This window comes from Ambystoma mexicanum, chromosome 13, assembly GCF_040938575.1.
Source record: "Ambystoma mexicanum isolate Mex_15411 chromosome 13, UKY_AmexF1_1, whole genome shotgun sequence".
Taxonomy (NCBI): Eukaryota; Metazoa; Chordata; class Amphibia; order Caudata; family Ambystomatidae; genus Ambystoma; species Ambystoma mexicanum.
The window spans coordinates 34,354,281-34,638,558 of NC_090938.1; the positions used below are offsets into that span (position 1 = coordinate 34,354,281).

Consider the following 284,278-nt stretch of genomic DNA (forward strand, 5'->3'; position numbering starts at 1 on the left):
TCGGTCCTTTTTTTTCCGATCCTTTCACCTACAACCTTTGCAACTACTTAGTTGACGTAGGCGACGTCACCTTTTCGGGTGAGTGGGGCTCCCACCGGATGTCGCGACAGGTAGTCGGCGGGGTTTAGGTCGCCTCCGGGTCGGTGTACGATGTCGTAATCATATTCTTGAAGGCGGATGCCCCATCGCTCTATCCTTGGGGGCATCTTGGTGTGTGGATTGCCAAATAGGGAGAGGAGTGCTTGGTGGTCCGTTATCAAGGTGATTTTTTTTCCAATTAGGAAGTTGTGAAAGCGTTCACAGGCCCAGACTGCGGCTAAGCTTTCCTTCTCGGCCTGCGAGTAGGCTGCTTCAGGGGCGGACAGTGCTCTGCTTGCGTATGCTACAACGTGTCTGGGATTATGTCTGCGCCACTAGTCTGCGCTAGAATTGCTCCCAGGGCAACTGGACTGGCGTCCACTATTACTTCTGTATGCCAGGTCGGGTTGAAATAAGCCAGACGGTGGGCTTCCATGAGGGCTTGTTTGATTGCATCGAATGCGCGTTGGCACGCTGCGAACCAGCCAAACGTCATTTCTTTCTGTAGGAGTTTTCTGAGTGGTTCTGTGAGTGAGGCATAGTGCGGTATGTACCTGGCGCAGTATCCTACCCTGCCTAGGAACGAGCGGAATTCAGCCGCCTGTTGTGGTTCCTTCAGCTTTGTAATGGTGTCTACTTTCTCAGGGTCGGGCATCATCCCTTCCCTCGAGAAGATGTGGCCGAAATCTTTGAGCTTAGACTTGCTGGACTGGCATTTTTCAATGTTCAGTGTGAGGCCAGCGGCTTGTATTGCTTTGCACGTGGAAAGGAGGTCGGCGTCATGCGCTTCCTTCAACGAGCCAAAGATGAGGATATCATTGCTGTAGTTTAAGGCTCCCCGGATCGGTCTGATGATTTGGCGCACCGCCTCCTGAAAGATTTCTGCGGCAGATGAGATGCCGAAGTTTAGTCTCCGGTACCTGAACAGCCCGTCATGTGTTGCAAAAGTCGTTATTCCTCTGGAGTCAGGGTGCAACTCCAGTTGGTGATATCCCTGGATTAGATCAAGTTTTGAGAACATGCAAGCGTTGTTCAGTTGTACTATCATGTCCTCGATGCAAGGGCCGGAGTGTCTTTCGCGCTGGATGGCGGTGTTAGTCACTCTCATGTCGACGCATAAGCGTAGTCTGCCCCTTTCCTTGGGAACGATGACTAGGGGGGAAACCCATGGTGTTGGTCCTGTTGCAGGCTCGATAATGCCATCAGAGAGTAGTTCAAATTCTCTGGAGACCGCCTCCTGGAGGTGGAATCCGACCCTCCTTGGCTGTTGCAGTATGGGTCTCACCGTGGGATCTATGTGTAATTTGATTGGGGGACCTTTTGAGTTTTCCTAAGCCAGTGCACAGTTTCGGGAATTTTTGCACAATCTCCGTTTTGGTAATGAGGTTTTGGGATTTCCCGTGGAGGATCGTCCCGATCTGCTCCTTTGAATTTTGTCGGATCATGGTTGAGGTGATGGTGTCTCCTGCTCGTACATGGATGCCGATCAGGCCTAGGCGTGAGGTGGTGTAGTAGCTGAGGAGGCACCGCCCTTTAGTGAGGGATCGTATCACATGGATGGTGGTGTCTACTTGTCTGTTTAAGAGGAGGCGACGCATAAAGTGTCCGATGGTCTGTAGAGGTGTGGCTGCCCCCCACTGGAAGATTCTGGATTGTGATGGTTCGAGTGCCGGTGGATTTGGGATTCTTGAATACTTCTGCTTGCCCATGATGTTTACGGTGGAGCCCGAATCCACCATGAAGTGAAACAGGGTGTTTCCCATTTTGATTGGTATTTTCGGCGCTTCTCTGGATCCTTCACTGTCGAGAATGAGGTTGACGTACTCGTCTTGGTTGTGTGGGTCATAGTAAATGGTGTTTGCAAATGTTGTGGGGTCGTAGTAGTATGTATCTTCTCTGTATCCTTCTGGTGGGTTGTCATATTCATCCGTAAGGTATTGTGGTAGTTCCGTGTAATCCTGTGTTTGTGGGTAGTCGTGACTCTGATATTCGTCGACGGCTCTCACGTATCGCTGTTGGTTCGGTTGATAATACCTTTGTGGGCCATACTGGGGAAATGGCGGGCGGAAAGGCATCCTGACTGGTGCTTGGGGTCATAATGTGGGGAAAGGTTTTCCTTCTCTGCACACCGATTGGAAATGTCCTTCCCTTCTGCAGTTCGTGCATCTTTGTGATAGTGCTGGGCAGGACCCTGAGTGTGGGAATGCCATGCCGCAGCGGTAGCATTGTCTCTGTTGACGTGGTACTTGTAGAGCTTGTGGCCTGTATGGATATGGTCCTTTGTCGCCCTGGCGAGGTGGCTGGATGGCTGCTATGAGGTCAGTGGTCTCTTGTTTTGGATTGTTGGTACCGGTCATGGACGCGGCTTGGGCGTCAACTCTCTCAAACATGCGAATACGTTCGCTGACCTCAGGGATAGTGAGGGGTTTCTTCAGAAGCTGCTTCTTGAGCGCAGGTCATAGGCAGCCTTCAATTACTCTTAGGCGTATTGCTTCGTCTAACGAGAATGCATCAAATTGGCAGTGGGTGTCTTTTACTCTTAGGCGGGTTATGTATTCGTCCACCGTCTCTTGTGGTTTCTGAGAGCACTGGTTGAAGAGATACCTTTCATAGTCACGATTGGGTTCGATTATGAGTAGTTTGTCGAGGGCTTTGATTAGGGCTGCAAAGTCATTTTGTTCAGCAGCTTGGATGGTTTTGACAATGGTCACCCACCAGGTTGAGGAAGATATCCCTTATGTGGGGATAGAGCCCCTTACAAAGTGTTGGAAGTCTTCCATGCACTCAGTCCATCTCGGACCTTTCGTGGTCTGTGGTGTTGTGGTGAATGGTGGCGGCATCCTTAATTGGATAGACTTGGCCGCACGGGCCGGCAGGGACGATGATGACCTTTTCATGCTGTGGAGGTGCTGTGCCCTTTAAAAGGTGCCTTTTAAAGGGTGTTACCCTTTACAGTGCTGACGGTTGGTGGTAGGATGTGAGGAGATGTTGGTGTACTATATTGTCCTTGTTTCTGAGGAAACGGGGATGGCTGCGTGGTTGGGCGTGTGCCTTGGTGGATGCTGTGTGCCTGTTGGGAGTGAACACATGGGTCAAAGTGTCCATGTCATGTGTTCCCCCACCTCAGTCTTTGGCTCCTGAACTGTCTGTACTCCCTGGGATGCAGGTGTTCACTGGAAGTTGAGTCGGGGCTCGCCGTGTGATGAGGAAAGGGGCCCACTCACCGTACTTTGTGCGCATGTCTCCTTTTGACAGGCAGAGGCTTCAGGCCCCACGTGGCGTGGAGGGGCTGGCAGCTCTTTAGATATGCGGCGCGTTGCAGCCGCTTCAGTACGGCAGCGTGGGCGGCGTGGAATGTTGGGCTCCGGGCAGGAGGGGCGGAGCGCCGTTGCGTTGAGGCCCACAGTTGTGGCTTGATAAGTAGGCTTGGCGAATTGCCAAGAGGGCTGGACTGTAGGCACGGCGGGATCACCAGCCTTGACAGGAGGAGGCCTGGCGTATTGCATGGCGGACTGCCGGCAAGGAGGACTCTGGCGTGTGAGGGAGAGATTCTCGTCACCAATGTTGCCCGGGATCGTTCCTAAAGGAGGACACACAGCTGGAGTGATGGTTGGAACCTTTCTTTATTCACTACAAACAGTATCTGGCGCGAACCACACCTTCCCCTCAACTTCCCCCAACTCTGCGTCACTGGTCTCGCCTCCTAGTGGGTGGGGCCACCTCTTTAAGGTACCGCGGCTGGCAACAGATGCTAAGAAGAGAACGTTGCATGGCATCACCCAGCAACTTGGCATGGCATGGAATAACACGACGTAGCATAGCATTAAAATGTAGGGCAGAGCATCCCAAAGTATAGAGTAGTGGAACACAATCACCAAGCACAACATAGCATACCAGACAAAGCTTAATGTGAGACAGCATAATAGCACCGCAGAGGGACATGAGGGGGGGCATAGGGCATAAGGGAGCAGAGAATGACATAGGGACCAAAAAAGGGTAAACACGCCCAGGAAGCAGGAAGTGGCCTTTGCTAAAACCGAGCTGGGCCCCAATAGAGGTGAGAAGACCGGATGCTTGCGGTGTGCTAGGAGTACGTGTCTAGTTCTCTCCATAGTAGCATTCGAGACATGACTCTGCATTGTTTCACTACATGTTGCTAGAGGGGTTTCTTCTGGAGTGCTGGCCATTGACTGATTAAGAGATCACAAACACTTTCAAGACTTGGCTGCTGGGGGCAGGACAGGCATGCTGGACTGCCTGAAGTTTCTTCTTTCAAACAGTAGAGGAGCTGTCGTCATGTGTGAGAGAGAGGGTGTGCAGTAAAACTAGCCTGACTCACTGAGTCGCCCTAGAGTCGGAATGTCCAGCCAATCCGCCACCCACTTTCAAACTACAGGCTTTTCTGGAAAACCTGTTTCTCAAAATCCGGTGGAATCGGCCACATCGGGAGGTTCTGCAGGGATCATTTTCATGTTCATCTGCAGGCCTGCTCTTTAAGGTCACTGTGTGCCCGCCTGCTGTGGAAGGCCGCATGTGCCAGCCTGCTGTAGAAGGCCGCGTCTGCCAGCCTGCTGTGGACGTCTGCATGTGCCCGCTAGCTGTGGAAGGCCGCATGTGCCAGTCTGCTGTTGAAGGCCGGTAGTCAGTTTAGGTTTAGGTCAAATTTTGGGGGCAAAACCTGGTATTTCTGAGTAGTGGCGGGCAGAATGAAGTCTCACAATATCCTCTTTTTCTGCAGCAGAAAGTTTGCCCATCCCCTTGGCACGAGTAGGGCCTCTCATTGTAGTGTCTAGTTTGATCCTCCACCATAGGGGAGGGAATGGTTCACCCATTGTTTTGGGTGGGTGGGGACCCGACACCCAGAGGTACTTTACCATGGTTGATGCCTTAAACTGGTGTCATTCCCTCCAAGTTACAGTTTAAAAAAAAAATCAGAATACCAAAATAAATGTACAGCCTAAAATGTAACTAAATAGGCCCCCGCCATACTGACCTTTTAGAGGACTAATAGACCGGGATATCTCACAGTTGACGGGACTGGCTTTAGGCATACGACTAGGTGAGGTGGCTCTCTTAGGGAAGGCATACAAAAACCAGAAAGAAAGAGCCCAAAAGGAGACGTCTAGAGGCTGTATGAAATCATTTAAAAGCTCTAAATGCTTTTTGTAAGACGTCAAGACCGCTTCATCAATCACTGTCATCTTATGTTTGGCATTGGGTCTACTAATCGACCATCAGCGTGGTCTACCGTGCTCCTGGCCCTATCCTGTCCTTTGAAGAAGATATACCACACCTCCTTGCCAACTCCAAACTAACATCTAAAACTATTCTTCTTGGCGACCTCAAACGTGGCCTTAACGACCAAGCACACTTAAATGAACTCTCCATAGCCAGCTCCCTTAAAGGCCTCGGCTTCGCTCAACGCATCCTCAACCCTATGCAACGCCGAAGGCAGAATCCTTGATTGGCTTGTTGATCTGAACTGTAACATCACAATCACTTCTAATCAGCCCTGCCCTTAGACCCTTCACAACTTCATTTATTTTACTCTACCCGCTTCCAACCTCTCCTCCTCAGTAGCCCCCCGCTCTCTCCCACCCCCACAGCCACCCAGAGCACCAAAAACATCTCTAAAACATGCATCCTGCCATTGCTGGACAGGCTTGTGCTTTCTTCCACTCTCCTCAGTGACCCAGCCACCCTGGTAGACTGCTACAACCTTACACCGTACCAGGACATCAATACTGTAGGTCCACCCACCCAGCGTAAAGCCAAAGCGGTCCTGCACATTAACGCTTGGCTTTCACCTGATCTCAGAGCCCTCCGCCTACTCAAACGCCAAATGGAAACAAAAGCCAATAGATCCTAATAACGCTTGCTTCTCTCTAGCAGCAACAGACTACAAAAGGCCATTCTCCAAGCCCACTAACTGCACACACGTCAGCACCTTGTGCGCTAATATCCAAAATGTCTTACTACTCAAAATAGACATGCTCCAAAAAGAATAAGCAGCAAAAACAAATCCCTGAGCATTACTGCTCATGCCACCTTCCCTACTGAGTTCTTAGCCACCCTACAACCCCCCCACCCCCTTTTAGCTACAAACTTGTCTCTAAAACAGAGGTCACGCAGATCATCACAGGCCTCGTGCTACCAGGGTGACATATGCCCAGCAGCAGTCAAGGACTGTGCAGAACCACTGGCACTTTTCTTTGCCACCCTGGTCAACACCTCATTCTCCTCGAGCTCATTAATACAAGCCTAAAGGATGCATGGGCCCTTCCTTTATTAAATAACCTACTCTGGACCCCAACATCCCCACCAACTACTGTCCTATCACTACTGTGCACCTTTTTCTGAAAATCCTGGACCGTGCAGTTTACCTACAGAGCACCATCCGGAATCCAACAATCTCCTGGGCCTGCGTCAATCTGACTTCTGCCCTGACTATGGGACTGAAACCACTCTGCTGGATCTAAAGAATCAGTTGATGAGATTAAAGCCAGCCCTCCTCCTCCTCCTCCTGCTGCCAGATTTGTCGGCAGCCTTTGACCTTGTTGACCACCAAATCTTGTGCATACAATTAGCCTCAGCAGCCCATTTCTCTCCAAAATCCACTCCTGGATCTCGTTCTTCCTATCCGAGAGAACCATGAGAGTGTTTGCAGCCCCCCGCCCCGCCCCTGTCACCTGCAGCGTACTGCAAGGTTTGTGTGTTTCCCCAACCCTATAGAACATATTCACAAAACCTCTATTCGATCTGCTGGAAGATAAAGGAATATTGTACACTAACTACATGGATGACACGCAGATACTACCTTACTGGAAACTGTGCTACTGATGCCTACAACTTACACTTAGTCTACCACGCGGTCCAGGCGTGGATGGCATTGCACCTTCTCTGTCTCAATGATGAAACGACGGAAATCATACGGGTTGGCTTGCACACCACACTGAGTAAGCTCAACCAAGTGTACACATCTTTCATCATTGATGGCATCACCATCCAGGTTTCCTGCAAAGCTAAAACTGTCAGTGTCTACCTGGGTGCCACCCTGTCCCTCTCAAGGCGGGTTAATGGATTGCCTCCTTTGCAGCCCACAGCTCCACACTAATTAATGCGTGCAGACCCTTCTTAAGATCTGAAAGCTGCATCACCATTGCTAGAGCACTCATTGCCTCGCGATTAGACTACTGCAATGCCTCATTTGCAAGGATATCTGTGCACAACATCAATAAACTTCAAATTATTTAACACAACGCACTCAGAGCGGCACTCAACGTTAAGAAGCGTGAACACATCGCCGCTGCTAGAAGAAGCGCACGCTGGCTACATATCCGAGACGTATCACTTTCAAATCTCTAGCTATCGCGCACAAATGCCTTTCTAATTTGGCAGAGAGGTACCTTTCACAAAGAAAAGTACCAAGTACATTCTACCAGACTCCCCCGCTCCTCTTACTCCACATCCCTAGATTCAGGCAAATGAGATCTGGCGGTCATCGCCTCCAAGAACTGGAATGCCTTACCTTTGCCATTAAGAGCTGAATATCCTACTGGGTGTACTGAAAAGATCTCCACATGTTAGTCTTCTCCTCGAACCTGCCACCTCGTCTCCTCAAACCTGCCACTCTGAGGCAAGCAGAGGCCTCATGCACTATCTGTAGTGATTTATCTGCTACGGCTTCAAGCATATGTAAAGAGCGCCTTGCTTCATTCTGAACCCTATGCACTATGTTCCGTTTGTATTACTATATGCTATGATTACACGTAGTCGGCCCTATGTACCTCATGCAAGTATCCTTTGCCATGACCCTATATAACCAGTGCCTTGAGGCCTCCGGGTTTAGTGCGCTTAACAAATGCAAAAACAAATAAATAAACATATTGACAGGTACAGCCGTTAGTCATTTTCAGATCAACATTACAAATGGATTGATATTGCAAACTCTTGGAGGCATCATATTTATAGACACCTACCTCTATAGTGACTTACCTTTCACACTGGAAAACTGTAAAGGGAGCTGCTGGGTTTTCGGCATCACCCAGTCAGCAGGAGTTCCCTCCTGTACATAGTAGTTCACAGAGTGCTGCACATGTTACTTCCACAGCAGAAGCAAACTATTAGCTTTTTGCCCATTATATATGCCCCAACTGAAGGAAAACAAACAGTACGTGTAAAACAATGGTTTGACTCTTCTTTTTTGAATGTTTTGAGTACCAGAGTTCTGGGGTTTACCGGCGATCTTTGTGTAACTACATGGACCATGTTTGCAGTATTTCTCGTGTCTCTGCCGGAGCCACAGAACAATGAGTAGATTTTAATTTTATTTATTTATATCATAAGATCGAAGTCCAATTTATTTTTAAATCTATCCACAGCCAATACATCGACATCACTAATCATATTGTTATTTGCTAATCACGACCAGTGTACACCGGTGAATAGGTTGATCAGTTGGAATGGAGAGCTTTTTGTGGGGTCAATTGTGATGAATCCTTGGATGTCGGCCTTTCTCCCATGTGGGAGAACCCTTCTCATGTAGCTAGGTGGGTGCAGCCACGGTCCAATAACCCCCCGGGGCGGTACACAGTGGGAGTATCACATAGGGATAGAACACCCTCATGGGATAGGGGATGATACCCTAGGAGAGACGCAGTACACTTCTGTCACAATCCCATTCCCCTCAGACTCTTACCCTTTCCTTGGTTCAAGACTCCTCGGCACTTCTATGTATGCAAACAAAGTAGACGTTAGACCTCCTTTCAAGTCTATTGAGATGAAGAAGAGCAGTCATTACATCCAGAAAAATAGTGCTGCGACGAAGAAGATGCACAGAGGGCGGAAGCGCACCCCGCGGAACCACAGTGAGCAGACCAGCCTATACAATTTGGTCAAACCCGACAAAGGAATAAAACGTAAGGAATGACTCCAAACGAAAACCAAGCCTCCTTGGAGGAGCCACGAGGAAGAGGACCGTGTTTGCTGCTCCTGGGAATCAAGCCGAGACGGCCTGGGGAGGTCGAGAGCTCAGGAGCCGGTCCCAAGACATTGGCGATCCCGAGGTGTAGGAAGCTAAACAACTTCCTGAAGGAAGGCTGCTACTACAGAGCCGACGCAGTCCAAGCAGAGCATTCTCGAGCAGTATGAGTTAAACAGCTGAAGGAGGAATCTGGGAGAAAGCGGACTCCCATGCGAGCGAAACCCACAGGTACGCGAAGGAGCAGGGAACTGCTAGGAAGCCGAAGAAGTAGTGGCAAGCAAGAAGGGGGAAGGAATACCCTGAACCTAGGGTCTGGGACCCTGATGAGTGGAAGAAGTTGTGGCAAGCAGAAAGGGGGATGAAATACCCCAAACCTAGTGTCTGGGACCCTGAAAGTGAAAGCGAAGAAGCTGTTACATATTTGGTTGTATGTGGTAGTGCTTGACAGGAGAGTAAACCAAGCCTACCCAGAAGGAGGAAGACAGAAGGGGATACCACAGTGACTCATCTTCATAGTCGCAGGACCTGGGACAAAGGTCAACCAGGGTGACTGTGCAATAGGTAGTACGTGTTAGGAGAGTTCACCAAGTCTACCTAGATGAAGAACTGTTAAAGCCAGGCGAGTCTGGCGCTCGCATTCATACAAAGAGGGACAGATGTAAGTACTCTTCTTAGTCACAGTACCGAGGTGAAGAGTGAACTCGGTTGGATGTGAGGAACCTGGGCAAAGGAGACAACCCCTGGGATTGTGAACATTGTGAGAACTCAAGAGAAGGGAGACATTCTCTTGACCCCTGCGGAACTTTGTTTGCTTCTGCACCTTTTCATTAAGTTGTTAGTGTGAGGGCGATAGTTAGGGTTTTGACACGACAGTGGACAATTCTTTATTTCACATCCTGACAAACCCATTTAAGATTTATGTTGAGGCAGGGAAACCCCTCTTAGCGTTGGGGCTAGTGAGGCCTTTCTCCCGCTCCATTTTTTACTTTTCTGTAGCAACTTAAGTGCCACTTGTGTGCCGATCTCTCACTGCTGCACCCTCACACAATACACAATCATCACCTAGGTTCCGCTGCTGTGTGATCATGTCCACTCCAGCCATCTTGGAGAAACGCTAGCTACGATGCGATCTTGCATTCTCAGTGAATCAATAACCTGCCATTTTAAAAACATCAGTTCTTGTTATGTAATGATGTAGCAAAGTGAATTGTCCTAAAATGAATCGCTTTGCAAATAGTCGTCCCATCTGTATTCTCTTATCCATTTCAATATTTTTGGGAAACTGGCTGTTTGCTCTGGCGCCACCAATGATTTTGTGAATATGGCTTTCAGGCCGGCTTTAACAAGGGGGGTCCTGGGAGTCTCTCTGCCAGACATTAGTCCTGGTTACGAGAGACTTACCCAGAGTCTTTAGCTCACTATCTTTTCACAGAGAAGAAATATCCCAAACATATCAGTCTTTGTCCTGCCCTGGGGCAGTCCAGCACCGAAATGCGAGGCAATTCTCCTCTGAACAAGAGTACCAACAGAAACCCCAGACACGTGTTTCGGTCTGGTTGGACCTCATCAGTAGGGTGGATCTGTGCCTCTCCAAGAATAGTGAGCAAGGGGTCCACGTCTGGATTCCCCTAGTAACTTAGGGTGAGACCCAAAGTTACTTAAATATGCAGATTTAACAAGGGGGGTCCTGGGAGTCTCTCTGCCAGACATTAGTCCTGGTTACGAGAGACCTACCCAGAGTCTTTAGCTCACTATCTTTTCACAGAGAAGAAATATCCCAAACATGTCAGTCTTTGTCCTGCCCTGGGGCAGTCCAGCACCGAAATGCGAGGCAATTCTCCTCTGAACAAGAGTACCAACAGAAACCCCAGCCACGTGTTTCGGTCTGGTTGGACCTCATCAGTAGGGTGGATCTGTGCCTCTCTAAGAATAGTGAGCAAGGGGTCCACGTCTGGATTCCCCTAGTAACTTAGGGTGAGACCCAAAGTTACTTAAATATGCAGATTTAACAAGGGGGGTCCTGGGAGTCTCTCTGCCAGACATTAGTCCTGGTTACGAGAGACTTACCCAGAGTCTTTAGCTCACTATCTTTTCACAGAGAAGAAATATCCCAAACATATCAGTCTTTGTCCTGCCCTGGGGCAGTCCAGCACCGAAATGCGAGGCAATTCTCCTCTGAACAAGAGTACCAACAGAAACCCCAGACACGTGTTTCGGTCTGGTTGGACCTCATCAGTAGGGTGGATCTGTGCCTCTCTAAGAATAGTGAGCAAGGGGTCCACGTCTGGATTCCCCTAGTAACTTAGGGTGAGACCCAAAGTTACTTAAATATGCAGATTTAACAAGGGGGGTCCTGGGAGTCTCTCTGCCAGACATTAGTCCTGGTTACGAGAGACTTACCCAGAGTCTTTAGCTCACTATCTTTTCACAGAGAAGAAATATCCCAAACATATCAGTCTTTGTCCTGCCCTGGGGCAGTCCAGCACCGAAATGCGAGGCAATTCTCCTCTGAACAAGAGTACCAACAGAAACCCCAGCCACGTGTTTCGGTCTGGTTGGACCTCATCAGTAGGGTGGATCTGTGCCTCTCTAAGAATAGTGAGCAAGGGGTCCACGTCTGGATTCCCCTAGTAACTTAGGGTGAGACCCAAAGTTACTTAAATATGCAGATTTAACAAGGGGGGTCCTGGGAGTCTCTCTGCCAGACATTAGTCCTGGTTACGAGAGACTTACCCAGAGTCTTTAGCTCACTATCTTTTCACAGAGAAGAAATATCCCAAACATATCAGTCTTTGTCCTGCCCTGGGGCAGTCCAGCACCGAAATGCGAGGCAATTCTCCTCTGAACAAGAGTACCAACAGAAACCCCAGACACGTGTTTCGGTCTGGTTGGACCTCATCAGTAGGGTGGATCTGTGCCTCTCTAAGAATAGTGAGCAAGGGGTCCACGTCTGGATTCCCCTAGTAACTTAGGGTGAGACCCAAAGTTACTTAAATATGCAGATTTAACAAGGGGGGTCCTGGGAGTCTCTCTGCCAGACATTAGTCCTGGTTACGAGAGACTTACCCAGAGTCTTTAGCTCACTATCTTTTCACAGAGAAGAAATATCCCAAACATATCAGTCTTTGTCCTGCCCTGGGGCAGTCCAGCACCGAAATGCGAGGCAATTCTCCTCTGAACAAGAGTACCAACAGAAACCCCAGACACGTGTTTCGGTCTGGTTGGACCTCATCAGTAGGGTGGATCTGTGCCTCTCTAAGAATAGTGAGCAAGGGGTCCACGTCTGGATTCCCCTAGTAACCTAGGGTGAGACCCAAAGTTACTTAAATATGCAGATTTAACAAGGGGGGTCCTGGGAGTCTCTCTGCCAGACATTAGTCCTGGTTACGAGAGACTTACCCAGAGTCTTTAGCTCACTATCTTTTCACAGAGAAGAAATATCCCAAACATATCAGTCTTTGTCCTGCCCTGGGGCAGTCCAGCACCGAAATGCTAGGCAATTCTCCTCTGAACAAGAGTACCAACAGAAACCCCAGACACGTGTTTCGGTCTGGTTGGACCTCATCAGTAGGGTGGATCTGTGCCTCTCTAAGAATAGTGAGCAAGGGGTCCACGTCTGGATTCCCCTAGTAACTTAGGGTGAGACCCAAAGTTACTTAAATATGCAGATTTAACAAGGGGGGTCCTGGGAGTCTCTCTGCCAGACATTAGTCCTGGTTACGAGAGACTTACCCAGAGTCTTTAGCTCACTATCTTTTCACAGAGAAGAAATATCCCAAACATATCAGTCTTTGTCCTGCCCTGGGGCAGTCCAGCACCGAAATGCGAGGCAATTCTCCTCTGAACAAGAGTACCAACAGAAACCCCAGACACGTGTTTCGGTCTGGTTGGACCTCATCAGTAGGGTGGATCTGTGCCTCTCTAAGAATAGTGAGCAAGGGGTCCACGTCTGGATTCCCCTAGTAACTTAGGGTGAGACCCAAAGTTACTTAAATTGTCTCATTTCCTTAGGCAGTGATGCACACTGATGCATAGTGTGCAGCGAGTAGTCTTGCTGAGATTTCTTATTCCTCTTTGAAGTGCAATATAAGCCTCTAGCAATGCCTGGTTGCTTGGAAAGGGTCTCCTAATCGTTGTACCTACATCGATGGACAGAGAAAACGTGCAGGGATCCCCATTGCAACCATGGATTCTTCCAGAGACCGATGATGAAAGGTGGACATGCGCTCTTCCCTTCGATGAGTTGTCGGCCATTCAAGCCTCAGTTGCTAGCTTCTCATTCATAATGATTAGCTTAATTTGGCTTTATTTCAGAAAGTTTATTTATGCTAAGTGAATTTCTAAAGTGCAATAATTAACCCCAAAGGTCAACATGGCACTGAAGCTGCAACCTATCCATGACACCAACAAGATATTAACAAGAGAAGAGATACATTTTGAGCTCTTGTTGGAAGCTCAGAAGATCAGGTGATAGATGGAGCTGGCTGGAAAGAATTCCAAACACATACAGCCTGTGCCGAGATGGATCTACCACTCCATCGCTTGTTCAGAATTGGGGTAGTTGAAGCAGCTGTGCATTGGAGGATCACATCATTGGTAGGTCTAGAGGGGATACATGTATTCCTTAAAAAAATATTTGTAAAGGTGAATTGTTTTGTGAAGCCAGAGAGAGGGCTTTGAATTGAACCTCTCCTTGACCAGTAACCAGTGACGTGAGCGTAGCGCCAGTGTGATGTTGACAGCTTCGAGGAGCAATGGAGGGCTGTTTGCATAGAGTAGACTTGGTAGTACAATATTTAGCAAGCGGGTGCTGCCTTGGGATGATTTGCCGTTGTTTATAAGAGTAGAGGGCAAGGGAATTATAGGGGCAGTATCAGATGAGGACAGCAGCTATTTGGAGTTTAATGGTGGGATCTTATGAACAGGGGCCTCTTGAGGCCTCATCTGATTTGTGTCCACTAGGGGCTAGTCTCCTTTTGATGAGGATACTATTCCATAGTCTAGGGGCAGAGTCTGAGACGTGCTTGTCTCGCAGCTGTTTTCTTTTTTATTGCAATTCCATAGTTGTACTCTGTTGAGCTTGGCTTCTGCAGTTGTCATATTGCCATATGACCTCCAGAAATTGTGAGATTGCCTGCAGATCTGTTGGTGGTGTTGTCGTAGCAACTGTACAACTATGTAGCTCTTGAATGGTTTTCAAGCTTATATTTGTAGCCAGTTTCCTGAGATCAACAGTGTTGTGATGTGACAGAATTGTCATTGACAAGGCAGGGTGCTGCATTGATGGTCCGAGGCAAGGCACAGAGGACTGAGGTGTGCTGAAGAGGAAGGCAATTCCTTCATCTTGGCGAGACACGAGGGCCTGGATGATTTCTTGTAAGTTTCTTTAATTGTATTCCATTGGTTGATTAATATATTTGCAATATTTCTATCACGTCAAGTATGCCCTAAGTAAGATTTAAATTGTTTTTAAAAATTGCTAATATTTCATTTACATTTCATTGTTCACAAAACTCCATTCTTATTAAGTTAATACAGCTGATCCATATACACATCTGAATAAATTACATGCCTGTTGCCAACGGCATTCTTACATGAGCAAGTTGTACATTTGGTACAAGACTTAAGCCTAACTTTCATCATGTCCATCTTCACATTGAACAAACTTTCATTACACAAGAAATTGCTTTCCGCTGAGAGTAATTCAGACAATACTTGATCCGGTATTGGAAACTGCACACATTCACAGATCTTCCCACAGGTAATCTCCGCTCTCTCCATTAGAAATCTGGCTAAGGGTACGGAATCTAAAGGAGCACCAAGTCCAGAGTAATCAAGACAGGAAGTTCTGTTGTATATCTCACTGGTATTGCCAGATCATGAATTTGTAAAATATGATTATTTCTGATCTTTCACACAAGTTCTCTTTTCACTAATCCTGGGATTCTGTCACTTACGTATGCTTTCAAAACATACCTTCGGATAAAGAGTGCAAAAGCGGGAGCTCACACTAGCTTCTTGTATCGGCAATCACCCAGCGAGAGCTGGTCATATCGATATATATAAAAGTGCACAAGAAATCTACGTTTGTCAGAGATTCAGGTACATCCCTATTTTTCATTAAATATAATAAGAGAGTTACTGACGACACATTGTGCTTTTGAGTTAATTCCAACAGGTTCCGAATGAAGGGATCCTTTCTTAACCCAATTCATACATTGGTGCACCGTAAAAATACAGTGAATGCATTTCTATTTGCTCAATGTACTGCCCATGATCGACATCTGACTCATATATTGCACATTCCAAAAAGGACAAAAGTTAGCTTGTTAATCACAGTGCATCATTTTTTCACAGTTTAAAAAAACACATTTGGAAACGTGATGAAGATGCATGTTCACGCTAATTCCGAAAGTCCAGCACTGGTGTAATGTTGCCTGGATGTTGCCTGGATGTTGCCTGGATGTTGCCTGGATGTATCTCTATTGCACCAGGTTTCTTGGAGTCAAAAGTAGCTCCGGATTGTAGCCTCTGTTACGGTAACACCGCTTTGCTAAGCTAGGAGTCGGATAGCCCTCTGTTATTTCAATATCTGCAGCTATACAGGAATGCTAACTTTTTATAAACTGATGAACACAGAAGGTATTTACTAACTGACTGATACAAGCAAATCTTTTGCCTGGAATTTTTCACTGCTGTTGATCGTTTTAAGCTTCAGGCTAGAGAGATGCGAAGGATTCAACATGCAGTACAAGATCCTGTAATGCCAAGGCCCCCCAACCCTATTCAAAATGATGCATGAACCCCAAACTGATTATAGCCCCTTCCCGTATAGCCCCTTCCCGTCTTTCAAGGTGAGCTTTCGTAACTTAGTAAGGTCTACCCCTAGTTGCTTTCCTGTCAAATACAGGGCTCGCAAAATCTACTAGCCCACTAGCATTGGCGAGTAGTTTTTATGAAGGGTGAGTACCATTTGCACGATACTCGACCTTGCTGGCGAGTATGGGGATATTAGAAACGTATTTTTAATTTGCTGCAAACACACTTTGTTTGCAGTAGATGGCAAATACAAGTTTCACTATGCATTCTTGACGGCGTTGCTTAAGGTTTTGTTTTTAACCAAATGCACAATAAAATAAATTACAAAATGGACAGCATTGCACTAAATATGAAGAGTGCTTATGGTGACACGCACCATTTTACAAAAAGCAGCTGTAAATATTTTGTCACCAGTCACCTTGGGGCAAGTGCATTTCTCTTAGGTCAAGCATGTAAACTAAGAACTCGTCCTGCAGGTCTAGTGGGATTTTAAAGATTTTGTAAGGCCTGAAATACTATTTCACTGCGCTAAAATGATGCATCCAACTACATGTGTACAGACACGCAGGCATGTACCCGCATCTATAATTGTGTTCATGTGACCTGATGAGAAGCCTGAGGGAGGAACCTATGGGACGTCCTTGTTGGTACCATTCCATTGGATCCAATTGTCTTAGGACCAAGACAGTTCTGCCCAGAGTCTTTTCCAATCAGCAAACATGTGGTTTATGTGAGGAAGGAGAGTGGCGTCCTAGAACACACATGCAGAAGTGGGGCGAAAAGTTCCTGGGACATTTTCCTTCTCTTTTAATGTAGGTCCAAGGGATGTAGACATCACCCATGCATAGAATAGACGTCTGTTAAACGGAAGGGGGAGGAGTGGGTGCCTGACCCCACCACCCCCCAGTTTGGGATAAAGGAAGTCTTGAGTGGGTGAGACCCCTGGTGTGTTGGCTTTTCCATGCTCTGTGGGGAGGCGAATAGCAGGAAGCCCCTCCAGTGCAACACAGAAGAAGCTCTTGGATGCGAGGGATAGAGACTCCCCCTACCCACTGTATAGAGACTCCTCCTCCCCACTGTAGGAGAGTGAAGGAGGTGAATCAATATAGGAGAGGTATCCATTTGGAGTTCTGGGATGAGAGCGATGGGATACAGATATCGCCATGCAGTCTAGGTGCCCTTGTGGCCATCGGGGAAGCGGCTCCTCATTGGTAGAACGGGCTGTAGACGAGCACCCTAAAGGTGCAGTGTTCAGGCCTTCACTTCTGCCCAGTGGTCCTGGCGGTGCAGTCACTCGGGCATCTCCAGTGAAGTCACCATCGGCTTCATCTTGATATACTGCTTAAATCTTAATTCTGCATACCTGCAACAAGACAATGAAAAGGTCAGTTAGAAGACGATTCGCGCAGAAGAGAAAGCAAAGAACACATGCCCAAGCAGGCTCAATCATCGTTGCCTTAAGACCTGGACTCTACTAGGACTTTAGGACACAGGCTCTGTGATCAATGTACGGTCTCCCTCTACATTGCTTTGGGGTTGAGGCGCCTTCATGGCACTCTCAAGGGTTTAAAGGCAGGCTCTAGCATGCCTTTCTGGACTGAGCTCTACCATTGCTTTGTGGCCTACGTTGTGACCAATCATCAGTACCACTCACGCTTTATTAAAGTTGGGTGGTGGAAGGATGGACGCCTCAGAGCCATGGGACCGTCTCCATGACCATATTACCATTCCATTATTTTCCTATTCTGGGAAGTACCCAGGACCTCTGGTAAGTGCTGACAGAAGGGTCCTTCTTCCTTTTTTAGTCCCCATCTTGAGTGGCAAGGATGCCCCTCTCCATCTGGCTGCCATGATTACTTATTGAACAGGACTGGTCTCTCCTGTGGGGGTTTATGAACAACGGCTTTTTTGCCTGGAGTTCATCTCCTAAACATTTATGGTCCCAGGCCAATAATGACTGTCCCGCATCATCCAGGTGTGTGCAGCCCCTGAATCCAAGTCCCTCTCAAACTAAGATATTCCTGTGCACACACCCCAAGCCTGTGTAGACTCTACGTGTTATTGATGACATTGGGCCTCATTACAACCTGCCAGTCCGCGACTGTGCAAAATCCGTGACGGCGGTAAAAACGTTTCCGTGTCCGCAAGGTTGCGGAAAAACCGCCCGATTACACACTGTCGGTGGCGCACACCACACGGACTCGGAAACGTTGTTACCGCCATCACGGAAAACCCCACGGAAATGGAAATAACGCAGCCACAAGTGGCGCAAAACCCGTTTCCGCCTCCGCCGCCACGGACACGGAACCGGAAATACCATGATCGCCAAAACAGGAAACGGAGAGGCGGCCATCATATAAAAGCACAATCCATTGCCATCCAGAGCCAGCACAAGCACACAATCCTAACTCTGAGAAGGCAAAAGGGACCACCAGCATGTCTGCCAGGATTCCTGCTCAGAGGCAGCGCAAACAGCGCTTCAGCGAGGCGGAGCTAACCGTCTTGGTGGAGCACATTGTGGACAATGCAGAGATGCTGTTCAGCGCCGACCAACGGCGTGCCACACAGCAGCGGAGGAAGGAGGTGTGGGCCGAAGTTGCCCAAACATGAATGCCACATGTAAATATGCAGTTGTGAGTACTGGGCCAAAGGACCCATGAACAACCCCCCCCCCCCGGCAGTGCATGTGTGGGCCAAAGGACCCATTAACAACCCCCCCCCCAGGCAGTGTATGTGTGGGCCAAAGGACCCATCATGATCCGTATGGCAACCAATATCACAGAATGCATACACCAGCAATCAGATGCATGTGACTAACACTATTCAATGTACAATCTTAATGACGCATGTGATGCACCCATCTGCCACCACAACACTAATTGCATGCCCTTTGTGTCCCCACAGCCGTTTCAAGTGACAGTGATACTGCACAACAGGCCAGCCAATCTGCACCGGCAAGTACACAAGCCACCGCCACCACACAGGAGGATGCTGCCGGCAGTTCTGCATCTCTGGCCACATTACCAGCCACTACAGATGTGCCGCCCACCACCACCACCACCACCACCGACGTCCCCACCGTCTCCACACTGCGTGAGTCTAGACAGGTGCCACGGGAACCTATCATGGCCACCCAACACCGAGGGCAGCAGCACTGCAGAGGGGGCGGCCTGCAGTGATAACAGTGCCCCGCAAGAGCACTCGGAAACGGGGCCACAGGGGGAGATGCCCACATTTGAAGACCTGGGCTCCTTCCATGAGCTGGGGTTCAGCCCCACATCACTGGGGAGTCCCATGAGGTCGCCCACCCCATCCATGGCCGAACTGAATGCCCGCATGCAGTGGATGGAGGACCAGCAGGCTACCCTCACCCAGCTGGTGGAGTGGCAGCTAGAGGAATCCAGGCTGCAGAGGGATAGCTACAGCGCCTCAGTGCGTCACCTGTCGAGGTCCATCGTACGCTTTGCGAGCACTATAGTGACCCTTGCACGCCATGTGCGGGAGGGCAACGACCACACCTCCAGGCTTGTAGAGGCCATGTTGGTTGGCCAACAGGCAAATCTGGCACGGATGCCCTCAATTCCTGATTCTGCGCAATCAAACACAACCACCCCATCCAGCTCCACTACTGCCAGTCCAAGGAGGCGCTCGAGTAGGCTAACGGGTACCTCGGGCAAGGTTGCACAGGCACAGAAGCGCACACGGAAGTGATGGCATGTGTGTGGGGCAGTGCAGGACACATGTGGACTACAAGGGTGTGAGAGGGGTGGGCACGTTTGGGTGGTGCGGTAGGTAGTTTTGGGGGTTTGAACAATGGGTCCTGGGTGGGGGTGGGCACGTTTGGGTGGTGGGTGGCCCCGGGTGTACAGCTTCCCTAAGCAATGCACCTCCTTCCCTATTGTTATTACATCAATACATCACCATTTCGAATCAAGACATACATGTGTGGACATTGATCATTTATTTTGCAGTGCAACTATTAATTCATTGTCGTCACCATGTTCGTGCATTTCTGTGAATGTGCTGTGACTCAAAAGTAAATGCGAATCAGGGCATCCCGTGCTCTCTGGCCATCATGTGGACCCCCAGGGGGAGGCGGTGCCATCCCATCCCATCCCCATCCCCATCTCCATCCCCATCCCCATCCCCATCTTCCTCATCTGCGTCTGGTGGCATTGGGATGTTCCTGCGCAGGCATATATTGTGCAGCATGGCACATACGAGCGTGATTTTACCCGTCTTCACTGGGCTGTACAGCAGTGATCCGCCAGATCTGCTCAGACAGCGGAAACCGGCCTTCAGCAGTCCAAATGTCCTCTCAATCATTCCACGTGTGCGGATATGTGCCCTATTGTATGCCTCTTCATGCCTGTTCCTTGGTCTCCGTACAGCTGTCATCATCCATGGCGTGAGTGCATATCCCGCATCACCTACATGGGATGTAGATGGGGGAACATGTCAGTGTTTGTGGCATCATGTCCTCATCTGCTGCTGTGCATTCTTGTGTCATCATTCATTCATGCATATGGACCATGCAGTGTATGGAGGTATGTTTTGGGCATCACAATGTATGTCGCTAACTGGATATGGGCCTACAAATTAACTTGCATGTTTACTGTGCCCTGCGGGTGACATTTGATTGTGTGCATGCCACGGTGCAGTGCTGTCCACACATGGCAGAGTGACTCCACTGTACGGAAGTAGTAAATACACGTCGTCTCATTTACACGCCTCTCGTGCCTTTTGAGGCAGTGTTCCGACTGAGGGTGGGTGTCTGCAGTGGCACAAGGTTCATGGGACAGTGACGGGATTGGCTGTGCCAGCGTGTGCACGGGCACATTGTGGTGCCCTGTCATGTCTTCCTTCATGATGTTTGGCATCCGCTGTGTATTTGGTAGATGGAAGGGGGGTGATGCATGTGCGATCACAGCGGCACACTCACAATGCTCATTGGGCTGGACACACACACACCACTTCGACAGGGTTGTAGCATCGTCAGCTGTACTCACCCAATAGCCATGGGCTTTGTCCGGCATAGCGTTCCATGTACCGTGGCAACGTGGAATTCCGCAGTACCATTGAGTCATGTGATGAGCCTGGGAAACGTGCGCAGCAGTGTGTAATCAGTTGCATGGCATCACAAACCATCTGGACATTCAAAGAGTGATGCTGTTTCCTATTGCGGAACACCGCCTCAATTGCACGTGGTACTGTCAGCTCAACGTGGGTGCAGTCAACTGCGCCTATGCAATTTGGCATGCCTGCTATGGCATGGAAGGCCAACTTGGTGGCAATGACCTCGGGGAGGGTGCGGGGTAGGGCTATGTGTTCCGACACATGGCGCAACAGGGCATCCAGTACCTGTACCAGGATTTTTGAGAAACAGGGTTGTGATATGCTGTGCAGCTCACCAACCGTGTGTTGATAGGTGCCAGTGCCAAGGAAATGCAGTACTGAGACAACCTTCAGGAGGGGGGGGGGATGGCGGTGGGGGTGTCAGTTTGGCTGCTGATGTTGTCCTCAATCATGGCGGTGATATGCAGGATTGTTGCACGGTCCAGCCGGTAAAGTGTGTGGATCTGTCCTGGGGTGAGGTTCCAGGGTGAGGCCCTGATGCGTGGTATTGGTGGCTGGCGGCGGGGTCGGGCTGGCTGGGCAATGGGGTTTGCCATAGCTGCAGGGTTGGCTGGTTGCCGCCTGCGCCTCCTCCGCCTACGCCGCCTCCTCTGTGCCATTACTGCCGCCATGTGCAGTGCTGCCTGTTGGTTGAGTAGGCCCAGTCCCAGTGCTACTAGACCTGCTGCCTGCATGGTTCTGTCTTGTGTTGGGCTGGGTGTGGCCCTTTTGTGGGCTCCCAGTGGCCTGCTAGGTCCAGCTGGGCTGATTTGGTGCACCTGTGCCCTGATTCAGTTCAGCAGGCAGTGTATAACGCCATGTTCGCGGTGGCGGCGGTTCCGCCACCGTGATCACGGTATTTACGCCATTTTTTTGCCAGTATTTCCGTGTCTGCGCTAGTTGTGATGCTCACAGTGTTTCGTGTTGACGGTAACGGAGGTGTTTCCGTGCATACGGACTTAACGGGACCCCTATTTCCGCGGTGGCGGTTGAGGGTGGTGCTATTACCGGGGCCGCGGGTTATGATTGGGCGGACATGGAAACGGTGCCGGTATGGTTTTACCGGCAGTGTTAATTCCGGACTGGAGTACTTGGAGGCCCACCGTGAGCATCACAACTAGCGCGTACACAGAAATACTGGCAAAAAAATGGCGTAAATACCGTGATCACGGTGGCGGAACCGCCGCCACCGCGAACATGGCGTTATACACTGCCTGCTGAACTGAATCAGGGCACAGGTGCACCAAATCAGCCCAGCTGGACCTAGCAGGCCACTGGGAGCCCACAAAAGGGCCACACCCAGCCCAACACAACACAGAACCATGCAGGCAGCAGGTCTAGTAGCACTGGGACTGGGCCTACTCAACCAACAGGCAGCACTGCACATGGCGGCAGTAATGGCGCAGAGGAGGAGGCGTAGACGGAGGAGGCGCAGGCGGCAACCAGCCAACCCTGCAGCTATGGCAAACCGCATTGCCCAGCCAGCCCGACCCCGCCGCTAGCCACCAATACCACGCATCAGGGCCTCACCCTGGAACCTCACCCCAGGACAGATCCACACACTATACCGGCTGGACCGTGCAACAATCCTGCACATCACCGCCATGATTGAGGACACATCAGCAGCCAAATTGACACCCCCACCGCCACCCCTCCCCCCCCCCCTCCTGAAGGTTGTCTCAGTACTGCATTTCCTTGGCACTGGCCCCTATCAACACACGGTTGGTGAGCTGCACGGCATATCACAACCCTGTTTCTCAAAAATCCTGGTACAGGTACTGGATGCCCTGTTGCGCCATGTGTCGGAATACATAGCCCTACCCCGCACCCTCCCTGAGGTCATTGGCACCACGTTGGCCTTCCATGCCATAGCAGGCATGCCAAATTGCATAGGCGCAGTTGACTGCACCCACGTTGAGCTGACAGTACCACGTGCAATTGAGGCGGTGTTCCGCAATAGGAAACAGCATCACTCTTTGAATGTCCAGATGGTTTGTGATGCCATGCAACTGATTACACACTGCTGCGCACGTTTCCCAGGCTCATCACATGACTCAATGGTACTGCGGAATTCCACGTTGCCACGGTACATGGAACGCTATGCCGGACAAAGCACATGGCTATTGGGTGAGTACAGCTGACGATGCTACAACCCTGTCGAAGTGGTGTGTGTGTGTCCAGCCCAATGAGCATTGTGAGTGTGCTGCTGTGATCGCACATGCATCACCCCCCTTCCATCTACCTAATACACAGCGGATGCCAAACATCATGAAGGAAGACATGACAGGGCACCACAATGTGCCCGTGCACACGCTGGCACAGCCAATCCCGTCACTGTCCCATGAACCTTGTGCCACTGCAGACAACCACCCTCAGTCGAAACACTGCCTCAAAAGGCACGAGAGGCGTGTAAATGAGACGACGTGTATTTACTACTTCCGTACCGTGGAGTCACTCTGCCATGTGTGGACAGCACTGCACCGTGACATGCACACAATCAAATGTCACCCGCAGGGCACAGTAAACATGCAAGTTAATTTGTAGGCCCATATCCAGTTAGCGACATACATCGTGATGCCCAAAACATACCTCCATGCACTGCATGGTACATATGCATGAATGAATGATGACACAAGAATGCACAGCAGCAGATGAGGACATGATGCCACAAACACTGACATGTTCCCCCATCTACATCCCATGTAGGGGATGCGGGATATGCACTCACGCCATGGATGATGACACCTGTACGGAGACCAAGGAACAGGCATGAAGAAGCATACAATAGGGCATATATCCGCACACGTGGAATGATTGAGAGGACATTTGGACTGCTGAAGGCCCGTTTCCGCTGTCTGAGCAGATCTGGCGGATCACTGCTGTACAGCCCAGTGAAGACGGGTAAAATCACGCTCATATGTGCCATGCTGCACAATATATGCCTGCGCAGGAACATCCCAAAGCCACCAGACGCAGATGAGGAAGATGGGGATGGGGATGGAGATGGGGATGGGATGGCACCGCCTCCCCCTGGGGGTCCACATGATGGCCAGAGAGCACGGGATGCCCTGATTCGCATTTACTTTTGAGTCACAGCACATTCACAGAAATGCACGAACATGGTGACGACAATGAATTAATAGTTGCACTGCAAAATAAATGATCAATGTCCACACATGTATGTCTTGATTCGAAATGGTGATGTATTGATGTAATAACAACAGGGAAGGAGGTGCATTGCTTAGGGAAGCTGTACACCCGGGGCCACCCACCACCCAAACGTGCCCACCCAGGACCCATTGTTCAAACCCCCAAAACTACCTACCCCACCACCCAAACGTGCCCACCCCTCTCACACCCTTGTAGTCCACATGTGTCCTGCACTGCCCCACACACATGCCATCACTTCCGTGTGCGCTTCTGTGCCTGTGCAACCTTGCCCGAGGCACCCGTTAGCCTACTCGAGCGCCTCCTTGGACTGGCAGTAGTGGAGCTGGATGGGGTGGTTGTGTTTGATTGCGCAGAATCAGGAATTGAGGGCATCCGTGCCAGATTTGCCTGTTAGCCAACCAACATGGCCTCTACAAGCCTGGAGGTGTGGTCGTTGCCCTCCCGCACATGGCGTGCAAGGGTCACTATAGTGCTCGCAAAGCGTCCGATGGACCTCGACAGGCGACGCACTGAGGTGCTGTAGCTCTCCCTCTGCAGCCTGGATTCCTCTAGCTGCCTCTCCACCAGCTGGGTGAGGGTAGCCTGCTGGTCCTCCATCCGCTGCATGCGGGCATTCAGTTCGGCCATGGATGGGGTGGGCGACCTCATGGGACTCCCCAATGATGTGGGGCTGAACCCCAGCTCATGGAAGGAGCCCAGGTCTTCAAATGTGGGCATCTCCCCCTGTGGCCCCGTTTCCGAGTGCTCTTGCGGGGCACTGTTATCACTGCAGGCCGCCCCCTCTGCAGTGCTGCTGCCCTCGGTGTTGTGTTGGGTGGCCATGATAGGTTCCCGTGGCACCTGTCTAGACTCAGGCAGTGTGGAGACGGTGGGGACGTCGGTGGTGGTGGTGGGCGGCACATCTGTAGTGGCTGGTAATGTGGCCAGAGATGCAGAACTGCCGGCAGCATCCTCCTGTGTGGTGGCGGTGGCTTGTGTACTTGCCGGTGCAGATTGGCTGGCCTGTTGTGCAGTATCACTGTCACTTGAAACGGCGGTGGGGACACAAAGGGCATGCAATTAGTGTTGTTGTGGTGGCAGATGGGTGCATCACATGCGTCATTAAAATTGTACATTGAATAGTGTTAGTCACATGCATCTGATTGCTGGTGTATGCATTCTGTGATATTGGTTGCCATACGGATCATGATGGGTCCTTTGGCCCACACATGCACTGCCTGCGGGGGGGATTGTTAATGGGTCCTTTGGCCCACACATGCACTGCCTGGGGGGGGGTTGTTCATGGGTCCTTTGGCCCAGTACTCACAACTGCATATTTACATGTGGCATTCATGTTTGGGCACTTACCGGCATCTGCAGGTGGGCTCACTCCTGCCTCAGCCTCCCCGATCCCATGGATTCCCTCTAGGTGGAGGACGCTGCTGCAACGCTCCTCCCATGCTTGCAGCCTCAGTGGGGAAGGGGGTCCTCCGCCTGTCCCACTGCTGCGTTGGTGGTGCGTGGAAATGAGGTTGCGTACCCTCAGCCTCAGGTCGTCCCACCGCTTGTGGCAGTCCTTCAGGCGCCTCACTGCCACGCCCACAGCGGTGCACTTGCGTGCAGCTTCTGCCCACACCTCCTTCCTCCGCTGCTGTGTGGCACGCCGTTGGTCGGCGCTGAACAGCATCTCTGCATTGTCCACAATGTGCTCCACCAAGACGGTTAGCTCCGCCTCGCTGAAGCGCTGTTTGCGCTGCCTCTGAGCAGGAATCCTGGCAGACATGCTGGTGGTCCCTTTTGCCTTCTCAGAGTTAGGATTGTGCTTGTGCTGGCTCTGGATGGCAATGGATTGTGCTTTTATACGACGGCCGCCTCTCTGTTTCCTGTTTTGGCGATCATGGTATTTCCGGTTCCATGTCCGTGGCGGCGGAGGCGGAAACGGGTTTTGCGCCACTTGTGGCTGCGTTATTTCCATTTCCGTGGGGTTTTCCGTGACGGCGGTAACAACGTTTCCGAGTCTGTGTGGTGCGCGCGACCGACAGCGTGTAATCGGGCGGTTTTTCCACAACCTTGCGGACACGGAAACGTTTTTACCGCCGTCACGGATTTTGCACGGTCACGGACTGGCAGGTTGTAATGAGGCCCGGTGTTTCGTGTTGACAGTAAAGGAGGTGTTTCCGTGCAGACGGACTTAACGGGACCCCTATTTCCGCGGTGGCGGTTGAGGGTGGTGCTATTACCGGGGCCGCGGGTCATGATCGGGCGGACATGGAAACGGTGCCGGTATGGTTTTACCGGCAGTGTTAATTCCGGACCGGAGTACTTGTAATGAGGCCCATTGTGTCTAATTTATATGTGTATTTTTTTTAGGTTTGTAAAAGCACTGCCTCAGACTGGTTGCTTTGGGGAGGTGAATTGGGGGGGGGCATGAGGCAGGTGTAAAAGTAGACTACGTTGATAGTTTAAGAGGAAATTAGTGGATAGATGTTCCACAGTTAGACTTAAACATGTACAATATCTACAGTATAAAGAAAACAAATTAAATATAATCTCAAAAAGAAGAATCAGACTTTCACATGATAATATCTTAATGAAGTGAAAAGAACAATTTCAGGTGTTATAAGCCACAGTATTTACAATACGTTATTTAAGGAATAGCCTTTGGGTGTTGCGAGTATGGGAGTTTCTCAGTTTTAATGCGCTCTTTGATATTTTCTCATGCTTTCCACTGGAACCTTTTATTAGGGCTAATGTTGATAGTTTTGCATTCTTTGTTTTTACTTTCTGGCCTTATTTCTGATTACATTACTTTTAATGCAAACATTTATTTTGTACATCTGTATTTTTATCTCTTCCTTTTTCCTGTGGGGGTATTTTTCCAGCAATGTTTTAACAAAGAAACGAGTTACTACAGTGTAGGTTGAAGGACATTAAAGGACGTAGGCAGCAGTTTGAAATGTTGTTGGAACTATGGTTTCAGGCCGTCCGATAGCAGCGATCTTGAATCTTTTAACGTTAAGTTCTTCTTTAGGTTCAGCCTGAAGACCAGTCCAAAGTAAAGGACCTTGAGTAGATAAGAGTCTTGCGCCAACCCTTGCCTTTTTGGTAAAATATTCTTGATGTCTATGGCCATCGAGGGCCAGAGAGGGTCTGCGAGTAGGTGGTGTTAGATTTCTTGGGAGAATGCTCCGGAAAGGATGAGGTGCGGCTGCTGCCTGTGCATTGTCCTCAGATAGGCTGGATGGAGTTACAGGTATGGACTCTGATCAGGCACATAAAGATCTTGCTCCAGATTATCCCTGGGTGTACCTTTTTTTTAAAGCCTCTCAATGTTGTTTCACGTCTAGTGGATGCATCAGAGAAAAGCAACCATGTAAAGATTGCTGAGCACCTTTAACTAGACGCAGGTCTGACAGATCTAAGAGAAGGTACTTGTGGATCTTTGTCCAGATGCTCCCCCAACTGGGGCGATCTTATATATGATCCCTGACCTCATTGTGACAAGATCCACCGGTAGGCATGACAAGATCTCCCAACAACTGTGACACTATGCTGGTAACGGCTGCGATTGAACACACAGCACAGAGTCAACAGACCTTGGATGCTAGGATCAGTGCCGAGCAGGAGAGGTGATGAGGTAGTCGGACTTGAAGCAGAGGTGGCAAAACAGAAAGGGGTCAGTGTGGAAGCACGTGTCTCCTAATTCCTGCAGTCACTCCTCGATCGAGTGACCTGCGTTATGCAGTTCCACCGACTCGGCCCTCACACCTGCGCCCCATTAAGACTCTGCAAATCTCCCTGAACTTTAGCCCCCTGTATGATGCAACAATAGTTGTTATAACATGATTTTAATGGCTGCCACTGCTGCCATATTTGATTTCACTGCTTTCATCACTCTAGCCCACAGTGGTCATGGCTGTTTGTGGGAATTTGCAGAGGTTTCAGCTGTTGCCGGTACAGCATGCATGCTTCCCCCACTCCTGAATGTTAACAGTATCCGACCCTTGAATGGCACGCTACAGGCCAACAGTCCAGCTAGACCAACATATGGCTCTGCCCGAGGGCGATCAATTGAAGACTACCGTCCAGAGACCCTTTCTCAGCCTGATTGAAACTTAAGGTATTCAAGGCTTGAGTGATCCAATCGACGCTAAAAGCTTACTTCATTGGCAAGTCATGACCAGGTCCTAATGAATGCATGGAAATTATTCAGTGTCTTAGAAGGAGGATAACAATGAAATGTAAAAGTCTTAATGCATGATACATTAAACACACTTACTAATATGCCATCTAATATGGAGATGTAGCCAAATTTAGTTTTTCAAAATGTGCAGTATTGCTGCTTTATTTGGTGACCGTTGACCCAGTAGCTCTAAAAACAAGCAGCCATGGTGTGTGTGTATGATTGTGTAGTAAAAAGTGTAAAAATGATAAAAGCAGCCTTTTACAAATACCTGCGTTTACTGTGTTTATGAACACAATGCCAAGTCTAGATTCAAAAAGACTATTCGCCCTATTGACATTAACATAAGCGCTTCAATATATGGGCTTTGAATGAAGGTCTGTAATGCTTTTCCAATGGAGATGACATTTGAGGAGGCACACACAGTTGTAATCCCTCCCATTGCCTGCCCCTATCCAATGTAATCCCTATAGCTAATCCCAACCATTCCTGCCCATCTTGGAACTCTTTGACTTTGTGTGAGCTCTTCCATGGAGGTAGCCATCTTGGATGACTGTCTCTAAAAAAGCTCTCTGAAAAGAAGCAGGCCATCTTTGAATGGTGTATATATACCATGCATCTTCCAAATACAATGTTAAATTATTTCAAATTGTTAAAGTAATTTGCATTTTGGGAGCTTGTTTTGATTCACAACAAAATGAGGCCTAATTTTGGTAAGCTGCCACTATGGTGACTTGTTTTGTTCCGAGGGCAATACAGGAAGCTACATTGAGGCAGGTGATCCAAACATGCTTTTACAGCTTTTGGACAAGACTACCTGTAAATGCATACTATTTCTGCCCTTTCGGCATGTCTTTTGGCCACCCCCAGCTTGTCCGATGGAGGAGTCGGCGTCTCAAGGGAGAAGTAGCGAGCTTTGCTGGCTTCGATTGAGGCAGGCCTTGTGTACAGCTCATGTGCACCACATATCCTACAGCGAAGTGCTCGCCCAGAGACACAGCGCTGAAATAGTCTTATTTTTTTTAGGTCAACTGGTTCAAAGGCCATATTCTGGCTCTCTAGAGAGGGTTGTCAAACAGCCTATTTAATGGTGTTGCCAGGAGTGAAGTGCATTACAATGAAGAGGGACGCACAGTACATATCACATTAGATGCAAGAACATTCACTAAAAACTCTGGCATGCCCCTCTGAGAGGCTTTGTTCTCTATTATGACCACACAGAACGTGTTTCCGTGCAGGTTCCCGGCAGCTCAAAGCACTAGCAAAATCAATGCCAACAATAAAATTCCAGTAGCCACAAACCGCAACCTTGTTAAGAAGATTTATGTACACATTAGATGCCAACAATAAAAAATGCAACGCATTTCATGGTCAATAGAGTATAGTAAACATATAACAGTGAGTAGAGCACGTCTTCTCTTTCAATGGTACTTCTTCTGTGTCTACTATGAAGAATGCTTTGTGGATCTTCTCTCCTGTTTAACAGTGAGTAATTAATTGTCGTCTTACGTTTGGTGTGTAGTTCTGCTACAGATTAGTAAAACAAGCATGGTCATTCTAGACTTTGGTGTATTTCGACAATAGTTCTACAAACAAAAAAATACTGCAGAAATACACCAAATTCGTAAATGGCCCCACTTTTTTAGTTTGGGCTATTGGGTGTCGCTTGCGACATGTATAAGCCGCAACTATATTGCATTAGAGTACAGATGGGGAGGAATGGCAAGAGAGGGACACGCAACCTGTAAGGTGGTGTTTGGTTATTTACCTACCCATCGATTGCCCATGGGCATGCTAATCCCTATGGCCATTGCCACCCAGTTCCTGCCCCTGCCCGACAAAACACCTCCACATGGGAACTCTTTGAACTTGCTTTTTTCAAGCCATACCATCACACTTTATACTGGAAGTGCCTGCCAGGGTTTTTAAAGCAGTCTTCTGAGTGTTGGTGACTTAATTGGAGTTGTAAACCAGATACTGGTGTAATAAAAACATGTCTTAACCAGGTCTGCCTTCAGCCACTCGATTTATAAGCACTATACGTGTCCTTCACTGAAGTCCTGTTTAAAACAACCATTGGTAGTGACTAGTGTATATGTATTAGACATTTGCCAGATACTGCTATTAGATGCCCAGGTACTCGCACCATTTTTCATCTGTTACCACCAATGGTCAGTTAATACCCCTATGGCTGTGCCTGGCAAGTGCCTTTCCCATGCCTACACAAACGCCCTAACAGTTGGCCTTTCCAATGCTTGTTTCTATTGTGTTTGTTTTTTGTCTTTTGTCCTGTTCCTTGTCAGCGCTTTGAGGCCCCGTGTGTGTGGTGCTATACAAATATTGGAACAAATAAATAAACTGGAGCTTTTCCATAAAAAAAGGATTTAATGAAGTAGAACATCAATTAAGTTTGATTGGTCGTCATAGGGCGGTGAGCCATGGCCTAAAATGCACACTGTAATCAAGAAGGGCAGCTCCTAATCAGCGCCGACTAAGAAACAAACACATCTATCACACAACGCCATCAGACAGGTGCACGTTTGCGAGCTCAAGACTGCAGGCGCATTCAGCACCAGTGACCCCAGGCCAAGTTGTGGGTCAAAGTGGTTTGCAGGGTCATGTGTTACAAGGGATTCTTATCAGGCCTCAAAAGTTGCCATGGCCAGTAGCTAATGGCGAAAGATCATTTGCCCTGGTTTGCTGCCTGCTTGAGGAGACCTGGCGTTCATGCCAGGGGACGAGTGGCTTTTTTGCCTGGCTGGTGGCACTGGTGTGTTAGTCACTCATTAGCCGCTGGTATGGCTTGAAGTGGCAAGCGATGTCTCGCTGTGCTGTACTGCACAGGGCTGGGTTTCCAGGAGGCCAGAGTCTGTTCATTGCATAACAAATAATAGTGCGCAAAGTACAGTGAAGGGGTGTAGAAATGGCATTTAGATAAGACTTTAGGGAGCTATTGATTAACCTTGGAGCTCCATATGTAACATTGCATGAAGCACATTTCAGAGATGCAGAAACGGGCTCTTTTTAGACTCCCAGTTATCTATAACCTGCACTTGGGTGGCGACTGCCGATTATCCTCTCCTGGTAGAAGGGGGCATGAGTGATGGGGCAGCCATAGCCTTATCCATTGAAGGTGAATATTTAGCTATGATGGACTTGGTTTATAGTCATAATGTAGAAAAAAAAATGTCAACTTACAAAAATGTAGAAAAAAAAACGTAGAAAACAATGTCGAAAACCTATACATATAATGAAGTCAATTTTTAGAAAAAAAACCGTCGGAAAAAAAACCGTCAATTAGCACTATCAATAAATAAACAAGAAGAGTATCATTTACTGGAGGGGTCCCCCCCAACTCCCCTCACCCAACACCCCCCGGCCACCCCCTCACCCCCCCACCCCCCTCATACTCAACACATTTTAATTATATATATATATATTTATTTATTTTTTCAAAAAAAATCTAAAAAATGTAGAAAAAATTCGACATTATTGTTTTTCGACATTATTGTTTTCTAAAAAGAAATTTAGACATTTTGACTTTCTACATTATTGCATTCTACATTATGACTGACCACCGATGGACTTTTCTATCAGATAAGCCCCGCCAGGGCCACATAGGCGTCCTATTTCTTCCTACGTGGTCTCTAGCATTAATCTTCAGGGCTGGCGAGGCTACCACATACTTACTATACTCACCCCTCATACTGGGTGAGCTCATACAAGAGAGAGCGGTGCTGTGGAGGCTCCTGGAACTTGCACCCTCACCTCATTGCCCTTTGGCCGGACAGTGCACTCACCGCAAGAAGTTGAATTCGATGCTGGAGTAACGAGCTTGGATCAGCGCCCAGAAGCCCCAGAAGAAGTGCGACGCCTGCAGAGAGAAGAGAATCACGCCTATGTTACTCAGATAGACATAGACACACAAGCATTGCAAGATTCTCTGAATCCCCGTGAGTTTCGACTGTTGGTAAGCAATTCCCTGCAACCCCAAATCTTCTGTAAATTGGTATTTCAACAAAAGCTCGAAACAGGTTGGAATTACCCCATGGGTTACTTGAAATTGACCCTAATTTCTTTTGAGTGGGGAACTGTTTGAGGTTACCGGGTAATAGACATAATGTAATCAATAACCTTTCAGTACCAAAGTCACATTGGTGATACATTGAACACCTGAGCAAGCTGCATGCATGTAATTCCTATGGGAAGTTTCACCGGAGACAGGGTGGCCCACAGCCCTATTAGCGTATCACATTTTTGATGAATAAACTTGCCTTTTAAATGTATTTATTTTATTTATTTACTTCTAACGTGCCAGAAGCCCGCTGGCATCAGTGCGCACAATTACACCTTTCGACAAACAAAAACAACAGGACAATTCAATATCCCAAAAGTTGGCCCACTTGGCCCGCTTTTCAGCACGTCTGAGGTGGCCGCAACCCTCTGTTGCAGTGCGGCTTGACGTCGCTGTGGGTCCTTTGCTTGGTCTTTTCCTTCCTCGCGGCCTGCAGGTCGCAGTTTCCAGCGGCTTCCAGCATTGGGAAACTGGGTCAGCGTTGGAACAATTCGTTACCCAGGCCCATTAGCTGGCCATCAGCCACCCAGAGGCGGGGGCTGCTATGTGGGGCACGGCCCCCGGATTGTTGTTGTGAGGTGCCTGAACGGGTATTACGGTTCGGCGCAGCCACCTGACGGTGTAAGCATTGGCTTCATCTGAATTGATTCCATTGTGGAAACTACCCTGAGGCGGGAGGGCCTGGTGTTCAGCTCAGTTCTGACTCCCTATTTTCCGTGAGTCCAGAGCTGTATCACTGTTGTAGGCTGATTGCCATATAGATAAATACTGAGAGGACCTTTGGTAAATAGCACGTGGAGCTTTTTATTTCTATTCTCGCTTTCAAGGTTTTAGGTCTACTTTATGGCCGTAAGCAGGAATTGTGGCGTGAGAAACTTACTGCCCAGGAAGTAGAATGCCAAAAATCCTACCCCTGCTCTAAGGGCAAAGCCGGTCTTGATGCTGGCTGAAGCTGGCTGCTTAGTGGCCTCGTCTCCTTTGACCAACAGGGGCAGCGTATCAGAGGTCCTTGCCCTCAGTTCTCGTAAGAGACTGAGGTTACAAGGTGGCAATATTTCCCCGGCTGTGGAGAAGACTGAGGAGTCCGACTCCCCCTGTAAATGTTTAATTAATGAACTGGATTGTTTGTCACCGAATTCCAGTCTCACAGGACCTGTCTTCCGGAATGTATACAAGGAAGAAGTATTACTGATATTACAGCTCCTACCTTTTCTCCAGCTGTGACAGCACTCCTAGGAGGGATAAAGAAATATGCTAGGAGGGCCGCAGAACATATAATATCTCTACCCCCTGCCTCACATTGGGGTGCCAGGCCTAACACTTAACAATAAGATCACATTGCCTTTTCCCAATGGCCGCCCCTCAAGGCGTGTATTTCTAAAGAGCTCCTCCAATGTAACAGTCTTATTGACCTTTGCGCACTGATTGACTTAATGGCTGACTTTGTGTCGGACATACGTCCATCTAGACTCGTTTACATTGCGTCTCAGACAGATGTGCAACATAATCCAGCTGCACGGGTTTCAGCCGGCAAAGTCGGACAACGCCTGTCAAGTTAACTTCCAAAGGGAGAGGGCAGACCAAGCTTCACAAACCACATACCACAGGGGTGGCCCTCCAGTGCAAACTGGGATAACACCTGCTACTAATGAAAAGGTAAACCCCCCCCACTGTCGATATTAAGGGTCAAGTCCAGGAAATGTCTCCATCAATCCCGGTACTTGATCCTAAATCTTGCCAAATTCCTGCTAAACAAAACGCAGCGGTGTATGCCAAACGGAAGCAGGTGACCTTTCGGAGCTTGCACATGAGAAAGTCAGAAATGCCAAAGACCAATGACATGAGTACTAAAGCTTTGTTATGGATCAATGGAACTTTGTTAACACTAACATTGAGAAAGTAGAAGGAAAAGAGTCCAGAGAAGCACTGCGTAATACGGTGCTTGCATGGCTTCAACAAAGAACAGGGCCAGGAGTTGTCAGGATGTCAGACCTGAAGATTCTACGTAGGATTGACCTGAGTGATTAGTGCTCGCAACTAAAAAGTGACTGTGTCCTAGTGGGTTGTGGGTTCAGCACTTTACCTTTGTATCTAAGATCATGTGAATATCTCCCCAGGGGGTGTTCAAACTGTAAACTGATACTTTGATCAGGTATAGTTATTTATCATGCTTAATCGACCATCTCAGGTCCATGCTATATTTTTGGTGAGGATTATCATTGTTTCTTGGCGATTGTAATGTTTTGTATACTCGTCTTTTGCTTTCTTTTTTATGTTTCATGTTTTATATTGTTTTGTGTTGTTCGTTTGTATGCGCCCGGGTCTATGGCGCACTGTATAAATATAATAAATTAAAGTAAAGGTGGAATAGGAGATCTATTTACTTAAAGAGGACCGTTTTTAATGCTCTGCGAAAGACCCTGGTGTTCTCTTCCAGTCTGAAATCGGGAGGAAGGGCGTTATAAAATTTCGCCGCACAGACAGGGAAGGATCTTCCAAACCATTGGCGTGTTTAAATCCAGGGCAGAGGATCTGTGCTAGGTTGGAGGAGCGCAATGGTCAGGTCGGAGAGTACTGGGAGACTAGGGACTTTAGGTAGAGGGGGACAGTCCTAAAGAGACAACGATGCCTACTTTGAAATTAATACAATCCTGCACTGCCAACCAAGAGAGGTCTCTCCTGTGCTTGGAGATGTGTTCCTTCCTCAGAGTTTTCTTAATAATAAAGACATCATCATCATTCTGAATGACTTGACATTTCTGTAGGCAGGTGGTCTTTGCTTTCGTCAGCAAGGCGTTGCAGTAATCCAATCGCGATAAAATGGTTGCGCAGGCTATAGCGGCACAGTTCTTTTCTGAGAGGAAGGGCCGGATGGTCCTCAGCAACCGGAGGCAGTAGTTGCAATTCCTGCTGATCTGATTGACATAAGCGTCGGCACTCAAGTAGGATTCAAAGAGTGCCCAGAGTTTTTACTTTGTGCTGAACTGGAATTACACAGTGTGAGACAGGCATAGTATCAAGAGAGACACATAGGGCCTCATTACGGGTCGGGCGGTCCGGAATTAACAGTGGCGGTAAACCCGCCGCCACTGTTAATTCAGGAGTGCCCGATCCCAACCCCTGCAGGCGGACGTGGAAACACCGGCACCATCATGAGATGGTGCCGGTGTTTCCACTTCCCCATTCCCATTGAGTCCTATGGGACTGAATGGGAATGGGGATTAACACCATTCCGCCTCCGTGACTCCCGGGACACCGTGGCTGTAATGCCCTGGTAATTCCGGGAGTCACGGAGGCGGAATGGTAATACGAGTCCGGCGGTTACCAGGCGGTTTTACCTCGCGGTTACCGCCGGACTCGTAATGAGGCCCACAGTTTCAAAACCTTTATTTACTATACTTGACTGGGTTATCATAAGAAACATCACGTGAGAAATTACCAATACTAAAGCATGCCCTTGGGCAGATCACTCCATTATGTAATTTAATATACATCTGCCCAGTAAATCCAGTAAACAACATCCTAAATCTTACAAGATAACAACCTGAAATTTAAAAAAGGTGAATCTAGACTCTAGATTCAGCAGAGGTCGCCAAACAGTCGATCGCGAGCTACCAGTAGCTCGCCTGAGCCTCTTAAGTCGCCCGCGCTGGAATTACTGAAAAATAAACACTCTCCGAGGTGAAATTATTTTCTGGTGTGTTTTGCTGCTGCTCTGAGTTCAGATTCCAAACCCTGGTCTTCTCACTTGCAGGCGGGGAGCTTGGCTGCTGGGCCATGTGGAGCTGCTTGTAAATACACTGACAGATGTCAGTATCACGTTCTGCTTCTGTGGCCACCTGTAGTACCGCAGATGGCCTTGTGCGCCCCCACGACACAGCCAGGAATCGGAAACCCGGCTGGCAAACAAAACTGTAAACATTGCTTTTTTGCTTGCACAGCAGAGGGACTGCAAATAACTTCAGTCCACGAGGTTATGGTGAGTGGAGGGAAGCTCATTAACATGCCAGTCACCTATTATGTGCAGATGACATTGTTACTGCCTTTGGGGCGGCTGTGAACACCATTTCACCCATAGTTACTGCTGATGTTGAGAATAGTCCTCTCATACCTCATTCAAGCGCGTTGTCATCTTTGCATACTTTTCATTGCCCCCTGAAGTCTGTTGACCTTTGAGGATGGCTAGCTACATAACTCCTCTCACCACCATCAATTTTCCGATTTGTATTGATTGCTATATTTGTGTAGATAACTTTTACGCTATCTTTTCCTCAAACGCTTTTGAAAAAGTGCACGACTGTTAGGCTTCTTGTCCAACCCAATCCTTCACTCCTCATCAGTTCAGTTCATGCATCTTCCCTTGTTCCCTCATACCTTTATTTCCCGTTCAATACAATTAAATAATAGGACATCACAAAGCAAAGGCATTTTCATAAAAAGAGACTTAATTTTTGGCACCATTGCTTGTAGTGTACATGCTATTCAAGATATTATTCTTACACTCACGAAGATTGTGAGGGAGACCCCTTTACACATAAAACACACTATTGGTCTTGCGTAACACCCTTCTTTGGTGAGGAAACAAGATATCACGTAATTGAAATAGCAATGGAAGTTTAAATTGTGTCATTTCTGCAGTGCAAAGCCAATCAAAAACCAGGGCCTCTTTTCTGGCAGAATTATTTTCAGACTGGTAGTTAGTCTTCCAATTACAAGCAGCCCTGGTGAATAGCCTCTCAGTAATTACTCTCCCCACTGTCGCTCGTTTAGGGAGAGCAATCCTAGCCTGACCCTGAACCAGCACTGCCAGGATATTGCAGCATGGATTTGAGAATGATGTGGCAAAAGAAAAGGACATTTCGGCCGGCACACTATCTCTTTTTGTGATGTTTTTTCTACACTTTGATATATAGAAATGTATTCCTCTTGCATTCATTTAGTATAGAATAAAGACAACATTTTCATTAAAGAGGCCCGCACATTGAAACAAGTATGTTTGAATTAGGCTTGAGATGTTTTGCATAAACCTGCCCAAACAGACACCCGTACCTGGTGTCCTGCTTTCTCCTCGTGCCTCCCAAACTTTGATACATACCAGGCATCCCGCTGCCTCCACTACCTCCTAAACACAACTAGCAGCGTGTGTCTGGCTTCTCCCCAACCCCAAACACCATCCTCCCCTTCACTCCAAATACACGCGCATCTTAACTCACCATCCTCTAGGGGTCGGCACCCATTTTGGGCTCATTTTCATCATCCCAGCAAAGCCAAACCTGCCACTGTGTTACTCCCCCACAAACAAACAGTCATGGCTTCTGTCCTACCTTCTACCGTAGGAAAGAAAGGCCATAGGACACTTTAGATGTGGAGGCGCATCAGAAGCTGTATGAGGTGCGCTGAGTTTCCATGCGTTTATTATCACCCATCTCCCCCCACCATTCACTGTTTTGGAAACATTAAGGGCAAATGGCCAGTGGTGGTTGGCCAGGGGATGGGTTGGGCTGGTTGCTTGCTTATATTCAGGACGGGGGTGGAGATATTTCTGCCCCCGTAGTGAAAATCAAAAGTTGGCACCCATGAACCCAGTTTAATTTCCTAAAAACTGCTGTCAGCACAACAGAAGCATTTATTTGTGATTAACCAGTTTGACAAGCATTTAACATATTTATAACTATAACCTGTGCTGAAACACAAAGGGGCACACAAATAACAGGTTATGTGTCACAGGTTTCCCCCCTTGTCACCTGTCTATGTTGTTAGTTGGGGTTCTTCGGTGGAGTCTTCTTTCGCACAGTTCGGGTCTTCTATAACCCTGTGCGTAGGTCCTCTGGTTCCAGCGTGCGTTCAGCGTCCTGTCTTCTGGGACCGTTCAGATTTCCGGGAAAAGTCCAGGAAAACGGCAAAGAGCGCACTCAGGGAAACGAGTCCGGGAACCAGGAATCAAAGGATTAGCAAGCGAACTACTGAGCACACGTCTAGCCACGGCAAGCGATAGCATTGAGATGCGCCGGGCCGCGGGGCGTGTCCGCTTTATAGAATGTAGTTTGTGCAGCGTGGAAACTGGTAATCCACATTCTGCGTTCGAGGGCCATGTTGGGAGTACTGCTGAGTGCAAGCCCCTATGGGTCAGGGACCAGGAAGTCCAAAAGGGGCGCGTCCGATGGCTCATGACAGCATGCCTCCTCCGAAGGCCTGTTCCTCCGGGTTTGCCCGAGTGTATAAAATGGTACCTTTGAAGTAGTCTGGGGGCATTTAGGTTTGAGACAGGTTCCAAACTGCGTTCACTGGGTGGGTACCCTTTCCACTCAACCAGGTACTGTAGCTGACCACGTCTGTACCTGGAGTCACATATTCTGGAGACTTCGTATTCTAACTGGTCATCGACAATCACAGGGGTAGATCTTGGAGCAGACCGGGAGGTCTGGACATATGGTTTCATTAGAGACGTATGAAACACTGGGTGGATCCTCTTCCAGGAGTCTGGTAGTTTGAGTCGGAAGGCCACTGGGTTAATGATTTCCTTTATGGAAAAGGGGCCGTAGTACTGAGGAGCCAACTTATTAGGTCGTAAGTGTCGAGGCAGTAGTTTTAAGGATAGCCAGACCTTATCACCCACTGCATAGGAAGGTCCTGGTCTCCTTTTGAAGTCCGCATAGCGCTTGGTGTTGGTTCGGGCCCTTTTGAGGTGTGCTTGGCTTCTTGTGCACTTTGATTAGGGTTTCTATCCAGGAGTCGACTGTAGGAACTGGTGTGGGATGTGGGAGAATGATGGCAGAACCGCAGGGTGGAATCCTTGGCTGCAGAAAAAGGGGCTGGTCTTGACAGCCGAGTGATCCGAATTGTTGTAGGCGAATTCAGCCACAGGTATTAGGAGTGACCAATCGTCCTGGACTTTGGTGGCGAAACAACGAAGATATTGCTCCAGGGTTTGGTTCACACGTTCTGTAGCTCCGTTGGTCTGTGGATGATAACCTGAGGAGAGAGCACGTTGGATTCCTAGTATATGGCACAAGTGTTTCCAGAATTGAGATATGTATTGAGGTCCTCTGTCTGATATGATCTTGGAAGGAAGTCCATGAAGTCGGAATACGTGTTCCAGGAAAATTCCAGCTAGTTCTGAGGAAGATGGTAGTTTATACAAGGGTGTAAAATGAGCCATGTGAGTGAATAAATCAATGGTAACCATGATAGTTGTGTATTCCCTGGAAGGTGATAGTTCCACTATAAAGTCCGTAGCAATGAATTCCCAGGGTCTTGTTGGTAGCGTTGGTTGGAGTAGGAGATCCGCTGGCCTCTTGTTATCATGCTTGTTTTGATTGCAGACTGCACAGGCTTGGATGTACTGCTGGACGTCAACTTTCATTTTTGGCCACCAAAACTGTCTTTGTATCAAACGGAGAGTGTTGGTTATGCCACGATGTCCTGAATGAAGGGTATCATGACAGAGGCTTGTAATCCTTTGTCATAGTCTCTGTGTGGGGATGACCAGACCATTATCCTTGAACAAATACCCGTCTTTTGTTTTAAGATTCCATCGATTCTTCCCAGTAAATTCCTTCCAGATCTCGGAGGACTGAGTTTGAAGCCGAATGTCTTCCAGGAGAGTGATTGCTTGGGCTATGAAAATTGTATGGAGAAACATCTTTGGGACGTATCAGTCTTCAAGAGTTTCGTAGTCTGGACGCTGGGATAAGGCGTCAGCAATAATGTTGTGTGTTCCAGGAACATGATGGATTTGGAACTGGTACTGGGCAAAGAAAAAGGCCTACCGGGATTGACGACTTTCTACATTCCAGGGATTGTAGAACTTGAAGATTTGAGGATCCGTACGGACCTGAACCGGATGTTTAGCTCCCAGGAGTAGATGACGCCACTCTGTGAAGGCCTGACGGATGGCTAGCAGTTCCTTTTCCAGAACAGAATAATGGGTCTCACTAGGAGTTAGGGTTCGCGAGAGATAAGCGATGGGGTGTTCTAACTTGTCATCAAATTCCTACTTTAGGACTGCTCCGATGGCATAGTTGGAGGAATCCATCTCCACTAGGAAAGGTCGGACAATGTCAGGTTGAGCCATGATGGAGGCTTGTTTAAACGCCGACTTCAATCGTTGGAATGGGCTGGGTATCCTTCTTCAGTAATGTAATGATCGGTTGAACTATCTCCGAAAAGGAAGGTATGAATTTCCGGTAGAAGTTGGCAAGCCCCAGGAAGGATTGAATCTGTTTCACAGTAGTTTGAAAAGGCCAGGATAGTATGGAATTTACTTTTGAGTGGTCCATTCCAATTCCTTCTGGGCTAAGGACAAATCTGAGATAGTGAACAGTAGAGACATGAAAAAGCCATTTATCGCGTTTAGCCAGGAGCTTATGTTCACGTAGCCGCTGTAAGACTGCCTTAACATGCTCTTCATGCTTAAGATGGTCCTTGGAGTATATCAGTATATCGTCCAGGTAAACTATGACGAAGAGGAACAGCATATCGGAGAACACCCAGTCCATAAAACTTTGGAAAACCGCTGGTGCATTGGCGAGTCCGAAGGGCATAACCAGGTATTCAAAGTGACCAAAGGGTGTTATAAAGGCTGTTTTCCATTTGTCACCTTCCTTTATACGGATCAGATGGTAGGCACCTCTGAGATCCAATTTCGTGAAGCCTACAGCTCCTCTCACCGCTTCCAGGATATCCGAAATTAAGGGCAATGGGTAGCGGTCCTTGAGGGTGCATTGATTAAGACCACGATAATCAAGACAAGGTCTAAGCTTCTTAGTATCCTTGGGAACGAAAAACAACGAAGCTCCCGCCGGGGATTTGGATGGTCGTATAGTGCCATTTTCTAGGTTGGTATCCAAGTATTCTCGGAGGGCCCTTTTCTCTGGTTCTGATAGGATGAACATCCTTCCAAAGGGAATCACTGCTGAAAGTTCAGTATCAATAACGCAGTCTTCAGGTCTGTGAGGGGGTAGGGCTTGGACTATGGAAGTTGAAAACACATCAGTGTAATCCTGATAGGCCCTGGGGACCTGGATAATATTGGAGACCGTGAACGGGCCCTGCTGGTCTGTCAGCGTACCTTCAGAGGGTCTTGGCGAGGAATCCAGGGATAGACAGTGAAACGTCCAATGTTCGGAGCCAAGAAACAAGGATCCTGCTGCCCAGTTGATGTATGGGTTGTGCTTCTGCAACCAGGGCATACCCAGTACCATTGGATAATGGGCAGATTTTATGATGTCAAATTTGATCAGCCCTTGATGATGGTTTATCGAGAGCTGGATCTCTTTAGTTTGCAGGGTTATGGGTCCTGAAGAGAGAGGTCTTCCATCGATGGCCTCTACAGGTTGCGTGATGTCTCGAGTTTCATATGGAATGTGGTGGGTAGTGACCCAATCCTGATCTATAAAAATCCCCATGGCTCCACAATCCACTAATGCCAGAATGGGGTAAGTTTCTTTCTTGGACGGCGATAGAAAGGCCTGCAAGATCACTAAGTTGTTTTGTCCAGGAGAGTTCAAGGATGGAATAGATGTGGAGCAAACATCTCTCTCCCGAAGCTGTGCTCCATCTAGGATCGGGAGCTGGCGTTTCCCGAACGCCGTGGTGGAGCCAAGGGACATTCTCTCACAAGATGTTTATCTGAGACACAGTACATACACAGCCCGGTATGAATCCGTCGCATCTTTCTTGCGGGGATATAGGTCCACGGAAAGCCCCCAGCTGAATGGGTTCTGGGTCTGTGGTCGGGGCAGGAGTGGGCTCGGGTTTAGAGGAAGATTCAATAGAGGTCTTTTGGTAAGGCATTCTTGTCTTCTTCCTTTCCGCCTTCCTTTCCTGGATACGAAAGTCTATTTGTAATGAGAGGTCCGTAAGAGCCTGGAAGGAACCTGGGCGAGCTACCCTGGCTATCTCTTCATTTAGTCCTCTCTGAAATAGAGTAAAGCAGGCCTCCGAGGACCAATCTGCTTCCTTGGACAGTTGCTTAAAGCGCGTTACATAGGTAAGCATATCCTGGGAACCTTCTTGGAAATCCAATAGACGTTCTTGGGCACTGTAAACCTGTTCTGGGCGGTCAAACATGGTGTTTAGAGCCTGTATGAACCCATCATAATCATCCAGGAGGGCATCTCGGAATTAACCAAAGGCGTAGCCCAGGTCAATGCATTCCCGGAAAGATGCGAAATCAAAAAGCCCACCTTTGCCCTCGGGGTGGAAAAGTAGGAGGTCTTAAAGGTAAAGTGCACTAAACACGAATCAAGGAAGCCACGAAGGTTCTTTGATGAGCCATCATATTTATCCACTACTCCGCCCAGCAATACACTTTCCTTGGTCGCGGAAGCACGTGACAGGACAAGTTGTTTTAATGCGGCATTCTCAGCTTTGAGATTCTGAACTTCTGTGGTTAACTCTTGCATGCCGCGCATGAGATCTTGAACTGCAGCCTCCATGTCAGTACCTGTATCAGTTTGTTGTCGTCTCAATCTGTCACAGGTTTCCCCCCTTCTCACCTGTCTATGTTTGTTGGGGTTCTTCGGTGGAGTCTTCTTTCGCACAGTTCGGGTCTTGTATAACCCTGTAGGTAGGTCCTCGGGTTCCAGCGTGCGTTCAGCGCCCTGTCTTCTGGGAATGTTCAGATGTCCGGGAAAAGTCCAGGAAAACGGCGAACAGCGCACTCAGGGAAACAAGTGCATGGAGATCCGGGATGCAATGGAGGACAAAGCAAAGGGAAGGAATGAAGGATGAGGAAATTTAGGGGAACCGGGAACCAGGAATTGAAGGATTAGCAAGCGAACTACGGAGTACACGTCTAGCCACGGCAAGCGATAGCGTTGAGACGAGCAGGGCCGCGGAGGCGTGTCCGCTTTATAGAATGTAGTGCGTGCGGCGCAGAAACTGGTAATGCGCGTTCCGCGTTCGACAGCCATGTTGGGAGTACTGCTGAGTGTAAGCCCCTATGGATCAGGAACCAGGAAGTCCATAAGGGGCGCGTCCAATGGCTCATGACAGTATGTGTGGTATCTGACAGAAATTTTTTTTTTTTAAAAACTAGTGAACGCAAGCAGCATTTTTCAGTTTGGAAATTACTTTTGTTTTTTGTTTATGGAAGTGTGAAATGCACATTGGGAAAACAATAGTGTACCCAGCATTTAGAGAGCCTGCATAAAACGCAAAGGAAGCGACACATAAAATACAGGATATTTGTGTGGTAGTCCAACAAATATCTGTCTTTTTATGAGACCGCTACTAATAAATAATAATGCAACAAAGAGGTTTTTGAAGATCTTTATATAATCATGAAGGCATAGGTTATTCCATCTATTTATAGAGGGGAAATCGGGCCAAAAAATATTGGTAAAAATTCTGAGGTTTATAAACATCCCCACCCCGATATCACCCCGATATCGCCCGCTGGAAGCTTCCCACTGTTGGCCTCCACTAGAAGTAGCTCTAGCTAATGTAAAGGCTGGAGACCCCTGATCTAAAGGCCTTAAACAAATTATGGAATCAACGCAGGACCTGGATCCGCCTGATGTGTTAACACCTATAACTTACAAATGACTTGTCTTCTAGATAAGGTTGCACTGTTTAAAACAAAAACAGTCAGAGATCACCTCAGCAAGCACACCTGGTTCACCCCATTGCTATCTCGGATTAAAGCAGACAAGAGACGGATTGAAAGGGCTTGTGAAAAAAATCCCACCTGCGAAAACAAAACAGCCTAGAAACAGATTCAGCATGTGTATAAACCACAAAAGTATGAGGCTAAAGAAAACTTAACATGGAAATTGAGTCTGCCGAAAATAACACCAAGAAACTATTCGAGATCTATTGTGATCTGGAGAAACCTAAATTCCAATCTCAACAATTCTTACCCACCAATGAAGTTTGCCACAAATTCCAACAAGCATTTGCCAAGAAGATCTCTGAGGCGCGCCTTATGATTGCAGCCTCTTTAAAGTCACATACACCTTACCCTTTTCTGAACACGGAAGGTGCTATCCAGCCTTCTCACTACATCTCTTTTTCACATATTTTAGAAGATAAAATTCTCAAACTTTTGAAACAAATGCGACCGACTTCATGTGCAGGAGAGATTCTGCCTTCTATATTCATTGTAAAAAATCCAAAATATTTTCCCCTTTCATGCTTTCATGGTGCGCTTCGTCAATTCTTCATTTAGTCATGGTACTGTACCTGATAGTCTCAAACAAGTCGTTGTTTCTCCCTTACCAAAGAGACCAGGTTCAGACCTTAACAACCCAAGCAACATATGTCCGATAACCAATACTTTATTCCTGTTAAAGGTTATTGACAAAATTGCCACAATTTAGTTTCAGCACCACTTGGAAGTAAATAACATCTTACATCACCAACAATCGGGTTTTTGGGCCTTCCGCAGGACTGAGACCGCGTTAGTGGACTTACAGATAAAAATGCTTGCCATTGTGGAGAGGGGCAAAGCTGGCATGTTGCTATTGTTGGACCTGTCAGCCGATTTTGATTTACTGGAACATTCATGTCTCGTGGAACGATTAGGTTCCCATGGACATTGCTCGACTGATGCTATCAAATGGTTCTCATCCGTCTTGGGTATCAGGCAATTGCATGTGTGCTGGGGCAAAGCTACCTCTATAACTGAACACAATATGGAGGGTGTCCCGCAATGTGCCTGTTTGTCCCCTCTCTATTAAACTTATATATCAAACCTCTATGTGACTGGTTAACATCTCTGAACATCCATTACTCAAACTATGCTAACACTCAGCTCGTACTGGAGTTGAGTGGCAACTACAATTTATACTCAGCCCAGCTACAACACATCTATGGATTCATCAATGCTTGGATGAATCTGAACTCCAAATCCTTCCAAGACTGAACTGATGATTTTTGGATCCATTCAAGCCAGAACCAAGCTTTGTGCTGCCTACTCCAGCTTGTCCATTGATGACATCACAATTTTCACTAGAGACAAAGTTAAAACTCTTGGCGTTCACATGAACCTGGCTGTGAATTCTGGCGCTCATGTTGAAGGAGTAGTTTGTAGTACTCAATACCATCTAAAAGTGCCAAGACACGCTAAAACCTTTTCTGTCACAAAGAAATCGTGCTGTTCTGGCAAGAGCAATCATTCTACCCCGGTAATATTATTGTAATGTCTTACTTCTTGGGGCTAACTCTCGCTGTATCAATTAATTGCAGATCATGCAAAACGAAGTACGTGTAATTCACGCCATTCCCAAAAGATATCTTATCACGGGTGCTTAAAAGGACCTACACTGGCTTCCTGTGTCAGCAAGGATACATTTCAAGGCCATCACCATGATTCACAAATGCATCTACAGCAATGCTCCTCAATATCTGAAGGAACATATGACTCTATATTTAGTCCATCAAGACAGCTCCGCTCTAGTAACAGTGGTCAGCTTACTATCCCCAGAGTAAAGAAAAGCAGAGGTTTGAGGAGAACTTCTCCTGTACTAGCTGCACAAATCTGGAAACCCACTTCCCTCTGCACTGAGACAAGAATCTAACTTGCTGCCTTTTAGAACATTTCTGAAGACCCACTTATTCTCTTAAATCCTTGGTATGACCCAAGTCTCCCTTTTTCTTGTTGTCCTGTCTTCAGAAGTCTTGTTGTGTTAAATTAGCGCCCTGATGCCTCTATAAATAAATAAATAAAGCTGGGGCTGGTATAATACCTAACAGGCCCTAACTCTAAAGGGATGGTTCCCTCAACTGATGTTTCCAAGGACCATTGATGTCTGCAAGTCCAAAACAAAAACTTGTCTGTGTCTAAACCTGTGCTTGTCCTCACTCTCTGATACAATGCGGTACAGAGTCTCTTTAAAGAAAAAATAGTGATTAAAAAAGAAATATATATGAAGGCTGGTTTCAGGTGGTCTTCTCGCCATGTGTGGCTTGGTTAGTATCATCAAAGTTCAGCACAACCACACAGTTCTTATACTCTGTTGAAACAACTCCAAATGTCTTTAGTTTATGGGGATTCCATTCCCCAACCTTCACCCCTTCCAAGTATCAGACAAAACAAAAATAACAGTTTCTTCCAGGCTATTCCAGGTTCCCTTCCCCAAGCTTTATGCCTCCTTGTGTCACCAAATAAGGGTTCACCTTTGTTAGGCCTCTTAGTAGTCTCTTTCCCCAAGCTCAGGCCCTTTCCGTTCAAAACACAAAATTCAACTTGTCAAGATGTGCCTTTCTCTTATTTACAGTTCCTTTCACACACATCCTTCTCATGGGGAAATAGCAGAGACTTTCACACAGACACTGGGTTATTTGCCCCTCCTAAGCTCATCCACTCTGATCTTTGGCCCCTCTCTGTATTTCCTGTACTTGCTTCTCTTCTATTCTTTCCTCATTCAGGTGCTTCCTGCACCCCTTTGTTATCTCCCAGTTTGCTGTGCACACTTAAACCTTCTTTGTCTTTCTCTTCTCTTGCCTTGCTGTGCCCCTGGCACCTTCCTTGGGGTTCACCTTCTCTTCACTGTGCCTCTTGCACATTCACTTCTATGCTTTCGTGCACCTGTCCTTTTTCCTTATTGTGCCTCTTGCACACTTGTTTTGCTCTCCGGTTCTAACTTGCACCTTTCCTTCACTTTCGGGTCACTCGCACGCTTCTTATTTACTTTCAAGCCATTTTGATTCTTTTCCACTCTCTTTAGAGCTTTGGTGCCTGCTGGCACCTTTCCTTTGCACTTGGGTCATGTGCACCCTTCTTAGCTACTTTTAAGTCCTTTTCTTCCTTCCTGCTCTCTCAGCGCCTTTCTCTCGCGTTCCCTTCACTCGTCATTATCTTTGTTGCTTTCCGCTTGCAAAATCTGTCTTTCTCCCTTCTCGCTCCAGCAAGCTGCACGCTCCCGAGTTTCTTTAGCTTTCAGGCGAGCGGTCCTCTCCGGGCATATGGTATCGAGGTCAGGGTCTGTTATGCTTCAACTAAAATGGCACCGGTGCGCAATGCATTCTGGGAGCGCTCTGAGCCATGATGGATATTTACTTCATGCCGCAGTGAAAAGCTGCACACATTTTGCTGAGTGTTAGATTCATGGTGCTGAGAAAAACATGCTTTCCAAACCTGGTATGCGGTCAAGAACATTTCTGCTGGGAAAGCTAACTTTGTTATGGTTTGTTACTGTTCTCCGTGGAGCGTGTTTTTAGAGAAGGGAGGCACTCTGCTCCTTGAGGGTAGCTCTTGATTGACCCAGCTGGCAACCGACGGCTGCTCATCAACTGTGCAAGTGCAATTTCCAGAAGGTTGGAGAATTGACTCCCCTTTGTGGAGTGTGAATATATGCAGAAACCCGGAGGTGGTCAGGTGAGACTTCAGCCGGAGAAGGACGCTTACGTCCGACACTCCTGTGAGCTGTGGTGCTCTCGGCCTGGCTGTTCCCGGGGTCTTCCAGCCGCTTCTGGGCAAGATGAGGAATCCTGTTACGCTCACGGTGATGTATTTCCTTTTGAATTCTTTACTTCTTCTGTGATTTATGTCTATATTACTTCTGTGAGTTATTTCTATGGTATTATTGGTGGCTTGTAAGCTTTGAATAAATAGCCGTATAAGAGCTGATTATTTTCTAAGAGTGTGTGGTTGTGAGTTATTGCGTCTGTCTGCATTCAAAGTATTTGCTCTGTAATTGCATTGGTGATTTATGTTTTTCCGTGCACTCTGGGGAGAGCAACCAGCTGCCCCTCAGACCACCTTTGGACCGGCACACTTCCCAAGGAAATGAGCACTTCTCTACACGCTGCCAGCAGGACAAAGGGTGCCTCAATCCGGTTCCCTGGAGACACAGCTCCCTAGCCACGCTGCAGCCTCTCACAAGCACCAGGCCAGAGTCTCGGCATGCTGCTCTCCTCCGGATCCTCCAGGCTGCTCTCCCTTCAGCTCCCATCTCCTTGGATTCTCGGCTTCTTTCTGGATACACAGCTCGTTCTCTTGATTGTGTAAAACCACACCTTTTATACTTAAAACGGAAGTCAGATGTGAGTAGTCGGTGTTAAATGCCTGACCGAGTCTGACTCTATTCATGGGACAACCTAATGGTAGAAGATGGCAGTCTTCCTTCTGTTTCTCAAGATGTTTCTTGCAGATAATCCTCACTACTCCCGTTTGACTCTTCTTCTTCTTCTTCCCAGTATTAGTCGCAAATGGGTGGTGGGGGATCGAATGGGATTGAAAATATCCCATGAAGGCTGAGGAAGGGGTTTCTGGTGGAAAATGGGAAGAGAGGGGAATACCATTTTTTGCCCTCTGGCATTCTCTTCCCAATCCCCTGTGACCCTCCACTCAGGTGATTCCCCCCTTGCTTGTCCACCTCCAGGGTCAGGATCCAAAAGCAATGCTCTTCCCTGGCCACCCGAATGGAAGATCCCAGGGGAGTAGGTGGGAGAATACTATCAAGTTCCTCACAACAGTTATTAATTGTGAAGTTTTTATAGTCTGGATTCAGTTTGGAACGGGTCTGTGAAGAGCCAAAGATACGAAACTCAGTCTTGCCTCCATTGAGGCACATCCAATTTTTAGTAATCCACAGCTCTATTGAAGTGTAGATGTGAAGGAGATTTGATGAATCTTGTGCATAGTGCCCACTGATTCCCAGAACTAGATGCGCGACATCTGCGTAGTTTGCAAAAAATATACTGTATTCCTCCAAAAGCGTGCAAAGGGGTTTTATGTATAAATTGAATAACACAGGAGACCTGCAAGCTCCTTGGGGCACGCCGCATTGGATGGGGGCCGGAGATGAAAATATGTCGCCCCAGTGACTTCTGGACACGTGGTGGGACAGAAAGGATTGGATCCATTCAATGGCTCCCTTCAAACAATTTTCCCAGAGACCGAGAGTGTGTAACACGCAGTTTTGGTCGAGCAATTTGAAGGCCGCGGAAAGGTCAAGTAAGACCAAAAGGCTATCCTTTCCCTATTCGATGGTACCTAGCATGTGTGTTTGGAGATCGACCAACTCGGATTCCGTACTGTGTGCTGGTCTAAAGCCAGATTGCCTGTTATGAAGAACCCCGTTCATTTCCATAAAGGATTGGAGCTGGGAGCTGTGATGTTGCAATCTTATTGAGTATCTTCAAGAGAAGGTTAAAGTTTGTGATGGGTTGGAGGTTGCTTGGGTCTTTAGGATCACTTTCAGGTTTTTTACAAAGTAGGGTGATCCCGGGACATAATTGTCCCGAAAGGAGGAATTCACCAGGTGAGTAAGGAAAGGTGCGAATATCTCTCTGTGCTTCAAGAGTATTTTAGGCGGGAGAATATTTTATATGCGAAGTGGGTCGCATGATGGACAGCAAGCTCTCCATGTCCGAGATAGAAATTGGCGATAGAGTAAACTTGAGAGCATCCTTATTCCTAGCAGAAGGGACATAGGGCATTCCACTTGATGGAATTGGGACTAAGGCATTTTTGATTTTACCCCTGGCCTTAGTTATTTTGGCTTCAAAGGCTGCCAGTACTTCAGTACAGCCCTTTACAGTGGGCACAAAAGAGATGTTTTGCGCTTCCGGCTTCTCTAGAGATTGTCAGGCTCTCAAAGAGTTTCCCTGGACTGTTTGTAGCCTCATTAATCATGGTATTAAAGACATTATTTTTAGTTTCAATTATGTTAAGTTTGTATCGTTTTTCCTGCACTTTCCGATTCGCCTTATTCTCGGTGGATGGGCATTGCAGCCATTGGGCTTCCAGTGAAAGTTTCACCCTTTTAATTGCATGGAGCTCAGGAGTAAACCACTTTTGGTGCCCAGTATTAGCTCTAACCAACTTTGTCCAGAGAGGTGCGACTCGGTTTAACATGTCCGAGAAGGAATTGGAGTAAGTGTTCACTATAGTCTCTGCAGAATCAGCTTCGACTGTAGATGACATAATAGATTCCAAGCAAGTTTGGATATTGGGAAGCTGAACTTTCTTAAAGTTCTGGCTAAGAACCTTTTTTTAATTGTTGGAAGTTTTCAATAGAGGGGATAGAGGCTGAATAAGGAATTCAGCGTCGTAGTAGTCAGACCATATGCACCGGGTGGTACGATTGACATATGCTGTAAGATTTCTGGTCATGACCCAATCAAGCATGTTTGTTCTTGGTGATAGTGAGCTCGCTGTTAATAACTTGGTGATTGATATTGATGAGGGCCTGTTCCAAGTCATTGGCTTCTTTGTCCATGATGTTTCCCCGCCAACGATTGAAGTCCACTAAGAACAGAGTGGAACAATTTGGGCCACTAAATTTACTCAATAACTGGGTGATTTCTTCATTGAAACCTGGCATAACAGATGTAGAAAGTTGATGCAGCCCTGGTTTATCCGTGTCATTTTGATATGAAGATTCTCACGGCCTGGAAAGGTAAATAAGTTTAAGTGGGGGTTTGCATTTGCAATAAACGCACCCCTCCCCACCCTCCCCCAAACCCCTGGGCCTGTTCGCCGTTCTATCAAAGGATGGTGTATACTTCTGGGATGCTCAAGTTGATGATTGGGCCCGCGACATCCGTGATCCACGTTTCCGTGAGACACATGTCAATACTCCTGTCAATAATAAAGTCATGGGTGTCAGACGCGTAGCTACTAAGGGACCTGATGTTCAGAACCCGGAGTAGAAAAGACTGCTGCTCTGTGGACGTAGGAACCCTCTGACAGAAACCGCAGGTTTATTCCTGCAGGCGAGAGGGTTGAATGCAAAAATCACACCACAAGGGGATACACATGCGAGTATAGGAACACTTTATAGGTATCTAGGCACTAGTTACAGCAAGTGTGAAAGACGTAGGTACACGTGAGCATAACGTGTTTCTGCGGCAAAGTGCAACTGAGCCAAATTCAGTAGGTTACAAGTCATACTCGAGGCAGATTGGAGTAAGTACCTTTGCAGCAAAGTGCAGCTGAATCAGATAGGTGGGTTACAACTCGTACACAAAGGCAGATTGGAGTAAAAGCATTAGCATCTGAATGCTACTTAGACAATTTAGGTGGGATGCGTGTCGCATCAGAAGGCGGATTATTAGGTTACTTAGACAGGAAACAGTGGGTTACAGGTCAAACCACATGCCTCCGTGCGCTGCTACAGGCATATGGGATACTCAAGGGGTAAAACGCAGTCTGCAGTGGGTGCTACTGGCGTTAATGTCGGTAGGTGGTCTGTGGTAGCAGAGGGCTTGGGACAGTGACGATCGAAGGAGACAGATAGGTAGACTTATTTAAGAGCGGCTGACGTAAGCAAGGGGGTGGAGGTTTCCGAGACAGGTAGATTTGCCATAGCGCTGGGACAGAGAGACCGAAATTAAGTCAACATGTGCATTACCTGTTGGGATAGGCTGAGGACAGGATAGTGTGCAAGGTATAGAGCACCAGCAACATGTCGAGCGGTTCCACTTACTTCATGGGTGGCTTGTGTGTGTAGGTGGATGATTGATGGATGCTGGACACGTGGGGAGACTATAAGAGACAGGGTTGTGTGGCACGATGAGTGCTGACAGGCGCAGACAGGAATTGGCAAATGCGAGTGTCTTGTACCCGTGCCTTATAGACGAGCTGGCGTTGCCAGCCAGCTTGCTGGAGGCGGGCAAAGAAGTATGCGGCCAATCAGTTTGCTGCACCACAGTGAGTGGGGACAGCATAGCTTTAGCATCTGCGATCTTGTCATGGAGCAAAGATTCTCATTGCTTATGCAGGGAACAGGTGGCTGGGTCTCCCAGGCCTGAAGGTATGGGGCCTGGGACCTCACCAGGAGATGATCTTGGTGCAGACAAGAATCGGCAAAATGTACCCTACGGATTAGCAGAAGGACGCTGAGCTACGCCGGGGTCTGTTGAGGACCTGCAAAGACTTTTCTTGAAGCGCTGAAGCGCCTGACGTATTCACAAGAAGGCCCCCAAGCAATCTGGGTACTGTAGTTCTGAAAGCACCAGAGCAAAAACGCCTTATGGAGCTGGGAGGGCTTTTCTCTCTGCATTGTAGTGGCATGTGGCAAATGGATACACAAGCTCCCACACACAACGCCTGCACCAGTAGAAAATGGACAATTTAACAAGTCTCAAATTTGTTTTACTTCATCGTGTGTGACACAAAGTGAACATGGATCCAAAATAGCCAGGCACAAAAGGGCTTTCCCAACGCCTCTATATGTGGATTTTCCCACTGGGATAAAACAAGCTGATCTCTTCAAGGCAACAGTGTATAAACTTAGACTTAAGCAGGGAAGTGGTTTAATTCCCCGGGGTTAGCTTTAGAGAGGCCTTAAACATCAGTGCCTCTGCGTGGGGATCCGAAGTTCCAATGCAGAAGTCCTCCGGTTCTCATCAAGCCTGGGTCCGGTTCTTTAGTTTAGATGTGGGGGTATTTACAGGTTGGGCGACAAAGCAACGTAAAGAACTCAAAGAGACGTTTCTTACAATCCTCTGTGTGGATTTGCAGGGCCTCAGCCTCTAGGCCGTGGTAGCTTTCATGAACAGCACATTTTCTGGGCTGTGACTTTAAGCGGTTGAAGTATGATGGGGAGTCCTCCAGGTGTAAGCGGGGATCACTTCTTCAATCTTGACCATATGTTTACTAGGAGCCACTGTCTCGTAAAGACCCAGAGCCGTAGGGAAATAGAAAGCCACTCTAGAACGTCCACTGTTTTCTTACTAGGCCTCTCACCAGCTCCTGCTCTCAGGGCCTTGGCTCTATGGCCGACTAGCCCACGCTCCTTTTCCTTCTAGAAATCTCACCATATCCTCGCACATTTGCGACCTTCTTGTATTCCCTTCTTCACCCCCTGTCTGGCTTTGCGCTACACCTGCACGTCCTCAATGCGCTGCCTCGTGCTTGTTACTCCACTCATCCCAAGCTCCGCCTTCTCAGCTTCATGGGTTGCCTCTATCCCCACTTACCCCCATGACCTCATATGGTTTAATATGCTCTTCTCATCTCCTCTACTGTCACCCTCGTGTCTGATCTTCTCCTTCTTTACTACCCCTCTACTACTTGGGATGTTCGTCCTCTCATTCTGTTCTGACTCTTCTCCTCGTCCCTTTCCAGCTCCTGATGTTCCTCCTCTGCTCCGCTCCTCCCCTTTCTTCTCACCGTCCATCCCCTGTTTTCCGGCTTCTGGCCTTCTGCACTCTCTCTTTCTCTCTGTCCGTTCTCTCCTCCAAAGGAGCTCTTTCTCCAAACACCCACACTGCGCTGATTCAGTTAGCGGATAATACGCTATTCAAACAGGAAGCATGAACTGATTGCCCTAATGGAAATGAACTAACCTTCCCCATTCGAGAGCCGAATCGGAGACTCAACACCCACTTCACAAGCACGAGACTGGCTCCAGGGGAAGAGTGGAGAAGCGGTGGCAGAGTTGGAACCATCAGGGCATTGCCCGGCTCCAATGGGAGACCAGGGAACAATCCCGGAAATAATTGTGGACCAGGAATACATTTCCTCCAGGAGGGGAGCAGAGAAAAAACGACTATAGGGATGGCATGGCTGACTGGAGCAAAATGGAGACTCGAAAGGGGGTGGATAATGTCTCTTATGACGACTCCAGAGGAAGTTCCAGCCCCAGACTCCAGAGGAAGTTCCAGCCCCAGATTCCTACTCCAGAGGAAGTTCCAGCCCAGACGAGAAGGAGATGTGCGGAGTAGAAACTAAATAGAAAGAGATAGGCCCGGGAAGCATCTGACTCGAGCACCCAATGGGAGCTGAGAGCACCTTCTAGGAAGGGTGGGCATGGCTCTAAAAAGCCAGCAGACTCAGCTGTCAATGCAAGTATGTCTGTGAGTAAATGAGAGAGAGAGTAAGAGAGAGAATGGGAGTGAAAAAGAGAGAGGTTAGATCAGGATAGTTACAGGGAGTGGCAACTGGAGGACTGGGGAGGCAGATCAGGAGAGTAGAGTAGAGATGCAGATACAGAGAGAGAGAGAGAGTAGAGAGAGAGGGAAGTGAGAGGCAGGATGGTGGAGTTGAGTAGAGGCAGGTGTAGTTTGGGGAGGAGTGAGTTCTAGAAGAAAGCAGTTAAGACGAGTGGGAAATTGAAGAGTAGGGACGTGAAAAGGAAACAATAACACCATGATACAGAGAGGAGAGAGAGCAAGTGGGAGAGAGGGGCAAAGAGAGGGAGGGAGAGAGAGAGCTAGAGAGGAGGGTGGACGCCGATGTAGGGAGAGAAGAATGATGGAAAAGGTTGCAAGGCAGTCATCTGAGAGAAAGGCATGCCAGGGCGATCACCTCCACTTAGGAAGTCCCCTAGTGAGCCAGAGAGAGGAGGCTAGGGCCATCCCTAGGATGGCAGGAGACCACACAGTTCGGGGTACCCTGGCTATAGTGACAACACGCTGTGACCACACCTTTTGGAGTTGGGAGATTGGGCTTGGGAAGTTGTAGCCCCCTCAAGGTTAAGGGAGGGACATACAGGAACCAGCCCATGGCTGCAAGCCCCAATTGCCTCATTTTTATAACATCTTTGGTAATAAAAAGTGAAAACATATTGAATCGTCAAGTGACTTATTGGGAACCTTGTCATAAGAGGGAACATGGCTTCAGGAAGAGGTTGGAAACATTGTATGACTACAGCATGAACCATCTATTATGTAAATCTTCAATAATCACAGTATGTAGAGATATGTACAGAAATTCCATTCAGTGGTGCTGGTCAGGGGATGATTGCGCTCTAAGATGGTGGGTAAGACTTAAGGGCTACTTCCTGGGAGAGGAGCTGGCCCTTAATGGTGATCCTGAAGACAGCCACTGTTGGAATCCCCTTCATTTCTGGTAGTGGGGAGTTCCAGTGTAGGGGCGCCAGGAAGTGATGAAGGGAAAGCTGGGGACACCACAGCATAGCCGGTGGATGGATACGTTGAGTAGAGCTGGGAGCAGCGAGTGCAAGGATTCCTGGATTGCCCCTGGGTAGAACAAAGACGGATATGCAGGGATATTGATCCTCTGTGAAAGGCACAGTGAGCTAAAAACCTGTTTGAGATTCTCCTGGGGGCCCTTACAGTATGTTATCTTCCATTTGTATAGTGCATCCTGCTTAGAAATTGAGCCTTCCACAGGTCATGGTCAGCCAAGGCATGTTGAAGCCATGCCCAAGAAAACGTGCAAATAGGGCTGGGCGATATATAGAGTTTTGGAGCCATATCGACACATTTTAAAAATCGATATAGGATGAGACAATATCATTAACATCGAGATATATACATTATTACATGTACTACCATTTTTAATCTATCTACATTTTGATCTTTACACATCTGTGTGTATTCTCAAGCAGGAAGCGGATCCCTGTATTTGCACTTTATTCTGATCAATGTATTATAAATAAAGGTGACATCTCACATGTAGTTGGCGGCTTACAACTGAGCATTTAACCCACATAAACAATATTGAGATATATATTGTATATTAAGATAGAGCCACAAAATATTGAGATTTGCCTTTTGGTCCACATTGCCCAGCCCTATGTGCAAATCCCTTCTGCTTACTCTCCTAAACTCTGAATGACCATGAACGCCCAGGTTCTATAGATGGGAACGCTGGAGGGAAATAGACGTACATTTAACTGAGGGTGGGATTTTTATCACAGCTTCCCTGGAAGCAGAAGCCCCAGTCCAGCCTTCCTGGGGGTTCCCGAGTCCTGGTAGGGCATTTAAGGGAATGGTTATATTGGTGTGTGGACAGGAATCCTTATAGGCTGAGACCAGGCGCTGTGATGAACTCATAGTTGCAACAGTAAAGACAGACACAAGTGATTACAGTTCAAGGGTGTTTATTGAACAATGAATGCAGGGTGGAAAAACGCCTAAACGAAACCTAAATCTAAGATCGGAGCAAGCATCGACCATAAAATGAAAAATCAGGCAGTCCTAGTTGCATCATGTCAAAATAAAAGGGCTTATACTAAGAAAAACCTATTGCCAATTCCTTACAGCTAATTACAGAAAGGGTGTGGGATAGGGCATCCAAATAAAGGAAATGGTGTTCAAATAATAAGTCAGGATGTTATTGCCTGGAGTTATCCCTTCCCCACGTTTTTAGCACGGGACAAGGTGGGACTTTAGAGCACAGCACATGCTCGAGCCTTCCCGCCACGAGCCGACAGTTTCGTTCCAGCTGGTAGAGCACACGCTCGAGCTTTCTCAACACGAGCCGACAGTTCCATACCAGCTATCGGGTTCTTCGATGGTAAAGACTCTTTGGGCCTCATTACACATTAGGCGGTAAGGGAATAACGGTACCAGTCCGTGGGCGCGCAACCCCTCAGTTCGGAAATAGCGGCATGGCGCTAATAGCACACCATTACAAGGCATGCGGACATGCAAATAGCGGCATGGTATTGGCCGAAGAAGGCCATACCGGCATGGAGGAAATACCGGCATTGCGAACCACACGTTAAGAGAACTGAGTAGTGTCCCCACCTGCCACAGGTGGCCACAACAGCACAGGTGGAGGCAATGGAGACTGGGACAGCACAAAAGGAGCACACCACACCCCTTCCCACACCCCTTCCCACACCGAGATGGTTCCAATACTTGCAGCATTACATGGGCTGGAGGACATGATTGCATTGCAGCACCAACAACAACCGGCAGCACAGAGGAGACGCAGGGGGAGGAGTATGGCGATACTGGCCCAGTAGGCCACACCAGTGCACCCATTCATACCACAGAGGCAGCCAGCAATCCCCAGGATTCTAGCCATTCCATTCAACCTAACCCCTGAGCAGGTACACACCCTGTGCCACCTGGACAGGGATACCATCACCACCATGGTGGACATGAATCACAACGACATAGTGAGCCAAATAGACATCCGTACTTCCATCCCCCTCTACTGAAGGTGGTAACTGTGCTCCACTACCTGGCCACAGGCACCTACCAGCATACGGTAGGGCAGATGCATGGCATTTCACAACCAGTATTCACACTCACGCTGACCCAGGTGCTCGATGCCCCCCTGAAGCACACAAGTGAACACATATCCCTGCCACGGACAGCCCAGGAGATCTCCAAAGACAAAGTTGGCATCTATTCAATGGCATGCATCCCAAGTAGCATCGGGGCAATCGACTGTACCCATGTGGAAATGGTGCCCCCACATCACAATGAGGCTGTCTACCGAAACAGAAAGCATTACCACTCCATCAATGTCCAAATGGTATGTGACTCAAAAAAGAGAATAACACATTGTCGTGACCGATACCCCCTGATCAACCCATGAATCAATGGTCCTGCGGAACTCAATGATACCACGCAACATGGAGCGCCATGCCGGACAAAGTTTGTGGCTACTTGGTGAGTAGCAGGGCAGGCACATAGCAGTGTGATGTGGGGAGTGTTTGGTGGGGCGGGGGGAGATGCATACTCCAACTGGTTGTGGACTGTCGTCCGTACAATAAAGGGACATACAGATGTACGCCAATGTCCACCAACGCAGCCCACAATGGAGAGGACACGAAACCACATGCAAGTAGTAAACTGCACAACAAAGACATCAATCCATAACGCAATACATGACACATCTATCCACATGCACATTGCACATCATACCATACCCTACATGACACAAAGCTGCTACATGCAGCCAATATGCATAATGTAAATGTGCGTTGAACAACATTCCAACAGATATGCGCCCTCGAGTGCATGCAAAGGGATCACCTGTAGCCATTGTACAGAACCACACCCGTACACCACTACTGATGTGCCGCTTCACAGCATGGGGACATTGGAATCATAATGGCAGTACACTAGCAGTGTCGTACAAAGGTTGTCTGGGCCCAGGAACACCTAGGACCCGTCCACACCCAGGACATGGGAAATACTGCCGGAGGCATGCATGGTGCACGTCCACTTGCAGGGACTAGCTTACCTTCTCACATTGCAGTTACACTGATCTTCTCCATGCATGCTGGGATTCGTGGATGCCAATCAGAATGCTAACAGAATTAGTGCGAAATGTCCCGGTTGCAATTGAGGTGACCAGTAACAAGGCCCCATTGTTCCAGCCACGCAGGTGATGCTGGCTATCCCCTGAAGAGTTGGCTCCTTACCCCTATACGGAACCCACAGAACAGGCACGAAGAGGAATAGAACCTTGCACATAACCGTACCCGCGTCGTGATTGAGCAGGCATTTGGCCTTCTGAAGACACGGCTCTGGTGCCTAAGCTGGCCGGGTGAGGCTCTCTTATACGGCCATGTCAAAGTGCCAAAGATAACCATGGCATGTGTCATGCAGCACAATATGTGTATCAGACGGAATGTGCCTATGCCACCTGACATTGACATGCAACCACCTGATGAGGATGATGTTGATGGGGATGAGGATGGGGGAAATGGGCCACCAGGACATGCAAGAGGCGATGGCCAGGAGGAACACGATGTGCGTCTGCATCTGATATATCAAATATTCTGAGAGACAAGGGTCAACTGTTTTGGATGGAGATGGGTATTGTTGCCCTGCTGTATGTGGTGAGGCGCACAATGGACCCTGTCCCCAATAAAGTACACATACACAATGATGAAGACCAAGCCTGTGTTTCAACTTGTCAACAGTGTATTATGATTAATTCGTGAACAAAAAGTGCATGGCCCCAACTGTGCAAACACCCTTTCCCCTCTCCCCCACAACACTCCCAAAAACACCCTTTCCCCCGTCCCTCCACAACACTCCCAAAAACACCCTTTCCCCCATCACCCCCACAACACTCCCAAAAACACCCTTTCCCCCCTGCCCCCACAACACCCCCGTGAGTGGCCTGTAGTGCTTAGGTGTCCTGCTGCACATGTGCCAGCTAGTTCTTGCAGGACCCACTTCTCATGGCCTCCACCGCCATTGGGAGGTTGGGATGGCGTGCGCCTCATGGTGCGCAAGGAGCGGCGGCGGGGGCTTGTCTGATGTGAACTTGCAGAGGAGGAGGTACCCGGTTGATCCTGTGGTGGCGGGGATATTGTCGCTCCATAGCGTCCGCTATGCGTGTGAGGACCTGCCTCAGTTGGGCCATCTCCTCGCACAGCCTGTTTGTGCAGGCCTCCTTGCCCTCTCTTGTCTGGCTTGCATTCGACCTAACCTCCTCCCTCAGACGGGCTGCCTCTTCCACATGCTGGCCAACCAGCGCTGTAATTTCCATCTGCCTCTGGCTGATGGTTGACAGGTCATGGCGACTACGTCCAGCTCTTGGTGTGGCTGCTGCGCCCTGGTCCATGCCTCGGCCATCAGGTGTGGACACCTGAGGGCTCCAGCGCCCTTCCACGGTGTCGTTGCCAGATTGTCCATGGCTACTTGATTGCGATGGTGGCAGTGGGCTTGGCTCAATGAATTGCGGGGGGCTGGGGGTCTGCCTTTGCGTTTCAAGGTCAATGGTCTCCTCCACGTCCGACAGTGGCGCGGTGGCAGCTGCCTCACCAGTGGAACTGGTGGCAACAGAGAGCGGGCCCTCCGTGCTTGTTTCCAATGACGGGGGGAACACTGCCGTGGGTACAGCAATTGTAGCAGCCATGGCTTCAGGCCGTGTTGAACTGGCGCTCTTACTGCCTTTACCCCTCTGCTGGTGCTCACTCCTCCCTGTGCCCCTTGAGGTGGTCCCCTGTCTCCTGTGTCCTGGCCTTTTTCTTGGCTGGGGGAGCATGTGTCACAGTGCCCTGTTCATCACTGTCTGTGATCCTGTGGGGGACAAAAATAGGGAATATCATCGGTGATGGTTCTACGTGCCTTATGCAGAATGATTACGTCATGCCGCTCTATGCATTGGGACCTCTTTAGTTGGGAATCCGGTAACGGGGATGTCGGGTGGGTCATGCATGAATGGCTCTGTGTTGCACGTTTATGTGGTGATGTGTACATGTGTGTGTGCTGGGGTGTGACACTCAGATTGGCAGGGTTGTGTGCATGTATGTTTGTGGCTGGATCCATTGGCTGATTCTGGACTCAGATTTGGGGGGCCCCTCACCCTTCACAGTGCATTGTTTAATGTGTACACTCACCTCCATCTGATGAAGTGGGCGCACCACGCGCCATGTCTCCGACTCCCTCGATGGATTCCACGCCAATTGTGCTGGCGATGGTCTCCTCCCACTCCCGGAGTTTTATTGGTGAATCGGCGCCACCTCCTGTGGCCATAGCCAGGTTGCGGTTTGCAGCCAGTATGCTGCGGACCCGGAGCCGTAGATCGTCCCACCGCTTTCTGCAGTCCTTGACAGTGCGGGTGGTGGTGCCCACCGCACTGACTTTGTGGGCCACCTCTGCCCAGATGGCCTTTTTCTTCACAGGGGTCTCGCCGCATGTCATTGGCGAATACAGCATTGGCATTTGTGGCAAGGGTCTCGGTTAACATGATCAGCTCCTCGCTGGTGAATTTTTCTTTGCGCTGCTGATCCGCGCCTTTTTTGATGGCCTTTGGCATCGTCAGGGTATCCAGGAAGATTTGGTGTTGGATGGTGTTTTTAAAGATGGCCGCCGTGCTCTTTCCCATTCCTGTGCGATGACGCTATTTCCGGTTCCGCAATTTTACGGTCACCGCTAATAGCGGTCACCGCTATTAACGGTCACCGCTATTTGCATGTAGCGGGAGGTCGGAAGTGCTATCAGCGCTTTTGTCGAATGCCGGTAAGGGACTTTTTGGGGTCTTTTGCGGCATGGCGGTAGGGTCATTACCGGCATGGTGCTGTGCTCGTGTCCGCGTACTCGTAATGCCACGGTATTAGCGGCATCATGCCAAGCCGGACACGTTAATAGCACCATGCCGGTAATGGCCGGATCTTACCGCATAACGTTTAATGAGGCCCTTTGCCTTAAAAAGTTTCTTGCCTCCGAGGCCTGATGTATCCAACAAACGAACACAAACAAAAAAATCTGTTACACAGCTCACGTTGCGTGATGACTTCACCCCTGGGTCCCCCTCTTCTGGGTGCTGACCCCTCACATGCTGTATTCAACCAATCAATTTATCAGTCCCTTTCTCAATGAATTTAAGGTGATGACTTTTCACCTCTGGATCTCCCTCGACAGGGAACGGACCCTCTTGACAAGGGGGATAATTCACTTCCCCTGATCTTCCAATACCTCTTACTTTTACAAGTCTTAAGGTATTTTTAAATAGCACTTCAGGCTTGGTCTCTGATTGTCGGCTTCCCTCTTCCGGGCTCACTCTCGCCAACTTTTACCACACCCTGTTTATGCGCTCAAGTCCCCAAGAGGGATTAATTTCCCTTAGCTTCACAATCATCTATCGGTCAAAGACTTTCGACGGTACAGATGATTTTAAAAGACCACTGTATGACCACTTTGACCTCTTTTCACCCCTTCCGAAGGGCTTCTGGTTACAGGAGTTTCTACCCTCGGGTAATCACCCATAGTTTCCTGCTTGAGCACCCACGTGGTGCCGGCCTCCACTGTTGCTGGTTTCCCCCTCTTTCCTCAATCATATCTTTTAATTCCTTCAAAGTTCAGGAAGTTTAAATTAGCCGTTGGCTACTTTTCATTCAACACAGTTTGATTTGTTATCGATTCTCCCCCCGACTCACTGACTGTGATGAACCACTTGCCTTTCTTTATCCCTGGAGTCAAGGATGGTACCTCCAAGACCAGCATCTTTCCCTTGGCTTGGTTATCAGCAGGAGGAGGGTCTCTCGTACAGTATACATCTGCTGCAACACAAGCTGGCTGTTGTTCGTAGTATTATACTTTTTGCAGAGGTTTCATGGGCATAGGTTAGAAAGGGCAAGATCCCCTCTCTCCTTGTCAACCTCTCTGTCTGTGCCATCTTTGTCCCCCTTTTGAACTGCTGTGCTGAGTTAGCTCACACATTGTGTGGTCTGCCTTGCTCGTTTTGTGCTCTTGTGCTCCACCTTTTATCCCTGTGGGGAAAGGGCCGTCAGGTGTGTGTGATTCTGGTCAATTGCCTTACTCTACCTGACCCTTGTGTCATGTCAGGTAAACCGTTTTAGTGTTAAACCTTTGTGTTTCAGGTTGAGAGAAAGTGCTCATGTCAGGAAAGGGGAGAGGTAGAGTTTCTGAATATTCTGCGGCGCAACAAGGGAAAGGGGTATTACATGGAATTATAACCCTCGTATTAGGGTTTATAGTGATCTCAGAAGGGTAGATATTGTAAGGTTTGTGAAATGAGTAGGAGGGTTTCTGGGAACTGTAGTCGTTGGTTACCTTCGACTGGGAGTTCAGCCAATGATGGTCAGAGGGACGGGATTGGTAGGGTTTGTGAAGCAAACGGGAATGACCAGGATTGTGAAACGAACAGAGGGGATTGTGAGAATGCAAGTGTTTTGCCAAGTAGGCTGGGTGTTTGGAAATTAATTATCAGAGCGACGAGGAAAAGAATGACCGGGAGTATTCGGATAAGAGACAGAAAAAACAGGATTTTGGGAGGGATAGTTTTGGGATGTAACAGAGGGGTTGCTGGATTTGGGTGGGAGAAATTCAATGGGAGGAAGGGATGCAGATGTGGTACAGCCTACAAAGATCTCAGGGATTTCGTCATCCTATCCTTCTTTCTCTCTGGTGCCATACCGCGTCTCACCTGGGGTATTTCCCTGAGCCTAACCCCGGGCTCCCCTATCCAGGTGATCCTCCTTTGCCCGACCAGCCTCAGGGTTGGGATTTGAGAGTCTCAGCCCTTTTCTGGCCACCTGAATAAGGGATTCTCGAGGTCTGCTGGGGAGAATACCTTGAGGTTTCTCACAGCGCTTTTAGGAGTTAATTTACATAATCCAGCCTTTCACTAGCCTTCTCACTCAGGGCTGCAGTTACTGTATCCTGTTAATAGAAGGCATCCTGTGAATGTTAGGTCAAAACAGGGGTTTAGGGTTTAGTGAGCAGATTAGATTTCCGGGTCTACCTTCTGTTCCTTGTTTTTTCCGTGTTTAGGGGGGGTGCTGCTGCTTGCTGTCTTACGGCTGCTTCAAACGTGCTTGAACATTAGTTATTTAAAGTAAAACGTAATAAAACCTCAACATAATATAATATAACATCACCTAATCAGGTAGTATAAAAGGAAACCGACATAATCCCCCACCCCAACCCCCCAAATAGAGGGAATGTGTACACACAAATTCATGGAGAAAACAGTGGCACTCGGGTAGAATCTAGTTAACTTGCATTTAACTTTGGGAAAAGAACACATTGATCCCAACAGAACAGGACATTGCACAACATGTTTCTACAGCTTAAAAACATAACATGGCGTAGCATACCAAATCAAACCGAGGGAAGCACTTCAAAACAGGGCGGAGTGCAGACAATAGAAGTTGTGATGGGTCGATTGTTGAGTTCTTGGGTTGTTGAGCATCTGCTGGCTCCTGCTCATCATTGCACATTCTCATAAAAGGGGAAACACCACAGAGGAGGCGAGACCTGGGCTCCCTGACAAGGACCTCCCGAACATATCCCGATATTGTGTACCTACCTCACTACACCAGTACTTGCCACAGACAACTTGGTGCACACATATTAAGAGATCAGTCCCAGTACAGCTCATGTGCAACAGCCTCCCCAAGGCCCCCTTTCAAGATTCATTACTCCTTCTTCACGGGAGCTTGCAGGGTCATCTCCCTCTGTGGGTTTCCTATTCCTACATTTCCTTTCACAATGCAAGATTATCCCCAACCCTCTTCTTCCTTCTTGCTCCCAACGCCCTGGAGGACAGACACCTATACCATGGCCATAATGAAATATAATATTCATCTTTGTCGCTGATACTATTCAATTTGTACCTCTGACCTTTGATTGACATTTTTTCAAGATTTAATTTGAAGTATAATTCCTAGGCGGATGGTACGCAAACGTATGTCCGATTATACTTAAATGAGATAGACCGTGTCTTAGCTTGTGCCAATGGCATCCAAAACTGGATGACGGAGAGTAAGCTTCACTTCAATCCTAACAAAGCAGAGGTGATAGTGCTTGGTGCAAAGAATTCCCTTAAAGACCACCGTGCCACTTCCTCCCGTCCTGATATTTGTGATGCAGATACTTCTTTCTCCAGTAAGGTACAAAATCTCAGCTGCATATGGCAAGCATCACTGGACTACAATGCCCATGTTTCAGAAGTAGTCAAAGCGACTTTCGATCCACTTAGGCTTCTGAAACCTGCTTTGCAGTTTATTCCTGAATCCGATCATGCTGCGATTGTGGGGACTATGGTGAACCTGAGGCTTGACTACTGCAGCAATCTTCATCGTCATTAGGTAGCCCAGATTGCCACTATACGGCTGGTTTTAAATCTACCAAAAAGGATTCCTATTTCCTCATATCGAAGGAGCCTTCATTGGCTGCCTGTTAGAAAAAGAATCGAATTCAGAACATTGTGCTTGATCTACAAGTGTATCCAGGGAACGGAACCTCGGTATCTGGTGTCCAAAATCCAGCTGTACCAGCCTTCTCGAGCTCTGTGCTCTGCTGTTCAAAACCTGTTGGTTGTTCCTTTCTCTCATCACGCCGGTGGGGACCGTTGCTTCTCTATCAGAGGAGCCCGCCTCTGGAACTCTCTCCGAGCTGAACTGCGGAACATCTCTTCCATCGCTGTCTTACGGTCAAAGCTGAAAACGTATTTGTTTCAATGAATCAAGAACCCTGTGACTATGTTCCTAACTGAGCAAGTCAATTAACATCGGCACCTCGATGCAGATTTCTGCATGGTTCCGTGAGGATCTGCGCGTAATAAATTCTAAATCAATCAATCATTTGACCCGAGTCTAGCAGTTTGCAGAACAGTCTAAGTCTCTCACACTCGAGTACAGCCTCCATCATTGGGTGTGAGTCTGGCACCTTGGGGGGTAGTTCCACGCCACTTAAAGCACATTATCCCTCGATTTTACTTTCAGTACTAACTTGAAAGCCTGCACTTTTAGCACAGGGCTCCATGCTCTGCCCGGGGATCAGTAGGGACTCTCAGGCCTCCGGAGACCCGCTGTTCTGTCTATCACTCTGAGAGGGACACACAATCTGTCTATGGAGTGGACAATGCACCCCAGCCCCTTGGGCACCTGCTGTGCTATTGAGTGATACCGCACCGCCACACCACCCATTGACTGAACAAGAGCCACCGTTCAATTGAGGGCCCCCAAAGGACCGCTTCACCTGTGCATTCTGAAAACCTACATTTCTATTGACTGACCCTCTAGAACACCACCACACTCACATCCTAGAGACTCACGCTGTGTTGTGCACGGCAGGGTCGCACCAACATGCCTATGGCCCAGAGGATGGAGACCCACCGTTCTGTGTCCTTAGACCAGAGGATACACTTGCACCCTGATGTCTGACTCTTTAATTAATGAATTATTTAAGACTGAATCACACTACCCGTGGATCGAAGGATGCCCTGTGCCCCCTGCAGACCCATTATTCCATTAAGTTATCCCGGAGGGCCGCACCACTCTCTCACATGCCCTACAAGAACAAAACACTGTGCCAGCGGGTGCACTCACCCCCCTGAAAACCTACTTTTCTATCGGGTGGCCTTGCACTGCCACAGCACTCTGTCCATGTACCGGATTGAGAATCTGGCCTCGTGAAAAGTGAGTGTCGCATCAATCGTTCCACCGGGTACACACCACTGCTCATGGACCAGAGGACGCACAGGTCTGATTGAGAGTTGTTTATTAACTTTTTTACCTAAACAATCCAAAGTCCCTCTAGATGCTGAATCCCAAAGTTCTTGTGTCATTGGTAGTTCATTGACCCTCCCCCCAAACTCCCCCCCCCTCCACCAGACAGATTCTTCGTAACTCCCGGGGACATGCAATAGGAGCTTTCCGGAGTCTAAAGGTTTGGGCCGATTTGGTCACCATTTCAGTGTACTGTGGAAACAATATATCTGTTACTGGTTAACTCCCTGCCACCATAAAAAAAGAAACCCATCCAAAGAGTGAAGATGAAAGGGGTACATGCCATCACCCAGGTGAGTGATTGGACGGACCATATAGGAGGCTTTATTGTGAGAAGAAATTGGTGGCCGCATATCAGCCCCGAAGAGCGGGCAACAGTCCCTATAATGCGTGGGGGCTTGGAAGGGAGGGGGGGACGGATGGGGAAAGAGGGAGCAAGGGAGAGAGAGAGGGGGGAGGGAGGGTACAGAGAGAGAAAGAGAGGGAGGCAGAGAGAGCTAGACAGGGAGTGAGAGAGAATAATGTTGGCATGAGCTGGTAGAGCTTCTTTTTGAATTGGTCAGGACTCAGCAAAGCCAGCGCATACGCCAATGTTGGCATGCCATCTGGACTATAGCATCCAGTTTTGGAGGCCACATCTAGGACAATAACTCTAATTTTAGAAGATATGTGTGCAATATAGTGTTCCGTTGTGCAGTCCCTGCCTGGCATCCAATCCTGGAGTACTCTGTCGTCTCTGTGGTCCTCATCTTAGTTCAGTGTGGACTTCTGAGGGCAGTTTTGAAAGCCTCAAGTGAAATATTGTTCCTAGATATTGAACCGCCATCTGTAGCATTGCATCCAGTCTTGGAAGCCGTGTATTAGGAGAGGCTACGACTTAAGAGAAATTCCAGAACAGGACAGACAAAAAAGATTCAGGATCCAAAGAAAGTGCCTCGGAAATGGGCCTTGGGCATTTCCCGCATAAGCCGCCTCCTCTGCACAAGTTTGTGACGGTCACGTTGAAATATCTCAAGGCTATAAAACACGAGAGACATACAGGAGTCTGCAAGTGGAGCGAGGTGGGAGTGATCCAAGCGCCATGAATGAAGTGAAGGGGAGTTGCAAAGGAAGTCTCTCATCACACAGCGAGTCGCAGAGTCGCAGATCAGCTTGCCCCCGCTGAGGGAATGGGCACACTCACAATGCAGGTTAAGACGGCCTCGGATGCGCTCAGTGGAGAGCCAATGAATTCAAAAATGGTGGCCAGGGAGTGAGCAGCCCAGACAGGTCTGGTGGGCCTAAATGCAGGCAATTTAAGATGTGCTTGAAGAAACACACCAGATCTCTTTGAAACACAAGGGGAGCCCAGAAACAGAGAAGGCCAGACTGGAGTCATCTCTGTGCTCCATGTCACGTGTGTGACTGTGATCAAATGACCAGACAGAGCAGACCGTTCTCCTCTTAAACAAGTTTATCAGGAGTACCTAAACAATGAATGGCCAAAGCAATAAGCAAAACTTGGCTTTAAATAGTCATGTTGGGTGTTCTCCACAGGCTGGGTAGTGTTTTGTGAACTACATTTTTTAAAAATGTGTTCCTCGAGCAAGTGAAGTATTCAAACAAAGTTCCTGATTTGGGACTAGGCTTCCCCTTAGACCTCCGGTGCAGGTTGACAGAAATTCCCAAAACCTGCATTGCATGGTTCCAGGGGATCCCACACCCATCTCACAGTCTCGGAATCAGGTTTTCCTTGCAGGCCCCTACATTTAAAAAATGTAGTTCCCTCCCAGGCCTGCAGTTTTCACTGGCTCGCTTAATATGTCGAACCAGAATTTCTGCTCCAGAAGAGCATCCAGCTCCTACTCGGGTTTCTGAGCTTCCTGGGGAGACTGATCCACTGGTGCGCAGCAGAGCCACAGAAGAGGGTCTTCATGCCTCCCTCCCAGGGGCAGAGTCTACTGGATTTGCCCACTCCTTTCTCAAAGGGTGTTGATCTAAGTCCCCTCTCAACTCTCTGCATCGGAGGTCCACTCGCTGCTATGTTCTTGCTCCACCTCCTGCCTCTAGGCCTGCGAGAACTTTCTTGATCTGATTCTCTCTCATTTCCTCCACCTCCTCCTGGTCCTTCCCAATCGCCCCCCCAATATTCTCTTAATTTCTATTTTCTTTCTCCAACCACTCCTCTATGTTCTATCTCCTCCTTATGTTCTCCTATCACATCCATCTCCTTTTTGTGTTTCAAACCCCCTCTCAAAACTCTCTTTACCAATGTTTGCTCAGTTCTCCAACATCCACCTAACCCCTCCTATGGTTCTTCTGTTTTATTTCGTTCACACACCTCTTCCTTTTGATCTGCTCCTCAAACCTCTTGATACTCTGTGCACCTCTTCACTATCCCCAACAACCTCTTGCTCAATATGATCAACCTTCTGTGCATTGTCACCAACCTCTTCCTAATGCTGTCTAACGTTAACCCTTCCTCCTGCATCCTCTACCATAGATCAACCCAGCCATCCAGCTTCTGAGGACAACACTGCATCACGGCTTACACCATTGCCCCAATAAACCCCCAGACTTCTCACTGCCTAAAATGATTCTCTAATGACTCTGACCACAGCTCTTGACACGGCCAAATGCTCTTACTACACTATACTTGATTCCACTCTTCACTCACAGCCTCACAAACCCTCTGTGACCCTCCAGGCCATGCTTTCGGCCCTCGGACCTGATTCATTTCCTGCTCTCTCTCTCCTCCGATGACTTTCCCTCCTACTTCTCCAGTAACATTACAAAAATATGAGACACTTGGCCACCCTTTTATGTCTCCCCCATTCTTGCCTCATCCCATCTTCCCCAGATTCTCCACTTAATCATACTTCTCCCTCACTTCGCCCACTGACCTTCTACACATCTTTCGCTCTGCCAACCCATGCTGCAAGGACCTTGCATTTGTCACCTCCGCTCACCTCTGTGCACAACTCCACCCATCTCTTTCAACTAGTGTCAACCCAGCCTGTTATAAAACAACCAGGCATACCCTTCCTAGAGTGTGCACGTGCTGAACCCAACAGCCCCTCATTCTGCAGGGATGTCTCTCTTTTTCCCTACCACATTAAAATCCTCGAGAGGCTTGTCTTCAACCACATATTTAACTATCTCGATGTGCACTCTGCACCCGTGCAATCTGCATTCTGGTCCAAACACTCCTCCGAGACTGCGCTGATCCATGTCACCAATTCTCTTACCACTGTCCCCCTCTTTCACCTCTCATCCATTCTCGTTCTTCTAGATCTTTCTGCTGGCTTTGACACTGTGGATTATCCTCTCTTCCTCAAACTCTTTCCCTCCTTGCTTTCAAGGATTCCATACTTGACCGGGTGTCCTCGTCTCTCTCTCTCTGACCATTTCTTCCCCTTCCTGTGTGTGTCCCTAAAGGATCAGTGTCAAGGCTGGACGAACCTTCGCCCCACTCCTCCTCACCTGTATCCTCCCAGGAACTCTCCTGTCTGTCTGCCTTCTTCTTTAGTCTTGACGACTTGGTAGGTCTTTCCTTTCGTTCCTTCTTGTGATGAAGGTACGGGCGAGCCCCCTCAGCCGCCACCTTGACCAGGAGTAGAACCTGAGTCAAGGGGAAGGCCAAGGAGCAAGCCCCTAAATCAGGGAAAAAGCCACAGCAGAAAAAACCCTGGTATTCAAGGAGGGCAACTGTTGGGTCTTTCAGTATGGTATGGCTGAAGGATGACTCCAAGTGTAGCTTGAATGGCAGAACACGAAAACAGCAGACAGTCTTTGCTTTCTGGAGGATATGAAGGGAAACGGTCAAGGGAGTTGACCACAACTCAGCGAGCCGGAAACAGGAGGGTGTTTGCAAGAGGACCGGAGTAGTCGAGGTTAGGCAGTACCTCAAAAGGGAAAGACTACAGAAGGAGGCAGCCGTCGGAGTACTGCGTAAGTGAAACAAATAAGCTGAAGCAAAGTAAGGGAAAGAATAGCAAGGTAAGTATGGGAGAGCCGCAAGGAAGGCAGTCCGGGAAGGCGAAGAAGAAGGATTATCGTAGACAGGATGCGCTCGTCTAAGAAGACGGAGCCGAAAGATAGTCTAAGATTTCGGAAAAAATCCGAACGAGCGAAAGAAACTAATTAAGCAGACTAAAGGGAAAAATGTAGAAAGGCAAAGAGACAGAAAGCAGAAAGAATAAGGAACGGAGCAGAACCAAGGAGGAATAAGAACAGACCAGGAAGTTTAAAGTAAGAATCAAATATCACCAGACGTACCTTAATGAAATAAGTCCGAGGAGGGTGAGTAGCTAGAACACGGAGAAGACCTAGGGAGAGTAGAGGAAAACAAGGAAGGAATCACGAAAGGCTAAATTCACAGGGGTTACTCTGGAACTGTGAATCAAAGACGATACAACGCGCTGGCGTTAGAGGAAAGGACCTATTTATTGACAGCGACCATGATGAAAAAGGCATAGATCGTTAAGATAGACTGCTGACGGCCATGTTAAGTGAGTCACCATCGGTTCCTATGTTTCCATGCCTGAAGCATGACAATCAGTCCCTGTACCATTTCTCTTCATCCTATATACAATTGGTGAACGCATAGCCAACTGCCTAGCCAGCATTGGTTGGCTCTGTACTGATTCATTCAAAATACTTCAAAGATGTATGTCATCTTCCTTCTTGCCTCCGAAGTGAACTCCACTATTCTCTCTCTCATCTATTTCCCGTCTGATATCATTAACCGCTCACCCATGGCTCACAACCACACCTTACACACCACTCAAGAAAAATGCTTATCATTACTCTTGTGCTCTGCACACTGGACTACTGCTTCAACCTACTTCTTGGCTTACCCCACTATTCTTTTGTTCCTCTCAACAATGGCCTCATCTTTACGACGCACACCCTTTTAAATCTACCCACACTTTCCCCCACCTAACGTCACCATGCTGGATGGTTATGCAAATCGCTCTCTCTTTAAATTCCTGCCACTTGTCTATGGTCATACCCCCCATTACCGGATTGAATGACTCTCACTGTACTCTCCCTCTTGAACACTCTGCTTCACGACTCTTTACTTATCTCGCCTCACCTCCCCTGTGCCGCCTCCAACGTTTTCTCCTTTTCCCTACTTGCCCCACTCCGTTTGAATGCTGTCGCCCGGCCATCAAAGCTATCACTAAAGTGCAACTCTTCAAAACAAGGCTCAAACTCCACATGCTCACAATGGAAGAAGCCCTAAAACCCATCCAAAGCCCTATCCAAAGTAACTGCCCAACCCACCTCTCGTGCATTCTTCCGTCGGACTACGCTAAGTAATTTGCAAATATGTAAATAGTGGTCTCAGCCTCTCGGCACCTCATTTTGCGCCAGAATGTAATTTGACGTCAGGGAGCCATTACGTTAACAGAACCATTATTTGTATTTCTATTTTATTGAATTTATATAGCCCTTTAATCCAAAGTGCTTTACATGAGAACAAGAAAAAATACAACAAGCATAAAATGGCAATTGAATCACAACTCGAAAACAGTATAAGGAACTGTGATGCTGTAAATGCACCAGAGTGACAGGGCCTCCGTATCCTTGTCCTTTACTGCTTTTTATCATGTGTTCTGTTGTGTTTTCTGCGCAGGAGTTCATGTGGAACTCCTGGCGGTGCAGCTCTTGCCTTTGGTTTTGGTGAACTGACCCATGGGATACCCTTATGGCACCCATGGGTAGGGGTGCAACCCTGTGCCCCTAGTGTATGTTTTTGGGCACCTGTGTGTGACCCACAGAGCAGGATATGGGCTGGTGGCAGCCCCGTGCTGAATTGACTGGTGCCCTGAGCGTCCTCCATTTTGGGATGCCCAGGCCCTGTCATTGGATTCAGTGTATTCCTGATGGAGACAAAATGGCCCTCATGGCCTCTTGCCTTCCATCACCTGTTTCCTTGATCTTCCCGAAGTCCCGGGAAGCCCTGACTCTGTCCCTTCCCCCTGACTGACTGTTGGGTGGAAGTTCCCTATTTGGTAGTGTGGGGAAGTGCTGACCAGACTGGCTGGAGCCTTCCCAACGACCGTATCTTGTGGGTACGCCTGTGGGTGGGACTTGGGTGAATGGAGTGTGTGACGAATACGCATTCTATGTTGTGGGTGTCTAGTATCTGGTGGTTGACACAATGACTGAGACAGCCCTGCCCGAAACCGGTATGAATGCAGTGTGGAGTGTTGAATGGCTCGGTACTTGTTCCAATACACATAACTTGTGAGTGTCTGGAGAGAAGTGAATGGCCTGAATGCACCGTGTGCCTGATTGGCTGCTTGCCTGCCTGAATGCCCTTAGTCGTGATTGGATGCTTGAGTATGACCCAGCGGAATGAATGGGAGTTCAACAGTATTTCTGGGGACCTCGCACTGCTAGGAATCGTGTTCAGAAGCTGAAGTCCACTACGACGAGTAACTGGAGTAACTGAAGCTTGACCTTCAACCCCTGCTGGACGAGAAGAATTGCTGTTGCTTTCCTTCACATTCTGAAAGCTGCTGTGCCTCCAAGGACTGACCCAGAGAGGACCTGGTAAGGCGCCCTCTTCCCAAGCTACGAGGGACCATCGTGCACCAGCAGATCTTTGCCAAAGCTCCCTGGTAGACAGACCTTCGACAGGCTGCCGACCCGAGACGGGGACCGCCGCGGAATCACAAAGAGAAGCGTCCGGACTGTTGTCCGCCACTGTCGATGACCGCTGTCGCCGACTGGAGCCGCTGTGCTCCTGTTTGCCTAAGAACCTTCGAATCCAAGGACGCTTACGTCCGCATCGTCGCCGCTGTATCCTGATGGAGAAGGCCCGACTGGCGATGCGCCGAGGAGCATCCACCGGTGGGTTTCCTGCCACCAAAAGACCACAGAGACGCCGATGACTCGATGCCCTTGCTGGGCCACAGTTCTTCAGACTCTTTGCGGTCCAGAACTATCGACACCCAGGTGCCCCGCACGCCTCTTCCTTGCAGGACGTTTACGCTTCCCTGTCAACGAGCACCGCTAGGAACGAAGCTGCCACTTCACCATCGTAGCTCGTCCTGTTCTCTGTCGGACTTTCGACGACCTGCGACTCCTGCCTTAAAGGGAGGGCACTCAAGAAGGGCCGTCGGTTCCTGGACGAGGAACGCTACAACGCCAGGTACTTTGGGGTTGCAGAACTATTGGGAACAATACATGGACTGGGCTTGTGATACATCTTTGCTTTGCAGGTTGCCCAGGCGGGGGGGTCTCCACACAGAACTGTGTCTAGGTATCGGGGTCAGTATTCTGCCAATTGTTCCAACCAACTGCTTTCCTTTCTATTGTTGGTTTCCTTATTAATTTGATCTGTGTGACATTTAACCTGAGTACAGTTGATGCACTTTAATGAGATCTGCTAATAATTTTGGTAGAACTGTATACATTTACCATTGTTGATTTTCTGAGCACAAAGTGAGTTACTGTGATAGTGTACATAACCTTGAATATTAATTATATAAAGACTGTGTTTTAACCGATACAGTGTGTGGACATTCATTTGTGTGTGCTTGGGGACTACTCTATACTTAAGAACCAGCCTGCATCACCTCCTGAGAAGCTAGGCCTTGATTACTCGACCACGTACCAATAATAGAGAATCTTGGCTGGGGTCCTCTGTGCCTCTCCTGTACCATATAGAGAGCGGAAGTACAGACTCCCCCCTCCGGTCTTTAGAGGAACAATTTACAATATTGCAGAGGTGAGGAGGGAGTGGAGAGGGACAGAGGTGTGAGAGGGGAATGGGAGGTAGTAGTGAAGGTAGAAGTGGAAGTAAGAGGGAAGGCGAGAGGGTTTGATGAAGAAGAGGACAGAAGACTAGATAAGAGCCGCAGGTGGGGTAGAAGGGAGCAGAGAGGATGGAGAGGGTAAGGAAGTACAGGAGTAAGAGGTGAGGCATGAGGTGGTGGGAGAAGTAGGAGAAGAAGCGAAGGGTGTTAGGGAGGGGAATGGAAAAGATAAGATTTTAGAGAAGAGCGAAAGGAAGGGTAGGAGGGAGAAGAGTGGATGGGTAGGGGGAGGCGGTTCCAGTGGAAGGGAGTGAGGAGTTGGAAAAAGCAGAAGCGGGAGGAGGCACAGGGTGGTGGAGGTGGAGAGAGTAGGAAAAGATTTGCAGAGCGGAGAGTACGAGAAGGGGTATGGAAATTAAGAAGGGGGGAAAGGTAGGGGAGGCAAGACCATAGAGGGATTTGAAGATAAGACAGAGGAACTTGAATTTGAGCTGGGAGTGAAAAGAGAGCCAACCTAGAGAGGTGAGAGAAGAGGAGATGGAGTCAAGAGGTGAGAGAAGGCAGAGGGAGCGGATGGCAGAGTGGTAGACAGATTTGAGTTATCACTTTAACATAAGCAGCTCCCTGCCACCAAATGTTCGTCATTTGCACTGTGGGGTGCAAATATGAAGGGCAAAGGGCAGCATACATGCATGTACACCGCCTTTTGCCCTTCACATTTGCACCCTGCAGTGCAGAGTGAGTAAATGCTGCCTGGCATGCTGGCATCCCCAGCATCGTTTACTTTTCATTGTGAGCACTGCTTGCCATGGGAGCAATGCAAGTGGCGCTCACAGTTACAATTTAACCCTCCCTGACATGCTTGCATGGTCCCTCTTTCAACCTTCTTGAAAGAAACTCCTGCCTCTACTTTCCGGTCTCCTGCTCCCTTTCCAAACACCTAAACTTGTGGGGTTTTATAGGACTTTGGCCCTTGCACCCACCCTCTGGAGTGGAGGCCTCGTGTGAGGCATGGACGTATGGGTGACTGTCGAGTTACCCATCCCAATTCAGGTCACGCTCTTCCCCTATATAGATGTATAAGGGATTCCTGTACCCGAACGAGGTGAGCCGAGCAGGCACTCGCAGCCGGTTCAGTGTGACTGCCATTCCTCTTAACCCCTTAAGGTCCAAGGGCATGTATGTTCTTCCTGAATTCCCATAAGAAATCATTGTAGGCTCTGCCCACTCCCACAGTTAGATGCTGGTTAGAAGTGTCTGGTGGCAATGTCAGTCTGCTGCCCTGAGACAAGGACTAAGGTAGGGTGACAAGGGGTTGCTCCCCAGACCACGATTGAGCCCATCATCTGGCAGTTTTCAAAAGCACCCAGTATCCTTGGTTATCCCACTGGAGGTCTGCAGAGCCCAGCAATGGACTCGGTGACAGCAATATGACCAACTTCTCCAAACCCAACGTATGTCAGAGGAAGAAACTGTAGTCCTGGCACTTCATGCCGTCCAGTCCTGGGAGGAGACTTTGACCAAAATGCAATGTGTATCTTACGGAGCCGCAGTTAGCGCCTTACAGTAACCACCACAGACAGGTCGCCAATGGCATTTAAGTGGAAGAATCAACATAGACTGAAAAGAGGAACGCATATAGAACTCGTACCCAAATGGAAAGAGCAGGAGAAGAATAATATATAGAACCTATGTTTAGAAAAGGTAACGATAGCACCTGAAGTAATAAACCACTGGATTAATGGGAGAAAGAAATATACTAGGGAAATGGAATAAACTAATGGTGCAAAGCTCTCTACCCTCGTGCCTACAAACTACCAGCATTTTAGGCTAACTATTAACTATGTAAATGTATTCAGTTTAGATCAATTGCATGCAAATGTATCTCATGGATATTCATTTAAGAGCCCATCAAGGACTAGAGTTGAACACGCCTGGAGTAAACCATGCAAAGAGAACATTTGACTGATTGGTGTTTTCTATAAATAATGCTGTAGGGATAAAACAAAACAGAGTAAACATCCTGATGAATGCCCAAAGTAGAAGAGATGATAGAAACATGTAAATGGAAGGAGAACACACTGGATTAACCGCTGTATTACTTAAACTTTATAATTATGATTGTTCTTTCATAACGCATTTAATACCGGAGACCAGTTCCTAAGTGCGAGACCAGGATTCGCACCTGTGTTGCTAAGCGTTGTCTTGGTTCCAAGACAAACGCATGGCCCTTGAGCTATCCTCCCAGCCTACCTGTATTAATATGTGTTTGGAGTATAAAGGGTTTCATGTTTGATGGATTGGAGAACTGCATATGATCGTGAACAATTCTGGAAACATATATATGTTGTGGTTTACTTCTGTTTGTTGTCATAATTCAGAACATTGGACAGTTAACAACTAATGAGAGAAGTGCCCATAAACTTATATCAACACTTTTCAATGTCCATAAGTAGGAATAATTAGTAGCAGTAGTGCTTTTGTTGAAAGAGATAATTGATATGAAGAAAATAATTTGTATGAAAAGACTTTAAAAGGATATACATGTAGAAATTGCTTCTAGCATCACTTGTTTGAGAAATATGGAGCTTAAGTAACAGTGCAGAAGGCTCTGTATTGTCAACATGCCACACATCTGCCCCCCTAGCCGCCTCCCGAAACACTTAACAAGCTACAAGTTAATGCCCTGGCAGTATGGGTCTCACCAAACAGAAGCGGTTGACTTGAACATAGAGTGTCTCCACTTCTTTGTCGGTCACCGCTCCAACATCTTGTCGGATCTGCTTGTAGGCCTCCAGATAGTGTCTGAGCCACTGGAGCTGGGTGTCTTGACTGGGAAGCAGTCTATAGTCCATGTCATTTATGCCTGGGAATGGAAGAAACGATAGAGATGATCATCCATAGAGTTTACAAGAGTCTTTCTCATGAAAGCGACTCAGTGGGACATAGTGCTGCAAGGGTACGCTGCTACCTGGATCCACAGGTAGGGTCCCATTGAAAGGCAGGACCAAATGTGTGAGTGGGCGTGGGGAGGGCTGCATGCCTGGATGCCATTTGGATCGTAACCAATGTGGCCAGAGGGGAATCTGTCTCAAATTGTAAGACATCATATTTTGTGGAGCCTAAATCACGGACGTAGTCTGAACAAGGGATAACACTCTGCGTGGGCGGGTTCCACTCACCTGGGAATTCGTTGAAGTGGTTGGCGATGTCGAAGGCTTGATAATTGTACCCTGCATATTCATAGTCGATAAACCGTACATGTCCTGTGGGAGGAGATTAAAACGAAAAAAAAATCAGAATGGGGCACCAAGACCATTCTTTTAGGTATTTTCTTTTTCAAATTTAAGCAATGACGTTTGATAAAACCAGAGCGATGCAGCCGGGCGTATTCTCACTGAGTTACACAAGGCCCTTTTGTTTTGTTAGTCATACAATAATTTATATAATGCTTTAACAGCCTCTAATAATGAATGGATTTGCCTTGGACCACAACATTTGGTCAACTAAAAAAGTCAATGTTTGCTTGCTGGTCACAGCCAAAGTTGTGACCGCTTGGCCCCAATTGCTCGATAAAGACTCCTGTGATCCAACATGTGCAGTAACTCCTAAACCTTGTGATGAATCTAGCAATATTGTCACTGGTTCTCTGGACAGAAGCTCCCCTTCCGTGGCTAGGCAAAGGCAGAAGCTACCAAACTCTGACCCTGGGGGTGGCTATCTGCGGGAGGACCACGTAGGGGAGGACAAACTCCACAGAGATAGAAAAGTAGTAGATCAGAATAATCCTTCAGATGTAACTCTTAATAACACTCATGTGCCTTTGCGGCTTTACAGTACGGCATATTGTAATGTAAGCATAGAACTTCTAGTCATGACTAAACACCGATCATATGTGCATTCCCCTTTGTTTAGAAACACAGACAAAGGAGAGGGCTGGAGTACTAAAGATCACTAGAAGCGGAAAGCAAATGCTGCATTCTAGTCTTTGGAAAAAGTTAACCAATGCCTGGAAGTTTAAGATTGCCACAACTGACCAGAATATGAGAGTGTGGCAGGGACTGAAGCTGTTTGCAACTTGTTCTGAACTGGTCGGAACACCAGAGTCGAGCAGACTGTGAGAAGCAGCACAGAGGCCGACACGAACGCACGGAGACCAAACCGAAATAAGTTCACATCTTTATGGCCAAGGGCAGCTGGAGCCTCCTGGAACAGAGGAAGGCAAAGTGAGAGCCAAACAGCTGATGGGACGCACGCCCAGTCAGCGGACCAAAACAGAAGTAGAAGGAAAGACGTGAGGAACACCAAAGCCGACCCGGTAAGACCAGGGAGAGCGAACTGGTTACCAGGGTACCCGAGGGTGAATATCATCATGCATTAGCGGCGCCAGAGAGACCAATTAAAACCATTGAAGAAAATTATACAAATGCGAACAATGTTAAGAAAGGGTCAGTGACCCAATACATCAAAGAAGGAATTGAAAAAGAAAGAGTGAATGGAGAACGGAAAATCCCTGGCAGGTTAGTGAACCGGGCAAAAAGTGAGTATTGGACTCACACCCAGGAGAGGGAGATAAAAAGCTATGATACTCTGACAGGAGAGTAAACCAGTAGTGAGAAGAGAAGTGAATCTGAAATTGTGGAACAGTGATAAACTAATACAAAAGGGAAGAATCATACCTCTTCTAAAGATCAATAAGAAAGTTGCAAATACCCCAGCAGGAGAGTATACCAGGGACAGAACGAGTAACAGTCACAAAGTGTCAGAAACTGAACATTCAAAAGAACTGTATTTAAAGGAAACTGAAGGGAAAATGCAGCACCCTGCAGTGAAGCCAAACTGGGTTAAGGTATAGAGTCTTGCAGACAGAAGGAATCAAGGGAACAAGGTATTTTCGTTAAAACGGTGGAAGTATAACAAGTAGAGAAACTCAAGGGAGGAGTCATCCCCCACCCCCCTTTTGAAACTGTGGCCCTCACTCCGAGTAGGGCGGTAAGGGATACCGGGCACCGGTAAGGAGACCGGTAATCCCTTACCGCCCTACTACGAGGCCCCTTACCGGGTCCCTTCCTTAACACCTGGTCTGACCAGGTGTTAAGGACGTGACCCGTTAAAGGACCTGGGCGCAAATAACGGGCTTGGCATACGCCGGCCCGTTATTTGCACCCTTCCCATTCCCATTGAGCCCTATGGGGGCTCAAATGGGAAAGGGGAATGGTTTGGTAAATGGGGATTTACCGGTCCCTCCAAGGTCGGAATGGACCAGTAAGTCCCCATTGTACCAAACCGGAGTCGGTACCGGTATGGGAGGCAGTGATGGCGCAAATAGCGACATGACTACCACCATACTCGGAATGAGGGCCTGTGATGTGAAATATAGGAAGAAAAATGAAATGCTGGGGAGGATCCTCCCTTTTAGTTTGGAACATTGGAACATTTTTGACCTTTGTCCGGAGGCACCGGATAGACATTGAAAGACTAGAAGAAACATAGGGAAAGTGAGGATCCCTTTCTCTAGTGGAACATTCATAGCGTACAGAAATCTCCTTTGTGGAAAACCTAAGGGTCTTTCTCAACCTCCTCTGTACAGGTGGCCAGGGAAGGGCCATCACTTTTGGATCCCGACACTAGGGGCGGACAAGCGAGGGAGGACCATCTGAGTGGAGGGTTCTTGGGGATTGGAAAGAGGGTACCTAAGGCTGAGACATGGTACCCCCCACTTCCTGATTGTGACCTCCCCTCCAATAACCTTTATGGGTTATTGTCAGTCCTATTTTCTTAACTCCTGTAATTTCTGTGAACATACTGAGACAAAGAAGAGGAAATCAAGAGGAGTGCAGATTTCCCATTACAAATGCCACTATGGTACTTGGATGAAGAAGATGCAGATCAAAGCCAACCATCTTCCCCAATGGTCTTGTCCCACTAACGATTTCAGCCAGGGTCAGGCAATCGATTTTAATCTATGCCCACCTGCAGCCTGTTAACTACTCAGATGGATATAAAAGGAACACACTTGTTTGGCAAAGCGAGCGAGTGGGGCGAGTAGAGTGAGTTGGACGGCGAGAAGTAGAAGCAGCAGAGCCAGAGCTGCCCAAACCAAGGCCACGGAGAGCGTAAGACTGCTGAGTGTAGCAGAAGAAGGTGCTGTGAGAAGGTTGTATCTACAGAGAGCCAGAGGAATTGTCAGACTGGAGCCGTGGGGTGTATTAATACTGTACTCCATTTGGCCAGAGAGGTGCTTGTTCCCCTGGGCAAAGCAGAAGGCCCAGGAGGGCCTGAGGCGGCGGCGGAGAGACCCTGACCTGAATCTATGTCATTACTGCGGCCCCCATTACTGCAACCTTAAAAATGCAGACTTTTATTTTTATTTTGACCCCTTTTACACCACACATATATGTGGGGGGAGACCCCAGCACTCCCTACTTGTATTATATACCATACCCCCCTCTCACATATATATGTGCTGTAAAGGGGGTTGAAAAAAAAAGAAAACCAGCATTTTTCGCCAGTCGCAGTTATGGGGGCGCAGTAATGGTATTATTCCCCCTGACCTCAGACGGCAAAGCCGCTGAAGGAAGGAGCGGCGAAAACCATGACCACTGAGTTTCTGAAGTGAAAGAAGCCCAGCACTCGTTAAGAAGTATACTTAGTAGCGGGGTGATCACGAGTGAGAGAGCACTCGTTCCCGAAGGTTGTCGAGATACCGCTGAGATATGAACAATGAGAAAGAACGGATGAAAGGATATTAAGTAGCAGAGTGATCAAGTATAATGGTATACGCATTTGAAAGTCTCTGTGAAGGAAAACAAGCACTGCTGTGGCAGGGGAGCTGTGCACAAGCAAAGTGTGAGCAAAATAGAAATCCTTTTGAAGAAGCATTGCTGCGGCAGGGGAGCTGTGCACGAGTGAAGTGTGAGCATGACTGAAATCCTTTTGAAAGCTCCACGAATATAGGGGAGCCATATGAACTTGGACACAGAGCACAGCGGCAAAAACGACTAAAGAGATATTGTGAGTGAACTTTGTGTTTTTACGAATTTGTGGTGAACCGATGAGACCAGAGGTGCCTAAGCTTGGGGAAGTGAACCCTGAGAGGCCTAAAGAAACTGTGAAAGGAACTATGCACTTTGAGAAGCATTGGGGTGGCCCCCAGGCAGAAGTTTGGTCTGGAGGGCGGAAGAGACCCCACATTAAAGACCAAACGAAAGACTTCAACAAAGCTAGGCTCGTGGTTGTGCGACCTGTAATTGGTGTACCATGCAGTCTGCAAATTGTGCAATGACTAAGGGAGGCCTAAGTGAAAGAAGGAATCATTTGAGATACGGAAGTTGAAAGTCAGAATGACTTGGCTTTGCATGGGGAATGGAGTCCCGCAAGCAACGAATGAGTGATATTTTCTGATGGAACTGTTGTGAACTTTACTTTTGTATATGGAAACTAACTTTGAACATTGGTACATTGAAGGATAACCAGGAGGGTCTAGGTTCGAGACCAGGGAAGCCTGAGAGACCCTGTGAAGAAGTGAATCTCCAGATAAGGAAAGGTATTGTGAGTTTTGCCAAGTGAATCCTGAGAACTTGTGGAACCTTCTTATCCCGAGTGGCTTGAACTTGGGGAAGGGAGCCGAGGAAGTGCTGCATATTCACATTGACTTTGCTTTGAACACTATTAAGTTGGCCAAATCCCACACACTCTATTACTTTGTAGAAGTGAGGGCAAGCATAGGTTTTGACACAGACAGTCGTTTACTTTTGGCAGACAGACTTAGACTTCCCTTAGTTTTCTTTTCATTGGGGAACGTTCCCACCGTAGAGTTAGGGCAAGATAGGTATTTTTCCATCCTGACCATCAACAATAAAGGTTTTCCAAGTCTATCTGTGTTATCTCTTTATACCACGCTTGTCTTACACCTTGTACACATTATATTGAGTTTAGAGTATAAGGGTCAGTTTAGGGTTTTTGGACACAGGATGGCAGACGCTCTTTTGTTGAATATCCTGACACAGACTTTGCTTAGTTCTGTTGAGACAAGGAAACTCCTTTCAGGATTAGGGATAGAAAGGATTACTCCTAATCTTTTTATTATTTTCTTCAAAATGGAAGTCTATATCCAACACTTACCACGCCACTGTGTACGAGTCTTACTCTTGATCCCTTACAGTCTATACGCACAAATAAAGAAGCAGGCTTTAGTGAGCTGAAGCGGCTGCACGAACATCAACACTCTTAACAATAACATGATCTGCCCGATTGAAAGACTGAGGGATGGAGGCTTGGAAAAGGACGGGTGCTTCTACATGAGTGTATCAAAGTAAATGACAAATGAAGAATTCTAGAAAGTTCTCCTCATTGCTGCACACTTCACACACTCTCAGAAAGTATTCCACTAACATAGGTCTGAAATGTTTAGCTCTCCAGATATTTTGTACTACAACTCCCATCAGCCTGAGATAGCATAGTCAAAGCTGATTGATCATGGGAGCCGTATGCATAAATCAACATAATATGGACAAGCTTTTACGAACCACCTTATTGGAGCCTCTGCAAACCTTTGAGGACCGATCAGTCTTTGCAACCTTCTCTGGGCCAGTCCATACAGCCTCATCAAGCTTCTCCAATCGATCCTACATGGTCTCACCATGCTTTTTAATGGAGCCAACACTCATGCTAATTAACACTCACTTTCATTCATTTTGTTTCCAAAATATCCTGTTTAATAGCACACCAAGGGAATAATGTAACATCGGAGTGGATGATAGGGTCTTTTTAAAAACCCTCACTGGAATGGCATCCCAGAACTGATTTATCCAACAGCTCCTTATACCCAATCTTGCATATTGTTCACTATCTGACCCCTCTGTGCACCTCAGTTGAACGTTTTATGGAAGTACGGGAAATGAAGCGGGTGTGTCTGGAAAGTGTCATTGACCAAGGCCTACAAGTCAACAGCGCTGCCAAGCTTGTAATGGTGGGTCATGTTTGCCCACACAAAAGTCAACAAACCGGTGCACTTTGTTCAAGTGGGATCTGGACTGATCCGCTCAGAATAAATGAGGATCCGGACTCTGGCCAGACATGGAAGAGGCCTTATGGGGATAAGGGAGGTCTTCTGAAACCTGACGCAAAGACAGCCGACCTGACCTGCTTTTTCACTCATACTGTACGAGGGAGCTCACCTCTTTCCAGATGGGTCCACACCTCCAAATATTTACTATTCTAAAGGTTTCAAAACAATTTCCGAACTTGGCAGAATAAACTGCTGTTTCCATGGTGACGAAGCTTCACGTCAGGTGTTTGCTGCTGCCGAATGACGATGATGACTGTGAGGCGGACAACTGCTTGTAGAATTCTAAAAATAGGCCATTTTATTAATGAAATTATACTGAAATAATACCGTGCTTGCCCGACTCTACAGAGGAATTCCTTCCCTAGTCTAAAGACTAAGACCATTCTCTAGCATGGGAAAACTGGCCGTCACACTAAACAACAAACATACAAAGGAAATGGTAAAACAACACAATAAAATAAACAATGTAAACACAATGGGCCTCATTACAGGCATGCCATTCCGGAAACACACAGTGCCAGTAAGCTTACCGGCACCGGTGTTTCTGAACTGGCACACTATAACTCTGTCGGGCGGGTGCCCTCCTACACGGCAGGTCTAACATTACAGGCAGACCGGCACCCACCCGCGGAGTTTCACAGAAGCACCGGTACGGTTATTACTGATGCCGGTGCTTCCGTGGTCCCCACTCCCATAGAGTCCAATGGGACTCTATAGGAATGGGGATCAACATTTTACTGGCACCTGACTTCCCGGCTGCCGGGGTTGTAATCCCCCGGTGTTACCAGCAAGTCAGGTGCTGGTAAATATTTATAGGTCCGGCAGCAAACTGCCGGTAGCACAGGCATGGTTACTGCCAGACCCGTAATGAGGCCCAATGTCCTTATGGCCTCCTCCTATCCTGGGTAACCTCCCTTCCCCAGGCTTCAAAAGTCACTTTCAAAAGTTCAATAAAAGAAAAGAGAGGTTTTAAACCATTTCTTGAAAGTGCAAAACAAAGTTCACAAAACAAAAATCCACTTGTAGCCATTCTTTATCCTTGTATGAAAAGATCCCCTTCCAACTTCAAGAAAGAAAAATAGCACCAATGGTATTCCTGGTTATGATGATCACTGATCACTACTTCTAGGTACATTTCTACAGTTCAAATAAAGTGTGATATTCTTCAAATGTCCATGATATACACTTCTGGACAATTTCTTCTGTTACAATTGTACACTTGGTATATTTGCCAGGTTGTTCTGCTGCTTCTACTTTCAACCACCACACGTTTACTGTGGGGGCTATGAAAACAGTTGTCTTTGCTCAATACTGCTTTGACCACTTTGTTGTGACATCTACTGACAGTTGTATACACCACCACAGTTCAAGTGTAACTACTACTGATTTAGTGTTTATGACTTTTAGATAGATTCTGACCAGACACTCAGCCTCTTCGGGTAGACAAGGCACTCTTCCTTCTAATGGCTTTCTTAAAAGGGGCAGCCTCCCTGCCTCTTCAGTCAGTCTAAATACCACAAGAACAACCTGCTTCTGCTGACAGGACTCTTTCCATTTTAGCTTCAGCAGTCTGTTGCACTACAGGATGTTTTCTACTTCATTGTATTCTTCACAAGCATTTGTTTCTCCTTCCCCAGCTTTGCACACACCCTTGCAACAGGTATCAGTACAAGTAACCACCCAAAATCTTCTGTGCCACTTTCCTAGCTTCTGGTAATAATGGGGTACTTACATCTATGCCACTTAATTGTTAACAACCTTAACAAACCGTTAGGTTGTTTTGTAATGCTTGGCAAAAGACGTTTCACTCTGAAAAGGGGAGGTCTACTGGCTTTGGTGTTGCTTGTTCTTCTTGTTAAAATGTTTAGCCTCTTCACTTCTTAGGATAGTTTAAATGTCACGTCTGGATACAATACAGAGTTCAATTTTCACTGTGAAAACCTAAGAAGGCACATACCGACCCATATTTCAGGCAGCTTCCAAGGTTTAAAGTTGATACAAAACATTGCGTTCCCGTGTAATAGTAAAGAATGAAGTTCAGGCTTCTTTCAGGAGTTATAATTAGGCACAGGCGATTTCCCTTTGTTATAGTTTTCACTCTGCTACTTGCAACTTGTGTATAGACAAAGTTCGGTATTCGGTAAAGTTTAGGAAGTGCTTTCTTTATAAGAGACACACGACTGCTTTGTTGTACAGCAAAAAGTCTTGGATACATCAACAACAGAATGCAAATGGTTTAGCTTCTCACCAGAACAAGAGTCTTCAACTTTATGTGCGAGGGCTGCAACTTCACTGATGGGAAGACTTCTAATGCAACAGCAAGGCTTTCTCGCATTAACTCTAACACAAGTCAATCAGGAGCTAGTTACAGTTACTGGCAAGGCGTGTGCAGTGCATCTGAACACTGTGCTTCACTTACCGGCTTCAGTCATACTGGTCCTGAGGGTCACACTGCTTCCCTGACTTTTCTCCTGAGACCTTTGGCTCGCCTCCCACTTCTAGCCTTAGTCTCCTGCAGCACTTCTGCGGCTCACATGGGGAAAACCAAGACTTCTGCACGTCTTTCACTGCGCAGCCTCTGCAATTCAGAGTTTTACAGAAAAGGACTCTCTCAGAGCTTGCAGATGAAATCTACGGTCTCCATGCTCCGGTATTGCTTCTATTCTGCCACTTTGCCATGATTTACAAGCCTTGTGCTTCTTCTTTACTACTGCTACTCCAACTAGCCTTCCAGTCCTCATTCCAGCTCCTTCTACTCTTTTCTGGCTGCGGCCTTTTATGCCTCCCAGCTTGCTTAACAGGTTTCAGGTGTGAGCTATTAGGTTCAATTGTCTGACTCCTACAATGGCTGCTAGGCTTAATTGCCTGACTACTATACCTACATGCTTCTTCAGCCTTTGCCTCGGTGCCTCGATGATTCTGGGATCTGTAGTTTCTTCCACTAAAGTTACGTTTTTCAACTTCAACAGTCTGACAAAGAGACATCAAAATGGTAGGATTATAGGGGAAGTTGAAATGGGATTTTTGCCAGTCTTCCTGGTCAACCCCCCCCCCATGTGATCCTCCCGCAGTAGCAGTACACCACCCCCAGGGTCGGCATCAGGAAGCATCTGCCTTTCCCTGGCCGCATGAGGAGGGTTTCCGGGGAGAATCATATCTGATTCTTCACATGACACTGTCAAATCACTACTCATCACCTATTATTCAACCCTCTCACATGAGGGGTTAATGGTTATGGCCCACTGCACCCCTCAGTCTCAAAACCCTGCTCATTACTCTTATAACACTTCTCATCATTGCCAAGGTGCTGCCAGTCATTTGAAGCTTTTGCTAAATACCCAAGCCCCAACCAAGTAACCCCATCGCACATTGGGCTCCCATTCCCATCACGTTCCTGTTAGTTGTAGGAAGAATCTAGGCTCTGCATTTCAACATCCAGACCCTGCATTTCATCATTCACATTAAGGCGAGGGTTTGAACTTTAGCTAGGGCCAAGGGTGTGAGACTCATTACTGGACTCAAGAGTTTGAGTCTCAGGCTGAATTTAAATAGATGCCAATGCACAGAGCACATGCTAGAAAATGATCACTTTGCTCCATGATGCTCTTTTAATGGGCTGGGCTGCACTAAAAAATAAAGATAACATGAATCTAATATACTAATTAACCCAACCCCATTTAACATGTAACAGATTCCCATAATAAGATTTAGTGCAAATTAATCCATGAAATAAGCTGGATGCAGATTGAGCAAAATGCATGAAGCTCATATAATGGGAAAGAAAATAATGATTTAAACGTGCCGGCTGGATCTGTGTTGTAAGCTGAGGAATGTGAAGATCCGCTCATAAGGACAGATCATTGTGTTGGAGCCGCAAGCGCAAGAAAGATGTAGCAAGTTCTGTTCAGCAATGCATTTGTGTGATGTTTCAGTGGGAGCATCTGGCCAAGGGGAGGCGCTCTTGACTGATGAGGGGTTTGATGAAAAGGGTTTCAGGCAGAGTTAGAGGGGCATTTCTTTTCTTGCACTCACTGATGGAGGAGCAGAAGGCTGGTGCTGGGCTGACTATCTGCTGGGCTGACTGTCTACTGGGCTGAAACTAAGGCCGTCTCTTTCCTGGGTTGGCAATCTTTAGAAGGGCTGAAAAATCTCGAGCAACCTTAGCTGTGAATGACCCTGGAACACTGCCAAGCTGAGTCTGGGAATATCGCCAGCTTAACCTAGGTAATTATCTGTTAATTGAGGTGCTGGTGTAGTGAATCATACTATGTAGCACAAATTCAATAATTCAGTTCATTTTTAGGCAGTGCATTAGAATTTCGAAATGTGCATTTAAAACTGTGTTTATACTTCTCAAAGTCTTGCTGTTATTCAAAGTGTATTTTTCCTGCCAAGTTTTGTGCAAAGTCGAGGTTGGTTGATTTGGCAGAGCTTGGCACATTATCACAGATAGAGTGTTGAAAGCCATTGCAAGAAAAACTTTGCTCACATTTTGAAGTATAACGTGGGTGTACGCGTCGCTCTGTGTAACTTGCATAATTCTAATTTATTTAGATATTTGTATAGTACACCTAACCCTGAGGCATCTGGGCGCAAATGTTGACAGGTACAGTGAGCTTTAACCGTGGTTAGGTAAATTAGGTTAGGTAAATGCAGTTACATCAAAGAAGCAGTAGAAATGTACAATTATGATAGGAGTAAATTAACAATTCTGAGCCAAGAAAAGTACACAGATAGTAATGGAACATGTATGTTGGAAAGTAGAGAATGCAGTTAGGTGATGTTGGAGAGAAGATATAGGGAGGTGACGGGAGATGCATTTCGTCATTTTTGTACAAAAAACATTTTCAGATTTTTTCAGAAGGTTCAGAATGAGGGTTCAGATCTTAGTGACAGCTACTACACCCTGCTTTCTGTAGTTTGGATCTCGGAATAGTTAGTTGATTCGCATGAGCTGAGCACGATAAAGAACTTTATCATAAAGATTATGATAAAGAACAAGTTCGAAAAGGTAATTTAGTCTCATTATATTTCTTCTGCATTCAGTCTCTTTGATTTGACATGCATAGAGAGATAAACGTGCAGTAAGAAATATCTCAAAACAAAGTTGGCCGCAGTAAATTGTTTTACTTAGAGAGGCTGAATGAATGTTTTTGTATTTCCTTTGATATGATATGATATGGCATTTATAACGCGTCTATACACAAGTGTTTCAAGGCGTGACGAGGCAAGGGGGGGAACAAAGAGAGGACAGACAACGATCTTACTAGGCTAGGTGTCATTCAGATCGCGCAAGTGCGTGGGAAGGGGGAAAAAAGGAAGAGTGCAAGGGGGGAAAGGTAGAGGGGAAAGTGCAGTGCATGGGAAGTGGAATAAATAAGATAAATAAAACACATTAAAAAAAAACAGGCAAGTGCAAGGAAGTGCAGACAAAGTGCTGGAAAGGGGACTGAAGGGATACAGAAAACAGTTCCCAAGTGCAGAGGTTGCCAGGGAGGCAGTGCAGGTGGGCAGTTGACAGGGCCTGGGCCAGAGATCAGAAGGGTGGCCAGGTAACCAGTGCACTTTCGGTCAGGAGTTCAGCAAGGGAGGGGAGGAGAGAAGGCAGAAGCAAAGAGGAAGGTTTTGAGGTGTTTCCAGAACCGGAGGTGGTTCTCCTCGAGTTTCAGGGAGGCAGGAAGGCTGTTCCAGAGAGAGGCCCCTGCCGAAGAGAGTGATCTGCCACCAACTCGTTGCTTGGAGAAGTGACTGATCCCAAGGGAGTTGGAGGCAGATGATCGAAGAGCTCGAGAAGGAAGGTATTTAGGAAGAGAGAGTTGAAGGTATTTCGGCCCCAGAAGGCCTTGTGTACAATGCAGAGGGTTTTGAATGTAATGCTTGCAGCCACTGGGAGCCAGTGCAGAGATTTCAGTCTGGGAGAGATACGATCCCTGGGCTTGAGGCCAAGGACAAGTCTCGCAGTCCTGTTCTGTATAAGTTGCAGAGGGCTGAGAGTGGAGGCAGGAAGATTTAGATAGAGGCTGTTACAGTAGTCCAGCTTGGAGAGGGCCAGGGCTCTGGAGACAGTGAGCTTCTGGGGGAAGGATAGGAAAGGAAGAATACCTCTAAGGAGGTGCAGCTGGTAGTGTGACCTCTTAGAGACATCAGAGATCTGAGGGGAGAAGGAGAGTGCAGAGTCGAAGATGACCCCAAGGTTTTTTGCCTTGCAGGTGGGAGTGGGAGGAGGGCCAAGAGAGGCCGGCTAGAGAGCTGCAGGGAAGGAGGGAGTGGGTGTGCCGATGAGTAGAATCTCAGTTTTACTGGCATTAAGGCAGAGGTCGTTGGCGGCACACCAATCCTGGACGGCAGACAGACAGTCAGAGATGAGGGAAGGAGAGGAGGAGGAGGTTCCCGAGGGAAGCCTGAAAATGAGCTGGGTGTCATCCGCATAGCACTGAAAGTTGAGACAGAGAGTGGTGATGTGGTGGGCAAGGAGTGCCAGGTATTGGTTGAACAGCCAGGGAGAGAGGTTAGATCCATGGGGGACACCACAGGTAGAGAAAAAGATGTCGGAGAGGAAGGACCCAAGTTGGACCTGGGAGGGTCGGTCGGAGAGGAAAGATGTCAGCCAAGCCAGAGAAAGACCAGTGATACCCAGGTTGTCACGGAGACGGTTGAGCAGGATGGCATGATTGACAGCGTCAAAGGCAGAAGAGAGATCAAGCAGGATAAGAACGCAAGGGGTGTTAGAGTCGAGGTTGGAGAGCCGGTCTACACGGATGTTCAGGAGAGCAGTTTCCGTGCTTCTGGCAGCTCTGAAGCCAGACTGATGGTCATGAAGACAGCCAACAGATTCAGTGTGGAGATTGAGTTGGGAGATGGCCAGTTTCTCCAGGAGCTTGCCCAGGAAGGGAGTTATGGAGATTGGGCGATAGTTAGCCGGGCAGGAGGGGTCGGCAGAGGGTTTCCTAAGGAGAGGGCGCACAAGGGAGTGCTTCAGGGGGGAAGGGAAGACTCCAGTGGCGAAGGAGTGATGGCAGAAATCCGCCAGGGCAGGAGCTAGGGAGTCGATGTGATCCTTAATAGTTTTGGAGGAACAGGGGTAAACCTGTTTCGATGAGACTTTCATAGATCAGACTTTTCTAGAAACCTTGTCTTTAGAGAAAAGGGGAAAGGTAGAGAAAGAGGGAGGAGGGGTGGCCGCAAAAGGGCCAGAGGAAGAGCAGGGAATAGCGGGAGGGGGGTGAGAGGAGGAGAGTGAGGATAGGATGTCCTGAGTTTTAGAAATAAAGTGAGAGGCCAATGCCGTGCAGAGGGCCTGGAAAGGGACAGGAGAGGTAGAAACTGTGGCAGGATTGGCCAGTTCCTTGCAGATTTTAAAGAGTTCAGCCGAGTTGTTAGATGCCGCAGAGACGCGGGCTTGGATATGAGCTCTCTTCTTGGTGAGGACGAAGAGCCGGTATTGCCTTTGCAGCAGGTGGTAGGCCAGTTTGTCAGAGGATGAACTTGAAGCACACCATTTCCTCTCGGCAACCCTGCACTTACGTTTTAGGCTGACGAGGTCTGAGTCGTACCAGGAGTTGCACCAGGAGTTGCACTTGGCTTTGGGCTTCAGGCGGATTCTCATGACAGGGGCAAGGATGTCAAGAGTATCAGATATAGCAGAGTGGAGAGTGGAGAGGGCTGTGTCAGGGTGAGAGTCAGCCAGGGGGGGAGGAGGAGGTGAGAAGGTGACAGCAAAAGCCTCAACTGACACGCGCTTCATGGGTCGGGTGACCGAAAAGGTGGGTGGCAGTGATGGAGGTGGCTTGGCCTGCGGGGTAGGGAGGGTGAGGTGGGAGGAGAGGCGAAAGTGGTCAGTCCAGGAGAGAGGAGTGGAGAGAGAGGGATAGAGAGGGGAAGGTCTGAAGAGATCAGAACATCGAGAGGTTGCCCTGCAGAGTGAGTCGGGCCAGAGGGGAGGATAGTGAGGGAGAGGGAGTTGCAGATGTCGCGAAAGAGTTCAGAGGGGGGACAGGAGGCATCCAGGTGGATGTTGAAGTCTCGAGGAGGAGGAGTTGAGTGGTTGAGGCCAGGAGTGAGGAGGAGAGGTCCGCCCACTCGGAGAGGAAGGAAGAAACCTGACCAGGTGGCCGATAGATAGTAGCCACAGTAAGGGAATGGCTAGGCGAGAGAGAGAGCCTGCAGACGAGGCATTCAAAAGAGGAGTAGGCCCGTGTAGAAATGATAGAGGCAGGAATCCACCCAGGGAAGCTAAGGGCTACGCTGGGCGCGGAGAGGATCTTGTAGCCATCAGGTAGGAGCGTGTCAAAGCTGGTGACAGAGCTGGCCGTAAACCATGTCTCAGTGAGACCGAGGACATCGAGGTCGAGTTCTTCAAAAAGGCGGCAGATGTCAGAGGAGTGTTTTACAGCGGAGCGTGCTTTACAACATGCTTTACATTTGTTGAAACGCAGCCAAAAGGGCATCAATGCGATGTTGTAAATAAAGCATCACAGGAGAGAATGAGCCATTTATTCAGAGTGTATTAAATCCAGTATTTGTTTGATGTTAGAGACCCTCGTAAAAATAATTATCAGCAGTATTCTGAAATTACCACCATAGCACAATACTGCAAAATACCACGAAATCCTACACTAAATATCGCCTACAGATTTGGTGTATTGGCCAGGAATTTACTGGGCATGGCCTTGCATCCTAATCCATAAACTAATGCATGAGACTCTTGTGTACGAGCGCAATACAAATAAAATATCATCACAGCATAACCATATGGTGCACTCATTAATTGAATTAGTACTGTGAGGTAGTGCAGTTCTGTGTGCTCATTTAACCCTCATTGTAGTGTCATTGGCAATGGTGCCGCCATGTCCCAGATTCATGCATACTTTTCTGAATTGTCAGATTACCTCTAGGCAAAGCTTTATACCCATGAAAATGGGTCCTTGGAAAATGTGATACTATGGAAAACAGAATTACCAGAGAGGTAGGAAACAAGGCATTTGACATTTTTTTTAATGAAGGAAGCATTGTGCTGGTGTGCCTCCTTAGGTTATTCCGAGCGACAGAACGCACAGAAGAGAAAAACTGCATCATCAGACTATGCGCAAAACTGTGGTTTCTGCTACACGGACCCATAAAGATGCAAGGGAAAGACGGTGAAGTTATTAGGAAGTTACAATGCAGTTTGGATAATGAATTTGATCAGGTGCAGCAATTAAAAGTGGAATTAAAGCTGAGGGAGCTAGTAACGGAAATTACAAGCCAAATGCAGCGATCTTGCTATTCAATTGGCTCCGAGAAAGAAAACGATTTAATGAGAGTGAGCAAGAGTGAACCCACTTAAAAGCAATTTTAGATGACATGAGACAAGCTAAAGAGGTTGCAATTTCAGAAATGCACGCCCTTCGAGAAGATGGCAGGGAGAAAGATAAAATACGCCGTGCTACGGAACAGGAGATTCTTAAATTACTGGAAGAAAAGGACAAAAAGGCCAAACCGCTTAATCAGTCTCAGACACAAATCAACGAATTGCAAGCAATGATCAATAAGATCAGGGATAAGAATTCTGTCATGAGGCAGAACAACTTCATGGATAGTGCACGAACCTAGAACAGCAAATATTTAATCTCAGATCTCAGGAAAAGCGACCGGGTACTACATTCAATGGAGCTGTATTCAATCACAGCTATTGCCAAGGAAACAATGTACCAACAGCTGTCCCTTGGCCAGACCTGGTTATAACCCAATGGTGGGGTCTGAATCATCGGCAAATATTCACAAGCATTCTTGCCCACAAGAGAACAGGAATGAGTGACAAAATGACACACCCCAGAATGCGCCATGCAGTCCTATAAAAATTATTAAATCCATCAAGACTTTAATTAAACCAGGCGATTGTTGCATGGAAGACCATTTAGAGACTGTTCATGATATAATCAAAGCCCTGCAGATACCTAGGGAACAATATAGACAGTACTTTCACCTCACCCTGGATGCAACATCTGCTAGTATCATTTGTGGTCTCAATGAACAGGAACATTTGTCATGGGCGGGTTTTGAGAAGGAGGTTAGATATCAATTCTCACCTTAGCAGTCCATACAGGATGCCAATAAAAGCAGCTTATACTATGACTGCAAAGCCAGATATGTCCCCTCGCCAATACCTTCAAAATTTGAATAGAGCATTTTCACGCTTTGATGTGGCATTTAACCGTAACTCTGTAGAATTAAGACTGCATACTTTTATGGGCTCCAAAAAGAAATTGTCTTCCAGTTAATTCGTAAATTTGACAGGGAAATCCCCCTAGAATGGATAAAAGAACAGGGGACCAAACTATATGAAGTGATATTTGGTCATAGAAAGGAGGGGCCTAAGAATAAAGATACAAAACCAAAGTATGGAATCCACACCAGCGATTTTGGAGGTAAAATCTGTAAAGATGCTGCTAGAATCAGCCCAAACTCAGGCAAAGAACGACATAACACCTCATTAAAGGGGCATGCCTGCATAGAGGACATCACCCCAAACACCCATGTTCTAGTCCATTTATCCCAGCAATAAGAATTCTTACATTAGTCCTAGATATCTTGGTAGTTCACCCAGAGTGGGATTTCGCCACGATGTGCCGGGCCTAATTAACAATCAATATCAAATGTGCAATGGCCCGTACCAGACACTAGGGGTCTAAGGTAGATTTGACCCTAACACAATGGTATATGGCCACCAAGAAAGACCAAGATATGTGGATAGATTAATTGAAAATGGAAACCAGCATAGGGAACAATTCTCATCAAATGAAAGACAAAATATGAAGTATGTCCCTCGCCAATATAGCCAATCACGACCACCAGTCAACCATGGTCAAAGGATGGTCACTCCACGTTCTCCATCTCCTGTGTCACATGAATTCAGAGGTAACACAAATAGAAATCAATCTCCTGAGAGATATATGAACAGGCCTAATCAGGGCATGTTTAATAATTACCGGCCTTGGCCACAAAGATAGGAATGCAGAGACATGGCTAGGTTTCAATGCTTAGAGACCCACGTCAAAATGTTGTTGGAACAGATAGGAAAATTATGTGCAGTCCAAAGACAACAGCCAAGTGTAGGTGCAGAAGGCCATAGGAGTGATCTTGCGCGTAGCGACAATAAGTGACTAGCTAATGACTGATTAGAACAAAAAAAATGCTTATAAATCACCTTTGAGTAATGGTACTGAATTGCTTGCTGATTTAAAAATGAGATATGGAATTTCAACACACACAAAAAGGGAGTGTGGTTCAATTTAGAGTTGAACCAGACTATTCATGTGTGTGAAGATGAAGAACAAATGGGGGGAAATGAACAAGAAAAAATCAAAGAACAGAGAAGCAGTTTTAAAAAGAGCATCCACTGTGAAAATAAAACACAAAGCAAAGAATTAGGATCAACAGATAGATCATCCTCGCTTGATGGTCAGAATACTGTTCATACCCATCCAGAGGAGACAGTAGCTCAAAAGGAGGGTGCAGGTCAGGCACCTGAGGAGTATTTTAAACCACAGGTATTCCAAGGGACAGAAATGACAGGCTCCATGCAAAATGCAGATAAGTGTCATATGCCAGAAGTTGACAGGCTGTCACGTGACACGTGTGAAAATACCCTAAGTAAGTAGAGAGGACCCAGACAATGGGAAAGAGACAATGAGAAATCGGGGGTGTGAACACTAGAGAAACACTCAGATACCCCAGGAACACCTGGCAGTCATCTCCAGAGAAACTGATAGTCACCCCAGGAATAACAGGCATTCAGCCAAGGAACACCTGGCAGTCATCTCCAGAGAAACTGATAGTCACCCCAGGAATAACAAGTATTCAGCCCAGGAATAACTGGCAGTCATCTCCCGAGTAGCTGCCATTCACATCCAGAGAAACACTCAGATACCCAGGAACACCTGGCAGTCATCTCCAGAGAAACTGATAGTCACCCCAGGAATAACAGGCATTCAGCCCAGGAACACCTGGCAGTCATCTCCAGAGAAACTGATAGTCACCCCAGGAATAACAGGCATTCAGCCCAGGAACACCTGGCAGTCATCTCCAGAGAAACTGATAGTCACCCCAGGAATAACAAGTATTCAGCCCAGGAATAACTGGCAGTCATCTCCCGAGTAGCTGCCATTCACATCCAGAGAAACACTCAGATACCCAGGAACACCTGGCAGTCATCTCCAGAGAAACTGATAGTCACCCCAGGAATAACAGGCATTCAGCCCAGGAATACCTGGCAGTCATCTCCAGAGAAACTGATAGTCACCCCAGGAATAACAGGCATTCAGCCCAGGAACACCTGGCAGTCATCTCCAGAGAAACTGATAGTCACCCCAGGAATAACAGGCATTCAGCCCAGGAACACCTGGCAGTCATCTCCAGAGAAACTGATAGTCACCCCAGGAATAACAAGTATTCAGCCCAGGAATAACTGGCAGTCATCTCCCGAGTAGCTGCCATTCACATCCAGAGAAACACTCAGATACCCAGGAACACCTGGCAGTCATCTCCAGAGAAACTGATAGTCACCCCAGGAATAACAGGCATTCAGCCCAGGAACACCTGGCAGTCATCTCCAGAGAAACTGATAGTCACCCCAGGAATAACAGGCATTCAGCCCAGGAACACCTGGCAGTCATCTCCAGAGAAACTGATAGTCACCCCAGGAATAACAAGTATTCAGCCCAGGAATAACTGGCAGTCATCTCCCGAGTAGCTGCCATTCACATCCAGAGAAACACTCAGATACCCAGGAACACCTGGCAGTCATCTCCAGAGAAACTGATAGTCACCCCAGGAATAACAGGCATTCACCCCAGGAATACCTGGCAGTCATCTCCAGAGAAACTGATAGTCACCCCAGGAATAACAGGCATTCAGCCCAGGAACACCTGGCAGTCATCTCCAGAGAAACTGATAGTCACCCCAGGAATAACAGGCATTCAGCCCAGGAACACCTGGCAGTCATCTCCAGAGAAACTGATAGTCACCCCAGGAATAACAAGTATTCAGCCCAGGAATAACTGGCAGTCATCTCCCGAGTAGCTGCCATTCACATCCAGAGAAACACTCAGATACCCAGGAACACCTGGCAGTCATCTCCAGAGAAACTGATAGTCACCCCAGGAATAACAGCCATTCAGCCCAGGAATACCTGGCAGTCATCTCCAGAGAAACTGATAGTCACCCCAGGAATAACAAGTATTCAGCCCAGGAATAACTGGCAGTCATCTCCCGAGTAGCTGCCATTCACATCCAGAGAAACACTCAGATACCCAGGAACACCTGGCAGTCATCTCCAGAGAAACTGATAGTCACCCCAGGAATAACAGGCATTCAGCCCAGGAACACCTGGCAGTCATCTCCAGAGAAACTGATAGTCACCCCAGGAATAACAGGCATTCAGCCCAGGAACACCTGGCAGTCATCTCCAGAGAAACTGATAGTCACCCCAGGAATAACAGGCATTCAGCCCAGGAACACCTGGCAGTCATCTCCAGAGAAACTGATAGTCAGCCCAGGAATAACAGGCATTCAGCCCAGGAACACCTGGCAGTCATCTCGCGAGTAGCTGCCATTCACATCCAGAGAAACACTCAGATACCCCAGGAACACCTGGCAGTCATCTCCAGAGTAGCTGCCATTCACATCCAGAGAAAAACTCAGATACCCCAGGAACACCTGGCAGTCATCTCCAGAGAAACGGCCAGTCACCCCAGGAATAACGTGCAGACATCTCATGAGTAGCCGCCAATCACTTCCAGAGAAACTACCAGTCCCCCCAGGAGTAACGGTCAATCTTCTTGGGAGTAACTATTATCTTCAGAGGAATATCCAGATACCCCAGGAGTAACGGTCAATCTTCTTGGGAGTAACTATTATCTTCAGAGGAATATCCAGATACCCCAGGAGTAACGGTCAATCTTCTTGGGAGTAACTATTATCTTCAGAGGAATATCCAGATACCCCAGGAGTAACGGTCAATCTTCTTGGGAGTAACTATTATCTTCAGAGGAATATCCAGATACCCCAGGAGTAACGGTCAATCTTCTTGGGAGTAACTATTATCTTCAGAGGAATATCCAGATACCCCAGGAGTAACGGTCAATCTTCTTGGGAGTAACTATTATCTTCAGAGGAATATCCAGATACCCCAGGAGTAACGGCCAATCTTCTTGGGAGTAACTATTATCTTCAGAGGAATATCCAGATACCCCAGGAGTAACCGTCAATCTTCTTGGGAGTAACTATTATCTTCAGAGGAATATCCAGATACCCCAGGAGTAACGGTCAATCTTCTTGGGAGTAACTTTTATCTTCAGAGGAATATCCAGATACCCCAGGAGTAACGGTCAATCTTCTTGGGAGTAACTATTATCTTCAGAGGAATATCCAGATACCCCAGGAGTAACGGCCAATCTTCTTGGGAGTAACTATTATCTTCAGAGGAATATCCAGATACCCCAGGAGTAACGGTCAATCTTCTTGGGAGTAACTATTATCTTCAGAGGAATATCCAGATACCCCAGGAGTAACGGCCAATCTTCTTGGGAGTAACTATTATCTTCAGAGGAATATCCAGATACCCCAGGAGTAACGGTCAATCTTCTTGGGAGTAACTATTATCTTCAGAGGAATATCCAGATACCCCAGGAGTAAAGGCCAATCTTCTTGGGAGTAACTATTATGTTCAGAGGAATATCCAGTTACCCCAGGAGTAACGGTCAATCTTCTCAGGAGTAGATCTCAATCATCTTCAGAAAAAGAGCCAATCACACGAGTACTACCTGGCAGTTATCTCGGGGTTAGCTGTCAAGAACCTTCAGAGAAACTACCAGTTACTCAAGGAGTAACTGTCAAGCACCTCCTGAGTATATTGTAACCACCTCCCGATTAGCTGTGTCAAGTGGCCAGGAAGGCCCTTGCCAGTAACATGGGCATTACTTGCCGCCCATGCAGCCTTACCCAAATACCAGTGTCTTTGAGAAACAAGCCTAGAATCTTAGTGTGCACTCAGTTGGGGACAGTCACAGGACCTACCTTTGGACTCATTATATATGACGTTCTTGCAGAGCAGATCGTTGTGGCAAAGCACGATGGGGGAGCCCTGTGTCGGCAGGTAGGACTCCATCCAGGTCAGCTCTTGTTCCAGGACCTCCACAGTTGGCACATCTGCCCGGAACCTGAGAAAGAAACAGAAATGTCAGGTCATTCCTAAATGGGAATGCTAAGTAGCATGGCACAACCACCCTCACAGGGCCATGCTCGCTGCCAGCTAAATTCAAGCACAGAAGGACCTTTGAAAGGACGTCAACCAACCCTGAAGTTGTTCCAAGACAGAACCACTGTATTTCAGATTCAGGTGCAAAAAGAGATTCAAAATGGAATTTATTGTCAAAATATGGAGGGAGTTCCTCTGGCTGAAGACTTCTTCCAAATCTGGCTAGGTATGTGGAATTTGCAGGAGTAGATTGAGGATAGCAAGAAAGGGAAAGTTCCCAATGGTGTGGGAACTCCCGTACCCTGCACGATATCTTAGGCCGAAATAAAGCCAAACAATTCTATGGGCCTCATGACGAGTTGGGTGGTATTTCGGTGGTAAATCTGCCAGAATACTAACCAACTGAATTACTGTTACTGCCACTTAGTCCAGCAGAATTGCTGCCAGATTACAAGTGGCCAGAGCGGTTACATCCCCATTTTATATGAGTCCATAGGACTCTATCGGGCTTTTTTGGTGGAATTACCACGCCGGTAATTCCGCTGCAGTAATTCTGCCGATTTTGGTGATTGTTCGGCAGAGGCTTGGAGGATTTAACTCCAGCATCATGCTGGAGGTAAGTCCCCCACTCCAGGCCATACGAGAAGTATGCTGGACCAGGAATATTGGTGGTAATTCCGTTTCTGCCAACTTTTTCCCGCTCTGCCATACTTGTGATGGGGCCCTATGTACGGTATAAGTATAAGGTCGTGTTTGGAGTCGTTATCTATTCATGAAAGAACTACTTCTTGGAATACATTTTCCTTGTGATAAACAGACAAGCTTTAATATAAAACAAAACAAACCCAACGCGTTTCGAGAAATGATTCTCTTCCTCAGGGGTATATTGCTTAATAAGGGCTGAAAGTAATAAGAAAAAAGCTATTATAAGTAACTAATGGAAATGATCAGTGCTCCGCTGTCCCGGAACTAAGGCAGGCTCGGGAGAATATGGACAAAGGAGAAGGCAGCAGAGATCTGGGGGAAGTGGACTGACTGGCGTAGGAACCCATCAACCAACTCTTGGATGTGGGCTGCCATGTTCTTTCATGGAACATCACTGGAATTGCAAAAAACCTTGAGGACCCTTGTTGGTGTAGTTTCGTAAGAGGATTCCAGGTGTTCCTCCTGCCTGCAGGAAACCTGGCTCTTGGAGCCAACGGCCTTCCGGGGATATCAGGTTTTTCAGATGCCAGCGACTAAGGGCCCCAGGGGCAGGCCAAGGGGGGTGGGGGGACTACTCGCCCTATTGGAATCCACACTGAATTGGGAAGTTAGCAATATCTTGACATGTATAGGTGATCTCCAACTCCTTCGTGCTCGTATTGGGAGTGAGGATTGGGCCCGATACTTGACTTCTACAATAGGCCCCTAGGGGCTGGAGGCCTAGTAGTAGTGGACACGATCCAAGAAACTATTAATTTGTTGACTGGAGTTAAACCCCAGACGCCCAGAAGGATAGCTCAGGGGCAATGTGCTCGCCTTGGAAGCAAGACGACACGAAGCACCACAGGTTCGATCCCCGGGTCCGCGCTTAGAATCCTCTTGGTATTAAGCGCGTTAAAAAATAACCTATCATATCATATCATAATGGATGGGGACTTGAATCTTTAACTTGAGCCCTTAAGGGAATTGGAGGGACTTTGGAAAGACCAAGATAGTGCAGGGGATATTCCTAACCCTAAAAGCAAGGTTCCCAAAGAGGATTAACCAGTATGCCATCGATATGGCCCGCATATTCCATAATCTAGAATTGAGGGCCTTCAATGGTCGTTTATGGTCGTTTTTCCGATGATCATCCCGCAAGGGTCATAATGGTTCCAGCTTAATCGACTATATAATGATTGCAGAAAAGGATTGGCATAGAGTGATACAATTCCTGCTCCTTCAAAGAGACAAAGGTGGCCGAAAGCCCTTGTGTTATCAGTAAGACTTTGGTTCCTCCATCATTGGCTATAAATGGGGACAAAGGTATTATAACAGGCCATTGGCGTAAGGCAGTAAGGTGGGCCAGGGTCATTGAACAGGACCAAAAACAAAAGGTATACAAAGCAATCTTGGAGAACCTTAAAATGGTTTGTGCGGATAGTGTCCAGAACATCAAACTATAGACCGACTTGATTGAGAACTTGATTCCTTTTGTAGCCTACTCTGCATCAGAAGTTGAAAGGCATGCAGTCCTCAAATCTAAATGGTATGATAAAGACTGCAGGGCGGCGGAATGTGAGAGATTGGGGTGTCTGAACACATCTGGGATAGTAGATACATTTCAACTGCGGGGGCGTAGATTTGACTATATGCCCTTGTTGATAAGGGAAAAAAAAGAGTTTGCCTCCCAGAGATGGGGTGACCTTTTGCAGGCACAGAAATGGAGACTATGGGCCTCATCAGAGGTTGGGCAAAGAGGTAAAAAATACAGCAGCAACGCTATTACTGCTGCATTACCGCGTTGCTCAATCCCAGGTTTGGGTGCAAAGTAGCAGATTTACCTCCAGCGTTAAGCTGGAGGTAAATCTTGCCACTTTCTGGCCATTTGCGGCGCTTTTAGCGCCGGCTTTAATACCGCTGATGCTGCCCCATAGAGTCCTGAAAAAAAATGGGGAGTATCAGCCTTACCACAAATCCGGGTCCAGCGCTAAGTGCCAGACCCAGTTGCAGTAACGCTATTTGCATAGGCTGTATCCCTCGCAGATTTACCGCCGGGGTACCGCCAGACTTATGATGAGGCGCTATGTCCCCTACTGGAAACTGATAGTAGGCGATGAGGTCAATGGGCACCTGAAGTGCTACTGTTGCATCATGGGAGAAGCACGGAGAAAGCATTACCAAAAATCATAGGATAATCCTGTGAAGGAGGTTAACTGTACTGGGACATTGGCCTTGCCTGTAAATCCAGAGCACAGAGGGGAAATTCTCTCCCTTAATGTGAAGGAGGTATGGAGGGCAATTGCTCGCCAAAAGAATGGCAAAGCCCCAGGACCGGACAGAATCCCTAGTGATGTTTATAAGGATGAAATCAGGATCTGGAGTCCGGTACTCTGCAGAATTTGTAATGCTTTCCTGGAAATAGATATTGTTCCTGTCTCTTGGCGAGATGCCGACACTGTCCCAATTTATAAAAAGGGGGGGGGGGGGAACTCACCTGCCAATTACCACCTGATTTCCCTCCTAGATAGGCAAAATATTTGCAAAAGCAAGTTTTATCTCACCTTCAAGCTTAGGGTAATGAAAATGAATTAATTAGTGGTCTTCAGGTGGGCTTTCGAAAACAAAAGAGCAGCATCGACCAAAGCTTTCGCCTGTATCTGCTGGTTCAGGAATGCACTGCGCTATTTAAGATGAAGCTTGATGTAGTGTTTGTGGATTTACGGACCGCATTTGATAGTGTCTCTAGGGATATCCTTTGGCAAATCACGAGGAAAAGGGGAGTCCCACCAAAATTGCTTTCTGCTAGTCAGCTTCTGTACTTCGGGAATAGGGCCTCTGTGCGTTACGGATTGGTGGGGGAGTTATCAGCCCCATTGGAAGTTCAAAAGGGGGTTAGACAGGGATGTGTCCTTGCCCCCCTTTTATTCAACATGTATATTGAGATTATTTAGGCACTGTTTCAAGGTTCTCTAGACTATCCTAGGATGGGTCATGATATTTACCCAGCATTATTTTACACAAATGATGCTGTGAAATATTGATATAACTATTTTTTCAAAAAAGGTAGCAGACACCCCTCTCCAGAAAGAACATCGCATGATAAACTGTTCTGAGGTTTGTTCCCACTTTGAGAGTCTGCAGCCATCGCTTTTTGCTCACTGTACCTTTCACAGCTAAAACTAAGACGATATCCCAGTTTGCCAAACACAGTATATTGAATACCTCTGTCAATAACTGTAAACTAGAGCAGAGAATGCTTTATGATTACCTAGGTATCCGGCTTCATGACAAAGGTGAGTGGCCCCTGCAGTTGGACAAAGCTTCCACTAACCTTGGGACATTTTCTGGGGTAACACAATCTCTCTTTAGGAGACATGGCACTGGGGCAATCTCACCTGCTATTGAACTTTATAGTAGGCAGGCGGTCGCAGCTTCTACCTTTGGTGCCGAAATTTGGGGGGCATAGCTCTTTAGGAGCACTTAATCTACTTTTACTGCCATTGAGCACCCCATCAGCTGTGTGATATCTGGGACTGTATATATGCCCCATTGATGAGCTACGTGCCCTAAAACCGTTATACTACTGGCTCAGTCTGTGGTATAGTGAGGGCTTGGCAGGTGCCGCGATGCACTGAAGCACCGCATGAGCCTGGATTGGGGTAGTCTATCCCGGCGGATGCCCATGTTAAGAAGAAATGAATTGAACTAAATGTGGCTGAGCTTTGGGAATCCCCCGATAAGATTGAAAAAAGAAAAAGGAATTGGAGAAGATTAAATCCACTGCACTACCGAGGAGTAAAGAATTGATGACTCGAGCTGCAAGTAGTAACCCTCCTTTGGGATCGTCTTAGTTGCCAGGGAAATTAACTCCCAGATTTGAACACTGTTAGGATTATGTTCACCCACCTTTTGAGAGATCCTTGTACACTAGATTTAAGTTGGGGACACTTAAATAAGCATCCTTTAGTAAATCCTGGAATTTTGGGAGCATGGGGATTTGCCCCCTGTGTGGATTGGGGATGGAAACTCCATTTTCTGTTTACCTGCCGAAGACTGAGAGGCTTAAGGCGCTGTTACCCAAGACCTTTCTTCAAAGCTGCCAGAATACGGGTGACCCCAGAAGCTTTAGAACATTATGCAGCCACATGTTAACCCTGGATTGGGGTGCATTGGAGACTTCATCTTCACTTTGCGTCCCTCACCGGACAGAATTCTAGGCGAGAACCTTTTCTGTATGAATGCTAACCCCAAATGACATTACTCACTTGCAACTTCAGATGTGACCAGGTCTCGACTGAACCGTTTGTGGGGTTACTTTGTTTACTCCCTTAGAAGCCGTGTGATTTGAGCATTGAAGGGCCTGCGCGGCAGTGCAAGGCCGAGGCCCCTAGATCCATGTGGTGGTAAGGAGGACAATCATTAACCACCAGCACTTACCCCGCAACTAGTGATATTTACATCTACAGCAGCCACTTATTGATTCTTCTTCCATTTCAAGATTTTTGACAAGGAATTCGCAAGATTTGACCTATGGTCTCATACCCCCTCCCCGGCTCCCATTGGCCCTTCACATGTATAAGGTGACCAAGCAAGCCTACAATGTATCAGCGTTGATGACATTATGAACATTATATACAAGCATTGTGATGCCTGAATGATCATTTCCATTAGTTACTTATAATAGCTTTTTTCTTATTACTTTCAGCTCTTACTAGGAAATATACCGCTGAGGAAGAGAATCATTTCTCCAAATGCGTTGGGTTTTGTTTTGTTTTGTTTTATATTAAAGCTTGCCTGTTTATGACCATGAATTCCAAGAAGTAGTTCTTTCCTGAATAATTGCCGACTAACCATGCAATTTACATGTATCCAACCACGACCTTATGCTTTACACAGCATGTTTTGGCTTTATTTCGGCCTGAGACTGTTCAGGGGACGGGAGTTCCCACACCATTGGGACCTTTCTCTTTCTTGCTTGTTATTGTACAGTCCATCTGCCAGGACTGCATTTTCTCCCCTGCACTTTTAGAATGATCCACCATTTCTAATATCCTTTTTTTACATTTTCTATGACTCATGATAAGAAAAGGCAAAGTGGAGTGCACTGTGCTGCTTCTTTTGTGTGAGATTGAGGATAGCACAATATTCATGCTTTAAATACAAAGCACCTATCACTCTGTGTGGACAGGATCCGCTCTCCTGCTAGTCGGTGCCTGAGTGGCAGTAGATCCCTGTCACGGTCAGATTGGCCCTCCAGCACCAGGTGTCCCTCAGGGTCACACCTTGGTGTGCAGCGTGGCAGCAGGTTTTGCTCAGGGATCCACTGGGTCCTTTTGTAGCTTGGTCTAACGCAGTGACCTGGTGTTAGTGAAGGAGGGCTAAAAGGTTCCGCTCTGTACCTGAGATCTGCAGCATCGTCGACTCCTAGGACATCCTTTTTCACAATGTCAAAGAGCTGTCGCAGTTTCTTCCAAAGGGTGGACTTGGGGACGCAGCCGTTGTGGTTGCGAATGCTGTGGAACTTGGCCATTTCTTCAGCGATGAGCCTGCAGAATATCAGAGGGTGGAGAGAGAGAGAGAGAGGGAGAGAGAGAGAGACAGAGAGAGAGAGAGAGAGAGAGAGAGAGAGACCATGATGATCGAGCAGAGGTACACCCGCCTGGGACTGGATCTTGTGAGCCCTATCAGCCTTTAGTGGCAGACACACTAACCCCTCATTGGAACTCCCTAATTTCCCTGTAGGCTAGTCTATGTCCAGACAGAGTGCATTGAAGTGTAATCCCCATTTTTGAGGAGTCTGTTCCAAAGCCTGAACTGTGTGTCTGCTTCATACCTTGTCCATCGGCTTTTGTCCCCTTGGGAATCCTTGACACCTGTCTGATCAGTGCACCCTTGTTGTGTAATTCCCTGACCTAGAGGCTTAACGACTTCTGTCTCTGAGGTCTCCCTGATTTGGGGTACTTCCAGGTTACTGTCCCCCTGACTCCTCCCCTGTGATTAGCTGAGAGCATAGATCAACAAAACGCTGTGGTTTTTTTGAGCCCTCATCCTGAGGTTTTCCTGATCCCTAACCTCAGGAACTCCATATTGCTGTGAGTCCATGAGTACTAACCGTGTAGACCCTCTTCTAGAATCTGCCTGACCCTTTAACTGCTCAGCACTTACCGGAAGATGTGCTGTTGTCTGACCTCCTCAGGCCCCAGGGCCAAGCCTTGCATGAATTCATAACATAGGCCATTCTGGAAGGTACAGTAGAGGTCTGGCGCGCAACCATGCTGGCGAAGGAGCTGGAAGCTCTTAACCTCATTGGTCCGGTCCACGAAGAGTTCCGTCATATTACCATAGACTCGCACTAGGACTGCATCTGCCATCCCCGAGTCCATGTAGCAGGCCAGCAGCTTGTTGGTTATGCCTTCGGTGAACATCTAATGGAGAAGAAACATAACATTGACTTATGATATTAATGAGATAAATTGCTCGGTTGGAGAGGTGAGCATCACTTGGGATAAGCCTGCTGTCAAGATATTTGTAATTCTACATTTGTTTGGTACTAGTCTACTTTATAGTTTCATCTTGTGAGAAATCCCTTGGTGTCGTCACTTCTCCCCAGAAGGAGGACCCTTCCCATGGGGCCAGGGAGGTGAGGCCGCTACCAGACAGTCCCCTTGGGGGTGGCACTCAGCAGGAGGATCCCATGGGAGGGGACCCCCTCTGTGGGAGATGGGAGGTCTATCAAAGGATCCACTACACAACACGGACAGGGCCCAAACACCCACACCCTCTCTTTCTCCTCTTTCTTCTGTTAATTATTTCATGCATTGTAGCCCTATTTAGCAGAAAGACAATACTGTGATGAAGACGAGCAAGGAAAGTATGGAAGTGGGTGGCCCACAAGTGCTGACACGAAGAAGAGCAGGGCAATGAAGAGGCCTACGCGGAACCAAGACAAACATACTAGCTATTCAGGATTTAAGAGCCGACTAACCATGAACACTGATGATGGACTTTTCTCAGGGTCAGTCCTGCCTCGAGCATCGAGCTGCGAAGCAAGGTGGTACAGAAAGGACGTGTTGGAGACCCAGACGCCAGGAGCACAAAGTTGGCGTCTGAAAAGGCAGATGGAAGGCGAAACTCACCTAAAGGCTGGTGAGCATGACATCCGGTGCCAGGAAGGAAGCCAACCAAGTGGTCCAGGCGAGGCCCATCGTGCGGGGAGAAACCAGTGTGGTTGAGTCGCTGAAAACCAACATCCATCTGCGAGAGCCAATGGGAAACCGACAGAAGCTTGGCGGTGTTGCTGAGGACCAGAACCCTTGCTGACCAAGCCAGAAGGAACGTGGAGGGGGCTAGAAAGGGGCTGGGAACTCCTAGAGGCTCTGGTCAGGAGGAAATGGGGAACCAACATCCTCCTCCCAATGAGAGTGAGCAGAGAAACTAAATAGAGAGATATTGGGTGAGAGGGCACCACAAAGAAACCAGAAGGGAGAGAAGGGTCTGGGATATGTGTATTGAGAGAATTGGAGAATTGTATATGCAAGACAATGCCTGGCAGGCTCATGAACCAAGCCTGATTAAGAGACGTTATACACCCGAGAAAAGGGTCTGAGATCCACATAATGAGGAAAGAAGATCAGGGGAAGAGAGATATATGATTTGGAAAAGGTCAAGAGAAGATCAGAGGAGTAAAGATATATCCTCTGACAAAAATCATGACCTCATTTAAACTATTGAAGGGGAGCTGAAGAAAGACCTGGGGAAGGGAGGCATTTCCACCCACCTTTCATTCAACTGTAAAGAAACGCCTGAGAAGGCCTGTGGAAGGGAGACCTTTCCCACACCTTTCGTTGAACTGCAAAGAAATGCAAAAGAAAGTCTGGGGAAGGGAGACTCCCCTCCCCCTTTTGTGGAACTATGCAGAAAAGCCTAGTGAAGGAAGATATTCCCCTGTTGTTTTCAAGCTGCCAAAAGTACCATCCAGAAGGAGGGAGTCATCCTTCTGGGATCAGGGGGTAGTCCATTGTGTAGTTTTCTTTTGAGTGTAAGGGATGGAACTAGGTTTGGGACACAGGACAGTGGACTATTTTGATTTTGACTGACATTTCTGACATCATCCTTGGTTTTATTTGAGGCAGGGAATCCCCTCTTAGTTATAGGGACAGGTAGGGGTTCTTCTTTATTTTTCTGTTCAATAGATGTTTATACCAACAAGTATGCCACCTTTGTGTCCTGCCTCTGCTTTTGCACCCTTGCAATCGCTATATTGACTTTCTTATGGAGAAACAAAGTAAGCCAAGGTATGGCACAGTGAGTGGTTATTTCATCAGGTGTATGATATAAAAATGTAGATTAAAACACTAATGGCCTCACTTAGAGTTTTGCTGTGTGGTAAAAATATTGCAGTGATGAAGTTATCGGCACTCTTGCCACACCTCTAAATTCAGCATTTCAAAACTTAAGCTTGCTTCATAGTTTTATCAGGTGTGATGATTCCTTTATGTAGGCATGTGATCAGTGGCGTAGCCAGGATTGTCTAACAAATGGGGCCTGAAGCTAATGTAGTTGGGCCCATTGCACTGACATTACCATCTGTAAATATCCACACAGCGCTGCTGAGTGGGCATTTACAGATTTTGGGTGGGCCTTGCCCGCTCAGGCCCTACCCTGTCTACGCCTCTTGATGCCGCTATTGTTTTGTAGGAGAGCATGATGAGAAAATTAAGAAAGTCACTTGGCTGCGCACTAGTTTTGCCACCCCAGGGCACATACTCAAAAAGTGGCACAATAAAAAAAGAAAAGAGCAGAGGGCGCGCTTTTATTACTTGCGCCAATTTAAGAAATTCACAGGTCACCTTTTTCACAAACGTAACCTGTGCATTTCCAGGGGGTTGCTCACCAGCATAAATGATGCACTGGTCTGACACTTTGCAAACATCAAGCTTTTCTATCCCTGGTTGGGAGCTAGAAATGCAAGTGAGGCAGCACTGGTTCCTACCTCTGCTGTTCCGCTTGCACAGAAATGCATTACAGGATCAGAAATGTCCTTGGAGGGTGTGTTTGTTTTCTGCACATTTCAGTACGCATCACATTTGTGAAGTCTGATATGGATTGAAAACCACATCAACTGCTACTTATTTGTACAAATTAGCAAAGGGGGAGAAAAGAGGCACTTCACGCATTCAAATATCGGTTGTAAATGGGGTACATATTTTTCTGGTGCAAATGATATGATGAGCGCCTCTCATCACTTGCACCAACACATTGCTTTGAGAATCTTGCTCTCTGAGAAACAGGAAAAGGGAATGTTCCTGGTGAAGGAAATCAGGGCGGTAAAGATGCATTTGCTCATGTTGACCGCTCTGAAGAAGGCCAATGGCAATCACATGACCCGACCGAAACATTGCTCATGTTTTTCATTTCTGGCCTTTCGGGTAAGGGATTTCAGGTAGCCCAATTGCTCATCTGTTTGCAACAGCAACCCAGATGCAAATCAAGCCCTGTCAGTACTCCCTTTTTGCGCAACGTTTGTGTGTGTGTGTGTGCGCGTGTGTGTCCTTCTAGAATAGCATAGATCTTTGTTTCATTAAACACAGAATATTCTGGGGTACTATGAGGGGTGGCCTGAACATCCGCTAATTCTGCTTTGATGCAAGACCAACGTCCACACTTTTAACCTGTTTGTTATGTGTGACCCTCCCATGTGTATTGCCCTTTTAAGAAGTGTGTCCTTCTCAAGTGTATTGCCCTTTTAAGATGGTCCATGACTGTGTCATGGCCCGAGCTAATAAAAGGAGCAACTGCAGGCAATTGCGGCAGAACGGCTGCAGACTTCCAACAACGGAAGCCCTGTTGTCTCCGTCTCTCACTTTGGGCCTGCAGGCCTACACTGTGTGATCAGGGTCCTGCAGCCCTGGCCTGCAGGCTCCCAATGTATCATCACGGTCCTGCAGGTCCCTGCTGGTCTGGGCCCCCCAGACCAGCCTGGTGCCCTGGGTCCAGCCCACCCGAGATGCTGCCGGCATCCAATGTGCCCCCGGCACCCTGGGGTGCAGATTCCTTCGATTCATTTTTAGTACTGTAAACTGAGGTTCCTCTAGGCAACGTTTTTTAGGGTAGCGTTGCAGAGAGTTCTCTTTCTTTGTCTCAGGGTCAATAATGTAGCTGACATAAGCAGAGTGTAAAACCTTAGTTCAGACCCAGGTTAGAGTTAAGACATTCCAATTCATCGCAACAAAACCCATCAAATTCAGCGGATGCGGGAACCGGGAAGTGGCGACAATTGTGAGTCCCTCGCCCCATTCCGTTGCTGAGCCCAGGAGCACATACACGAGAGTATAGCAGGGATGAACAATTCAATCAATGATGACATTAGGGAGGGCATCTACAGTGTGGGCTCCGAGTCAAGATTGGGGTCCCTTCCCACATCCATCGAATTTAATGGATTTCTTGCGATGACTTGGAGGATTCCAACTCTGTGTTAACTACATTTCAACGTGTTTGTTGTGCTATTATTTATATGTGAATGTTACACGATACACCGCTACCATCCACATGGTCTCCGGGCGCTCTGGCGGATCCGAGAATAAGAAAGTGGTCAGTTTGTTAGTGGGAGGGGAGTGAGAGTGAGAGTGCACAAGTGCTTTTGCTGTGGTTTTGGTAGTTTCAATTCAGAAAAACACAGGCACTGTTTGGGGGTTTGCTTCTGGGTGGATTGGGTCAGTGGGCGTGGAGGCCTTTGTGTCAATATGGGAGGGCTTGAGTACTGTAGGTAATTTTCCTTCCTTGCGGCAACCCCTAAACTTTTTGCTGTTGTTTTTCACCTTGTTCTCGACTTTGCCAGAGAAGTACAGCCTTCTGCCGCACTCCTCTGGGCTTTAGCTCCATTCTTACGGGGAAACTGACATGCGCTTAAAACAGTCAGTACCGGGAAACGCTGTTTTCCGTAGTTTCTTTTATCATGTTGCGGCTTTCGTGCAACATGACACAAGAGGGCACTGTAAGCTAAGCTACTGCTCTCTTGGGTCTCTAGCCTTCTACAGGCCCTAGATACTCTTTTAGGATTGTAACTGATCGGTGCAAGTGATTCACGGACGGGAATGGTGGCAGCGATCGTTTCTTGTGTTTTAAGCTCTTTTTGGCGTTTTAAGCGCGTTTCTCGCGCTTAGCCCAAAATGGTGGCCAGGCTCCAAAAATGGCCAGACCACGAGGCTCCTTTGTCCTGTCCGCTGACCGTCTTGCTCCCTTTACCTTCCCCAGGTCGAGCCGACCCGGGGCCTTCCTTATTTGGGCATGTACTTTCCCACGAAACCCGGATGCTTTCGCGGGCTTCTACATGCCTGGTGTGTGCCTCCAGGATGTGGGCTGGGATGTCTGGTCCCAATACACATCCTGGGTGCTAGGGTGGTGTGAATGCCTGGGACCACCGTGGTCCGTGATAGGTCCACGAATGGTGTGAGTGTTGATGAGCGGATCTCCCATTGGATCCCCTCCGTTTTGGCGCGAAGGGAACCGTGGATAAGAGGGGGCTGGCAACACCACTATCATGTCGATCTCCTGAGTTCTCACGAACGAAGGAATACAGGAGCCAGGTATCCTGAAACCAAGAGGCTGAACCGAGGAATCGCTGGTGACCCGCTGAAGGACTGCTCCTCTGCACTGCTGTCGCCTTGTGAAACCCTTTTCACCTTTGATCGAACCAGAAGGCCTGTACTGGTACTTCGACCCTTGGAATAGCGGGAACAGCTATTCTCGGCATCTTCACCATCTCCTGCTCGTAAGCCTTCGGAAGTGTCTCTGGGCCATCCAGCAGACTGACCAGCCTACACAGGAGTCTTGCTCCTTAACCGCCGCCAGGTTGTGTAGTATTTCGAGTCCTTGTCACTCTCACACGATTCGTACACTTGGCGTTCCCAGGTCTGAAGTGAGTAGTGTACATTTGGCTCGGATACACACGGCCGCTCTGTTGCCCTGCTGTGGTAACAAACTGTGCGGGTTCCTTCGTTTGGGACGTCTTTTACTCAACTCTGCTGCTGCAGACTCAACACGACGACGAGACGTCCCCTGCTCTTCTGAACCTGCCAGCGACTGAAACTGACGCGGAGAAGCCTGGGTCTGCTTGCATCGGGGACCGGTGAGTAGCATAGCTAGGAACTGGTCACCCTCCTGCAGGAGCCCATAGCTTTTCCCCGCTGTGTCAAAACAGCACGCCTTTCCGTACTCGCGCTCTGCTTCTGCCCACAGTGGAGGCTGCGCTTGAGTCGCGGAACACTGTTCTTCATTTGTGCACTAAACTGAACTGCCTGATTTCCCTCGAAGAGACTCCCCTTTTGCCCGTTGGCACCAGAGTGTGCAGGTACTTTTGAGCACAAACTCTTCGTAGGGCTCGGACTTCCTTTTAGTTAGGTGCCTCTGAAGGCGGACTGGGTCTAAGCATTATTTCGCACTGCCCGTTTTCCTTCCCTTTTAGGTGGACTACACATTTCGTGCATCTAACGCTTGAGACTTGTTTGTATTTGTATATATATTGTATTGGTATGGTATGTGTTGGTTTACTAGAGTTATATTGTGATTTCTCGCTACGGTCATTGTTTTAAAGGCCTTGGAATAAATGTGTATATATTTTTAATATAACACCTGTTTAGCGTAATTTGTAAGTGTCCTTGCTTTGTGTGGTCATTGCGGGCTTTCAGTCACCTTCACCCCTCTTGAGACCTAGTCTTGACCGCCGCGATCGCTACCCTGATTGGTCTGGCTTGTCCAGAGGTTACCCTGTTCCAAGTAATTAGGTTGGCCTTCTGAACTTCTGCGCCGCCAGGACAGAGTTCAGAAATCCGTCTTAACAAATTGGTGTACAGCGGTGGGATACGACTGAAGGTATCCAGTGTTGCGCACGAGCGAAGGCATTTCAAGTTATTCCTACCAGGACACGTAGTGAATTGTTATAGTTTAACTTTAAAAAGGCCATAGTCCTATCTAACAGTATGGAAACAAATACCTTGTTAACTTTAAATGCTTCCAAATCAGAAACATTGAAAAAGATGTGTGCGGAGAGAGGTGTTTCCTCTCAAGGCACGAAATTGGATATGATCCAAAGAATCGTGGCGTGGCAAGAAGCGCAGCTTGACGCTATAACTTCTGAGGACAGTGCGGAAGGAGGTGGGGCTGCTCTCACTGGTAGAACCGACGGTTCTGCCGCTGCACTGATCCACCGCGACCACGAGGACAGGGAGGATGAGATGTCTAATGTTTCCTCTGCCAGTGCTGATGGGGAGGCTATGCTTCAATTCAAGAATCAAGAGCTGCGGTTTAGGCAGAAGGAGCTTGAATTCAGCATAGCCAAACTAAAAATCGAACAGGCAGAAAAACAGAAAGACAGGGTTCACCAGTTGGAACTGGCCAAGCTTCAGGTTACAAATGGGTCCAAGGGTCCTGGACATGGGTCTGGGGCCTCCTCTCATCCATGGTTTCCGAAAGATCTGCTCAGTGTGTATGAGGAAAGGAATGACATTATGGACTGGCTGAATGCGTTTGAGTATGCATGCGAAGTTCAACAAGTTGACAATGCTGATAAGATTGCCTGGTTACTCAGCAGACTGCCCCATTCTGGCTGTAGTGCCATTATGGAAATGTCGAAGGCTGAGCGAGCTGATTTCGCAATGTTAAAGCAAACTCTCATTTTAAAGTTTGGGAAGACTCCGGCCCAATATTTGAAACGATTCAGAGAGTATAAGAAAAAGGAAGATGGTACTTGGGTATCTTATGTCACCGAATCCTTAAAAAACTTAACTGGCTGGGTCGAAGGTTATAAGGTTTCTACTTTCGAAGGCATGATAAATCTTGTCATGCTGGAACACATTTTTGCATCTTCTTCCCCGGAGCTTAAGCAGCATTTGGCCGATTCGAAGGAGATAGATCCTAAGAAGCTGGCCATTGCAGCAGACTTATGGGTGTCACATTGAGTGTCCCATAAGGACAAATTTCATCCTGGTAAGCAGGAGGAAGGGAAAAAGTCCAAAGATAAGGAGGGTGGAGAATCTGATAAATCTTCTTCCCATAAGGGCCACAAAAAGAAAAATAAGGGTAAGACACAAGAGAACTCATAGGGTAGTGGAGGTCAGCCTCTGAAACAGAACTCTGGTTACAGTAAGCCTCCCTATGTAAACAGACCCAATGGATCTTGTTTTGCTTGAGGAGCAACTGACCACGTGAAGGGGGATCCCCGGTGTAAGGTTAGACCTTTGGGGGTCCACTCTGCTAATCTAGCCTTCTCCTCCTACGAGGAAGAAGAGATTACAGGAGCATCCTTCTCCTCAGACTCATTTCCCAGCGGGATAGAGGCTGAGGTAGTTTTAGTTTCCCTGGGTTCCTGGGAGCCTAAAGTCGCAGAGGCTTATGCTAGGATTCCAGATAATACCAAGCACTACTTTAAAGACAGTGTGCTGATCAATGGAGTAGATACTCCAGCTCTTAGGGATAGTGGGTGCAGTCGAACTGTAGTGGATTCTACCTTGGTAGACTCAGAGGAAGTTGCCAGAGCTACTCTGATGCCCACTAAGTTGGCTGACGGCCCACTCCGTATGTTCCCAGTAATACCTGTAAATCTTACTTTAAATGGTACAGCAGTCAGGATTCCAGTGAGCATTCAGAGAAACGTCCCGGGAAAGGTCTTGTTAGGTAATGATCTCAGAGCTTTAGGGCTCGTAGGAGACACTGGCGAAAGACCCTACACACGGTCTCAAGCACGGGCAGCATTGGCCAAGACCAATACGCCGCCCCAGCCGAAGGGGAAACCCAAGGCGAAAGGAGTGAACAAGTCAAGACGAGGGAAAGAGAATATTCCCCCGAGCTCGCCTACCACTGCGGTGGAGGAAGTTGGTCAATCGCCCGGGCCTGACAAGGAGGTGGCGATGCCTGAAGTATTTGACCCCAACGATCATCCTGAACTAAAAGACTTGTTAGTTGAAGGAGGTCCTGATAGGGACGAATTCAGTAAAGGCCAACGTGAGTGCCCATCTCTGGAAGGCCTAAGGAGACAGGCCTGCTCCCAGCTTGAGGGTGAACCTCCTGGGACGCATAGGATTTATTGAGAAGGTGGACTCCTGTATAGTGAGCCCATAGAGTCTACAGAAGAAGACCATAGGAGGTTAGTGGTTCCCCTTGCTGTAAGACCCTTCCTCCTGCAGTTGGCGCATGAAGTGCCCCTTGCTGGTCACCTTGGTATTAAGTGGACCAAGCAAAGGTTATCCATGCACTTCTACTGGCCCAAGATGGGGGTGCAAGTAGAAAGTCACTGCAGGAGTTGTGCCTCCTGCCAGTTATCTGGTAAGGTTGGCTCGACAATCCAAGCTCCATTGGTACCACTCCCAGTTGTGGGGGTACCATTTGAAAGGGTAGGGATCGACATCGTTGGTCCCCTTGACCCGCAAACATCCTCGGGCAATAGGTTTATCCTGGTGCTGGTCGACCATGCAACCAGATATCCTGAGGCCATCCCATTGAAAACTGTAACTGCCAACTCAGTTGCAAAAGCTTTACTTGGCATATTTAATAGGGTTGGCTTCCCTAAAGAAGTTGTGTCGGATCGTGGCAGCAACTTTATGTCGAAGTATATGCAGGCTATGTGGAAAGAATGTGGGGTCACCTACAAGTTCTCTTCTGCATACCACCCCCAGACCAATGGTCTGGTGGAACGTTTCAACAGAACGTTAAAGAGCATGATTGGGGCTCTGGAAGAGCCTCAGAGAAGAAAATGGGATCTTCTTTTACCATGCTTACTGTTCGCCTACCGAGAGGTACCACAGGAGGGTGTTGCCTTCAGCCCCTTCGAACTTCTGTTCGGTCATCCTGTACGGGGACCCTTAGCCATAGTCAAAAAGGGATGGGAGATGCCCACTCCCCCTGTTACTACCAACGTAGTTGATTATGTGCTAGGGCTCAGAAAACGGTACTTCTGATGGGCTTGGCTAGTGATAAATTGAAGGTAGGACAGGCGCTGGTGAAACATTGGTACGACCAGAAAGCTTCCCTCATCAACTTTACACCTGGTCAGCAAATCCTGATCATGAATCCCATAAGGCCTCGAGCTTTACAGGACAAATGGTCAGGCCCTTACACAGTGGTGGAGCCCCTGGGTGAGGTTAACTATTTAGTGGACCTTGGAAGGCCAGGACAGGCTCCAAAAGTGTTTCACGTGAATAGGCTGAAGGCTTTCGTCCCAAGAATCGAAATCGCAGCACTGCTACTTGCTTCAGATGTTGAGGAAGAGGAGTCTGAACCTCTCCCCGACCTGTTCCAAAGCGGTCCTTCAGATAGCTCCTTTGAGGGTGTCCGAGTGGCCCCTCACCTGACTTTTGATCAGCAGGCTGAGGTGAAAAGTTTGCTTAGGCAGTTTTCCCCCCTGTTTTCACAGTCGCCTGGTTTGACACCTTGGTGCAAACATAACATAGACACAGGAGACAGTGTACCTACCAAAAGTAGGGGATACAGGATGTCAGACAAAGTACGGTCTTATATTAAGACCGGGGTCAACAAAATGTTAGACCTTGGGGTGATTGAACCCTCTAGTAGTCCTTGTTCCAGCCCTGTGGTTTTGGTTCCAAAGGCAGGCACTTCTGAATTGAGGTTCTGCGTCGACTACAGGGCTCTGAATGCTGTCACCAAGACAGATGCACACCCCTTGCCTCGAACAGATGAGCTGGTGGATACTTTGGGTGCCTTCAAGTACCTCAGCACGTTTGACCTCACTGCTGGCTATTGGCAAATAGCTTTAGCAGAATATGCCAAGGAGAAGACAGCGTTTTCTACTCCAGACGGCCTTTACCAATTCCGGGTAATGCCGTTCGGGTTGAAGAATGCACCTGCCACTTTCCAGAGGCTTGTGAATCATGTTTTGAATGGGTTGGACGAATTCTGTCTTGCATATCTGGACGATATAGCAGTTTTCAGTGCCACCTGGGAAGACCATGTGAAACACCTCGGGATTGTGCTCCAGGCTCTTCAGAAAGCACACTTGACCATAAAGGCTAGTAAATGCCAGATTGGACAAGGCTCAGTGGTTTACCTTGGACATGAAGTAGGTGGAGGGAGGATACAGCCTCTTCCCAGTAAAGTACAAGCAGTACAAGACTGGCCTACCCCCACTACACAAACCCAAGTGAGAGCCTTCTTAGGACTCACGGGGTATTACCGAAACTTCGTGGCAGACTATGGCACCATAGCCGCCCCTCTGACTGCCCTCACAACTCCGAAGAAACCCAAGAAGGTAACTTGGACCGACGAGTGTGAGAAGGCCTTCAATGGCTTAAAAGACTCCTTGTGCCAGGCCCCTGTCCTCAGGGCCCCTGATTATCAAAGACCTTTTATCGTGCAGACGGACGATTCTGACACTGGGATAGGAGCTGTACTATCACAAGTAGATGAGAAGGGTAAGGAACACCCTATTGGTTTTATTAGTCGCCAGCTTAAGGACAGAGAGCTCAGATGGTCCACGGTAGAGAAAGAATGTTTCTCTGTTGTGTGGGCCCTAAGGAAGCTGAGGCCCTACCTCTATGGGACCCACTTCACTGTGCAAACTGACCATAAGCCCTTAAAGTGGCTAATGAACATGAAGGGGGAGAATCCAAAGTTGCTTAGGTGGTCCATAAGTCTACAAGGCTTCGACTTCACTATTTAGCATAGGCCAGGTGTCCAACATAGCAATGCTGATGGGTTGTCCAGAATGTTTAACCGACCTGAACAAGAGACTCATCCAGGGGTGGATTAGTTCCCCCTGTCCATAGTCTGGGAGGGGCGAGTGTTAGGAAAGATTTCGTAATTGTAGGTAATTTTCCTTCCTTGTGGCAACCCCTAAACTTTTTGCTGTTGTTTTTCACCTTGTTCTCGACTTTGCCAGAGAAGTGCAGCCTTCTGCCGCACTCCTCTGGGCTTTCGCTCCATTCTTACGGGGAAACTGACATGCCCTTAAGACAGTCAGTACCGGGAAACGCTGTTTTCCGTAGTTTCTTTTATCATGTTGCGGCTTTCGTGCAACATGACACAAGAGGGCACTGTAAGCTAAGTTACTGCTCTCTTGGGTCTCTAGCCTTCTACAGGCCATAGATACTCTTTTAGGATTGTAACTGATCGGTGCAAGTGATTCACGGACGGGAATGGTGGCAGTGATCGTTTCTTGTGTTTTGAGCTCCTTTTGGCGTTTTAAGCGCGTTTCTCTCGCTTAGCCCAAAATGGTGGCCTGGCTCCCAAAATGGCCAGACCACGAGGCTCCTTTGTCCTGTCCGCTGACCGTCTTGCTCCCTTCACCTTCCCCAGGTCGAGCCGACCCGGGGCCTTCCTTATTTGGGCATGTACTTTCCCGCGAAACCCGGATGCTTTCGCGGGCTTCTACATGCCTGGTGTGTGCCTCCAGGATGTGGGCTGGGATGTCTGGTCCCAATACACATCCTGGGTGCCAGAGAGTCTAGGGTGGTGTGAATTCCTGGGACCACCGTGGTCCGTGATAGGTCCACGAATGGTGTGAGTGTTGATGAGCGGATCTCCCATTGGGTCCCCTCCGTTTTGGCGCAAAGGGAACCGTGGATAAGAGGGGGCTGGAAACACCACTACCATGTCGATCTCCTGAGTTCTCATGAACGAAGGAATACAGGAGCCAAGTATCCTGCAACCAAGAGGCTGAACCGAGGAATCGCTGGTGACCCGCTGAAGGACTGCTCCTGTGCACTGCTGTCGCCTTGTGAAACCCTTTTCACCTTTGATCGAACCAGAAGGCCTGTACTGGTACTTCGACCCTTGGAATAGCGGGAACAGCTATTCTCGGCATCTTCACCATCTCCTGCTCGTAAGCCTTCGGAAGTGTCTCTGGGCCATCCAGCAGACTGACCAGCCTACACAGGAGTCTTGCTCTGTAACCGCCGCCAGGTTGTGTAGTATTTCGAGTCCTTGTCACTCTCACACGATTCGTACACTTGGCGTTCCCAGGTCTGAAGTGAGTAGTGTACATTTGGCTCGGATACACACGGCCGCTCCGTTGCCCTGCTGTGGTAACAAACTGTGCGGGTTCCTTCATTTGGGACGTCTTTTACTCAACTCTGCTGCTGCAGACTCAACACGACGACGAGACGTACCCTGCTCTTCTGAACCTGCCAGCGAATGAAACTGACGCGGAGAAGCATGGGTCTGCTTGCATCGGGGACCGGTGAGTAGCATAGCTAAGAACTGGTCGCCCTCCTGCAGGAGCCCATAGCTTTTCCCCGCTGTGTCAAAACAGCACGCCTTTCCGTACTCGCGCTCTGCTTCTGCCCACAGTGGAGGCTGCGCTTGAGTCGCGGAACACCGTTCTTCATTTGTGCACTAAACTGAACTGCCTGATTTCCCTCGAAGAGACTGCCCTTTTGCCCGTTGGCACCAGCATGTGCAGGTACTTTTGAGCACAAGGCTCCACTCTTCGTAGGGCTCGGACTTCCTTTTAGTTAGGTGCCTCTGAAGGCGGACTGGGTCTAAGCATTATTTCGCACTACCTGTTTTCCTTCCCTTTTAGGTGGACTACACATTTCGTGCATCTAACGCTTGAGACTTGTTTGTATTTGTATATATATTGTATTGGTATGGTATGTGTTGGTTTACTAGCGTTATATTGTGATTTGTCGCTACGGTCATTGTTTTAAAGGCCTTGGAATAAATGTGTATATATTTTTAATATAACACCTGTTTGGAGTAATTTGTAAGTGTCCTTGCTTTGTGTGCTCATTGCAGGCTTTCAGTCACCCTCACCCCTCTTGAGACCTAGTCTTGACCGCCGCGATCGCTACCCTGATTGGTCTGGCTTGTGCAGAGGTTACCCTGTTCCAAGTAATTAGGTTGGCCTTCTGAACTTCTGCGCCGCCAGGACAGAGTTCAGAAATCCGTCTTAACAAGTACCCAGGGCACAAAGATGCATTGGCCGTGTTGAGGTTGTGTGAGTTATTGGAGGAGGTGTGGAGTTCTGCTGTTTGGCGTTACTGTGGGGCTGGGGTGTTATAGATGTCATGTGTGCGTGGCATAGTCAGTTTACATGTAGCATGTTTGCTGGAGTATGGAGGGTTTTAGTTTGAGTTAGTGGGGGGGGAGAGAGCACACTCCTCATGGCATCGGGTTAAGTCACAGCGACACAGGCAGCATGTTGGGTAACTGAAGCCCGGTGTGCTGTGGACTATGGACTATGGCTTGTGACATAGCTCTGGAAATTAACCAGCCATGAAATTACTCCTTTCCTGCAGGTCAAGTGTTCTGCTACTGTGCATATGTCACATTCGGGAGGTAGTTTCATTGAAATTTTGGAAAATGCTGATCCTCGGAATTTCATTTTCGAATGTTTGGGTTGCAGGCATATGCCATTGCTAGACTTCAGGGTTCTGTGCAGGAATTTTGCTCCTTGGCTGTGAATTGTTCTCTGATCAATGCAGCATGATTTTAAATAGATCCTTTCGGTGACTGGTAGCCAATGGAATCTTAGTGCTGGCGTGATGTGTTCTCTCTTGTTGAGTCTTCGAAGAATTCTTGATGCTGCATTCTGAATTCATAGTCTTTGCTGAGTAGTAAGGCGTGCCAAGGTAGCCTAGTCTACTTTTGACATGACAAGCGAGATAATGGCAAGTGTTGTGTGTGAAAAAGTGAGAAATGGTAATATCTGTCTGGTAGATAGTGGGTCGAAGTAGCATTTCTTTATTGCTGCGCTAACTTGAGGTGCCAGTGTTGGCTCATTGTCAATCAGGATTCAGAGATTTATAACCAATGCGGTAAGTCAGAAGAGGTCAGACAAAGGAGCAGCATGTTAACTCGAGGTTTTTATTCAACAAAAAGGAAAATTACCTTTTCTTCCCTACAACTAAAGAGATTGCCCTACCTAACTGAATTCTAACTCGGCTGCTCGTCAAACTAAAGAGTCTGTCCTCTGTCCAAAAACTATCCCACTCTGACCCTACCACTAACCAAAGGTATTCAGGAAACAAAAAAAGACAACCAGGAGAATGACTCCTTTCTCCTGGTCAACTGGTTGAGCCTCAAGGCTGACTTCTAATAGTATCTGGCAGTAACTTTGAGAAGTCCTTGTAACTCCTCCCAGGAACTTCTCTGGGCTTAGTTAAACGTCCAACAATTCTTCTTCAGTGATATATATATATATATTCCTGGATCTTCTTCTGGTCTGTTCTTACAAGGGCGATCACTCCCGTAGTGTCTCTGGCTTTGGCCCTCATTTCCTCCACTTCCATGGTGACTTTTGTTCGTAATATCCCTTGGGCGTTTACTACAATGACGGAGATTACTCCTGAAGCACTCTTCAGCCTTGATAGCTTTTGTATAGTCACTGTGTACTCTTCACTCTTGGTACTCTCTCACTAATTACTGTGATGAGGGAAATTACTCCTGAGGTACTCTTCACTCTTGGTACCTTTTTGGAAATTACTGTGACGCAGTAGATTACTCACGAGGCACTCTTCAGTCTCTGTGCTTTCTCTGTAATTGCTGTGACGAGGGAGATTACTCCCAAGGTGCTCTTCACTCTTACTACCGTCTCGGTAATTACTGTGACGATGGGAGATTACTCCTACAGTACTCTGCAATATTGCCCAAACCCCTACCCGGTCTCCAGTGACTCCTGTTACCTTCTTTCTCATGGGAGCACGTCACCAGATTGTCCTGAGGTGTTGGTCTCACGTCATTTTTCTGAATGCTCTGCATGTCTTTCCCTCTGCTCCCGGCGGCACTGTGTTGGCTCTGCGGCTTACTGGGCCTTTTGGTGTTGGCATAGTTGAAGGATCGCACGTACGACCTCCGTGAGGGCACGCCACCATTGGCCCTTCTCCAGCTTCTGCACAGGTTGGGTCTCCGATCCAGGACAGAGAGTTCTTCCGGGCCTTCCCCGATGTCCTCATGGACGAGGATTACCTTCTCCTGCTCTCTTTCTTGTTACCAGGTTTGAATCTCCAGGTCTTGACAGGCTTCACACCCGGTTTTCATTTCAATAAGACCATGCTTGCTTTTTATGTCTTGTAGCTGGGCATTCCCTAGCACAGTGCAAGAGTCCTTCTTCTGTATCAATGAGGTATTCTTCATGCTTCCTTGGGGCCCCCTCTTCTTATTACTGTCTAGACTTGGAAAATTAGTACTCTGCATCACTCCTTTAATCTTCCTCTTCTCAGTACTTTTGGAAGATGATTCATGGTCACTCTATGTTCTTCCTCGTTTGGGTATTGTCATGTTGTATATAAGGAGGGAGCATTACAATAACAGACATTATTCTTTAGTTTTCTCAGTTTGGTTCTTGGAAGACTGAGTGTTGCATGGTCTCAAAGCTAAGAGGGTTAGGGAGTTCCATCATGGAACAGGAGTTCTTGTCCCCATGAAGGGCGTCTTTCCCTGTGAGCTCCGCATTCCGCCACCCCTAGGGGGAATGTTGCATAACAAGCTCACCTCCCTAGCCTCACAGGGAAGGGGGTCCCCTCTTCTGAGAAATGACGAAGTCCCATGAATCGTCAGACCACTTGGAAGTCTGGTTCCAATTTCCGTAGGCTCTGGTATGGGCGGTTGGATAGAAGGGTTGTTGGGCATGATCATGATTTCCGTTTATTCCGGGTTGAGTTTAAGGTGGTTGCTGCTCACTCATGCATTGATTTGTCAGAGGCAATTGACGAGGATTGGTCTTTATCCTCACCGGTGTCGATTTTATAGATGATTTGAGGGTCACCTGCATAGGTGTAGCATGGAAGCCTGTGTCGTTTGACGAGTTTCATTAGAGGCGTCTTGTAGATGTCACTGGGCGGTGGAGAGAGGGATGACATTGTTGAACACTGCATGTGAGTACGAGCGATGTGGAGCTGAAGGGTGGTAGCCATGTGGTTTCTGTTCTTTCCATCAGGAAGGAATTCAGCCATTGTAGCTCGATGTTGCTTCGTCCTGTGCCTTCCATTCTTATAAGAGACGTATTGTTGACTGTGGTAAAACCTGCTGAAATTATATATGCATGCGATTAAACCAATGGATTTCCACGGAATCTGGCTGTTTTTAGCACCTATTGAAAGCATGCAGATTCCATAGAAATCCAGTGTAAAACCACCAGGTGCCAATTACATATTTTCAAAAGTGGAGAGTCAAAATGAATTGGTAAAGGCAATTTCGCCTGGTTTCGCTCTTCACTTTCAAACCCTGTTTTGTAAATATTTCAATTTGCGGGGGACACCTAAGCATGTAAGTACTCATGTTGCGAGTCCCCCGCCTGCAATAAATATGGTTTGTAAAATGACCCACTTGCAGTTTTACATTTTGAAAAGAGATTTTGGAGACCCCGTCGTTCTCGCGTAGGGTTTTCACACGTAATTACTACAATATTACCCTGAGCACTGCCCACATCAATGAAATAAAAGATAGCAGATTTTCATTTCTGAAAAGCCTCAGGGGCTTCAATGAATCATGGGATATATAGAAAAGTGCTTCCGTACTGGGGCACCACCTTCTCCATCAGTTTTTTTTTCACTGTATGGATTTACACCCAAAAAAGGGAATATCTGCTCTGCTTTTTACCCAACTTGTTTCATATTTGGCGTATATCCAGCCAGCATTTTTCTCTCTGCGCGTGTTGAAAGGACGCTCCTTTTTTCCTATGGGAAAATGATCAGGAGTAGGCCAAAAACAGCTCTTTTTTTCAACGATAAATATCATTTGGACCGTTTTATAAATTTGCTGCAAAGTTTCCAGTTTGGAGGGGGTCGTGCTAGACATTTTGGATAATTTTAACTGTAGGGTGGCAATTGTGCCCTGTAATATGCCTACATATACACAGAGAGAGACACACACACTCCCATTTAGGTGATGGTCTCTTCTAGTTCAATGTACTTTCCCCATGGCTCTTTTTTATTGCCCACTCTGTGAACAATAACTTGGGCATCTTCTAACAACAATAAAAGGCCAGATGGCGTCTTGCGCAGTAGAGGCTGCCCGAACGCACAGAATGCTCCGCTAGAGGGAACTGTTGCCTTAGGCTATACGGTGGTCCGATTAGAGGGAGCTGTTGCCTTAGGCTATATGGTGGTCCGATTCACATAGCTTCGCCTCTTGTCGCCGCTAGAGGGAGCCGTTGTCTTAGGCTATACAGTGGTCCGATTCGCATAACTTTGCCTATTGTCGCTGCTAGAGGGAACTGTTGCCTTAGGCTATACAGTGGTCCGATTAGAGGGAGCTGTTGCCTTAGGCTATACGGTGGTCCGATTCACATAGCTTCGCCTCTTGTCGCCGCTAGAGGGAGCTGTTGCCTTAGGCTATACGGTGGTCCGATTCACATAGCTTCGCCTTTTGTCGCCGCTAGAGGGAGCTGTTGCCTTAGGCTACAGTGGTCCGATTCGCATAGCTTTGCCTGCTCCGCCTGTTGTCGCTGCTAGAGGGAGCTGTTGCCTAAGGCTATACAGTTGTCTGATTAGAGGGTGCTGTTGCCTTAGGCTATACAGTGGTCCGATTTGCATAGCTTCGCCTGTTGTCGCCGCTAGAGGGAGCTGTTGCCTTAGGCTACAGTGGTCCGATTCGCATAGCTTCGCCTGCTCCGCCTGTTGTCGCTGCTAGAGGGAGCTGCTGCCTTAGGCTATACAGTTGTCTGATTAGAGGGAGCTGTTGCCTTAGGCTATACAGTGGTCCGATTCGCATAACTTCGCCTATTGTCGCTGCTAAAGGGAGCTGTTGCCTTAGGCTATACAGTGGTCCGATTAGAGGGAGCTGTTGCCTTAGGCTATACAGTGGTCCGATTTGCATAGCTTCGCCTGTTGTCGCCGCTAGAGGGAGCTGTTGCCTTAGGCTACAGTGGTCCGATTCGCATAGCTTCGCCTGCTCCGCCTGTTGTCGCTGCTAGAGGGAGCTGTTGCCTTAGGCTATACAGTGGTCCGATTCGCATAGCTTCACCTGTTGTCGCCACTAGAGGGAGCTGTAGGCTTAGGATATACAATGGCCCAACTGTGTGAATGAAAACCTGCCCTTTGGCCTCTGTACATGGGCCTGCACACTATTTGCTGTTCGATTGCAAATCCCCCTTTCAGCTTTCCTGTGGAGTCCCAACCAGGAACACAGCCGGCCAAGGCCTGGGACAGGCGTAGCGTTAACGCAAGGACTGTGCTGGAGACTAAGAAGAGGGGTTGGAAAGATTGGACTTGGACCAGAGCTAAGGCCTCTGTCTTGCTGTACATGTATACCAGCCTTCTGTAGACTGGACAGAGCTGGAGACTGAGTACATTGTCCTTGAACATGAAGGCGTTCTAGGAAGCCGAGCCCCTGAGGACACGAAGACCACCAGTTTAATAATAACACGTTCTTTATATAGCCCCACAAATAACAGCTGTTGCTATGACGTAATTCCCGGTTTACACATTTCATTGACAGCAGAAACATGCACGCCTGGGCCAGCCTTTGACTCGTATCCTGTCCGTGACGTTGACGCTGCTCGTAGGATCTCTGGAGCAGGTGCATTAGCCCACTGAGGAGAGTTGCCAGGATGCACACCTGCGGTCTTGCAAATGCCCACAGATGGCATCAGCAGGTGGGTTCGCCGCTTCCAGTCTCTCACCGGAATCCAGACCTGTCATCTTTAGATTACACGTGGCTCGTCGTTACAGCGACAGGCGCATTACCCTACTGGCCTACCCGCCGAGTTTGCCTGCGCGTCACTGCACTGGAGTCTCGTGAGCGTAGTAGGATAGAACATTCCGATCCCTGACGACTCCATTCTGGGACTATTATAAATAGTGCAAAAGAAAGGTGGGCGTGCGAATAAGCTGGTCTTAAAATAGTACCGTGGGTTGTGCTCGCACTGAGCAGATCTGTCTGTAAAATTCCCTTTACAAATTCTCGGTCAAAAGGGAGAACCGTGGGGCGTGTCTTTAGAGTTACATAGAAATGATAATCTAAGCTCTGATTTGTTAATAATTTGCTCTCAGGTTAGCTGCAGTTAAATGCTCATGTTGCCTGCTCGACACTGCAAGGCCAGGCATAACTAAAGGCCAGCTTTTAAAGGTCCGGCCCCATTCACCTCACTCCCGTGTTTAGGTCAGGTCCTTAAAGACTATTCCCTGTTGGAGATTATGGGGGGCCTGGGGAGAGGGCAGCAGCTTGAGCTGTGTTCTCCTAACCGCCCCAGGAAATGTACCTGACATTTGATGTGATTTGAAGTGAGGGGCGTGGCTTAGGGTGGCCAGTGCTATGTTATGTTAAAGCGTTTCTATATTGAAGACATACTTTGCAGGGGGCTTGCTCACCACCATGGAAAGCTGGACTCCGAGGCTTTAGGACCTGGGACCCAATGAAGGGTTTGGAGTGATTCGGCCTAGAACGATTCCCACTGCGGTATGTGTCTTTCGGGGGTACCTAGAACTATCATTATGCCTTTCCAGTACCTTACCTTCTGTGGGGTCATAGGTCTTGGGGGCCTGGGGCTGGAAGCCTCACTAATGTGTCATTGTGCTCGCTTGATTATGAATTTATTGGGGGTGACTGGGATCCGTTCACTTCCTTCATTTGTCCGTTTTATTAATATTGTTGCTTTTGACCTCATTTTATTTTAGTGGAGACGCTTGACTGATTGCCTGGTACATGTTTCGAACGCTGGTGGTCCTGAGGAAGCATCTTCACCTCTGCTGGGGAGCAGGGATGGAAAGAGTGGGCCATGGTGTGTTGCTTGAACAGTAAGGCCTTTCTATTTTCCACATACGCTCGACTGGATGTGGTACGTTTCTAGATAAAAGCTCTCTAGATTTGTGTGCCTAGTTTGCTTTTTGGTGCGGGTTGCTCAAATAATGGTTTGCAAGTTGTTGGCAGTGACTCCGTCACCTGGTTATTTCCCATGACTGCACTTACCTGCACATTCAGGACCACAAGGGGAACACGTTTACTCACTCTTGCGGTGACTTCAACACATTCCTAGATGATGTCCTTGATGGATCAAATGGGCGGTCAGGCACTCGGACATCTGGTCAGACCCCTACGGTGCTAATATTTCTAATTCGAGTGGTTTTGGTCCGTGATCCCTGGAGGTTTGAACACCTCACAGGAAGGGATACACCTTTGACTCAGGAGCACATGGCAGCTATTCCAAACAGGACTTCTTTCTGGTGTCACAGAGGATGACAGTATTGTAGATAACATCTTAATCTCAGATGGCCCTGTGTCTGTAGACTTTGCCCTCAGTTCTGCAGGGCAGAAACCCTCATCTGGCAAATGAAGGCATCGTTCTGCGCAGTGACGCAACTGAAGAGCTGATCAGCAGGAAAAGTCAAGAAACTCTTGGACACAATTCACAGGCAGAGCTCGTGACTCTACGGCAGAGCCACCGTCTACAGTGCGGGAGACAATTCAATTCTATATGCACGGTTTCTTAATGGACCTCTGTGGCAAGAAAACGGGGGAAAGGAAAACAATGGCAACGAGGTTCTAGAAGGAGATCAAAGAAGTTGAGGCACTCTACATGCAACACTGAGACGTTGGAAACAAGGAGAAATCTGGAAATTCATAGGCAATGAAATCATCACGAAGAGCAACTGCTTTGAGCAAGGTGAGGGTGCCGACAGACGATTAACCTAGAGAATGAGATGCGTGGAGGCCGACAGGACAAGTGCTGGTATCATGCTAAGTGACGGTGCTGGCATATGTTTGCCAGACAAAATTAACCAAGACTTTCAAATGTTTAATGGAATGTTGTACACATCTGACCATAATGCAGTCGAAGGTTCCAAGGGGTTATATCTGGACGGTCAGGGCCTGGCACGCTTAGCCGAAGATGGGAAGATCATGCTGGATAAGCCAATCGGCGTGGAAGAATTGCGGATGGCAATAAACTGCGAGTGAATAGTGGGAGACGCGGCAGAGTTCTCAAGCTCATGTACGATCTAGCTATGGAGTTGCTACACACATTCTTCTAGGATTCTTCTGCCCACTTCAATGTGTCAAGTCCATCTCAGTCTTAAAGAAAAAGCCCCAACGTCACGCAGAAGGTGTAGGTCAATCAGCCCCCTGAACCATGACGGCCAGGTGTTTGCAAAGATTCTGGCCGAATGATTGGACATTCCACGAGAAGGCAAACATTGGCTTCTAAGCTAATGACGGAGAAAAACCAAGTAGAAGGCAATCTGCTGAGGGCCTGCTGCAGAGTTCTGGGCAGGGAGGCGATGGCGGAAGGCTGAGGGGACAGTGTCTAATGTTGGAACTGTGGCTAGGCCTCTGGATCCTTAGCACACATGCTAAGGGAGTGTAGAAAGATGCAACCCTCCTGGCATGGAGCGGTATGGCGGGTTGCACAGCTTACTGGTGCGATGATCCTGGAGAGTTTTGATGCAGATGTATTGAGAGCGGCACCTGGATTGCAGGACCTCCCCCGAAGTGAGTTGGTTTGGTTGAGAAGGCTGCCATGCTGGGGAAAAAGTAATGTTGACTCCCAGGATTAGGCTACAGTGGAGGAAAGGTGGGCCTACCTGACTAACACTCACTCTATGGAATAGGCGATTGCCCATCAGAGAGGTGGATGGGGAGAGTCCTGCGGGTCGGGTCCAAGCTAGGTGATAGAGTGAGTTGAGGATCTACCTGGTACCCAAGAAATTGCGCTTCAGACATACTTTTCCAAATTAGTAGCTTGAGTAAAGTTCACAGAGTTTCAATTTTCATCACCATTGGGCTCACAAATTGGCAATTATTCATCACACCTTTTCTCTGCCTCCTTTCTCGTTATAAAGTGTTGATGTGAACACGTGTATGACATCTCCACTCACCACAGGGGCAAAGCGAGCTCTGTGATGATATTCAGGAGGGAGCTTCTCCGCTCATGTACAGGGTTGGGTATACAATATCCAGTGACCTGTAACATCCTATTATCTACATACGTACATGGGTCATTAACGTAAAGGCTAACCGCTGACTCTGCTTTTGATCTCCCCGTTTTGACGAAGTCCTCTGCCTGGCCCGTGGTGTAGAAGCCGGGCTTGCTAATCGGGCTGAGTGCCACTGCCGGCTATACCAGGCTGGACCCAGGGCAATGCAGGGAGAACCCCCTGCACCACTCATCATGCCCCAGGCATTTTGGAGAGGCTGTCACATGGATTCGCCAGTTACCCCAAACAGTAACCTAACTAGAACCATACATGTCCCCATTGTTCTCAGCCTCTGTCCTTTAGAGGGGTCCAGGGTCCTCTACCCCCGGAGAGATATGAGGGCTTAGGAGTAGTTGATAGAAAGAGTGCACTGTTAGAAAGGCCAAGTGGAGAAGGAGTATTATTTTCAAGTGGTATGATAAATGCACATAGGAGGTCCTCGAACAGGGAACAAGACCCACTGTGTTTTACCGTCCTCGATGGAAGTGCCTGCAAGCTTAGGAGCTTACATTTCTCTTCATTGTGACATGACAATGACGACAAGCGGAGAATCAGAGCCACATTCCTGCTGCTCACAGTAAAATTGCCGAAGGAGCCTGCGCGTCTACACAAAGGCGAGGAGGAGTAAGAGGGACAATGATGAAGTCGGAATAACGTTAGGAGGTGGAGGTGGGGGTGGTGATTGGGCAGAACAGGCAAAGCTTGTGACAAGAGGCAGAGGTAAGGGAGGTGGAGAGTACATTGGGGGAGAAGATGATGTCAAGGAGGAGGTCAGAGGTAACACCCAGGGGAAGGCGGTGGAGAGTATTAAGGAGGACGTTATCCAGGGGAAGTTGATGGCAAAGCAGGCAGGGAGGCGGGGAAGGAAGTCAGAGAATTAGAGATGATGACATGGGGGTTGGAGGAGTGAAGGAGCAGGCATGCATGCTGTCAGCCTGTGAAACTAGAGTTAAGAAGAGGGGGGGTAGAAGAATGTGGCGAAGTCCAAGGAGGGCGATAGTAAAGAAGAGGCTACAGGAGGTCCATGAGAGATTGTGGTAGTGGACGTGGACAGGGTGCTGGGAAGTGGAGAGAGAGGCCTGAATCAGCTACAGGCGGAGGACAGATTATATGTACCCATGAAGACGGGCAGCTAGTCAGCCACCTTCAGGATGTTTCGGGGCTCATTCCCACCCCCCAGCACTGACTTCTGCCATAGCCCAGGCTCACACTAGACCAGAGGCCCCGGTGAAGGGGTCTCCACCAAGAGGAACAACAAGAACCAGAAGGAACAGTCAAGAAATAAGTGTGGAGACATTTAAATCCCCTCTCCTCCCCCGGGCCTTGAGTTCTTAAGAGAGGCTTTTTGGTGGAGGCACCCTGGACCGAGAACTGGAACCACCAAGGCAATTTTATTGTTAAACCCCAACGGAAGGACAATCCCACTGTTGAGTTTTATTTTCTCTTAAATTGGTACACTTTTGTAAAGACCCTGTATAAAGTCGTACTTTTAAACACATATCTCTCTGTCACTCGTCTGTTGACCCTACTCATCTTCGGGAAGCCCTTAGACCTTTTCCTCCATCTGTAGGTTTCTAACTCTGTGGGGGGGTTGGAAGAAGGAGTCAGACACATTAAGAACAGTCTGACTTGTTTTTAATGAACTTAAATGAATAAGGCCCATCCTTCCCTACTGCTAGAGAGGGAGTTCCCTGCCTGTCCAAAGGAACTATAGCTGCTCATTGGTCGTGAGAAAGCCCCACCTGACCCCACCACTGATATAACCAACTCAAGTGAGGCCAAGAGAATTACTTTCTTTCTCTGGTTTCCTTTTATCATTTGGCGATTTAAAAGTCTCTCTTTACTCCATATGTTTCCTCATAGAATCTTCGGGAATAGCCTCTGGATGTCTCCTTGATAAGCTCTTGTAGCTCTTCCTCAGTGCTCTTGGGTCTCATCGTCTCTTTACTGATATATTTGTGATAATTCTCCTTGAGATACTGTCCCACAGCCTTGTCTACACTTTCACAGCCTTTTAACCCCGGCGTTCCTGACTTGGATTGAACTTGATCCAATTTGATTATTCCCCTTTCCAGGGTTCTCTCTCTATAACTGTCTCTTTCTTGGTCTTGTTCACTTGGTAGTCTTAACTCACATCCCTCATTACAGGTGTTTATTCCAGGCTTTCCCCACTCTTTACCTTTAAACTCATAGGGTCATTTCCCTTCCTTCCATGGGTTTCGTTTCCAGTCTTTAACTATTTCCCATACAGAGTTGCTCGTTATTCTCTGTATCTAGTTTCCAACCTTCCAGTTAAACAGTTTATTAGTGACTATCTCGTCCTTATGACTGGGACAAGTTTCTCTCTTCATATAATCTCGCTCCAGCAGCCTCCTGCTTTTCCCCTTCTCCCCGGTACCTGAGTATATGCCTGGGAACATTGTGGGGCTTGGCACTCGCTTGGCAGTCATCTTCGGTATTCGGCTTCACGTGCTTCGAATTAGTCGGCTTCCCATTCTCGGTTTTCCCTCTGGCTGTTGCCGTATATAGGTGCTGGCAATAGAGAGCTGCTCGCGCTCCCCAATGTGATGGTCTCAGAGTGCTTTGCCGGGTGTCCTGCCCTGCACTATCTGGTTGTGGTCACACCACCACCTCGAACAGGATTTCTGTCTCCTGCTTCTTAACGATCTCCCTGTTGTTGTATGAGTGAGTATTTAGCATCTCTCCCTGGCATTTTTAGCCTCCTTGAAAGTTGAGGGCTCTGCGGCTTGTCTCTGCTCTGCCTCGACCATGTGCGAGCCATTGCTGAGTCAGGCGGTCAGAGGAGAAGTGCTGCCTGGCTTCAAGATGGCTGACTCGCCTTAGGTAAACTCGGCATGCAATCCCACTTGGAAAAATTGAAGTCTGCCTAAGTTTAACCTAATTGACAACTGCTCCTGTGCTCCACTTTCTTCCACCCAGGCAGCAGGTAAGGCCAAGACCCCCATTGTGTAGCCAGCAGCCCCCTCTCTAACTTAAAAAAACGGCACAATTTTGCTGCGCATCCTCTCCGTGCTTCTCCCCTCTCCCCCTTCCTGCTTTGAAGCAGGCCCACCCACATAGCGGCCCCGGGACCCTGATTGGCTGGTTCACATGTGCAATGCAAGAGGGCCTACCCCTCTGCACTCCGAGGCCCACGCTGCAATTTCTTTCACCCAGGCAGCAGGTAAGGCCAAGACCCATTGTGAACATTGATCTGCATCGTACCTAGATAGGATTGCTGATGCTAGCATATGCCACACTTAGACAGAACTATGCACATTAGCCTGCGTCGCATCGAGATAGGATTGCTGATGCTAGCATATGCCACACTTAGACAGAACTATGAACATTAGCCTGCGTCGCATCGAGATAGGATTGCTGATGCTAGCATATGCCACACTTAGACAGAACTATGAACATTAGCCTGCGTCGCATCGAGATAGGATTGCTGATGCTAGCATATGCCACACTTAGACAGAACTATGAACATTAGCCTGCGTCGCATCGAGATAGGATTGCTGATGCTAGCATATGCCACACTTAGACAGAAATATGCACATTAGCCTGCGTCGCATCGAGATAGGATTGCTGATGCTAGCATATGCCACACTTAGACAGAACTATGCACATTAGCCTGCGTCGCATCGAGATAGGATTGCTGATGCTAGCATATGCCACACTTAGACAGAACTATGAACATTAGCCTGCGTCGCATCGAGATAGGATTGCTGATGCTAGCATATGCCACACTTAGACAGAACTATGAACATTAGCCTGCGTCGCATCGAGATAGGATTGCTGATGCTAGCATCTGCCACACTTAGACAGAACTATGAACATTAGCCTGCGTCTCATCGAGATAGGATTGCTGATGCTAGCATATGCCACACTTAGACAGAACTATGAACATTAGCCTGCGTCGCATCGAGATAGGATTGCTGATGCTAGCATGTCCACACTTAGACAGAACTATGCACATTAGCCTGCGTCGCATCGAGATAGGATTGCTGATGCTAGCATATGCCACACTTAGACAGAACTATGCACATTAGCCTGCGTCGCATCGAGATAGGATTGCTGATGCTAGCATATGCCACACTTAGACAGAACTATGAACATTAGCCTGCGTCGCATCGAGATAGGATTGCTGATGCTAGCATATGCCACACTTAGACAGAACTATGAACATTAGCCTGCGTCGCATCGAGATAGGATTGCTGATGCTAGCATATGCCACACTCAGACAGAACTATGAACATTAGCCTGCGTCGCATCGAGATAGGATTGCTGATGCTAGCATGTCCACACTTAGACAGAACTATGAACATTAGCCTGCGTCGCATCGAGATAGGATTGCTGATGCTAGCATATGCCACACTTAGACAGAACTATGCACATTAGCCTGCGTCGCATCGAGATAGGATTGCTGATGCTAGCATATGCCACACTTAGACAGAACTATGAACATTAGCCTGCGTCGCATCGAGATAGGATTGCTGATGCTAGCATATGCCACACTTAGACAGAACTATGAACATTAGCCTGCGTCGCATCGAGATAGGATTGCTGATGCTAGCATATGCCACACTTAGACAGAACTATGAACATTAGCCTGCGTCGCATCGAGATAGGATTGCTGATGCTAGCATCTGCCACACTTAGACAGAACTATGAACATTAGCCTGCGTCGCATTGAGATAGGATTGCTGATGCTAGCATCTGCCACACTTAGACAGAACTATGCACATTAGCCTGCGTCGCATCGAGATAGGATTGCTGATGCTAGCATATGCCACACTTAGACAGAACTATGCACATTAGCCTGCGTCGCATCGAGATAGGATTGCTGATGCTAGCATATGCCACACTTAGACAGAACTATGAACATTAGCCTGCGTCGCATCGAGATAGGATTGTGAGGGAATGTTAGCATGCGCCACACTTAGATAGTACTGTGAATGTTATCAGGTGCCACACACAGATGGAACTGTGAATGTTAGCATGTGCCACACTTATATGGAATTATGAAGACTAGCAAGCGCCACTTCAGGCTGCATCGCATCTAGACAGGATTGTGAATGTTAGCATGCGCCACACATAGATAGTACTGTGAATGTTATCAGGTGCCACACACAGATGGAACTGTGAATGTTAGCATGTGCCACACTTATATGGAATTATGAAGACTAGCAAGTGCCACTTCAGGCTGCATCGCATGTAGACAGGATTGTGAATGTTAGCATATGCCACACTTATATGGAATTATGAAGATTACCAAGTGCAACACTTAAATGGAATTGGGAATGATAACATGTCCCACACTTAGATAGAATTGTGAACATTAGCCTGAGTCACATCTAGATAGGATTGTGAAGGTTAGCAAGTGCCACACTTAGACAGAATTGTGAATGTTAGCATGTTAAATGTCATATAATCCACTAACCAAAAAGCTCAAACGTTCTGCTTACTTATCTCACTCAAAAACTCACACAACCATCTCTCGCACAACAAGCCGCACGCACTTCACCGTACTGCAACAACACATAAGCCGGACCAACAGCACACGAGGACTGACATCGATCCGATACTCGCACCAAAGCTCAGCACCCGGTGTATACCGAGTTGAAGCTGCCAACAGAACATCACCCCTCTCACTATCCTACTCCCTCTTCACCTTACCAACCCATCCTACCTTCTCATTTACAGATCCACCAGAGCGCCTGGGGACCAACTCCGTTGATGACGGTGCACGGTACAAATAGCTTTAACATTTAACATAGCTGGCACACACCTTACGTTTGCTCATTTACAGGCCATATTAGTTTACAAATGACGAGTTAGCTAGAGGGGCATGCAGGTTTGAGTAGTCAATTGGATGGTGAGCAGAAGGAGAGGTATGAGAAGTCAGAGAAGAGGCAGGGGAGAGGACGCAGAGTGGAGGTGAAGAAAGACCATGCAGAGAGAGAGAGAGAGAGAGAGAGAGAGAGAGAGAGGTTGGAGAGGGGGAAGAGAGTGAAAGTGGAGCAAAGGAAGGAATAAGAAGGGGGGATGGAGAGATGGGAGAGAAATATAGATGGGAGAGAGGAAAAAGGGCAACGAATGAGCAAGGATATATATATATATATATCATGAGGAGTCGGACATATGAGACAGACACATGTAGTGAATTTCTTGCCAATACTTTTATTCAAATTATCATGGGGTTTGGAAAAATGCCTCACTAGCCCTATGAGGGGTTTCCCTGCCTCAATGCCTCACTAGCCCTATGAGGGGTTTCCCTGCCTCAATGCCTCACTAGCCCTATGAGGGGTTTCCCTGCCTCAATGCCTCACTAGCCCTATGAGGGGTTTCCCTGCCTCAATGCCTCACTAGCCCTATGAGGGGTTTCCCTGCCTCAACAAAGCAAACTAATGAGACAGTCTTTGTCAGGGTTTCCAAAATAAAGTTGTATGTCCTGTGTCCAAAACCTAGTGTGACCTCCACACTCTGAATTCTACACACCCGTGCAACCTTGTGGTGTTCTCTAACACAAAGTTTAAATGAATTAATCATGCTCTAGCAATGCCAAGGGGGACAATCCTCTTCCCCTGGTCTTTCCACCTTCTAATTATAGTGAGCAATTTGCTTAAACAGCAACGGCAGACTTGGTTTCCTTTCCTGTCCAGTACTGTCAACTTTACATTCTAGACCACTGAGACAAGCAAGAGTCTGTTCAGTATCTCAGCCAACACACAACTTTTTTAGCTCCTTCTTGTACCTGGTGTTCTCACCTGCTAGGTACACAGATTCTGTGTAAAACACGCAACTCTTCTACTGAGTCCGGTATGAACCTATGCTAGAAAGCAAGAAGATCTGGAAAGGCCTAGAGAAAATATATCGGAATGAAATCTTTAATGGCCAAGCAAGACTATTTTAATACACAAATCACGAACTCTAATAATGACACTAAGAAGCTCTTCAAGATCTTTAAGAACCTAGAGAAGCCACAGGTCCAAGTTACGAAAATAGAACCCACAGATAAGGACTGTGAAGTAGTCCAGAGAGCCTTTGCTAATAAAATCAGTGTAGCGCAGGCCACTATTGCCATTAACATGGACAAACATTTGTCCGCTACTGCATCCATTGCTGAGGAGCCATCACAGCAGACAAATACTTCCTTGTTCTCCTTTGAATCAACCTCCAGAGAAGAAATGGAGGCGATCCTTAGGAAAATGCATCCTACTACATGTGTAGGGCATGTTTTCCCCTCTAGAATTGTTTTGGATTTCAGTGAAACTTTTATTCCTTTTCCGTTTCGTTTTGTCAATGCAACTTTTTCAACTAATCACATGCCTGATTTGTTGAAAAATGTAATGGTTACACCCCTGCTAAAGAAACCCGGGCAAAACTATAAGATCTGCAGTAATCCCAGACCTATAACACATGTGCCCTTTTTTATTAAAAATAATAGATACATTGGCAACTACACAGCTCCAGAAATATGCGGAAAATACTAAAATTCTTCACCCCAGGCAATCAGGTTTCAGGCCTTTTCATGGCACAGAACGTACGCTGCTGGATCTGCAAGCAGAAATGCTCGATATCGTGGACAGGAGCAAATCGGGGATGCTGATTTTATTAAACCTATCAGTAGCCTTCGATCTCATGGATCACAAGAAACTGCTTACCAGGCTTGTGGACCACGTGAGTTGCTCTAGTGGAGTGATCAATTGGATTTACTCCTTCCTTCGTGATCATGATAGAAAGTCAAGAGTAGTCTGGGGCAATGCTTGCTCCATGCGAGAGCTGATTAACTGCGGCGTACCGCAAGGAGCATGCCTCTCCTTGGTTCTGTTTAATATCTTCTGTCACACCCTATGTGACCTTTTGGATTCCTTAGGAGTGTGATTGTCAAACTATGCAGATGGCACCCAACTCATTATGGAGCTGTGTGGGGAATATCAAAAAGATCCAGAGGTGGAACAAATCTATTCATTCATCCAAATCTGGATGACAACCAATGGACTCGGTCTTAACCCTCCTAAAACCGTGTTTGGTTCCACACAGTCGTGTGCTAAACTGGCCACAGAGTATGAAGGCTTTACTGCAGATGGATATCATATGAAAACAGCATATAAAGTTAAAACCATAAGGGTCACCCTGGAGCCATCCCACGGCGCAGAAGCCCATGCACGCAGTATCGTGAGTAAATCACAATACCACCAAAGATTGCTTAGACTGGTAAAGCCTTATGTCTCCTTGGCTAATTGTATCACCCTCGTTTGAGCTGTGATAATGCACAGGCTGGACTATTGCAGTTGTCAGGAAAGGAAGAAGGCGATGGATATGGCAGGGGAAATGTGCACAAAATACACAGTAAACAACCTTGAATATAACAACGTGCATTCAATACCCAAGACTCGTGTATACCACTATAAGAAAAGGAATGTAGGGTAAGCACTTAGAACCTCCTTATGACTGAAAGGAAAGTCGGCAAACTCCTTACCCACTATGCTATTACAGATACTGACAGCGCTAAGCCCACGTAGAGGGCAAGCAGGGACAGAATCTGTAAGCTGACACTCTAGACGGTACTGGATAAGGAATTTGGAAACAGTACTCACAAGGACCGGAATGACCACATGAATGCCAGTACTCACGAAGACCGGAAAGACCACTTGGATGTCCGTATTCACGAGGACCGGAAAGACCACTCAGAAGTCAGTACTAACCCACAACCCTGTAAATCAAACAAGAACCCAGAAGGCAGTAAAGGCAAAGAGTGAGGATGACTAAATACCTAAACCCAAGTCAAGAGGCAAGAAGGAATAGTACAGTGTGGAAAACAAAAGATAATCACACAGGGGCTAGTTACAACAGCTTCCCATACCTAATAATAAAATAGGAAATAAATGTAAAAGTGTAAAGGAAAACATGGCATGGATCCCAATAGAAGGCAAGGATCAGGAGCAGTGAAAACGATTTCAAAAGGGAAACTTTCCCACCCATCCAAGGTGAAAAGGCAGGAAACTAAACCTGTAAAGGAAAGATTAATGCAACAAGTCTTTCAGTAGCAAAGGGCAATTTCTAGGAAACAGTGAACACAGGCAATTGGGCTACAGCAAAAGGAAAGCTCAGAGAAAGGCTGCCTGCAGACAGAGAAAGGGAGAAAGGGATTTCCAAAAGGCAGAAATCAATTAGGCATACAAATACGAATTCCAGGACAAGGAACAAGAAACACTAACTAGAACTGGGCACAAAAACTAGGAACCAGGAACAAGGGTCCAGTCACGACAGGAACGCTGCAACAATGACCAGCGCTGGACTGAAGCAGACTGAGGCTTTTAAAGCTGCTTAACGAGCACACCCCTCAGGCGTGTCGCCTGCTGCACCTGCAGCCACAGGTGTTGCCTATCCTCCACCCAGCCTTGTCCTGCAAGGGAGGAGGTGAGGCAGTGAGCCAGGCATTCTGGGAAGCATAGTCATTTGATTATAGTAGCAGTAGCATGCTGGCTGCCATAAACCTGGAATGGATCCGGAAGGGAGTTAATTTGGGAAATAAGGTTTTAGCTCTCCCAATTCATCAGGACACTGTAGCATAAGGTTCGGAGGAAATGTCCAGTAGGGAAGAAACCCCAAAACATGCCCCCAAGTGGCGGGAACGGGAGCGAAGGGAGCGAGCCGTGACAGCAGTGCACTCCTGGCCGGAGCAGGTTAGAGCTGCATCAAAAAGCTCCAGACATTGCAAAATGATGCAGTTCGGATCATTAAAGGCGCTGCAAAAAGAGACCCGGTATCTGTGCACAGGAGGGAGCTACACTGGTGGCCAGTGGAAGCTAGAGTACATTTCAAGATGAGTACCATTGTGCAAAAATGCCTATAAGGTCAAGCTCCAGAATATCTGAAAAAGCGCCTGACTGTGGAGAAACATCGTAGAGTCACTCGGTCCAAGGACACAATGCACCTGACCCAACCCAGATGCAAACGCGTCAGAGGCTTGGACGTTCTTTCACAGCCGAGACAGGGTTGATTTGGAATAAGCTCCCAATTGACATGCACATGTCTTAAGTCGTTTTTGTTTGTCTAGATTGTGAGTTATTCGTGTTGGACTACATGTTGCGCCCCGATGCCTGCGGTCTCTGGCGCATTATAAATAAACATAAACAAACCTGTTATTTGCACAGGTTCTTTATCCTATTCCACATTGGCTCACACTCTTGGTGTGTGCTCTTACCAAGGTCCATGTGTCCTCTTCTCTTGTCTAGTTTACATGGTTCACTAACTTGCCAAGTGTTATTTTCTTATGTTTCTCAAAACACTGGGACAAGGAAGAGTAGTGCTTTCAATGATTGCAAGCCATTCCCTCCATGGCCTGTATGTCCTTATTGGTAAGTATCGTTGTTTGCATTCACTCTCCTCTCTAGACTGGTGACTATGGTTCTTTGTATAATGTCCTTATGTGGTCTGGTGCATTCTTATTTCACTCTATTTTCTCCCATATTTTTGGCCACCACTTCCCTCGAGTCCTGCAACCCCTTTCCCCCAGGAAAATACCTTGTTACTGGCTTCTGTGGTATCCTTTATGCCTCGGAGTTGTTCGAAGCCGTAATAACGGAATAAGCAAGATTCCGTCATATGCTGCTCTATCATCTGTGGTTCCTGTGCTCCGTGTTGCACAGGTAGGTGTCTACTACGTTCTTCTGTGTGCTGCCTGGAGTCGTACCAGCCAGACTCCCTGGGTTCTTCTGTGCCTCTCCGCAACGGCAATGGCAGCACTCCAGGAAGCAGACTTCTTCCATGCTCCTTCCTCCCTCTTCTACTCGGTTTGGAGAAAGTGGGCCAAATAACTGGTTGCCGGACTGATCTCCGGCGTGCTTGAACCCAGCTTCTTTTTTTCACGTTCTTGTTTGACCTCCCACTCGTCTCTGGTAACGCAGGCTGCACAAGTGTTCGCCGTGTCAGTGATCTCAGCCTTCAAGAGCCGTTTGGTGGCAGCGATCTCTCTCTCCCCGTGGTTTGCCGTATCGACTGGTGTAGTCACCAACAGCAGACTTAAGGCAGAGATCTTTTCGAGACTCGCCCCGTTCTTCTGTTCCTTGCAGCAGTTGAATAGCTTTTAAATGCTTCCCGAATCCTTCACTCGTACTTCACAGTATCTGCTTTTTCTTCCATTATTCTACTTCGACGGGTCTTCCACCTCGAGCCACCACCACTACTGCTACTACTGCTGCTTCGACCTCTAGTACCATTGTGCGTTTCTCCTTCTTCCGCGTTTCTTTTTATTCTCGTGCCAGTCTCCCTAATGGAAAAACAACTAGAACTTTGGTAGTAGTTCTGTGCATCCTCGTGGGCTTTCCTCGTCCCATGACTTTATGTATTTGGTATTGGTGTCACTTTATCTAAGCATGGTGGTTGACGTGGTATGTGAGTGTTCAAAGTAAGGGAAGAACAGAAACCCTTTTGGTCATGTCGGTTTTCAAATACTGGAACAGTATCTATCAGCATGGAAACAGGGACGTCATCCTTGGATTCGCCACAATATATATGTCAGGGTCCTGCGTGATGTCTCCAGACGTCGGATGCCCCGGCTGACTGGATGGGGAAAAATGTGAGCTGTGTAAGATATTTTGAAACGGTCACCATGTTGGATCCGTGGACATCACGGTAAAAACATATTAAAAGACACAACATTGCACTTGTCAAACTAATGAAACTATCTCTTTGGAGGTGAGGGGTAATGAGGAAAGGATGAGATATGGCCATAAAAAGCCAAAAAACAGGAGGTTGTTCAGCTTCGAAGTCTGCGAACAGTTCGGGACAGCCCTGTGATTTACAGGAACATCTCGGATGTTCGGGGGCATCCACATATATTTTTTCATTATAGGGTTGGTGAAAAGCCGTTTTTGGATGGCTTATAACCTTGGCGCCACTGAATGAAACTGCATGAAATTCTGTGATATCATTCTAGATCAGACATTAAATGATTCTACAAAGTTTGGCGCTGTTCTGCGAAGAGGGAACTAAATTAGAGCGGGGTCCCAAAATATCTGAAAGGCTTATATATTTGGTACCATTTCACGAATCTGCACACAAGTTTGCAAAAAGATTTATGAACCAGATTTGAATGTTTTCGCAAAGTTTGGCGGGATTTTGTGGAGAGGGGACAAAATTAGTTGGGGCATTTGAAATCTTTTAGATGGCTTATAACTTTGTTGCCGTTTGACGAATGTACACAAAAGATTTTAGAAAGATTATAGAACCTTCAATGTTTGTGCAATGTCTGAATGGATTTTGTCAAGTGGGAGCTAAATTAATTTGCAACACAGTCATGTAAGGAGCATTGGATAGGACCTGAAAGCATGATTTTGCAAATGTGTCCAAGTTTCATTTTTTGAAAAGTGTCATAATGTAGGTACAAAAATAGCTAAATACCTTTGATGACTGACATATAGCCTGTGGCCATGGGCAGTGGCCAGATTGTCCAAAGGACATGACTCAGAAAATCTGGCTACTGGCCATCATCACTAGGGACTGTCAATGGGATTAAAGTGGGCATGGGCACCAGGGACTGGCTATGTGGTAACGTTTTTCAAAATCGGGATAGGTTTGAATGGGAAAAGAAATTCTGTCCGTGGCTACAGCCTGAATTGCTGCACAGGATTGCATCAACAGATCCCCGTGACTACCGCTGCATACACTTTGAGACCATGCTAATTAGCAGATAATTACTGAGCATGCTGTGAGAAACCAGAAGGTGTCTCACCTGCTAGTCCCCGGGGATCTCTCTCTCAGGTGGCCAGGACACGACCATCGCCTTTGGATCCAGACCTTGGGAGTGGACCAGTGCGGGAGGATCACCTGTGTGAAGTGGTCTTCAGGGAGTGGGGGTGAGGAAGTCGACAGTGAGACATGGTATTCCCCCCTATTTTGTCTATCCAACCCATCCTATGTTTTAGGAATCTCTGAGGTCCCAACCACCTCCCGCCCCTTTTTTACGCAAACACTGTGCCGAGGAAGAGGGTGACTGAGAGTAACAACATTAACTTTCACACATCGTACTGGACATGTCCCGCTAATTGGGTCAGGCACTTGATTCTAAATGCATACAACTGATACCAATTAGCTCTCCTCACACGAATAAAAGGCAGAACCCAAAGACACTCTGAGCAAAAGGGAACATGAGTACGAGCAAGGCTTCTGGGTCAAAGGCAAACCTACTGAAGCTGAGCGACGGACTAAGGGACGAGAGCAGCGGGTCAAAAACCCCAAGGGTTCCCTACTGTAGGTCATTGCCTCCGATAGGCCACGAAAGACACCACATCCCACAAGTGAAGATTGCATTGTGTTTCAAGGACACAACCGAACCACCCGGGTGAATGGCAGAGTTGGGGAGGCGAGGACAAGCCTGTGGTACTAACCTTGACTCGTGAATTGGGAATCGCAAAACCAAGGAGAGACGCACACAGCCGGTAAGTTGGCAAGCAACCTGAAAGACCGCTTTGTGTTAAAGTTTGAAGTAGCAACATTATATTGCAAGTGAAGGCTGCACACGTGTGAATGAAATGCGAGGAAAGGCAAACCTATGAATGATCTTTGAAGTAACTGCGAAAATAGCGATACTAAGTAACGGAGTGGTCCGGCAAAAGGAAGTAGGGCACTCAAAAGTCTCTTCGAAAAGTAAATTGTTTAAAGCAAAAAAAGCTTGAACTGAAAACTTTGAGTTGAAGGCGTCCTTCAGTGGTCTGTAAAGAAAGCCATGCACATTCGAAAGCCTACGACATCCGAAAGTGGTCAGAGCCCGACTGAGGGTGACCCGAAGTGTAATAAGTTTGGGGAAGAGAGCCCCCTTGCAAGTTTGTGTTGAACTTTATTTTGAGAGGTCTGAGCCTGACAGAGGGGGACCTTTGTGAACATTTTGGTTGAAACATTATTTTGGAAGTCAAGAAAAGAGACTTAAGCGTGGAAGGCCAGACAGGCCTCGATCCACGTTTTGGAATGGTTTATTGTGTTGGAAGCCGAGCCACAGTGAGTCATCCTGCTTACAGGGACATTCTTACTCTGTGAGGTCTAACGTGGGGAGGGGAGCTGGTTCAACCACATTTATTCATTTGAACATTGATTTTTTCTTTTTGCATTCATTTCTCCTTTTTACACTTTTTTGTACCAGAGATAGAGCAGGCATTAGGTTTTGTTAGCATAGGCCATTTTGATTTGACAGACTCCACTAGGACTGCATTATTTATTATTTGATGATCAAGACTACTCCCATTTTAGTTATAGGGCAAAATAGCAGTTTCTCCAATCCCAACAATTTCAATAAAGGTTTTACAAATTGTTCCCATTGTCTCAGTGTCATACAGTGCCTCCCCTACAACACCGAACCAGGTGCCCACGTGGTAACCAGGCCACACCTTCAAATCATTAACCACCCTAATTTGCAACCATACCGGGACAAGATATTGGGATTGCATGCTGGACTCATTTCCACAACCTTGCAGCAATGACTGTCCCACAATCCACACGCCTTGAGAAAGACCCTAGAAACACATGTCGGCTGACTTCTAACAACAAATATAGTACCAACAATGGTTTTCCAGACTGCTTTATTAAGACAAGTTACTTATTGAATAAACCAGCGCTCAGGTGAACAGGGGTCACTCTCCTATTCGAAACCTATCACTTGAAGAAGGAAGGACCAAAGAACCCCATCACCAGGAGCAGGGTAATCTGTTTAGAGTACCAGATGAAGCGCAGTGATCTACTCATTTTACCGCCCTGTAATTACTTGAGAATCATGTACTGTTTTGAACATTGGAGCATGACCGAAGTCCTAGGTTTGAATATGAAACAACATTCTGCTCGCGGCTACAGCCTGAAGTGCTGTACTGAATTACAACAAACCTGCGCAAGGAACATCAGCAAGGACCTGAACGCATGATTTTCCAAATCTGTTTTGTGTTTTATTTTTACAAAGTGTCCAAATGGAAGCACACAAAATAGTGATATATGTTTGGTGCATGGACAAAGGACCTGGCCCTCGGCAAGGAAGAATGGCTACTCTAATTTACTTATTGGGGCATGCAGCATGGCCGAAGCTCTAGGTTTAAATTAGGAAAAACATTCTGCTTGCGGCTGGAGGCCAGAGGGCTGGGTGGGATTGCAGCACACCTGCACGAGGAGCATTAGCAATGACTTAAAAGAATGCTTTTGCAAATCTGTCCTGTGTTTTATTTTTTTTAAGTGTCGAAACGTACGTAAACAAAATAGTGATATAACCTTCCTGCCGTGGGCAGTGGGCCTGCCCCTCTGCAAGGACAAATGTCTACTCTGATTTGCCTATTGGGGAATACGGCATGGCCAAACCCTATGTCCAATGGATTGTGGAGACTGGCCATGCAAGCCATGAGCACTGGCCATTGGTTACATTATGAGGGTATAGTGGACACTGAACTAGGATGTCAAAAACAAGTGGCCCAGATATGTGATGTCATCAGTGATGTCATCAATGACATTTGTGATGTCATCCGTCATGTACTGGGTGTTTGTCTTAGCAGTGCAAAGTGGTGACACGAGTTATGGTTGCTTAGCTTACTATAAATAGCGAATTTCTGTGATTATTATTTTGGTTTTGTAGCCAAAACGTCACTTTAACAAAGTAATTTTCATTGAATTTCATAGGTTTGTATTAGTGTAACTTAACCATAACATCCCTTTAACAATGTTTTTTCATTGAATTTCATGGGTTTTTCTTATTATTGTCAAAATAATAAGAGTGGTTGTGAAAATCCTACCTGTCCGTATAGCTATGAGGGGTGTCCCTGCCTCAGCAAAGCTAATGAATGTCTGCATCAGAATGTCTAACAAATAAAGCATCCTCAATCCTGCATCAAAAACTCTAAACTGACCCTGACATGCCAAACTGAATACAAGATGCAAATGGGGTTTTGTTTGAGCTATAAACGCATAGCAGCTTGTTCTTAAAGTTCCGAAAATAAAGTTCTATGGTGCACAAAAGGAAAAAGGAAATACTGTTCCACCAGGAAACAGGGGTTCTCCCTTCCCCTATGTTTCTCCTGATTTCTTTCAATCAGTCCGGTACTTCTGATGCAGCCAATAATGTTCCAAAGCTTTCCAAGGAGATGACTCTCTCCTTGAATATTCCTTCTTATCCATGTTGTTATTTCACTCTTTTTCTCTCTTGTTCTTGTTCCTCTCTCGGGGGTTATGGCTTAACCCATGTGTGGCTATTCCAATACTTAAGCTTTCTTTACTTATCTTTCTACCCCTGGTTTACCTCCCTGCCAGGGTTCCAATGTTTTGTTTCTTCTCTTGAGTCTTTGGTTTCTTCAAGGGATAAGGCTTTCTGCTTAGTTTCTTTGGTTTTATGGGCATGATTCGTCCCTTGTCTATTACACCCTTTCACATATAGGCGTTTTGACCCCTGAGCTTGCTCAATCCTTCTTCCTTTCCATGGTATACTCTCCTGCCAGGTTCTTTGTTCCTGAAAAAGGGGGATGAACCTTCCCTTTTTATCCTTTATCATTGTTACCCCTAGTTTACTTACCTGCCAGTGGGTCATCGCTTTCTTGCTTGGGTGAGAGTCCCAGACTCACTGGTTGCCTGGTTCACTAACCTGCCAGGGCTTCTCCGCTCTTTGCTTCACTTTCTCTTTTATCCAGCTTACAACAATGTTCCAATATCGGGTCAGCGACCCTTTCTTACTTACATCGCCTTTATCTAGGCTTTTGCCTTTAACACTGTTGGTACTTGCAATAATGTTGCTGTCTTCGCTCAGCTTCTTTCTGTCAACAATGCTTGGGTCAGAAATACTTGCACTGCTTTCACTTAGGCTTGTTCCTTGAACAATGTTCCTATCAGTAACATTCACTCTGCATTTACTAAGGGTCTTTCCTTCTGCAATGTTCGTATCGATAATATTCACTCTTGGGCTCTCTCGCATAGTACGCAGTACACAGCATTCACTTAGACGCTCCCTGGTAACCCGCTGACTCTCTCTGGACTTACAAGCCATGGATGGCATCTTCAGTGTTCCTCGCATTTCCCCAGCATCTGCTTCACCTTCCTCTGACTTTGGCAGTTCTGGCTCACCGTTGTCGAAAAGCAGCAAACTTCTCTCGGTCTGGCTACTCTGCACACCATCCCCTTTGGCCTCCGCACTGTGCTTGACAGCCTTCTTGCCTTCTGCATCCTCCACAGTGTCAATACAAGTCAGATGACTCTCCAGTTTCTGGCTCTCTCATTCTCCTGAATTTGCTTCACCTGTGTTGCTTATAAATGTCCCTGTCTTTCTCTGTTGTCTCTGTGAGAAACCTGAAGGTGTCTCACCCGCTAATCCCCGGGGATCTGTCATTCAGGTGGCCAAGACACAGCATTCGCTATTGTATCCAGTTCCTGGGGGTGGACCAGTGCGGGAGGATCACCTGGATGAAGGGTCTTCGGGCAGTGGAAGTGGGACACCGACAGGTGAGCCACGGTATCCCCTTCCTTATGACACCTTTTCCCCATCCTACCTTTCTCATGGGCAGTGCATCGTGAGCGACAACAGACTAACACCAGAGCCGTATACTGACATGTCCCAACACAAGAGTCAGGCAATTACTGATAATTGATGAGCAAGGCAAGACACACGAGGAAGCAGCAATTCTGCAAAGGCAGTTTGAATCCAGGAGAAAGGCAGCGAGACCGGGGAGGACAACAAGGAGGAAATTACCCGTGGCATTTTCAACAAAGCATCGCGACTTTCAAGAAGCCTCAAGGAAAAGAAACATAAGAACGGAACTTGCAGCTGACAAATGGTGTAATGTGGGTTGAAGGTACACAGGGCCCTCCCACTTTGATAGCCAAGGAGGGGAGAATCGATTGCTCCGTGGTACTATCCTTGATTCCGATAGCCACGCAACGCCAGCAAGTCCGGCACAGCCGGTGAGTTGGAGGAACTGATAGCAGACCAGAGTTTGTTATGCTCAAGGTTGCAAGCGGCAACATTGTATGAACAAAGAGAACTTGTATATGATTGAACTTTATGATACCGAAATAGGTTCCCGATACAGAGTGGTCCGGCGCCATGTGGGTGCTCTCTCAAAGGTCTCTGTCTGGTACCCTACTGAGCGTGTAAAAATTATTGAACTGTAAAATCGGAGTGATCCTGCAGCAGGTTAGGTTGAATCTCGTGCACATTCACAAGTCTTCGATTACCTGTAAACTGAAACTGGTCTGAGCCCGGCTGAGGGGGACTAATTGTAGAAAAGGGGTCTGAGCCCAGAAGAGGTGGATCCGGGGTGAACAGTAACTCACCCGAAAAAAATGTGAACCCGACTGAGGGATGCCTGCAAATTAAAGTTCGTCTGAACCCGACTGAGGAAGGCTAATTGTGAAAGAAGGATCGGAGCCCGGCTGTGGGGGATCCAAGGCGAAGAGTGAATCGTCCGACTTGAATATTTACAAAGGAACTTTTCTTTGTTGTTTTGGTACATCAGGTCCTCTGAAGCAAGAGACTTTGAACAAAAGAGAGACTTGGGCGCAGAAGGCCCTGATGTTGATAAAAGGAACTGTGACTTTGTGCCAAAGAAGCCCAAGAGTGTGCTCTGCTTCAGTGACCCGACCTGCCTTGTCCCATGTTAAAAACGTGGGGAAGGGAGGCCATCAGCCTATACACCCTGACTTATTATTTTGTTAACACTTCTTTCTTTTTGTGAACATTATCCCACACTATTTTGTAGCATAAAGCTAATGATTGGCAATAGTTTTTTTTTTTAGTATAGGCCCTTTTTATTTGAGTAGACTCTACTCAGACTGTATTATTATTATTTGATGGTCGTAGCTTGGTCCCATCTTAGATTTAGGTTTAGATAGGTGTTTTTCACACCCCTGTTAACCTTCAATTAACACCCTTGAACTGTGATCACTTGTGTCTGTCTTACTATGATACCATGCCTTCATTACATCTCCAATGACAATAACGTGACGTGGGCTTACTGTGTCCAGTCATCCTCATTACTCCAACTCTCTTCCTCATCTCATTACCCAAAAAAAGGGGGGGAAAGGTTTTGGGCTAGAAAAACCTGAAAAATGAGTATCTATATTATAATACGCCATGTATGAATGTTGCAAAGGTACATGGTTGTTACTGAAAGGTAAACTAAAAGTTATCTTGACTTAGTCCCTTTTTGTTTCCCTAGAGCTTGTCCTCTCCCTCGTGATCCTCCTGTAGATAGCCACCCCTAGGGTCAGAGTCAGGTATCTTCTGCCTTTCCCTGGCCAAGTAAGAGAGGCTTCTTTCCAGGGATTCAGTGACAAAGTTGTCAGATTCGTCACAGTATATTGTCTTCGATTCATCAGGTGTTATCACATCTCCCCAGGGAGAGAGATTTCCCTATGAGACTAGGGAGATGAGACCTTTACCTAATGTTCCCCTTAGGGGTGGTTTAATGCGGGAAAACCTCATTGGGAGGGACTTTCCTCCTGGGGATAAGGACGACCACCTGGGTAGAATTAGGCACAACATACCCAACCTAACCCTCCCAAGCCCTTTGCCACCTTTTGACCAACCTCCACTTGCTAGCACTTCCATTTGCTACTGTGACATTATGTGATCTAGTATGCACCCCGACCTCGGCCTCCCCAGTACACACACTCTCCTCACCTGAGCTGCTGGAAGGTCAAGGTCTTGCAGGTGGCGTCTAGCGAGGTAGTCCTTCTGTTTTTTGGGAAGATGGTGCTTGTCACGGAGGGAAGCCACAGTGACTGCTGTAAAAACAGCTGTCCCGCGACTCCCTTCCGGAACCAAGCCAGAAATCAGGGAAAAACCCCCAAGGGGAAAAAACCCGGTAGTAAAGCAGTGATGCTCTTCAATCCAGATGTCAGTATGGACCGTTGGCAATGGTCGAATACGAGGCAGAGTACAGTGTCCTGTAGCGAAAGGATAGTCCAGATGCCAGGAGTGCCGGAGTAGCAGAGTTTGGGTAGCAGCGACCAGTGAGGCAGGAAGGAAGGCTGGACCTGGAAAATGGGACCGCTGGAAAGAGGTAGGGCCTCAGGGAAGCAGAGAGGCCAGGTAAAGAGAGGGAAGGAGAAAAAGGAAACAAGCGGCGAGAGCCGCAGCAAAGAGAGGGAGAGAGAGAGACCGACAGAGCCCTGCTCCGAGAGCGGGAGAAGGAAGGTGCCGACTGCGAGGAACAGGAGAGACAGGAGGGAATCAGAGGTACCGAAAACGGTACAAGTAGGAAGTTTCCGTAAGGAAGCCGAAGCCGGAGGACAGAAACAACACAGCTTGTTAACCCGGAAGCAGGAAAACAATCCAGAGGAGGGTTGCAACGCAGCGTCGTGCCGGAAGGCGGGGCCTTAAATACGACCGGCCGTGCTGCGCTACATCGCTGGAGATGCGGAAACAAAGAGGGGACTAAACTCTACTTCCGCGTCTCCAGCTCCAACGTGGAAGCAACCGCCAATCTCGGCTGCGGCCAGCCTGGCAGATGACACATTATACCATTGACTAAATCCAGTACTGAGACAAAAAAGATCCTTCAAAGCATGAAGATTGATAACATGACAAGTACTGAGAAGAAGAGGCTCTCAGAAACCATGAAGGATAGCCTTGAGAATGAACAGGAGCCGCCTAGACTCCCGCAGAGGTGCGGTCTTGAAACGTGAATAAAAATTGACAAGGGATAAAGTGTCGGAGAGCAGCCTACTAGAGCGAGTGGCAATCTAGCCCGGGAAGTTCAAGTTGGAAGCAGCGAAACCGCCAAAGACACCGAGAGCAGTCCGCTCCCGACATTGAGAGGTAGACACAGGGAACCCTTGGCCCAGTGGCATGGAGGTAGCCCGAGCCGTGACTGGAGGCTGGAAGACAGTGGCACGACCTCAGGGAGGTGTACCGCGCGGTCCCATAATGGTGCCCACACTGTTCCTCCAGAACCTGGGAAGAAGCTATGTGGGGTGAGAGAGCCTGGAAACGGAGACGCCTGTGCAATTCAGAGAGAAAGCAGAAAGCCCCTGGAAGAATCGCCCAAGCCTCCGGATCCGTAGAAGATAACGGGAGAGGCACAGGGACCGGTGGGGGCCTAAAGGTGCGGAAAGTAAACGCCCCACCTGGAACTTGCATTCCAAAGCATCTCCTTTTGTGGCAATACTTGGATAGAGAGACGGCCAGGGTGGGCCTGGGAAGAAGGAGAGAGAATCGAGGTTCCGCGACCCATACCACAACAACGAGTGCAAGGTTACAAGTTATTCGCCTTTTGGCAGTACTTGGCGGGGAAGTGAACCAAGTGGGCCAACCCAAAGAAGAAGAGACACCAGGGTCGGCCCAAACCAAGAGAGTAATACAAGTTATCTTCCTTGTGGCAGTACTGCAGGGAAGTTAACCGAGTGGATCCAATCAAAGAAGAGAAGCCAGGGTCACAAACCCTCGGAACACTCAGAGTTCAGTGTTATAGGTGTGAAACCTAGTGAAGAGAAGACCTGGGGAAGGGAGCCACTCCCCCTGTTTCTGAAAGACTGTTTTATGGTTACCAGGAGAAAGGAGTCATTCTCCTGGTAACACGGACCGAGAGGAAGGTCCCACAGGCCTGGAGAAAGGAGTCATTCTCCTGGTAACGTGGATCGGGAGGAAGGTACCAGAGGCCTGGAGAAGGGAGTCATTTCCTCTGGGCTAATTTGAGATTCAGACCGAACGTCAGAAGGGATGCATTCTCTTGGCTCATCTAGAAAGTATTGTTTAAAACTTTGTGGCTTGGGAAAGGTAGTCATTCCCCCAGACTATTTGAGACTGAACACCAGGCATTGTCCTGGCCCACCAAGAAAACATTGTGTGGAACTTTAGCCATTATCCAAGAGAAGGGAGGCATTCTCCTAGGAACAGCACAATAGTGCTTTATTCCTTAGTTTATATTTTAAGGGACAGAAGTAAGGTTTTCCTGACACAGGACAGTAGACAGACATCCTGACAGTCACCTTAGATCTTTAGTTGAGGCAGGGAAACCCCCCCTCTTAGAAATAGGGAAAGATAGATTTTATCTTGCTTTATTACATAATAAAAGTCTTTAGCCCCAAACATGTAACCTTTGTGCACAAGTCCTTCTTCTGTACCCTTGCAATGTATTATATATATATATATATATATATATATATATATATATATATATATATACACATATATACACACATACACATACAAGGGTTCTTTTTCCTCATTCATAATCTCTGCTTTTATACATTGGTTTGCTGTTTTGTTTCTGTGTCATTGGGGGGCTCTTTGATGGTTCATGGTTATTGTTTATGCTTTTTTCATGCATTGAGTGTTTTTTCTTTTATGGTTTCAATGTTATGCTCTTGCAACTCGCCTTGGCCCCAACATCTTTTTTGATGCACCAGTTATACTTTCAACCTCAAATGACAGATTTTCATGTTCTTGCTGTTGCCAAGTATTTGAACTTTGATCTGGACATGGCCGTTATTGCACATGTTGCAATTTTATCCAGTTGCTGCATTGCATTTGCGCTTGTACTTTTTGAGCCTCCAGATCTTTTGACCAGTTATGATAGCTATCGATTACTATATTGTGATCAAGCACTTGCAGTTTGGTTTTTGCTTTTTGCTGCTATTCCGACTGATGTCTTTTATTCAGTTGTTGATTTGCACTTGCACTTTATTGCTATTATCATGCTGCTATAAAACTTTTGCACTTTGCTAATACTATGCTGCTAGTATTGTGATCGATGCACTTGGATGGAAATGTTGGTTCATTTATACATTTTATTTCGGCTGATCAACATTATTGCCCTTGTGAAATTCTGATTGCTTCTTCATTCCTAAGCACATAACTGTTACTCTGTACTTGCATTGCTTTTGATTCTGGTCTGTTGCTTTGATTTAAAGTCCAATTATGCTGCCGTTTATTCCATTTGTCTTTGGTTGTGAGGGTTGGTTGAGTGTAACTTTGTACCACATTGGCTGTCCTTGTGCTGTGTACTATACTCCTGCATCTTCTTAGGGATTTAGCACTGTGCAACTACGTTACAAGATCTCTACCATTGGTTTACTCATGCATGTGTACATCTGCTGAGCTGTAGACACTATGAAGGGACTTACATTGTTATTTAGACCATGTTGAACCATTCTCCCCCATTGGTGAACAAGCGCTGTGTAGAGCACGAAACACGTCCATACAGGACTGTTCTCTAGGTGTCCTGCCTCTGTTGTTAAGTCAATGGTGGTTTTAATATATATTTTTGTCATATAATAAACCTGTAAGTATTTCACACTTCAAGTTTCTGGCTTATTTTTTTCAATGAACGGGACTCCTTGGTATGTGTTCATGACTTGGAATGCAGGTTAACTGTTCCATTTTTATGGTGGTTTTCCTCTTTTTTGTTTGATATATATATATATATATCTAATCATTTTTGGGGCGGGGACACCCCCTTCTCCATCAGATTTTAAAATAACTATGGCACAGAATAACCCCAAACCAGGCATGGATCGCGAATCAACAGAACGGTAGCAAAAATACATTTCCCCGATCCAAAATGTCGACCGCAACGTGATGACGCGTATGATGTCATCACGCTGCAACGCTTAAATAAAACGCGGCCATTTTGGAACAAAGGAAACAGTTCCAGAATCGTGTTAGCAGCGTAAGCAGCATCCACCAGAATCTCAAGCAACGCTGGAAACACAAGGAGAAATCCAAGTACTATTAAGTTATTTATAATATGCCTTAAAAGTCATCCCTAAAATATAGAAGATATAGCATTCTAATTTTGAATTTAATCTAGAAATAATAAACACTATCCAAAAATCTCTACCGTAGGAACTGTATAAAAGATATACAAGATTTGGAACCTACAAGAATCTATAACATACAAGAAACTAACAATTGGAAATAAAGTTGTATAATGAAGGCATTCTTCAATACTATGGAAATGTGACTATTCAAATTATGACTTCATTGAAACAATAGTAAGTACCACTAATTGATTACTTTCTGCACCACTAAGGCACACGCGTATTTCTAGTAATGAATTGTATTTTATTTTTTATTATTATTTTTGTTCATTAAATAAATGTGTTATCTAGCACTATGCTGAATTAACATATTATTTGTTTATGTTATGTAAACACATCTAAACAAATGTTTCTGTTGATATTAGACAGACTAGAAGAGCAATCAACAACCCAAGAGTCTTTTCTTGTTCACTTTAATTTTGCAGTAATTCAAAAGATTGATTGCACTATCCCTCCTGATGAACCACTGAAGATAAGTGGGGAAGCACGTTTTGGGGGCCATTTATGTTTGTTTAAAACTTTAGCAAATGATGCTACTAAACAGTGAAGAAAACAGAGGTTAACAAATAAATGTCTTTTGGAGCGCCTGTCAACAGTGTTTGTATTTTTCTGGAGACACTTTTACTTTAATAGACATCCTGACAGTCACCTTAGATCTTTAGTTGAGGCAAGGAACCCCCCCCCCCTTAGAAATAGGGAAAAAAAAGGTTTTCTCTTGCTTTATTACATAATAAAGTCTTTAGCCCCAAACATGTCACCATGTGCTTGAGTCCTTCTATACCCTAGCAATGTGTATATATATATATATATATATATATATATATATATATATATATATATATATATATATATAATTATTTATGGGGCAGGGGCACCGCTTTCTCTGCTTCAGCGCTTCATGCCCAAGTTGTTTCGGATCTGGTCCAAATCCGTTCAGCGGTTTAGGGTGTGCGCTTTGGCAAAAGTTTACCTTTTTTGTCTATGGCAAAATGAATGGGAAGAAGGCCTCGCTTTTGGAGAAGAAAAAAAAAGAATTTGACGCTTGATAACTGTTTTCTTTTTTAACAGATCTTTCCGAAACATAGCTGCCTACGGCAGCACAGCGGGCATTTAATCACTTTCAGAATTTCAGCCAAATCTGTTACTTGAATCAAATGTTATTATCAATACAGTTTTGAGGGGTTCCTATGTGTCTCCGACTCACCTTAACTATAGGGAGGAGACCGTCGCCCTATAACATATATATATCCTCTTGAATGCAGTAAATTATATACATGCTGCCACTGCACAACAACACCATACCAAATTAATGCTAAAGGCACAATGCAATCATTTGGCGATAATGCTGCTCACGCACAATAGCACCTTTGCTGGAACCACTCAAAGACTTGATGATGAAGCTAAATACACATCTACACTTTATCAAGTAAAGGGGAAAGAAACGTTTAAGAGTAGGGCTTATATTCACCTTATCAAGCAGCAAGTCTAAGAAAGTACGTCATAAGTGTATGCACAAGAGCGATCTTAGGCATAGGGCCATTATATTTGTGTGTGACCGAATGGGTGCAAATATGCAACTAGAATAATAACAAATTTTGCTGGTGCCGAAAAGCATATACATATGCGACTTAAAATTAAACCGAATGTCATATAGAGAGTACACCAGCTAAAGATGGCGCCCACGTTATCCCATCTTAACTATGCTTTTGTATTTGCATTTGAAACACATGAGGATTAGAAAAAGGACTCACACTTGGCATCAGACCTAGAAATAAAATGAATGCCCACAAGCCACTTCACCAACTCTGATGAAGCCCTAGTGGCGAAGCGCATGAGTTGACTCCCCAGAGTCTCACTGGCTGTCACTCTATCAGTGCAAATATATTTACAATACATGGTTGCTTTTTTAACACGAAAACACTGATGCAGTTTTCTATATTTTTTCTTGCTGTGGAATGGAGACTGCTAACTATTGAATGAATGGCAAGAGCCTGTGAGTGTGGGCACAACCCGAGGAGCAGCTTCCTCGACTTTGAATTGTGGACCAACAGATATACATGGCAACACAGATAATCCAGAGCAATCTCTTAGAATACAGAGCGAGGGGCAGAGAGCCGGTTGCCAATGGTAGTCACATACATTCCGGAGCTGGAAGCCCTTCGCAAGATTGCTAAGGAACTCCAACCCATCCAGCAACAAGATGGACGTCTGAGAGACGTTTTCCCTGTGATGCCCCTCCTTGCTTTCACACATCTAGCCAATCTGATGGGAATTATTGTCATAAACAAACTACACACAAATAACACAGATTATGGAATCGTGCCTTGCAGAAACAAAAGATGCCTTACCTGCCCTCATATAAACATTTCAGAGACTATCAAGATACCCCACACGGGGCAGAACTATAAAATGATCTGCACCCAGCAAATATTGTTCACTTGATTATGCACATGAAATGTCACGGACGTGGCTAATATTTTGGGGAACTAGTCAACCTCTACATAAACGCATGAACCTCGATCGTCAGAGTGTCAAGCGATGCACAAACGAGAGTGCAGTTGGTGAGCATTTTTCAGAAGCTAATCAAACCCTTAATGATCTAAAAATTGCTGCACTCTGGGGTAATTTCAGGGCTGACAAACGCATGCACATTTTCACTACATTGGCAGGGGGCTTGAGCAGACATTGCTGTTTCATGAGTCACTATTCCATCTTGCAGACTTTCACTGTTTCCGCACATAGAGATACAGGGATCACAACATTTAGACCCGACACTTTCCATCATTTTTTCCAAAGCAATTTACAGGCTTTCAGCTGACGCTGTACCAGCCCCTCCAGCCTCTGTAAGCCAATGAATCGTTGCCAGACTCCCTCCAACCCAGCCCCCTCTGCCCTCAAAATGCCTCAGCTGAAAGCTTCCCAGACACTTGCTTGGACCCCTGTCTCTAGACAAGCCCCACCCTTTCCTCATGATTGTGATGCACATAAAAGGCGGTCAGGGTTGGGTTGTCAGAACCTGTATGCCTACGGCACTGCACTACATTAAATGTATGTGTATTAAATGAGATGTAGTGCTGTTTTGCTGTGGAGATCCTAACACACAACCAGATAGCTATGCAAAAGTGAGAGTGTCACCATTGCAGTCGTTAAGTTAATCCTATGGATCATTTACTAAATAGAAAGGGAAAAGTTATTTGCAATACCACAGAGATACATTTCTAATCCTCCGGTGAGAGATCATCCGTGTACAAAAGTCTGCATAATATTACTCATAAACAACCTTGTGCTTCTCTAGCTGTGTGTTTTCTGTTAGTGAAGTGACAATTTATTCAAACAATCGTTCTTACAAAAAGGAGCACATGTATAACCAATATTGAGTTCACATTTTATAAGTTCAGAAGCAAGCCGAATACATGGCCATGAGTTTCGCCCTACAGGGCTTCGTCAAGGCAGAGATCTAATCCCGTGATACACTCAAGGTTATGCGGCTGATCGATTGTTTTAAATGGGATGTAACCAAAGGTTGTTTGGTACATGAATCCTTCTCATTTAGTTGTCATTATTTGGTCTTCAAAGCCTCATCATTTTTGTATATCCATGTTCCTGTGTTCTGAATAAACATCGTAATTGTGTGTCCTATAGTATACCCCTCCAGTCGTTTTCAATAGCATGGCATCCATTCATGTTGAACTCTCGTAGAGTGTTTTCTCATTTTGTCCCGCGTCCTTCAAGCCCGATAGGTTGATGATTGTGCTACCAGTGAACTTGCAAAGGGACTGGCCTGACAGAGCAAGTCTCAGCTGGACTACACCTACCATGACTGACACTAGCCTATTCCATCCTGCCTTCCTGAGAGCACTAACAGGGTGGGCTGTTACTTCCTTCCCTGCTCTGAAGTTACACTGACTCTTGCCTCACTTAACACAGTGTACCTTTTAGTCCTCGAAGATTGCAATGTGTGAGGTAGTGCAACGTCTAACACATGCCTCTCTGAGCAAACCTACAAATCAGGCCCAGATGATAAGAGTGTTTCCAAGAGGGGCCATGTAAGCTGTAATGCTGTCATGTTTTTCAAAGGCTTACCTCCATCTCTGCCTCAGGAAGTGTAGGAATTCCACGAGAGCTTGCAAATATGCAAAATAAATGACTTCATATATATGTGACACAAGATGAAGGGTGCACTGCAGTTCTCAGCATGCCTGGGAACTCAGATGGCGTTCTCCTTCCAGTGCTTACGAGCCTCACACTCTCTTCTGGAAGGCAGTCCATTTACTGAGAAGAGACACTAGAGTGTCAGTTCTCAGCACCAGAATTCCCTGCACTGATGGGTGATGAATGAATCATCAACCCCTGCGACTGTTCACCTGATGAGAGCGCGGGGCTGGAAGCATGAGAGGGAAAGTAGCAAGTGGCAAGGGCAAGAGAGAGCGAGAGAGAAGGATGGGGAAGAGAAAGACCAATAGCCAGAAGAGGGTGGGAAAGACATTGAGAAAGAGAACATCTAAAGGAAAGAGAGTACTTTAAGACCTGTGCCAAGAGAGTCTTTCAAGGCTGGAGGAGAGGTGCCAGAGCAAGCGTAAAAGCCAGCCTTAAGCTAAGAACTTAGGAAACGTAAGTCCAAGTGTCCTCTCACTTGAGAAGGTGACCCTATGGGCGTGCCAAGTAGAGAAAACCTGAAGTACCCTGGAGTCCAACAGAGTGTGCTGTGTTTGATGTCACTCCTTCCATGTGGGCACTAGGTGGTGGTGCCCGGTAGCTGATTCCAATCACCACCACACCAGTTAAGAAAGAGTCAAGTACAGATGTTAGGGACTCTATAGAAACCCAGAGACTATGAGTGATAGTTCGGACTGCCTGAGAGGGAACCTTTAAATTCAGCCACAGAGGGAAGACTGAGGCCATGGTCTCTGAGGAAGTAAAGAAGCTGGTTGGTTTGCATATTGCCTGTTACACAAACTCTAAGTGCATCACAGTTGGGTCATTTATCCCGAGTCCCTGTTCTGATAGTAAATAAAAGAGAGAAAGTGGCTGACATTTGCTTCTAGTTGTCTTTGGATACCCCGGCTGTCACAGATTGGATTTCCTGATTCATTTAGCATCGCAGGAAGCGGACCTCTTGCTCCGCAAGAGTCCACTCAAACTGGTCCAGGCGCAGAAATGGAGACAGGCCGAGGAGTAATTTGTCCACTTTCCTAGCAGTTTCGGGGTGTCATAGCTTTCTTTGTGGCAGATGCTCCTTTATCCCCACTGTGTGCCTAATATGTATAATGGTGAAGGCCACCAGTGTTTGATCACGTAGAGTGATCCCAGTCGAAACCAAGGTACCGATCAAGTTGGACATTGATAAATACATGAATTAGGCTGATTCATGAAGGTACCATATGCCCCTATTGATTGACTGATTGATTTGTTATTTATTATGTGCCTATACACAAGTGTTTCAAGACAACCATCTTACTAGGACTGGTGATCGTGCAAGTGCAAAACAAGACGTGCAGGCGAGAGGGTACAGGGAGAAGTGAACCCAGACCAGCAGGGCCCCGAGTTACGTGCAAGGAAGGCTGGGACTGCAGGGGGCAATCCCAGCCTGGGAGTGCAAGGTTAGCCAGGCGGCAGTGCAAGGTGTGCTAGGCGTCCAGTGCAGGGGAACTGGTCAGGGGAACTGTACAACTCAGAGGACACTGCGCAGCCAGTCAGTAGATACAGTAAGAGGAGGGAGGGTTAGCAGGGGAGAGGGAGTGAGAAAGAAGAAGAGAGGAGCTTCCGGGACTTAAGGCGATCCGGCTCAAGGTGGACAGAGGCAGGGAGGCACCTGCAGAGGAGAGAGGTCTACCCCCCATTCTCTGCTTAGGGAAGCGACTCGCACGCAGAGAATTAGAAGTAGACGTGCGGAGGGCTCTAGGAGTAAGGTACCTGGGAAGAGAGAGTTGAAGGTAGTGAGGGCCATGGCCCCAGAAAGCCTTGTGGACGATGCAGAGGGTCTTACACTTGATCCTTGCATCCCCCAGGAACCAGTGAAGGGATTCCAGGGCCCGAGAGATGCAGTCCCTGGGCTTGAGGCCAAGGATAAGTCTTGCAGTCCTCTTCTGGATGAGGTGAAGAGGGCATGGAGTAGAATTAGGCAGATTGAGAAAGAGGCTGCTGCAGTAATTCAGCCTAGAGAGAACCAGAGCTCTGGAGACAGTGAGCTTCTGGGGCACAGAGCTATGCCACACAGAGTGCACAAGGAGGGGATATGGGTAATAAAAGGGGGGTAAACAGAGAGAACAACAGAGCGCAGGCAGAGACATGGGCAGCGACAGGCAGTGAGTGTAGACATTGGTGGGAGTCGACCAGGCTCAGCTCAACCTAGAGATTTCCAGAGTGTTAGAGATGGAACGCTGAAGGTTGGAAAGGACTGTGTCAGGATGGGCGTCAGCCGCAGGAGTAGGTGGGGGGGGGAGTAATTGGAGGCAAATGCGGCCACTGACACTCGCTTCATAGGTGTAATGGCCGTGAAAGAATGTGGTAGTGCTGGGTGGGCCTTTGCCAAGGGGACAGGAAGCTTCAAGTGAGAAGCAAGAAGACAGTTGTCAGTCCAGGAGAGAGGAGTAGTGAGAGGATTAGAGAGAGGGATGTCAGACTAGAGGGTAGAATGGAGAGGGAAAGAGAGTTGCAAGGGTTGCAGAAAAGCCCAGAGGGGTCTGGGGTATCCAATTAGATCTTGAGATCCACAAGGAGGAGAAGCTGGGAGGTAGAGGAAAGGAGAGAAGGAGTGAGGTCAGCCCATTCAGAGAGGAAGCGTCGCTTTAGGGTGCATTGTTTACTATATGGTGACATGATGCATTATGGAACAGGGTGGACTGGGAAATGGGCTGAGCAAAAATTTGACAGTGGACTGAAGTTCCACGTCCCTCCAGTAACTGTGGCTGGTTTGCTTGTGCTCTGAGACTCGAGCTGAACGCCGCTGTTTCAGGGTTTCAGGCATATGACTAGTCGCTGCCCGCCTCTCTGTCAGGTATGCGTGCATTTACTAGGGGCTGTATCGAGTTTCGGCTTCAAATGGGCATTCAGCTGAAGTTTGGCCCAAATTCTCACATCTTTCTTTTTCTTTTCTAATTACTTTCTAAAGCTAAATGGTTCAAGCCACCGTTCGCTGAACGCTGATTCAGACATAAAAGGTATGAAGGCCAATCATTTGCATATTACAAATTCCATTACCTTCCATCTTTAATGTTTACCTAAACAAGATGTGCTGAGGAAAATACAAGGAATTAAAAAAGTAGACTTCTGAACAAAAATGTACAATATTGATAATATTGCTTTCATGTTTGTGTTTATCACATTTTAACCTACCGTTGAAATTAAAGCAGACCTTAAAATGTGCATTTGCCACTAGCCATTGGCTAGTAATAATTGACTCTTGGCCAATGAAAAATGATGCCATGTACATATATGTAGGATTGAGGGGGCGACTGACTTTAGGTGCCGGGTTAGTAGCTTGTAACTTGAAATTGTTATCTCTGATAAAATTGTTGATTCATATTTTGGTTTTTCGTGTGAATACTGAACGTTGTTTGGTTCAGGCAGGTCTTTCTTTGAAGGCATTGGTCGTTATCCTGTTTTGGGTTTCTAGGCCTTGACGGGAGCCTTATAGATCTTTAGGAGTGGTTGGGTGGTTGTTTCTGCTCCACTGATATTCTTCTGGCTAGTAATTCTCCCATATTTGTACTCTTCAAATAGTTGGAATCAATCCCTCTGCTTTTTAATAAAATATCCTACATTGCTTACATTTTCAGAATTATTTTTTTAATCCTGGAAATCCACTGAGGGAATCGTGGAGGGTTGCCCCTTCATGCGGAATACCGCCCTTAGATATTAGCAGTGGACTCTTCATAGGGCCAAGGACCATCCCCAATCTAGATAGACTAATTCCAATGAGCAGGGGGTCAACCATCAAGGGTGTCGAATTGGTTAACCGCCGTGATCCTTTAACTGTGTGTGAAGAAATAGATTGACGGCCTGCCCACCATTCTTGTCAAAGGGATCAGGAGGGTAGAGCTGAGAGGGGGCGTTTCCAGGCCCAGAGTATGGGGTGGTTCCAGTGGCACCAGAGGCTGCCCCCTGGGTGGCAGGCCTGCTGTCTTGGAATATAGCTGGGGCTAGAGGAAAATTTGCTACGGGGGACATCTTGGAGTTTTTAAAGACCTAAGATGTCATCCTATTGCAAGAGACCTGGGCATTGGAGACCCCCCCTTCTAGATGTATATGTATCTTACGGGGTTCCGGCCAAGAAAAATGTGAGCAGCAGATGATTTGGGGCCTGGCTATTTTGATTAAGGCTGCTCTAACCTGCAGGGTAATAGTAGTTGAGACGAATATGACAAGGCAGAGGCAGATAGGCTGGAAAAGCTTAAGGTTTTTATTGACAAACTTTTAGCATGCAGGAGGAATGGAAGCTCTAACTGTATATGGGGAGCAGATTTTAACCTCAAATCGGGTGTCGGATTACAAGAGGATCTGTTTGATCTGTTGGAAGATTTGGCTCAGAATATCCCCACCCCAATTATGAAGGAAGGGCGGGTATGTTCAAAGGGGCCGCAGATGTCCATCTGTCTTATAGAATGGGGGATGTGCTCAGTAAATGGACGCATACTTTCTGACATACCGGGGATTCCCACCTTTACCAATCATCAGAGCTTCTCTACTATAGATTGTTTCTGTCTCTCATCAGAACTTTGAGATACGATAGAGAGCTTTGAAGTGCTGTTGGACCCCAGAAGTGATCACTACCCTATTAGCCTGAAACTGAGAGGTGTTCTGGGGGGATTGGCATTCGGGACAGTTTTCCGTGTATGTGTGAGTCTAGAAATTACCCTCCCATAGCTTAGGCGATGTATTTTGTTGGCCGAAAACCAACCACATCATGTATTCAGCATCGGTAGTACAGACTCATGAGCATGACCAGACAGCGTCCATTTTGTAGGAAAAGAATTCACCATTTTGATTAATTTTTGCTTCTTGCTTTCTGTTCAAACTGCTTTGCTGTAAGCGTATTCTATTCCGTTGTTGCTCATGCAATAGAGCAAGGCCACAAGATACATGTTGAGACACAATGCAGGCAACCCAGACAGTAATGCCCAGTCTCCTCCCTCACAAGTCCTTGGAAGAAAGCAACAAGGCATTTAATCACTACGCAGGTGCCAGCTAGTCTCATTGATGCGGTAGAAATGGTAGGAACGAACAATTAATGGCTTGAATTATGCTCTATTTTACGCCCCCCCTTCACTGAGCCCTGTAGAGCGAGCTGACCCCTAGTACATGAATAGAAACTAAAAGATAGTGAGGCTTGAATGTGTCTCTCCCCTGCATGCAGCTTGCTTGAAAGGACAAGGGCAGTATGTTCCCTAAAACAAAGAATCCTGTCTGCAAGTCCGCAAATTGCAAACTGTTGCTAAATGAATGTCTGAAGGTGTCATATTCGTCAATCATCAAATCAATTTCAAAGGAAGCACATTATGGGCGGTATTGAATATGTCATTTCTGATAATAAGATGTTCGTTTTGTATATATGTAACGGTTGTAGAATGCTCACTCTCTTGCGTCCCTCGGGGTCTGGAGACACACGTTGCGGGACATGAGACCCAGTTGGCCAACTGAGACTATTTGCTTTGCAATAAACCCTAGATTTTGGGAATTGAACCTCGTGTCTGGCGTATCAGTTCGTGTGTGGTGATTGTGCCTTGTTTCCATATGCGAGGGTCCCTTAGGGGCCCCATCAAAATGGTGCCCGAATAGGGACCCTCCCCCACTTGTTACATTGTATACGTTGTAATATAAAGAAGGCGAGAGGAGAAAACGAAGCGAGGATGAGATGGCTGAGCCGGGATCAAGAGGTGTTCGGGGCGCCCCTGTGAAAGTTATGAGAGACTCCTTTGCAGATCTGTACACAGCTGATCCCTGATCGATGTGTCCGGCCAGAGAACAAGGAGGCGAGGGTCCTGAAACAAGGCAGAGTGAGCCAAGATACGCAGACACGACGATTTTTGGTTGCGTCAGTATACGGACGAATTGCGTCTTGAAAAGACGAATTGGTTGATCAGGTGAGTCATGCCCCGATTCTAAATAACCCTGATATTGGTTGAGAGGTGGTTTTGCAAAATCAAACTACCAGAGTAAGGTTAAAATTAACCAAGGGTAAGGTTAAAACATGCCTGGGGTATTGTCTTCCTGCCTAGTGGGTTTTTTCCACTGCGGTAGACAATCTTTGGAAAGTGGCCAGGCCGCGCCACCAGTGGGGTCGCCGGCGTATGAGATGTATGTCAAGCATGGTGTAGGGGCGATATGTTTTGTGAAATTTGGCATGGGCAAACTAGACACGAAGAAGATTTACAATGGCCAAAACACGAGAGTTATGAGATTGCGAGGATAGATTATTTGGAAAAAGTATTGCTGCGAAAAAAAGCACGCCCTACGGCATTTGACGTAATTAGAGATTGGAGGAAGGAAGCCATGCTTCGTTGGAAAACCAGAGAGAAAAATGCACGCAGGCACAAGTCAAGAACAGAGAAAGTGAAGGACCAGGATGAAAAGGAGTGGGGTGATAATTTAGGAAAGTCAGAGAGATGTGATCAGCTGGGAGTAGACAAAATATATCCTCAACAAGAATTTCATTCATCAGATGAGTTAATGAATAAAATATTAACTGAGAAGAGACAAGAGTGCCCAAAAAGAGAGGCTAATGGAATTGCACCAGTGCCCATTGCTCAACCCCCTTTAGTTGCCCAGCCCATCCCTGCTGCTCAGATCCCAGGGCAGCCGCAGATCATACAGCAAGCAGCGCCACGGCCCGCAACTCCGGCACCACAGCAGCCACTCCCCGTTCCCGTTGTCCCATCAGCACCTCCCTGTCAAGACATTCCCCTTCCCCCTCCGCCCATTGAACTTGAATTCACTGTAATAAGAGAAGACTAATAGGGGGAGAGAGGGGACGGCACAAAGTGAGTGCACTAGAGTAACCCCTAGTGCGGTCAGCAAGGAGAGAAACGGGAGTTGAAAGAACAGGCGGAGATGTATATAGATGGAAATGATGAGACATCAACGCTGGATTCGATGTATGATTTCAGAAAGACTGGTGAAAAACAGGTACTGTTGGAATGCATGGGAGAATATTTAATGGAGAGATGGAAGCAGTTAATTGGAATGGTACCGCCACAGAAGTTGCAGGATTTTAATGCGTTGGCACGATGCAGAGAGAGAGATGTAGAAATAAAAGGAACATGTGGACAGGCTTTTTGAGTTTAAAAATGAACTTGATGATGCATATGCTGAAATGTTTGCCATGCCAGGGTATAGGAATAAAGATATAAGAAGGGATAGGAAAGAGGCGGTACCATATGTGCAGCGGCGATTTCTTCGGTCATCAAGACAGACTAGTGAAAAATTGAAAATATGTACACGAGAGGTGCTAAAATGGATTACAGATCCTAGTGTTTGTTCCCACGATGGAAGTGCACGAAATATTTGATCAATATACATTGCCAATGAAGAGAAAAGCACTGCAGGTGATGGTTGAATATTTGCAGGACAGAGATATAGAAAATAAACAAGCTAGCCCCCCCGAATTGATGGCAATATATAAGAGAGCTATTGAACGAGGAACAGGAGAAACAGCCTTATCACTTGATTTGGCAATAGTATTGTATATGAGGGAAGGAGGGGGTAAAGTAAGTGCGGTATTTCTGATGAGGGAAGTCCCACCTACTTTTGTGCCGAAAGTAGAAATTCCTGGTGTTAATGGAGGTGCAGCGCAGGTAACAGAAGCGCATTATACAGCACAGTATGTACATGTCCCATTCTCCAGACGAGGTGAATAATATAAAACAAATGATTCCTGATTTGAGGAAGAATCCGATGGGTTTCTATAAGGAAATAGAGTCCTATTTGAGATCGTCCATTTTTACTATGAATGATATAGACTTAATATTCCCAGTAATTGTGCCAGCGGACATATGGAAGCAAATAAGGAAAGTGAAGGATGAGGATGCCTACAGTGACACATGGGAGAATCTAGCAATAGAGGACAAAGATAGAAAAGCAGGCGAGAAACCATTGCCAAATATGGCAGCGCTACCAGGACGAATAATGCAAAAACTGAAGGAAATAGTTCCAGAAAAAAAGAATTGTATGGGACAAATTAACTCCATGTGTTGAAAACAAAGATGAGTTATCTGCAGATTATTTCAATAGATTTGAGGATGTGTTTACAGATTTTAGTGGACAGGATGTAAGCACCGAGGCAGGTAAAGGCTATTTGTTGATAAGAATGTGAGAGGATTTATACCTTCAATTCAAAACTTAATAATGTCATCGGAAAGTGCATGGAAAGCAAAATCATTGAGTGAAGTATTGCATATGGCTCAGTATTATGAAAATAGGGTGAATACAGAGAAAGAGAAAGAGGCAAAGGACAGGGTAAATTTGAAAACGAGGGTGTAACTTCAGCAGATAGTGGGACATAATAGAGGCAGAGGAAATACACAAGGGAGGAGTAATTCTAACATGCATGGAGGGCCTTTGGGATTAAATCAGTGTGCATATTGTAGAGAAGAGGGTCGTTGGAGAGCACAATGTCCACGCTTGCAAAATAGGAATGGGTTTGGTCAGAGAAGACCGCACAGGGGACACCCAGGAACAAATGGGCAGAGTAGGAATAATAACATGCAGCAACACCAGAATAATCAAGGAAATGGCACTCAAAATCAGAGCCAAGATCAGAGTCAGATTCCTTACAACCAAAATCAGAGTGGGCAAAATAAAGGCAGAAGTGGAAACATTTTTGACATACAACCGAATACATATTATTGTGGCGATTATACATCGGATGATGTGTTGTTTCCCCAATAGGACAGCCCAAGACAGGGGTTGGAACCAGTGTCTATTCCCGTGAATCAAAAAGGACCCTACGTAGAAATGAAAGGCAGGAATCGGGAGCACAGCTTTCTCGAAGACACAGGTGCGCAAAAGTGCTCAATAGACCATCACTTGATTCCGGAAATACCGCTATCAGGGCAAAGAAATATTTCAGTAGGGTTCGCAGGTATCCCAGTAATCAATCCAGTATCCCAATCAGTACCAGTAACATTAGGTCCATTTCCTGAATATTGTCCATTTCTCTTAAAAGAAAATTGTGGGGAAAATCTTTTAGGATTAAACTTGTTGAAGGAACTGAGTGCAGTTATCCATTGCACTCCTGATGGAGTGTTCTTGACAATATCGCTACAGAATTTACCAGTATCTGAGTTCCTGTCCAAACCTTTGTCGGGAGAGTTGAGTGAAGTACCAGCTTGTATATGGGCGATGAATGACAATGATGTGGGATGCTTGAAGATAGAACCAGTAAAAATTGTTTTGAAGGAGGGAGTAACATTGCCACGTATTCCTCAATACAAGATTTCAATGGAGGGAGAAAAAGCATTGAAAGGTATTGTTTCAGATTTGGTAAAATTGAAGGTAATTGAGGAAATTACAGGTAGCACATGTAACAGCCCCATTCTCCCGGTGTATAAGAAAGGAGGGAATGAGATACCGTATTGTTTCATAATTGATCTGCGCGCATTGAACAAAGTGGTTGATCCTCAATTCCCATTGGTCCCAGACGTCACCACGATTTTGACAATGATACCCGCCTCGGCAGAATATTTTTGTGTGATAGACCTTAAAAATGCTTTTTTCAGCATCCCAGTACACAAGGATAGCAGATACTTGTTTGCTTTTACATTACGAGGGCGGTCATTCACATTCACGCGCATTCCATACAGAGAGTCCGAGTATTTATAGCAGGGCATTGAAAGAACAATTAGATATGTTAGAACTACCGGCAGGTTGTGTATTATTACAATATATAGATGATCTGGTAATTGGTGCGGATACAGAGAAAATTTGTAAATCTTGTTATTGTCACACTTAGCAGCACATGGCCATAAAGCTAGTTTGAAGAAATTCCAGTATTGTCGAAAGGAGGTGGCTTATTTGGGCTACCTACTTTCGAAAGAGGTGATAAGACTGACACCAGAAAGGATAGAAAGTATCTCTGGTATGCCTATTCCAAAAAACGCAGAAAGGAGTCAGAGCCATAATAGGCATGGCTTCCTATTGCCGGCAGTGGATAATGAACTTTGCAATGATTGTGAAACCAATGGTGGCATTGACAAAAAAGGATGATGTGATGCCTTTGCAATGGAATGAAGAATGCCAAAAAGCATTTGATCTGCTCAAAACTGCATTGTGCTCCGTCCCAGTTATGGGCACACCAAATTATGAAAGATTTTTCTGATTATTTGTGCATGAGAATGAATGCTGCACGTTGGCTGTTTTGACACAGGAACAAGGTGGAAGAAATAGACCATGCGGCTATTTTTCTTCCGCGCTGGACCCTGTCGCTTGCACGTTACTATGTTGTTTGCGAGCTGTTGCAGCGGCTGCTGCGTCAGTGAAACAAACTGAAGGAATGGTGCTAGGGCACACTTTAATTTTAATGGTGTCACATGCCATAGACGTTCTATTAAATAACGTCCGCTAGATTGACTAGATACGAAATTGTCCTATTTGCACCACACATTCAAATTATGAGGTGTAGCGCTTTGAATCCTGCAGAATTAATGCCACTGCCCAATGAAGAATCAGGTGAGAATGAATCACCTCCCCATGATTGTTTAATGGTTACTGAGGAAGAAACGAAAGGGAGAATTGATTTAACAGACACCCCAGAGAAAGAGCCAGATGGAGAACTGTTTTGTGACGGCTCCTGTTTCAAATTACCTGATGGCACATCAACTGCTGCCTATGCTATCACGACACAAAAAAGTATTGTAGAAAGTACAAGAATCCCCTACAACTCTGCACAAGCCGCAGAGATAATAGCATTAACTAGAGCATGTGAAATTTCTGAAAATTTGAGTGTAAACATATATACTGACAGCCAATAAGCCTTTGGGGTGGTACATAACTTTGGCCGACTCTGGGCTGAGAGGGGTTTCTTGACATCACATGGAACTAGGCTACAACATGGGCCTTTGATTGTACAATTGCTGTCTGCACTTACGTGTCCAAAGCGCTTAGCAATAGTGAAATGTGAGGCGCATAAGAAAGTAACATGTAAAGTGGGAGAGGGAAACGCATTTGCAGACAGGATTGCGAAACAAACTACCACTGATTTGAGTACCAAGATGTTAACAGTACAATCAGAAGAAGTGCCCTGCATGATAGAGAATGGAATTGCCACTGTCAAAGAAATGCAGGCAGAAGCAACTGCTGAGGAAATACAAGAATGGGCTGAGCGCTCTGCAGAACTAGATCCAGAAGGGTGCTGGGTGGACAAGAAAAGTAGAAATTGGATGCTGCCCAACTCCTATGTAACCACAATGGTCACAATGGCCCACAGTCCCACGCACATTTGTGCAAAGAAAATAGTTCAGCACTTAGCTACAGTATGGCAGAACACACACAAAGAAAAATGCAGAAAGACTTGCTGTTACACACACGAAGTATTGGTCCCGGAGTCAACTCTGTGGCTCCATTTGGAGCGGTAATTTCAAGATGGCGGATCGCAGTACAAGCAGTCCCGAATGCAGCGTTACAGTCTTCTCACGTTCGCCAGAGGCGCGGCGTACAGCTCACGTGATCCCTTATACGGCACAAAGTTTGTCAGCTCTTTGCATTGCTACTGTTCTAGCTGATGCTCCGTGAGTTCGCAACTAGATGTTGTTATTCCATTCTACCCTTGGTTCAACCCATCCTATCTCTTACTGGTACTAACTCTGTCTATCATCTACTTTCCCGATTCTTTCCTCAGCTTTCACAGTTCACCCGATCCACAGGGTTGCTATCCGCATCTCGTTTCAAGACGCAGTTTCTTTGTCACTGCGCTACACTTCCCCGGGTAAATATTCAGTTCACGTCTGATCCATATTCTAAGTATCCCTCCGGGCTTCGTAGATTCCTGCTCCTAGTGCTTTCACTTACCCTTCTATCTTTTGACAAGATTCTCACCCTGTAGCCCTCTCTGGCTCCCGCCTCTTCGGCTTCTCTCCAGGTGTTCGAGACTCGGCGGGTTTAGAGGTTAGGGGAAAGTCTTACTATTCCTTACCTGCTATTCGTCATCTTTACTGATTTCCTTCCATTCACCTCTTTCTGTTGTCATTCTCTCCTGAGGAAGCCTTCCCGTATTTGAACCTCCATTACATCGGTGACGCTGTCTTCACGCCGCATTCAAGTCACTGGAATCCACTTTCGACAAGGGTTTTCTACCCCAGAGGTTTTCCCTGACGGACACGTACTTCCTCTCTGATTTTTTATTACCGGGCAGAGAGTCGCGCATTGGTCGGGGTAACCCATGCATTCAGCATTGGCTGCCCATAGAATATTTCAGTCTGCTAAGGTGAGAATTCCATTTGTATCAAACTGTTTATGTGGTAAATTAGTCTCAAAGTTATATTGAGTGATAACACTGGCATAACGTGTCTGCAACACAATGTTGGAAAAGGAACAGCTACTCCAACAGGTAGCCCCCCCCCCTCCTATGCCATTTGAGGTCATCCATTTTGATTTTATAGAGATGGAAAGGTGTAAGAATTTAAAATATGTCCTAGTGGTTGTGTGTGCATTTAGCAAGTGGGTAGAAGCATATCCAGTGAAGGACTGTACTGCCATGAGCAATGCAAAAGTGATGTTAAAGGAGTACTTTTTACGGTTTGGCTTGCCCCGGGTCATATGGTCAGACAATGGCCCGCATTTTGTGGGCGCAGTGGTATTGCAGATTTGCGCAGGTCTCCAGATTGACAAACGATTCCATTGCGCCAGACATCCCATGAGTGCTGGCCTTATTGAGCACCAAAACGGCATATTGACAGGCAAAATTAGCAAAATCTGTGCGGGGAATAAGATACGTTGGACAGATGCATTGCCCCTAGCGTTATTTGTATTTGTATTTGTATTTATTTATTTATAATGCGCACCAAACCCAGGGGTAGCCAGGCGCAAAGGCAGCAAGAGGGTTGCAAAACTTAGTTACATACAGTAGGGTGAGGTCCAGCTGCGGTTACAGTGCGGGACGTATCACGCCAAATAGGAAGGGTAGGGCATAAACACTGTAGGCTGTACTATATACATATTTACATTCAATGAGGTAAGGAGCCACATGGTAGTGGCGCATCTGGGCATCGGAAGGTCATTGTGAGTCGAGAGATTTGAGCCAGTGGATAGTCCTGGCTCTGAACTGGTGGTAGGGTAGGGGGAAGGGAGTTCCAGAATTGCGCTGCTTTTACTGGGAAGCTATTACCTCCAGACATTGTACGTTTGAACCTGGGCACCAGAAGAAGGTTGGAATTGGCCGTTCTCGAGGGGCGAGAGAGGATGGGTCTAGTAAATCTGGCGATGAGGTATTGCGGGGCTGCTTGGTGGAGGCATTTATGAATCAGAGATACCGATTTAAGGAATATCTTGTCCTTGGTGGATAGCCAGTTGACAGATCTTCTGGAATCTGAGATATAGGCTTTCTTCGGGATACTGAGGGCCGCTCTAAGGGCATTATTTTGGAGGATTTGGATTTTATTTGAGATATATTTGTTACAACCTACATATAGAGCGTTGCAGTAGTCCAACTTTGACAGGATCAGCGCCCTGGCCATGGTGGTACAATTGGTGGGGGAGAGAAAGGGTTTGGCTGCCCTAATGAGTTTGTAAGTGTAGGAGGTGGCGGAGGCCATTGCATTCACTTGTTTGTTGAAGGTAAGGGTGGAATCTAGATAGAAGCCGAGGGTTTTAACCTCCTTAGCTACTTTGATCTTGTTATCGTCAATTATGAACGATGAGTATTTGTGGCCCAGTTTGTTGAGGTAGTGTGTAGAGCCTAGAATAAGGAGTTCCGTCTTGTCATCATTCAGGCATAGACCGTGTGAGGCTATCCATGCCTGGATGATGAGGTACACTTTATTAACTAAGGCCAAATCCTTGTCGTAATCCCCCGACAATGGGATGAGGATCTGGGTATCATCGGCGTAATTAGTGTAGGTCATACCCAAATAGTCTAGATCATCGAAAAGGGGCTTCGTGAAAATGTTATAAAGTGTAGGGGAGACGCAAGATCCTTGAGGCACGCCGCAAGTGATAGGTGTAGGGTCGGCTGCTGCTGACAATGAGAAGACTCTCATCGTGCGGTTATTGAGGAAGGATTGGATCCAGTTGGTTGCTTCTTGAGAGAAGTGGGCAGCTTTTTGCAGGTGGTTGCACAAGATCTAATGGTCGACCAGATCGGAGGCCGCAGAGAGATCGAGGAGTAGCAATAGTGCTGTCTTACCCTGGTCTCTCAGCTTGTCTATCTGTACCTTGAGATCTATAAGTGCAGTTTCGGTTCCATGCTGTGGCCTGAAGCCCGATTGTCGGACGCCTAGGAGATGGAAGTGCTCAAGGTAATGTTGGATCTGGTGGTATGCTATTTTGTCGATGATTTTAAGAAGGAACGGTACTGTGGTGATGGGGCGGTAGTTAGTTGGAGTGGATGGGTCTAAATTCGTTTTTATAAGCAGAGGGAGGACCCAGGACTGTTTTAAATTATTAGGTACGGTGCCTGATGTGAAAGACACATTTATTAGTTTGGTAATAAATGGTGCGAGATCACGGGCTGCATCCTCAATCAGTTGAGCGGGGCATAGGTCTCCGTGGCAATTTGAAGGTTTGGGGGTGAGAATAGTATTTTCTACCTCTTTGGTGGATACTTTATGGAAGTTAAAGGGGGGGCTGTGCGCTGGGGGGGGTGATTGAGTCAGGTGAGCCTTTTTATGGGTGGCGGTACTCGGGTTAGTAGAGGAGAGCAGAGTTTCTTTTTTAATGCTTATCTTAGTCTTAAGGGAGGAGATTTTGTTCGCTAGGGCATTTTGTATGCCCGTGCACCAGTTTTTATCTTTGATACATGAGTCGGGCACTTGGATCGGGGATTCAACCTCTTTAAGTATTGTGAAAAGCTCTCTAGTGTTAGATTTAGCTTGTCAGATTTGCGTACTATAAGACGTTTGTTTGGCCAATATAATTTCTTTTTTATATTGGGAAGCTAGACTGCTCAAGTTTTTTTTGTTATTTTCTGAGGGGTAAGCTCGCCAGATTTTTTCATAGCGTCGCTTTTCCTGCCTGAGGGCTTTAAGATGAGGCGAAAACCAGGAGTTGATGTGTTTCCGGGGCTTGCTATTTTTTAGCTTTAAAGGGGCTATGGCATCAAGGGATGAGAGCATGATTTTATTATAGATGTCTACCATCGTGAATGGATCTGTATGAACCGGGATGGCATTCAAGGTTGGTGTGATTAGCGGGATCAAGTTTTCGGGGGTGATGTTTTTTTTATTTCGGGATTAGACAGCTCGAGCTATGCTGTTAGCTTGTGCTGGGGTTGCCTCTAGGGTGAACGAGATCAAGTAATGGTCTGTCCAAGGCTGCGGGAGTATGGCAGAGACTAGGACTGGGCAGTTGTGCATGCGCACATCTGTGCAGGCAAGGACTGGGCTCTCCCCGTATGAAATTGTAATGGGGAGACCTGCAAATGTTTGGTGTGCGCCACAGCCGAGGCGATTAAATGAAATCGAGTACCCTCTGCTTAGTACGTACTGTAACCTGTTAATACGAAAATTGCGTTTGATTCATCAGCAGGTGCAGGAGGCTCTTCCCATCAGATACACTGGTACCGGGCATTCTCTGCAGCCAAGTCGACTGGATCCTGGTGAAAGATTTCGAGAGGAAATCATCGCTTGCACCCAGATGGCGTGGACCCTACCAGGTACTTTTGGCAACACAAACAACAGTCCGTGTGGACGGTAGGAAGGCATGGATACATGCCACGCATACGAAGAAAGTCCCATCGTCCTTGAAAGAACTGCCCGATCCAGACGACCAGAGAGAGGCAGCTGCTTCTGAAACTAAGGAAATTGTTGCCAGTTCTTTGCCGCAAAATTTGTCTGATCCTGAAATAAAGCTTGGAAAGATTGCTATAAAGGAGAAAAGGCTAAGAGTGCCCCAACGTTGCCCAGCAGAATCTGCATCAATGCTGGCTAACACAAAGCCTGCATTGACACTTTGGCGCCCACCACTTATCGTTGTGCCGCAGGCTGACTCTGAGCCTGAGTCTGGAAGTGCACCCGCATTATTCATTGATCACACAGTACCAGGAGCAAGGCGGTATAATTTACAGCCTCAAAACAAGGAGTGATCAAATCTTCGTTTTATTGATCTTTGTTGCCTCTGTTTCCCATCACGGATGAAGCTGGAATCGGAGTCCTAGGGGAGGGAGGCGTGGGAGTTGTGTAAATCCGACAGCTCAAGAACGCGGCTCCCCCGGTGCTATCTTTGAAAATCCATGTGTAGATCACCCCTCACAGACAAGAGGGGCTCATATGGTACGAAGGCAATTGATAACCGCTCTGGAGTTCTTAGAGCAATGTGCAGAAGCACGATAAATCTTGCCCAATGTATAGCAATCCAGGTTGTGAGAACTGGCAAAACACTTTTGTTGACATTCCTGAACTTGTTAATGTTCGAACAAGTGCAACGGTAAGAGATATTCACGACGAACATTGTTGGCGGAGAAGGACCACGAGAGAAAAAAAATGCCTGCACCAGCTTTTGCCCCCTCCTGCACCACTGCTGATAATGAGTTAACAGTAGAGCCTGTAAGGTTACAGAAAAAATATTGCCGACAAAATTGTATGCTGATCTTAACAATAGTCATGTGTGTTATGAGTATATTAGCACCGATAATTACAGTATTGGTACTACGGTATTTAGAAGAAATGCACCCATTAGAAGTGTTCTTACCTATTAGAAATATTTCTGCCACTGAAGGCCCGGTCCACGTAATTTCCTATACTTTGTCCCCAATGGAAGAGAGACACAGGGAAGGATATGGGAATAATACATTACTCTTGATAATGAATATGACACACTCAATTCTGAGAAAAAACGATTGTTGGGTGTGTGCTCACTTAACGCAGCATGGTGGTAAGGCAATAGGTTGATATGTGCAGCCATTGCCATTGAGTTCTGCATGTTATGCATCCTTAAGTGCATTTTACTGTGGGAAATGGAATAAGAGTGAAACGGGTCAATTAGATAAAACAAATATGGATGAATTCGAGGAGGTGGTAATGAAACCTGTAGGTTGCTCTATATTTCGCAAAGCAAGATTAATAAGACCAGCAGTCACACCACAAGATAGATTATATGTGCCATATAAATCATCTGTAATCACGTTTCATACGAACCTAGAAGGAAATAAAGATACAGTGCCCCCCTCCTATGCAGTAAATTACAGTCCACACTCTGTTCCATTTTGTTTAAAGAAAAAAGGCTCCTATTCAGTAGGGACATACACCCGGTGTATGAACATTGCAATCCTTGAGAGAGAGGAAGAACCAGTGTATATAGATGACCCTGTCTATTTCATATGTGGAGAAAAAGCTTATCCATGGTTGCCTAGAAATTGGGGAGGCACTTGTTGTTTGTGGATTCTGTTTTCAGGGGTGTTTCTTTTAAAAACAGCCGACATAGCCAAACTACCTAGATCAAGACCACGACGAGACGAGGAGGGAGGATTAATTGTGGAGGACATAGCAAAATCATTTATACCATTTTGGGCCAAGCAATAAACTCCTATAATATAAAGACAACTGCCCAGAATATTAGAGAAAACGATAAATGGGACAACTTAAATATTATTCAACGTGTTGTTCTATGGAATCGGTACATAGATGTTTTTTCTCATCTGGAAGGGAACTGAAGACCAACTCCAAGCATTCAGACAAAGAGCTAATCAGAACCTGTTTGGAATACAATTCACTGGAACCTCCAGCACATTAGAGGTCCACTATTTGGATCTTACGATCTACATAGAGGATAATCAATTGATGACTAAACCCTACAGGAAAGAAACAGAGGCAAATTCGACCTTGTTTGCGACAAGTTGCCATTACAATTCAGTAATTAAAAACATCCCGAAAGGGGAATTCATACAAGCTCGAAGGAACTGTTCGGCAAAAGAAACCTTTGATGAAGAATGCAAGTTGCTCTCAAACCGTTTTTTAGCCAGAGGGTATGCCAGGAAAACTATTACAAAAGCACGAGAACAAGTAAACAAACTAAACAGAGAAACTACACTTATTAGCAGAAAACAAACCAGCGGCCATCCTGAACGAATAATATTCATCACAACATATTGTGCTAATAATGCGACGTAAGAAAGATCTTAAAAAAGAATTGGGACATTTTGAAATTAGATCCTCACATTAAAGATTTCATTGAAGACAGTCCAACAGTGACATTCAAAAGAGCAAGAACTTTAAAGAATATCCTGAGTCCCTCATTGTTACCAGAAGAAAAATGTGCAGAAACTATCTCCTGGCTACCGCAGTTACCAAAAGTATTTAGGAAATGCCGTTCATGTTCTATGTGTCAGTATGCAATGGACAATACAGAAGTGTTTGTAGATTCATTGGGCACCAAGCATACAATCACGGACTTCATTAACTGCAAAATTAAATTTGTAATTTATGCAATAATCTGCCAATGGAAAAAGATGTATATTGGAAGTACTATTCGAGAAATGCGAATAAGAATCCAGGAACACATGTCAAGTATTGGAAGTCAAATGCCAACCTACCACTGGCATCTCACTGGCAAAAGAATCATCAACTAAGCAGTAAACAAGACATTAGATTCTTGGGACTAAAAAAAGTAATCCTGGGACCTAGAGGAGGAGACCAAGAATTGAAATTGAGACAAGAGGAATCAAAACTAATATGTCGCTTTCGGACAGTAGAAAGAGGCCTCAACTCTGACAATGAGATGTCCTCTTTCTTATAATTACAATAAGTTCCAATGCTTATAAATGAGTTATGGGAAATATCGATAATTATGTAAACCACATGATATAAACCACCTTGTAGCTCAATATATAGCGTATCTACCTCTTTAATTAACTAACTGGCTTAATTGGAGATAATGTACTTTGAGGAGATAACAATCGAGTATAATTCCTTGGAATAGCGGCTATAAATCTAAAAGATTTAAGTCTCAATTGGTTTCATATTATTAAAAGAATGTTCACATAACTAACAAATATTATGTGGATAAAGGCTATACCAAGCCTTTATCCACATAATACGTATCATAATTCGCAATGAACTGTGTGTATGTATTTAATGTAATTGGAGTACAGCAACAAGCTCGAATATATAATTCATTACAAAGAATATGTACTTCGACAGGTACACCTTAACATATGGGGTCATATTAGTGATGCCAGTAAACATTTAGCGGTTTCTGCCCAAAAGATGACGCCCATAATGGAAACCAAGCTAGGACCAACACGGTCGTCCGGGAGACCGTAACCACAACAATATAGGCCACCATTTTGGATCCGCACATGAACACAGACAGATTTATATGGTCCGGTTGAAATGACCACAGCGGTAAGATATGATAAATAACATTTATCATCCGTAGCCCATATGGCACTCTCAGCCACTACACTGCAGGCTGTACTTTATTCTGATGAACACGATGTAATAGCTTATTTGTGTCTATTACAGGAATGTTCAACCCTCGCATAAGCCCTGTGTCATATCTGTTGATTCATCAACTAAGTGATGCTTACGGGCACACTCCAATAGCATTCGCCAATGTAATTTCTTGACTTGACATATCCCAATAGGGCACTCGTTCACAAATATACCACTTCATAATTACAATCCTACTGAGTTGAATTATTATTTTTGGCGCATGAATGCAAGAGGTGTAACTATACTCATATTACTGCCTTTTAAAATGGAATAGAGGAACCATTATTACTCCGCTGTTACTCTGTTCATGCGACAAACTTATTGCTCTAATAAGGGCGCTGAGGTCTACCCTTACAAGTGTCGACTGAAAATGTTCCTCATCTTAATTCATTGATATTATACAACATGACATTGGAGGAAAAAGGGATTAGATAGTTGACACTCCAAAATAGGATGGCTCTTGACATCATTTTGGCTGATCGTGGGTGAGTTTGCAAAATCGTGGGATCATCGTGTTGCGTATTTGTAAGTAACTCATCGCCTACGATTTTTGAAGTGATACAAAAGTTGCACGTTTTGAGCTCCGACCTCCATCCCCAGAAGGTAGTTGGGAATTAAACATAAGCTCCTGGTTTTTGGAAATATTGCGCTCATGTTGATGGAAACTATTTGCAATCCTAGTAGCAGTGCTAGGAATATTTATGACATGTTGTTGTTGCATACACTGTTTACCAATAATTTGCTCTGAAGTAAGTGAGGAGTGCGTACATAAAGTAACACAAAAAAACAAACTCCTGGGTTGGATACTCAAATGAATGATGAAATGAAGACAGTGAAAGAATTCATGTCAATCAATATTGATGACAATGATGACGATTATAGTAGTATGCAAAGTTCAGAATCAGATACTTGGTCAGAAGAGGATGCAATGTTTGGATGATGCGTTTGGCTTACGGCCAAGAGGAGGGTTTGTGAGTCTAGAAATTACCCTCCCATAGCATAGGCGATGTATTTTGTTGGCCGAAAACCAACCACATCATGTATTCAGCATCGGTAGTACAGACTCATGAGAATGACCAGACAGCGTCCATTTTGTAGGAATAGAATTCGCCATTTTGATTAATTTTCGCTTCTTGCTTTCTGTTCAAACTGCTTTGCTGTAAGCGTATTCTATTCCGTTGTTCCTCATGCAATAGAGCAAGGCCACAAGATACATGTTGAAACACAACGCAGGCAACCCAGACAGTAATGCCCGGTCTCCTAATGGCTAGAATTATGCTCTCTTTTACGACCCCCCTTCACTGAGCCCTGTAGAGCGAGTTGACCCCTAGCACACGAATAGAAACTAAAAGAGGCCTGGAATGTGTCTCTCCCCTGCACGCAGCTTGCTTGAAAGAACAAGGGCAGTATGTTCCCTAAAACAAAGAATCGCTTCTGCAAGTCCGCAAATTGCAAACTGTTGCTAAATGAATGTCTGAAGGTGTCATATTCGTCACAATTATCAATCATCAAATCAATTTCAAAGGAAGCACATTATGAGCGGTATTGAATATGTAATTTCTGATAATAAGGTTTTCGTTTTGTATATATGTAACGGTTGTAGAATGCTCGCTCTCTTGCGTCCCTCGGGGTCTGGAGACACACGTTGCGGGACGTGAGACCCAGTTGGCCAACTGAGACTATTTGCTTTGCAATAAACCCTAGATTTTGGGAATTGAACCTTGTGTCTGGTGTATCAGTTCGTGTGTGGTGATATGTGCTTGGTTTCCATACGCGAGGGGCCCCTAGGGGCCCCATCATATGCTAAAAACAGAGGATGTCTTCAACAGGAGAATCAAGTGGGAGAGAATCCGGGACTCTAACCTACACATAGTCACTCTGGCAGACAATATATCCCACATCCATGGCATCCTAGATTCTAATGGAAACACAGGGCAGATAGTAGAACAGTTCACAAAGTTACTGGGGGCAATGACCAAGGGTTTTACGGTACAGCATAGCAGGAATACAGTACAGCGTACTGGGAATTCAAAGTCCCATAAAAGTGGGTGGTTTGATGAGTCCTGTACCTCTGCAAAGAAAGCGCTCTTGAGGGTTTTGAAATCCCCAGCTACTTTGAGGGGGGAAAGCGCCTTTGCTAGAGCAATTTATCGCCTGGCGCAGAAGTGAAGGAAAGGCAAACTTGAAGAGGACGCGTGGGAAGGTTTCCTAGAAGCATCAAGGCGTAATGATCAAAAAGCTTTCTGGGAATTTGTGAATGGGGGCCCTATCCATAATGTATTGGAGGGGCCTAGAGGTACGCATGTGGAAGAGGCAGCTTGGTTGGGGTATTGTGGCAATTTGTTTGGAGGAGGTGTACCAGTGAAAAGGCTTGGGAGATGCTGTGCCCCATTGCATTTCAGGCTGGGGGATGTTTCTCGGACCATTGTTCAACAGGCCCGTAACCGAGCTCCTGAGTCCTAACGCAATCCCTTCGGATCTGTTGGACCTTTGGGCCCCATTGCTGACAATAGCGTTTAATGCCTGTGTGGACACGGGTTCTTTCCCGTCTTCGTGGAAATCGGACGTTCTCTTTCCCCTTTTTAAGAAAGGGGACCTTGCTAGTGCCACCTCTTACAGACCCATTTCCCTGCTTGATACCTCATTTAAAATCTTTGGGAGGGCACTGCTGGGGCACATTGAATCCCGATTATCGGAGAAGGTGGTTCTCACTGATATACAGTTTGGCTTTCGCCCCAGCATGGGAACTATGGAGCAGAGTTTAAATCTGTATTTAGTTGTTTCCAACCCTGTTTTTTGTAGGGGGGATGGGGTGTACCTTGCTTATATGGACCTGAGCATGGCTTTCGACAAAGTAGATAGATGGAAACTGTGAGCCGTACTCGGGTCCATGGGGTGCCCAACTGCAATCTTAGCTGTTACAAGAACTTCACAGTGAGAACCAGGCCTGTGTGCACAGTGGTACTGGGGGACAGTGCACTATGTGCTTCAAGGTGGGATGTGGGGTGCACCAAGGCTGTGTTTGGCCCCAATTCTTTTCACTATGTACATCAATGGGCTTTTAAAGGCACTGGTGGATACGGGGGCCCGATTATCCGTATCTGGGGGGCAGGCCTTTTCCTGTCCTGGCTTACGCAGATGACACTGTGTCAATAGCCAGGGCCCCCCAGATCTTGATTTCTTCTTATCCAGACTTTATGCAAAATTTGAGGCTCAACATAAATACTACGAAATCAGCAGTAATGGGATGTGTGGGAAGAAAGAGGACGGCGAAGATGCGCCCAATGATCTGTGACAGGGAGATAATCCCGAGAGTCAAGGAAGTTGATTATTCGGGGGTAAGATTCTCAGAGACAGTTACGGGCAATGCCCATATCAAAAAACAATCAGTGAAGTTAAGCCAACAAGTAGGTGGGATTTCGCGCTTTCTGTCCCGTTGCCAGGTTCAACCACTTGATGCAGTGTTAAAAGTCTAGAAAGCACAGGCCATGGCCGTGACTTTGTATGGAGCACCATTATGGAGCTTCTCTAAACCTCCTGAGAGTCAGGTTAAGGAGAATATGTTTTTTCTAAGGTTATTGGGACTCCCGGGATCAGCTCCCTGTATTTCTATTCATAGTGAGCTAGGAATGGATTTCTGGGAGGACCAATGGGCCTTGGCCGGATGACTTTTCGGCTCCATCTTTGGGCAAACAAACATGCTACCCTATGTCATTTTATTATTAGGACGTTAATGTCAAGGGACAATTGGAATAAAATCTCATGGCTGGTCTTTATAGACGAGGCCCTGTCCCAGAGTAATATTCAGGTTCTTTCCCCTCCTGATAACCTGCTGACCATCCGCTAACTGAGATCCTACAAACTCATTTCGGGTCCGAATATAAAGGAAAAAGGGGATTTCAGCGAATTTGCAACCAACTCGGACAGAGTACATGGTAATCAGTAGGGTGATGAAGATCCAGCCCTATCTGGTCTAGGGTACAAAAAGGGGAGACCGTTGGTTGATCACGCGTACCAGATTCGATTGTCTACAGCTGAGGGGAACAACATCTAAATGGATTGGGTACTCTGATATATCAGGATGCCCGGCGTGTGGGGCAGATAGAGGACCTGAACCACCTCCTATTGTTCTGCGCAGCATACAATACTCTTAGACAGTCCGCGCTACTGCCGGTCCATAGGTCAGTCAATATTCGTTCCTACAGGCTGGCAATGCTGTTTCTCCTGGCTGCGGCCTCTGTGTTGACAGCGTGGGCGCTTTTATCCTTTTTGAAAAGAGCGATGTACCAAAGAATATGGATTTTAGCCCATGTAACCTAAAAAGATTGATTACATTCGAGGATAATTAATTGTGTACTTTGAGCGATTGATTGTGTACATGATAACATGAATCTGCCATATTTTGATGCTCTCTCCTTTTTCTGGTACTTCTACGAATGGATTAATCCTGGGGTTATGCACTACGCACCTTAAACCATTGATTATATATTGGATATTATGAATTGGCTGTTATTTTTGTTGTCCATCTCTATTTTAATGAAGTAATGGTTTTAATATCCTGTTTTTTATAGAATTGGACACCGCATATTGTGAGTAAGACTCAATGGTCAATTTTGTCATGCAATGTGTTTTGTAACTTTGTCTGTTTGCTGGATTATTATTAGATCAGAATAAACATATTGACTGACTTACTAAATCCACTGGCTAATGGAATTCTAGCACAACAGAAGATCATATTACTTCTTTCTTTAGAGATCAAAATGAACAATATCTGGAAATTGATTGGTATGGAAAGACTAGACCTTTTAGACTTCTATTCCTTAATTTCTGAAAACAAGGAGAAACAAACCATTGCTTTCCTACTCAGCACTGTGACCAACAGTATGGTCCTCATAGCTCTGCCGAAACTCAGATCTGCTTCTCCGACTGATTCAATTCCCCTTCGCATTATTCAAGCTGTTTCGGACCCGTCTATTTCACTATTTGCTGCTGCGCTGCAACACTCTTTCTCAGCAGGACTTATTCCTGAGTCTCTTAAACATGCAGTTATTTCTCCTTTACTAACGAAGGCACATTTGGGCCCAGCAGTAGTGGAGAACTACCGTTCTATATCGCTACTCCCAACTCTTATGAAACTGAAACTGATGGAGTCAATTGTGACTCCTCAATTCTCAGATTTTTTGGAATCCAATCAGCTACTTCATCCTTTTCAATCAGGTGTTCATCCCTACGTGGGTACTAATTCTGGGATGGTTGCTCTCATGTACGATATTGCCTTGCTTCAAGACCGTGGAGAGGAGGTGGGGGCTTTCATTCTCCATGACCTCTCAGGTGCTTTTGATATGTTGACCATCAGAATCTTCTCCAATGTCTGCAGAGGGCTGGAGTATCAGGCACTCCACTTCAGTGGTTTTCCTCTTTTCTGAAAGACCGGCTACAAACAGTTTTTCTCCCTCCTTTTAAATCTTTTCCATGGCACTGAACTATGGAGTCACTCAGGGCTCTGTTCTTTCTCCCCTTCTGTTTAATTTATATATACAATCCTTGGCGGACTTGATTGCTACCATGGGGTACATTTTTACTTGTATGCTGATGACACGCAGATCCTCTTCCGTCTTAATGCTCCTGCCTCAGATCCTCCCTCTAAACTGAAAAACTATCTTGCTGCACTAGGAGGCTAGATGACCAAACACAGCTCAAACTCAACAGGGACAAACCTGAAGTCCTTGTGGTCGGACCTACCACTCTGGGGAACTCGTGGACCACTGATTATTGGCCGAACTCTCTGGGCCTTTGTCCAGGGCCTGCCCTGAAAGTAAAAGGTTTGGGTATTAAACGTATGGCAGTGGCTCCAGAGAGGTTCAAATGTCTGCTGTCTGCTAATCTGGCTTTGCCAAACTGAAAGTGCTAAACAGGATTTTACCCTTCCTCCCGCCAGAATCCAAGGCTAAAATTGTTACCTCGTCTGATTACTATTTTAACTGCATCTATCTGGGTCAACCTGATGGTTTGTTACAACGCCTTCAGATTCTTCTAAATGCAGCTGCCCGTCTTGCCTTGGGTGCCACCAGCCAGTCGCACTCTCGGGGATTTCTGCGTAAACTGCATTGGTTTCCTATCAGGAGCCGGGTAAAGTTTCTACGGTCTAGGCTCACTACTTACAATCTGAGTAGATCTCATTGATCGTCTAGTCAGTCTTTGTTGGCTGGAGGAAGATCTTTTACCGTACCAGCTCCCTCGCTCTGGAACTCTTCGCCAATGGTGCTCTGCAATGCTCCAGTTATCTCCAATTTCGGAAGAACCTAAAGTCTCATCTGTTTTAATTCCTGTTCCAGAATTGTCCTCACCCGTCTCCTATAAGCACCTTGAGGCCTCTTCTGGTCTTTGTTTGCACTCTAGAAATTACCAGACGATCCAAGATACATGTTTAGACTGCATGATTCTTGGTTCATGAGAAAGTTCAGACCTAAGGGTTAAATGTGAGGGGCTGTGGACATAGAGGCATTCATAAATAAGTGGCCTTATGAATGTTTAAACCTATAAGGACTTCATTCAGGGGAAATTTGAAGTGAGCATTCACCCTATTATAATGGGCCAGGTTTAGTTTTAATTTGAAAGGCAGATAATGTACGGCCAGGTGTGATCCGTGGCCTAGAGAGATCCACTGTGATCCATGGTCTAGAGAGATCCACTGTGATCCATGATCTAGAGAGATCCACTCTGAAGGATATACATAATAAATGAGTGAGCACATTTTTTAAAGTTGTTGTGCTCGGAAGGAGGCTGAGGGGGGACCATCACGTCATCTGCATATCGTGCTCACGGAAGACTGTTTGTAGCCACAGGACTTAGGCTGGATCTCAGAGATGTTATGAAGGATTACAATGTTCTGAAAAACCTGGGTATATGTGCCACAAAACATAAACGTTATTATTTAAAATTCCAATTTAAATAGTCTCAAATTGCCCGTCGCTCTTTCTGGGTACCCTTCGGTATGCCGAATCCTTAGACAAGATCAAAACTGTTTGGGGGTACTCCAATGGTGGGCTGTTGTTTTCTGTTATCCCATTTGGTTGACATCTGTCACTCTATATATTGATATTGGTGACTGTCAGGTTAATGTGGTGATTTAATCTTTAGGAGATCTTGCTGTTAATATAGCCCAGTTTTGAAAAAGGCTTTAGTAAGGCCGAAACAAATGTCAACATAATGGGCATTTTGAATGCAATAAAAATGGCTTTCTGAATCTGGAGTCTCATCGACTACTGCATTTATTGCGGTGCCTGGTGCACCATTGGAGTACACCCATACAATTATGAAGGATTAGGCTGGGTCACAGAGATGTTATGAAGGATTAGGCTGGGTCACAGAGATGTTATGAAGGATTAGGCTGGGTCACAGAGATGTTATGAAGGATTAGGCTGGGTCACAGAGATGTTATGAAGGATTAGGCTGGGTCACAGAGATGTTATGAAGGATTAGGCTGGTCTTCAGAGATGTTATGAAGGATTAGGCTGGGTCTCAGAGATGTTATGATGGATTAGGCTGGGTCTCAGAGATGGTAAGAAGCATTAGGCTGGGTCTTCTGAGATGGTCTGAAGGATTAGGCTGGGTCTCAGAGATGGTATGATGGATTAGGCTGGATGTTTAGAGATGGTCTGAAGGATTAGGCTGGGTCTCCGAGATGTATGAAGGGTTAGGCTGGGTTTTAGAGATGTTTTGAAGAATTAGGCTGGGTTGCAGAGATGTTATGAAGAATTAGGCTGGGTGTCAGAGATGGTGTGAAGGATTAGGCTGGGTGTCAGAGATGGTATGAAGGATTAGGCTGGATCTTCATAGATGGTCTGAAGGATTAGGCTGGGTTTTAGAGATGTTATGAAGGATTAGGATGGGTTTCAGAGATGTTATGAAGGATTAGGCTGGGTCACAGATATGTTATGAAGGATTAGGCTGGGTCACAGAGATGTTATGAAGGATTAGGCTGGGTCACGGAGATGTTATGAAGGATTAGGCTGGGTCACAGAGATGTTATGAAGGATTAGGCTGGGTCACAGAGATGTTATGAAGGATTAGGCTGGTCTTCAGAGATGTTATGAAGGATTAGGCTGGGTCTCAGAGATGTTATGATGGATTAGGCTGGGTCTCAGAGATGGTAAGAAGCATTAGGCTGGGTCTTCTGAGATGGTCTGAAGGATTAGGCTGGGTCTCAGAGATGGTATGATGGATTAGGCTGGATGTTTAGAGATGGTCTGAAGGATTAGGCTGGGTCTCCGAGATGTATGAAGGGTTAGGCTGGGTTTTAGAGATGTTATGAAGAATTAGGCTGGGTTGCAGAGATGTTATGAAGAATTAGGCTGGGTGTCAGAGATGGTGTGAAGGATTAGGCTGGGTGTCAGAGATGGTATGAAGGATTAGGCTGGATCTTCATAGATGGTCTGAAGGATTAGGCTGGGTTTTAGAGATGTTATGAAGGATTAGGATGGGTTTCAGAGATGTTATTGGGCCCACCCTCCCTTGTTCCCCAGCGCTTAGATATCCGTTGTGTGGTTTGTACTCATACATACAATGCTATACATAATTGAGTCATATTTTAGGACTGGGAACATTGAAAAGAACAGACAAAGATGGCCACTAAGCCTTTTTCAATTTAGTGCCTATTTTACACAAGTGTGCCATATTGTGAATACGCCCATCTATCACAAGTGTGTTCTGTATTTGCCATTACTGTATGCCCAGGCAGTTGCTTAACACAAGACATGAGGGGCACAAACAACTGGGGCGTGGAGTCAGCCAGATCCGCTAGGTTGACCTCAGATTTCCATCCCAAGGGCCGGAACTGCAGACCCTAATTTCCACTAGAACCCCAACATCTCCACACCACACAGTCCCTTGCAGCTTTTCACCTTCGTTCTTTGAGAGGGATGACGCGCGTAACCTGTAGTAAGTGTGATGCTGGTGGCCAGGGTACCACCTTTGATTGCAGTTAGACTACACTGGGGGAAAAATGGGAGCCTTGAAATATTTACACACCTGCTCAAGGAGTGACACTTTTCTCAGAGAAACAGGGCAGCGGTCATAAAGGACAAAAAGAGAGCACCTGCAGGATGGCACTTGAGCTCTCTGTGGTGCAGCAGGAGGGCCTATATAGGTGGACTGTGAGTGCCGTGGGGTGGTTTGGGAGTGCTCTTACGGGCAGTGTGAATAATACTTACAGGATTCACCCGTTTGTGGTCTGCATTTTAAAAGATGCAGGATACAAGTTGAGCGCTCTGGGGTGCTGTGAGTGCACTGTGAGTACCATTAGATCCAGGCTCAATCCAGAACTCTGCTGAGTGCCATTTGACCAACATGGGAGTCCAGTTTGATTATTATTGAGTGAAGTGTGAATAGTGCAAGGTGCAGTTTGAGTATTGTATAATTGCTGTGAAGTGCAGTGTGTTATATATACAACAATAAATGTATCATGTAATTAAAATATGCATATTACTTTAAAACATGTCTGTACTGAGTTGAACGTTACCTAAGTGTGCTTTTAATTCTTTGGTGAAGCATGTATCATTCGAGGTTCTGTGCACCACCCCCAATATCACAATGTGCTTTTCTGAAAGTGAGTCCTATTGGGGCACTAATCACACACAAGAACCATTCTGCTGCTGCCAGAAAAGAGCCTCTGCATTGTTTTCCAGGCCCTCGTAGCCCCATCTATCATAATCTAGAACCCAGAGATGTCTGCTGTGGTCTTATCAATCGCTTTTTGCCTCCCTCATTCACTTTACCCATTTACCAGCTTCACTTTTGCCCCCTCAATGCCCCAAAGCGCTGAAATGCCGTAGTTGCCACCTGCCACCATCTCCTCCCTCTCCTTTTTGCACTCATTCCTCTGCTGAATCAAAACTGTGTATTGTCTGCCATCTCATTCTTTAATTTGACAAAGTATTCCATTTTTTATTCTACAATGGACAATGTATGTGAAAAAGTCTGCATTTTCAAAGGTTGGCGTCGTTTCACCTCCTACAGACGAAGACAATGTTCGGATCAGACATAAAAGTGGATCTTTATCCTGCAGACACACACTAAAGGTCTGAATAAAATGATTGAATAGAGATAGATACTCTAAATTCCAAAACAGCTCTCTTAAAGAAGGTGATGGGGCCCTGGCCCTCTCAATACTAATAGTCCTGAAAAAATTGACATAGTAATCCTAAAACATATAGATTTCCAAACTAATTCAATTTATTAATTCACATATCACAAAAACATAATTTAAAAAACCCATAGAGTCACAAAGCGAGTCATAACTCAATACAATATCACATCAACAAGATAAAAAATGGTATCAACATAAAACAATACAAGAGACACAGATGACAATAATGTATATTATTGTCATCTGTGTCTGTTGTATTGCTTCCTGCTAGAATTATACTTCCAGTAATATTTCTTTTCCAGCTTTCCCCAGCATCTTTCCTCCCTTCTGATGTTACACTGTTGGCAGATTTACCTCTCTTATCAGTTAATGTACCCACCTCTTTTCTCTCAGTATTCTGATGCATCACTACACTATATTCATGGAATTTTAACAGGATGCATAGGAGGCACACACTACATTTAGACATGCTTTTTCTCCATCCCCTTCCTCATTGTAGGACTAGTCTTTGTGTGCTTGACCCTTAGTCATCCTCTCATAATGGTCCATAATAGTGCCCCCCCTGTCCACGTGTTTGGGTGCTCTATTCTATTTTTCTTAAAGGTCCCACCACCTCTGGTTGCTATGGTCACAGCCTCAGCCCGCTGGTAGATCCTGAAATGCCACTTCTGGGTCTCTGGGGAGGTTTAGCAGATTGTGTGGCACCTCTCCGATGTGGCGGTGCCTCTCTGGCATCAGTACTGCCCCATGAGTTCCGCATGCATGGTTCTGTCACCACATTTAAGGAGCAAGAATGGTGCCCTGATTCGGATGCCATGCCACTCGTGCTGCATGTATGGCGCCTCTTTGCTACAGTGAGTACCGGCCTGGACACCCTTCCATCTGGAACTCATCACAGGTGTCTTCCCACCAGCCTTCAGCTGAACCACTAATCCCCCGCTCCAGTGATGGCCTCTTGCCTTGCAGTGTCTCCAGTTACTGCACCGTTATCTTCATTCCAGCACCTGGCCTGGACAGGGAATCATTCTCTGCCACACTACAGGATGCCGGGTGCCCTAGCGCACCCCCCTTTATTCGTGCCTCTGTACTGTAGCTCCATTTCTACTCTTGGGTTCTGGGAGCCAGCTTTGCTTCTCCTAGATCTCCCTATACAGATATTAAGCTGGTGTATTCCCAGCAGTGTGCATTCAGAGCATCAGGCCCATTCTTTTACTCTTATGACCTGGTTATTTTATAGGCCTGACCCTTATTGTCATAGTAATACTAGGCCCCCTGACGCATGCACAGGTCTCCTAGTGCATTGCTTTCTATATCTCCTTCAATCTCTGTTTGACCTTAAATTTGTATTCAGATTATAAACTACCATTTTAATGATATGAGAGTACGTTTTCCTCTTAGGGCTATTTCTGCTTTTAATGAAGAGAGTTTCTAATTCACCTTTATTTTTACATACACTTTCATTTACAATGGCTTCTTAAATTAAATCAAGCTGTGGCTAAGATCAGTTCCCTATATCAATCTGAACAGGGTAGCTGTTGTTAATTGCATTAGCAATTTTACAAATGTCTCAATATTTTGTTGCATAGTTCAGATTTAAGTTACATTTAATACATCTTTGTAATTCTTACAGACGTGTATCGGAAGAAATGTTATCTATGTGCACTTAATGATCCTGAAGAAGACATGGTCTGAATTATTACTGTTCTCGCCGAAACATGTTGACCTAAGAAAGCTATAATGAAATCAAATAAAATAACCTAGTCTATAAATTGAAAAGACCTTAATGAATCTACACACTATAATGTTTAAAGTGGTGTACATAGATTGTGTTTCTTGATGTGTGTAGTGAGATAGTTGAGTGATAAAGTATCTTTATGTGTGTGTGCAAAATGTATATGCAAGCTGAATCTATCGAAGGCATGCTCTGCGAGGAATGTATTTGTGCACAGATATTCTACCAGTATCTTATTGACGTTTTCTACTGGATGTCATTGTAGTTTTGGCATGTGTTCAATGTGGAAATGAAATAATCCCTTGAACTCCTTTGTATAAAATTAGTGCACTTCACACGACCTATCGCCTTATCTTTGTGTGTCTCTAAAGGTAAGTTATTTTGCTCCAAGTGCCAAGTACTCCTCTTTAAAAGGGGGCGGGGCAGTTCAATGACCTCCCACGCTATTGTTTTGCCAGTTGTAAGCAGTACCTTTTGGTCAATATATATGACAGAGTTCTGTGTAGTTCATGTTGTTTTGACTGTCTTCAGCGTGGTAATATTCTTTTCAGATGTGGTCTCAGATGCCTGATGTTTAGACTCTTACACATCACATCATCACTAGTTTTCACCAGGGGCGTTGCTAGGGGGGGGGCTAAGGGGGCTATAGCCCCTGATCTTTTGGTTGTAGCCCCGGATAGAATCTCAGGAGCTACAGCCAAAAGACTAGCTAGCCCCCAGTCCCAACAGTTCCGACATCAGCGTAGCCCCGGGTCTTTTCCAGACCTAGCAACTCCCCTGGTTTTCACCCTCAGACAAAAGGTCTCACTGAGCGTTTCAACGTTACACTAAACAACATGCTCCAAATGTGTGTATTACAGGACGCTAGACTATGGAAGAGTTTTCTCCTTAACCAGCTGTAATCTCAGTAACAGAGAGCAACTAGAGGCAACCAAATAAAGAGGTGAGAGTTTCAGGTAAATAGGAGAGAGTTGCAGATAACCTCAGGTACACTGGTTAATAGATACGCTGAGGTGCAAAGGGAGTTATAGATTGCCCTGGTTATTGTGGGTTATAGATAACATCAGCTATAGAGAATAGGAGTTGAAGATAAGCTCACCTAGAGAGAGAAGAAGTATAGCTAATCTTGGATGTACCTTGGTCTTGACACGCCGAAGGTCCCACTCTGGTCTGAGTTTCTTGATGAGCTTTAGTGCCCCGGGTATCACGTTATTCTCATCAACAGCTATACTGAAGCACTGGGGGGCTGCACACACCCCGGAGGGTGGTAGCTCCATGGCTGACATGTCCCTGCTCCGAAGTCGGTGTGCGTTGTCCGGTTACTTGATCTTGGGGTCTGGTGAATTCAACCACAGTTCAGGAACTTCTCACCTGAGTCCAGCAATTTCTCTCTGGGGTAACCTAATATCTGCCCAGAGTCTGTTAGCTTCTCACCAAAGCCCAGTAGCTTCTCCTTGTATTCTGATAAATTCTCCCCCGTCTGGTAACTTCTTTCGGGAGTCCAGTAACTTCTCATCAAAGCCCAGGAACGTATCCTCCCAGTAGTTTGATAACTTCTCTCTGGAGTAACTTCTTCCAGTAGTATGATCGCTCTTACACTAAGTTTGCAAACTTCCACATAGGGAAGGATACAGTCCAGTTACTTTCCCACGGAGTCCGGTATATTACCAAAGGGGTATGATAATGTCTTTCCGGAGTCCGGTAGTTACTTTCGGAGTGGGGTAACTTGCCACGCAATAGGTTACTTGCTCAGAGAGTCCAGTGCCTCCTTCACTAAGGCCGTATCTCCCTGCGCGAGTTCAGCATATCATCGCCCAGTCCGGTGACTTCTCCCAGAGTCCAGTCACTTCTCGCCAGAGGCCGATGCGTCCTTCCCAGAGCCCCGGCACTTCGATGTCAGGTAAGAGGCACGGGGGAGAAGCGGGGAGGGAAGGCGGTGCCAACAAGTTAATTCACCTCCACACACACACGCGCTCTGCGGGCCCCAGGGCAGGGTGCGGGGCTGTGGTGGGAGGGCGGTGGGGGCGTGGAGGGCGTCCAGTCCTCCTCCTGGACGCACGTCAGACACCCAAACCATATGCAGTAGGAGGGGGTGCGGCACAGGATGGTCCAATGGACGGGCGCCTGGGTGTGCACTGCTGGACGGGTGGGCAAATGCCCGACTGGGAGTGTGAATGCGGGGTCGATGGTGGGTCATTAAGAGACCACCAGCCGGCATATATTCCTGTGCAGCCGGACCCCTCCCCTGCCCCACCCACTCCGGAGGAATCTGGCTCTGGACAGAAGGGGGCAGGTCATTGCCCCCCCCTTCGCTCTTTTCAGATAATACGTTATCGAGTTCTGGGAATAATGAAAGCGAGTTATTCGCATCTTCACGCTGCGACTGAAGTCGGTGACATGATGGGAGCGCAAAGCAGCGATTGCGGGCCCCTGGGCCCCCGGGGGCTGTTAGTTATATATCCCATTCGGCATTCGAACGCTCATAAAATCTATTCTTGCCCGGCTCTGTACTCTGTTATCTCTACACTGGCTCATAAGGGAGAGCTGTACTTCACGGTGCCAAGGTTGCACGTCAGAAGCTGTTGAGATATGGCTATAGCTCAGTGAGTTGCGGCACCTGCAGACATCTTGTTCAGATTGCCAATAGTTCAAAATGAAAAGCTTTATGTAACACCCCTCATGGGCCCTGTTAGCTAGGGGACGATGCATATATGAGAATTATACAAATAAATAAAGACAAGACACATTAGGAGTTTGTTTAAAGCTCTTTAGGGGTTTACGGCGCCGTAAACAGCGCCGGCCCTTACCGCCTGAGTACGAGGTCCCTTAGCGCCATGGCGGATTTAACACCTGCTTTTAGCAGGTGTTAAAATCCATGGCGCTAAGGGACCATGGAGTTAATTACGCCACCGTAATTTACGGTGGCGTAATTAACGCCTTCCCCACTCCCATTATGCCCTATGGGGCAAAAATGGGAATGGGGAAGGGTAAATGGGGATTGGGGACTTACCGCCCCGCCAACCTCGGAATGGGGCAGTAAGTCCGCCAACCACCATGGCGTAAACGTAGTTTACGCCATGGTGGTAAAGTCACGGCCCAGGCGGTAACTTACCGCCTGGGTCGTAATGAGGCCCTATGTGTTTTACACAGACTGGCTTACCGGACTGTACCATGTTCCCCACCCTGGGGGACACATGGAACCTTGAGGCTGGAGGACGATGGCAGGTCTCCTCTGCCAACCAACAGAGACACGGACTGAACTCACCTGGGGGAAGAAAGAGAACCCTTGGGAGTGACAGTTGAAAGGAGAGCCAGGAAAAAGGAATGCACGGAAAAAGACAAAGACAGAAAGGAAAAGAAAGAGCTGTGTTGGTTCCGGAATGTTGGCCAAGGTGACAGCAGCTTGAACCCGCAGCTCGTGGTCCCCTCCCTGAAGCTATTTCAAGATTGATAATTAATTCTAAAAAAGAAAATTCATGAACCAGAAAAGCCCACTCCAAAGAAGCAGAAACAATTGATGGAGACGGAAGAGGATGATGTTAGCAGCCAGGACATCTGTACACTCCTGAAGCAGGTGTCCCTGCATATGGTGGAGGTTAAGACTCCCTTGGCTGAATTGAACCCTAAGGTGTGCCATTTGGATGGCAGAGTGGAGGAATTGGAAAGAAAATCACACTCAATGACCTCAGAGATGGCAGGGAGCTACGGGGCCTATAACAGTTTGAAGAAGGATCTTCATGTTGAAAAAGACCGGAGATTGGAAATGGATTTCAAACTACGGGAGAGAAATGTCAGACTGGTTGGAGTGGAGGAAGACCCTGGAGCTGAGACCCTGATTTCAGTAGTTACTGGGATCTTTAAGGACTGCTTTGGCCTGCTGTCTATTCAGGAAGAGGATATTGATCATATATATATAGGATTGGTAAACAGCCGGGGTCCAGGCCTAGACATATAATGGTGGTTTTTGTCTTGGCTAGGAAAAAGGAAGGTCCGCTACTTGCTGCTAGATCAAAAGGGTCTATCTATTACAAAGAAAAAGCTATTTTTGTGTTTCCTGATTACCCTAAAGAGATCATGGTGGTTAGGAAAAGCTTTAAGGGAGGGAAAGACATGGCGAAATCCCTGAAGGTGAAGGTCTTTTTGAACAAATATAATTCATTGACTGTGATGTTGCCTGAGGGTGAGAAAATAACTTCTGACCCAAAAGAAGCATTGTCTTGGCTTGAGGCTCTTCGGAATAAATCCACCTCAATTGCTGATTAAATTGACAATGGTTAATAATACTGCCTTTTTCCCCCTTTGAAAAAGACGTTTTTGTTTATATGTTTTTTTTTTTTTAACATTGGGTTGTGTGCAAGAAAATGGCACCGGATGATAGTTACAGTTGCAGGCTTTGAATTCACCTGCATTCAATGCTATTTGTCTGTTCATTCTTCCATGATGATGCTGCTTCGTATTGTGAGGAGGTAGAGTAAAGGACCTGCGCTTTGGCACGTTGGCACCATGTGATATGTAGCGCTCCTCTTCGTTGCGGGTCAGGAATGGCGTTGGACCAGATGCGTATCAAGCTCAGGCTCTCCCTCCTCCTACCTGCAAGTGGTTGTGCTGCAGTTGCTCGAATCGGCGGATCTCGTCTAGAAGATTGGGCCGCCTAATGCAGCCGACGGATTCCAAGGTATGTGGGCATCCTCGCGTTTGAGGTGCGTGCTTTGTTTGCTTTGTTCTCTGAGTGTGGCCGTTTGGCTTCCGCTGGCTTGTGGCACGTTTGCGCCGTGGGCATCGGGCTGGGTGTGTGGCCTTGTATGGACTTGGAGGGTTTGGAGTGGGCGTCTGGCGCCCCCTGGCTGGCGGCGGGGGGTGGTGTGGGCCGCCCCTGTGCGCCTTGGTTTCTTAGCTCTGGGGCTTGGGGGTGGCCTGTGCTATGCCTTTGCTGCTGGTCGGGGGTGTTGGGTGCCTGCTTTGGACTGTGTGGGGCCACGCCCGGACCGGTGTTCTCGCGGTGGGGGTGTCGTGGGCCGGCGGGGGCTGGGCGGTCGTGTGCAGAGGGTGGAGCGGGTGGAGTGTGTGTCTTGGATGTGGGGGTGTTCAGTGCCGTATGTCAGAATGAACTTATAATTGCTCTCGGACTGGCCTGGGTCTGATAAAGGGAAAACAGTGACTACCAAGCACCATTTACTCATTGGAATAGCGACCAAACGCAGGAGGGAAACATATGCGTTTGCAACTCACAGGCACTGCTGACCTGAGACACTTCCTGCTCCATGTGTTCGGGGGCGGAGGGAGTCATATGGGCAAAACAACAATTGTGTTTGCAATTAGAGAAGTGTTTGCTGCATATATGGGAATGATCACAGTGATACATTAAGTGAAAGGTGACGTCGCCATTTACAACAGCGCCAAGCCCCTTCTCAATCCAGCATCTGCCCAATCATAACCCAAACATAAAGAGTATAATAAAGAGTATAATGACATTTATAATTTGGGTATTTGTCCTAGTGGGCTAGGCTCTATGGACTGCAGAGAATTTTAGCGAGATCTTACTTTTCTTGAACGGGAATTGCGATATTTGAATATGTGTTTCGCTGAGTTTGGGTTTCAGAATACAAGGCACCACATATTGGGGGTGAAGACATTCATTTTGCAGTCTACTTGGCTACACCCGAGACACTCTTCTGTTGCTGTGACTGTGGGTTTACAATTCAAATTCTAACATGCTATGTTACAAGGCTGAACTTAGATGGAAATGTAGATTTGTAAAATGCTTACAAGTTATATGTGCTGCTGCATTATATTTTTATGTTACAGTTCTTGTAGATCTTTTCTTCTTTTCCTTTCTTTATGTTTATTTCTTTGGGGGGATAGGTGGTCCTTAATCTTAGGGATGCTTTTAATTGTCATTAAGGTTATGTGTTATTGTTAGGTTCCTTAGAGTCTATATGGTTCTATTGCCTTTGGTGTTTTCTGGTTGGGATATCTATATGTGATTGGGAGGGGTATCGGGGGTGGCTTGGGGTTTGTTGGTTCTTGTTGATGTTGGATTCACACTTCTGTAGGTGGGGGTGGGGGTGGGTTTTTGATTTTTATAAGTACAGATTTTTTTGTTTGGTTTTTTGTTGTCTTCTCTTTTTCCTTGCAATGCCGTCTGAGAGGAGTGACCAGTTGTCTGTTTCCTCGTAGAACATCAATGGTCTAAATAATCCGCTCAAAAGGCAAACGATTTTTAATTGTTTGATAGATATGCACAGTGATGTACATTTTCTCCAAGAGACCCATTTACTGTTAGAGGATGCTAATATGCTGCGCAAAGGTTGGATTGGGGAATTTTTTTGTCTCGTGCTATTCATCCAGGAGTAGGGGGATTGCTATTTTGATCCGGAAGAATTCCCCGATTAAGGTCTTGAAATCTCGCACTGATAAAGAGGGTAGGGTCATCGCGCTCTTGGTGGAAGTTCAGGGAGTTCAGTATATTTTTTGCAATGTTTATGCCCCTTCAGTGGATGACGGCACATTTTTTGGAACAGTTGCTCAAATGTTACAGGATTTGGCATGTCAGAATGTTAATCTGGGAGGTGACTTTAATTTGGTTATTGATAATGTCAAAGATCGCAGTGGACCTAATACTGCTTTCAGGAGAGACCCGACTTTTTGTACCTTTAGCTAACTTATTTCTGAATTTGCATTAGAAGACTGTTGGAGATTGCTTCATGATGATTTGAGAGAATATAAGTTGTATTCTAGCTCTCATGGTTCACATTCTCGTATAGATATGTTTTTCACTGCTGGTTCAGCAACCCTGAATTTGAAAAGCTGTGAGATTGGTTGTATTGCTGTCACTGACCATGCACCTGTGTTTATGAACGTAGATTTACACTTTAGTACTCCTAGATCATTTTGTTGGAGAATGAACACCTCAATTCTTCAAGATGAAAAGATTGTGGAAAAAATCAGATCTGAGGCTGATCATTTTGTTGTGGAAAACAGGACAGATGGTATTGCTGTTGGGACAGTATGGGAGGCATTTAAATGTACAATGCGGGGCTTAATTCTGGGTTTGTCCAGCAGCAGGAGGAAATGTATGGTGAACAAAAGTATGGATTTGGAACAAAGTAGTAGTAACTTTCAAAGGAGTTGATAAATGACTCTGTGAACATGGAGAAAAAGAGAAGATTGAGGGAGCTACAGAGAGAATTGAATGAGACTTTGAAAATAAGGTCTGAGAAGGATTTGTTCAAATTGAAATGTTCATATTTTGAATATGGTGAAAAATGCGACCATTGGCTTGCCTATAGATTGAGACAACAACAATCAGAAAGATCTATCACTTCTATCAAAAATGAGAATGGTCAGGTGACTTGTGATCCGAAACTGATTAATGAGACTTTTAAGGAATATTATACGAAGCTCTATCAAAGTGAGTTGGGTGTCAATGGATTGGATGATTCCTTTTTTAATGGACTAGAGATACCTAGAGTGAATGATTTGGAGAAAGCTATGCTGGGTGAGGCTTTGACTGTGGATGAAATGAAAACTGCGATTGGGAAGTTGAACTCGGGCAAGTCTCCGGGTCCGGATGGCCTGCCTGCTGAATTTTATAAAATCTTTCCTGATTCGGTGGTAGTATTTATGCAGGATATGTTCATGGAATCCAGGGTGGGAGGTTTGCTTCCTGCTTCTACTAGTCATGCCATTATATCGGTATTTCTAAAAAAGGATAAGGATGGCTGCTTGACTTCAAACTACCGTCCGATCAGTTTGATTAATACTGATAATAAGATTCTTGCGAAATTATTGGCCCTTCGTTTGCAGAACCTTCTTGTGAAGGTAGTGCACACCGATCAGTCAGGCTTTGTTCATGGTCGGAGAACATCTAGCAATATTAGGAACCTATTGTTGTTGATGACACATGCACAGGATATGGAAGATGATGTTGCAGTGCTTTCCTTAGACGCGGAGAAAGCGTTTGATCGCATTGATTGGAACTATCTTTTTTCAGTATTGCGTGCTATGAATTTAGGTGAGGAATTTATTTCATGGATTGCCTTGCTTTATGCTTGTCCGACTGCTGCCGTCAGAACTAATGGGCAGTGATCAGACTCTTTTGTACTGCAGAGGGGTACAAGGCAGGAATGCCCTTTATCCCCCCTGATATTTGTTTTGGCCATGGAACCACTGGCGATTGCATTGAGGTGTGATGTAGGGATACGGGGTCTGAGTTTTCATGGGGCCAATCAAAAGCTGTGGTTTTATGCGGATGATCTGTTATTGTTGCTACGGAATTTAATGGCGTCCCTTCCGGCCTTGTTGGATGTTCTGGACAGATTTCATGCGGTGGCTGGATTTAAAGTCAACTGGACTAAGTCTGAGGTTTTACCTGTTTCTGAATGTTGTGATAGGAACTTGGTTTCTGGATTTGGGTTTCGGTTTTGTGACAGAAAATTAAAATATCTGGGTATATGGCTGTCCCCATTGGTGGATGAGATGGTTGTGGTAAACATGACTGAGACTTGTAGAGAATTGAAAATGAGTATTTTGAGGTGGTCTTTACTTCACTTGTCCCTATGGGGCAAAGTGAATGCTATAAAAATGAATGCAGCCCTGAAAATTAACTATGTACTAGGTATGCTTCCGATGAAAATTGGCAATCATTTTTGGAAGAAAATTGATGGTTTGTTGCAGTCGTTTTTATGGGATGACAAGCCGCCGCGGTTAAAGTTGTGGAAACTTCAGCTGCCAGTGGAAAAGGGAGGTTTGGGGGTGCCGAATTTCAGGGCATATCATCTAGCTTTTTCAAGTCATTTCATTGTGCCCTTTCTGATGGAACAGCCTGATAATTGGGTAATTGCAGAGGCAAGTTTGTTGGGCCCACTCCCCCCAAGGGCGATTCTCACGGCAACGAACAAGTTATGTAAGAGATCATCTCTGACAATCTTTCTGAGCGATACGTGGGGCAGGTTCATGAATTATTGGGATCGGTCGCTTCTAAGACTATTCATGCTTCCATTTGGCTGAACCCGCAGATTTCTGTTGGAGGTAAATCTTTATTCTGGCCTGATTGGTTTCTAGGTGGAGTCCATTGGATTGATGATGTGTTGGTGGATGGTGAGTGGATTGGTGAGAGTGAGTTGCGAGTGAAATTTCACGTTGATAATTTCCGATCTGAAGACTTCAGAAAATTAAAAAGATGCATAGGTGATGTGGTGTAACAAGGAAGCTCAATGGTTAATCTCTTTCTTAGAGAAAGGGAGCCAGGTGGTGGCTCGATTGCTAGCAGGATATACAATTGTATTGTGTCTGCTTATAAGGAGAATTCTGATTTGAGAGATGAATGGGGAAGGAGATTGGGGTGTGAGATTTCACCCGAGATGTGGTTGGATATGTGGGCGAACATTAAACTTTGTGCAATTGATTTGGTGGAACAGTCTAGACAGATAAAGATCCTCAATAGAGTGTTTTGGAGCCCGGAACGAATGTTTAAGAGGGGGTTGATGGATTTGGATGATTGCTGGTGTTGTGGGAATGGACTGGGAAGTCTAGAACATCTACTGTGGGAATGTGTGCGTGTACAGGGTTTTTGGCATGATGTTTGGGTGCCTGTCTGCGTGTTTTGAATTTGGATGTTGATTTGGGTTTTGTGACAATGATTTTGGGAGGTGGAGAATTGCTGGAGGATCTCTCTGTGTCACGGAAAAAGTTTTTACTCCGTGGAGCTTGTCTGGGCAAAAAGTTGGTCCTGAGGGGCTGGAAGTCACGGAATGCGCCTACTCTTGATGATTGGGTAGAGGGGATGTCTGCCCTTGCATCCATGGAAAGGATGGTGTTCAAGAGGCAAGGGAAATTGAGTTTGTACGGAAAGGTGTGGGATGACTTTATGAGTATTTACTGATTTATTGCAAGTTATGTATATATAATATTCTGTTAATCTGTGTATTTTTGCTGAGTATTAATTGTTCTGATTGTTTGATTGATTATCTATGTGTAAAACTTTATAAATAAACAAATAAAAAAAAAAAAGAAAGAGCTGTGTTCCCTAGGGGGTTGCAGCCTCGAGCGGCTCCCCAGGGCCCTGTGATGGGGGGCTGCGTCTGCCAGCTGCAGCCCGGGTGAAGATTATGGCCGTGTCAGCAAGCCTGCTCAGCCCGTGGCCAAGCAGGGCGGGCGTTGAAGAGGAAGAAAACCCAGGCGGGGAGAGGGCCATCCCCGCTCAGGGGCCTCCGCAGCACCCGCTCTCACGGGGGGCCAGACGGGGAGAGCAGGGAACCAGAACTTACCTGGAGCCCCGGTCGCGATGTGCGCTGGCTGGGCGCTGACTCTGCCCAGGTGGGCAGGATTCAACGAGGACCAACGCCACAGAGGAAAAGAAAACAACAGTAACTGCTGCGCTGCCAGCAGGCAGTGTAGTCTGCGATCATGAGCCCCAACAAACTTTTACAAATGCCAGAGCCCTAGCAGCGAGTCCAAAAAAGGCTCACACCACCACAGAGGAAACATAAACAGAGGGAACAGTGAGTACATACCACCACCAAGGAAATGGAACCCTGCACCTTCTAGCAGGGAGTCTATAGGCTCATAAGCCCAAACTAACAGTTAGGGTTTCACTCAGTATTTTCACTGCCACAGAGGAAATATGGGCTTGTAAGCACCAGCATGAATGCAAGAACTCCCAAAGCCCAGCATGAATGCAAGGGCTCCCAAAGTCGAATATGAATGCCAGGGCTCCCAAAGCCCAATATGAATGCAAGGGCTCCCAAAGTCCAATATGAATGCAAGGGCTCCCAAAGCCCAACACGAATGAAAGGGCTCCCAAAGCCCAATATGAATGCAAGGACTCTCAAAGCCCAATATGAATGCAAGGGCTCCCAAAGCCCAGGATGAAGGCACGGGCTCCCAAAGCCCAACATGAATGCAAGAACTCCCAAAGCCCAGCATGAATGCAAGGGCTCCCAAAGTCGAATATGAATGCCAGGGCTCCCTAAGCCCAATATGAATGCAAGGGCTCCCAAAGTCCAATATGAATGCAAGGGCTCCCAAAGCCCAACACGAATGAAAGGGCTCCCAAAGCCCAATATGAATGCAAGGACTCCCAAAGCCCAATATGAATGCAAGGGCTCCCAAAGCCCAGGATGAAGGCACGGGCTCCCAAAGCCCAACATGAATGCAAGGGCTTCCAAAGTCTAATATGAATGCAAGGGCTCCAAAGCCCAGGATGAATGCATGGGCTCCCAAAGCCCAGGATGAATGCAACGGCTCCCAAAGCCCAGCATGAAGGCAAGGGCTCCCAAAGCCCAACATGAATGCAAGGGCTTCCAAAGTCTAATATGAATGCAAGGGCTCCAAAGCCCAGGATGAATGCAGGGGCTCCCAAAGCCCAGGATGAACGCAACGGCTCCCAAAGCCGCGCATGAATGCAAGGGCTCCCAAAGCCCAACATTAATGCAAGGGCTCCCAAAGGCCAATATGAATGCAAGGGCTCCCAATGCCCAATATGAATGCAAGGGCTCCCAAAGCCCAACATGAATGCAAGGGCTTCCAAAGTCTAATATGAATGCAAGGGCTCCTAACCCCCAATATGAATGCAAGGGTTCCCAAAGCCCAGGATGAATGCAAGGGCTCCCAAATCCCAACATGAATGCAAGGGCCCCCTACACCCAATATGAATGCAAGGGTTGCCAAAGCCCAGGATGAATGCAAGGGCTCCCAAATCCCAACATGAATGCAAGGGCTCCCAAAGCCCAAAGCCCAACATGAATGCAAGGGCTCCCAAAGCCCAACATGAATGCAAGGGCTCCCAAAACACAGCATGACTGCAAGGGCTACCAAAGCCCAATATGAATGCAAGGGGCCTCATTACACGGAAGGCGGTAGCCATGGCGCTGTTAGCGCCATGACTACCCCCTTACCGCCGTTGGAGGACGGGTTCCCGGAATAGGGACTTACCGGCCTACTCCGACCTTTGCGGGACCGGTAAGTCCCCATTCCGGGAACCATTCCCCATTCCCATTGAGCCCCCATAGGGCTCAATGGGAATGGGGACGGAGCAAATAACGGTACCGCAATTTGCGGTACCGTTATTTGCACTGAAGTCCCTCAGCGGGACCCGTCCTTAACGTGTGGTCTGACCACACGTTAAGGACGGGACCCGCTGAGAGACCTCGTAGTAGGGTGGGGCGGATTACCGGCACCTGTGCCCTTACCAGTGCCATGAATCCCCTACCGCCTTCCGTGTAATGAGGCCCAAGGACTCCCAAAGCCCAATATGAATGCAAAGACTCCCAAAGCCCAGGATGAATGCAAGGGCTCCCAAAGCCCAATATGAATGCAAGGACTCCCAAAGCCCAATATGAATGCAAGGACTCCCAAAGCCCAGGATGAATGCAAGGGCTCCCAAAGCCCAACATGAATGCAAGGGCTCCCGAAGCCCAACACGAATGAAAGGGCTCCCGAAGCCCAGGATGAATGCAAAGGCTCCCAAAGCCCAGCATGAATGCAAGGACTCCCAAAGCCCAGCATGAATGCAAGGGCTCCCAAAGCCCAGCATGAATGCAAGGGGCCCCTACACCCAATATGAATGCAAGGCCTCCCAAAGGCCAATATGAATGCAAGGGCTCCCAAAGCCCAATATGAATGCAAGGGCTCCTAAAGCCCAATATGAATGCAAGGGCTCCCAAAGCCCAATATGAATGCAAGGGTTCCTAAAGCCCAATATGAATGCAAAGACTCCCAAAGCCCAGGATGAATACAAGGGCTCCCAAAGCCCAGCATGAATGCAAGGGCTCCTAAAGCCCAATATGAATGCAAAGACTCCCAAAGCCCAGGATGAATGCAAGGGCTCCCAAAGCCCAATATGAATGCAAGGACTCCCAAAGCCCAATATGAATGCAAGGGCTCCCAAAGCCCGGCATGAATGCAAGGGCTCCCAAAGCCCAGGATGAATGCAAGGGCTCCTAAAGCCCAATCTGAATGCAAAGACTCCCAAAGCCCAGGATGAATGCAAGGGCTCCCAAAGCCCAATATGAATGCAAGGGCTCCCAAAGCCCAATATGAATGCAAGGGCTGCCAAAGCCCAATATGAATGCAAGGGCTCCCAAAGCCCAGGATGAATGCAATGCAAGGGCTCCCAAAGCCCAGGATGAATGCAAGGGCTCCTAAAGCCCAATATGAATGCAAGGGGTCCCGAAGCCCAGGATAAATGCAAGGGCTCCTAAAGCCCAATATGAATGCAAAGACTCCCAAAGCCCAGGATGAATGCAAGGGCTCCCAAAGCCCAATATGAATGCAAGGCCTGCCAAAGCCCAATATGAATGCAAGGGCTCCCAAAGCCCAGGATGAATGCAAGGGCCCCTAAAGCCCAATATGAATGCAAGGGCTCCCAAAGCCCAATATGAATGTAAGGGCTCCTAAAGCCCAATATGAATGCAAGGACTCCCAAAGCCCAATATGAATGCAAGGGCTCCCAAAGCCCGGCATGAATGCAAGGGCTCCCAAAGCCCAGGATGAATGCAAGGGCTCCTAAAGCCCAATATGAATGCAAAGACTCCCAAAGCCCAGGATGAATGCAAGGGCTCCCAAAGCCCAATATGAATACAAGGGCTGCCAAAGCCCAATATGAATGCAAGGGCTCCCAAAGCCCAGGATGAATGCAATGCAAGGGCTCCCAAAGCCCAGGATGAATGCAAGGGCTCCTAAAGCCCAATATGAATGCAAGGGCTCCCGAAGCCCAGGATGAATGCAAGGGCTCCTAAAGCCCAATATGAATGCAAAGACCCCCAAAGCCCAGGATGAATGCAAGGGCTCCCAAAGCCCAATATGAATGCAAGGGCTGCCAAAGCCCAGGATGAATGCAAGGGCTCCTAAAGCCCAACATGAATGCAAAGACTCCCAAAGCCCAGGATGAATGCAAGGGCTCCCAAAGCAAAGCCCAATATGAATGCAAGGGCTGCCAAAGCCGACTATGAATGCAAGGGCTCCCAAAGCCCAGGATGAATGCAATGCAAGGGCTCCCAAAGCCCAGGATGAATGCAAGGGCTCCTAAAGCCCAATATGAATGCAAGGGCTCCCGAAGCCCAGGATGAATGCAAAGCTCCTAAAGCCCAATATGAATGCAAGGGCTCCCGAAGCCCAGGATGAATGCAAGGGCTCCCAAAGCCCAGCATGAATGCAAGGGCTCCTAAATCCCAATATGAATGCAAAGACTCCCAAAGCCCGGCATGAATGCAAGGGCTCCCAAAGCCCAGGATGAATGCAAGGGCTCCTAAAGCCCAATATGAATGCAAAGACTCCCAAAGCCCAGGATGAATGCAAGGGCTCCCGAAGCCCAACACGAATGAAAGGGCTCCCGAAGCCCAGGATGAATGCAAAGGCTCCCAAAGCCCAGCATGAATGCAAGGGCTCCCAAAGCCCAACATGAATGCAAGGGCTCCCAAAGCCCAACATGAATGCAAGGGCTCCCAAAGCCCAACATGAATGCAAGGGCTCCCAAAGCCCGGCATGAATGCAATGCAAGGACTCCCAAAGCCCAATATGAATGTAAGGGCTCCCAAAGCCCAGCATGAATGCAAGGGCTCCCAAAGCCCAATATGAATGCAAGGACTCCCAAAGCCCAGGATGAATGCAAGGGCTCCCAAAGCCCAACATGAATGCAAGGGCTCCCGAAGCCCAACACGAATGAAAGGGCTCCCGAAGCCCAGGATGAAGGCAAAGGCTCCCAAAGACCAGCATGAATGCAAGGACTCCCAAAGCCCAGCATGAATGCAAGGACTCCCAAAGCCCAGCACGAATGCAAGGGCTCCCAAAGCCCAGCATGAATGCAAGGGGCACCTACACCCAATATGAATGCAAGGGCTCCCAAAGGCCAATATGAATGCAAGGGCTCCCAAAGCCCAATATGAATGCAAGGGCTCCTAAAGCCCAATATGAATGCAAAGACTCCCAAAGCCCAGGATGAATGCAAGGGCTCCCAAAGCGCAGCTTGAATGCAAGGGCTCCTAAAGCCCAATATGAATGCAAAGACTCCCAAAGCCCAGGATGAATGCAAGGGCTCCCAAAGCCCAGCATGAATGCAAGGGCTCCTAAAGCCCAATATGAATGCAAAGACTCCCAAAGCCCAATATGAATGCAAGGACTCCCAAAGCCCAATATGAATGCAAGGGCTCCCAAAGCCCAATATGAATGCAAGGACTCCCAAAGCCCAATATGAATGCAAGGGCTCCCAAAGCCCAGGATGAATGCAAGGGCTCCTAAAGCCCAATATGAATGCAAAGACTCCCAAAGCCCAGGATGAATGTAAGGGCTCCCAAAGCCCAATAATGAATGCAAGGGCTCCCAAAGCCCAGGATGAATGCAATGCAAGGGCTCCCAAAGCCCAGGATGAATGCAAGGGCTCCTAAAGCCCTATATGAATGCAAGGGCTCCCGAAGCCCAGGATGAATGCAAGGGCTGCTAAAGCCCAATATGAATGCAAGGGCTCCCGAAGCCCAGGATGAATGCAAGGGCTCCTAAAGCCCAATATGAATGCAAAGACTCCCAAAGCCCGGCATGAATGCAAGGGCTTCCAAAGCCCAGGATGAATGTAAGGGCTGCCAAAGCCCAATATGAATGCAAAGACTCCCAAAGCCCAGGATGAATGCAAGGGCTCCCGAAGCCCAACACGAATGAAACGGCTCCCGAAGCCCAGGATGAATGCAAAGGCTCCCAAAGCCCAGCATGAATGCAAGGGCTCCCAAAGGCCAGGATGAATGCAAGGACTCCCAAAGGCCAATATGAATGCAAAGACTCCCAAAGCCCAGGATGAATGCAAGGGCTCCCGAAGCCCAACACGAATGAAAGGGCTCCCGAAGCCCAGGATGAATGCAAGGGTTCCCAAAGCCCAACATGAATGCAAGGGCTGCCAAAGCCCAACATGAATGCAAGGGCTCCTAAAGCCCAATATGAATGCAAGGGCTCCTAAAGCCCAATATGAATGCAAGGGCTCCCGAAGCCCAACACGAATGAAAGGGCTCCCGAAGCCCAAAATGAATGCAAGGACTCCCAAAGCCCAATATGAATGCAAGGGCTCCCGAAGCCCAACATGAATGCAAAGGCTCCCAAAGCCCAATATGAATGCAAGGACTCCCAAAGCCCAGGATGAATGCAAGGGCTCCCAAAGCCCAACATGAATGCAAGGGCTCCTAAAGCCCAATATGAATGCAAAGACTCCCAAAGCCCAGGATGAATGCAAGGGCTCCCAAAGCCCAGCTTGAATGCAAGGGCTCCTAAAGCCCAATATGAATGCAAAGACTCCCAAAGCCCAGGATGAATGCAAGGGCTCCCAAAGCCCAGCATGAATGCAAGGGCTCCTAAAGCCCAATATGAATACAAAGACTCCCAAAGCCCAATATGAATGCAAGGACTCCCAAAGCCCAATATGAATGCAAGGGCTCCCAAAGCCCAATATGAATGCAAGGACTCCCAAAGCCCAGGATAAATTCAAGGGCTCCCAAAGCCCAACATGAATGCAAGGGCTCCCGAAGCCCAACACGAATGAAAGGGCTCCCGAAGCCCAACATGAATGCAAAGGCTCCCAAAGCCCAATATGAATGCAAGGACTCCCAAAGCCCAGGATGAATGCAAGGGCTCCCAAAGCCCAGCTTGAATGCAAGGACTCCTAAAGCCCAATATGAATGCAAAGACTCCCAAAGCCCAGGATGAATTCAAGGGCTCCCAAAGCCCAGCATGAATGCAAGGGCTCCTAAAGCCCAATATGAATGCAAAGACTCCCAAAGCCCAATATGAATGCAAGGGCTCCCAAAGCCCAGGATGAATGCAAAGGCTCCTAAAGCCCAATATGAATGCAAAGACTCCCAAAGCCCAGGATGAATGTAAGGGCTCCCAAAGCCCAATATGAATGCAAGGGCTCCCGAGGCCCAGGATGAATGCAAGGGCTCCCAAAGCCCAGGATGAATGCAATGCAAGGGCTCCCAAAGCCCAGGATGAATGCAAAGGCTCCCAAAGCCCAGCATGAATGCAAGGACTCCCAAAGCCCAGCACGAATGCAAGGGCTCCCAAAGCCCAGCATGAATGCAAGGGGCCCCTACACCCAATATGAATGCAAGGGCTCCCAAAGGCCAATATGAATGCAAGGGCTCCCAAAGCCCAATATGAATGCAAGGGCTCCTAAAGCCCAATATGAATGCAAAGACTCCCAAAGCCCAGGATGAATGCAAGGGCTCCCAAAGCCCAGCTTGAATGCAAGGGCTCCTAAAGCCCAATATGAATGCAAAGACTCCCAAAGCCCAGGATGAATGCAAGGGCTCCCAAAGCCCAGCATGAATGCAAGGGCTCCTAAAGCCCAATATGAATGCAAAGACTCCCAAAGCCCAATATGAATGCAAGGACTCCCAAAGCCCAATATGAATGCAAGGGCTCCCAAAGCCCAATATGAATGCAAGGACTCCCAAAGCCCAATATGAATGCAAGGGCTCCCAAAGCCCAGGATGAATGCAAGGGCTCCTAAAGCCCAATATGAATGCAAAGACTCCCAAAGCCCAGGATGAATGTAAGGGCTCCCAAAGCCCAATATGAATGCAAAGGCTCCCGAGGCCCAGGATGAATGCAATGCAAGGGCTCCCAAAGCCCAGGATGAATGCAAGGGCTCCTAAAGCCCAATATGAATGCAAGGGCCCCCGAAGCCCAGGATGAATGCAAGGGCTCCCAAAGCCCAATATGAATGCAAGGGCTCCCAAAGCCCAGGATGAATGCAATGCAAGGGCTCCCAAAGCCCAGGATGAATGCAAGGGCTCCTAAAGCCCAATATGAATGCAAGGGTTCCCGAAGCCCAGGATGAATGCAAGGGCTCCTAAAGCCCAATATGAATGCAAGGGCTCCCGAAGCCCAGGATGAATGCAAGGGCTCCTAAGGCCCAATATGAATGCAAAGACTCCCAAAGCCCGGCATGAATGCAAGGGCTTCCAAAGCCCAGGATGAATGTAAGGGCTGCCAAAGCCCAATATGAATGCAAAGACTCCCAAAGCCCAGGATGAATGCAAGGGCTCCCGAAGCCCAACACGAATGAAAGGGCTCCCGAAGCCCAGGATGAATGCAAAGGCTCCCAAAGCCCAGCATGAATGCAAGGGCTCCCAAAGGCCAGGATGAATGCAAGGGCTCCCAAAGGCCAATATGAATGCAAAGACTCCCAAAGCCCAGGATAAATGCAAGGGCTCCCAAAGCCCAACACGAATGAAAGGGCTCCCGAAGCCCAGGATGAATGCAAGGGTTCCCAAAGCCCAACATGAATGCAAGGGCTGCCAAAGCCCAACACGAATGAAAGGGCTCCCGAAGCCCAACATGAATGGAAGGACTCCCAAAGCCCAATATAAATGCAAGGGCTCCCGAAGCCCAACATGAATGCAAAGGCTCCCAAAGCCCAATATGAATGCAAGGACTCCCAAAGCCCAGCATGAATGCAAGGGGCCCCTACACCCAATATGAATGCAAGGGCTCCTAAAGCCCAATATGAATGCAAGGGCTCCCGAAGCCCAGGATGAATGCAAAGGCACCCAAAGCCCAGCATGAATGCAAGGACTCCCAAAGCCCAATATGAATGCCAGGGCTCCCAAAGCCCAATATGAATGCAAGGGCTGCCAAAGTCCAATATGAATGCAAGGACTCCCAAAGCCCAATATGAATGCAAGGGCCCCCTACACCCAATATGAATGCAAGGGCTGCCAATGTCCAATATGAATGCAAGGGCTCCCAAGGGCCAATATGAATGCAATGGCCCCCTACACCCAATATGAATGCAAGGGCTGCCAAAGCCCAATATGAATGCAAGGGCTCCCAAGGGCCAATATGAATGCCAGGGCTCCCAAAGCCCACCATTCAAGGAATTTGCACGTGCGTGCCACCATGAAGGAAGTCACGCTGTCAATAGCTCATATGTATACCAGGGCTTCCCAAGCTCAACTAGGACACAGGGCTGCCACAGCCACCCGCAGCAGAGCGGGGGTCTGTGGTCCTGTGTGCAGAAGGACAGGGACGATACCAGCAGAAGGTACTGTCATTTACCGACTTTGTTTTGGGACTGACCAATGAGGACTGTAGGTAAGTTAAAAAGGGCAGACTGCAGCTGCCAAGGTTATTTAAAGTGTTGCAATGGAAAAGTACATGTGGAAAGTATTGGCAAATGTAATAAGATGGGTGCCTAGGGTGAAGAAATGGGTCATCATGCATAGGGGTTTGAGCAATGGCTATCCCCTACCTATATTAAAGCATCATCAAACATGGAATGAGTACGTAGATGGGGGCAGGTTATAAAAAGCTCACATGGGCATGCCAACTCTCCTCTGGTGTACTGTGCCTTATTGAGAGCAAGGAGCTCAGCATTGTGGCCCATCTCCTGGACTAACATCAGTTTTGTTAGCAGGTTATCATCGCTCTCCCCCCTCGCCCCCCAGCACCCTCAGAGCAGACGGTCTGGGATGGTGGGGAGGCGCCAGTGAGCCTGTGCCTGACCTGGAGTATGTGCTCACCCAGGCCAGGGGACAAGAAATCATGGGCTACGTTTATTTCGGTCATTAGGCCATAAAAGCAACATAGAGCAATACACATTACACAATAACACATCTAACAATGTTAAAACTCGATAAAGCCAGCACAGTTATAACATTGTTCTAAAAACATTTCACTTTGCATGTGTTGTCTAATTCCATGAGGAGAGCTCGGCTCCCAGCCTCAAATTAAAGTTGACCCGGTAGCATTTCAGATAGCTACCGCAAAAAGGCTATTCCATCTGAAACTATTGTCACCCCATGCCCTTATTCAGCACTCTTGCCCCGAGTGCCATGCTCTGTGAACATAACGAGATGCAGCAAATACCACACAGACGCTTTGAGGAGTACTTAAAAATAACAACGTCTCTCTGACGTAAATCCCAGCAGTAATTAAACTTGGTCGCAGGTATCTGCTTCTCAGTAGCAAAGTATTTTGACAGAACAGCACTAAATTCGGTAGATCTTCAATAGCAGTGTTACAGACCGGGCACGTGGCCGATTCCTGGGACTTCCAATGCTTAGTAACGCTAGCAACCGCAAGCGTCCCCAATCCAAAACGAAAACACAGGGACCTTTCCTTAAATCATTGTATACAATACCGGCTTTGGACAACCTGCACTTAATATAACCGGGTCCAGCACACAATTTCATAGCATGACAGATGAACGCCCACTTTAGCTGGTTGTTAATAACCAAGCTTACAGTCGCTCTTCCTATAACCTTACAGGCAATTGGTTCATCAAACAAATGAGTCAAATCAACTTCAAATAAAAACAAATCTTTTATGTGTTTGAACCCTTTCCTCCTCTGCCTCCCTCCAAACTCATGAAGTGTAACAATGTCTCCCTTAAAGTGTTAAACCTTCCTGGCTCCACAATCTTATCCAGTATCTTACTTGGTCAAACCCCATCTTGGGCTCGTGGGTAAGATGTCCAATTCGAGGTATAGCAATGAAGACCGGGTACTTGAAGGTAATAATCGAAGCTTTTTAAAAAATGTTCTTTCACTCAGCTGCAGTTTGTTTAGGGCCGAGTAACCCCATAGCTCTGCGCCATAAGGAGCGGCTCGGCATGGTTGTTTCTGGAATAAATTAAGGGCCGCAGTAACTGCTCCACTACCTTATCGTACAAAAAAAGGGTTGATTGCGGCATTATATTTTTCCATGGTGATACTCGATTTTGTGACCTGGGGATCCCAGATCCCAAATTCCTGGAATCTGATTCCCGGGTAGTTAAAATGATTCATCCGTTCGAGTTAGGCATTGTCAATTTCGAACAAAACAGACCCACATTTAGATGAGCGTGACCGGGAAGACCACAATCTTGGATTTCTCAACAATAAGCTCCAATTTGAGATCTGTACATTTACTCTCAAATATTAAAAGGGCCTTTTTCTAACCTACTGGGGTTGTTGATAGGACTGCTGCATCGATGGCAAAAAAAGGGCCCGATATGGCACAAGGTCCATTTTTGGACACTCCTGGCATCTATCTAACGAAACGTCAATGATTTCTTGAATGTATATATTAAAAAGCAGGGGTGCCAAGGCACATCCCTGCCTTACACCCCTGCTTACATTAAATCCTTGCGTGCATTCTCTTCTGTAAGGAAAGCATGGTATCAATAGTAGACACACACACAATAGATGCAAGTTTTGAAAACCTTTATTTTGGTGTTTTGGTTGCGTTGGTAGAATTCTTAACCGGCCCTAACTCTAGAATGGGAGTAGTGTCGACCATTAAAAAAACAACAAACAGGTCCAAGTCAGTCTAGTCAAAATAAAAAGGGCTATACTAAAAAAAAGTAACCATGCCCTCCTTCTCAAATGACAAATGTGTTAAGGGAATACAAAAGGAAAAGTAGTGTCTTAAAAGAAATGTCAGAATGGCTTAGGTGACAACTTCCCCACGTGCATCCCCACAGGGTCTCGAGAGTTTCTTAAAAGGGGTAGGTGGATGGCACAGTTCTTTCAGTCTTGCACACTTTATCTTACTGGTACAATTCAGCAGCTTGGGCTTCAAGCTTCTGGTAGTTCAATCACTTCCTCAGGCTTCATCCGCCTTCTCATACACACACAGTTCTACTCTTGACTTTCACTTTGCCCCAACTGAACACAGGCTTTTCTCCACCGGGCTTGTGCCTGCCTCTCTTTTCGCATTCACCCTTTTACTTTATCACAGTTCTAGACTGGCTTCCCTCTGCCAGGCTCAAGCCTGGCTTTCTCTTTGTGGGGGCTCCCTGCCCCACTTTCCTTCACACTTAACTTTCACTCTACCACAGTTCAGCACAGACTTCCATTGGGCGGGTTCGAGTCTGTTTCTTTCCTTGTGAGGGTTCCCTTCCCCACGTTTTTGTCTCTATATCTTTTTACTGTCGAAGATCTGCAAAACTGCAAGGATATTATGTAGACCTCTGCATGACCACTTTGACCTCTGTTTAAACAATTCAACAATCAACAATCTTCCTCATATCACAAAATGCTTCTTGGTACTTGTAGTTTCTTATTCTCTTTACTTTGCCCTCTTGGCCTCTTTCAAAGTTCATATACTTTGCCCTCTTGGCATATTCAGAGTTCACATACTTTGCTTTTCACTTATTCAATTTTCGCTCGGGACCGTGGCTACTTTCTTGCCTTTGGTTCACGTTTAATACACCTCAACTCAGAACATTTCAGAGACTTTCAAATGTGCAATTCCGCCTCACAGGACCACTCTGGTACTTTGTATACTTTCTTCCACATTCAGCAATTGGTCTTCCAATACGTGTTTTATAGGCACACGCGCAACCATCAACCTTTGGTAACAGTTACTTTTGCTTTTAACACAAACCAGGCTTTTGTTGCCTTCGATAACTCACCGATTTGTTAATTGGGCTTTTCTCTTCATCGCCTTTCATGTAGCAAGCAAGTCTGTTACCATCATCTCCTGGGCTCCTCCCCAACTCTGCCATTCACCCAGCAGGGTAGCGAGCCGCTTTGAAGCATCTTGAAGCTTTCTCCTTTCCACTGACTCGGTTTCAGTCTCGGAATGCTTACGGCTTCCCGAAAGTGTGGAATTCTCACCTGGTTCCCTCTCGTTCTTCCCAACTGCCGAACAGCCCCTCTGCCTTCCAATTTCCAAAGCCCAGTTCATTCACAGCCCTAAAAGAGCTGCTCTTTCTCGTACCCAGGCTCGCTCAGAGTGTGCCTGTGCGCGGCACCTTTTATCCTGACAGGGAGTGTTAACAAGTGGCAGGTGTGTATAGTTAGGATAACGTGACTGACTCTGCCTGGTCTCATTAAAGGGACAGAGCCATTGCAAGTCAGTAGAGGTACTCTTCCTGGCCTCATTTCTCATCTTCCTCGGCTCAGTAGTGTTGTCAATGTGAAGTGGGGAGGAATTATGGGAGCTGTAGTTTCCATCAAATAAGCAAGGATGGGGGTTAGATGGGTTGTGGAAAAAGGGAGATAACATGTCTCACCATCAGGTGCTTTTCCCCTACTATCCGAGGACCCCGTACCAAGGTGATCCTCCCTTGTTTGTCCACCCCCAGGGTGGGGATCCAAAAGCAATAGCTTTTCCCTGGCCACCTGAGTACGGGCTCCCCGGGGACTACGCTGTTTTTCACACGCCCTCCCCTATGTGATGTGAACAGATCTGTTTCACAAGGGGACCATGAAAGGAAATCCATGTTGCTCTGATCTTTCCCTTTCCAATGTTCTACTGTGAAACTGTGTGGTTGTGAGTCCAGAAACCACCGCATAACACGTGGGTTGGATTCCTTTTTCTGAATTTTCTTCCCGAGAGGTAATATTTGAGATAAAGGATGGCCCATTTCATGGCTAATGCTTCTAATTTTAACACTGAATAGTTCTTCTCTCAGGGGAATAATTTGCAACTGGCAAGCTATGACCATCAAATAATAATAATACAGTCCTAGTGGAGTCTAGTCAAATAAAAAGGGCATATACTAAGAAAAACCTATTGCCAGTCCTTACCTCTAAATACAAAATAGTGTGGGATAATGTTCACAAAGAAAGAAAGAAGGGTTCTCAAAAGGATACGTCAGGATGTTATAGCCGGGGTCTCCCCTCCCCACGTTTGAAGCATGGGACAAGGTGGGACTTTTGAACATAGCACACTTCTGGGCTTCTCCGGCCCGAGTTTACAGCTCCTTTTCCAATATCAGTGTCTTCTGTGCCCAAGTCTCTTTTATGCAAAGTCTCATCATAGGGCCTGATGTATCACAAACAACAAACAACGGTTCGTTCTATTTCTTCATGTCAGGCGATTACTCCTCGGCCGGGCTCTGATCCCTTTCACATCGTCAGCCTCCATCAATCGGGCTCAGACCAACAACTCACTGTGGGCAGTCGGGTTCACGTATGTTATCACAATGCAGTTAACTTAGTTCACCACGTGTCAACGACTTTTCAACTGTACATGGTGTTTTGACTCGACTGTTGTATGACCACTTTGACGTCTCGCGCTGGACTCCCCTCGGCCTCTTGGTTTTTGTAGTTTTCTCAGTTCAACATATCCTCCTTCTTCAGGAGCAGGGCATTTGTTAGAGTCTTTTGAATGAGCGCCCTCACAGAGCCAGACCACTCTAACCCTAATACCACGTTTGTTAACAAAAGACCATTGTCTATTATCTTCTTTCCTTTACTTAAATGTTGTTATTGCAACCGTGAGCTTAACACAGTCCGGTCTACTATCAGTTTCTTCCGACTCACTGTTGCGCAGTGGGCTGTGCTGAACTCGTTGGCTTTTTTTTCCGCTGGAGTCAAGGACAGTACCACAGCGGCAAGCTCTTTTCCCTGCCCTGGCTATCAGTGCAGGAGTTCCCTGTGTAGCTGTGAATGTTACACAATAATGGGGAAGAGAAATTGACAATCTCCCCCGAAACACAGAAGCTGAATGAATTCAACCATCCCACTGTAGTTGGCACAGGTACCTGGTAGATAGAAAATAGGTCACCACGTGGCAGCCAGTGGGGGGAAGAGGATTTAAGGAGAGGTTGTGGATAGGGTAGGGAATTTAGGAAAACCGGATAGAGGGTAAGGAAAACCCTAGTTTGGATAGGGAAGGGGTAACACCAGGAAAAAACCCTAACCTACCCTAACTTGTCCTAGTTACTGGTAAGGGCAATGACCCTAAATTCTTAAAATCACCATGCACCATACCTCTCCTACCTGCTAGTACCAGAGTAAGCACACCATGATACGTGTACTATCCTATACCCACTACATGAATAACATTAATGGCAAGCAAGATCAACACATACAATGGGAACCTTCCCAAAATGAAAGACAAAACACATGGCCCTTTGGGAAAGCTTCAGCAACAAGTACAAACATAAAGCACAATCTGGGAACCCCAAATGAGGCTGTCACAGTACTTAGCATTTAACATAATCTGGGAAGTATTACACGGCCCAATTCTGACCCTTTAACTAGTTAGCTGCACTAGTTGGCGGTAACTTGGTGTCCACCAAGACCAGAGCTCTTATACCCTTCATGTTGCAAGGGAAGAGCACTTGCTTTTCCTAGCCCCCAGTGAGTAGGGACAATGGCGTTTTGCCGCAATGCTCTCACTTCCAATGTTCACAGCGTTTTTGTCAGAATGACTATGCCCCATACCAAACCAATGCAAGTTCATGTGGGAGCATATCTTTGCAGTTCTGAACGCACGCACTTCCCATACCTTGACGTTTTCCCAACACTTATCTGAGGTCCGGGAAGCCGCACGAGACTTCCCGGATGAAGCCTGATCCAGCAGAAAAGCAGCCGACAGAGTTTCTTCCCGCCACGCAGCTAGACCCTCTAAGCCGTCAGGAAACACTGCAATCCATGCCCGGGCGAGTCTCTCTGTGCTGCTCCTACACCAGCTCCATGAAACAAAATAAGCCACACCTGCCGCCTGCTGTTGGCCCGTAATAAGCTGTCCTTAATCAATGTCAGCTGGCCACACGCGTGCGCGGCTACCAACTACATCTTTCCCAGGCACTGCTGGGAAATGTAGTTTCCTGAGTCTTTTCTGTGCCCCTAGCCTTTTTAGACCAAACTGTGCACTCTTCTCCTGCTCCAACCCTTATTCCTGACATTACCTCCTCTCCCAGGGCCCTTCCCAGGGCCTGGCTCAGACAGATGTTGCAAATGGAATTGTGTGACCAACCTGGGGGCATGCACAGCTGCTGCCGGTTCCCAAGAAGAATCCTCAGGACCATAACCTTTCCATTGAATCAAATACCATAACTTCTGATTCCTTTTCTTGACGTCCAAGGTGCGCTTAACTTCATATTCCATCTAACCTTCTTTCATAATCGCCGGAGGACGTTTGGTAGTCATTCCTGGAGCTGCGGTTTTAAGTAAAGATACATGGAATACCGGGTGTATAGATAAAGTCTTAGGCAAACGCAATTTCATAGCAGTAGTAGACACACACTTAATGATTTCATATGGCCCAATAAACCAAGGCATACATTTACGTGATCCTACCAAGGATAAATTCCGGGTTGACAACCAAACCCTGTCCCCTACTTGATATTTGGGACTTTCCTGTATATGCTTATCAGCTTGTGTCTTGTATTCTTCTTTGGCTCGCTCCAAATTTGCTCGTGCCTTCTGCCTGACTTCAAGAAGCAACTGTTTACGCTCCTGTAACACCAGTATGTTTTCCATCTCAGGCAAATGTTCAGGTATCATGTTCTGTTCGTGACCATACAGACATTCATTGGGTGCCATCCCCAAAGAGGTGCGAAAGGTGTTATTGTACGTAAACTCCGCCAACCATAATACCTGCACTCAAGAGTCTCTGCCGCTCCCCAAATAACCTTGCAAATATTGTTCAAGTGTTTGATGAACTCTTTCGGTCTGACCATCTGTTTGGGCATGATAACTGGTAGATAGAGCACAGTTGATTCCCAACATCCGACAGAAAGCACGCCAAAACCTGGAAGTGAACTGTGAGCCTCTGTCTGATACAATACTCTTCGGTAAACCATGCAATCTCACCACATGTTGTAGAAATAACTCTGGCAACTTGCCCGCCCCCGGTATTCCTACACAATGAATGAAGTGGGCCTGTTTAGACAAAAAATCTACCACCACCCAAATGGTATCAAACTGATTATCGGGGGGAAGATCCATAATGGAATCCATTGAAATATGCGTCCATGATCTCTCAGGAGTTGGTAAAGGTTGTAATAAGCCTCTCTTTTTCACACGATCTGACTTATTACGTACACAGTTCTCACATTGTAACAAATACTTTTCCACATCCTGTCTTAATTTAGGCCACCACAAATATTTTTCCAACATTATCTGCATCTTTCTTTGACCTGCATGTCCTGCTAAAGGAGACTTATGGCATCAGTATAAAGCTTTATCCTGTAATTCTATGGTCGGTAAATACAAACGACCCTGATGATAGGGCAGCCCTTCCCGCACATTTCGTGTTTTATGACTGTTCTGCCACTCCTGAAGTTGCCTAGGTGGTAAGGCTTTCTTGACCTGCTCAATTAATTATGTCGTAATAGCCCCAACAATCTTTTCTGGAGGAATGATTGCTTTTACTTTTCATACTAGATTGTCCAAATTTTGTGGCCGGGATAAAGCATCCGCTTTTCCATTCTTACTCCCCGGCTGGAATGTTGCCACAAAATCAAATTCATTGAAGTACTGGGACCATCGTAGTTGTCTAGGACTAAGGGTTTGAGCAGTCTTGAAGTACTGGAGATTCTTGTGATCAGTTACTACCTGATGCCTTGCTCCCAATAAATAATGCCTCCACTTAAGGAAGGCAAATCGAATAGCCAACAATTCCTTATCAGTGATGGAGTAATTCTGTTCACAACCAGATAATTTCCTAGAATAAAACGCCACTGGATGCCAAACTCCCTTCTCATCTTTCTGCGATAAAATGGCTCCTACTGCAACATTACTAGCATCAGTCTCCACCTGGAATGCCCTATCTGTTTTGGGATGTCTTAACACTGGGGCAGTAGTAAAGGCCACTTTTAAATCCTGAAAGGCTTTCTCTGCTTCTGGACTCCAAGTAAACTGCACCGCCTTTTTAAGTAATTGCGTGATAGGAGTGACAATTTTAGAGAAATTGCTGATGAAGCACCTACAGAAGTTAGCAAACCCTAAGAAAGATTGAATATCTTTTATGAACTGTGGGAGGGCCAATCCATTACTGCCTGAACTTTCTTTGGATCCATCACAATCCCTGTTGCAGTCAGTATAAATCCCAAAAACTTGTGTCACATGGAACGCACACTTCTCCAATTTAACACACAATTGATATTCTTGTAACCGCTGCAACACAGCCCTCACATGTTTTACATGCTACTCTGGGGAACCTGAATAAATTAAAATATTGTCAATGTAGACAGTAACAAAAACATCGATGAACTCTCACAATACCTCTTGCATGAAAAACTGAAAGGCCGCTGGGGCATTATATAAACCAAATGGCATAACTAGATATTAAAACAACCCAAGCTTTGTCCGGAATGCAGTCTTCCACTCATCTCCCTCTTTTACTCGTATTAGGTGATAAGCGCCTCTTAAGTCCAACTTGGTATAAATCTGGGCTGCCCTCACTTGATCTAATAGAACCGAAATCGAAGGCAAGGGGAATCTGTTCTTTATTGTGACCTTATTTAATGCACGATAATCAACGTACGTTCGTAATGTCCCTTCTTTCTTGGGAACAAAAAATAAAGGTGATGCGACCATGGAAGTAGAGTGTCTAGTAAACCCATTAGCCAGCATCTCATCTAAATATTCCCTTAAATACTTGTTTTCCTTTTCCGTAAGAGCGTAAATTCTGCTGCAAGGCAACTTTGCACCCTCTTCGAGTTCAATGACACAATCATAGGGCCGGTGGGGAGGTAATTGCTCCGCTCCTCCCTTATCGAATACTGTAGCAAACTCCAGGTACTGTGAGGGAATTCCTTCTTCCACTGCTTCCACAACCTGGTCACCTGGCCCCTTTTCAGCCAACAACGCTGCTGGACCCAATTCTGGTAATACGTGTTCCTGATACCTCTGCTCTTCGATCCACACTGTCTGCCTTTCCCAATCAATCCTGGGGTTATGAAGTCTCAACCAAGGCATCCCAAAAATCAAACCAAACTGAGGTGCTGGTATAAAATCAAAAGTAATTTCTTCCCTATGACCTGAGGTACATATCATTTCCAATGTGTCTGTTTCCGTGTTGGCCCTGACACTAATCGTGAACCATCTACAGATTGCACCCCTTCCACCTTCTATTTGTCCAACAATGGTAATCCTAACTGTTCAGCTAGAGTAATATCCACAAAGTTGCCAGTAGCCCCTGAATTCCCCATCGCCATTACCTCCTCTTTAGTTAAAGCAAAGCATAACGCCACCAAGATATATAAATGAGAAGCTTTACTCCCCACCGTATTTGCCACCCATCTGGGGAACCTTGAGTCATTTGGGCCTGCCACCTGTGTTCCCCCTAAGGCCGGCCCATCTCTTTTCCCGCTTCCTTCATGCTTCTCTCTCCTTCTACACTTTTCTGAGGTGTATTGGGGCATGTACGTATAAAGTGCCCTGCCTGCCCACAATAAAGGCACAATTTGTTAATCTTACGTTGTTCCTTTTCTGCTACCGATAACGGTCCTCTTACACTCCCAATCTGCATGGGTTCCACCTTGCTCGTCCTTCCTCCTCTGCTCCTATCTAATCTTACAAAAGGGGCTGTTTCGGGTCTCTTCTTGTCTCCCTTCCTCTCATTCATTCGATGGTCCAACCTTAAAGCTAAATCTATCATTGTGGTACAGTCCCTTGGTTGCGGCTCAACTTGAGCAATGGCATCCTTCAGTTCCTCACGTAAGCCCTGATAAAATAACACTGTCTGCTTGGCCACTGGCCACTCGGTCTCCATCACCAATCTATTAAACTGTGTTACATATGTTAAGAGATCCCGGGCGTCCTGCTTCAACCCCAACAACTCTTTATCCTGGGCTAATGACACATCCCGTCTGTCAAACAGTCTGCCAAACACTGCCAAAAACCCATCCCAACTATATAATAGGGGATCATCTTTTTGGACCAGCGGCATATCCCATGCCGCGGTGTGATGCTGGAAATGCATCGGAGGGACAGGGCCTCCGTATCCTTGTCCTTTACTGCTTTTTATCGTGTGTTCTGTCGTGTTTTCCGCGCAGGAGTTCATGTAGGACTCCTGGCGGTGCAGCTCTCTTTCTTTTGGTTTGGTGAACGGACCCTTGGTATACCCTTATGGCACCCATGGGTGGGGGTACAGCCCTGTGCCACTAGTGTATGTTTTTGGGCACCTGTGGGTGGCCCGTAGAGCAGGGTATGGGCTGGTGGCAGCTCCATGCTGAAATTGACAGGTGCGCGGAGTATCCTCCATTTTGGGATATCCCGGCCCTGCCATTGGGATCAGTTGATTCCTGATGGAAAACAAGAGGGCCCCGGTGGCCTCTTGCTTTCTATTACCCATTACCTTGTTTTTCCAAAGTCCTGGGAAGCTCTGACTCTGTCCCTTCCCCCTGACTGGCTGTTGGGTGGAAATGCCATATATGGTGTTGTTGTGAAGGCCCGGCCAGACTAGCTGGAGCCTTCCCGGTGATGTATGTTGTGGGTACCTCCTGTGGGTGGGACCTGGGTGAATAGAGTGTGTGACGAATATGCATTCTGTGTTGTGGGTGTCTAGTATCTGGTGGTTGACACAATGACTGAGACAACCCTGCCCGAAACCGGTATGAATGCGGCTTCGAGTGTTGAATGGCTCGGTACTTGTCCCAATACACATAACTTGTTGTGAGTGTCTGGAGAGAAGTGAATGGCCTGAATACCTCGTGTGCCTGATTGGCTGCCTGCCTGCATGAATGCCCGTAGTCGTGATTGGATGCTTGAGTGTGACCCAGCGGAATGAATGGGAGATCAACAGTATATCTGGGGACCTCTCACTGCTAGGAATCGTGTTCAGAAGCTGAAGTCCACTACGACGAGTAACTGGATTAACTGAGGCTTGACCTTGAAGCCCTGCTGGACGAGAAGAATTTCTGTTCCTCTCCTTCGCAATCTGAAAGCTGCTGTGTTTCCAAGGACTGACCCAGAGAGGACCTGGTAAGGCGCCCTCTTCCCGAGCTACGAGGGACCATTGTGCACAGCTGATCTTTGCCAACGCTCCCTGGTAGACAGACCTCCGACAGGCTGCCGACCCGATATGGGGACTGCTGCGGAATTCCAAGGAGAAGCACCCGGACTGTTGTCCGCCACTGTCGAGGACAGCCGTCGCTGACCAGAGCCGCCGTGCTCCCGTTTGCCTAAGAACTTCAATTAATCATCGGAAGCTCTTGTCTGCATCGTCATCCGCTTGTCTCCCGCTGGAGAAGGCCTGACCGTCGACGCGCCGAGGAGCATCCACCGGTGGGTTTCCCGCCACCTAAAGACCACAGAGACGCCGACGACTCGACGCCCTTGCGGGGCCACAGTTCTTCGTCATCTCTTTGCGGTCCAGAACTATCATCACCGAGGTGCCCCGCACGCCTCTTCCTTGCAGGACGCCAAAGCTCTGTCGTCGACGAGCACTGCTAGGAACGAAGCGGCCACTTCCCTGCCGTAGTTCACCCTGTTCACCGTCGGACTTTCGAAGACCTGTGACTCCTGCCTTAAAGGGAGGGCACTCAAGAGGGGCCGTCGATTCCCCGACACCGAACGCCAAGTTCCCCGACACCTCTCGACGATCCGTGGCTCCCGCCTGAAAGGGAGGCATTCAAGAAGGATCGGTCGACGCATCGTCAGAGAACTCTACTACACCAGGTACATTGGGGGGGTAAAACCTTAATAGGAAGGAGTAAGGTTATCGAACATTATATGGACTGGGCTTGTGCCATATATCTTTATTTACAGGTTGCCCAGGTCGGGGGATCTCCACACAGAACTGTGCCTAGTGGTAGGGGTCAGTGTTCTGCCTATTGTTCCAACCATCTTACGTTCTTGCCTATCTCTATTGCTGGTTTCCTCGTTATTAATCTGTGTGACATTTTAACCGTACATTTGATGCACTTTAATGAGATTTGATAACATTGGTGGTACCACTTTAGAATTGTATATATTTATCATTATTGACTTCCAAGTACAAAGTGCGTTATTGTGACAGTGTACATACCTTTGAATATTAATTATATAAAGACTGTGTTTTCAGTAATACAGTGTGTGGACATTCCTTTGTGGGGGTTCGGGGACTACACTGTACTTAAGAACCAACCTGCATCACCTCCTGAGAAGCTAGGCCTTGATTGCTCGTCCATTGCTACCTTATAGAGAATCTTGGCTGGGGTCTGCTGTGCCTCTCCTCTACCATATAGAGAGCGTTAGTACAGACACCCCCTACCAGTCTTTACACTGGTGGCAGCGGTGGGATGCGTATGGCTTTAAGAATCAGTGTATAACCGTGCCACTTACAAAATATCTGCACTTTATCCGATTAAGGTTTGGGTGTGTACAAAATAATTGCATTACAAGCAATGGAGTCTATTGCGAATGGTAAATTGACTCGGATGAGCTTAGAGGCTCTCCAGAGTGCTTGTGAAGCCAGGGAGTTAGACTTTGTGGATAAGTCTAGGGCTGAGCTGATAGCTGCCCTGGTGTGCTACCAGACCGATGGTGAAACTCTTGATGAGGGGGGGAATGCAACCAATGAGGACTCTGCCCCTGGGGTTTCTACTGAATCTGTTTCTGGGAATGCCGCCATTCCTGCTGCCTCTGTTCTGAACCCAAGCAATACCTTGGAGCTTGATTTATTAAGGATGAAATTGGCCATTGAATATCGCAAGTTGGAGATAGATGCTGAGCTTAAGAAGGAGGAGTTGGCTCAACAAGTGGAGCTCAACAATAGGGATCTTGAACTCAAAGACAAGGACACTGAATGTCAGAGAATCCAGCTAGAGAAAGCTTGAGTGGAGACTTCAGCGAAACCCAGTGAGAGTGTCAGGTCCCCAGCAACTAAATTTATGAAGGATTTGGTTGGTGTGTTTTCGGAGGGTTCTGATATCCTCCAACGGATTGAAGCGTTTGAAATGGCTTGTGCAATTCATGATGTTGACAAAAGAGATTGAGCTAAGTGTTTGCTAAACAGAGTGCCTCAAACTGGATATGACTGTATTCTGAAGCTGAGTGTGGAAGAAAGGGGTCAGTATGAAGGTATGAAATCTGCTTTGATTGCCAAGTTTGGCAAGACGCCTACCAATACCTTAAAAGGTTCAGGGATTTTAAGAAAAGAGAGAATGTGTCTTGGGTCGACTGGGTGAGTGCTGCGCACATTAATATGATGGGGGTGGATTGATGGTTACAAGGTGAAAACTTTTGTTGAATTGTCCCACCTGTTGTTTTTTGAGCATTTTTGTGAAGCCTGTTCACCGGAGCTGCGTCAGTATGTTGCTGACCAGAACATTTTGGATTCCTTTAAGCTGGCTAGGTTGGCTGACAAGTGGGTCTCCCACTGGGTGTCCCCTAAGGACTCCAGTGGGAAGGACAAGGACAAAGAAAAGGGGGCCTCTCAGAAAGCTGAGGAGTCCCAAAAGCAGTCACAGTCGAATAAACCTAAACCCTCCTCTCCTAAGACCCAAAAATCTAGTGGGGATAAGTCATCTGTGGGTGGGAATAAGAGTAGTGGTCCACCTGCTGCAAAGCAGGCTCCCGGTGGTTCCAGTACCGTACCCCGCACTTACGGCATTTGTGGTGACTGTGGGGCTCTGGATCACAAAAGGGGTGACTCCAAGTGTAAAGGTAAGGCACTCGGAGTACAGGCTGTCAGCCTGACCTACCCTTACCCCATGTCTGAGGTGGAGGCCACTGTCCTCCCCTCCTCTACCGGAATCACTTTTGGTGCTCCCATAGAGATTTCCTTAGTGTCCCTTGGGGCCTGGGACCAGTACGTGGAAGTACTGGCGACTATCCCACAGAACACCCGTAGATTTTTGAGAAGTGTCCTCTTGAATGGCCAGCCTTCTACTGGTTTGAGAGACACTGGGGGAAGCATGACAGTGGTGGACAGGACCCTGCTCAAGCCAGAGGACTATGTAGATGCTCCTCTGAGAACCACCAGGTTAGCTGGTGGGCCTCCCAAATTATCGCCTGTAGCCCGAGTCACACTCGTAATTGGAGACAAGACAGCAAAGCTTCCTGTCCTGTTTCAGGACAACGTCCCTGCTAACATTCTGTTAGGTAACGATCTAGTCGAGTTGGGATTGATCGCGGATGGTGTTCCCATGACTGCTGCTGCGGTCACTAGGTCACAGGTGACACCGGGTCTGGCTGTGAGTCAGGTACCCGAGCCAAAGGCGCGGCCTAAGGCACGACGAAGCAAGAGCAAGAAGGCCAACTCTGTGGAGGGAGCTCCTTCTCTTCCTGCTGTTCCTACAGCACCCATTGGGATCCATGCTCCGGACGGGCTGGGTCCAGTGGTAAACCCCGTCTCAACTCCTGTGGGAGAAGAGCCAGAAGACTCTCCTGTGGGAGAGGTTCTCAACCCGGAGGATCATCCCGATCTTCAGTGCTTGTTAGCTGAAGGGGGACCCTCCCGGGCAGACTTCTGTACAGGACAGAGAGAGTGTCCCTCTCTCGAGGGTCTGAGGAAACAGGCCCTGTCCCAGGCACAAGGAGAAGTGCCTAGGACTTTCCGGATTTATTGGGAGGGTGAGCTCCTTGTTAGTGAGCCCACTAAGCCTGAACCTGGTGCCCTCAAGAGGTTGGTGGTACCCCAGATTTACAGGCCCTTCCTACTGCAGTTGGCGCATGAGGTGCCCTTGGCTGGTCATCTTGGTACCAAGAAGACTAAGCAGAGGCTCTCTGCCCATTTCTACTGGCCTCGGATAGGAGTAGAAGTGAAGTCCCACTGCAGGACCTGCCCAACTTGTCAGTTGTCTGGCAAGACTGGAGGCAGTGTCATTGCCCCACTGCAGCCATTGCCAGTGGTTGGCACACCGTTTGAGAGGGTGGGCATCAACATCGTCGGTCCTCTTGACCCTCCCACGTCAGGTGGACATCGGTTCATCATGGTTTTGGTAGATCATGCCACCAGGTACCCTGAGGCTATACCCCTTCGGACTGTTACTGCCAAGGTGGTTGTCCGGGCCCTCCTGGGCATTTTCACCCATGTTGGATTCCCCAAGGAGGTTGTCTCTGACCGAGGATCCAACTTCATGTCTAGTTACATGAAAACCATGTGGAAAGAGTGCGGGGTAACCTACAAGTTCTCCACTTCTTACTACTCACAGACCAATGGTCTGGTTGAGAGATTTAATAAAACTCTCAAGGGCATGCTAGGTGCTTTGGAAGAGCCCCTAAGGAGGAAATGGGATGTCCTCCTGCCATGCCTGCTGTTTGCTTACCGAGAGGTACCTCAAGAGGGTGTTGGTTTCAGCCCCTTTGAGTTACTCTTTGGAAATCCCGTGAGGGGGCCCCTCGCCTTGATCAGAGAAGGTTTGGAAGCCACCCCTCCCGGTCCTGCCAAGCAAGTGGGGGACTATGTGTTAGGCCTCAGATGGAGGATGACACAGATGTTGGGTCAAGCAACAGCGAATCTCAAGGCCAGACAGGAATTGAACAAATACTGGCATGACCTTAAAGCATCGCAAGTAGATTGGACTCCGGGACAGGAGGTCCTCGTGATGGAGCCTACCAAGCCTCGAGCATTGGCAGATAAATGGACTGGACCCTTCCGGATAATCTCCAAGATGGGCGAGGTCAATTATCTTGTTGACATGGGAATCCCAGGGGTGCCCCTCAGGTATTCCATGTTAATAGGCTCAAGCCTTTCCACAGGCGAGCAGAAGTCTCATGTCTCTTGCTGGCTACAGAGCAAGAAGGGGATGAGAGTGAGCCCCTTCCTGATTTGCTGCATAGCAACCCTCAGGATGGCTCAGTGGAGGGAGTGCTGCTCTCTCCAGATTTGACAACCGACCAGCAGAGGGCCTGCCGGACTTTGCTCCAGCAGTATGCCTCTGTGTTTCCGCTAACGCCAGGCCTTACACCGTGGTGTAAGCACAAGAGTGACACTGGTGACAGCGTGCCTGTCAAGAGCAGGAGCTACCGAATGTCAGATACGGTTAAGAACCACATCCAGGCTGAGGTCGCCAAGAAGTTGGATCTGGGTGTTATTGAACCCTCAACCAGTCCCTGGCCCAGTCCCGTGGTCCTTGTCCCCAAGGCAAGTTCCCAGGCAGGTACCAAGGATTGGAGGTTCTGTGTGGACTACAGAGGAGTCAATGCCATCACCAAAAACTGATGCGCCCCCATTGCCCAGGGCTGATGAGCTCGTGGACACCATAGGTGCTGCCAAATTTGTGAGCACCTTTGACCTCACCTCAGGCTATTGGCAAATAGCTCTAACAAACCATGCCAAGGAAAAGACGGCGTTCTCAACACCAGAGGGACTCTACCAGTTTAGGGTCATGCCTTTTGGCTTGAAGAATGCCCCTGCCACCTTCCAGAGATTGGTCAATCATGCGCTCAGTGGGCTTGGAAGCCTTTTGTGTGGCTTACTTAGACGATATTGCCATCTACAGTTCCACTTGGGAAGAGCATTTGACACATCTGGATAAGGTGTTGCAGGCCTTGAAAAGGGCTAACCTCACTATCAAGGCTACCAAGTGCCAGATAGCTCAGAGGAAAGTTACCTATCTTGGTCATGAGGTATGAGGGGGTCAAATCCAACCTCTCCCCAGTAAGGTACAGGATGTACAGGACTGGGAGACTCCCACTACTCAAAACCAGGTGAGAGCCTTTTTGGGCCTCACTGGGTACTATCGCAATTTCATGGCGGACTATGGAACCATAGCTGCACCACTGACAGCTCTGACTTCACCCAAGCAGCCTAGGAAGGTCAACTGGACTGAAGACTGTCAGAGGGCCTTTGATGGCTTGAAAGAAAGTCTGTGTCGGGCACCCGTGTTGTGTGCGCCTGACTACAGCCGACCCTTTATTGTCCAGACGGATGCCTGCGACACCGGAATTGGAGCTGTCTTGTCCCAGTTAGATGACAAAGGGAGAGAACATCCTATCATATTCATCAGTAGACAACTCAAGGGTAGAGAACTTAGGTGGGCTACTGTTGAAAAGGAATGTTTTAGTATAGTTTGGAGCCTTAGGCGTTTTAGGCCCTACCTTACGGGGTCTACCTTCAAGGTCCAAACAGATCATAAGCCCCTGAAGTGGCTTATGCAGATGAAGGGTGAGAACCAGAAACTGCTCAGGTGGTCCATTAGCCTGCAAGGGCTAGACTTCACCATAGAGCACAGACCAGGGAAGAGTCACGATTATGCAGATGGCCTTTCCAGAAGGTATGTTGAGCGTCTGGATGAGGGTGTCTATCCCGTGGGAGATTAGGCACCCTCCACCTCAGTCTGGGGGGGGCGACTGTGATGCTGGAAATGCATCGGAGGCACAGGGCCTCCGTATCCTTGTCCTTTACTGCTTTTTATCGTGTGTTCTGTCGTGTTTTCCGTGCAGGAGTTCATGTGGGACTCCTGGGGTTGCAGCTCTCTTTCTTTTGGTTTGGTGAACGGACCCGTGGGATACCCTTATGGCACCCATGGATGGGGGTACAGCCCTGTGCCCCTAGTGTATGTTTTTGGGCACCTGTGGGTGGCCCGCAGAGCAGGGTATGGGCTGGTGGCAGCTCCATGCTGAAATTGACAGGTGCGCGGAGTATCCTCCATTTTGGGATACCCCGGCCCTGCCATTGGGATCAGTTGATTCCTGATGGAAAACAAGATGGCCCCAGTGGCCTCTTGCTTTCTATTACCCATTACCTTGTTTTCCCAAAGTCCTGGGAAGCCCTGACTCTGTCCCTTCCCCCTGACTGGCTGTTGGGTGAAAATGCCATATATGGTGTTGTTGTGAAGGCCTGGCCAGACTAGCTGGAGCCTTCCCGGCGATGTATGTTGTGGGTACCTCCTGCGGGTGGGACCTGGGTGCATAGAGTGTGTGACGAATATGCATTCTGTGTTGTGGGTGTCTAGTATCTGGTGGTTGACACAATGACTGAGACAACCCTGCCCGAAACCGGTATGAATGCGGCTTGGAGTGTTGAATGGCTCGGTACTTGTCCCAATACACATAACTTGTTGTGAGTGTCTGGAGAGAAGTGAATGGCCTGAATACCTTGTGTGCCTGATTGGCTGCCTGCCTGCATGAATGCCCGTAGTCGTGATTGGATGCTTGAGTGTGACCCAGCGGAATGAATGGGAGATCAACAGTATATTTGGGGACCGCTCACTGCTAGGAATCGTGTTCAGAAGCTGAAGTCCACTACGACGAGTAACTGGATTAGCTGACGCTTGACCTTGAAGCCCTGCTGGACGAGAAGAATTGCTGTTGCTCCACTTCGCAATCTGAAAGCTGCTGTGTTTCCAAGGACTGACCCAGAGAGGACCTGGTAAGGCGCCCTCTTCTCGAGCTACGAGGGACCATCGTGCACAGCTGATCTTTGCCAACGCTCCCTGGTAGACAGACCTTCGACAGGCTGCCGACCCGATACGGGGACTGTTGCGGAACTCCAAGGAGAAGCACATCCCCCCTCGCCCTTCCAATCTTCGTGGCCCTCACTGCCTTCATCTCCTTCCCCTGAGCCTAGGGAGGACACGGGTACAGAGACGGCCATGACGGGGACGGATGACGACGGTGGTGACGACGGGATGGGCCTTCCATCACCACCCCCTTCGGGCCTTCCTGCCCGATGAAATTGGCTCCTTTCACGCCATGATTGCCAGGGCATCCGAGCTCTTCGAGCTCTGCCCCGAAGAACAGAAGAAGGAAGGTTTCCTCTATCAACGGCGTGAGGCCAAAGGAAGATGGTCCTCTCGGTCCCGTTACTGGACGACATCTGGGACGAGGGGCTGTTGCTCCTGAAGCACCCATCCACGACCCCTGCCAAGGAAGACCGGTACGAGAAGAAGTACCGGGTCCCGGATTCTGCCCCTCTGTGCCTTAGGGCGCAGCTGACCCCAGATTCGGTGGTCTCGGCGGCGGCCAAGAAGAAGGCAGCGGGGGCTACGGCTTCGACGTCACCCTCCACCCGGGGCGATGAGGGAAAGAAACTGGACGCCATGGGGCGACAGGTCATCTCGTTGGCGGCGACGACGATTAAAGCGGCCAACGTCCTAGCGATTGTGGCCCGCTACGACATGGAGCTTTGGTTTAAGATAGTTCCTCTGCTGGACTTCCTCCCGAACGACAAGAGGGCGGAGGACCTGGAGATCCTGCAGGAAGGCATCGGACCACACCATAACGGTGGCCATGGACATTGCTGACACTGGTTTCCGTCAGTTGGGCAACGGTGTTTGTCTTTGACGGCGTGGTTGGCTTAAGGCGACCGATTTCCGCCAGGATGTGCAAACCAGAGTTGTGGACATGCCCTTCGACGGGAATAACCTGTTTGGTAAGGCAGTGGACAAATCACTGCAGGCCATCAAGGCCGACGCGGAGACGGCCCGGGCCTTGGGTGTTTTGCAGCAACTTCGGCCGCCCTTTCGGAACTCCGGAGGGAAGCAAGGTGCCTCCAAAGGATTCGGCGGCGGCTCCTCGACGTACCACCAGGCGGCCCGCTCCTCGTCGCAGGAGGCCTACAGAGGACGCGGCAAGTCAGGAGGAGCTTGTCGTCGTCGCCAAGGAGGCCAAGGCGGCAAGGCCGCTGCCAAGCGTGACTGAACTGGCCGTAGCGTCGGGCCCCCACCTGAGCACCCTGGTGGGAAGCTGGCTGGCGAAGTTCGTCAGCGTGTGGGAGTCCATCTCCACCGACCGTTGGGTGCTGGATGCCCTGGCCTGCGGGCACACTCTCGAGTTTTTAAAGAAGTGCCCCCGCATTCCACCCGTGGCCAGGAAGGAAAACCACATCCCACAGCTGCTGTTGGAAGTAAGGGCGATGTTGAAGAAAGGAGCCATCAAACTCCGGATTATACTCTCGATACTTCCTCGTAAGAAAGAAGACTGGTGGTTGGCGACCCATCCTGGACCTTTGTCGTTTAACCAAGTACATCAAGGCCCAGAAGTTCCAGATGGTCACCCTCCAGCACGTGCTGGGACAGCTGGAGGAAGGTGACTTCCTATCGTTACTGGACTTGGAGGATGCCTACTTTCACATCCCCATTCTAAAAGGACACCGAAAGTTTCTCAGATTCCTAGTCCAAGAACGGCACTACCAATTCAAGGCCCTTCCCTTCGGACTGAAGTCGGCGCCCAGGGTATTCACTAAGTGTCTAGCACCAGTGGCGGCGCGGCTGCGCCTGCAGGGTATCCACATCTACCCCTACTTGGACGATTGGCTCATCCGAGCAAAGACAAGGGATCTCACCATCGGGCACACAGCGAAGACCATCCAGCTGCTCACGCATCTGGGATTCTCCATCAACTTCACCAAATCTCACCTGGTTCCGTCGCAGGTCGCACTGTTTCTGGGAGCCAAGCACGATGCAGTAGCGCGACTGGCCTCCCCGTCGGAGGAAAGGATATAGGCCATCATGGGAAAGGGGTAGCGGCTCTTGACCATGGACATGGCCAGTGTGAGGTCCATCAAGTCCCTTCTCGGCATGATGTCCTCGTGCATCTTCCTAGTGAGCCTGTGCAGACTGCAGATGCGGCCACTGCAAGAGTTCCTCGACGCTCGGTGGATGCAAGCGGCAGGCAACTTCGAAGACAGGATCTCGCTCAACGAGGCCTTCTGCCAAGCGATCTGGTGGTGGGGCACTCACATGCTTCTGGCGGCGGGTATGGATTTTCAGACCCCGGCACATCAGGAGACGGTGACGACGGACGCCTCCCTGGAGGGGTGGGAGCGCACACCGGAGATCTCCACGCAAGAGGCCTTTGGCTCCCGGAGGAGAGGTCGCTCCATATCAATGTACTGGAGCTCCGGGCCGTGTTCTGGGCCCTCAGGTCATTCCTTCCGTCCCTCAAGCGCAAGGTTGTGAGGATCTTCACCGACAACACCACCATGATGTTCTACATCCGGAAGCAGGGAGGTACCATATCCCCAGCCCTATCCAAGGAGGCACAGGATCTGTGGCACTGGGCTGTCGCCCAAGGGATGTTTCTGGTACCCTTCCACCTGGCAGGAATAAAGAACACCATTGCTGACTCACTCAGCAGGGAGCTGCACTCGTGCCACGAGTGGGAACTACAACAGGATCAAGTGGATCTGCTTTTCCAACGATGGGGCAATCCCCAGATCGATCTGTTCGTGACGGCGATGAACACCAAGTGTCGGAGGTTCGCCAGCAGGTTTCCCCAGCCAGGGAGCATGGGCGATGCCTTCTCATTCCCCTGGGGCGGCCTGTTCCTGTATGCGTTCCCACCGTTGCCGTTGCTGCTGCGACTCATCAACCAACCCAGATGGTCCCGGTGCAGGATGATCCTCGTCGCACCGGCATGGCCGAGACAGACCTGGTTCCCTGACCTTCTGGACATGTCAGCGTCCCCCCCCAGTCAAACTGCCGACGGACGCGGATCTCCTCGCCAGAGAAGGAGGCGCCATCCTCCACCACGACCCGGGGTCACTGGACTTGCAGGCCTGGCTCCTGCAGCACTAGAGTTTGGAGGGTACGATATCCTGGCAGACTGCAAGGACGTGCTTGCAAAGGCCAGGGCATCCTCGACTCCCAAGTGCTATGGACATAAGTGGAAGAGGTTCTCTGTCTGGTGCCGTGCACAGAAGATTAACCTTCTACGGATTACGGCCCCCCAGGTGCTGCCGTACCTACTGTCGCTGGCCAAGGCGGGACTAGCCCACGCCTCCATCAAGATACATCTAGCGGCGATCTCCCGCTACACCAGAAATCCAGGACGATCATCTCTGTGGTCTCATCGTCTGGTGAAGGAGTTTATGAAAGGATTGTTCCAATCATTCCCGCCGGTGAAGGCTCCTGCCCGGCGTGGGGAGCTCAACGTAGTGCTGAGCAGGCTCATGGGGCCGCCATTCGAGCCTCTGCATTTGGTCCCGTTGAAGTTCCTCTCGTGGGAGACTGCGTTTCTTGTGGCCATCACCTCCGCACGACGAGTGGGAGAGATCCAGTCCCTCTCCTGTAAACCTCCATACCTGACTTTCCACGAGACGAGGGTGGTACTGAGGATGCACCCCTCCTTTATACCCAAGGTGCCGTCGGACTTCCATTTCAACAAGCCCTTGGTGTTACCTGTTTTCTTCCTGTCGCCTTCGTCGCCAGCTGAGAGGACTTTGCACTCGCTGGATGTAGCTAGAGTGCTCAAGTTCTAGGTTGACCGCGAGAAGAGCCTTCGGAAGACATCACAACTGTTTGAGAACTTTGGACTTGTGAACCAAGGGAAGGCCCTCTCGAAGGCTTCCATTTCCAGATGGCTCTACGGCTGCATCATGCACTGTCACCGGTTGGCAAACCGACCGTTGCCCGGCCGTCTGAGAGCCCACTCGACCAGAGCGATTGCTGCTACCACGGCGTTCTTCTCTGGCGTACCCCTGCTGGACATCTGCAGGGCTGCTACGTGGAGGTCGACGCACACCTTAATGAGATTCTACTGCGTCAACTGGGATTCCAGGGAGGAGTCCAGGGTCGGCCAGGCAGTGCTGCGCAACCTGTTCGCCTGAAGGTGGGCCTGGTGAGGAGGTAAGAGTTGCTTAATGTTGAGTTGATGAAATGCTTAATGTTGAGCCTTGCCACCTCCTGTGGTTGTGCATGTGTGTACTGCTATGTATTCTTATATTCCTGAGCATGTGAATCCATGCCAGACCCCATGCTGGAGAAGGAACAGGTTACTTACCTGTAACTGTTGTTCTCCTGCATGGGTCTGGCATGGATTCACATGCACACCCTCCCTCCTACCCCTCTGCGGCTCTTCACTTGGTCCTACTGCCACTTTCTGTGCTAACAAATCTGAAGATGGCTGCCAGAGGAGGGGCTTAGGTAGAGGGCAGTCATTGGCTGGGGGCAGTATGACCCAGAGACCAGTGATTGGTTACTAGTAGAAAGACAGTTCACAAATGAAACTGAAACTGATTTTTTCTTAACCGAGGATTCCCAGCTTGACGATGAGGAATGAGCATGTGAATCCATGCCAGACCCATGCTGGAGAACAACAGTTACAGGTAAGTAACTTGTTCCTTACTTCCTAAGAGGCAGCATCTATAGTGGATTATGGCTCACTAGATGTCCAGGGCCTCTAATTCTAACACAGAGTAATTTCTTTCACGTGCAAAAAGTTTGCGACTTGTAAACAAGATGGGATGTTCTAAAACATCGCAAACTTGAGATAGGACTGCTCCTTACCCTGTAAGGGAGGCGTCTGTTTGCAATATAAAATCTTTAGAGAAATCTACTACCTTTAGGATTAGGTTTTGGCACACCGTTTGTTTCAAGGTGTTATAGCATATATCATCCTCGTCAGTCCGATCAAGTTTCTGGGGTTCAGCGTTCTTAAGTTTATCTGTCAGCCAAGCTGTTTTGTCCGACAAGTTTGGGATAAACCTACTGTAATGTCCTATTAACCCTAGAAAGGCTCAAAGATCCCTTTTGGTTTTGGGTGTTGGTGTATTTAAGACGGGTTAACTTTCTCATATTGAGGTTGTATGTCCCATTTCCTACAAAGAATACGAGGTATTTTATGACTGATTGGTCCAGTCTGCATTTAGATGGATTAGCAGTCGGGCTGGCCTCTCTGAGGACGTTCATAATAGTATACATATTGAAGAGATAGTGCTCCCAGGTTTTACTATTAATGATGATATTGTCAATATAAGCTCCACAGAAATCGGAATAATGCTGCAAGGTTTTATCCATGAGGTGTTGGAAAGTGGCTGAAGCGCTGTGTAAGCCAAAAGGAAGGACCTTGAATTGAAACAGTCCTAGGGGCATTGAAAATGTGGCTTTTCCTTATCTGGTCCGTATGCTGGAACTTGCCAGTACCCTTTTGTTAAGTCTAGGGTGGATAGAAAGGTAGCAGATCCGAGCTTATCAATTAGTTCATCGATGCGTGGTATGGGATATGCATCAAAGTCAGAAATTGCATTGACTTGACGGAAATCTATGCAAAACCTCCAAGAGTGGTCGGGTTTAGTGACTAACATGATAGGGGACGTCCATGGGCTCGAAGAAGGCTCGAGAATATTGGCTTTCAACATTTTGTTTACATCCTCCACCACTATATGTTTACCAGCTTCCGGGAGTCTATATGGCTTCAAATTAACCACTTTTTTCTTAGGTGTTCTAATATAATGGTAGGTGCCCTTTATTCTTCCTGGTTTTTCTGAAAATACATGGGGAAATGCATTAACTACATCTTTTAGATCTTCTTGTTGTTGATTGGATAGATCTGGAGGAATTCATTCAAAGCTGTCTTTTTCTTCTGCAACCAAACAGGATAGTACTTTGGCATGGGTGGCTGACGGGTTCTCTTTCCATTCCTTTAGGAGATTTACTCAATACATATGGACTTTTTGTTTCCTGTCCGGTAGGGCTACTTTATAAGTACAGGTTCCTGTTCGTTCTAATATTTTGGAAGGTCCATGCCATTTAGAGACAAGCTTGTTTTCTGAGGTGGGTAAGAGGACCAGTACTTTCTGTTCTATGAAACAGGATGTTAGGCTTACTTTCTTGGTATAAGTGGATTTCTGTTGGCTCTGGGCCCTTTCAGTATGAGTACAGACTATGGCCCTCATTACAACTGAGGTGCTAAGTGCACCAACTTTACCACCATGGTGTAAACTACGTTTACACCATGGTGGATGGCAGATTTACCGCCCCATTACAAGGTGAGTGGGGCGGTAAATCCCCATTTCCCATTTTCCCTTCCCCATTCCCATTTTTGCCCCATAGGGCATAATGGGAGTGGGGAAGGCGCTAATTACGGCACCGTAAATTACGGTGCCGTAATTAGCACCAAGGTGCCTTAGCACCATGGAACTTAACGCCTGCAAAAAGCAGGTGTTAAGGTGGGAATCAGGCGTTAAGGGTTAACGGTGGCGTTAAACCTTAACGCCTGAGTTGTAATGAGGGCCTATATCTCGAACAAGTCTCATATGTTCTCGCATTCTAGTAGCGATCTGCGAGATGGGAATGGGTGCCTCCTCTTGTTCTTCCCAGGTCTTCTGGAGCATTTCTCGGACATCTCTGGACTCTCTACTATAAAGCAGTTCATAAGAAGAGAATCCTGTTGAGGCCTGAGGGGTTTTCCTTACTGCAAATAGTGCCCAAGGGATCATTTGCTCCCAGTCTTTCCCGTCCTTATCTACCAATTTTCGTAGAATTAATTTCAGAGTTTTATTGAATATTTCTACCAGGCCATCGGTTTGAGGATGATACACAGAAGTTTGTAAGGTGGTAATATGGAGTAGCTCTTTGACTTCTGCCATAAGCTTGCTCATAAAATTCGAACCTTGATTGGTTAGTATGTCCTTGGGGAAACCGACCCTGGAAAAATACAGTAGAAGGTTTTGAAGGATTTGCTGTGCTTTATTATTTCACATTGGGAATGCTTTTGGAGCATCTGGTTGTATAGTCCACAATCACAAGGACATATTTGTTGCCTAATCTGGATGTTTCTAGAGGGCCAATGTCCATCCCGATTCTTGAAAACAGGATTTCGATGATTGGTAAGGGATTCAGAGGGGCAGGTAATGGGATTTGTGTGCTGGGTTTCTGGCAGATCTCTTACATCTGTATAAAGATCTTTGTATCAGCATGAATACCTGGCTAGTAAAATTCCCCACTGGTATGTCCCTGGGTTTTGGATTGTCCTAAGTGCCCCCCCCCCCGGTAAAATGGGAATGTGCAAATTCCAGTACAACCTTTTGGTAGGTCTTGGGGATTATTAACTGTATTTTTATTAGGCCTTCCATAGATGTTTCTCTTCTGTATAGCAACCCCCTGCTTTAAGAAGAGAAATAGACTTCTCTTCTTCATACCTTCTCTTTCAGGCATAGCTTGTAGAGAAGCTTCAGCGAGAGCTGGATCATTTTGCTGGGCGAAGGCTAGGTCGGGATAGATCATAGGCTCTTCTCCCTTCCTTTTTTCAATGTTAACAGGCTTATCATTTTATTAGCTTCCCCAAAGCCCAGTGTACCTCTTTTTGTTTCGTCTGGTTTACTTTCCTTAAACTGATGATATACAGCCCTTTCCAGAATTCCTTGAGCAATTTGATCCCCATGATGTACTTCAAATGAGATTCCACCATGGTTCTATAAGAGAACCTTTACGTCTCCCCGGAAGTCGGGATCAATGAAGCCTACTAAAACATCTATACTGCACTTCCACGCTAGGCCAGATTTTGGGGCCAACTTTATGTAACACTCCGGAGGGGGTATCAAAATCAAATTGGTAGGAATCATTCTTCTTTTTCCAGGGGGAATAACAGCTTCCCTACTACTATAGATATGGAAACCTATCGACTCTTTAGTGGCAACAGAGGGGCTAGCAGCCCTATGACTAAGTTTTTGACATTTTAGGGTTCTCCAATTTGCTTCAATTGAGTCACATCCCACCCTGACACCATATATAAGGAAGGCATGGCAACAAAATAAGACAGACACAAGTAATCACAGTTTAAGGGTGTTTTATTAACCTGTAAAAATGGGTGAGATAAACACCTAATGTAAACCTAAATCTAAGATGGGAGTAAGCTACGATGATCAAATAATAATAATACATTCCTAGTGGAATCTAGTCAAATAAAAAGAGACAATACTAATAAAAACCTATTGCCAGTCCTTACCTCTAAATACAAAATAGTGTTGGAAAATGTTCACAAAGAAAGAAAGACGTGTTCTCAAAAGGATAAGTTAGGATGTTATAGCCGGGGTCTACCTTCCCCACGTTTGAAGCACGGAACAAGGCAGGACTTTTGAGCACAGCAATTTTGGGCTTCTCCGGTGTGAGTTTACAGTTCCTTTTCCAATATCAGGGTCTTCTGTGCCCAAGTCTCTTTTATGCAAAGTCTCTTGCTTCAGAGGGCCTGTTGTTTCACAAACAACAAACAAATTATCCTTCTATTTCTTCTCGTCGGGCTATTACTCCTTACCCGAGGATTTCCCTCAGCCGGGCTCTGATCCCTTTCACAATGTCGGCCTCCCTCAATCGGGCTCAGACCAACAACTCACTGTGGACATCCCTCAGTCGGGTTCACCTTTGTCATCACAATGCAGTTCACTTAGTTCACCATGTGTCAAAGACTTTCGACTGTACAAGGGGTTTTGACTCAACCCTTTTATGACCACTTAGACATCTCTCGCTGGCCTCCCGTGGGCCTCTTGTAGTTTTCTCAGTTCAACATATCCTTCTGGTTCAGGAGCGGGAAATTTGTTAGAGTCTTTCGAATGAGCGCCCACATGGCGCTGGACCACTCTAACCCTAATACCTTGGTTGTTCACAAAAGACCTTTGTCTATTATCTTCTTTCCTTTATTTAAATGTTGCTACTGCAACCATGAGCTTAACACAGTCCGGTCTACTATCAGTTTCCTCCGACTCACCGGCTGTTCTGAACTTGTTGGCTTTTCTTCTGCTGGAGTCAAGCATGGTACCACAGCAGCAAACTCTTTTCCCCACCCTGGCTATCAGTGCGGGAGAGCCCCTTGTCATTTATCGAAGGCTTTGCGGATCTGGGTTGACAAGGAATAGGGTAATTGCATCCTAGTCGTCCTTTCGGTTTCCTCTGCCTTTCTCCTTCCTTTGAACTGCCGTCCCAGAATAGCGGCTTTCTCATGCTTTTGTCCTTGCTCAAAGTGTGCTCTGGTGCTCAGCCTTTTATCCCAGTTGGAAAGAGAAAGGGCCATCAGGTGTGAGTAGTTATCGCAATTGCCTGACTCTGCCTGACCCTTGTTTTGGGACACTTCGGGTAAATGGCTATGGTGTTAGTCTGTTGTCTCTCGCAGTGTGAGAAAGTGTTCGTGTAGGAAAAGGGGGGTAGAGCTTTTAAATATCCTACAGGGTAGGATGGGGAAAAGGTGTTATAAGCAAGGGGGTACCGCGTCCCACCTGTCAGTGTCCCATTCCCAATCCTTGAAGACACCCATCCAGGTTATCCTCCCGCACTGGTCCACCCTGAGGAACTAGTTCCAATAGTGATGGCCATGTCCTGGCCACCTGGATGACAGATCCCCGGGGACTAGCGGGTGAGACACCTTTGGGTTTTTCACAATACGCCCCGCAGAATTCAGAATAGGGTTGTGAAATCCCATCCATCAGTCTTTGAAAAGTCGCTAGTGCACTGTGTAGACCTAAGGGTATGACCTTGAATTGGAAAGGTCCCTTAGTTTTGAAAAGGCTGTTTTTTCTTTGCCTGTGTCATGTAAGGTAACCTGCCAATATCCCTTAGTTAAATCCAATGTTGACAAGAAAACTGCATTCCCTGGTTTGTTTGTCAGGTCATCTATACGAGGCATGGGATATGGATCAAAGGCTGAGATGATGTTAACTTGCCTAAAATCTATGCAAAATCTCCAAGTTAGGTCTAGTTTGGTCACCAACACAATGGGAGATGACCATGGACTCAAAGAAGACTCAATAAGGTTAGCCCTGAGCATACTTTCCACTTCGTCAATAATGATCTTTTCCCCTGCTTCTGGGAGTCTATAGGATTTTAAGTGAACTTCTTTCCCTGGTGGTGTTCGTACATAGTGGTACATTCTGTGTACCCTCCCTCGTGTCTCACAAAATACATCAGGAAATGCAGAAACACAATCGTTCAAACTTTCTTATCATTGGGAAGCTCTTGGGGTATAAGATCTATGTTATCAATTTCTTGGGGTGCCAAACAAGAAAATATAGGAATGTGGGAGAATGCTGAATTTTCCTTCCACTCCTTTAGAAAGTTGACGTGGTAGATATGAGTCTTTTGGCATCTGTCTGGTTGGGCTATTTTTTAGTCGCATGTTGTCGAGGTTCATGTAACGACAAGACGTGTACGCCGCAGACAGTATAGCTATCCCTTTTTCGCTGTTGCAGCATTGGCAGTTGCCATGATGATTACTGCAACACTGTGAAATAACGCGACTGGCTTCAGTGGCTAAACACTCATGTTGGGTAATGCCTCTGGTTGCCTTGGCTACCTGACGCGAGACACCATATCACACCCTGCAGGATTTCCGGGTTTTCCATAAATAATGTCCCCTTCCGGATGCCAGCGCTTCTATTTAAAGTTGGTGCCACAGCTTTTAACTTACCGTTTTTCCTGCCTTATCGTCTACGACCCTGTTTGCTTCTGAATCTTTTGGAATTTGAATCAGTACTTCCAATCTTTGACAAACTCGGCTCTCACTATGGATTGGAACTGGATTTCCCTTTGATTTTTGTTCTTTTTGGATTCTTCTGTTTTTGGATCTTGCAGACTACAAATGCCCTACTCGGAAGCTAGAATCACGCACCTAGTTTGGGACGCCCTGCAGTATTGGTGCCTACATCAAAGTCATTAGAGCATCCTCATGCTGCCCGGGGGTAGGTCCCTACTAACCTTTCCCCATTTGTTTTTCTTCGCTAGTCTGGATTTCTATTTTGTCTAATCTTGGATCATTGTCTGGCCAATATCCATTCTAGGAATTCCCATGAACTACATTGGGTAATATCCTATAGTCCAAGGGAGTCTGGGATGTTATCTATGCCAGTTTATCACAACCTCATTTTATTTCTTTATTAATTCAGGGGGAAGACGCACATTTTTTTTTTACCACTGGAAAGAACTAGGATAAACAGTTTGGAGTCCAGATAACCAGGTTAGTTCCACGTATTAAACATACCTTGCACTCGCTTCTAATATCACGAGCACTAAAGTCTGCCCTCTTGTCGTTACAGCTTGGTGCATACCTGGTGGTATTTTTTACCTGAATAGCTATAACGCCTGTGTTGGTTAAAACAGGTAGGTAGGTGCTTCAAGGAAAAGTTCACCTTGTTCCAGGAGACCCCGAAATAACGGGGTTCCAGATAGTGCGAGTAAGACTGACCAGCACCATCCCTGAGTACACTAACAGAATTAGAAGCCTTTACTAATGGAGGCTGCGGATACCCTCGCTGCCTTGACGCACCTAATAGTAGAGTTACGCAATGATATGACTGCCGCCCATGATGATATCCTTCATAGGGTGGATATCTTACAGGACGTAGCGCAACCTCCATCCCTGGACAATGGACATGCTGGGGCCGGGGCCGCGGGACCAGCCTATTCTGCCTCTAAGCAAAATCCGGTACCAATGTTGATGTCCACCCAGTTCCCATTGGCACCACCTGGAAGGTTTAACAGAGATCCTAAAACATACAGAACCTTCATTAACAAATGGAAACTACATTTCTTATGCCGTCCATCATCTTTTCCTTATTCTACCACTAAAGCGGCGTTCGTACTTTCATATTTCTGAGGCATGGTCGCTGCCTGGGCCAATTCCCTGCTCGAAACTAACAGTTATGTGTTATATGATTGTGACGCATTGATTACGACCATGAATCGTGTCTTTGATATACAATAGAAAACACAAACTACTGATCTGGAATTCCTCAGTCTCAATCAAGGCGATACTCCATTACTTTTGTATTTAGCCAAATGTAACTAGCTAGCTGTGGAAACTAGATGGCCGGAAGACAAAAAGGTTGCTGTTTTCTATAAAGGATTGTCAGAAGACCTAAAAGATACACTTGCTATGGTTCCAGTGGCACCCGGGGGGGTGCCCTGAATTATTAGACCTTTTCCTACAAATAGACTCCCGATGGACTGAGAGAAAGAGGGAACGAAGAGCACCCCCGCCAGCTACTTCAAGAGTAGAGCAGGTGGTTGTAAATCTTATGGATACTGAGCCTATTCAAATAGATGCAGTACATGGTCTGTTATCCAATAGCGAGAGCATGGCCGCAAAGGTAACCTATGCATGTACTGTGGTTCCGCTGATCACGTAATTGTCCGAAAAGACCCGTTTGGAAGCCGGGAAACTACAAAACTCAGCCATAGAAGGAGTCCCTCAGCCGAGTGGTTGCCCCTTGGACTCCCAACCCTCATCCACCTTATCACTTGAGTACTTACCTGTTACCTTTCTTTTACGTCATGAACTACCTTTATATACCCGTGCAGAAATAGATTTGGGTGCTACAGGGAACTACATGGATTTACAGTTTGCTCAACAAGCGGGTAGTCCTATCATTTCTAAGAAAAAAACAGAGGTGTTTCATGCAGTCAATGGTAGGACTCTCGTTTCAGGTGTAGTGACCGAACAAACTGAATGTATACAGATATCCACTGATTCAGGGCATAACAAACGTATATCTTTATATTTAATAACAACGTCTCACTACACGGTCATATTGGTATTACCATGGTTACAGGCGCACAATCCGTAGAACGACTGGGAGAAACATGAGGTAGCCTTTCCTTCTGATTATTGTGACTTTCACTGTTTTGCTTACGTTATATCTCTATCACGGTCCCCTTGCGTATCCATCCTCGGAACAAAATCCTCAGTGGCACAGTCATCAAACACCCAGACACTATGATTCCAGATGTTTATCATGAATACACTGATGTCTTTGATCAAAAAAAGTCTGAGCAACTACCACCTTACCAGCCTTATGAATGCCCCATAGACCTGATACTGGGATCCAAGATACCCTCTGTTCAGGTGTATTCTCTTACCCTCAAGGAAGACAAAGTCTTTACCTGGAGAAATCCCTAGTAAATGGATTCATCTGCCATTCGAAGTCACTGGCTGCCTCGCCATTATTCTTTGTAGCAAAGAAGTAAGTCTATCTAGAAGCTTGTTTTGACTATAGGGCTCTCAATGCCGTTATAATAAAAAATCAGTACCCTCTACCTCTCATCTCCGTCCTACTGGATCAGTTGGGTTCCTCTGTGATCTTCACCAAATTGGACTTAAGGGGTGCTTACAATTTGATCCGCATACGAAACAGAGATGAGTGGAAAACAGTGTTTAAAACACGTTACACATAGTTTGAATACATGGTAATGCCATTTGGGTTCTGTAACGCTCCGGCAATGTTCCAGTACTTTATGAACACGTTTTCCAAGACATGTTGGATCAGTATGTCGTTTATATGGACAATATGCTCATATATTTACATTTCTATGAACAGCATCTTGAACATGTCTGTTCTATTTTACAAAGGCTAAGAGATAATATTCTATTTGCCAAAGCTAAGAAGTGCATCTTCAATACAACAGAAGTTGAGTTTTTGGGATATGATCTACCTGACAAGGTGTTAAAATGAACCATTCCAAGGTAAAGGCAGTATTGGACTGGTCCGTTCCCACTTCCGTAAAAGCGCTGCAATCACTCCTGGGTTTCACTAATTTTTATGTAAGATTTGTGCACTAGTTTTCCTCTATCACTTCCCCCTGTCTTACTAGTATGAAGTTACCTTTCAAGTGGAACCCGGCTGCTCAAGCAGCATTTGACACACTCAAGCTTGCGTTCACCACAGCTCCGGTGCTGTGAAATCCAGATCCCTTACAGCCATTTTCAGGTTGAGGCCGATGCCTCGGGTGTAGCGATTGGGGCTGTGTTGTTGCAAAGATGTTCCGGTACAGGCAAAATCCACCAATAAACTGACTCCCTCGGAAAGGAATTATACAGTCTAAGAAATTGAGTTATTGGCAATTAAGACTGCCTTCTCTGAATGGAGACATCATCTGTTGGGGGTTCGGCATTCTGCCACTGTGTATACCGACCATCGCAATCTATTGCCTTTAAAAACTGTAATATGCATGTCAGCTCGACAAGCGTGATGGCATTTCTTCTTTTCCTTATTCGATTTTGTAATCACCTATAGGCCGGCGGTGCTTCACTCCAAAGCAGACACACTTTCCTGATTAGGCGAGTCTGCTCCTTTTCGGAAGGATGACAAACACCTCCTACTGCCCCATCAAATGGACTGTGGTTGTACCCCCAGACCACTCTCAGAGAACGAATCTGGGCATGGGTCTTGCAATCACCCAATGAACTTCTGGAGTTGAACGCCAATGTTATTAATGGCCTGCCTTACGTTCAGGAGAAAATCTATATCTCTACCGAAGAGACACAATTATGTGCCCTACAATGGTGTCATGATTTGTGTATAGCGGTCCATCCTGGGAGGCAGAAAACAATGAACTTGTTAAGAAGATGGTGTTAGTGGCCATTTATGACATGCATCGTCGTTGAGTACATCGCCACATGCTGTATCTGTGCCCAATGGAAATCCCAGTGCAACTGTTACTCATAAGCTCTGGTATATGATTTCAATGAACTTCATTGTAGAACTTCCTACAGTACAGTGTTACGATACGATATGGGTCGACATCGACTATTTTACCAAAATGGCAATTTTTGTTCCCTGTCAGGGGATGCCATCACCTCCGGTATTGGCTGATCTGTTTTCTAAGCATGTTTTTCATTTCTTTGGATTACCCTCGATCATCGTCTCCGACAGGAGTACCCCATTTACGTCCCATTTCTGGACTCCTTTAACCGCCTCATTTAATATTGAGGACCGGTATTCTAGCACTCACCACCCTCTTTGTTGAATCCATACTCCTCCGTTACTAGAATATAAATACAGCCGACCCCTCTTGTGGTGGAAGGGTCCGAGGAATATGAGGTGAATGCTATACTGGACACAAAACTGTGCAAGGGCAAGTGTTTCTATTATTTTGATTGGAGGGGCTATGGCCCTGAGGATAGGACTTGCGAGCAAGCAGCGGATGTGCATGCCCTGTTGTTGTTGGCACGTTTCCTTGAGTCACATACTTTGCTTTTCACTTATTCAACTTTCACTCAGGATCGCAGTTACTTTCTTGCCTTCGGTTCCCGTTTAAGACACTTCCACTCAGAACATTTCACAGAGACTTTCGAATGTGCAATTCCGCCTCGCAGGACCACTCTGTTACTTTGTATGCTTTCTTCCACAATCAGCAATTGTCCTTTCCAATACATGTTTTGTCGGCACATCCACAACCTTCAACTTTTGGTTACAGTTACTTTTGCTTTTAACACAAACTGGGCTTTTGTATCCTTCAATAACTCACTGGTCGTGTGAATTAGTCTTCTCTCTTCAACGCTTTTGATGTAGTAGTCAAGGCTGTTACCAATGCCTGATCCCCAACTCTGTCATTCACCCAGGAGGGTAGTGAGCCACTTTGAAGCATCTTGAAGGTTTCTCCTTTCCACTCACTCGGTTTTAGTCTTGGAATGCGTACAGCTTCCCAAAAGTGTGGAATTCTCACCTGGCTCTCTCTCGTTCTTCGCAACTGCCTTCCAACTTCTATAGCAAGGTACGCCTCTGCCCTGAAAGAGCTGCTCCCTCTTGTACTCAGCCTCGCTCAGAGTGTGCCTGTGTGCGCCACCTTTTATCCTGACAGGGAGTGTTAACAAGTGGCAGGTGTGTATAGTTAGGATTACATGCCTGATTCTGTCTGGTCTCATTAAAGATACAGCGCCATTGCAAGTCAGTAGAGGTAATCTTCCTGGCCTCATTCCCCATCTTCCTTGGATCAGTAGAGTTGTCAAAGTAAAGTGGGGAGTAATTATGGGAGCTGTAGTTTCCCATAGAATAAGCAGGGATAGGGGTTAGATGGGTTGTGGAAAAAGGAGGATACCATGTCTCACCATCTGGTGCTTCTCCCCCACTCCCCGAAGACCCCCTACCCAGGTGATCCTCCCTCGCTTGTTCACCCCTAGGGTTGTGATATAAAAGCAATGGCCTTTCTCTGGCCGCTTGAGTACGGGATCCCCGGGAACTAGGTTGTGTAACACCCTTTGGTTTTTCACTCCCCCCATGCCAAATCGAACTTTTGCCTGATTTAAGGAGTACAATAAGGAAATAATTGAAATCAACTCCAAGAGAGCTTTTACGCGTTTCCAAGATACTCCAAAGTGTGGGCTGTGATGCTGAGTCAAATGCAGACTTAAGTTCCAGAAACGAAACATATAATTTCATCCCAAGTAAAAAATAAAATGTTTTTTGAATTAAAAGAAATAGGAGGAAATACTGATCAATAGTGCCTCTATTCTGTCCAGATCCTGCTAGATGGATACTTATTAATTAGAATCAGACCAAGCTTGCAAATGACCAAGAATACTTTTGACAAAAGGTTTCCCAGCCCCATCTAGGAGTGAGATTCAACAATAGTTACATGGTAAATCTCTCGGGCCCTTTTTATATAGCGGGATCATTTCTGCTTGTACCCATGTTGGAGGAATTAGGCCCGGTGAGAGAATGGCATTAAAGACTCTCCAAAGAACCAGAATCCACACAAGTTCCTCGTCCATATAGGGATCAGGGGGATCTGATCAGGGCCAGCAGCCTTACTATTGTTCATAGATCTTACCACATTACCGACTTCGGACATACTCATATAATTCAGCTTTATTCTTTTTTCAGACCAACAATCAGGCATTGTTTGTTTGCTTTGTCTCCGTGATACTGCTTCATGGATTTCCGTACATGAGAAAAGCAGGCCAGTCCCTTGGCCTCTCTTTATGAGCTTAGTTACACTAATAAGAAACATTATTTGTAGAAATATGCTTATTTGTCCTTTATGATTATTTATTTTTTCGGAAATCTTTCTGACAACGTTACAATCCTCCACTAATGATGGATATTTTGGATGATGACCAAACCCATTAAATACTTCTCAATATAACATTGGTAATGTATGTGAAATTCACTATTGTAATTTGAATGCCCAATCATTCTTTTGTTCCTTCTGATGCTGATTATGCTGTTACTTGATGTATGTTTTTTTTTTTTTTTTAAACATGTTTTTATTTTCATTTTCAACAACAAGACCATTACAGTATTGGTCACTTCAACAAAAGAAAAAAGAACCCCTGTATTATTTTCATACAACGTATATATAAGGAACATAGAGAGGGGAGAAGTGCAAAGCGATGATAAACTTTGGTCCTGTGTTTCTGAATCCCCTCCCACTCCCTCCCCTGCCTCCCCCCTCCCCCCCTCCACTCGACATTATCGCTTTGTACACAACTCTAAACGAAAAGTCATGACCACTTTGGGCATTACAGCATTGCAAGGGCACTGCAAGTTGCTACTGCAAGAAGGGGGCAAGCCCACACAGGATTTGAAGTATGCAATCGACCAGCGGCGTGGGGCATTGCCCTGGTTCCTTTGCTTGACTGAGATGATAAGCAAATGTTACTAGTCTGTGGGCTCCCAATATGTCGTGTAGTATTCTAGGAAGGGCAACCAAATCATTTCAATGTTTCTGCGAGATTCATTTATTGCTGCCGTTAGGCTTTCCATTTCGTATATTGCGTGGGCCTTTATTAACCATTCTCTCTTCGATGGAAGGACCCTCGATTTCCATTTTACGGTCAGGCACACTTGGGCTGCTAATAGGAGATTGCGTGGTAAGTACATTAGGGATTCGTATGTTTCGTCATCTTCCGATTCTATCCCAAACAAAACTAGTGTGGGCGTTGGGTTTCTGGGGATCCCATCTATGTCTCGAATCCAGCCCAGCACTTCCCGCCAGTACACTTGGACTCTATCGCAACCCCACCACTGATGCCAGTAGTCACATTGCTCTCCACAACCCCTCCAGCAGTAGGGAGATGTTCCGGGGAACATTTTGGACAGGCGGAGGGGAGTGTAATGCCACCTCATCAGTAATCGCACATTGTGCATTTTGTATTGCATGGAGACCGATGATGACCACACCGCCCTGTATATTCCCTTCCATACCTCCCCTTGGGTTTCTATAGATAGGTCGGTTTCCCATTTCGCCTCTGAGGGTGGGCGTGGACTGTGACCCCTCGTGACTAGTGCTCTGTACAATTTTGATACCAGGCCTCTCGATGTTTGGGGGAGGCTTAAAATCTGCTCGAATGGCGTCAAGGGGCGCTTTAACAAGTTACCCCACCTTGGGTCATGCATGGCACTTCGCAGCTGAAGGAAGGATAAAAGGGAGACACTTGTACCCTGCAAGTCGGCCTGTAATTCTTCCCGGGTTGTGAACACCTCTTTTTTCCAGAGCTGTCCAGCTCGACTCAAACCTGCCTCATACCAAGACTGTGACTGCTGGACTGCTCTCAATGAGTTTTGGATTGGTGGAGACCAGATGCAACTTAAAGGAGAGGGCCACGTTGTGATTCCCTGCATGGCTCGGGATGGTCGCCAAAGAGACCATAATACCTTCAGAATGGGGTGCTGTTTAATCCTTTGTGTCATGGCTGATCTCGGGACCCACAACCACTCTCCCAGGGTGACCGGATCAAAGATGTCGTTCTCTATTGCCACCCATTGTTTCTCTGGGTTTTCCCACAAGTGATCCGGGAGTATACGAAGTTGTGACGCTCTATAATATTCTCCCAAGTCTGGGAAGCTCATGCCCCCCATCTCTTTGGGTTGGATAAGTGTGGAGTACGGGATCCTTGCTCGTTTGTCTGCCCATAGGAATCTTAATAGTATGCGCTTTACTTCTGTCAGAAAGGAATCGGGAACAATGACTGGGAGGGACTGAAATAAAAAAAGAAAACGTGGGAGTATGTTCATTTTGATGGCAGTAAAACGCGCCGCCCATGACATGGAGAGTTTGCACCATCTGGAGATGTCTTTTTGGATGGCTACCCACAGAGGTGTGTAGTTAGCATCGAAAAGGTCGGGCAGGGAGACCGTTATGTTAACCCCTAGGTAGCGGACCAAGTCGGTTTGCACCTTAAAGTTCCAGTCTGTCTCTAAGCGCAATGCTAAGTCAGCATTGTCTTTTAAGGGGACAGCTATGGTTTTTTGTAGATTGACCCGGAAGCCTGATAGGGGACCGTATCGTGACAACTCTTGGAAAAAGGCAGGAATCGAAGTGGTGGGTTCAGTCAGGTACAACAGGATGTCGTCGGCAAACATAGCCAGTTTGTACTCCCTACTGCCTCTCGGGATTCCTCTAATGATCGGGTTGGACCTGATGGCTTGGGCAAAGGGTTCAATGACCAGGGCATAAATGAGAGGGGAGAGTGGACAGCCTTGTCTTGTACCTCGAGTAAGGCTGAAGGTTCGTGACGAGATGCCATTAATCGATACTTTGGCCCTGGCAGATCGGTATAGTGCTTTCGCTCCTTGTGTCCATGCTGCTCCCAGCCCCACCCATTCTAGAACAGCTATCAAAAAGGGCCACTCTACACGATCAAAAGCCTTTTCGGCGTCTACTGATAACAGGAGGGGGTCCTTACCGGCCTCTCGGAGAGTTGCCATGAGGTCTAGGGTTTTTCTAACGTTGTCTGCCCCTTGCCGGCCTCTTACATACCCTACCTGGTCGGTGTGGATTTGTTGCGGGAGAATCTGGGCTAGGCGGGCGGCCAGTATGCTGGAGTAAATTTTTGCGTCTACATTTATAAGCGAGATCGGTCGATATGATGAACACTCTATGGGGTCTTTACCTTCTTTGGGGATTACTATAATGATGGATTCAGTGAAGGAGTCGGGAGCCTTGCCAGATTCTAAGATGGAAGTGAATAGTTTGGCGAGGAAGGGTGCCAGTGTACTGGCGTTTCTCTTATAAAAGGCTGGCGTGAAACCATCCTGTCCTGGGGCTGAGCCTGCCTTGAGGGCTGAAATCGCTCCCTGCACCTCTGTTGCGGAGATTGGGGCATTTAGCATTTCTAGGTGCTCTTCCGTGATGGGAGGGCGTGACATATTGGTTAGGTATTCTTTGATGTCGGGGGAGGTGCCATCAGTCTCAGCAGTGTATAGGTCTGCGTAAAAATCGGAGAAGCGAGACACTATGTCTTGGGAATTTGTAAGCGGAGAGCCCTGTTCGTTGTTTACTTTATGGACTGCCCTATCTGCCCTTTGTTTGCGGAGTCTGTTCGCTAGCATGGTGTGCGCTTTGTCCCCCTTTTCGTAGAACTTCTGTTTAAGGTATTTAATTTGGGTGAGGGCTTTACCTTTCCATATATCTTTTAATTCCTCTCTCATTTTCCTAATTTTCATTTCTGTTTCAGTGTCACTAATGGGGAGATCCCTAAGGGAGCGTTCTAGTCGGGTAATTTCTTCCTTAAGTTTTTTCTCCCTGAGTAGCCGGAGTCTTTTTTTGGCGGCTCCCTCTGATATAAGAATGCCCCTTACTGTGGCTTTACCTGCTTCCCACACTGTGTTCAGTGACATACTGTCAGTGTCGTTGATGTCAAAAAATTCTGTGATGGCTTCCGAGAGGAAGTCCATAAAAATTGGGTCTCTGCATAGCAGGTCGTTACATCGCCACCGGCGATCCAGGGGTGGGAGTGGGCCCAGGTCCAATTCTAGACAACACAGGTCGTGGTCTGACCAGGCTACAATTTGGATGGATGTGTTTAAGATGTCGCCCTCATTTTCCGCCCCCAGTAATAGGTAATCTATCCTGGAGAAGGAGTGATGTGGTGGCGAATAAAAAGTAAAGGCTTTTTCCCCTGGATGGGTCACCCGCCAGGTGTCTATTAAATGATGTTCCCTAAGCTGAATTGCGAGTCTGTCACCCTGGAGCGTGCTTGGGGGGAGGGAATTTGGTCGAGCTGAGTGCCAGTCGCATGCACGATCTATAGATACATTAAAGTCACCCCCGCAAATTAGTGAGCCCTCCCTCCATTCTTCAATGAAATCGAACAGGGGGTCGGTGAAGCTTGCCTGCCCCTGATTGGGGGCGTAAATTGAACACAATGTGATGGTACGTGTTCTCAGCTTCCCCTTAAGTGCGATGTATCTCCCGTGCATGTCTCTGTGTATATGAAGAACTTGCATTCCCAGGGACTTACGCAGCAAAATACCCACACCCCCCTTCTTCTCCGGTCCAGATGCCCAGAATGCTTCCCTATGTCTCTCCCTAAGATCTTTCTTTCTCCACCTTTAATGTATTTTGTTTCTTGTATGAAGAGAATGTCTAGTTTGGATTGTGCGAACTGTCTCGCTAACATTGATCTCTTTTGCGGGGAATTTAAGCCCTTGACATTGAGGAAGCCGAAGACTATGCCCTGTGAGTTAGCCATATTCTAGGATTTGGATAACGTTTTTTGTGTTGCTACTTGCTTGGTCCCTTTGTGTCATATTAGAGTAAATAGAAAACTGCCTTGTGTTGTGGTACTTTTGAGTTGGTTCTTTGTGCTTCTCGAGCTTACTTTGTCGAGTGGTTGTGTGGTTCCCCCCCGTCCTCTCCGCCCCCTCCCTAGTGTGGAATGCTATACAGGGCATCCTCGCCCCCCGGGAAGGGAAAAGAGTAAAGAAAAGAGAAAGGAGACGCCCTCTTCCAATGAGGGCCACTTTAGGAGATACCCTCTTCAAGCCCATATAGTAACTTCGATCTCTGTGCAGGGACAGGGGGCACAGGGGACCGCTATGGTGGACAACAACCTAGAATGTCTCTGAGCCCCAAGCCCCATCCGAGCAAGCGAACTTTGAGTAGAAAAGAGAAGTAAAGAAGAACTTCAATGGAGCACCATGGCAACCCTTTCGGCCAGGGTTAAGGCGCCCAAGCAGTACATAGACACAAGATGCAGTGTTGGCGGATCAAGGAGTGTTCAATCGTTTGAATTTCCATTTCTGTTGCGCACGGCCTCTTCTCGAGGGCTTTTCAGTTGGATCTTGACGCGGGCCCTTGGGTTCTCTTCGGCACACTGCGTCCGAGACCGAGTCCCCTGCAGGGCCCTGCAGGTGGCGACGAGCTCGTTCCGCTTCTTCCACCGAGGTAAGCCTGTATTCTTCGCTGTCGAACTCGAATGTGAGAGAAAATGGATGGCCCCATCGGTACTTCACGCCTTTCTCTCGGAGCCAGATCGTGAGGGGACGACACCCTCTTCTTTTTGCTAGGGTCATTGCTGAGAGATCCTGATAGATTTTGACTGTTGAGCCACGGAAATCGATCGTGTCCTTTATTCTTGCTTTTTGTAAAATGTCTTGCCTTTGCGTGTAGTAATGGCATTTGATTAGGACTGATCGAGGGCCTCTCGCTGAGCCCCCTGCCCTGTGCACCCTGTCGAACTCGAGGGCTGGGGGGGCGGTCTCATCATAGAGGGACAAGATTAGGGATTTCACAGCACTCTCAAGGCCTGATTGTGTCTCTCCTCGCTCTTCCTCCAGGCCAATTATGCGGATGTTGGAGCGTCGCTCCCGATTTTCTAGGTCGTCCACTTTCGATTCCATGTCCCTTTCCTTCTGCTCGAGGTCTAGGAGTCTAGCCTCGTATTGCATGGTGGCGATATCACCTGATTGTTGGTTGTTTTCGACCGCTTCCAGGCGGTCCTCGACTTTGGCCACTTTCGTTTGTAGGTCTGATATTATTCCGGTTAGGTTATTTCGCATTGATCTAATCTCCCCGAGCAGAAGGCGGATGTCAGACTTTGTCGCACTATCGCCATCATTGCCTGGAATGTCTGAAGTGCTTTGGGCTTCTTCCGCTTCCATAGCTGTGTTGTTGCGTCTAAACTTTCTTAGGGTCGCCAGGGTTTGTGGATCCAGCTTTGTAACTTATGCAGGGTCCTGTGAGCACGGACTGTCGTGCTAAGGTGTGCTTATATTCACGATCGTGATCCTAAGGCTGGCTCGTTATTCGGGTGAGGTCTTTCTAAGCTCCGTGGTGGTCTGCCCCGGACTTCGCGGCACGTTGCTAGCGCTTTTGCGGACGAATCGGGGGCCCCCGCCGCTCGGTTGTCTCCACGCCTCACAAGGTGCTTGGAGGGCCCTTGGTGATCCTCCGATCGGCTGCGAGGCTCTACCAATGGTGATGAGTTTGAACAGAGGTCGGTGCTCGTGGAGATCCGTTGTGTTGGAGCGGTGGGATAGAGCTGTTGGGGAGAGTTCCGTGGCCACGGGAATGGCTGTTTGTGCTCTTGTTGCTTGGTGGGGAGGGGGAGGGGGAGAGGGGAGCCCCAGCTGAGCTGAGGAAGCACAGGCCGTATTTCGCAAGAGGCCTTGTGTCCGCGGCTGACTGTCGCGCACAGCCCCACAGGAGAGGAGCGGGGAGAGCGTCCTGCGGATGTGGCCCGGCCCCGCAAGGGTTGCTAGACGGAGGTGCAGCGTGGCCGGGTGTACTCCCGAGTGTTGAGCTGCGGCATAGGTAGTGGGATACGACTCTGGCGAGCGGCTCGCGCCGTGAGGTGTAACTGCAGGGGCCCGGGAGCCGACTCCGATGGAGGATGGGGGGGGGGGGCAGGCAGCTAAGCTTGGAACGCTGCTTACCCGCACCGGGCCGATCTCTCCGGTTGTGGCTTGCCTAGCCGGTCGCTCCACCCCCTCCAGAGGGCCGGGTACCGCTGACCGCCACGGCTGATCCCGCGGTTGCCTTGCCTCGCTGAAGAGCCAGAGTGCTCCCGTCCGCTGGGTGCTGAATGTTGCTGGCGGGCTGGTTCGGCTCCTCGTAGAACTTGCTCTTACGCGCGCGACGCGTATTTCAGATGGTGGCGGCCATTTTTTCTCCCGTCTCCTCGTTGTCCCAAGTTCGGGCCGTCTGTGTTGCCTGGGGGGCACCGATCGGAGGCAGATTTCTGCCTTTCCCCGCAGCCTTGTCACCTGGGCTATGGCTGGGTGGGTGCCAGGACGCTGTATTTACTGCATTTGCTGGTTTTGTCGGGCTTTAGTTTCCTCTGTCCTGCTTGAAAAAGTGATTTTTGCGGGCTTGAAGAGGGAGACGGTGGCTCAAGCGACCATCGCGTCTGCGCCCCCTGGTGGTCTCGATGTATGGTTTTTTATACTCTAATTGTGGATACTGTGGTTGTCTTGTTCATTGTTATAATTATCTAAGAGATTTAACCAGAAGGCAGATATAAAAATATATATGTTCACAGGCCCTGAGGAAGGGTTTAACACCCGAAATGCATAGGCCTTAATGTGACATTTCAGCCTCAAAATTCTAATTCCCTCAAGGAATTACAGCTTATGAAAATAATAAGCAGATCAAGATTTAATAAACACACATTTGCTTTATAAAACACAGCAAGTCTTTGTTGATCTTTAAGTACCGTATGAAACCACACTTAAGTGGTATACAGGAGTTCAGCCCACACCGCTGGCTTCACAGCCAAGGTCTTTCTTTTGTGATTTGTATAATGTTCTACCACGGAGACACTTTTTCCAGCGGGTTTGCACCCTAAATTTCGAAAGAAATATTTTCTCATATTCCGAATATTGATTTTGTCAAAAACAGACGTAGTGCAAAGCTCACCACCATTAAATAGCAGCAAGCTCTCAGCTTCACAAATTGTTGTTAATTCGCTCAGAATCGACTGATAAACACTAAATGTATCCCCTCGTTCAGTTATCCTTGCCCATTTTAATTTTTTCCGGGCATGACCAGATATAGCAATAGGCTAAACTATTACACTACTAGACCAAGCCCCAGTTCTCGGCTAGTACGAATAATTGCACATAGTGGATAATGGTCGATCTCTGTTCTTTCTCTAATTAGAAAATCCACAACGTAATCCCATTGGTCACAAGATCCAAAAAATATAATCTATCAGTGAGGAGCCCATGCGACTGACAAACGAATGCCTAGCCGGTTGGTCTTTGTGAAAATGGCCATTACAATCTCTTAGGTTCAAATTAGAAAATATCCTTGCCAATTCAGTGGCTAGAGGATGAATTCTCTTAGCAACTACAACTTTTCCTTCTGGTACTCCCCATGCCAGGTCCTGGTCTTCCCAGAGATCAGCAAGATCTCTCAATGGCTCCACTTGCATATTCAAATCTCCCGCTACCACGGCAAAGCCATTACTACCTTCCCCCAGAGGCGCACTAGCCATGTCAAGCAGAAACTGTTAACATACTCTGCGAGCTTGATGGTCTTTTATAAATATTGGACAGTGTTAGGCAAAGTTTGTATGCAATACCCTATGGGAACACTACAAACAACTTTGACTACAGGTATAGGAAACCCAACCTTTGGTATAAGCTTGTACTACACAGGTTAGTCGCGTGTTGAGCAGCCAGGCTTATCCCAAAAGTGGTCAATGTGAGCTGTAGGGGCGTTACACAGAGATGTACCGGTACAAGTATTCAAATAAACTCTTACACTCAAGATTTCTTGAATGTATTTATCAGTCAGTTAGAATAAGCTTTCTCCAGAAGGGAGCAATATAGCAGTAACACTCAAATACACTTCATGAAATACACACTCTTAAGATCTCTAACTCAGTAGAAAGCCTTTTAGGATGGTCCACAGACACTACCTACACCCTCAGGTGACTTCAATTCCTAGGGTGCTGGGGACATTAATATATCACTGTTGCATTTAGAATCATATACTAATAAGTCAAAGGAAAAGGTTATTTGGAACATACAATAGACCACAAATATTCTTAAGCCGACAAATACTTTCAGATCTCCCAATAAGAGTCATTCAGTGGAAGAGGCTAAGCCAAAGCCAATAGGCAAAAGTCTATAACAGCTGAAGCACTTCTTTCTAGGTAAGTAGAAAGTCTTGCACAGTGTTTTTGAAGTCTTTGAAGAAAAGAAGAATCAAATGTAGGGCCACAAGCTGATTAGACTTGTGAGTAGTAGAAGATGCAGCAACTCTACAGTAAGAGGTAAGTTCTCTCAGACTTTACAGTACCTTTGTATTGAAGAAAAAGTGCAGCAGATGACTTCTGTTCCTGTGCAGCTCTGCAGATCTCTCTGTTCCTGGGCCTCAGTCGTGGCGACAAGAGGGAGGACTTCTGGGGACTCCTGCACTGCAATGGGACGGTCACCGGTCGCAACCGGCAATCTTCAATTCAGTGGCTGTTCAGTGTTTCAGCTCCTCGCATCTACTGTAAATAGCAACACTGTGGTTCCTGGCTGTCGAGATGGACTTTCCTTGCTTCTGGGGTCCTGCACTATGTTGAGGGTGCTCAGGCTCGGTCAGTCCTGCTTCCTGGGAGTCCGGAGGATCTTCCTAGAGCTCTAGGCCAGCTTAAAAGCAATGCACACAATCTGGTGTTCCTCTCCCAGGCTATACGGTTTCCAGCCGCAACTCTGTGGGAATTGGATGTCCAGGTGGCTTACTTTGAAGTTGATTGGTCCCACCAAATCAAAGGGAGAAGTCGTCCTTGCAGGGGCTTATCTGTCGATACGAATTTGGAGTTTCAGCACAGCAGCAGGGCTTCACCGGGCAAACCAACGGTCCAGTTGTTGCAGCAGGCGTCCTCTTCAAGTTCTTCTTCGGTTCCTTCGTCCAGTGGTCGACTGCCTTCCAAGTCATAAGCCTCGCCTTTTATTCAGTTCTCTCCCACTCATTCCAGCCAAGCTGTCAGTCAGAAGGCCAATCACCACAGAGTGCATTTGGGTCCCCTAGCAGACTAAGCACAGGGCGTTTCGGGCACCTCCCTCACTTCCTGCCCCCGCCAGACACCCTGGAAAACCCTGGAGCCAGAGGCGGGCTTCACTTGTGAATCCCACCAAAGACAAAGCGAACAATGGGACCAAACCTGGTTTGGCGCACCGAGAGTAAATCTCAAGAAGGACCTTTCCACAAAGAAATGGCAAAAAAAGAAACCCGGGCCGTTTTGAAAATAATCGCACCCATAGGTGCTTTACTGCAGCTGCAAATGCAGCCAGCGGTAAATGCACACCACGGTAGTTAAAATGAAACCACTGCCACCAGCCATTCAGTGAGAAAAGGGTAACATAAAAAGATGTTACATGAGAAGCCAGACAAAGGGGATACTAGGTAACCCCTCCAGCACCCTATTGTAAGATAGTGTGTGCTGGGTCTAGAAAGTTACAAATGTAAGTAAAGTCAATTTCACTTCACTGCTCTGGGAAACAGTAGTTTATCCAGGAGAAGGTATTTAAACCTTTGGGAAATCTGAAAGACTTCCCTGTGCCACTGCACTGAAGGTGCTGCGTGACCCAATGAAAAAGATGATGCCTATGGGGTTTGTCAGACTCCACAACCAAAAGAAACGCAGTGTTCAAAATCACACTAAAATACATGAGAGAGTGGGGAAAAAAGGGTCTCACTCTCTCCAGGTTAAAAAAATCAAGTCCTCAAAATCCAGCAAAGTTGCTGGGGGTCTCGAAGGTGGAGGGAATTAGCACATTTCTGAGAATTCTCCCTAACAGACAACATCATTTGCTTGCCACCCGGCATCTGGATTGTCAGAAGCTGTAAATCTGCAGATATACCAAGATATGCTACCACCTTCACCCCCAAGGTAACATCCAACCATATCGCCAACCTGTCACTAGGCCTACCTTTTTGACCTTTTGATATCTGGCACAGAAAACGACCTGTAACCCTGACACAAGACAGGTCTCACTGCCCAGGTTTCCTGAAAGTGAATTAGTTGGTGCCTTCTTATAAATTCACACCAACCAAGAATCTCTAACAGCCGACACAGGCCCGCAACATTCCATGATAACAGGTTATAACCAGAACATTGACACTCTCTGGAACATTCCCCACGAGGTCAGTCCATTTCATCAAGGTTCGGGGCTTCCAGCCATGTGCCCACAAGCCTCGGTTGTACAAGGCTTAAACCCTGACTTTATTTGCTATAGGGAATCGATTCATAAAATGATGACTGACCCCAAAATAATCACTTGCAAACCCAGTATGCAATGGATACAGGGAGGACGACCCATCGGGTTGCTAGGCTGGTTGAAAGACCGAGAACTTAACTTGCCCACAATGGGGGAAACCAAGGTAACCAAATCCCAGTTAGTTGGGCTGTTTACTTTTGGTAACTCAAGGCTTTCAATGTCCACAGATGAAATGCAACACAAGTCAGGAACATATTGCAACAATTCAAGTAGACAGGAACGGTTCAAAAAGAGACTGAATGTGCTCGGTTCCGCTCAACAATTTTGATGTGCTTGGAACCAAGCCACCCAGGAGTAGCCCTAGTTGAACCCAAATGGCTATATTGCATATTCTGACGATTACTTGCTCCAACTCACACCTCTATGTTCAAGTTGGAACCAGTACCCACTGGAGCGGGAAGAGGACCCTGTGGAAAAACACCCCAGTGGTGCAAAATATCCTGTACACCACCAGTGGTAGCCCTCTCCCCATCAATGTCCTTATGGATAGCATCTGTTTGTGTTGAGGCCAGAACTGTTGTTGGGAGAATAGTGGCAGGTGGATGCATCCGTTTATCAACAGTGTCCTGCAACGCAGCCTGTCTCGTCAATCCAGTACTCGCGCCATTAGCGATGGTGATGGTACAGTGCCGTGAGCTGATGAGGAAGTGTCACAGGCAACCATTTCCTGGGCCTTTGTCCTTTTACAGGCGCTGGTAAACTTAACACGTTTGCTATGTATGTTTGAACATGAGGCTTGGTGCCTCACCTTTTTCCGCCTTTGTTTAGAGGCTTTGGAAGGTTTGAGGGATCTATTAAGGAGAGACTGCTCCATACGCAGGGCCTCAACAGCTGACTCCACCGACTCTGCGGTAACCTCTACTGATTCCCGCGGAAGAGCCCCCACCTACCACAGAGGGTAACCTCGCTACCCTCGGCCCCTCAGAAACATCCTCCACAGCATAGAGATGATTGGAGGCCAGCTCGGGTATCTGCACTTGGGACACCCCATCTACTCCGCAATCAGAGCCAGCTTTTGTACCAGAAGCTAAACTAGAGTTAATGATAATGTCCACCACAAGTGCTAGAATCCGGGGCTGCTCACGCTGGTCTTCCGCCAACTTCGTACAAATGAGAAACAACGTGTCTAATTTAGCCCTAACGGAATTGAGCATTGATATAGAAAGGGGCTGTACATTATCAGTCCTCGATGGAGACTGGAAGCTTAAAGTTATATCCTTCCTCTATGCTTCCTCCATCACAGAAGGAAGACTCTGAAGACGAAGCAAGTTTCTCCAGGTCGAGACTTGCAAAATGTTGGAATCAATGATGTTGTCATGACTTATACTGCCACGACCCAAACTAGAGCCGTTGACATTATCACCACGACCCAGAGAATAGCGCTGTAAATTTAAACCGAGATTAAGGAGCGATCCATTATTATCGATCATGGGGGAGTCTTGAGAGGTGCCTGTTGCTGGCATAACAGGTGTTTCCACAAGGAGCAACTTCGGTCCCCAACAGGCAAGAGACTTTACCATCATCTGCCATGGCAGACATTTTACTATTGAAATAATCCTCAATGGACATCTGTGGTTTGTTCCTAATCGCGCTTTTGCCCTTTTTGTCTTTCTTAGTACAAGGGGTTGCATTTATACCCGATGGTCCGCGCTTAGCACTGAGTACACGCTTCCCAGATCGTGAGGCAGTACTGTGGAAACCGTATCTTTGTTGGTTTGAGCCTTCCACAATGACCAACTAGCTGAAAGGAGCTAGAACATACCAGCACATCTCTAATACGGCAATGTGACTTCGAAGAGGGATTAACCTAGCCACAGGAGAAACCTAATCCTGCGGTTACATCATGGCAGGAATATAAACTTACCACCCCACTGCCCTTAGCGCCGACACCCTCAGCGGGGTGGCCCGGCGGCAGCCATCTTGTGCTTAATTGCCCCCCACCCCCAGTCGCCCATTCATACTCCCACACTCCTTCCTGACTAACCTCCTCCCACGGAGCCCCCCTCCTTACGTCCCAAATGAGAGGCATGACCAGTTGGATGAGTGGGAGAAAAATTGCCACAGCAAACTTTATTACATTCATAAAGTCAGGAGTTAGCTTACAGGTGTTCCGTTTTAACTCAGGATTCTGCGCTGAGACAATGCAGCTTTCCTCCCGCCCCTTCGGGTCCTTTAAGGACCCGACCCAGGCGCCCAGCCCCTTCCTCAGCAGTCCCTCTCTACCCTTTGGCCATTTCACATTACACATTTCACATTTACATTTTTACTTTTCATTTCACTTTCCCCCTCACCATTTACGTGCAATTTTCCCTTCCATGTCTTACATTAATTTTTCTTTTCTTTCCGCTTCGGCTCCTTCTAAACGATGCGTTCCGGTCTCCTTTCCCCTTTTTTGCTCCCTTACCCCTGGATTCCAAAACCCCCTTTCCCCTGGTGGGTTTGTTGATGTTTGTTAAACTTCTCTCCCCCAAAAAGGTCTTCCCTTAGCCCGTCCTGCTATGGAGCACCCCTCCCCCTTCCGCCAAGACCCTGGGCTGCCCTAGCTCTCCCCGCCTGGATTGTCCCCTCCCCTCCGGCCCTCTTCCCCATAGCACCCTCCTGTTCACGAGAGCCCCATCCATCCCGCGCTATCAAACCCCCCGAGCTCAACCAACCACCTTCTATTCCCCACCGTCTTTCCCTGCCTTTCGCTAAAGAGGGGTCCTCCCAAACTATCCCCCCTGCTCCTCCTGGCCCCTACCCCCCACATTCCAAGGCCCCCCCTCTCAAGTGTTTCTTTTAGCTCAACTGGAGCTGCCACTCACGAGTGCCCCCCATCTCTTGAAACCCCCCCCCTTCCCCTCTGTTTCGAAACTACTTGCCGGAGCCCCATTTACTGTGAAATCTTTCGATTCCCCCCCCCCTTTGCTGACTTCATTGTTGCTCTCCATATTTAGTTTCCCACGATGCACTTCCCATTTCCCCCGCCCACTTTTGGAGTTGGAAGGTCTTCCCAGCCCCCTATCCCGCCCCATTAACATGGGCCTCCCCTGAGTCTAATACTCCTGGGCGCCGTTCATAATAAACTAATGGCTGTGCAGTTCCCCTTGCGGTATCCGCCAGTGCTTTCTAACGGGAACACCAGGTAACATCCGCTAGGCTTGTCTGCAAGAAAATAACATAATTTATTACATAATGCAAGGGTGGGCAATTTCAGCTGATGGTAGCCACGGAAGAGGCCCAACTGGGTTTCCCGGGCTTTTTTATAGCGCCCAGGCTGCGGCGCGCGGGCCCGCGCGCTAGAGTGGCGTCATTGCCCCGCACCCCCACCCCCCCGAGGTGGGGGATGCTTCCTCCACGCCGCCTCCCCCACCCCCTCGACTCCCCTTCCCGCCGGGCCGCCTGAGGGAATCGTCACTAAGGGGGGCCCCCGCCGAGATGCCCTCCGTTGTAGGGCGCGGGAGCCCGTCGTTACCACAGTTTCCCTGTCCCAGACCAAGATTCTTGTGGTGCTCATGATATATACAAGGGGAGAACATCCCGCACCTCGACTCCACACCTCTGTTCCCTTCTACTCAACTTCACCCCTGCCACAGTCACAACCTACACAACCGGCTCAGGGCCAAACTGGCTTTCCGCTTCCGGTCACTCCGTTGTCTCCGGCCTCCGACCTGTCGCATCTCCAGCGTCTACGGCGTCCTGCGAGCTTAGCGGAGGAAAGCGAAAGGAAAGGACCTAGCTGCGTTTCCCAAACCTGTCAAGCCGCACCACAGCTAAGATGGAGCCGCTTCCGGCACGCCACAGATAGTTTGCTAACAGCCACAGAAGGATGAACTCCTGAGTCAGCTCCACTGCGATTGAAGGCCCTGACTTGAGGGCTACAGGCGACTGCGGCTCCGCGTGCTCAAGATTGACTCGACCCTCATTCCCACATGAGGGTAACATCAAAGGCTTGGACCCGTGGCTTTGGATTATAATTATTATAATGATATGCCAGTCTGGTGCGCTCTCTCTCTCTCTCCCTCTCTCTCCCCCCACCTGTCTCTGTCTGTCCCCTCTCTCTCTCTGTCTCTCTCTCTCATCTGCCACCCCCTCTCTCTCATCTCTCTCTCTCTCCCCCTCTCTCTCCCCCCCACCTGTCTCTCTCTGTCCCCTCTCTCTCCCCCTCTCTCTCTCCGGTCTGACCTCCTCCTGCCACTCCTTCTCCACACTGCCCTCTATCACCTCCTCCGTTACCTTCTGTTCCTCCATGTTTCACCTCTTTCAACTCGTCAACCAATTCCTTATCTCTGTCTCCTCTTTTCTTGTCCAGCTCTCCTGGACTGATACCTCTCCCCCGCCCTCTAGGCCTTTCTCTTCCCAGCCCTCTGGGCATTTCTCTCCCCCGCCCTCTGGGCCTTTCTCTCCCCAGCCCTTTGGGCCTTTCTCTCCCCAGCCTTCTGGGCCTTTCTCTCCCCCGCCCTCTGGGCCTTTCTCTCCCCAGCCCTCTAGGCCTTTCTCTTCCCAGCCCTCTGGGCATTTCTCTCCCCCGCCCTCTGGGCCTTTCTCTCCGCAGCCCTTTGGGCCTTTCTCTCCCCAGCCTTCTGGGCCTTTCTCTCCGCCGTCCTCTGGGCCTTTCTCTCCCCAGCCTTCTGGGCCTTTCTCTCCCCCGCCCTCTGGGCCTTTCTCTCCCCAGCCCTCTGGGCCTTCCTCTTCCCAGCCCTCTGGGCCTTCCTCTTCCCAGCCCTCTGGGCCTTTCTCTCCGCAGCCCTTTGGGCCTTTCTCTCCCCAGCCTTCTGGGCCTTTCTCTCCGCCGTCCTCTGGGCCTTTCTCTCCCCCGCCTTCTGGGCCTTTCTCTCCCCCGCCCTCTGGGCCTTTCTCTCCCCAGCCTTCTGGGCCTTTTTCTCCCCCGCCCTCTGGGCCTTTCTCTCCCCAGCCCTCTGGGCCTTCCTCTTCCCAGCCCTCTGGGCCTTTCTCTCCCCAGCCCTCTGAGCCCTTCTCTTCCCAGCCCCTCTGGGCCTTTCTCTCCCATGCCTTCTGGGCCTTTCTCTCCCCCGCCCTCTGGGCCTTTCTCTTCCGAGCCCTTCTGGGCATTTCTCTCCACAGCCCTCTGGGCCTTTCTCTCGCCAGCCCTCTGGGCCTTTCTCTCCCCAGCCCTCTGGGCCTTTCTCTTCCCAGCCCTCTTGGCCTTTCTTTTCCCAGCCCTCTAGGTCTCTAAATTCCCCACCTCCTTGCTCTATCTTTCTGCATCTCCTGGGCACCTCCTCCAGCCTCCTGCCCCCTGCTCTCCCCAGACTCCTGGGACTCTGCCACAGTCTCCTGCTTTTCCCAGCTCCTGGGACTCTGCTCTACCCCTCTGTCTCCTGCTCTTTCCAGGCTCAAGGGACTATGCCACAGTCTCCAGTCTCCCGCTCTCTCCGCAGTCCTAGGACTGTGCTCTCCTTTCCCCTCTCCCCAGGCTCCAGGGCTCTGCCACTGTCTCCAGTCTCCTACTCTTACCAGCCCCTGGGACTCTGCTCTACATTCCTGCTCTCCCCAGGATAAAGGGACTCTTCCACAGTCTTGGGTTTCCTGTTCTCCCCAGGCTCCTGAGACTCTGCTCTAATCATCTGTCTCCTGCTCTTCCCAGGCTCAAGGGACTCTGCCACAGTCCCCTGCTCTCCCCCAGAGTCCAGGGACTCTGCTCTAGTCTCCTGTTCTCCCCAGACTCCATGGACTCGGCCCCAGTCCAGTCTCCTGCTCCCCCCCATGCTCCTGGGACTCTGCTCTACTCTCATGCTTCCTGTTATCCACAGGCTCCTGGGACTCTGCCACAGTCTCCAGTCTCCTGCTCTTCCCAGCTCCTGGGACTCTGCTCTACATTCCTGCTCTCCCCAGGATAAAGGGACTCTTCCACAGTCTTGGGTTTCCTGTTCTCCCCAGGCTCCTGAGACTCTGCTCTACTCATCTGTCTCCTGCTCTTCCCAGGCTCAAGGAACTCTGCCACAGTCCCCTGCTCTCCCCCAGAGTCCAGGGACTCTGCTCTAGTCTCCTGTTCTCCCCAGACTCCATGGACTCGGCCCCAGTCCAGTCTCCTGCTCCCCCCATGCTCCTGGGACTCTGCTCTACTCTCATGCCTCCTGTTATCCACAGGCTCCTGTGACTCTGCCACAGTCTCCAGTCTCCTGCTCTTCCCAGCTCTTGGGACTCTGCTCTACTCTCTTGCTCTCCACAGACTCCAGGGACTCTGCCACCGTCTCTAGTCTCCTGCTCTTCCTAGGCTGCAGGGACACTGTTTGAGGAAATGGGGTGTCAGCGTTGGAAATATCAGGAGACCCACTGCACAGACTGGGAAACCCAAAAGACTTCAGTTCCAATGCTCCTCATGGGCGTTGTGAGTGTGTGCGTGCGCACAATGCTGGTGCCTCTAAGGCTCCTCCTCTGAGCGTGCTGCGTGGTGGGGATTTTGTGGTCTGCAGGCACGGGCCAGAGGAGAGTAAGAAGGAGTGCTGGAGGCAGAGGCGTTGCTAGGGGGGGCTAAGGGGGATATAGCCCCTGGTCTTTTGGTTGTAGCCCCGGATAGAATCTCAGGAGCTACAGCCAAATGGCTAGCTAGCCCCCAGTCCCGACTGTTCCGACATTAGCATAGCCCCGGGTCTTTTCCAGACCTAGCAACACCCCAGCCTGGAGGACTTGGGCAAAGAAGGCGACCGGAGTGCTGAGGGGCTCTGAGGGATAGGCGGCGGGAAACACCTCCGCTCCATCTCGCTCGCGGCATGAGGGGCAAGCGTTCTTGGGACCGCGGGTTCATCACTGCCTGGGGAGGTGCCATCTAGCCCCCCAGGCTTCAGTTAAGTGCCTCATTGGAGTTTTCATAGCGCAACTGAACAGGGGGAAGGGAGAGGCACATGAGCGCCGTTGGTGAGGACCATGACTACAGCACACGAACGCTAATCGGTGGAAGCTGTGCTGAAAGCGTGTGAACGCTACTAAAGACACCTTGTGTGAGTGCATTTGTCTTGAGGGCACGCTTTGTTTGTTTTGTCGCTGCTTGCTCAGAAAAGCATATGGGGGGGGGCATTCAGGCAGCATGCTGTGTGCTCTGTGGAGTATTGAACTGTGGAAATGACTCCTTTGACAAACGCATTTAGGAGCTCATGGGGTCATGTGTTCAGCGTGTGTTCAAGGGCTAAATGTCATGCTGATGTTTTTGATTTCTGTTTGTGCTACTGCTCGTCCAGGATTCTCCTGGAAGCTATGTGCTTATGTCAGCTGCTTACAAACTAGGGTATGAATTGTTGAATGTACGAGTACTATGAGAGCATATTCCTAACTAAGAAGGAGTGTGTTCTGCTGAGCAGAAGAGAGGGCAGGAGGAGAAAACCCCAAGGAATAAGAGGATTAATACTGCTTTCTTATGGTCAATGAGGTATGTCTTTTCCCATTCAACCCCCACTACTCATCCATTGCATGAACCCTAACACTCTATCCGGTTAGCCTAACACCCCCTTCCCTACGCACAACTTCTCCCTACCCCTCTTCCCCAACTGCTGCCTCGAGGTTACCTGTTAGCAAGAACCAGGAGCCTGTGCCAAACAAGGTGGGAAGGGTTAACTACATTTGGTTTCCGTGGTCAGGAAGGAGTTGGGAGATACTCCGGGGGTCTGACACCCTGCCACATTCTACTGTCTCCTGCTCTCCCCAGGTTCCAGGGACTGTGTTCTATTTTCCTGTCTCCTGCTCTTCCCAGGCTCCTGGGACTCTGCCACTGTCTTCACTCTCCTGCTCTCCACAGACTCCTGGCACTCTGCCACCGTCTCCAGTTTCCTGCTCTTCCCAGGCTCCAGGGACACCGCCACAGTCTACTGCGCCCTGCTCTACCCAGGTAGCATGGACTGTGTTTTACTTTCCTGTCTACTGCTCTTCCCAGGCTCCTGGGACTCTCCACTGTCTTCACTCTCCTGCTCTCCACAGACTCCTGGCACTCTGCCACCGTCTCCAGTTTCCTGCTCTTCCCAGGCTCCAGGGACACCGCCACAGTCTACTGCCCCCTGCTCTACCCAGGTAGCATGGACTGTGTTTTACTTTCCTGTCTACTGCTCTTCCCAGGCTCCTGGGACTCTACCACTGTCTTCACTCTCCTGCTCTCCACAGACTCCTGGGACTCTGCCACCGTCTCCAGTTTCCTGCTCTTCCCAGGCTCCAGGGACACCGCCACAGTCTACTGCCCCCTGCTCTACCCAGGTAGCATGGACTGTGTTTTACTTTCCTGTCTACTGCTCTTCCCAGGCTCCTGGGACTCTCCACTGTCTTCACTCTCCTGCTCTCCACAGACTCCTGGCACTCTGCCACCGTCTCCAGTTTCCTGCTCTTCCCAGGCTCCAGGGACACCGCCACAGTCTACTGCCCCCTGCTCTACCCAGGTAGCATGGACTGTGTTCTACTTTCCTGTCTACTGCTCTTCCCAGGCTCCTGGGACTCTACCACTGTCTCCTGTCTCCTGCTCTCCCCAGGTTCCTGGGACTCTGCCACCGTCTCCAGTATCCTGCTCTTCCAAGGCTCCTGTGACTGTGCTAGACTCTCCTGCTCTCCCGAGTCTCCTGGGACTCTGCTCCAGTCTCCTGCTCTCCCCAGACTCCTGGGACTCTGCCAACTTCTCCAGTATCATGCTTTCCCAGCCTCCAGGGACACTGCCACAGTCTCCAGTCTCCTGCTCTACCCAGACTCCTGGGACTCTGCCAACGTCTCCAGTATCCTAGATTCCCAGGCTCCAGGAACACTGCCACAGTCTCCAGTCTCCTGCTCTACCCAGTCTCCAGCTCTTCCAAGGCTCCTGGGACTCTGCTCTACTCTCCAGTCACCTGCTCTCCCCAGGCTCCTGGGACACTGCCACAGTCTCCAGTCTCCTGCTCTACTCTGGTTGCTGGGACTCTGCTCTACTCTCCAGTCACCTGCTCTCCCCAGGCTCCGGGGACACTGCCCCATTTTCTTGCTCTACCCTGGTTGCTGGGAGTCTGCTCGCTCTCCTGTCTCCTGCTCTCCTGAGTCTCCTGGAACTCTGCTCCAGTCTCCTGCTCTCCCCAGACTCCAGGGACTCTGCCACAGTCTCCAGCTCTCCCCAGACTCCTGGGACTCGGTTCTACTCTCCAGTCACCTGCTCTCCCCAGACCCCATGGACTCTGCCACAGTATCCTACGCCCCCTAGACATCAGGGCCTTGCCTCCAGCCTTGTGTCTCCAGCTCCTTCCCTACCTCCTTTTGGTCACCACTCCAGAATTCCCTGCCTCACCCAGCTACCACTGCCTTCTACCATAGGCCCTACCTTGTATAGAGCTGTGATCCCAACTTCCAGCCTCACTATGGAGTAAGGGAATTCAGGTGTGTTGAATCGGGCTTGACTGATGTCGTCTGCCTCTGGGAATGGCTAAAAGCCCTGATATGGGACTTGGGTGGTCCTGTGCCTGCCCTGTGGGTGGACGCCTCCAGCCTAACTAGTATTAGCTGTATGAGGATGGGGGACCTTGGGAGTGGACTGATGGTTTGCCCCCATTCCACCTCCGGGTTCCAGCCCAGTTCTGCCTCCCTATGCTTCTGTATTCTGTGCCCCTCCTCCCCACCCCACTAAGTGGACTCAAGCATGTAGGCATGGCCGACTCTGTAGGGGAGCCTCTCCTTGATTTGTTGAAAGGGGCCGGAGCATTGTCAATGTGAAAATTCCCTGCCAGCCGGGCATTGCATGTTGGGGTTTGCCAGGGGATCCCCCATGCCGCACAGGCATAGCCCCACGTGCTTATGGTGGCACTTGCCCCCCTTGGGAAGCCCACCATACACCAGCAAGGCCAGGATGGGGAGTTTGATACACTGAATTTACTGGAAAAACCAATCAGTCAAACCCAGTTGGTTCAAAGTGGACTGGTCCTGGGCTTAAACCCTAAGGTCACATGATTCAAGAACTGGCTTTGTCAGACCCATAAAGTACACGACAAGAAAGGTTCATAGTACCATACACCACACACAACTCTTATCCGCTCAAGGCCCATGGCTTGGGAACAACCACGTGATCTAAAAAATGTGGAAGGCCAGGTGCGTTCAGGGAGATAGCAGTGTAGCGCCTAGTTCTCTCTGACAACGTTGCCAGGTATTGACGTTTAGCAAAGTCAACCTTGGTTGCTTTGAATGATTGGCCTATTGACCCCCTAACCCTCCCCCTTCCACTCCTCTTGAGAACACGCACTTCCTTGAGAACATGCAATGACCCGTATTCCAGTAGAAGCCGCTGCATGTTCTCTGGCCAGGCCAGTGGATCACCCTGCCTAAAAAGGACAGAGCTGGGTTCTCCATCCAGGGGCTCTCTGGATGCTTTGGACTACAACACCCATGATCCCTCACCATTGACTATGCTGATGGAAGTTATAGTCCAAAACCTGTGAAGAGCCAGAAGTGGCAGACCCCCTAGAACAGCAGAGGCTATACTTGTGCAGGCTGTCTGCTTACCTGGCAGGTACTTCACAGGAATCCTGCGGCGCTGCTGCCCACGCAGTGCTTCTCAGAACTACTGGGGGAGGAGCTACAGTTTTGCCAAAGCATGTGTACCAGGGAAGCTCTTGGCTCTGTGCTTGGTTATCTCTGCCGCCTTCAGGAGCTCCAAGAAGCGCCTTTGAGCTCGGATCTACCCATCAGAGTGGAGAGTTGGTAACCCTGGCAACCGAAGATCCACTGCTGGCTCCCGGAAGGAGACTTCTGAGATCCCAAGGCACTTCCGCTGGACGGCCTATGTCAGTGGTCAAAGTGGGCGGGAGCTGTCGGGAGCGGTGCTCCTCTACTTCTTTTAATTACGTTTTCCCATTCCTATACTTTTATTTTAAAAAGAAAGCATTCCGGAACGGTTCCGTTTTCAAATAAAAGTGTAGGAAGAAGTTGAAACTTGCACTTTCAGTGCACTGCACAGGACGTTCTCTTAAAGAGCAGGCACATGTGTTTTGGGGTTTTTATTGTGCATGGGAGGGAGCGCGGCGATGGGGTCTGTGGGGAGCGGTGCAGGCCAGTAGGGAACATAGTTCCACTACTTCTTTTTGTACACTTCAATCACTGGCCTAGGTGCACCTTCTCCTGCTCCAGCTGCAAGGTGATATACCAGAACCTAACGGTCGATATTCCTGGGTCCAGATGTTTCCCTAAATCAATACAGCGCCTGGAATAAGAATCAGGTGGTTCTATTAGTCACCACATCTTCTGTTGTCTAGGCTTGCCAGAGTTTTCGGACTACATCTCCTACCAGCCCTAGCCAGCAGTCAATGGTGCAGGATCATGGGAGTCGTAGTCCAAAACACCTGGAAAGTCACATGTTTCAGACCACAGCTGTAGGATAACTTTGCGTCAATTGTTTGCAATGAGTAGCCAATTACTGCCTCTGCTGTGCTTTTAAAGGCTGTAACTTCTAAACGAATGGACCTGTGTTCCCCAATTCTGTATGCCAGTCTACCCAAACTACCACCTGCAGAAGAGTTTAGCATTGGCATTCAAACACCGCCTCCAAGGGTGCTCTAAGGAGACTTATGTGCCCTGTTTGCGTAAACAGTGACGTAGGTGTGGCCTGAAATTACCAGAGGTGGTCCTATTGGGTGGCCGTTGCTAGCAGGGGACACTTTCTCTTTCCAGAGAACAGGGCGCAGCAGCCCGAGAGACCCGAGTCTGTCACTATTTAGTGGCCATTGAAACCGCTCCGCCAATATTCACTGGAGGACCTTTAGGTTCTAAATAGACAGGGCGCCTGCAACTTTCGGCTCGCCAGATGTTTTCCCATCAGTCCTAGCCAGCATAGTCAATGTCGAGGGATCCTGGAGGTGTGGTTCAGAACATCTGGAGGGCCGCAAGTTGCAGACCCCCGATAGCCCATCAACACTTGAAGTTTGTTAGGTCCCCGCCCAACTCACTGCCGGCATTTTTTCGGGTGGTGGTGGGGCAGGGCGTAGGTAAAAGGAACATTTGAGTCTTGGGTTCTGGGGTTGGCATGGGGGAGATATGGGAGACTGGTTTGTTGCATGTAAACAACGTGTTTGTTTTTGTGTGTGTGTGTGTGGTTGGGTTGTGTGTGTGTGTGTCTGGTTGGGTTGTCTGTGTGTGTGGTTGGGGGTGAGGTGTTGGGGGTAACACTTGACCACTTCTGGGCGTTACACAGGGGGTATAGGAGCTTCTCAACCAGTGCAGTGGGGGCATTCTGTCCTCGAGGGACTCTACCTTCCTGTTCCTGCTACCTTTGTCCTCTGCACCTTACATTGGCTGAGCCAATCGGCGGCGTGCCAGGAATTACATGGGGGCCTCTTCCGCAGCCAGTGCCTGACTCTGCAGCCATCCCCAGGTGTGCCTGTGCTCGTTGATGATTCCACAGCCCTGTAGCCCCCCAAATCGAAGAGCAGGAGGTTCTTGGGACTCCAGCCATCTCAAGAAAGAGCCAAGAGCTCAGGCTGATTAGAGTGGTGCCCCTGTGTATTGGGATTGGCCTGGGGTGATGACGCCCTATATTGCCCTAAATGGACAGTACATCGGAGTGGAGAGGAAGTGCTTTGAGGGGTGTCTTTTGATGCAGGCGGTGCAGCCCCTCGTCATAGAATGAGTAGTGGTGGGTGTTGGATGAAGAAACTTTTCAATTTGCCTTCAAATGGCGCCACTGTAGACAGGGCCAAGGTTTGGTTGCACAGTCTAATCTCAAGAGCCTATTGGGTGATCCGTGTGTTGTGATTGGTGGAGAAGAACCTGCACGCCCTGCCCAGGATCTTCCTGTCTAACCTGCTTGTGCAAATACTATGGCTATTTTCATGATTAGAACATAATAAGCTCCTTTCGTCGAACGTTGCTGGCAAATACATTCTTAGTATCAAATCATTCGTTTGAGTTTTGCTATTGTAGTTGGTCGTTTACCAACACCTAGTGAGGGAAATGTTTTGGTATAGAGTAGGGGTCTCCGACCTGACACCAGGCATATGTTTTGGCCCACAGCAAGAGGCCAGTGTTGGAGAGCACGCAGTACACCAGGCTGTTTTACTTTGTGAGCAGAGTTTCGAATTGAGGGGAGCTGGGAGCTATTTAGCTCCTGCTTGTGGCCTAGAAGAGCCCGTTAGCTTGACACCAACAGCTGCCAGGAGCCACTTTTCGACCCTCGAGCCAAGTGGTGCCGAATACACACACCTATGTGACAATTGGGTGCATTTGGGATAATCTATAAATGAGTATTGGGACGCATTTATATGACATTTAAAGCATAAGATTTCATGAATAATGGGCAAAGTGCTGAGTTTGCATCTCATGAGGAAGTTTGATTTGTGGAACGCTATGTACCAGCTCCTGGTTCCACAGTGGCAGCTCCTGGCCACTGGTTAATGCTGGATACCCAGGAGCTGCTTTTAGCTCCTGCTTATCCAATCTTAATTTCGATCCGCTGTTGTGAGGCCTGCTCGCCCCAACCTGACTTATTGACCCCCCTCTAAATGATCCTAGCACTTTAGACTACACATACAACCCACCCCCACAGGAGGCCTCCACAGGTCTAGCCATTAACTCATCAACACTAAACGAGCCATGACTAAGCTCTCCTCTTTAGCCCTGTTGCACACTCCCACACCAGCGGCTAACCAGACATAAAGCGGCCTCGTCTATCAGATCTTGGGATCTTCCCTATGGATAACATACTCTCGAGCGTCTGCAGCAATCCCGTGGAACCTAATCCCCACTTGGGTCCCGGGTACCTCCCACCTGCACCGATCGACACCAGGTCTTGCATCTGCCTCTCCCGGTATCCCTCTAATGACCGCCACACTCATCTCTTCTGACAAGGCAACACTTAGCGAGGCCAGCGAAGCAGCCAGAAGGGCGGCGCTATATAAGGCCACGTTACAGTACGTTACAATGAGGCGGTAGCTGTACTGCTGAGGAGGCCCGTGCCCTAGAAGGCGCTCCTTTTAGCAAGGCACATTGTTGGATTTTGGCTAAGCTTGTTACACTTGACTCAAGGATGAGCCCGTCCCTTTGTTTACCCTGCATTCAACCTAACGTCTTCCCGAAAGCATGCGCCTTAATCTCAGACACGCTACCAAAGGTGAGCCAAGGCAGTGATGCAGAGCCTTTGTTTGCTATGGGCAGTGAACTGACCAGGATCACTGGGTTGAAAGAGGAGGCATGTAGTGCAGCTAAACAACTTAAGCCCCATGTGGGGTGGGGGTGAAGGGGCGACCGTGCCTACCTCTTGCAGACATCGTTCAAGGAGCAGTCAGTCCTGTTTCTTTGATCTGGGCATATGCTCATTAGTTGCATTCCATACTGTTTGTATTCTTTTTTTTTATATAGCGCTTTAATCTAAAGCGCTTTACATAGGACACATTTACATACATTACTATTGTACTATTACTGGACAATACTACACTAGGCCACTTGCTCTGCACACAACAGCTCAGTTTAAGGGGGGCATCAGGTCCCGGAAAAAAAAATGTAATGACTAGGCACACACAACACATCAGGTGGACAAGAGAAATCTTTATTGGAAGCAGGAAGTGGACCCAGGCTGAGGGAAAAACTCACAGTTCTTTAAGTGCATCAACAAAAACATCCTCTCATGTCTTAGACCACAGTCTGCACCTCATCGAGATGCCCAATTGCCCCTGATGTGTGCTTACTTCTACCTTGCGCGTTGGCTTGGCACAAGCAACAAGACCCCAACAGAACCATGATCTCAGTGGTTCCGCCACGGTGCCATCCTGGATTCAGGTGTGTAGGTGCCACGGCTTGTGGGTCTGATTTCCGGGGTGTTGATGGTACCGTACCCTTGTAACTGGTTTTTAGGTTCGGCATAGGAGTACCAAATAGGAAGGCCCATTCCTAGGGCTGGTGGGTCTCGGTATTGGTTTTCAAGGGTGCAGGGGATTAACACATGGTTTGTAGGTCTGAATTTGGGTGGTTGACACAGGGCATCTGCTCAAAGGTTGGAATTCTAACCTCAGGATGCTGAAGGTCCAGATCCCAGATGCAGGACTATGAGGTCAGGATTTGGGATTTTGAGGGTCCACAGTAAAGTTTGAGGATTCATGTGGGCTGATGAGGTGTTGATATTAGATGGTTCTGCTTCTCGATGGTCTTGGAGGTGGCATGGGCGGTGTGTGACTTGTTGGATTTTCTTTTCTAAGGATCTCATGGGTGGTGCGGGTGGAATGGGCTCTTCATGGTTCTCCTTCTCTGTGGTCTTGGAGGTGGTACGGGCGGTATGTGACTTGTTGGATTTTCTTTTCTAAGGATCTCATGGGTGGTGCGGGTGGAATGGACTCTTCATGGTTCTCCTTCTCTGTGGTCTTGGAGGTGGTACGGGCGGTATGTGACTTTTTGGATTTTCTTTTCTAAGGATCTCATGGGTGGTGCGGGTGGAATGGACTCTTCATGGTTCTCCTTCTCTGTGGTCTTGGAGGTGGTACGGGCCGTATGTGACTTGTCGGATTTCCTTTTCTAAGGATCTCATGGGTGGTGCGGGTGGAATGGACTCTTCACGGTTCTCCTCTGTGGTCTTGGAGGTGGTACGGTCGGTATGTGACTTGTTGGATTTTCTTTTCTAAGGATCTCATGGGTGGTGCGGCTGGAATGGACTCTTCATGGTTCTCCTTCTCTGTGGTCTTGGAGGTGGTACGGGTGGTATGTGACTTGTTGGATTTTCTTTTCTAAGGATCTCATGGGTGGTGCGGGTGGAATGGACTCTTCATGGTTCACCTTCTCTGTGGTCATGGAGGTGGTACGGGCGGTATGTGACTTGTTGGATTTTCTTTTCTAAGGATCTCATGGGTGGTGCTGGTGGAATGTACCCTTTGTGGTTCTCCTCCTCAGAGGGTCGTGCAGCTGCATTTGACTAGAGAGAGCTTCTGGGGTCACAGTGGAGAGTGGTATCTACATAGTGGGGCTGAAAGGTGTCCCCTTTCACCAGGGACTCTGGGAGTGGAACACACAGAAAAGCTTCTGGGGCAGTTAACTTTCCAGAGAGTCCAATGGGTGGTATGTGTGAAGTGGGCTGTGGAGGGTTCTCCTTCCCACAGAGTCTCATCGGTGGTGTGTGTGGAGGGAGCTCTGGAAGGCTCTCCTCCCTTCAGAGTCTCATGAGTGCTATTTTTGGAATGGCCTTTGGAGGATTCTCCTTCCCACAGATTCTCGTGGGTGGTATTTGTCGAGTGGCTATGGGGGGTACTCCTTTCCACAGACTCTCATGCGTGGTATGTGAGAAGTGGCTTTGGAAGGCTCTCCTTCCCACAGAGTCTGATGGGTGGTATTTGTGGAATGGCCTGTGGAGGATTGTACTTCACAGAGACTCTCATGTGTAATTTGTGTGCAGTGGCTCTTGAGGGGTTTTCTTCCGAGAGAGTGTTATGAGTGGTGGGTGTGCAGTGGTAATCCCATGGGTTTGGAGGAGTAGAAATGTTCAGTTTGCCCTGGAGGGGTCCCCTGCATTAATTGCCTCAGAGGTGGTGTAATGAGTCCTGCAGGTTTTTTCTTTGCCCATGGTGGAGGGGGTGGGGCTTCCTGGTGTTGCTCTGTAGGATTATCCTTTCAGAATATCTTGTGGGTGGTATTGCTGGGGGGGAGGGCTGGAAGGTTCTCTTTTCTCCATGGTCTTGTGGGTGTATGGGTGGTGTGTGCCCTTCAAGATTCTTCTTTTATGTTATCTCATGGGTGGTACTGGTGGAGGGGGGGGGGCTGAATGGTTATTTTATCCCCATGGTCTTGTGGGTGTTTGGTGGTGTGTGCCCTTCAGGAATCTCATTTCAGAAGATCAGTTGGATGGTACTGGTGGAGTGGACTCTGCATGGTTCTACTTTCTCTCTGGTCTTGTTGGTGTATGGGTGGCATGTGTCCTATAGGAGTGTTCTTTCAGAAGATCTTGTGGATGGTACTGCTTGAGTGGCCCTTGCATGGTTCTCTTTCACCGTGGTTTTGGAGGGGGTATGGGTGGCGTGTGCCCTATTGGACTCTTCTTTAAGAAGATCTTGTGTGTGGGGCTGGTGGAGTGGGCCTTAGATACTTCTACTTTCTCTGTGGTTTTATGGTTGTTTGGTTGTCGTGCGCCCTTCTGGATTCTCATTTAAGAAGATCCCTCGGGTGGTATTGGTGGAGTGGACCCTGCATAGTTCTACTTTCTCTGCGGTTTTATGGTTGTATGGGTGGCATGTGCCCTTCAGGAATCTAATTTCAGAAGATCCCTCGGGTGTTATTGGTGAAGTGGACCCTGCATAGTTCTACTTTCTCTGCGGTCTTATGGTTGTATGGGTGGCATGTGCCCTTCAGGAATCTAATTTCAGAAGATCCCTCGGGTGGTACTGGTGGAGTGGGCCCTGGATAGTTCTCTTTCACCCTGGTCTTGGAGGGGCTGTGGGTGGCGTGCGCCCTATAGGACTCTTCTTTCAGAAGACCTCGTGGGCTTTTGTCCATAGTCTTGTGGGTGTTTGGGTGGCATGTGATGTGCAGGATTCTCAGTTCAGGATATTATTTGGGTGGTACTGGTGGACCGGGCTCTGCATGGTTCTCCTTATCGGGGGGCCTTGCACGTGAGTTGGAAGGAATGGGTTGCAGGTCTCTTTTCCCAAGGGTCTTGGGGAGTGGGGCAGGGGGTGGGTGGAAGCTTGATGTTTCTACTTTCTCTGCTGGAGTGGGCCCTGCATGGTGGTTCTCCTCCCCCTAGCCTCTGCCAGGTGGTACAACTTAAGTGGACCCTATTGGGTGCTGATGTCCTTGGGGTCTTGTGAATGGTACAGATGCAGCCAGCCCTGCAGGGCTCTTCTTACGCCCGGGTCTCGGGGTGGTGAAAATGAAGTGGACGCTGCATGGTTCTCCTTTCAAAGGTGGCATTTGTGGAGAGGGCACTGCACGCTCGCCTTGCTCCAGAGTCTCTGGGGTGGTATAGATCAAATGGCCCCTGCGTTGCTCGCCTTTCCCCAGGTTGTTGGGGGAGGTGTGTGGAAGTAGCGGGCCCTACGACATTCTCTTTGTAAGTGGGTGGTACAGGCAGAGTGGTGACTGCAGGGCTCGCCTTGTAGAGTCTCGGCTAGAGGAGTCTTCTTCGTTGCAGTATTTTGATGTACAATATGGGAGGCCATGGGCCCTGCAGGTTTCTTCTGGCGTTGGGGGTGGCTGCGCCAGGTGGTCCACTGGTTGCCACAGCATCCTCATTTGTGGTTGGCAGAGGTGTCCAGGCACAAGCATCAGTCACTTTGTGGTGTTGGTGGCGGTTGGGAAGCAATGAAGTTGGGGGTGGCAGCTGGGACGCAAGTGTTGATCTGGGGGTGGCAGCGTCATACTGATGTGGCGAATCCGATGCGATTGTTGCTGCGGTCAAACTCTGTGTAGTACTGTCCGATGAAGCTGGCTCCTAGGACCCACAGGGGTCCGGTGGGCGGTGGGATGTCCAGCCCAGAGAAGGCCACAGCGCAGACCTCCTCACCAAACTGGGACTGCTGTGGAGAGAGGGAAACACAAAAAGGGTCAGTGCCCAAGTCTGCCCTGGGGATGATGCACTCAATGGATGGGGATAGGGGCATAGTCTGGAGACTATGAGGACGAGTCCTCAGGGTATGGGTAGAGAGGCATACCTGTCATCATTAGAGATGGGAAGCTCAGCAGTGGGCACGAGGGCAGGGGCGATAAGCCGACAGATCCATGGCTATAGGGTTCAGGGGATGGGAACTGGGAACCACCTGGCACCTCTATAGGATGGGAGTTCAGGAGGAGGCAGGGATCAGCATGGGAGAGCCCAGGGGACAGGACCTGGCAGGCACCAGATAAGTGGCACCTGTGCCTAACTCACTCCATAAAACCATTGCTCTCTATAAGGAAATGTAGGTAGTAACAGCACATGTGTCTGACACGTTATGGCACATGTAAATCTCAGGTTATGTGCATGTGTGAATGTGTCTGACCCTCTATGCCACCTGCAATGCTCAGGTGATGAACATGTCTGCCACTATGCCACCTGCAATGCTCAGGTGATGAACATGTCTGCCACTATGCCACCTGCAATGCTCAGGTGATGCACATGTCTGTCCCTCTATGCCATCTGCAATGCTGAGGTGGTGCCCATGTCTGTTCCTCTATGCCAGCCACAATGCTCAGGTGATGAACATATCTGTCACTATGCCATCCGCAATGCTCGGGAGGTGCCCATGTCTGCCTGTCTATGCCACCTGCAATGCTGAGGTGGTGCCCATGTCTGATTGTCTGTGCCACCTGCAATGCTCAGGTCATGCATATGTCTGCCTCTCTGTGCCACCTGCAATGTTCAGGTGATGCACATGTCTGTCCCTCTATGCCATCCGCAATGCTCGGGAGGTGCCCATGTATGACTGTCTATGCCACCTGCAGTGCTCAGGTGATGAACATGCCTGTCCCTCTATGCTATCCTCAGTGCTGAGGTGGTGCCCATGTCTGTTCCTCTATGCCAGCCGCAATGCTGAGCTGATGCTTATGTCAGACCCTCCACGCCACTTGCAATGCTCAGGTGATAGACCAGCACAATAAGTAGTGGCATCCAAAAAGAAGACCTCTGATATGGTGGCAGCGGAGGGTGAACTCTTATCTAGACTGGATGAGTCTAATTGCCTGGATGTGGGTCTAGCCTAATCCATCCTCAGACATCTTCAACTGGCCTAGAACCGGGTGCAAGAATGATCCTGGGCCTTAGAATAAGGGCGCCATCACCTTGGGTTTGAAATGCCTCCACTGCCTCTCCCCCCCACAGGACAGGGGGTTGGATTCAAGCTTCTCTGCATGGATTCTAAGGGCCTGATTCACAGAAGTGTTTACTAATGGCGCAATCCCATAGGAAAATGCTCTGTGAATCAGGCCCTAAGGGCCCACAGGTGTATCCCCAGCAAGAAGCATTACATGAGAAAGCACTGGCCTCCTCCTGAACCTACACCCACATGTAAGCGCTGGGCGTCCGGGCCCAGTGCCCGAAACAACCTGCCACTTGTTCTCAGGCTTCAGACAGTCTTCATCTGTTCAGGGAGAGACTGAAAACCCTTCTCTTTCAGAAAGCATGCCTTGCTGGATCCCCCTACCCCTTCCGCAGGCCACAGGAAGATCCCCCTGTGCTGCTCCATCTACTCTCACCCTGGGTTTTCAATCTCTACATGGCCCCTTTGGCCCACCTCATCTCTACCTTCTCTAACTTTCAGTGTTATGCATATGACACTCAGCTTTCCTTCAGGCTACCCTCAGCCTACTCTCCTCTCTCACTCATTCCTGACTGTATCCGCGGTTCAGGAATGGTACACCTCCAACGATCTCTGCCTTAATGCCAGCAAGACCAAGATCCTCCGCTTTCCCTCTTTCACTCTGGCTGCCCTTCCTTGGGCCCTCTCCCTGCGCCTTCGTGTGAGGCAAAAAAAACCTTGTGGTCATCTTCGACTTCGCTCTCTCCTTCTATCGTCACATCACAGACCGCTCGAAGAAGTCCCACTACCAGCTGCACCGCCTCAGAGGTAATTTTCCTTTTCTCATTTTCCCTCAGAAGCTCAACATCTCCAGAGCCCTGGTTCTCTCTTGGTTGGACTATTGCAATAGCCTCATTCCCAACCCGCCTTCCTCTACTCTTCGCCCTCTGCAACGTCTACAGAACAGGACTTCAAGACTTGTCCTTGGGCTCAAACCCAGGGATCGTATCTCTACACTCTTGAAATCTCTTCACTGGCTCCCAGTGGCTGCAAGGGTCAAGTTCAAGTTCAACCCACTCCCTCAACATCTTCCTTCTTGAAGCCTTCGCTCAACTACCTCTAACTCCCTGACAGCTTCTCCAGGCAGAGGGTAGATCTCTCTCCGCTGCAGGGATCTCCCTCTCTCAAACAGGACCACCTCATGTTCCGGAAGCAGCTCTAGACCTTCCTTTTCCTTGCTCTCCCCTCCTGACCGACCTGCACTGGCTGGTCACCTAGCTACCCTCGGATCTCAATGGAAGCAGGCACACTCCGGGCACTTAAGGGTTGTATCTGTAACCCTACAGCCCCCTTCCTCCTGCACTACCTGCCTGCTCTTACTCAGAGCAAGAGCACTGCCCTGACCCTGACCCAATAGCACTCCCCCCACCCTGGCACTTCTCCTCTCCCACCCTACACTGGAATCTGAATGCCAGAAGGCCGAGTAGGTTGTTCTGGCCTTGTTCTAAATGACTCATCATATCATACTCTTGACTGCACCTTTCCACACCCCACACCCCACACCCCACACCCCACACCCCACACCCCACACCCCACACCCCACACCCCACACCCCACACCCCACACCCCACACCCCACACCCCACACCCCACACCCCACACCCCACACCCCACACCCCACTCATGAGTGGCAACCAGCTCAACCATGCACCCTCCCTACTCAGTTAGGATGAGATGATCCCTGCAGTTCTTCCTGACCAGACTGGATGTCTAGGGTGGGGGAATGGGGAATAGCACATGACTGTCCCAGATCCTGCACCTTAACAAGCAGACCACTCTCTAAAGACTTGGTATGGAACAGCTGCCTTATCTTCTGAAAGGAGTCTGTTAATAGAGCTTTCAGGAGTCTTGACACTGGAAACCATAGCCTCACGTACAGTGCTTCAGCTGTCCAAAATTATATATATGTCCTGCAATTTAGAGACATCTCTTTATTAGGGTGAATTTTGTGAACAATCAAAATAGAAGAGTCCATTATTCACTTAAAAGGTTTTCTTACTGAATCACTATAAGACATGTTTAACATTTAAAATTGTGGGCATTGTGATGTTCCCATAATGCACTTTGCTTTTATGCAAATCACCAGGATTGGATTCTATTAAGAGATACTGTGTTACACAAAATGGCTGGGCCGCACCCCTTGCAGTACAGTCTGGGGCCACTGGGAGGGAGCCAATGGGACTGGTACTGGGTCACAGTCTGGGGCTACTGGGAGGGAGCCCATGGGACTGTCACTGCGAAACAGTCTGGGGCCACTGGGGGGTTTGTGAGCAAACCAAGGAGTAAAATATTCTTATCTGGAGCCCTCTCACTGGAGTAGTCTTGGACCACGGTGGGGAGAGCCCATGGGACTGGCACTGGGGCACAGTCTGGGGCCACTGAGGAGAGAGCCCATGGGACTGTCAATGGAGCACAGTCTGGGACCACTCGGGGGAGAGCCCATGGGACCGGCACTGGGGCACAGCCTAGGACCACTGAGGGGAGAGCCCATTGGACTGGCACAGGGCACAGTCTGGGGCCACTGGGGGGGAGAGCCCATGGGACCGGCACTGGGGCACAGTCTGGGGCCACTAGGGAGAGAGCCCATGGGACCGGCACTGGGGCACAGTCTAGGACCACTGAGGGGAGAGCCCATTGGACTGGCATAGGGCACAGTCTGGGGCCACTGGGGGAAGACCCCATGGGACTGTCACTGGGGCACATTCTGGGGCCACTGCAGGAATGCCCGTGGGACTGGCACTGGGCACAGTCTGAGCCCACTGGGAGGGAGAGGCCATGGGACTGGCACTAAGGTACAGCCTGGGGCCACTTGGGAGAGAGCCCATGGGACTGGCACTGGGCACAGTCTGGGCCCACTGGGAGGGAGAACCCATTGGACTGGCACAGGGCACAGTCTGGGGCCACTGGGGGAAGACCCCATGGGACTGTCACTGGGGCACAGTCTGGGGCCACTGGGGGGGAGAGCCCATGGGACCGGCACTGGGGCACAGTCTGGGGCCACTGGGGGGAGAGCCCATGGGACCGGCACTGGGGCAACGTCTAGGACCACTGAGGGGAGAGCCCATTGGACTGGCACAGGGCACAGTCTGGGGCCACTGGGGGAAGACCCCATGGGACTGTCACTGGGGCACAGTCTGGGGCCACTGCAGGAATGCCCGTGGGACTGGCACTGGGCACAGTCTGAGCCCACTGGGAGGGAGAGGCCATGGGACTGGCACTAAGGTACAGCCTGGGGCCACTTGGGAGAGAGCCCATGGGACTGGCACTGGGCACAGTCTGGGCCCACTGGGAGGGAGAGGCCATGGGACTGGCACTAAGGCACAGCCTGGGGCCACTTGGGGGAGAGCCCATGGGACTGGCACTGGGGCACAGTGTGGGGTCTCTGGGGGGAGAGCCCATGGGACTGGCACAAGGGCACGGTCTGTGGCCACTGGTGGAAGAGCCCATGGGACTGGCACCAGGGTACAGTCTGGGATCACTAGGGCACAGTTTGGGGCCACTGGGGGGAGAGCCCATGGGACTGGTATTGTGCTGGGGCTCAGTCTGGTGCTGTGATTAATTCAGCCATCCACACAGGGAGTGTGCGCTCGCCTGGGCTTTTTTGATTTCTTGGTCATAAAAATGAATGCTGGGAGATCAACCTCTGAAAATGTGTGAGGCCATTCCAGACATATTTTCCCTGCTCACCTCATGAAACGCATAGTCACATGTACTCTGGGAGGACACAGCCTACAGGTGCAGTCCTCCCCTGTCATGTTCAGCTGGAATGTGACAGCCACGGGTACCACAAAGCACCTCAAGAAGGGGGAAGGGACACCTTCGTCCGGCCATAGGCAGCCTAATTTAAATTGCAAAGGCCCCATGGATCTGCCTCCCTATTGTCTAGTTCGGCTGGTGGCAATGCATACTAATGAGAAATAATTAAGGCAAGTCTGCAAAGGGGCTTGGTCAAAGGATAGACAACAGGAAGGCGGGGCTAACACCTCTTCGATATGCAATGTGTCAACTTGAAGCTAGTTCCTGTATGAAAGACAGTGAATGGCATGTCTGGGTCCACTAGTACCGTAGGCAAACACTGCTGAGCGGCCTCCCTTCAGAGGCAGAAGTATGTGATTTGAGGGAGACAGGAAGTCTGCTCTTGTCACAAACTTCAAGGGAGACCTGCGTTTTGATCAAGAGTCACAGAGGGCTCAGTTAACCAGTGAGGCATTTTGATCTACAACAGACAGGAAGATGGCTGGGATTTAGGAGGATATGTTGTCACCCCTTACCTTTCCTGTTGCAGAGCACTCTGGTTCTGACATCATGCATAACAGAAGATTTTTGGTGGGAAACCAGGATTGGTTCATTAAGGTAGGCTTAGCATGCACCAATCACTGGGGCCCATTAGTAAGAAGGACTCATTTGGTCCCTGTCTAAAGTTACAGTCTACCTTATAGCTTCCGCCAGTGAACGAAGGCCAGGACCTCCAAGAGAGAAGCAAGATCCCTCCCCTAAACATCTCCAAGGGAACAGAGGGAGATACTGGACTCAGAGGACCTGTCCAGTAGCCCCAGAACATGTACCCAGCCAGCACACAGCGTGCCCTGCTAGGTTCTGCCAGCAAGCTTGCTAGGTGAGAAGTGCCAGAGAGTCTCTGAACAAAGGACAAGGCTGTTGCCTGCAAATACTCTCCTCAGCTTTGGCCTGTCCACCTTGAAAGGACTCCATGAGCCCTGTGAAGAAGCTAGGAGGAGTGCTGCACAAGCATCAACCAGTCACCATCTTTGAAGGACATTTATGAGGCAGTTGAAGACTCAAACCGCGAACAGCTGCAAAACACACTGTTGTCACGCTGCAGTCAATAAAGCCTCAACCAGCATTCCATATCCGTGAACCAGCACAGACACAAAGATTCTTGACCCAGAGCCGCTGTGTAGGCCAGCCTGTAGCCTGTAGCCGTCCGTCCAGCCTCGCTTGCCAAACTTCTTACTGTCTGATACCCGCAGCTGTCTCCCGTCTTGAACTCTGTCGCAGGAGCTGCAAAGCGCTCTGAAAGCGACTCGACCCTGTTGAGCACCAAGCACTTCTCAAGCAGCAGGTACATTGTGGTTCTGTCCCTCTGGTCCTTCTGCGAAGGCCCCTAGTGACAGTTACAACCCCTTGCTCCCTTGGTGTTGAAACCAAGTTACCTTGAACAGTTACGACTGATTACTTTACCGACTACTCTCCTGTCAGTATCCAGAGTGCTTCCCTTTCCTTAGTGAAACTGTCTGTCCTCTGTGTTCCTTCACAAGGTGGGTTGTATTTTGCAGTGTACTAGAACTGTCTGTTGTAATAATAATAAAGTAGATATGCTTAGATAACCTTGACTGGACAGTCCCTTTTATCCTTCGGTAATAATTGTATTTCGTTGTGTTGCAACTAACCAACAATCCACAACCTTGCAGAGATAAGCCTGCCGTCCCATCCACGTTACTAAACTTGGACAAGGAGGTTTATAATTGACTTGTGTTCCAATCTGTTCGGATCCCTTCTGGTGTACTAGAGGTGTGGGGATGATTGATGGTTTAGAAACTGATATTCATCCCTGGACCACTGGTGCCCCGGAAGTTGATTCATCACAGGGGCCACTTGTGGGGAGAGCCTGTGGGATTGGGATTATTCTGGGGCACAGTCTGGGCCACTGGGACGGAGAGCCAATGCATTGGCAATGGGACACTGTCTGGTGTTACTGGAGGGAGAGGCCATAGGACTGGGAATGTGCTGGGGCACAGTAGGGCGCCACTGGGACCTTCAGGAGTGGGGTGGGGTGTTCCATCGGCACTCAGGGTGCAGTCACAGCACAGCACAGCACACCACAGCAAATTAGTTATTTAAGTACGAGTGCATATTAACAAATGTCCTCATTCATTCGCTCACAGACAGGGAAAGTAACTTGTTGGACAGGCAAATTCAGACTGGAATTTACTGCCCCCAGTACCCAGGTGCCCCACACTTTGCAAACCTTTAAGGGCACTTTAAAAACCTGATAGTCACAGGATGTTGTCCTATGGATGCATCGCTTGCCAACTATAGTAGCAGATAGTCACAGGGCGTTGTCATATGGATACATAGCTTGCCAACTATACTAGCAGATAGTCACAGGGCGTTGTCATATGGATGCATAGCTTGCCAACTAAGGTAGCTGATAGTCACAGGGCATTGTCATATGGATGCATAGCTTGCCAACTATAGTAGCAGATAGTCACAGTGCGTTGTCATATGGATGCATAGCTTGCCAACTATGGTAGCAGATGGTCACAGAGCATTGTCATATGGATGCATAGCTTGCCCAACTACATAAGCAGATAGTCACAGGGTGTTCTCATATGGATGCATAGCTTGCCAACTATACTAGCAGATAGTCACAGGGCATTGTCATTTGGATGCATCGCTTGCCAACTATGGTAGGAGATAGTCACAGCGAGTTGTCATATGGATGCATAGCTTGCCAACTATGGTAGCAGATAGTCACAGCGAGTTGTCATATGGATGCATCGCTTGCCAACTATGGTAGCAGATAGTCACAGCGAGTTGTCATATGGATGCATAGCTTGCCAACTATGGTAGCAGATAGTCACAGTGAGTTGTCATATGGATGCATCGCTTTCCAACTATGGTAGCAGATAGTCACAGGGTGTTGTCATATGGATGCATCGCTTTCCAACTATGGTAGCAGATAGTCACAGGGTGTTGTCATATGGATGCATAGCTTTCCAACTATAGTAGCAGATAGTCACAGGGTGTTGTCATTTGGATGCATCGCTTGCCAACTATGGTAGCAGATGGTCACAGAGCATTGTCATATGGATGCATAGCTTGCCCAACTACATAAGCAGATAGTCACAGGGCGTTGTCATATGGATACATAGCTTGCCAATTATACTAGCAGATAGTCACAGGGCATTGTCATTTGGATGCATCGCTTGCCAACTATGGTAGCAGATAGTCACAGGGCATTGTGATATGGATGCATCGCTTTCCAACTATGGTAGCAGATAGTCACAGGGTGTTGTCATATGGATGCATCGCTTGCCAACTATAGTAGCAGATAATCACAGGGTGTTGTCATTTGGATGCATTGCTTGCCAACTATGGTAGCAGATGGTCACAGAGCATTGTCATATGGATGCATAGCTTGCCAACTATAGTAGCAGATAGTCACAGTGCGTTGTCATATGGATGCATAGCTTGCCAACTATGGTAGCAGATGGTCACAGAGCATTGTCATATGGATGCATAGCTTGCCCAACTACATAAGCAGATAGTCACAGGGTGTTCTCATATGGATGCATAGCTTGCCAACTATACTAGCAGATAGTCACAGGGCATTGTCATTTGGATGCATCGCTTGCCAACTATGGTAGGAGATAGTCACAGCGAGTTGTCATATGGATGCATAGCTTGCCAACTATGGTAGCAGATAGTCACAGCGAGTTGTCATATGGATGCATCGCTTGCCAACTATGGTAACAGATAGTCACAGCGAGTTGTCATATGGATGCATAGCTTGCCAACTATGGTAGCAGATAGTCACAGTGAGTTGTCATATGGATGCATCGCTTTCCAACTATGGTAGCAGATAGTCACAGGGTGTTGTCGTATGGATGCATAGCTTTCCAACAATAGTAGCAGATAGTCACAGGGTGTTGTCATTTGGATGCATCGCTTGCCAACTATGGTAGCAGATGGTCACAGAGCATTGTCATATGGATGCATAGCTTGCCCAACTACATAAGCAGATAGTCACAGGGCGTTGTCATTTGGATGCATCGCTTGCAAACTATGGTAGCAGATGGTCACAGAGCATTGTCATATGGATGCATAGCTTGCCCAACTACATAAGCAGATAGTCACAGGGCGTTGTCATATGGATGCATAGCTTGCCAACTATACTAGCAGATAGTCACAGGGCATTGTCATTTGGATGCATCGCTTGCCAACTATGGTAGCAGATGGTCACAGAGCATTGTCATTTGGATGCATAGCTTGCCAACTATGGTAGCAGATAGTCACAGGGTGTTGTCATATGGATGCATCGCTTGCCAACTATAGTAGCAGATAATCACAGGGTGTTGTCATTTGGATGCATCGCTTGCCAACTATGGTAGCAGATGGTCACAGAGCATTGTCATATGGATGCATAGCTTGCCCAACTACATAAGCAGATAGTCACAGGGCGTTGTCATATGGATACATATCTTGCCAACTATACTAGCAGATAGTCACAGGGCATTGTCATTTGGATGCATCGCTTGCCAACTATGGTAGGAGATAGTCACAGCGAGTTGTCATATGGATGCATAGCTTGCCAACTATGGTAGCAGATAGTCACAGAGCATTGTCATATGGATGCATAGCTTGGCCAACTACATAAGCAGATAGTCACAGGGCGTTGTCATTTGGATGCATCGCTTGCCAACTATGGTAGCAGATGGTCACAGAGCATTGCCATATGGATGCATAGCTTGCCCAACTACATAAGCAGATAGTCACAGGATGTTGTCCTATGGATGCATCGCTTGCCAACTATGGTAGCAGATAGTCACAGGGCGTTGTCATATGGATACATACCTTGCCAACTATGGTAGCAGATAGTCACAGGGCATTGTCATATGGATGCATCGCTTGCCAACTATGGTAGAAGATGGTCACAGAGCATTGTCATATGGATGCATACTTGCCAACTATATTAGCAGATAGTCACAGGGCATTGTCATATGGATGCATCGCTTGCCAACTATGGTAGCAGATGGTCACAGAGCATTGTCATATGGATGCATACTTGCCAACTATATTAGCAGATAGTCACAGGGCATTGCCATATGGGTGCATAGCTTGCCAACTATACTAGCAGATAACTTGTAAACTTCAGCCAGGGTCTGATGGCCTCATGGGTTTCTCACCAGGATACAGAGCTTGTCTTCACCGGGGATTGAAGGTCACAGGAATTTCCACGGGAATGCAGAACATGTCACCTCTAGTGAGTGATAGTCTCAGTGGTGTGACTCAGGACTACATAAATCACTGATATGTTTCACTGTGAGAGCCTGTAACCTCCTCTGTCCGCCCCTACCTCTAGCATTGTCGGCTTCTAATCCTCGCCGCAGAAATGACCTCGTGTAATGCCCAATTCTAATTCTGCTCTACTTTTCCCAACACGATAACTGCCGACATACCCTGAGAATGTAGGCCGGCCCGCTGAGCGTGTAAGCGTTCCCGCCCATATGGAAGGAGATGTCCGGCAGGTGTTGAATCTTGTCGCAGTCAACGATATACTGTGAAAAGAAAAGCAAGTCTGTTATACAAGGAACCTTCTCTAAGGGAGAGATAAAGAAGCACAGCAAACTAAGAAAATCCCAGGAGGAGGAAAAAGGGGCTTATACCAGATACCTCCACTCGAAGGCGCTAATCCAAACTATGCTATGCAGTGATTTTCCATTTCATGAAATTTAACAAAGAGGCATGATTCCAGAGATTTCCTGTAGGGGGAGCTAAACTAAAACATTTTATACAAGATTTCACTACTGGAGGTAAAGTAAACTAAGAAATGTTATACAAGGAATGTCCACTAAGGGGCGCTAAACAGACAAATGATGCAAGGAAAGCCTTCTAAGACAGGGGTGTTCAAACTGTGGGGTTGGTCTCCTAAGAGTCACAGAGGATATCCATGGTGAGATTGAGGCCATTTAAAAAGGTTGGGCCGCTTTCAAGAGAAAATATAGGCAGTTGTGGAATTGGGGGGAGGCCCCAACAATATTTTTTTTCTCAAAGGGGGGACACTGCATAAACACATCTGGATACCACTGCCATAAGGCAAGGAAGACACTCCAATACGTATAAAAGCCTAATAATGTCTGTGCAATGAGGACTGAGCCTGCACACACACACAAGCAGACGCCCCTTCACAGACATCCTTATAAATGATGTCAGCGCAGATCAGGGAGATGCCAAAGCGCACCCAATGGGAAAGAGAGGGGTAGGGGGCGAGAGAGAGACTGATACCCCCTCCTCAATAGGGAGAGAGAATGGCCGCGGGGGTGGCAGGTGAGAGCCTAGGTAAGAGGTGAGAGGGGGAGAAAGAGAGAGGCATTCAGAGAGAGGGAAAGGCAGGCGGAGGGAAAGAGACAGAGGAAGTGTTCTGAATAGGGAGAGGGGGGGGCATGGAGGGCGAGGGGCCATCCCTCCCCCACTCTTCATATTCTCATATACTTGCTCTCTTTTAAATCTCAGCCATATACGTCGAATGAGTCAAACGTTATTAGAAATAGAATTTTTGCAATAATCAATGATTCGTAGTTTTCACTGTAACTTTAGGGCGCTGGCGGCCAGAACCCACAAAACGTTTGCTGGCATTTGCTACACAAGCCCCAATGCTCCAATCACAGGACTGCCAGGCCATACCACACTGATGATGCCTGATAACGGTGGAACCGGAGTACAGCTGCCTGCAGACTTGAGAAATAGATTGAGAGAGTGAGAGAAAGAAAGGGGAGAATGAGAGAGAAGAGCTAGGCGGAGAGACACTCCTCAATGTGAGAGATAGGGGTACAGTGAGAGACAGAAAGAGAGACGGCGGGAAGAGATGGCCAGTAGAGAGGATGGCAGAGATTTGAACAGATGGGGAGAGAGGAAGAGCTTGATACAGGAAGAGACCTCCTCTTAGTGAGTCGGCTCTTGATGGAGAGAGAGGGAGGGAGAGGGGGTGAAGGCTAGGGGAGAGAGGTGAAGGGAGATAGAGGGGAGAAGAGGGAAAGAGAGAGAGAAGAGACATAGGGGCAGATTCACGATATGATATGGCATTTATAACGCGCTGATACACAAGTGTTTCAAGGCGCGATTCATGGAATTATAGCACAGAACATAGGCTACATGCAGCCAATCTGCACGTGCAACTAAGTTTGTCGATTCATAGAATCGGATGCGCAGCACTTTTCCTGGACTTGCGTGGGTTTCGCGCTGGCGTGGCACGGCTGTGCGAGCTGTCGAGGGGCTTGCGCGAGACTCCAAGCAGAGGGTGGCCGTGACCTGCGCAGAGAGCTGGAATGGGCAGAACAACGGAAATGGCAACTAACTTGCGAAGAAGTGGGCATTCCGAGGGACGGCCTGCAGCCAGTTCCTTGTATGTCCACTACTGCGTGCCAAGAGACGTATTCATGGAATCGATTGCGCAATATCTCGGCTTGGAAATGAGCACACAAGTCATACATAGGATCCGCCACCCGAATGCTGGCCTAAGAACACTTGCACGTAGGATTTTCAATGCGCAGGTGGGATTGCATGTCAGATTTTGGGGTGCGTGTAGTCAATTGGGGTTCTGATGTAATGTAGTGGTGCATGTAACCTGTGTAGTGGGGTACAGGAATGTTTTACATGGGTTCGCATACACTTTCCCAAATTATTGCCAAGTTATGATTTTTCATACGGGTGTGGTCGGGGTGCCGGGTACAGTTGCGAGGGATCCTTCACAGGCAATCCGAATCGCAGGCCAGGTTAGGGGGAACCCCACGCAATGTTTGAAGGGTGCGTGTATTCACACCCGGGTAAGTGCGCGAATGTAGCTGATTTGGAAGTTTCCTGCTTTGCGTGTGGGCGTGTCGGGGCATTCCTGTCGTGACTTGCAAAAACAGTTACTTTGCGCAAACAATTCCATGACTACGCATTGCGTACATTTTTATTTCTATGTGCAGGCTGGCACAGTGTCCTTCTCGGTGCGTGGACTTTGCACGATAACTGCACTAAATTTCATGA

The 284,278-nt window shown here is 47.7% G+C and overlaps 2 protein-coding genes across 2 annotated transcripts in view; both read right to left on the bottom strand.

Annotated features, from left to right (window-relative positions):
* Nucleotides 1–14,428: 14,428 nt before the first annotated feature.
* Nucleotides 14,429–188,839, bottom strand: ETNK2 (ethanolamine kinase 2). Its single transcript, XM_069633105.1, has 8 exons — nt 187,977–188,839; nt 104,908–105,167; nt 104,142–104,288; nt 97,875–98,017; nt 76,933–77,016; nt 76,456–76,616; nt 32,129–32,202; nt 14,429–17,243 (listed from the first exon to the last, which is right to left on the bottom strand). Exons 1-8 carry the CDS (start codon nt 188,124–188,126, stop codon nt 17,171–17,173), a joined length of 1,092 nt encoding a protein of 363 aa, XP_069489206.1. The 5' UTR covers nt 188,127–188,839; the 3' UTR covers nt 14,429–17,170.
* Nucleotides 188,840–267,283: 78,444 nt separating this feature from the next.
* The window catches only part of REN (renin), a 103,766-nt gene continuing 86,771 nt past the window's right edge, over nt 267,284–284,278 (bottom strand). The window contains exons 8-9 of the mRNA XM_069633106.1: nt 281,707–281,805; nt 267,284–271,250 (exon numbers count right to left, since the gene is read on the bottom strand). Of these exons, the coding sequence (XP_069489207.1) occupies nt 271,089–271,250; nt 281,707–281,805 (261 nt within the window). The 3' untranslated portion in view covers nt 267,284–271,088. The remainder of the gene's footprint in view (nt 271,251–281,706; nt 281,806–284,278) is intronic.

Bases quoted from the DNA above. Each gene is read 5' to 3' on its own strand.
- ETNK2 (XM_069633105.1), bottom strand. From the start codon at position 188,126: ATGTCAGCCATGGAGCTACCACCCTCCGGGGTGTGTGCAGCCCCCCAG. The intron at 105,168-187,976 runs GTACATCCAAGA...CTTCTCCATTAG, and splicing joins TTCGGCGTGTCAAGACCAAG to ATGTTCACCGAAGGCATAAC. The intron at 17,244-32,128 runs GTGAGTGCACTG...GTCTTGTTGCAG, and splicing joins ATCGAATTCAACTTCTTGCG to GTATGCAGAATTAAGATTTA.